Source organism: Chamaea fasciata, unplaced genomic scaffold (genome assembly GCF_029207755.1).
Source record: "Chamaea fasciata isolate MVZ Bird 193981 ecotype frontalis unplaced genomic scaffold, bChaFas1.0.hap1 SCAF_10, whole genome shotgun sequence".
NCBI classification, from domain to species: Eukaryota; Metazoa; Chordata; class Aves; order Passeriformes; family Sylviidae; genus Chamaea; species Chamaea fasciata.
This window is the reverse complement of record NW_027094095.1, coordinates 3,447,241-3,707,689: the sequence shown is the minus strand read 5'-3', so window position 1 is coordinate 3,707,689 and position 260,449 is coordinate 3,447,241. Positions and strand designations below refer to the sequence as shown.

General features: G+C 47.8%; 8 protein-coding genes and 1 long non-coding RNA gene across 19 annotated transcripts; 2 read left to right on the top strand and 7 right to left on the bottom strand.

Annotated features, from left to right (window-relative positions):
- Positions 1-23,214: 23,214 nt before the first annotated feature.
- LMX1A (LIM homeobox transcription factor 1 alpha) lies at positions 23,215-66,194 on the bottom strand. 2 transcript variants are annotated; one of them, XM_066193087.1, is made up of 9 exons: positions 66,185-66,194; positions 65,761-65,875; positions 64,997-65,183; positions 31,197-31,429; positions 26,247-26,416; positions 26,015-26,092; positions 25,843-25,912; positions 25,562-25,735; positions 23,215-24,983 (listed from the first exon to the last, which is right to left on the bottom strand). In XM_066193087.1, exons 2-9 carry the CDS (start codon positions 65,834-65,836, stop codon positions 24,823-24,825), a joined length of 1,149 nt encoding a protein of 382 aa, XP_066049184.1. In that variant the 5' UTR covers positions 65,837-65,875; positions 66,185-66,194; the 3' UTR covers positions 23,215-24,822. The 2 variants fall into 2 exon arrangements, with proteins under 2 accessions (XP_066049184.1, XP_066049185.1); XM_066193088.1 differs by lacking the exon at positions 66,185-66,194 and having other exon boundaries at positions 64,997-65,179; positions 65,757-65,916.
- Positions 66,195-72,632: 6,438 nt separating this feature from the next.
- On the bottom strand, positions 72,633-94,236 carry RXRG (retinoid X receptor gamma). Of its 4 annotated transcripts, none has more exons than XM_066193083.1 (10): positions 93,847-94,236; positions 84,327-84,586; positions 80,755-80,899; positions 79,930-80,109; positions 77,450-77,610; positions 75,731-75,860; positions 74,991-75,123; positions 74,168-74,259; positions 73,759-73,864; positions 72,633-73,052 (listed from the first exon to the last, which is right to left on the bottom strand). In XM_066193083.1, the coding sequence occupies exons 1-10, from the start codon at positions 93,893-93,895 to the stop codon at positions 72,905-72,907; spliced, it is 1,404 nt and encodes a 467-aa protein (XP_066049180.1). In that variant the 5' UTR covers positions 93,896-94,236; the 3' UTR covers positions 72,633-72,904. The 4 variants fall into 4 exon arrangements, with proteins under 4 accessions (XP_066049180.1, XP_066049181.1, XP_066049182.1 ...); XM_066193084.1 differs by lacking the exon at positions 93,847-94,236 and adding an exon at positions 89,588-89,659; XM_066193085.1 differs by lacking the exons at positions 84,327-84,586; positions 93,847-94,236 and adding an exon at positions 81,894-82,074.
- A 26,058-nt stretch (positions 94,237-120,294) lies between these two features.
- SELE (selectin E) lies at positions 120,295-127,470 on the bottom strand. Its single transcript, XM_066193082.1, has 13 exons — positions 127,424-127,470; positions 126,575-126,961; positions 126,129-126,236; positions 125,824-126,009; positions 125,036-125,221; positions 124,745-124,930; positions 124,004-124,189; positions 123,713-123,898; positions 123,265-123,450; positions 122,171-122,278; positions 121,858-121,879; positions 121,673-121,744; positions 120,295-121,313 (listed from the first exon to the last, which is right to left on the bottom strand). The coding sequence occupies exons 1-12, from the start codon at positions 127,458-127,460 to the stop codon at positions 121,687-121,689; spliced, it is 1,836 nt and encodes a 611-aa protein (XP_066049179.1). The 5' UTR covers positions 127,461-127,470; the 3' UTR covers positions 120,295-121,313; positions 121,673-121,686.
- A 6,844-nt stretch (positions 127,471-134,314) lies between these two features.
- On the bottom strand, positions 134,315-138,033 carry LOC136294897 (uncharacterized). The gene is made up of 3 exons (XR_010722515.1): positions 137,934-138,033; positions 137,688-137,768; positions 134,315-136,644 (listed from the first exon to the last, which is right to left on the bottom strand). It is a non-coding gene; the product is annotated as an uncharacterized lncRNA (long non-coding RNA).
- A 1,841-nt stretch (positions 138,034-139,874) lies between these two features.
- On the top strand, positions 139,875-148,501 carry LOC136294399 (14 kDa phosphohistidine phosphatase-like). 2 transcript variants are annotated; one of them, XM_066192089.1, is made up of 4 exons: positions 139,875-140,037; positions 140,883-141,007; positions 142,581-142,702; positions 148,414-148,501. In XM_066192089.1, the coding sequence occupies exons 1-3, from the start codon at positions 139,908-139,910 to the stop codon at positions 142,671-142,673; spliced, it is 348 nt and encodes a 115-aa protein (XP_066048186.1). In that variant the 5' UTR covers positions 139,875-139,907; the 3' UTR covers positions 142,674-142,702; positions 148,414-148,501. The 2 variants fall into 2 exon arrangements, with proteins under 2 accessions (XP_066048186.1, XP_066048185.1); XM_066192088.1 differs by lacking the exon at positions 148,414-148,501 and having other exon boundaries at positions 142,581-142,763.
- METTL18 (methyltransferase 18, RPL3 N3(tau)-histidine) lies at positions 147,108-148,872 on the bottom strand. 4 transcript variants are annotated; one of them, XM_066192087.1, is made up of 2 exons: positions 148,812-148,872; positions 147,108-148,330 (listed from the first exon to the last, which is right to left on the bottom strand). In XM_066192087.1, exon 2 carries the CDS (start codon positions 148,201-148,203, stop codon positions 147,151-147,153), a length of 1,053 nt encoding a protein of 350 aa, XP_066048184.1. In that variant the 5' UTR covers positions 148,204-148,330; positions 148,812-148,872; the 3' UTR covers positions 147,108-147,150. The 4 variants fall into 4 exon arrangements, with proteins under 4 accessions (XP_066048184.1, XP_066048183.1, XP_066048181.1 ...); XM_066192086.1 differs by having other exon boundaries at positions 147,108-148,327; positions 148,812-148,852; XM_066192084.1 differs by lacking the exon at positions 148,812-148,872 and adding an exon at positions 148,411-148,496 and having other exon boundaries at positions 147,108-148,327.
- Positions 148,873-148,935: 63 nt separating this feature from the next.
- Positions 148,936-165,366, top strand: FIRRM (FIGNL1 interacting regulator of recombination and mitosis). The gene is made up of 25 exons (XM_066192080.1): positions 148,936-149,047; positions 149,606-149,645; positions 150,343-150,431; positions 151,632-151,736; positions 152,262-152,399; positions 153,328-153,490; positions 153,818-153,902; positions 154,416-154,554; positions 155,006-155,086; positions 155,419-155,483; positions 156,862-157,010; positions 157,580-157,688; positions 158,196-158,382; positions 158,718-158,800; positions 159,182-159,233; positions 159,515-159,604; positions 160,283-160,468; positions 161,142-161,264; positions 162,148-162,243; positions 162,663-162,776; positions 163,185-163,289; positions 163,595-163,675; positions 164,362-164,475; positions 164,764-164,945; positions 165,098-165,366. Exons 1-25 carry the CDS (start codon positions 148,949-148,951, stop codon positions 165,105-165,107), a joined length of 2,685 nt encoding a protein of 894 aa, XP_066048177.1. The 5' UTR covers positions 148,936-148,948; the 3' UTR covers positions 165,108-165,366.
- Positions 165,367-165,700: 334 nt separating this feature from the next.
- SCYL3 (SCY1 like pseudokinase 3) lies at positions 165,701-180,845 on the bottom strand. 2 transcript variants are annotated; one of them, XM_066192082.1, is made up of 14 exons: positions 180,765-180,845; positions 177,358-177,632; positions 176,352-176,537; positions 175,587-175,700; positions 174,935-174,991; positions 174,156-174,258; positions 173,551-173,662; positions 173,119-173,196; positions 171,579-171,718; positions 171,104-171,291; positions 170,569-170,740; positions 168,581-168,724; positions 167,259-167,983; positions 165,701-166,124 (listed from the first exon to the last, which is right to left on the bottom strand). In XM_066192082.1, exons 2-14 carry the CDS (start codon positions 177,520-177,522, stop codon positions 166,062-166,064), a joined length of 2,247 nt encoding a protein of 748 aa, XP_066048179.1. In that variant the 5' UTR covers positions 177,523-177,632; positions 180,765-180,845; the 3' UTR covers positions 165,701-166,061. The 2 variants fall into 2 exon arrangements, with proteins under 2 accessions (XP_066048179.1, XP_066048180.1); XM_066192083.1 differs by lacking the exon at positions 180,765-180,845 and adding an exon at positions 178,590-178,681.
- A 5,914-nt stretch (positions 180,846-186,759) lies between these two features.
- KIFAP3 (kinesin associated protein 3) lies at positions 186,760-260,050 on the bottom strand. 2 transcript variants are annotated; one of them, XM_066192078.1, is made up of 20 exons: positions 259,942-260,050; positions 255,573-255,704; positions 247,641-247,795; positions 246,484-246,539; positions 245,843-245,984; positions 244,621-244,720; positions 243,757-243,881; positions 243,173-243,271; positions 242,308-242,486; positions 239,993-240,155; positions 226,903-227,003; positions 222,513-222,621; positions 221,265-221,377; positions 220,174-220,339; positions 219,829-219,954; positions 219,491-219,589; positions 218,619-218,704; positions 210,289-210,478; positions 206,018-206,117; positions 186,760-187,159 (listed from the first exon to the last, which is right to left on the bottom strand). In XM_066192078.1, the coding sequence occupies exons 1-20, from the start codon at positions 259,971-259,973 to the stop codon at positions 187,051-187,053; spliced, it is 2,382 nt and encodes a 793-aa protein (XP_066048175.1). In that variant the 5' UTR covers positions 259,974-260,050; the 3' UTR covers positions 186,760-187,050. The 2 variants fall into 2 exon arrangements, with proteins under 2 accessions (XP_066048175.1, XP_066048176.1); XM_066192079.1 differs by having other exon boundaries at positions 219,829-219,957; positions 259,942-260,049.
- Positions 260,051-260,449: the final 399 nt, after the last annotated feature.

Sequence of the window (260,449 nt, the reverse complement as noted above, 5' to 3'; positions counted from 1 at the left end):
TAGATATGTGGCTATTTTAATAGATGAGGCAATAAATAAAACCTGGTAGAGATTTTTCAAGTTTTCATTCATTTTTGATAGAAAGAAATTACTCCTTTTCCTCCATAAATAAAAAAAAAAAAGGTTCTCAGCAGGGAGCTGGGAGCTCCCAGCACAATTTGCAGGTCGCCCAGTTTCACCCTAAGGCACCTGAAATGCCTTTTAAAGCCCCAACTCTGGGAACTGAGAGCTTTGGTGTCAGATGGTACACATGACAGAGTTTCCAGGTGCCTTGGAGGGAAGCCAAGCACCCTAAAAGCCCCAGCCCTGGGAGGATTCATTTTAACGAGCTCACTTATGCCATGCAGCGTTTAAAAATAAGCATTTTAGGCTGATCCCCCCAACTCAGAAAGGCCAAGCTTGGCAGCAAGCACCCACAACGGGGTGGCTGTGCCTGTCTTCCCTGTTAAGTGTCAAACACAGGGACGTCTCCAGAGGCTCAGGGAAGGCAGCTTCTCTTCTCTGCCACCAAGAACCTTCTCAGGGCCAGCCCCAGCACGGCAGAGTCCCAAAACTCAGCCCTGGGCCTCCCAAACGCCTTTCAGTTCACCTCTGAGATACATTTAGTAACTCGCCTTAATATTGATGCCCTCCACACACGGAAGGACTCTCGGCCTTGGCCAGCATAATTATGTGTTCAATATTAACAGTCTCCATCTGTCAAAGCTCCCTGGCGCCTGCCCGTCCTCACCCCGGCCAGAGCTCCACCGCTCCCAAACGCCAGCCCCTGGAGAGGAACCAAGGTGGGCTTTGAGACCATCTCCAAGCAGTCCAGGGGCTAGGCTGAAACACCAGGAGGTGCCAATGCTCGCCCAGTTCCTCTCCATTCATCAGTCTCTTCCTGCCTGGAGCACCGAGGGGGCTTTGGCCGGGCCAAACCAGAGTGACACTTGGTGGGCAGAAGTCCTGACCAAGGAGGATGATGCAGCCAAGGACCTGCAGCCACATCTCACATGGCATCAGGGAAATAGCATCAGGAGCTCCCTGATGTGGCATGCTGCAGGCTTGGGACACTTTTGTGGGGCTGCAGATGGCCCCAGCCATGCACCCCAAGTTTATTTTCCCCAATACCACGGGGAACTCGTTTGTTTGGACACACATAGGTCCATATGCACGAGCTGGGTGATGTGGTGGGCACAGAGAGGGGCCCAAGGGCTCTCTCTCCATCCCATGCACGAACCTCTCGTGTCACACAGAGCTGTGCAGTGACCTTGTCCAGGGAAGTCACACCATCCCCATCAGCAAACCATGGCCAGACTGGTGACATGAGCATTCCCTTTGCCAGCCAGGACCCCCACTCTGCAGAGTGCCCAGGCAGCCCCTGGAACAACAGTGTCTGTGAGGATGGCAAAGCAAGATAAAAGGGCTTTTCCTAGTTGATCCTTTCTTCTATTAGGGCCTTTTCCTCTGGGTAAGCATGAAGTCTGCCTCTTTCCTGGCTGTTATTAAAACTCAGGGCTAAAATCCCTTTGGGAACGGGGAAGGCAGATAATCCTCACTCCTTCTGACCTTCTTTCCCTTCTCGCTTTGCAGGCTTATTGCAACTCCCCGGGAGTACCTGCTCTATTTGTTGTACTCCTTCTCCAAAAAAAAAAAAAAAAAAGAAAAAAAAAAAAAGACCCTCAAAGGAGACATTTGCACTGGGGATCAGACAGAAGGGTCCCAGCAGCTGGAGCCAACTACCCCCCAAGCACGCCCGGGCTGGATGGGTGATGCCTTCCATAAACAGCAGCTACAGTCAGCTGGCAATATACATCTTAAACCTACTAGAAGGGCAAAAAAAGGAGGGGGGAAAAAAAGGAAAAAAAAAAGAAATGAAAAAGGGCCTTAAACCACCAAACTCCTCTGCTATTCCTCCTCTGCAGAATAAACAGCTCAGAGCAGTTTACTCTTCCCTTGCACAGAGTGGCAGACATCTGTCCCCAAGGCTGCGGAGCCGCGTGATGAGCTGCAGCAGTGGGAAGGGGGGGTGCGTCTGCTTCTGCTTTTCCAAAAGCCCCCAAACTCCGGGATTTTCCGCCGAGAAAGCGCTGAGGCAGCTCTGGAGGTGCAGGGTATGGGAGAGGAGGCACGCCGGGCAGGGAGAGCTGCGGAGCGAGCCCCTCCTGCGCCGGGATCCGAGCCTTTAATGGCAGGTTAATCACTCCTACCGCCGCTGATTTGGGGCTGGGAATGTGGAAATCCCAGCGCTGCCGGGCGGGTTGTGCGTGGCTCCAGCTACCTCTAGTGGAAAGCAGGGAGAAGCGGCCGCTCCGAGGGGCTCCGCATCCCCCTGCCCGCATGTCTCGCTGCAACAATTATCTACCAAAAAACCCCACCTTCACCCCGTTATTCTCAGCCCCAACACAGATTATGCGACCGCATGTAGCAACTGCTGTGCGTTTGTGCGGCATTTCTCTTCCAGAAAGTCCCAGCATCTGCTCATCCCACAAGGCTGGGATGGCAGCAGGAGCTCCACGTTGTTTCAGAGCTCCACGAGCTGCTCCCTACAGGGATTTTGCAGGACCACAAGCAGGATCAGAGACCCGTTTTTCCCGGGATGACTGGCTTGGCAGGGCGGTGTGATGACCTCCCTGTGAGGACACACAGAGAGGCTGGGAACAGAAGGATGAAGGAGAAGGATGGGCACTCTTCTCCTGGTGTCACCAGCCACTGAGGCACATCCTCAATTAGCCCTAAAACCTGGATATAAATCAGGAAAAGCAGTGTTCAGTGCAGGAACTTTTCACTGTCAGCACTGCAATAAGCAGACTGCAGAGGTGGATGGTGGCAGGGAGCTGCCAAAAACACTCCTAGGGATGAGCAGGACAAGCTTTCCTCTGCTCTTCCGTGGCATTTCTGTGCCCAGGAAAAAGGCCCTTTCACTGGCTTTTGTAGCTGTAACCCCATGGAGACCAAATCCACTTCTCATTTCCTTCTAGCCTCGAAACCTATTGTATTTTCCACAAACACTACAGTGATTTTATTTCAAAAAAGAAAAGAAAGTTACTTACTTATTCACATGAATCCGGGATCTGACACTTTCCAAAAAGTCCCCGCATTGATTGCCCTTGACAACAGCAGAGCAGCAAGAGGAGGCAGCAGCTGCAGGCCCTCAGTTCCACAGCCCCACAGGGTCCTGCACCCAGGAACAATTGCTGTACACATGGCCTTCGAAATGATATGCACAAATGAAATTATAAAGAAACAGGGGTATTTTACCTCCAGTGAGCTCTGGCTTTGCCTAGAAGACACTTTTTTAAAATAAAGGTGGGCCAGGCAGCTGGAAAGAGGGGCAGCCAGTGGCACCCAAAACAGAAACCACGTTTCCATGCTGTTGTTTCCACTGCCCCCCGAAGGCAAGGAAAGGAGGCTGTGCCATTCCACCCCCCCTCCCCAGGTCCAGAAGTCCCTGAAAACCATTGCAAAAAAATGGTTAACAAGCTCCAAAAGTGTCAGGGACAAGTGGGGCTGATGGGAAGGATTAGACATTAATGAGAGCCATCTTCCGAAGCATCCATCACTCGGCCTTCATGGGTTTCTTAATGTGGTGGGAACTTTGCCATAGCTGGATTCTTTTTATTTAAAGCAGAGATAAAAAGCTGGAGAGGTATTAATATTAATTAAGAGACAGACATTCGCAGAAACTTTCTTTACCCCGCGTCACACCCAGCTCTCAGTCCCACTTCAGGGAGCAACCGGATTTTTTCCAGAAAGAACTAAATTGTTCTGCAGAATTTATGAGTCTTTGTCACTTCTGCTGGGACTTTCATCCCACAGGGCAGGAAGCAAAGGCTGCACCAGATGAAAGCTGCTCACAACCCAGTTCTCTGTCCTGGGGTGCCTTGCGAATATTTCCACTTTTATTGAAGTTCCCTGTGGAATTTCTGAAAGGGGGGTGGGGGGAAGAATAATCCCTGTGCTGATGCGGAAATGAGATCTTAATTTCTGCAAAGCGGGAAGAAAGAAGTTGGAGGGAAATGCTGTGGGTTTACGCATTTCCCTTGTTAGGGAAGTGAGCTGAGGCTTTTAGGTGACACAGCTGCTGGATGCTGTGAGGCAGAGCTGGTCCCCGTATCAGTTAAAGGGGGTGGAACGAGGGTCAGGCTGGGAGAGAAGCAAAGGCAGAAGCAGCTCGTTTGAAATAGGGAAACTGAGGCACACAGGCTTTCCTCACCCTGGGATGAGCATCCCACTCCCTCCATGTTGAAGGGATGAGAGAGCAGGAATGTTACAGGCCACCAGGCTGGTGCACATAAGGGATAAATCCTGCCCAGGCACAGCCCTGCTCCTGATGTCCCCACCAAGGGCCAGCAGAGCCCAAGGGGATGGGAAAGGTGCCCTCTCTCATCCCTCAGCCATAGACCAGCACCCCAAGGACGCCCCACTGTCTAACTTTACCCTGCTGCCTCCTTGGTTGCCTTGAGCTCAGCTTCAAGATAGAAAGCTTCAGAAATAAATAAAAAAAAATACAGAATTTTTATTACTGCTTCAGAAATAAAAATTGCGAGGGAAAAAGAATCATATATAAAGCCTCGTAACCTTCTGGAAAACTTCTGACTGCTGAAATTACGCACGCAGAGAAAGGTCAAGGGTGATAAGTAAAAATATCCAGCTCAGTTCGGGGGGACTCTACAAATTTGCAGTGGGGGAAAGGTAATTCTACGGTCAGTGATGAATACCAGGGTTGGGGGCTGCTCTGCCCCGCAGGTGAGGACACGGCCCCTGGTCCCAGCCCTGCTTGTCCCCAGTCTGTCGTTCGGGTCTCGGCCACGAGATGGAGGCTTCTGCCCGCAGAGAGGAGCAGGGCCGCGCTGCCGAGGCCCCAAAGAAGTGTCCAGCCAGTTTTGGGTCCCCAGCTGCTGTCCCCAGCCCCTGGGGACACTGCCCAGGCACTGCGGTGCTTTGGGGAGGGATGATCTGGCCCAAGTGCCTTCCCAAAGGTGATGGCTGCATCCTGATCCTCCCTTCCTGAAGCCAGGTCACCACCGCGGTTTGCTGCAAAACCTCCTGGCTCAATTCGGTGGACAGCTGGAGTAAACAGGAGGGGCATTCTTTGCTCCCTTCCCCACACCGCTGCCCCCTCAGGAGGCCAGGAACAGGCTGTGAAGACAAAACGGGGCTGGAGTGGCCCCACAAGATACTCCTGGCTGGGAGAAAATTGTCAGGAATTTCAGTCAGACATGCCCAGCAAAAACCATCATGTTTCAGCAAAATTGTGACACTCTCCACTTGAGGTTTTTCTGGTTGTTTTGTTTTGTTTTTTTCATCTGGCTAGCAGGGAAATTGGGAAGAAGCAGTCTGGATGGGTGCTCGAGGTTCTGGTTGGCGAGCTGAACTGGAGCAGCAGCACGTGGCTGTGCCAGAGCAAACAGTAGAACACCCCCAAAGAAAAATAAGCCCCGCTCCCGGTGTAATTTAGAAGGTGCGGATCCTTCCAGCGGGAAGGGAAGTCTTCTTTCCTGCCTGTCTGAGCCCCTCACAGCTCAAGCACAGACGCTGTGTGTCCCTGTCCCCGATTTCCCCCGGATGCTCAGGCCGTGGTGATGCCAAGGAATGACCCCACTGATTTATAGGGTGGCTGTGGCTGTGTGAGGGCTGGGAGCGACGCTTTTCCAGCCTCTTTCTTGCAGTAGCCAAAACCTGACCGCATTAAGTCGCGTTGGCGGAGTGACCCAGGTGGCAGCGGGGGTTTGTCCCCGGTGTGGCTCAAAGGGACAGCGCTGGGACAAACCCCCAGTGCCACGTGGGCAGTGCCACCCCGGCGGGGCAGGGCGCTGCGGCGGAGGTGATTAATTAGCGGCGTGGCGGCGGCGAACATGTGTCGGCCTCCACATCTGCCCCTCGCCAGCAGGGCACCGTCAGCGAGGTGTCACCGCGGTGTCACCGCCTTGCCGCTCACCTCCTTCCCCGACGTGATCGGCTGCGACATCCGCGCCAGCTGCTCCGAGCGGGCAAACGCCCTGCCCGGGACTGTGTCCCCACGGTCACTGCGGGGACAGCGGCGCTGGGCGGTGCCACCTGCGTGTCCCTCCCTGCCGGTGCCCGATGCTGTGAGCAGCAGCCCTTCGGCATCCCGCCTCGCAAACCTTTGGATGTCGGAGGGTTCTGGTAGCACGCGGGTTTCTCGTCCTGAATTAGTAATTAATGCAATCATTAATGGCGTGCTGGGGGTGATTGGCTCAGCAAAGGCGCTTGCAGCTGCTCTCGGTTGAGGTGGGACGGTGACAAGCGCTTGGAGCCTCGGAAACAGCGCTCCGCAGGCAGAGACAGAGGGACACAACTGGCGCACACCACGCTGCCCTGGTGGCTGGCACGAACACAGATGGGATTTTATCCTTAAGGAACTTTTAAAGAGCTCATGTGCCTTCCTTGTCCACATGCGAGCTCCTTTTTGGGGCGCACTGGGATCTCGCTGTTCCTGGGTGTACTACCTAAAGTCCCATCCTTTTCCCCGGCAGACCCAGCGCTGGAAGATCCCTGGCCAGCATCATTCCTGATTTCCCAGCCCAGGTCCCACGAAGTGCTTCCCACAAACAAGGCGGCCGCCGTTTCCTGGCTCAGCCTTCCCCCTGCAGAAGCCCTCACCACATCCCTCTCCTCCGCCTGCCTCTTTTCACAAAACTTGTAGGAACTTAATTATCTCTGAGACTTCTCCCCCCTGTCAAAGCAGGGCCAGCAGCCTTCAAGAGATAATAACAGGGACGGACAGGCGGCGAGCACGGGAGCGCCGCATCCTCTGCGAGCAAGGTCAAAACCATCCCTCCATCCCTCCCTCCCGCCGATGCCCGGGCCAAACCCAAGCGTGAGGGCAGGGCCATCCATCCCTGCCTCACCGCTCCCGCAGCCACAAGTGGGAATTGGGAGGACGAGGAGGCGAGAGATGCTGGTGCCGGCCGTCAAGCAGCGGGCCGGTAATAACCTCATTATGAGGCTGGAGATGCCGGGCAGGGGGGGCAGGTGCCGTCCTTCTGCTGCCCACGCTCCACCGGCAGCTTGCGGAGCCACAGAGTTGTCAGGCTGTCTCCTGCCTCTCACCTTGCTTCTCATTAGCTCCCCGCCGTGCTGCCGTGCGGGCAGATGGGGCAGGGCCCCACCGCCGTGCCGGGCGTGCTGGGGGCACCGGCGCCTGCACAGATCCCGAACGCATCCCCCTCGTCTGCCCCGCGGGGAGGAGGTGCTCGCCCCACGGCCGGGTGTGGGCACGGCCGGTGAGTCCCAGGGTGAGGATGGGTGGCTGTGCTCGCCAGCTGCCCGGACCAGGCCATTCCTGAGTGTCCCGGTGGGTGATGTGTCTGTCAGGAGGGTGAGCTGGAAGGAGGAGAGCTCTCCTGGCTCTGTGCAACACCACAGCCTCGGGGAGGGCCGTGTCCTAGGACAAGGGGACAGCCTGGTGCTGTGCTTGGGGTGTCCAAGGGGCTGAGTTCAACAAGTCACCCTGGGGACAAATCTTGGGCAATCCCAGGATGCATTCCCTGCCAAAGCAAGGCACACATCTTCCAGCAAGAGCAGTCAGAGTTCTGGGATGCTGCCTGGGCAGCCTCCAGAGCAGGAGAGGGACCAAGAGAAATGTAAGTGACCGGCAAGGACCAAGCCAGAAAGGACAAGCACAAACTGAGGGAAAGGGATGGGACTGGTTGGTCAATTCCTTCTTGATCCCATCTCCAGGAGAGGGGCTCCTACACACTTCTCCCATATCCCACACTTCTGCTATATTTCACGGGCAAGAGATAGATCTGGAAACACAACCCTGGGCTTTTCACAAGAACAAAGCAAAGCACAAACCCCGGCTTTTGCCCAGAACAAGCAACACTTCCAGGATGGACAGATATTCCCAGCCAGAGCTAAGTTATCCAACAGTATGGCAAGAGTTGAAGCCCACTGTTGAGAGCAAGGGCTCCCTGCCGTTTATTGCCTAAGGATCAAATTGCTTGAGCATCTCCAGCAAGCCTGCTCCAGCAGGAGCATCACCAGGTGTGGGGGAGTCACCGTTGGGGGCCACAGGCTGCCAACACCACAGGGGGAGAACACACTGCAGATGTTCTGCCTAGGGGACCATGTAAGGCCCCCAGAAATGCCATGGGAATGAGAACCTGGAGAATGCATGGATGCTCTCCCAGGCTGAAGCCCTCCATGGTGCTTTTTCACCACCTTTGAGGACTGTCTCTTGTCATCTGAAGAAAGGGCTCTGTGCAGCCCTGGGCAGCAGGGAGCTGCAGGAGGGCACTGGTGGTGCCATGTCGGATTGGGAGGAGATGACCCAGTGTACTCCTCTTATCCAAGAGCCTGATCAGGAGATCCAGCCACCCTGACCCCATCTTTGATCTTGGCTACCCAGCCACACCTGGATCAGCAGCACCAGCACCAAAGCACTGAATTAAGGGAGGGTGGGGAGGGCACTCTCCACACCCCTGCACAGCCTTTGTACTGTCTGCTGTGCCCAGCTTTGTCTGCCAGTCCTCACCAGAAATGTTGACCTGTCTTTGTAACCACAACGATTTCCCCCTCTCCCTGGGGGGATTTGTGTGCTGCTCCCACTGCAGTGACCCACAGAGCCTGGAGCAGCTTCTCCTGGCCATGCTGGGGGTGGCCTTGCTCTTGCTGCAACCATGGTGATGGTCACACCACCGAGAGTCACGGCCCCAAACAGGCCTCCTCAAGCTAATATTTGCCTAAAGCAGCATTCAGGATCACCATGGATGAGCCCTCTCAGTTGTCCTAAAACAAACCAGGACACCTCTGCACCGAAACCACAGAGGCCCCAACAGCAGCCATCTGCCAAGCTGTGGCTGTTCACATCAGGGGAGAACCTGGCCGTGGAAATAGGATTTTTATTTTTTTTTCTGATGTTACCCTGCACTTGAATAAAGCCTGTTTTGAAGAGCGGCACAAACGCCTCCTCAGTGCCCTCCAATTCCCCCATACGCAGGCCAAGAAGCTGGCTCAGCCCTGCCAGCCCTTCACCTCCCACAGGCCACCACAGGGATGCCCCAGCCACCAGCAGAGCTGAGAACACACCTCTGCCCCAGAGCCTCATTGAGGTCCTCAACCCCACAGAGGAGACAGGGCGTGGGGGGCTCCTGATTCAGCCCAAGGGTCACAGCCTCAGACCAGCAGCACTGATTGGGGCAGGATGAGGCCTTTTTTCCTCCCTTTGTCCAGGCAGGCTGCAGTGGCAGGGAAGGAGCTTTGAAGGCACGCGGTACCTGTGCGGAGCGGGGGGGGTGTGCCAGCGTACAGAGCTATTAATTAAAATTGCTCAGTCAGATGCTATAGAGAGATTAGTTGTCACATTGTGTTAATGGCAAGCTTGGCAACGCCGCGAGAAGGGGCAGGACTGCCCGCCGTCCCCTCAGCTGTTCAAGTGCCACGTTTATACCCAGCCAGAATGACTAATTGGCAGGTTTTGTCGAACAGAAGCCCCCTTGTTATTGGGAAGAGATCAGTGCCTTAATGAAGGAGAGGGAGGAAGGGGACATGTGGGTACAGAGAAGCTGCAGCCACCTCTGGGGCAGGGGTTCCCGGGGAGGCAGAACTGCTGTCCTGTCCTTGTGGCACAGGGAGGCTGGAAAAGCCCAGAGCCATGGAATGGCACAACAGCGGGTTCTTCAGCAGTGAGCCAAACGCACAGGCAGCCCCAGAGCTGGGTGCCTGTGAAGAGATGGATATATCTTTCTGGACCCTCCTAGCTCAGGGGTTGATTGTAGGGCAGGACTCCCCCAGCTCTGCACTTCATCCTCCTTCTCAGGTGTCAGATTCTCTCTCCTCATTTGTGTTCCTCGCCTCCTTTTTCTTGCTGCATGGAGAAAGAAAGCACAGAAAAAGGCTCGGGGAAGCTCCCAAATGGCAGCTCCTGGAGAGCATCACAGCCTTGGCTACTGGAGGGTACTCAGTGCAGGCTAGGCAGGCACAGAGCCCACCCAGCCTTGCCTCAGGGCACGGGGTAGGAGCCCCCTGCTGCCTATTCTAGCTGTAATTTCCCCCCCTTCTTTCCCACTGAGGTGCCCTTCCAAATTTCCACGGCCAAATTAACTCCTTTTTGACATGGAAAGAACTCCTGATCTGGGCCCTCTTGTCCTCACCAGCTGGGACAGAGATGTGCTGAGCTCTGTGCCTGGGCACAGTCCGTGGAAAAGCTTTTGGTGAGCACAGATGTCAGGGACACAGAAAAGCACAGAGCAGTTCGGTATTAGCCCTGCAATCTTCGAAAGGATTGGTGGCAATGGGCAATGTTTCTGCCCTCTGATGGACAACCATACCCTGAAGGAGGAGGAATAAGGGGGAAATGCTCTTGTCCCCATTTTACAGAAGGAAATTCAGATGTGGGGTCACAAAGCTCTACAGCTGTCCAGAACACCCAGAGCGTGCATCATTTATGCACCTTGAATCTTGTCCAGGTTGCTCTGACAAGGTTCCCCTTGGAAAAGTGATGGGTGTAAAACTGAGGTACAGCGTGGCTGTGCCACCCACTCCAGGGACTTGCCCAGATATCCCCATCCAGGTGTTTTCCTGAGGTTTTCAAACTGATCAGCCTGTTTAGCCCGACCAACACAGATCCCACAGGTCTGATTCTGCCTGGAATAACTGGTTCTCCCCCACCCCAAATTCAGCTTTATTTTGTGGATTCCAGCCATGCTGGAGGGCAGCAGGGAGCACACGTGGATGCCGATGTAGTGCAGCAAGGCTTTTCTTCTCCCCCAGGCACTAGCTTGAGAAACGACTTGAAGCTCATCGAAAATGAGCCTTGTACGAGGGGTTTCAGCAAGTTGCCAAGCTGCCCTGCTGCCCCAGGATGTGACCCTCTGATTGCCATGGAGAAGACAGGTGGACCCCCAGCGCTGCTGAACAACACCAGGCACATTCGGTGGGTGTGCAGTGGGAAGGTGACTTCCCAAGGAGGGGTGGATGGGGCTGTCATCACTCTGCCACCTCCAGGTAGCCCCAGGCCAACAGCAACTTGCCCCAAGAGACTTGAGGGCACCAAGAGTTCAGCAGTAACCTCAGGTGCGAAGCAACTTTTTACTTGGATTAAACTGCATAGCTCTGGGGCGGGATGGAAAGCTGCCGAGGCATGTTGTGTGCACAGCAAAGCTGTAATTTCTTCACAGTAGCTAGTCTGAAGGTAAAGCTGCACATGAACTGAATGTAAAGCCACAGGCAGTGGAGTCGTTTCAGCCCAAATCCAAGCCCTGTTCCTCCATACCTGTTTTTGGCTGCCCAGCTGGGCTCTCTTGAGGCCAACTCAAACACATCCCCCCTCCAGCCATCAGGCACCTCAGCTGTTTCCCAGCCACGACTGCAACCTGAACCTGTCACCAGCCCCCAGGCTGTCTGCGGATGAAGGTGAGGCAGACAGGTCACCATCAACACCATTTGCTCCCTGAGGCCAGATTTTGGGGTAGGGTGATGTGACAGCTGGACATGCAGAAATTCCCACAGCACTGGTGGTGTTCACACCTTCAAGCTGCCTGTCCCTAAACAGCTTTTTGGAAGGTCACTGAATAATACCTTTAAGCAGTCCTGGGTCCCCCTTGGCCCCAGGGTGTACCTGGAGATGACCAATCAACCTGGTGTCTCATTCCTTAGCCCCGCTCCAAGACAGACCAGACCAGAATGCCAACCTTCTCCTTGTACTTCCACCTACTGATGGTTTCCCGTTGTTTTACTTTTTTTTTTTCCAACTTTACCATTTCACAAGTCCTTCTGAAGCGAATTTCTGCAAGCTCCTCATTGCCTGTCAGGAGGGACAAGACAGGGTTGTGTCCTGAAGACTTTGCTTCCTTTGCAAGCCAGACTTCTGCAAACTTTATATTTTTTTTGTACTTAATCCTTTGTTCCCAAGATATGAGACTGACCAAACTAGACCCAAGCAAGGAAAGCATTGCATTGCACTGAAAAAAAACCCAAACCCAAACCAACACAAACAAGTGTTGGACCTAAACTTTTCCTTTGTTCTCTGCTTTTGGCCACTCCAAGCCGCTCTCTGCCATCCTCCATGCAGCAGTTACCTGTCACAGAAGACACTTTGTTCATGTGTTTGAGGCCAAGTTCTAATCACTGAACGTAATAGGGCAAGATGAGTGATAGATTGACACAATTAATTTCCATGTTCCCACTAGTAACATTGATTTTAGGGCACTCAGTCTTTACAAGTCACTGAATGCAAGGGAAAACTTGGCTTGATCTGTTCAGTTAAGGTCAAAAGGGTGCTCAGATCTTTGTATGGGAGCTCAGCTGCTCAAATGCCCTTCAGGGTTTTGATGTCTGCCCCAGTCCTGAAGCCAGGAATTGCTTCTGGCTGCGTTTGCTGAGGAAGGGCCCCCCGAGAAGGTTGTGTGACCATATCTGTGGTACTACTTGGACACTCAAGACTTCCCTGAGCCTGTCCATCTACAGAGCAGGAGTAGGGGTTGAGTTCCACTGGCTGTTGATCTTCAAAAGACTGGCTCCAGTGCCCAATCCTTTTCCATCTTTCCTAACCAGGAGCTGATGCTGGCCAGCCCTGGGATTTGTTCCTGCTGTAAGGGCTCTTTGCAGCTCACACCAGCAGAATTTCCACCTGCCCTTCCCATCCTAACCCAGTTAGAAGGACACAGGTCCCATGAGAGCAGTCATGAACAACCAGTCCTTGTGGCTGAGAGAGGAGGGGGAGAGAGGTCCCACTGGGACTTTACACTGCTGGGGGACAGAAATGAACCAGTCAGGAGTCTATTCTAGCCCTGCTTGTGGCTACACTGGTTGTGTCCTGGCCTATGGTTTGGGGACTCCAGGGTGGGATCTGGCCTGGTTCTTCTCCTTGCAGAGAACTCCACAGTACCGTGAGTGGTGCTGTTAAAGCAGCCTATCAAGTGAGTGGCAGGGTGTTAAAGCAGCCTATGAAGCCTGGTTTCATGGCTTTTGGGGGGAAAGCAGTGTTCTTTAGACACCTTAGCAGATTGTAACAAACGGAGATTATTTTCAAATCCAGCCTGGATCCTTTCTCGGAGCATCCAACACCAGACCCTGGGCTCACCAAATCCCTGACTCCGTATTCCCCCAGACCTCTCCCCGTCCCCACCCTCTGCCCTGCACCCCTCCTGCACGCCCTGCCGTGGAACAAAGCCCGTCCTAAGAGAGCCACCCCGAGCAGGTGAGCGCGGCCAAGGCAGCCGTGCTATGCGCGGCATCCCCGCGGCCCAGCCAAGCCGGGAGATTCACCTGTGCGGCCCAGACAGTGAAGAATTGTTTGGAGCAAAACACTGTGCAATCAAGTGGAGATAGCAGAGGCAATGGGGTCAGGCAGGCTGCCTGGGGCATCTTTCATCTCCAGCTTGGGGAGGTGGGGTGTAAAGTGCGTGCTGGCTGGGCCCAAGGCGGGCTCAAAGGCAGCCTTGTTCTGCCAGCTATCTGCCATCTCTCTGATGTCACACGTTTCATTTGGGCAGCTCACTTCAAAGGCCCCCTTCTCGTGCTGCCTCCCTCCCTTTCTCCCTTCTGGTTTGGATTTTGCTATTGGAGGGATAATAGCCCAGCTTTCCAAAAACGCATGTTGCCGTCCAATTAAAAAAAAAACAAAATTCAAACATTCTTAAAGAGCAGCTGCTCAAGTTAACCCAGTTCAAACAGGGCACGGCTAGGACAGTCACTAGGAAACCAAAGTCTCTCATTCTACTTCCCAGCAGCAAATCTAAACTCATCCTGCCTCTCCAGCACCCCAAATCCTCCTCCATATAAAGAGGCTCCCCTTTATATCCACATCCACCAAACATTCGGGGCAGGTCCCTTTGTGTCCTGGCTCCTGCCAGCCACACGTGCAGCCCCTCTCAGAGGTCCAGTTTTGGCTGGAGTTTCTAACAACCCCTGCTTGAACCACATCAAACAGCACCTCAGCCGAGCCGTGGCATCAGGACACGCAGCATCCAGCTCCACAGCCCCTGCTGGGTGCCTTGAGGCACGTCCTGCAGGCGGGAGGCCAAAATACCAGCCGGAATAGCAGCCACGATGTGTTGGCCATGCCAAGACAAGACATCTTGCTCAGCTGCAGCCTCTTGTTGAACAACTGTCTCTCTGCCAAGCTACACAAACTTGTCCAACGCTGCACAAGAGAAAGATGGCATTTCAAAGGGCTAATAAGGCTCTGGATGCAAACTGCCTACTGGGGGAAATGTGCATCCCAGTAAGTGAAGCCTAAAGAGCAGAGCACATCCTGAAACAGTCAGCAGCACCCTGGCCTAAATAAATATAGCAGGTGAATTCTGGTTTTTGAGTTTACAGAGTTTGGCGAGGGCAATTTCAAGCTTTTTTTTTCCCCCACAACCGGGAGCTATCCAGTATAGCCAATACCTTCCTGCACACACCACGCTTCAAGAAGCTGGGGATTTAATAGGTGGGGGAAAAAAGCTGTGAGAGGAAAGGATTGGAGGGTGTGCTGGTGCCCAGCAGAGGCCCAGAGATCCTGGACAGAAGCTGCGTGAGCTGCACCACATCAGCACACCCACTGCCACACACCATCCCTTCACATGGCAGCCACTCCACCACATGGACATCTGGCAACTGCTCCTTGGCTCACCTCTGTGCCAAGGCTGTCTCAATTTTGGTGACAGCAGTGGGAAAAGGTGCATCAACATTCAAATAAAAATATGAGAAATTCAGTAGAGGGAGGAAAAAAATCATGTCAAGTGTAGACCCATCAGCCTGCTGACCAGTACAAGGGTGCCTGGGCCACAGGGCATAACTTTTCTAGATGAAGCCAAGCCTGCCTGAAGGGCAGCTGGCCGCTTGTCTCAGGGGCGCTCTGGTCCTTAGCTGCCACTCTGCAGCCCCTGAGGGTCCCCCAAATCTCCCTGGCTTCTGCCAACACTCCAGCACCCTGCCCTGGACAGGCAGGAGTTGAGATGTGCTGCTGCCCCTCCTCTGCCTGGAGCCTGCTGGGGCACCTCCAGCTTCACCCTGAGCAGCACCTTGCCCCACAAGGAGAGGGGATACAGTTTGCATCCAGGAAGCCGTTCTGAGACCTCGGGGAATGTCGTGGCAGAAATCCCTCGAGGCCATTCCTTAATGCTGACAGCTGGGAGAGGGCAGAGGTACCCTGAATGCCGGCAGTGTAAGCAGCAGCCTTTGCTCCCCAACCCGAGCATCCACAGGAGGATTTAAAGGACTCACAGAACTTACTGGCAGGTATTAAAAGTTCACTGGGGCTGTAATAGCAATCTGTCAGCCTGCTGCTAATCCGTCTTGACAGAAACTTTATAAGAAGCTGAAGCGTGTTAAATAGTCCTGGAGTTTAGGCAGAGCAAACACGAGGAGGGTGGTTTAAAGCAAAGGGTGTTTTCCATGGACCTCTGACCAAAAGCCCGTGGGCCAGCTCAGGATTTGACTCCTTAAACGTCTTCTCTGGAGGAGAAAAAGGAGAGACATGAAAAAGGAGAGACATTTTCAGAAGACAGCCAGCCAGCAGCACCCTGAGCAGCTGAGGTGCTGTCCCACGGGCAGCTGGGGCACGGGCACAATAGCGGCTCTGTGCGCCCGGGGGCTGGGGACAGCACACGGAGGGGTGCTCAGGGCCACCTTCTGATGCACCTGCGCTCACCTCCGAGTCAAGAATGTGAGTCATTCACATCTGCAAATCCTGGGAAACCCATTAGTGCTGAAACGGGATCCGCTCAGCCCATGAGGGAAGTGTGCCCGCGCATCGCTGCGGTTTCGGGGACGGCGGTGTCAGCTGGGTGTGACAGAGCCCTCAGCCTGGGCTGTGCCATACAGGTGGCGTGTGGAGAGCTGTGTTTTGTGTCCTCCAGTCCACAGATGTTAACAGGACAACCAGGTGCAGCCTTCTGGAAAAGCAGGTCGGGGGGTCTCTGCCAGGACAGCCAGCCTGCTGCAGGGGTGCCACACCAGTTACCCACTAGTGAAAATCACACTGAAAAAACTTAGGAAAAAGTTTTTTATGGAAAAGGTAATAAAGCATTGGAATGGTCTGCCTGGGGAGGTGGTGGATTCACCATCCCTGGATGTGTTCAAGAAAAGACTGGATGTGCCACTCGGTGCCATGGTTTAGTTGAGGTTAGGGTTGGGTTGGACTTGATGATCCTGGAGGTCTCTTCCTACCTAATGAGTCTGTGATTCTGTGAAAGCAAATAGGAAAATAATAGGACTGCACTGAAAGACAGCTTCCCATCACTCTCCAGCAGAAAGGTGAGGCTTCCAGGTGCACAGTAGATTTTATTAGGGACCAGCAGCCGAGATGCCACCTCCAGTGGGTTCCCACACCAGCGGGACTGCAAACATTGCTGGGGCAGGTTTGTGTGTGTTGGCACCGCTCTTAACATTCCCTGCAGTAGGTTTGCTCTGGAGCAGATGGCAAAGTTTCGTCACCGTCTCTGTCTTTCGCTGCTCTGTTTCCCAGGGACCTCCTAAGACTTTTGCCTTTTAGCTGAGAGTCCTGCTCCCTCACTGAAGCATCCCACAGCCCACCAGGAACAGTTATTATTAGGGTAACTCAAGACTTGCTCACAGGAAGAGCCTTGCACACTGTTAAAAGCTCCAGAGGTTTTTTTCAACCTCACATTCACTACAGTTTGCTGCTGAAAGAGGGATGGAGAGCAAGACTTTCAGCTAGAAAGAAATTAAAGGACTTTCAGCACCCTGCCAAGACACAGACACCTGGATCAGAGGCAAATAGATCCAATAAATAACAGCATACCCAGTATGGAGCCAGTAGAGAAGAGTGAGCAGTAGCAGTAACACACCTCCTGCACACTCCAGCACACCACGTGTACTCGTGGGTCCCAAATCAGCTGAGCAAAACTCCTGGGGCTCCTCCAGCAGAGAAACCTGTTGGCCAGAAGGACTCAGTATCAGCCCAGCTACTGGGAAGCCAGGTCTGCCATGGCTTTTTGAATCTCTCTGGTGGGCAGCCACAACCCATTCCTCACACCTCACCTGCAGGTGTCACATCGTAGCGGTGCTCGCCAAAGCAATTCCGGCAGTCCAGCATGGGATGTGCTCCCACTGAAAACTCTCCATAGAGCAGGAGGGAACTGGAGGACAGATTTATACATCTCTTCAGCATCCCTTTATGCAAGACCCAGAGAAACTTAACCCCCAAATTATTTTGGCAAGGAGCTGACAGTTGCATAAGCCTTGCCTGAGCAGAAAAAGCAGGGTAGAAACATTTGCTAGGAAAGAAAAGAGAAACACCTTTTGCCTTGTTGAGAATGCACAGTGGGACCTGTAAATAGTAGCTGAAAAGGGAATGCGTGTACTTGGGTGAAAGTTTGAGTAAACTCAAACTTCATGACAGATGTCAGCAGGAGCAGGGAGACACAGACCAGGTAATCCACTGTAAAGCCTTGAATGCTCACTGACTTCTTACTAAAGGAAGCACCTTGAAACAGTCCCAGAGGGATCCACAAGTGTGTGTCTTTTTTTTTTTTATTTTTTTCCCCAAGCCCCCCTTCCCCTCAGCAGGTTGTCATCATCTTCCCCAGGAGCAGAGTTGCTCCCAGGAAACCAGATCCCCCCAGGCACAAAGCGCCCACTGTGCTCGCCCCGATGCTATCGGGAGGGGCTGGCCGGGTGCGCGCGGTCAGGCAGCACCTAAGCTCGGGTGGCCCTGGGTTTTGGGATGAAACAAGACTCCTCCTCCTCCTCCCCCAGCACGCCACAGCTTTGAGGCCATCGTGGGGAGGACTGAAAGCGCAGCATCTCCTTTGCTTATTCGTATTTCACGGGGAAGCTCCGGCCCTGGCTGACACAACTCTCCACCAGGCGCTTCTGTCAATCCCTCCACGAAAGCCAGCAGTGCCACAAACATTTGTGAGCTCCTCACGAGCTCCTGGCTGGAGGTGAGCTGGCCATATCAGCAGCAGATTTTTATTTTGAGGAAAGGAAAAAGTAAGCAAGACAAGGAAACAGCTGTTAAACTGCAGGAATAATCAATTAGGAGGCAATTTCATCATTTTGAATAAGCTTGCTCATAATTAAAAGCCTTCTGAAGGAAGTGATTATGCTCTAATTGATTGGAACTGTAAAGCCCAGGGAAGAGGCAGAGCAATGGTTTGTACAACCATTTCTGGAGCACGGAATGGGCTGCAGGTCCCACCACTGCTGCCCAGCACATTGCAATGCTTTCGAGGATGGCACCTGCCCTTGGGCTTCTTTATGGCTCTAGCTCCTTGCCAAAGACTCACTGAGGTTTTTCTCTGGATTCGTTGCCCTTTTCCCACTCCACACTTCCAGGTAGCCCAGCCTGACACGGGGAAGCCACTGGTCAGACACCAGCCACACTGCCCTCCTTCCCTGCCACCACCTGCAGGTGCCTGGCCAGGCTCAGCCAGCTGGTGCTGAGAATTGGCCCCATTTCTCACAGCTTGAATCTGAGGATCCAAATAGACTTTCAGGTGGTCCACGGTGCCTCTGCTTAGGCGTACTAGTCAGCCCTGGTGGGACTTCTCCTTTTGTCAAACAGGGAAGCGACCACCTCATCTTGCCCAACCACCCTGCTCCCAGCTGGCATCCCCTTTTTTTATCTCTGCCACATTTGGCACTGTCTGGTAACCAGCACGTCCTGCCTGAGCTTCCCATCCTGTCTCCAGCTCTGACACCCCAGCCTTTGTTGAAAAAGCAGTTTTGGCCCCATGGGATTAGGCTTCCTGTGCCCCAGCCCCCGGGTCTTCTGCTGGGATGTCACCGCTCCTTCCTCACCCCTCCGCCTACTCCAGGAGGAGACAGAGCAGCCAACAGTCAGTTATAGCTTCTGGCAGGCTCCAGCTAATCCTTTTGGAAGAGTTTCACCAGCCTCCTCTCCCCAAACTCCTCAGGGGCTCTCTAGTTACTTCCCAAATACCTCCACACACTCGGCTGCAGAGCCAAACCCTCCAAGCCTGGGACACCAGTGTGAGGTTGTCAGGACAACATAACCAGCCACCCAAGGCACAGGTGTTACGCCGCATCTCCAGTTCCATGATCTCATGCTGCATTTTCCAGGCAGTCCCTGCCTCTTTGAGCAGGGTTGCTCACTGTTTCCCCTCTCCTCCTCGCTCTCTCATGCACAGCCTCGGGGCTCTCCGTGCTTGCATATTATTTTGAGCTTGTGTTGAGCACAGACTTGTTTCCTCGCAGATGCTCTTGGGAATGTGCAGAAAAAGCCCGAGGCTTCGTGGATACCTCCCTGCACAGCCCCTCCTCTCCCAAGCAGATACTATTGCATCTGTACTGCAAGGAGGAGAGGCAAGAGAGCCAGAGCTGCTGGGGGCCAGCCAGTTTCAGAGCCCCGAGCTGAGATGCCAAAGCTCAGCTCTCCAGGGCACCAGTCTTGTCTGGGCTCTCCGAGAGTCCTAAATGAGATTGGTTAGGAGCAATTGGCTGGGGCTCTTCGCCTCACTCGAAGCCACCAAATCGATAGGGCTGCAGGGCAGCGCCTTCCGGGGTTCACCACCAGCTCCCCACCCTTTGCCACGGGGATTTGCCTCCTGCCACGGATTCACCCTGCCCCAAGACCATGATCCAACCCACCAGGCATCCCTCTGAAAGAGCCCCCTGTTCTCGGGGTCATCGGAGGGGAAATCTGATCTCCCCTCTGAAGCGGCGGCTCCGAGGGCCCGGGGCAGTGGGAATCTGCTGCTCCTCACTGAAAGTGCTGCGGGTATTTGATCACTCCCAGTGTTTTGACATGGTTTGCAGTTGGATACGCTCGTCCTCAGCCTGTGAACTTAGACGTGTCAATCAGGCATGCACATGTCAGCCTCCACATCAATGTCTAGGAGGTCTACAGCTGACAAGATAACCTTTTCATGACCAACACAGTTGCCACTTAGAGGAATGGAGACAAGAATTTGGTCTGATCTCCAGCAAGATAAGAAGCTGTTACTCACCTTTTTTACACCTGAGGAACTTCTAACCCTTCTCCTCCCTTTCTATCACAAGTCTTCAGTGTTTTATAATGAGGGGTTTTTGTTCCTTTTTCAAATAAATTTTCCATGCAGATGACCAGTAGTGGAAGAAAAAAACTTAGCAAATGCAACTAACAGCTTTGGACAGCTGGTGTTACCTGGGATCTTGCGCACAGACTTACGATAAAGCCAAGGCAGTGGTCCTCAGTGGTTTGAGCCCTATCATGTGTCACAAGACAAGTATTTTCTAACGATGGGTGACATTCAGTGCCCAGAAGAGTGTCGGTGTAGGTATCAAACATCTGGCAAATTATTTTGCTCTGGAAGGGTGGAAAGGTGACAGGAACAACCAAAGCTTTGGCATTTTCCCACCAAAAAAAAAAAAACCAAACCCCAAAAACAAAACAAAACAAAAACCCAAAAAACAAAACAACAACACAAACCAAAACCAAAAACGAACAAAAAAACAACCCAGAATTTGTCACCTCTCACATCCACTTCCAGGAAAGGACCCTGCCCATGGGTTCCTTGGGATTCAGGCCCTCTCCACCTCCTACGTGCAGAGAGATGACCCATGGGTGTGGGCACATGAGAAACTCTCCTGCAGGTTCTTCTCCCCTAGGACGTGCCCACATCACACCAGAACGCAGCCCCCAAACGCCCAGGGCAGCAAGAGGCTGCGGAGGTGGCCGTGACCTGGGCTTCCCACATGGGTGTGTCCTCCCTGCACCAGGATAACTCTGCTGGGTTTGGGGGCTCCTCCCGCCCACACCCAGCTGGCAGGAGCCAGCACAGCTCTGCTGACTGCAGTTACGTGCTGAGCCAGGCCACTCAGAGCAAGGCAAGGCTCCAGCCCTTCACCTGGAGGTGGTTTTCCTAGACTGCAAGGTCACATCCTTCCTGGAAGGTTGCCAGGAAGGTCTCCTATGTCTGTGCACTACAAGTCTTCAACAAATACCTAAAAACACCACCAAGACTCAAATACCCAGCTGCAAACCCAGCCACCATTGGCCAATGCCATTTTGATTTTCACTCCAGGCTGCATCTGCCACAAGCTCCTGAGCCGTCCATTCACAAAGAGCAAGTTAATTAACATAATATCACTCAGAGCTGGCTGCCTATCAGTATCATCTAATCAGTGTCCTCAACTGACAAGTAATCTCTGACTTGATCTCTCCTTGGCCACCGAGCAGAGCCTGAACAGAAGCAGCTTTGTTTGGAGTCACTGGAGACACAAAGGTCAGCTCCCAACCCGCTCCTGGCATTGCCCTTGCCTTGGAGAGCAAGGTAGAACCTGTTTGCATGTCAGACCTTGCTCTTTTCTTCCTGCCTTTGACAAGAAGGTATCATTTGTCCCAGGGAGCCACTCCCCAGCTGAGAGTGGGCTCAGACATGGAGCACAGCATGGCAGGGCAGCCCCACAAAAGGACACCCCAGGGGGACAAACCAAGGGACACCTGACAACCCACCCAGCCTGACAGCAGTCACCTGCCATGCAGTGACTCCCATCACCTGCAGAAGATAAGGGCCAGCCAGTTTTGCTTTGGCAGGATCCATCCACACCCTGAAATAAGGAGCAGGAAGATATGAAATCCAGATAACAGGAGGACCCACATCTGCTACTCCATGGCAGGGTTGCAAACTGGGCTCATGTTCGGCCTGTGTCGAGCACAGGGCCAACTGGCAGAAGAACAGGTTTAAAACCATGAATTCTCCTGATTTTGCGAGACAAAAATCTGCCCTCATCCATAATTCTGATCCTTTCCCAAAATTACATACTCTATATAATAATTTCATACACATACCCACATTTGCATCAAGAGACTGTTATTATAGGGTGTCATTACAATTTTTGCAAGATTTTAAAAGAAGGCAACCAGCCTGTATGACATGAGGGTTTTTATTTGGGGGAAGCAATTTAGCAAGCGTAAATTGGCAGTTGGGCTGATGGAAAACCAGACTGATGCACCTGAGCATTTTTCAAACAGGAAATAGCTGTGGGTGGGGAAGACAAAACTTTTATCTTTAAAACATTAATAATAAACCCCCACAAATTTAAACATGATCTTTTAAGAAGTATCCAAGTGAGAGGAATCTTTGAGGCAGTTTTAATAACCGTTCAGGGAAACCTATTTTTACATTGCAAGCCCGGGTGGTGTTCACCCAGCCATTGCCTAGAGCTGATCCTACAAATCATGCTGGTTTCATGGCCTCAGCAGCTCCTCCACACCACCTATAATCCACCTCCCCCAGATCTGCCCTCTTTTTCACATCGCACCAGCCAAGTATTTCTCCAAGACCACCCAGCCCGGTGTTAGAGAAACCTCAAGCCAAAATTTCCCCAACCTGTCCGCCACAAGATAAGGCCAACCCTTTTCCCTGCTGCCGTCTTGAAACAGAGCAAAACCCCAAACCAACCCAGGCAATCCAGGCTGCTCTTGGGGCTGCTCTTCATTTAACAACTTGGAAAATAAAAATGACAAGTTTTCTTCTTAGAGTCACGCCATTTCAGAATTTTGGTTTTTGCGGGTTGGATTTAGAAAACATTTCCTAGCACAGGGGCTGCAGAGCAGGGACAGATGATGGGCAGGAAGGAGCACACCTTGTTTCGAACAACTCAGAGAATGAGCTGTGGTTCCCCATTTGCTGGCCTATTTGTGGAACCTCTCCGTGTCTGGGAGCTGTGGCCAAGAGCAATTCCCTTTGGGAAACACCCACCCATACCTTTAAGGCAGTTCTAACATGGGGTTACTCATGGTCCTAACATGGGGGGCTGGGGGTCACAAAGTGCTAGTCCAGGTGAGAGCTTGGTGAAGACCCCCAGCAAGCCTCTCTCTGCCGCCTTGGGTGTGAGTCAGAGACAGCTGTCTCGCCTTCCAGACCCTCCAACCTCTGTCTGTTGGCCACAGAGGACACTCCAAGGGCCAGTTTAGTCCCACACCACAGAATATGAGGAGGCCCCGGCACAGGGTAACCAGAGAAGCTGTGGATGCCCCACCCCTGGAAGTGTTCAAGGCCAGGGTGGATGGGACTTGGAGCAACTTGGTCTAGTGGAAGGTGTCCCTGCCCATGGCAGGGGGCTGGAACTGGATGGTCTTTAAAGTCCCTTCCAACCCACACCATGATGGGGTCCATGATTCTGTGAATATTTGATATCGAAAACCCATTAAGCAAAAACTTCTCACCACACCCTACCCAAGACCCTTCTGCCTTTGGAGAGGACTAAAACCTTCCCCTCTCCCAGTCAAGAGGACACAACCACGCAAGAAAACACCAGGCTTTTTTTTTTTTTTCCTTTTTTTTTCTTTTTTTTTTGTTTCTTCGACAGATTTATTTTTTTTTTTTCCTTTTTAATTTCACCTCGGTGCATGATTTCTGACAGCGCTGCCAGCATCTCCCGCCGGGTCAGCCATCTCCAGACCCTGCTACATTCAGTGTCAGACCGGACGGCGGCGACCAGCCACTGCTCTGAGCCTCACAGTCACTTGCACGTCTCTACGGGGTTGTCGCTTACATCATTTGTGAACAGCAGCACAAAAGGACACAACGCATGAAAACGAGAGTGGGGATGAGGTGAGGGCCAGCTGAAGGCTCGACCCCAAGGAGAACTTTCCCCAGGTTCCCACAGGTCTGGCAGGGGTGAAGCCGAGCACGGGGTGGGAAAGGCAGGGCTGTCCCTCCTTTCTGCTTCCCCTGAGGGGTGGGGACTCAGGCTGCAGTGTTTCCCAGTGCCGGGACACCAGCTCACACCGGCCTAGCACCCAGATTAGAGGAAATGGGATGGGGTCGCTGGTGGAGGCGGGCTGGGCCCTGCTGGAGAAGGAGAAGGTGATGTAGAGAAGCATGGCTGAGCCTCGACGGGCTGGGATGTCCACCAGCCTCAGCATGTCCACCCCACACTGACCTCCTGGACACGTCCAGCAGTGGGGACAGGACCTGGCCACCATGCTGCCTCCATCAATCTGCTAGCAAAAAGCAGGTTTCTGGACCCAGCCCTGCTCTGTGTTTCAACTGCACTTCGAAACCAGTGGGGCAGCCTGAGAACACCAAAAATAACCAACCCCGAAACCCAAACCTGTTGCCTGAAATGAACTGATGTTCCTTCCCTGCCACTGGGATTTTGCAACCTAAACATAACGTTTATAAAAAGTAAAATTATTTCCTCTTATAACTTAAGTGCATTGAGTATTTCCTTAAATATGGTTCACACTGAAAATAAAGTTACTTTTGCTGTACAGTAAATTTCTGATAGACTTAGAAATAAACTTTCTGTTGATACAATCTGGCAGGTGTGGCCGTGCAGTGCAGCACTCCCAGCCACACGGCTCCGCACGCACACACGTGCGTGCCCACACACACACACACATCCACACACACAGCCCCGTCCTCGGGGACAGGGACAATGTTAGGGGTTTCTAGCTTACTATATTCGCATGGGAACACCTATCTTAAAAGTCCCTACGTTTAAGCAGCAGGCACTCAAACCGGTCGAGGGAACAGAGGGGAAAAAAAAAACCCAAACCCTGCAGTGACATCTTCCCCTCGTGTTTCTCCAAAGCGTTGTCAGCTTTTCAAATTTCAAAGCCCAGCTGACGCTGCGGGCTTTCCCCATGAAGACTGGCAGTTCGCTCTTTCCAAAGGTGGGATACAGCCCTGGGATGCTCCTACAGGAGAATCCCCCTGCCCCTGCTGAAACGAGAAAATTTGTGTCCCCGTCTGAAATCTGAAAATCCACCAGCCAGCTGCAAAAGCCACTCCTGTCCCTAATCCTAGGCTCCTAAGAGAAACATGAAACTAAGCAACCCATAACTTAACTCGCTCCTTGGGAATCCCAAGCTACAACATTATCCGACGGCATCATCCCAGCAGTGTTGCTCCCCTCCCTCCCGACCCCGGGAGCTCCGCGGCCCCTCCCAGGAGGACCACACTGCGCTCAGGAGGTGAAGTAGGAGTTCTGCATGGAGTACAGGTGGTCGATGGGGTTTCCCACTCGTGCCTGGAGTGGCCCTGCGTCTGCCGTGCCGAGGAAGCAGTCCCCCAGGTTGCTCAGTGAGGTATCGTCGCTGTCCAGGTCGTGGAACAGGGGCTCGGCACCTTGGGAAGCAAGGGAGGGACAGGAGGGGTTCAGAGCCTGCTTCTTCCTCTGGCACCTTGACAGTGCCTGGTACCCTCAGCTTTTGTAGTGATGCCTCAGGATTTTAGCTTTCATATTGTTCAAATCCTGTACTGCTCTAGTGTATAACTCTAAACCCCACACAGAGTGTCAGTTAACTGTCTTCACATTTTGGTCAGGCAAAACAATCCCTCTCGGCCTGAAACTCAAGGACACCTCACTGTCTCAGGCCCCGAAAAGTATAAACAAAAGTGAGTTGGAGGGGAGCAAACGGGGGGTATATGACTTCATTAGCTGAAGCTGTAATTGGGGGATTAACCCCTGATACATAAATGGACCAAACGTACAACTGTCTGAAAAACTCGTCTGCCCTTAACGTACCTGAAGGCTCTTCGTTAAATCTATCCACTTTTACCCTTTTAACTTTGGCCTCTGCTTTTGGGCAAGCCCGAACAAGGCATCAGCAGCATAAGGTATTTAGGGGCGAGGGGACCCCACCACAGCCCAGCATCTCTCTGAAGGACAGAAGAAGGCAAAGAGACCACCCCCAGAGCCCTACCGTAGGGGTGCATGTGGTCTCCGGGCATCTGGGGCGGGGTGAGCCCTTGCCGAAAGGGGTCGGAGCCGTAGACACCCTGCTCCATGCCCAGCAGCTGCTGCGGCGGGGGCAGCGCCGTGTAGGGGTTCAGCATCCCCTCCAGCCCCGAGCCGCCGCCGCCGCCGTTCGCCTGGGCTGCAAGATAAGACCAAGATAAGATAAGTCAGGCTGCTGCTTTTTGGCTGAGGGGGAGGCCTGGAGAGGGCAGGGAAAGGGGGAAACCCAAATTGTGATGGGGGTACCTGAGCTCAGGCGCTGTGTGTTTTGCTGGTCCTGCTGCTGCTGCTGCTGCCTCCTGGCAAGCTTCTTCATCTGGGAGTGAAGAAAGGGAGAAAACCAGAATGAAACCATCCCCTGGCCAAAGTCAGGAGCGAGGGAGCCCCAGCAGTTGATGCTGGCAGCCCTTGTACCCACCTTTGCTCGCTGGTTCTGGAACCAGACCTGCACCACACGGACACTCAGCCCTGTCTCTGCTGCCAGCGTCTCCCGCACCTGGGACAGAAGAGTGACAGCGGCGTCTCTCAGCCCACTCAGCTGTTCAGGGGGGCTTTAGGAAGGGTCAGATCAGCCAGGGCAAGCCCATGCTCAGCACCCAGGACATCCCCAAGAGCTGGAGGCAGCTGGGCATGGGCCCTTCTCCCCATACCTTCCTGCAGGGCTTGGAGGAGACCTCAAACGACGCCTTGAACGCCCTCCGCTGCTGCGTGGTCAGGATGGTCCGTGGCCTCTTGGGTCGTTTGTGATCCTTCCCGTCCTCAGCACCCTTCCCCGAGGCCTGGCCCAACTTGCAGATGCTGTCCTCATCATCACTTTTGCCTAAGGATGCAAAAAAAGCGGATCCTTTACAGACAACAGGCAGACACACCATCTCCCGCATGGTCAGATTATTATCTGAGAGATTTAAAACAAGCTGGTGTAGGTGGGGATCTTGTTCTGAGTATGTGTGAGAGAGAAGCTGAGGTTTGGGAGTGGCTGCCCCATGGCAGCTCAGAGAGCGGGGGAGGGCTACTGCCATTTGAAGCCTGTGACTACTCAGCCAGCAGATGTGCTTTTGGGTTCTTCTTTTCCCCAACAGTCTGAGCAGCTGCCACGTGAAACCCTGGGACAGCCGATTTTCCTTCCACCACAGCCAGATCTCTGCCTGCTTCACAGGAATTTCCAGCCAGGCCACAGTTGGGGACACATCTGGACAGAGACACACAGGTCACATCCGTATGAGGGGCCAGCAGTCATCCAGGACCACTGTGCCCCTGGGGCTGTCCCCCAGCCCAGGTGGAGACAGAGATTGGGTCCCTCTGCTCAGGCAGACCAGGCTAGGGGAGGTCAGGGTGATGGGTGAGGAGGGATGCTCAGAGAGGGTACCATGCTAGCCAAGAGCCCCTCACCAACACCTCCTGATCTGCTCTGCCATGGAGGACATCTCCCTTTAGAGCACGGACTTTTATTCATACATGTAAGGGGCACCTTTCTGCCTGTTATTTCCTTCTTTCTGTGGAGTTTTAAATCTCCCTGGGCAGAAAACCAGGATCTTTTAGCCTTCACCCCTCAGGTACTCACTGTGACGTGCTGCTCCCCTGCATTCCCAGGCACTGGGGTCTATCTCCCTGCTGCTCTCCACCACTCAGGGCATGGAGCCTTTGGGCAGGAACTGCTCCGGGAAAAGTGGACAATGCCTCTTCCCAGCTTTTCTCATTTACTGCATCTTCCCTGCTGATGACCTTGCTTGCCCAGCCCGCGTGGGAAGGGCTGTAATGCAGGTTTGACAGCACCTTCCCTCTGGCTAGCTGTAAATCACTTACAGCCTTTTCAGAAAGTTCCTGCACTGTTCATCTGGGAATCAATAATGGAGCCGAGGTGCTGGTTTGGTATGGATGTGGGCTCTGCATGGCTGTGCTTGGCCCAACTCCATCCCAGAGCTGCTGTGGCTCTGGGAGATGGGGAAGCACCAGGGAGGGTGAGCCTGGCTCAGGGTAATTCATGGTGAAAATGGGCCAGGTCAAACCCCATGGCAAGAGCTAATCGTGGATCATACACCCCAGGAACGTTTAAATCCAACGCCAGCCTAGGTGGGAACGAGGAAAGATGGGAGCAGATCTCCAGGGTGAGGGGAGGCAAAGATCCCAGTGCAGCAGCAAGAATGTTCTCAGGCACCAGTTACCCCTCCTCTCCACACTGCTGGGCTCTCTGCTGGGTTCCAGCCAGTACAGAGACCTTCCCAGTTCGTGGGCTGGGAAGGATGGGACTGGGACAGCTCTTCCTGCTGGCAGTCCCCAAACAGCTGGGAGCTGGGTCTGCCTCCTGGGAATCAGAGCCTTGCTGCTGCTGCTCGAGCTCCCTTCTTCCTCACAGCACATCCATGACATTCCCACACCAATAGGATAAGACAAAACTGCTGTTTCCTTGTATGTCCCAGCCCGAGGGATGCCACACTGAGTAGGTGTAAGAACTCCAGTGAGAGGAGGCCCAAGCTGCAAAGCCTCTGATGGCTGATGGGGCTGAGCAGTGGCTGCTGCTGCTGCTGCTGTCTCCTTCTCAGTGCCAGGTCCCTGCTCTGCCAAGCTGCTGCCTTTCCTGAATGCTGAAGGGGTTTAATTTTGATGGAAAGGTAGAGATTTTTACAAATCGTGGGAGAAGGAATGTCAACTGGTGCCTGAACCTCTTTGCACCCGAGCACAAGGTCAGCACCCCACTCCCCTCCAGCCCAGGAGGAGCAGAGCCCAGCACGGCAGAGCCTCAGGCTCATGGGCTCCATCAAGTCCATGACGCTCAAAACCCACTCCAAGGGGGAAAACCCGCTCAGAGCAGCCTCTCCAAGCCCTCCCCCCGCCAACACCTGCTCCCCAAATCCCTTCCAGTGTCAAAGGGAAAGAAGGAAAAGTGAAGCCGGATTTGGCGGGGTATTACTTTTAATTAACTCTCCCTTTCAAGCCTTTCCCCACTGAGGACGGGGGGAGAAATTAATGAGTGTCTGGGGCTGCCCCTGACGTCACCTGGGAAGGGGCCGGGGCGATGGATATTGTGCGGCGTGCCCTCGGTCCGACCTGCCGAGCCCACATCCCGCCGCCGGGGCCAGGACATTCCTCGCTCAGGAGGATTTAGGGAGAGGAGAAACGTTAGGACGCTTTTAATTGGAAAGCAGGGTCCTCTTTCAGAGGGGCTTGTTTACTTAGGCTGGGCGGCGGAGGCTCGGGGGAGGCAGTAATTGAAGCGAGGGTTTGGGAGATTACAGACAACATATGGCTCGCTTTTTATCTGCGCTTTCTCATAAAGTGGCCCTCGGTGTGCGGCGGCCGGGGGGAGGGAGGGAGAGAGGGTGGGGGGCTTCAAAGCAGCCGGGGGGGAGCGGGGAAGAGGCTGGACGAGCTCATCACATGCTGCTGGTGAAGGACATGCGGGAGTGGTGCCGGAGAGGGGACACCGCTCTGCATCTCTTGGCACGGCAGCGGGGTCTGGGGGGGATGCAGCAGGAGGGGGAGAAGCCACCACACGCTGAGTATCCACGGGGGATGTGTACCTGGGCTGGTCCCTGCTGTGTCACTGTCCCCAGAGCCCTGCAACATCCCAAGATAAACCTGGTGGCCACCAAAAGCAGACAGGGATGGTGGTGGGGCCAAGCTATGGGGTCTGTGGGGAGATGGGGAGGGCCGGGACCCCCCAGTCAGAGGCTGCCAGGCCATGTCAGGGGCTTTGGGTTAGGTTTCTGACCAGCCAAGGGGTTGCCTTGCCCTTTTGACTCCCGCTCTGGCCCTTCACATCCCTCAGGTCTCAGCTGGAGTTTCCACCAAAATAAATCTTTCCTCTGGAGATTTTAGCTAAGCTGAAGCTCTTGGTTTGGCCTGAGCTGCTGGCAGCGGGGCTGGACCACAGGCTGATGAGTGGCTGGGGAGGAAAAGCTCCCCAACCTTTCCCCAACTGCCCTCTTCCCCCACTAGGAACAGACCCAAACCATTGTGGCTGATCTGCTTTCTCTTCTGCATGACATCTCCTCATTGGTTCCTATTTTAACTGAAAAGGGTTTGTATATCCCAGAGGAAAAAATAGTTATTCTTCGATCAGTTAAGGACTTTCCCAGGGATAAGGGAAGAGCCAGCGCCAGTGTGCTGGATCCTCCTGCACTCCTGCCCCTCCAGCCCCTCCGGGGCTGCACCATCACTCACCAGCTCCCCCCAGCCGCCTCCCTCCTCCCACGGACTCACTCTAATTTTTAAACATCACCACCGTTAATTGCAAGGAGGACTTTTTTGTCCTGAGCAAGCAGGGTTGCAGAGCTCACACAGAACCCACACAGGCAGTGATGCAAGACAGACGGGCTTTCACTGCAGAGGAGCACGATATTAAAGAGAAATACAGGCTTTGGGCAATTTTTGCTCCATATCTATGAAAACCATCCCCATCCCTTCACAAATCTTCTCCCAGCTACAGCACTCCAGTGACAGAGAGCACCAGGCTTTGTCGTGTCCATGCTTTACACCTTAACAACACACTCCTAATCCTGATTTCTACTTTTTTTTTTTTTTTTTTTTTTTTTTTTTTTTTTTTTTTTTAAATCCAATGCTTTGCTCCAGCAGTGAAGAGACAGTCCCACTTGGTCGTCATCCCCCCCTCCAGCTACTGGCAGCCCTTTCCAGAGCAGGGAATTTCAAAGGTAAATCCTTTCCCTCCACAAAGCAGACTTCTCCCCGGTGAGGGATTTTAAGGGGAACGGAGAGACTGGTGAGGAGCAGGGCTCTGTGGGGATGGTGTTATCACAAGGATTTTGGCTAGCAGATCATCAGATCATTTCCACCCTCCCAGTCCCCAGTGCTGGGCTTTCTTACTAAATTTGTCTTCCTGGGAAACATTCGGGTTTAATTTGCATTGACTGCAGATCCATATTTTAATGCTGGTCTGATGCTCTGAGCAACCTAACCCAGCTGTGTCACCCTGGCTGGAGCAGGATGCCGGCCCCTTGCCCACTTCCAGCCACAGTGCCACCTCTCCTGCAGCTCCCCTCGGCCCTGCAGTGTCCCCACAGTGTCCCCATGATGGGTCATCAGGCTGGTTCTGGCCGTCAGCTGCCTCAGAAGCTGCTGGGGACACAAGGTTTGCCGACTCGCTGCTGCCAGCTCATTTTTCACCTCCGTGCCTCAGTTTCCCCTTGTTATTAAAAGGGGTGACTACAGCAGAAGCAGCTCACTTCCTGTTCTCAGCCTTTCCAGAGTCCCAGGCAGGGACAGCGAGGCGCAGGGGAGGCACAAAGGTATAGCCAGAGGTAGTCAATGGCCAGCTCTCCCTTCCCACATCTGAGGAAGCTGCACACCCCCTGGGCAGCATGCTGGTGTTCTACACAGGCCAGGAGCACAAAGCCCTGCAGAAATGAGCCTCATGAGGTGGGATGGTCCACAGAGCACCCTCCAGCCCTGCAGCTGACCTCCCTGCTCTGACCTCACCACCAAGGTGGCAGAGCCCAGGGCTGGAGGATCCAATGGTGCTCACAGAGCTCATCCCCTCAGACCAAAGGGCAGAAGCTCAGGGCAGCGAGCCCAAACCTCACCTCCAGACCCCCCCCCAGGGCCTCGGAGCGGGACCAGCCAGGGAGACGCCGGGCGCCCCTTACCAGAATCCGACAGAGCCGGGCTCACCAAGCTCAGCAGCTCCCGCTCCTTCTCGTAGTCGCCCTTACAGAGGAGCTGCCCCTCCTTCAGCACGAACTCGTCGCCCTTCTGCAGGCGCCGCTCGCAGACGCAGCAGCAGAAGCAGTGCAGGTGGTAGACGCTCTTCTGGGCGCGCATCACCAGCTCGCTGGGCGCCACGGCCTCCAGGCAGCCCGCGCACTTCACCGCAAACAGCCTGCAGGACAAGCAAGGGGACAGCCCCTGTGACACCCCGCGGGTGCTGGGACAAGGGTGGGCTCCCTGTGACGGGGACATGGGCCATCAGCACGCTGTGTCACCCCCTTGGCGTGTGGGTTGCCTTGAGGGGCTGGGGACAACGGTGCTGGCAGCCCACAGTGACAGGGACTGCACAGTCACCCAGTGCCAGTGGGGGGATGCTGCTTTGGGGTCAGCTTTAGCAGTTTTGGGGCTTACCATGAACGTGGTCAAGTGATGAAGACCCCGACATCCAGATGCTCCAGTGACAAAAAAAGGTATCAAACCCAAGAGCCTAGGTACCACCACCACCACAAGATACCACTTTCACACGGGTTTTATCACGTATCACCTCCCTCCAGCTCATGCCTAGACCCAAGGAGATGCTGGAGACAGCAGTGGGGTCACGGAGCTCATCTGTGCCTCTCCACAAACACCTACAGAAAGCAACCTCACCCTCCCTCACCCACAAACCTCCCCATCCCTCTGGCCTGGTCACCCCATCCCCTCTTGCAAACACTTCAGGAATGTCTAATGTATCATAAAAATCTCCAAGACAGCAAATTTGGGGTTAAGGCCAGTGCCAGACTGAAGACTTGACGTGTCAAAAGGAAAAGGAAAAGCTCAGCTTGTTCCTTGACATTGATGTGACAGCATTTGAGGCGTCCCTAATTAAACCGTTCCCAGGTTTTCAGACTCCGGCTTTAGACTTAAAAGACAATAATAACAACAAAAGCAATAACATTTTAGGTTGGAACAGAGCTTTTCCTTCTCTGAGTTTCAATGTCCTTACTGAGAATGACCCATGATTTACAGCTGGGGAAAACTGAGGTGAGAAGAGCGGAGGTGGCAGCATCAGTGTTGGCTTCAGAAGACTTGGAGGCACCTGGAATTAACCTTAGGGCCAGATATTTTCAGTAAAGGGGATGACCAACAGAGATGTTTGAAGGTATCAAACCAGAACCTCTTTGCTACATCCAGATATCTGAGTTCTTGGCTTGGACATCATACAGCAAAACCCCACTGTTTACCCAGCCTTGTCTGAAATATCTGTGGGAACTGGACATTATTATTCCCCTGTCTTGGTGACTTTGGCCCAGAAAGAGAAGTCAAAAGTCAGCACACATCCTGCAGAGGTTACCTCCGAGCTTTCAATCTCATCTTTTTTTTTTTTTTTTTGGCTGTTACAAAAACCCACGTAAGAAATGTGCTGAATCAGCTCCGTTCTGACGAGCAGAGGACCAGATATATGCAAAACCCTCACGGGAAAACCATCAGAAAATGGGGATCTTTTGAAAAAGTGCCTGCTCCCTCCCAGGGACTTTCCCCCAAACAGTGCTGGCAAGCACGAGGGTCTGGTTCAACACTGTCCCCATGCCAGCCAAATCCTGGGCACGCTCAGCAAAAGGTGGCATTCCCAAAGAAGTAGGAAAGGCGTGTTATAAAGCTTTCATAAAACACTATGGTCACCACAGAGAGTGGGAAATCATCCAATAAAATGTAGAGGTTAGGGAGTTTATAATTCCACATATTGCCATTAGTAGCTTTTATTTTTCTGTGTTCAGCTTTACTTCCCCAAGTTTACCTACGACTGCCTGACCCTAAGATGTATTCCCAACATCCCTATGACTGCCCTGGGAAGTGAGGGATGTGTATTCCCTTGAAAGCATCCCTTCTGAAGGGTCATTTTTCTCTTGTTCCAGTTCAAACACACACTGGCTTGTGTTAATATTTCTGGAGTCGCTTCATCTTTAATTATGTCTCTTTTATGTCAAAGCGGAGGCTATTTGTCTTCGTCTGGCAACACATTCTCATCCTGTTTAAATGATGTTTAAGCCCTACCTGTTGGGATTACCAACTGCTCTCAGTAATAAAATATTGATAAGATATTTCATTACTGCCATCTAATCTCCAGGAATACATGCGCCCAAAATTTGTTTCCGAGGCACTTATTAGAGAGCCACAAACCTTTGCCAACCAGGCACAAGCAGCACCAAGCCAGCAGTGGATGCTTCCAAGCCCAAAGCGTGCTGCACAGCAGGAAGGTGTGAGATTTAGGTAAACAGCTGGCTGGTATCAGACACTTAAAGCCATCCTTAGGTCGCTGAATAAACAACTTTATTTCCAAAGCAGCTCCCACTGAGGGATGCTGCTCAGTCCAGGTGTCTTTCACTGCCCAGTGCAGGACAACCCCATCCCTAGGCAATGTGAGCTGCAGAGAAATCCCCATAAAGCCTCTTCCACACTATGAAACCATAAAGAGCTGCATGTAAACACACAACAAACTGAGACTTCAGGCACTGAAAGGTCACAGGGAGAAAAAAACACGATCTGCCACAGGTAGAAATGGAGAGAGAGCAAAGGGTCTTGGTGGTGTCCTAACTCCCTTGAGTCCCAGACTGTACCAGGTGCTCTACAAGGACTGGGGAATAACAGCTTGCATGGATAACCCCTCATACCGATAACCCCACACATGGATAACTCCACACATGGATGCTGCCCTTTGGGGATAACCAATTTTTGCTTTTCCCCAAAAATTTTTTGATTTTGGTTTTTTCTCCAAAAAATTTTGGGGAAAATTTTCTTGCAGAACCAGCTCTAATAATTTAACATTTTAGCCTGACTGAGACACACCAGCCTGGATCCAGAGAGGTTTCCCTCCATCTCCAAGACTTTCAGCTCCATGCTCAGCTCTCTCCTGCTTCACTACAGCATCTTAGGGATGCCTTAGTTCTCAGTAAGGTTTTTTTTTTCCCTCCATAACCTGGGGTTCCAAAGCTAAGTCAGGCCTGACTGGCAGCACTGGGTTTGTTTAGCCAGGTAGCCAGGTGGGAAGCTGGCCAGGGCACCAAACAGGGAGACCTGCTCAGGATTGGGACACTTGGTGGAGAACCAGGCTGCCACCAGCAGCTCAGTAAACACCTCATTGAAGCCCTGACAGTGAGTATTTGTAAATAAAACCAACACTCTCAACTTAGGTGGGAACTGGAACAAAGAGATGGTGATGTGAGCAATCTTCATCACCACACATAGCCTTTTGTGTCTGATCTTAAAAATATTCCTCTTCTTGTTTTGATTAATTTTCTTAAGTTAGGTCTCTTTTGAAATGACAATCTGCAGTTTTGAAGCCGAAAGGGGCTGGTGATGGCTTTCAAGAAAATCCTGAAGCAAAATATTTGGGCATTTCCCGAAGTGCAACATTTCTGGTGGCATTAGGCATACCCCCCCCCCCCCCCCCCCCCCCCCCAGGATGCAGTCCCACTTCTCCATGCCATTCCTCTTCCCCAGCAAAGCATCCAAGACCTTTCCTTTGGGCTTTCCCATCCACGCAGCATCACCGGAACCTAAAAATGTGGACACACTGGGATGCCGCATCCCGTGTCCCTTCCCGATGGCCGGGGTGCAGCGCGGGCAGCCCCGGCTGCCCAGCGGAGCCACCAGCGCCTCTTGTCCCCTTTCTCTGGAGGTGACAGGCTGAAAGGGGCCGTGATTGACGGGCGCTTCCCGGCTGCTGTCTGTCTGTCTGCGTGCGCCGCATACAAAGGCGGCCCCGCCGAGCCTCCCGGGGCGGGGACACCGATATTAAACCGTGACGGACAAATCTCAATCGCCGCGCCGAGCGCTGGGCTCGGGCGGCAGCGAAGGCGAGGCAGCTCTGCTTCCCTCCCTGCCCGCACCAGGGATGTGGTGAGAGGGGCAGGAGCAGCCCCCGAGTGACCCCACGCTGGCACCATCCGCAGGGATGTGTCGGGTTTTGCAATACACCTGTGCAGAGACCTGCCCAACTCACGCCGTGATGTTCTCATCACGGCTCAGGAGGAGCCCGAGCGGATCCTGACCAACCCGTCAGGAGGTGCTGGGAGCTCCAGCCTGGTCGCTCGGAGCCATCTCCAAACGATGAATCCCACCAAGGCCATGACTCTGGCGTAGGGACGAGCCAAGGGCCCCCGCACAGCCCAAGGGGGGCGGGAGGAGGCCGGCAATGAGTGCCAGCAGTGAGCCACAGGGAGTGAGGACACCGGATTGAGTTGTCTTGGCACCTGGTCATCTTCTCACTCACTGCCACTCGCTGGAAGGGGGGACATCAGCACCGGGTCCTCGAGAGGCTGGAAGTGGAAAAATGCCACTTGCTGACAATCCTGCTGCACCCGTGGCTTGGGAATGAGCCACTGCCCTGCTGCTGCTGCTGGGCTCACGTCACCGTGTCCGTGCTCCGGAGGAGGCACAGGGCATGGACCAGGGCCAAGCAGGAAGGGGGATGGTGACAGTGAGGGTATCCCCCAGCTGCAGCCATGGGGCACCAACGTGCACCCTCGGCCCTGGCAGGAGGGGTGCTGAGACCGTGGCAGGAATGAGCTGAGTCCATCCCAGCGCTGTGGAGAGCAGGCTGGCACACCCTGGAGATGGGAAGCACAACCCAGAGGGCAACTCCATGCCAAATGATCCCAGGCACCTCCAAACCCACACTGTGTCTCCAGGCTCCCGAGCTGACGGAGGAAAGCACCCGCAGCCTCCCTCACTTCCCTCCCCATGCACTCCAAGCCCTCAGGGAGCTCTCCAGTGGGACAGAGGAGGGATGTTTTCCCCGGGGCTCTTCTGACCCTTCCCCGTCTCCCAGCTCCCTCCCCCCCACCCCCGAGGCGGACAAGTGTTCGCTTTACTGCCTGGCAACGGGGCCGGGGCTAAGCTTGCTAAAATATGAGTGTTTTTTGGCTGGAGTACCAGAAGGCTGCAGTCCTACAGAGAGAAAAAAATTGAGCACTCCATGCCATGGCTCCAGAAAGGGGGAGAATTAGGTTTCACACCGAGCAGGCTGGACCATGGCATTCTTTAGTTAATGCTTAACAAACGCCCAAACAAAAGCAGCCAACTTCGCTGCATGTTTGTAAAATGTATTCTCAGCAGATTCAGGTTTATTGGAGAATTCACTCGCTCTGCAGCAAGTGGCGTTTTCCTTTTTTTTTTTTTCTCCTTTAATTTCCCTTCTCCTCCCTCCCCCCCCCCAGCTCAAGCCCTTCTCATTCCTGCTGCCTGAATGCGTCTTCCAACACTTTGAGGGGACATGGCAACCGGGCTGAAATGGGCTTATTTCACCCCAGGGACTGATGTGAGCTCGCCTCCATGGCCCTGGGGTGCAAGTTCTCCCCAGGATTCAGCTGAGCTGCTGCTGCCAACCGGGAACAAGGAGTCCAAAAAGCCAAGATTTGGCCTCTGGCAGATTCACCCCTGAGCATCTGGCTGGTGGCTGCATGCTCTGAGAGGCCAGGAGAGCAAGGAAAAAGAGGTGAAGCCTGAGGCTCCTGTCTTTGGCCTTTCTTCACTTAACCCAGCTCTCTCAGGGTCCTAACCCAGTGGTTCTATCGCATTCAGCACCCCACTATGCCATGCATTCTCGGAGAGCCCACCATGGCAGAGATTGCCAAAAATCATAGCTTGCTCTCTGAGGCAGAGCCAGTACTGGGGATGGCCGAGGTGTGGAGGAAAGGGCAACCCCATCCAGGGACCCAGAGGCCTTGAAGAGGTTAAATTATGGGGTCCATGCATGGCTGTTCTGCAGGAGCACCCCTGAAGGAGCTCCTGCTCTGATGCAAGTCCCTGAACGGGTCCCATGTCCCCCCCAGGGCCGGGTCCCAGGGCAGAGGACACCGGTGATGAGGGACACGCTGGGGAGCTGGTGGCAGAGAGGAAAGGGGGGCAGCATAGGAGAGGGGGCTGATGCTGGGCTGTCCAACCCTCCTTTTGCTACGTGGGAACCATCCGAGCTTTCCCAGGAAAGGGCACCTTCGCCCCTGACTCCTGGAAGGGGTCCAAAAGTGGTCACTTAACACCTCCTGGACCCTCCAGAGACCACGGCGTGACACGCAGGGGCACTGCTACAATGATGGGGTTAAGTAAACAGACAAACGAAGCCTTCCCAGTGAGCAGCCGCTGCCAAAACACACCAGCAACCCTCAAGCCTTGCCTGCGTCCAAGGAAAAGGTCGAGCAAGTGCAGATCTTCCAAGGCTGTTTTGTGTTGCTCCATTTCTGATCGAGGACACGCTAATAAGACTTTCACCACCTACGTCCTGCAACAGCTCTCTGTCCCTCCTCCAGGAGCCTGATAAAAATCCTCTGCCTGACTGCAGGAGTGCCCAGAAGGTGATCTCCTGGGCAAGACCAGAAGGCCAAGACCAAAATGCTGATTTTCCTTCCCAGTTCCCTAAAGGCCCATTCTTTTTGTGTCCTCCCACCCTCAATAACAGTGTGCAGCATCAGACAGGGACTTGGTCCCATCCCAGCACCAACGAAGCACCAGGTTTTAGAGGCAGGAGGGAAAAAGGTAGGAGGGGGAGAGGAACACACAATACCACATCCAAGCCCAAATGCAGTCCCAGGGAAGCCAGCCCAAGCATCGATCCCATCCAGCCCACAGCCCAGCAGCTCTGCAGCCAAGCGATGCATCTCCCACCAAGCTGAATTTTGAGCAGCGACCCCCCCATCCCCCCCCCCGATGCCCCCAAGAAAACAAGGATAATTGAAAAACCACAATATCACTAGTCAAATTTAATATTGAGAGTGAGTGAGCGGGAGCCAGAGGTCAGAATTAATTACACCCCACCATATTTCAGCACGCTGCCGCAGCTCCGTGTCCTTTCCTTGGGGAGCAGTGCTTCCACAGAGAGGTCGACAGACATTATTAGAAAGGACTGATTTAAACGTACCCCCAGGAGCTTTTCAGCTTGTCTCTTCAGAGCCTTTGTTTGTACTGAGATTAATGGAGAGGCAAATGATGGAAAAGCAAAGTCACCAGGAGCAAGAGGATGTGCCATTGCTGCCGCCACCACCCTGATTTGGCTGGCTTTGTGAGCAGGGCAGGAATAACCAGGAGAGAAGGAAATGCCACTCATGTCATTCATTTTGTGGATAAAAATGTGAAGATCTCGAAAACTATTCTTTTTTTGGTTTGTTTTCCAAGAAAAAGATATCCTGGTTGAAACCTCCTGCAGGCTGGCTTTCCTACCCCCTTGGGGATTTTACACACACGTTGGTTTTTTGACGTGCTGTACCACCGTGGGGGGAAGGAGCTATTTTCATTCTGCTCCAGATTAATGTACTCCTCTTGCAAGTCATTATATTTGCTTCTGATTTTTTTAAAACCTCCTGTGATGGAAAATTAATACAGACACAAACCAAAATTAAACTTTTCTATTTTCCATTTAGATTTTCAAAAGAAGAGTTAAAAAAAAAAAAAAAAAAAAGGAAAGGAAAGAAGGAAAGATAGAGCATTCAGATCAAACACAGAAATCTCATTCCTTGGGCACAGCCAATACTTTACTGGTCCCAGCCCTGAACAACCTGATCCACATCCAAGTGAGCTCTGCTCCAAGCAGAAGAAGGACTGAGAAGATTTCCAGCTCTTGCCAGCCCCAACTCTCCTGTGACGCCATAAATTCACCTCCACCTTGTACCGACAGGTTCAGAAAGGGATCAGGCAAATCCAGGGGACTGAATTCAACACCTGCCTGGACCCACAAGTCCAACCTCATCTTTAGGACCTCCCCAATCCCTGACTGCCCAGGGCACCGTGGGCTCCCCTGGCCTCGCGAGGCTTTTCCGGAGCATCACCACTGAGGCCAGCGCGGGTGCACGGGGTCCAGCCGGGAGCCTCCACTGCTCTGGAGTCTCCTAGGCTACAATCAAGGCTTGCCTTTTCCTTTATTAAACAGAAACCCCACGTTCCCCCCAAGGACTCTCGGAGCATCCAGGGATGGGGCTGCGGGAGCTGCCGTTTCCCAGGCGTTTAAAATTCACGGGGTGTTTGTGCCGACGTGCCGACGCGGCAAATTCTCATTAGGAGGCGGCCAATATCCTGTGGAGCTTCCCGGCGCTCCGGTGGCCATAAAAATCGCTCGGCTGTATAAAAGCTAAACAGAGTAAACTCAGTCGGACACAGGGACCAGCTGCTTCAGAGCAGCTCGGCAAACAGAGATCGGCTGGAGCGCACCGAGCGCTGCCGGCAGGGAGATAGCGCTCTCCCGCCCCGGTTATTTCTTGCCTTATCTTTTATTTCCCTCACCCTCGCGCAGGGTTTTGCATAAAATATCATCTGCGTGTGTTGTCAAGTTGTTGGGATGGGGTCGAGGGTTTGTTTTTGTTGGGTTTTTTTTTTTTTGGGGGGGTGTTTTTTTTTTTATTCCCTGCACAGCATTTCCACAATGGGAAGCAGCTGTTGCGGCTAACAGGCTGCTCCGGAGCAAAAGCCGCGCTCGCATCGAGATATCTCAGAAGAGGCATCCTTCATACATAGCTCCGTGCACTAGAGAGCACTATAACATGTGTTTCCATGAAGTTTGTTAACTACTCCTGCTGGAAATGCCAGAGGAATATGCTCTGGAATGAATGGAAACACTCATCTAAAAAGACCTTAAATTTAAGCCATCTTTTTTTTCCCCCCCTCCTCGCTCCGCTGAGCTCATGTTGCTGCTCTCTCCTAGCGTGTGCTCTCAGGATGGGGTTTCGGGAGAAACAAATGTTTGGGGTGTGTTTTCCAGCCTCGAGGCTCTTGAGATGGGGATGAGATAACAGATGATGGTACATGGGGGGGATTTTGTGCCATCAGTGGTCTGGGGATGCAGGGGCAGAGCCAGTGCAGCCACGGGCAGCAGCTCATCCTCCACAATCCCTGCAAGAGACCTGCTCCCAAGTGACACCTCACGTGGGGAAAACCAGAGCTCTGCCTTTCGTGGGCCTGAGCATCAGCTTCTGGGAGGTACAGAGAGCATCCTAGAGGGGCTCAGTCATACACAATAAGAGGAATAAAACCTCAGGAACGACCATTAAGAGCTCAAAATTTGCTTGAGCTTCTCTAGAGTTTTTTCTCTTCAGTCTGAGGAAGCTCACATTTTCAGCCAATGTTTTCTTGAAAACTCAGTAATACACCAACGCAAATCCAAACCTCCTTTTGATTGCTGTGTAGTGAATGCATTTCAAGGTGACTCCAGAAGCCCCCAGAAAAGGCTCTGACTGATGCCAGTAAATGACAAGATGTCTCAGATCCTGACGCCGATCAGAGGGGTCAATATTCATCACACGGGGAAGATGCTCAAAAGGCTCCAAGGTGGCCTAAAGATGCTCAGCACTTGAGATGGTTAAGAGCTTCCCCATAAAATTATTTTCCTTTGTCCTACTTGCTCTATTTTATACATATATATGCGTGTGTATATATACACATACACACATATATATGTGCATGAGGTATTTTTTTCTGAAAAATCTTTGCTTTACACAGAGATTTTTAAATTCAGCCAAGAGCCTAAGTTCAAGTCACACTGCAGGGCTGTGCCCAGGGATGCTGAGTGCTGAGCCATCTGGCAAAGAGGGACTCGGGTGCTTTGCTCCATCCAGCCAAAGCCCTGGCTGGGTGCCATCTCACCACTCCCTACCCAAATCATTTTTCTGGAGCTTTTTGATCTAAAACCACGTATTTTCTTTTTTTTTTTTCTTTTTTCTTTTTTTCCCCTTAACCATTTGGATTTTCACACCAAGGAGTGCTGAGGCACCAGAATGTCCGTCCAGGCAGGAACTACTGATGCTCTCTCTCACACACCCCTCATACCCCACAGCATTCACAACCCTCCCAGTGTGTTCTCATCACCACAGCACCAGAGAAGGCTGAGCATGGTAGCAAAGAGCAGAGACCCCTACAAGAGGAGACAAGGGTGCAGGGACACCCTTGTCCCCTGTGCCACCACTGGGTTTATGCCACAGTCATGACTGCAGGGGTACAGGGACAGTGCCCAGCTTGCCAGGCTACCTGAGACAGGTCCCAGTGCCGTCAAGGCAGCAGGATGAGCTTTTGATGAATTAGATGGCAAAAGCAAACATGCTTTCTCTAGGAAACAGGTTCCTGCCACTCGTCTGCTCAGGGTTATCGCAGCATCAGGGGCAGCAGCCCTTCCCGGCAGCCTCCGGCGGCCGTGGAGGCAGGATATTACTTTGTTGCTTATTCATTTTATTGCTTCTCCTTTCTAAATATTTGCTTGGCAGGGGAAGGATTCCCTTTACACCGTATCTGTTTTTACAGGTCAATTGAATTTCTGGCGCTCTCGATCCCTCTTTCCCTCCAATTGCATTTGCAAAACAAATATTGATTGTACCAATTAGCTGCGAACCCCTCACAGAAGATATCCCGACGCCTTCATTCGGGAGAAGGCTCTCCCAGCAAGAGGATGTGCCAGTGGGGTGGGAGTCCACTGCCAGAGTGGCAATGCCACAAATTCCACCCCCAGCGACCAGAAATGTGTCCAGGCAGGAGGTTAGATCTGACTAACTGACAGGTTCTTGCTGAATCATGTCCTTTAAGTGAAAAAAAAAAATTAAAATGAAGGTTTTCCCTCAAAATGCAACAGGCACATCCAACCCAAGCACCTCATCACAATTCATCACACCGATTTCACTGCTCCGGGTTTTATCTGTGACTCCCTTCAAAGGTTCTGTAAAATTCTACAGCTGCTTGGTGGATAAAACAGCCTTAAAGACTTGCTGGGCTTTGCTCTGATGAAATCTGAACAAATGTAAAGAGAACAAATGAGATGACTGAACCCACAGTGGTGCGAGGCACGGCGGGGACCTTCCACCCTCACAGGCAGAGCCACCAGCCTTTGGTGACTCTCACCTTCTGCCAGCTGCCACTGGGACAGCAGTCCCCAGCACCGGTTGGGATGGCGGTGCCAGCCCTGGTGTCACTCCAGCAGGAGCTGTGACACGGCCCCACGGCTCACAGCCCAGCGGTGGCCACTTGCAAAGCGTTTGGAGCACACTGTTAAATGTGTCCTGCCTGTGTCAAAAGTCACAGCCCAGGGCAAAGGCGCAGGGGGTGCAGGCGGTGCAGCAAGGGGGAGCTGATGGATGAGCCACAGAGGCGGGGCATGGATCAGCCAGCCTGTCTGCAGGACAGGGGATCACCCTGCTGCAGCAGTGCAGGAGAGATGCTGGGCACAGCCGGCCACTGGTCCATCCCAGTGAGGATTCCCAGGCTGCCGGGGCTGCCCAGCCTCGAAAAAGCCTCTTTTCCCAGGTCCCACTCTCAAAACAGTGCTGCAAACCCCAGAAAACAGGGGACGTTCACATCCCTCTCCACATCCCCTGCAGCCCAGGGAAGGCAGATTGCCCAGCCAGCCCCGGACTGCTGGACTGGCCCAGCATCAGGGAGAAATGCTTTTTCCCCCCAGAACGGGGATACTTTTTTCTCCATGTTTCTCTGAATCACAGCTGGGTGAGTTCAGGTTCTCATCCAGTGAAATGAGACAAGAACACAGAGCAGTGGCCCCCCCCACAGCCAGACCAGGGCGCAGGGCCTGGTGCCCACAGGGGGTCAGGTCCCCCACAGCAAGCTGGGCTAAGGCCAGGACAGAGGATGTATAAGCTGCTGACACATAAATATGAGCCAGTCCCATCTGATGACAGCATGCACACATCCAGCATCCCGGGGTGGAGGGCGGGAAGCAAATGCCTGGTTAAGAGAAAAGAGGGACCAGCCACAAACCACTCACACTCCTCTGCATCTTGGACAAGTATGAGGCTGTTTGGCTCCGTGTTTTGGGGCCAGGCCCATCTCTCCGGTTTAAAGCAGCTGAATTGAGCCCAAAGTCTCATTGAGTCAGCCTGCCTGGAGCTGGTTCTGCCACCAGGCTGTTTCATCCCAACACGAAGCCAATGTTCCCCTTTGTGGCTACAAGGAGCTCAGGGAGAGAGAAAGGAAGCAGCCTCCAGTGCTGCCAGCTCCCAGCATTTCACCTCAAATGGGTGACAGTGAGTGCTTGGAATTGGGTGAGAATCCCACCTTTTCACTTTTCCCCTGATACCACCTCCCATTTTAAACTGATCTCCCTGGGCTGCACCAGGAATGGGAGCCCTCAGGCTGGCAAGTCCCAAGGAGCTTGGAAACAATGAAGCAAAGGCAAAAAGTATTGGTACTCCCCCTAGATCCACCTCAAATGACACGATGGGAAGACCAAGGTCAGGAGCAGTAATTTGTTTTGCCAGCCTGTCTCCTGGACGCGCAGGGCAGAGGCAGCCTGAGTTCCCCCACCCTCGCGTCAAGCAACACATGTGCCCCATTCCCTCTCGGTGGCATCCCTAGGAAGACGTCACTGTGCCACCTCCCAGCCTTGCTGAACCCTCTAAAGGTCAGCACTGAAGGCATGTCCACCACATATGGTTATTAGTTCTCCGTGGGTCCATCCATCCCTCCACTACAGCTGGGTGAACAATTCACAGCGCATAAATTTATCTAGCAGATCTCAGCCCACGTGCTGTTTGCTAACAGTCTGTGGAGAGGCTATATTTTATCCCTTTGGGTTTCTTGGCCAGCATTCAAGCTCCTGACCCTGATTTATTCGCAATCGGTCAAGAGCCACATTTCATCTCCACAGGCCACGTCTGCACGGAGCTATTCGGAGCACGTGGCTCCATGTCCCACAGCACAGCCAGGACACCTCGCCACCACAAGGCAGCCCCAGCCCTCTGCAGCACCTCCAAGAGGTAATCAGGGGGTTTTGTGTTCCAAAATAGGCTCTGCGGGGGCAAACCTTGCCTGCTGAGAACAGCGTGGCCGGAACAAACTGCGCCCCTTGTGCGCACGAAGGCGATGAGAGCTCCAGATGCCGGCCTGGGCTGGCTCCCCGCCTGTCCTCATCCCATCTTCCCATCTCTTTGCCTACCTCTCTGCCTATTTATAGGCATGGAAGACCTTTGCACAGTGCCCGAGCAGCCAGGGGGTTGAGTGTATAGGCGGGATGGCAAATGCCACCCTTCAACTTTCCAAAATCCTTTCCCTTCTGCCTCCCAAGGGAGCCGCCGTGGAGAGCCAGTCATGACCCTGCCTTTGAGGCAAAGCCTTGGGACCAGCTAGGAAGTGTCTCTCAGAGCTGCACCCGTCACCAGCCTGGCCCTGGGGGGGTTTATAAAGCACCCTGTGATGAGTCTCAGCAAGTCTATCCTAGGGGAGCAATCTCACACACGTGAGCGTTCCTCTGGGAAACCAAACTAGGGAACACAACCAAGATGATGGGAGAGCTACAGAGCAACCCACAGGATTCAGGGAAAAACAGCGAAGCATCAGGGTTAGTGCTGTGAAGGATCAGGGCTAGCATCACCCCTATCTGACATCTTCATTGGCAATTGCAATTAGGGATGTTAATTAGCATGTTAATAACATTCGTAGAAGATAATAAACCGGAGAGGGTGGAAGGGAGCAAAGCAATCTGAAGGGGATCCTGGAGAGATTAAAAAAAAAATAACAAAGGAAATTCAGCTTGGAAAAATGCAGCTTCTGCAGTTCAGGGAAAAAACATCCGGAGCAGATGCTGCGGGAGGAGGAGGAGGAGGAGAAAGGCAGGAGCAGGGAAGCAGAAAGAGGCTCGGTGTGGGAGCACAAGGGAAGGCAGCCCCCTGCTTCTCTGTGAGCCAGGTCCTGGGGCTGGAGCAGGGCAGCCTGCATGGCTTCACCAGGCAGTGGGAGAAGGACCAACGCCTCATGGTGGCAGAGCATCCTGCTGGGGTGGGCTTTTCTTGTAGGAAAAAATAATATCCCGAGTAGAACCACTAAATGAAATGTGACTTCACCTGGAGCTGTTTCCCCCACACACAGTGGGAGCCCCATTGCACAAACATCTCCCCTCCTGGCTCCCAGGTGGACTGGCCACACGTGGGAAGGTGAGAGGTGGCAGAGCTGTCACCTTCCCCCCGGCTGGGCAAGGCAGGGGGACAGCAGTCGGTGTGCGGAGCTAATGGAGACAACAGGAGACCCCCATACCCCAGCTGGACATGGAAGCAATTCCTCTCCTCCTCTGCAGAGCGTCACAGTGCCTGCAGCTCTCAGTGCACAGCCTCTCTTGACCAGCATAATGTGCCAGATGCCCTTGATCCCTGTCAGGCTGAAGCCTCCCTTGTCTCCTACACCACAAACGCCCCCAGATCCCCTAGGGAAAACTGCCCCATAACTGGGACATGGGATGCAGGGTGGACCCTGAGGGTGGGACACCTTGGTGATTCCAGTCCTGGCATCACCGCCAGTCTAAATAGTGAACTGAACAGAACTGTTTTCTCCTAAGAAAATCCTGTCATTACTCACATGTCCGAAACGAGGTAAGCAGAGTGCCTTTCTTACAGGGATCCTCACGGACCTGCACCTCCTGGCACAAACCATGTGGATGCAAAACCAGACAGGATGCACGCACTCACTGTGGGGAGGATGGTGGGGTGGCAGCTTCTCTCACACAGCTCTGGGTGTCCCGGGAGACACAAAGGAAACTGCATGAAGCCCCCCTCCAGCAGCAATCCCAATCTCTCCATTCCCATGGCAGGCGGGACTCTGCCCATCCCCGAGATGCAGGGGTTGAAGAAGAGAGTTCAGACAGCCTTGCCTGATCTTTGCAGCTCTGCTGCACCAACAGCTCCTTGTGCCAAACAAAAAGCAGCAGCCAGCAGGACTGCAGGAAAGGGCTGGGCCCATTCAACCCCCCTTCATCCTGAGACTCAGCTGCTCCTTTGCCTCTCAGCTAGAGCCCTACACCACCAAACTCCCCAGTTGAGCATCCTTGGGAGCTCCTGTCTGCTCTCCCAGTGCCTGATAATCCAGGCAGGACCTGAGTCACTGTCACTTGTCCCCAGCACCTGGCGACAAGGAAGGTCACACCAGTCGAGTCACAGTGTCCCCTCCAAACAACTGCTGTCACCCCGGATGTCTGAGCACTCCAGCACTTCCCTGGTGCATTTGGAAGGTTTAAAAGTACAACCAGTTCAAAGGAAAGCCCAAATTTTACCCTCCAGGACCAGTGCTTCAGCACACAAGAGCTCTGGGGCTGTGCAGCTGCCCCACATCGGGAAGGGGCAAGAGTTTTATTGCCCAAAGGGGAGCTGAAGTGGTTCCTGATGCTTGAGTACTTGGAAGCAGGCAGGGAGGAGGGGAGAAGCTTTTCCATGATTTGTGGGCTGCTCTCAGGCTGTCCCTGCTGCCAGGTCTTGGGCAATTTGATGACTTTTGTTGCAAACTGGAAGAACAGGAGACATATGTGAAGGAGGAAACTTGCATTCCTCTCGCCCTAAGAAATCCCTTCTCACTTTCCCCCAAATCACACATACACCCAATCCCAGCCTCTCTGGGCTGGCTTGGACACCAGCTCCCCTCCCACACCCAGATGACCTACTCGTCCAGAAATGGCCAGGGCCTGCGGCTGGGGCGTTATCCTCTTCTCCTTCCCTTTCCCATGTCCTGCCTGCACAGCCCTGCTGACAGCCAGGGCAGGCAGGGGAACCCTTCACCTTCCACTGCTGAGCCAAGGAACGGAAAACACCAGATAAAGACAGCCTCTCCCAGCAGCATCAGTGCAAAGGGGACTCCAAGTCCCCAAAACTCACCCCAGCCCCTCCACAAGCTACATGCCAAGCACCTCCACACCTCCTCCTCCTCCAGAGATGTCTCCAGTGGCTTGCAAACACGGATGTATTTCTCTGTCCCTATTCCCAGAAAAAAATCTACACCTGGCACTCTCTGCCTCTGGTGATCCCCAAAGTCAGGCCGGGATGTGACTCACTGGGTGGTTGGAGACAGCGATGGATGTGGCACACCAGGCCACCAGGCCTTGTGTCTACAGCATCTCTCCTCCTCCGGCGACTCCTCTGTCCCTGGAAGTCCTCTGTGGGATGCAGAGGTCAGAAAGGACTCACACAAAGCTGAAACACGATGGTGACATCACCACCACAGGCCACAAGGCCGTGTACGTGTGGGCAGAAAGCCAAAGCCAGCCTCAGTCCCTGGGAAAAGCCTGCGGGGAAGGAATGCTCCAGGAGGAAAACCATCTGAGCAGGGACAGAGCCCAAATCAAAGCCACACAGAGCCCTCAGGTAGGGAATCAACCGCTGACAGATTCTCCCCGCTTATTTCCACAGGGTGTTACCACTGAGGCCCACGGATGTCACCCGCTGAACACCTTGTGGGCCGATGCCTCCTGGGGTGGCGAACGTCAGGAGTGCCCTGTGCGTTGCCAGCATGGAAAGGCCCCTCCAAACCACCTCCCGAGAGGGAGAAAGGAAGGGACTGCTTTCAAGGCAGCCTTGTGGCCATCACAAGGTAATTCCCACCTCTAACTACCTATCTCAGAAAGCATCTCTGAGGCTGATTAAAACCTGCCTCCGAAAGCAAACCCAGCCCCCCCACGGGAGCCGTGCCACCCTGGGGAACTTCTGACTGGTGAAAAGGTGAAGCTGGGACCTCACAGGAGAACTGCGGGGAGAAGCCCAGCAGAGCTGGCTTAAGCAAGACCCTGCAATCCGGCCACGGGGCGTTCGCCTCTGCAATCCTGGCTTGAAACTTGGTTCACAGGTCCATTTAACAAAGTGAGACAGAAAATTGGACGCCAACGCCTGCTGAGCGCAGGGAGAGGCACCCTGCTCCAGGCCCATCTTGCCGGGGCCTCCTGAATTTCTTTTCCCCCCTTTTAAATGGAGAATAAAGACAAACCCCAAGCTCAGACCCAGATCAAACACAACCTCACACGTGCTCAAGAAGAAAGACCAGCTGTAGGAGTGGAGCACAGTCCTCACATCGACTTTTCCATCCCCATTTCCACACCCAGCTGAACACAGGGCTTCCCGGCTGGGGTGGGACTCTTCTGGGTAAGAGGAGAAAAAGCTTCGGGGTGGATCCCGCCATTTCCTATTCCAGGAAAGCCTGAACCCCTTTGAACTCTGTCCTTCTGCTGGAGAAGAGTGAAATGCAAAAACACACACCCCTACGCCGATTTAGACTCACACCTTCCCCAGTGCAGAGTGCTGGCATCCTGAAAACATCACGGACCCCTGCGTGCGCCAGGCAATTCCACAACAGACGGACAAGTGGGATGGGATCTGCTACAGCAACATCAACAGGCAGACAAATATCAGCCACTAGACTTGCTCTTTCAAGCCCCAGTGCCTTGCCCCCGGCAGCCAGCAAGACTATTATTAGGACTCGAGGCAGCCTGGCCTCTGACTGTTTTCCCTGCAAGCGCTGCCCCATGGAAGGATGTCTAATTCCCACCACGGTACCCTCATTGCATAGATATTGGATTTGGGAAATACTTTTTTTTTTTTTTGCTGCAGGCGAAACAGCTCCTTTCCCACACCTGCCCTTTCAAATGAGAGCGGTTTAACACTGTTTGCAGAGCTAAAAAAAAAAAAAAAGAAACAAACCATTGGCATCCCTCAAGCTGGCCTGGCCCCATCCCTCCGGTGTGTGGGGCGAGCTGAGGAAGAGCAAAGCAGAGGAGGTAGCAAGCAAATGAAAGGCATTTCTGGAGGGGGCAGGCAGCAAACAGCCCCACGTGCCAGCATCTCCCTGTGAAATAGCTCAGCAGCCCTGTCCCCGAGCTGGGGAGCTGGCAAGGAGGGGCTGGGCCCCTCCAGAAACATCTTCAGGACAGCTCATGGCAGGAGAGGAGAGATGGATTATACACCAGGGCAGGTTGTGAAAGTGAGATAGGCACCACCTCCCTTGCTCTAACAGTTAAATATCTTTGAGAAACATCTTGAGCTGGGGTGAGCTCATCAGAGGCACAGGACCACCTAAGACACCCCCACAAAAGGCTGCAAGGCACCCCCGTGCTGCTGCAATGGATGCTGGCAGCCTTAGGCATCCTTGACCCAACACAAACAGCCCCGTCTGGGCTGCTCCCTCAGGAACCCCTGCGGCTTTACAATACACCTTTGGACGGAACAGGACCCCATTTTTCTCCCCAGTGTCACATGTGAAACAAACCCTCCGATAATCTCATTTTCCAGGTTGTAAACTCACTCATCAGTGGCTGAGGACACATGGGGGCCTCCCCTCACCACGCTGCTCCGATGATCTCAAGGCCCTGGATGGGGAATCGTGCTCGGTTTCTGCAAACTATGATCTAACCTAATTCCCTCCATCCCATTACTTCAGGATTTACAACACACAACCTCCCCTGAAATGGTTTCTGGTAAATTCTTTGAAAGCTCTTCTGGTCCCTGCATCATCGTCAGGGTCAGCCAGGCATTAATGGCAAAGCATTTACGCGCCAGGTAACTCGTTCCCCAGCAAGAGAGTTTGCTTATGCTTTTTAAACTCAGGAAGCAATTAATTGTTGCCACAAAAGCAACCAGTGCTTGTCTTGGGTGAGGGCCATAAAGGCCTGACTTGCCCCGGGGAATTCCGATGCCTCCATCTCAGCAGGCACCTTCCACGAGCGAGGTGGTTGCAGAGGTAAATCCCTAATGGTGGATACCTGATGCTGGGAAATCTTCATGCTCCCTCTGACCTGGAGAGCTGTGATTCCAGCTTCCTGAACCAGCCCGAGGTGACCATTTCAGGGAACAGCACTGCCAGCATCAAACAAACACAAGACCCCAACATCTTCGGGCTTTTTCCTCTCTAGGCAAGGACTTCATTGAACTCCCTGACTTTGGGACTTGCAGCTTCAAAAGCCAAAAGGTCACAGATAATGCTGCGGATGAAGCCAGGACCCCAGTAGAACCCGTGGATCTGATAGAAAGGTGGAAGACTTTGGTTCCTGGAGCTCAGCATCCTCTGCTCACACTAAAAACCCAGTCCCTGGAGTCCAACAAAGTCTATTCACACACACACAAAAAAAAGACGTGCTCCCCGGAGCCCAGCATTTTTTGATCGCACTGAAAACCCAGTCCCTGGAGCCCACATCTTCTGCTTAAACCAGAAACCCTGCTCCCCAGATCCCAGCAAGCTCCACTCGCACACAGAAAACCCCCAGACTCTGCTCCCCAGAGTCCAGCACGTTCCACTGACCAAAAAAACCCATCCCTTGAGCTCAGCATCCTCCACTCACGCTGAACAAGTGCAACACCTGGAAAGCAGAGGCAGGGGCATCCACACCACAGTGCTTCCTCCCTCCTGGCCAGCACAGATGTCTCTCAGGGAGAGAGCATCCACTCGCTGCCTCCCACTGAAAACATCAGCCAGCTGTGGAGATCCCCAGGTTTTAGGAGACATCCCTTTCCACGCTGGCCCCCTCACAGCCATCAGAAAACAATGATTTCCAGGCTCACCCCTCTGCACTAGACTTCAACCAGCTGCAGACAGGCCCGTGCATATCCTCTTCCTAATCCTTCATGCACAATCCCTAGACAGTCCCTGGCTTTTATTATTTTCTGGCAGGAGAGAGCACCACGTTAACCCCCGTGTGCAGGCTGCAGCCTGAGCATCTCTCAGCACATCGCAGCTTGGGTCCCAATTATAAATGAAACGTTTGTGTAACAAGAGAACTCGTGGGGGCCAATTGCCCATTAATATTTGAAACCTTTAATTCTTATTTAACGGCCTATCCGAACAGTCCCTTCTAATTCCTTGATACAATGATGGGCCTAAAACATTTACTTATTGATAAAGACTATGGGAGCCTTTTCCCATTGGGATGGATGTGCTTTCCCGTGGGGGGTTCAAAGCCTTGGGACAGAGCAGGCAGCAGCATCGCTGATTATTCATCACGACACAGACCCTGCACTCCTCACCTCTGCCAGGTCCTTCTCTACTCAGCAGTTTCCTCAGCAAGAGAAATTCCTTATTGGGACATCTTTTAAGGCAAGGAGAATGAGGGGATACTGTCTATAGGAATCCTGGAAGGTCCTGTCCTTGGCAGGATGCTGCAAAACTCCCAGGAAACGGAGCTGCACCTGCTCAAGTTCTTGCAGAGGGCAGTGGTTTGCAGGTTGTGTTGGGGGCACACCAGATACGGGCAGGGTTTGCATCCCAGGAGCACATCCTGCAAGGAGACATCCTGAGACGCGGGCTGCAGCCTTTCCAAATGGGAGGAAACAGCCTCAGTTCCCAAGGTGCTGGAGGCTTTGCCCCAGAAGACAGCAGAGCCTGGTGGGAGGCACAGGAAGGGCTGCAGCCTCACCAGATGGGGGTAAACAGCCTCCAGCTCCAAGCCTGAGCCCCTGAGGGGACAGAGGCTTTGCCCCAGGAGGGAGCAGAGCCCAGGAGAGACGCAGAAGGCAGGAAGGGCTGCAGCCAGGAGCTGCCCCTGTGGCCCCCAGCTCTGACCTTGAAGCGCAGGGCGGGCGGCTGCCATCGCCGGCATCGGATGACCCGTTACAAAACACAGCAGGCTCTGCTCAGAGCTCACACAGTGCAGGACAAATTTAACACCCCAGAGCGTTCCCAATCCCACTGAAAGAATTCCTGGCAGGGCCTCAGGAATCGCCCACTCCTGTGAGTGGCCAAGTGCCACCGCATTGGTTTGGCTCCAGACACACGAGGAGAACCTTGATCCTTGCTTCTGGAGGGAGAGATGCTTCAGCTGATGGAGGACACCAGGCAAGATGATAAAACCCCCAGGTGCAGGTGGGCCTTGAACCAGAGAGCGAAGGGAATGTGGAAAAAGATGCTGCTCCCAAATGCTTTCGCTTGTTTGAGAAAGGAATTTAAGGACTGCAATTAAAAATTTGCATTGAAGCCAGCCTGACTGTGCAGCTCTCCCCATGAAGTGACCCTTGGGGTGAATGATGAGAATCATTCACGTCTCTCAGAAGAACAAGCAAATGGAATGAAGGCACCCTCAAAGGATGCCCAGTCCACGAAGTCCAGTACCAGGGGACTTCCTGGCGCAGCCATGAGGAAGAGAGGTTCACCAGGAAGAGAACTTGTCCCTGCTGCCATCCTCCCAGCCATGCTCTCTCCCAGAGCCACACCGGCTGTTTTTGGAGATGGAGAAGGTGGATGCTGCTCCACAGCAGAGCTGGGGAAGGTGCAGGCCAGGCAGGGTGAGAGAGCCTCTCCCAGCTGCAGATCTGGTCACAGCTCAGCAGCAAGCCAGACCCTGCCTCTCACTCCTCCTCCTCCTCCCCTTCCCTTTCCTTTCTCCCGGCCCCAGCCCCGCATTTCTGGAGCAGCAAGAGTCAGCTCTGACGATGCTGCTGAAGGGCTGCGAGCCAGCTCCGGCCGTAACCTCGGGATAAAAACATCAGCTCGGAAACACAGCAACGGGAAAAACAGACAGGAGGCCACGTGTGCGCACATGAGGATTCCTGGACCAGGAGAGCTCCCGCTCTAGCACCGAGGTTTGCAGTAATGAGCAATGTGGACCCTCGATTCCAGGCAAAGAGGGATCCTGGGTTTGGTGTTTCCTTCCAGCCCCTGGGAACACTAAACCAGGACCTGCTGCTCCTATCCGAGTTTGGCCTCAGCCCTGCAGTGCCCGGTGCCCACCCCTGTCCTGGCCAGGTGTTGCTGAGGAGGCAGATGAGGATGCTCAGGGCAGGACCAGGGGCTTTGGGTGCCCCCAGCACCTGATGATGAGCAAAGCCCAAGTTGGGAGCACCAGCCTGGAGGCCATGGAGCAGTGACAAGACGACAGAAAATGTCGTCGGGCCAGCGGCTATTTATATCTGCAAGGACCAACACTTAATACTCTCCAATCTCCCACAAAATGTCACTTGAGCTCGGGCAGAAAGTTTACACCACTTGCAGACAAGGGCTGAAACCCGAGCACGTAATCCCTGCTTCAGTCAAAAGTTTTAGTGGGATTCGCAGCGTCTGGACAGGGGAAGCTGAGGAAAGAAAACCCAAAGCCTTTCCCTGAGATATGATGGCTGAGGCAGCGGAGAGACAGGACAGGCAGGTTCCTTCCTGGCACCATGTCCTCCCCTGCAGAGTCACCTGCTACATCTGCAGGGCACAAGGGACTTTTGTGAGCCCCGGAGCTACCTTGTGGCCTCCTCACTAGCTCAACCAGAATTTAAGTGCCCTAAAAAGGTCTTCAGCAGAAGGGGGAACAGGGAAAACAAGGCGTTCATCACCCCACTCTCCAACCACCAAGGGAGATGAAGGGCTGGGAGGAGTGGGGTGAGTCAGGCAGAGCCCACAGAGGGATTTTGCAGAGGGTCCTCATCAAGATATCACCCACCTTGGCAATTCCCCGCTCTGCGCCAGGCATCTCTACTTCAAACACTCCCCCCTCTCCTCTCCCACCTCCTTCCCTCTCATCCTAAAGGCCAGACTCTGATGTGCCTGGGGTGTAAGGAAAGGAGGCTTCCCTCACTTAATAAAGCCAAGGTAGAGCAGTGCTGTTATTAACAGCAGCCTGCCCACGGCAGGAATATTGCAGCAGCAATCCCAGGGGAGCACTGCCCTGACAGCAGAGGCAATAACGCAGCCCCAGCACTGCCCTGTGATATTGCAGCGAGTGCAAACCCCAGCAGGTCCTCCCAGGCTCCCCCTGGCATCACAAGCAGCGCTTTAGTGTTAGGGATGAATGGATACCTGGTCAGGCATGGAATAGCTGAGATTTGGGACAGCACCCTCCAGAAGGCTCCTCCAAGAGGGGCAAAAGAGCGGGGGTAAAAAGAGCTCCAGGCACGGTAAAACATGGTGCAGCACAGAAAATTAGGGTTCCATGCTAAGGGCTCCCATGGAAACTCACAGGAGGTGAATTTTTCCAGGGATAAAAGGCACAAGCTCATGTGTGTGTCTTGGAGCTGCCTCCAGCTGCTCCCAGGAGGCTTTTTTTCACATCATGCTGTCTGTTTTTTTAAATTAAAAAGACTGGGCAAAGCACTGAGGATGGAGGTACAGGCAAGGAGAGGAGCCAGCAGAGGATAGAGCTGGGCCCCTGGAAATGCTGCAGGATGCTGAGGAAAGGGGGATGGCCATGGCTTCCCAGAGGGATACACAGCTCCTTGGAGGAATCAAATAATAGACACTGACAAGGAAAAACCCGCTCCACTAGCCCCAGAAATCTTCTCTTACAGCAAGGAGTGGGATAAAAGACCCTGGGGAATATACTGGAGAGGCAAAACTTGCATTCCTGAGATGGCCAAGAAGTGATCACATCTATCTCCCTCCATCTCCAATTCCTAAGGTCCACTTCTGAAGCATCACCAGCCAAGAAACTTTGGTTGATTGGACGTGGTTAAAGCGAAAAACGCACGCAGAAAACCTTATAGTTGAAACTTAAATGGTCTCCACAAACATCTTGCATATTTTCAAGGACACTAAGGAAATTCACATTTTTTCCCCCCCATATTTTAGACTTAAAAAAATGCCTCAAGGGAAAAAGTTATTTAGAACTACTTAGGAAATACAAAGGATAAAAAAGCCTGTAATTATTTCTCTGCCAAGGGCTTGTCAGTTTGAAAATCCCCGCTCTTGAACCACTAATCCTCATGGAAAAAAAAATGCAGCTTCGGCAAGATGCTTCATTGGTTGACTTTTGCTGCACTTTCCTGGCACCAGGGAACTAAAGGGGAAGGCGTGGGTTTGGGTGTCATTTCATCAGCACCTTTCACCCACAATGCGCCTGATACACGTCCTTGGCTGACGAAGGAGACCTGCAAAGCATCACCCCAAAATGAGGCTGCTCTGCCTGAGAATGGTGCTCTCCAGGCATCAGGCCCGGGAGGGGAGGATCACGGCTGATGCTTGGAGACAGAAGTGCCAAAACAGGCAAAAATAAATCAGTTCAAGGTGGGGGTATACTTACTTTAAAAGCCAAGGATTCAGGGAGTTCCTGGGATGTTTTGTTATGTGGTTGGAAATAGCATAAAGACATTATTGGCAGGGAAACTGCACTTCCTCTGGAGGATGGGGATGGGCCATCCCAGCAGAGCTGGGATTTGGGCCTCTGGTTTAGCAGCCAGATTCATCACTTCACGTCCTCCTGCTGGGGTAAGGATGGGTGGCATGAGTGCCTCTGGCCCTGGCTGGCCACGCAGAAACAAAACAATGCCATGGAACTTGTTGTGCCCCACACACCAGTGTCCCAACAACCCTTCCCAGCCCGCAGCATCTCCCACAGGAGCTGCCTGGGCCACCCAGGTCCTGCTGCATGCCAGCACCCACCCACCTGCACCGCCTGGGTTTGGGGCTACACAGGGCATCTGGCACAGCAGAGGCCAGAAAAACTTTGTCCCTGTCACAGGCAGCTTTCCCACTGCCAAGGATAACCATCTCACCCCGAGCTGCATTCACCACGTAGGGCCCTTCACCCACTTTCACCCATCTCTGATGTCTTCTCTCATTACTTTCTCCTAATCCATCTCCAGAACAGCTCCTCCCATCAACGTGGGGTTTAATGTCCTTGAGGTAATGCATGCAGGAAGCCTCTCCCTCCTTTCTGGTTAACCCTCCTTCCCAGATCCAGAGCAGAAACAAGCTCAGACTCAAGAGCCCGACCTACAAGACTTTAAGCTTCATTAAACTTTTACGCCAGTCCACTGAGGTTGCTCTCTCAGCCTCTCATAATTACGGGTGCAGAGGGAAGGAGCAGCATCCACCTGAGCAGGCATCAAGAAGTTTCAGACACTTAATGATTTCCTAGCCAAGCTCCCACGTCCAAAGCAATGTTTAAAAGGGTCTGCTCGATACCGCTCCTGAGAGCTGCTGGGCAGAGGAGATGCCAAGATATAAATAATTCAGGATTTCAGTTCCCCATCACCAACTCAGCTGGTCACCCCTCTGGCACAGGTGAGACTCCAGACACAAAAGCCTGAGCCAGCACTCCAGAGTCCACAAACACCCAAGCCCAGAGGATGGTTGGGTTCAAGGACACTGTTCAGGTGAGCAACATCTTGCTCTCCCTGCAGCCAAAACCTGGAGTTCAGCATCTCCATGGGGCAATTCAGATTTTGGCTGAGCTGAATCCTCTTTCTCCCCTTCAGCCCTTGCAGAAACCTACAGAAAGTGGTCTGTAAGGGGAAAGGAGGCTGTCATCCCCTCCTCAGCACCCAGCACAGGGCTGGGGTCCTACACACCTGACAACAGAGCACAGGTGACATTCCCTCCTCTCCTGCTGAGTCTCCAGGATCAGAAATGGAAACGATGCCCAGAAAAGGCGCCCCAGAAGCATGTGGGAGGGCAGTTCCAATCCAGGCTCAACACAGAAATCATCAGGGAGGAGTTCTGGGGCTGTTCCTCAACAAACGCCCACCTCCACTAGCAGCAACGGTGAATTTATTCATCTCAATCACCCCTGTGGAGGCCACTGCAAACATGTGACATTGCCCTCCACCCATTTAGATAAATCATTGCAGGGGTTAATAACCCTTTTCATAGCTAAGATGCAGTTTTCCAGAATTAAAGGCTTAGTGGGGCCAGCAAATTCCAAGCAGAAATTTTGCCAACAAAAGCATCCCTATGATTTTACAATGGCAGGGGTTGAAGGCAAGAAATGACAACAAGAACTCTTTCAAAGAAAAAAAGCTGCTGCAGCTGAAAACTGCCTTCAGGTCCCTTAACCTGTTTCTCTCTCCTTTCCAAATTTTTCCAGCCAGAAGCTACCCCGAGCTTTCAGCAGCAAAGAGAAAATTCCCACCTTCCTCTTCCAGCTCAGCCACCTTGGGCGATGCTGTGCAGTGAAAAATTAACTTACAGCATGGCCCCACTGGCCCCAGGCAGGAAGGAAGGAGTCCCTGGACACACAGGCTCCAGGTCCATCCAAGGACCTCTGAAGCACAACATCAGAGGAGAGGATGCACCTCCCAAAGAGATCAATTGCATCCAAACAATGGATTCTCCAGGAATCGCCCTCGCCTCTTACGCTTTTAAGACCCCACTTTGCTCCCTTACAGGGCAGGCAACCTTGCCCAGAGGGATTTCAGGGGCTCTCCACCCCACTGAGATGGTGGTTGTCATTCCAGAGGAGCAGACACACCAGGGAGGGGGATTTTACACGGTGGCGGCGGGGGCGGGGGACAGCGGGGCGAGGAGCGCGGGTCCCGTGAAAAGGGATTTGTTCCGCTGTCAAGGACCGCCTTAGGAAATGAAGCCCACGAGGGAAGGAGAGGGGTAGGGAGCAGCAGAGACAATGTAGGGACAGCAGTGACAGGGAGACAGCTGGGGAGGATCAATGCTGAGCCCTGATGGGCTCGCAGAGCACAAGGACTGGCCGAGGAAGCATCCTCCAGCATCCTCTGCTCTTCCAGGCGTTCGGCCTGAGGAAGAGCAGGATGTCCCAGGGCAGGGAGAACCACTCACCTGTAGCCACAGAGCCACAGGGACCCTGTGACATTGCTGCCTGTTGGGATGTGCTGGGATACACGATTTGTGCCTTCTCCTATCAATCTGTGCCTTAATCATGCCAATTTGTGCCTGGGAGGAACTGCGACGCAAACTCTGGCTCACCAAAGGTAGCCCGAGGTGGAAAACACAAAGGCGAGCGTGACATAAAAATCAGGCAGGTCTGGAGAGACACAGAGGATTCATATCCAGCATTCAAACTCGCCCAGGAACATGCTGTAAGCACTTATGATGATGAAAGAAGCATTTTTAAGCTAGATTTGTATTTCCAGTTCCATTTCACGGGTGAGAGTCAATTCTTAGTTCTTTCTCCTGCGTGCAACCGTGGTCCATGGTACCCAGACCAGGCACTAGTGCAGAAGACCTGACCCCAAAAAACTTGAAACACTCTACTGAAAACAGGTAGGTGCATGCAAGTACAGTGCAGCAGGAGAAAATAAATGATTTGCACTGAACACGACATGATTTCACCCCTGTACTCAGAAGCTCACACGTCACCCTCCTGAAAGCTCCAACCTTTGTGGGAGAAACTCCCATTTTCAGCCAGCCAGCCCACAAAATGTTCAACACCTGAAGGATCCCTGAGAAGCTGAAGAAAGTGGTCTTTTGTTAATAAGACCCCAGAAAAATCCCAGAGAAGCAAGAAGACAGAGCCACCAGACAGAAAACCTCCCAAATTAAGGGGACTGGGCGCTATCAGCCCAACACTGTGCCCTGCACAGCCCCAGCACAGCACAGCCCAGCCTGCCCCACACTTTTTGCAGAAGCTTTGGCATCTGGCTGTCCGTAAATATTTGAGGTGGGAAGCCAGGAATTACAGAACCCCTCTCCTGGGCAACCAAGGTTTGACCATCTTAAAAAAAAAAAAACAACAAAAAAACCTACAAAAACAAACAGCAAACCTCAAACAGAGCTGCAATGAGATGCCTGCTGGTTTCGCAGAGACACGTAAGACAACACGGGTGCATCCTTTGCCCCTGAGGGCTAACAACCCCAGCAGAAGATAACCGCAGACCAGCTGGATTCTTTCTGCCAGGAAGCAGGACCCCATCCAGGATAAAAATATTGAGGAACAAAACTGTGGGTTGTCACAGAGTTTGCCATGACAGAAAGCGCTGCTACCTTCCCTCACCTTCCCCCTTCTGAAATCTCAAACAAATATACAGAAATTCAAATTTCTCATGAAAACGCATTTATACTAAAAAAAAAAAAATTAAGCTGGGTTGACCCCAGTATTTTCCCCTAGTAAAATCCAAATATTTTCTCCCTGCTTTAAATATCTTTTTCACTCCTGCTACAGAGGAGGTGCTTGACTGAATTGCAGGTAAAGGCACAGTCCTCCAGCCCAGGCCCCATCCCTGCTTTGTGTTTGCATCTGCAGAGGGCATGAGCCAGAGACAAGAGAGTATGAAGAGACAAAGAACATCCTGAGAATAAAAATACCCAGGACGATTCTCATTCCCACCCCCCTCCACCTTGGCGGCAGCCTCCTCTTCCTCAGACATGCTCCAGCACCAAGCGCTGGGTACCCCCTTGGCTGCACACCACGAGGTTCACCAGAAGTGGGGAACTGTGAATCCAGATCCAAACTGCTGGGTTTTCCCACTTCTCAGCCCCAAGCACGACCTGCACCCTCATCAGCGAGAGGTCAGCGCTAGACCCCAAATTCCCTTTTCTCCTGCTCCCAGGCGGGGGGGGGGGGCTTGGAGTCCCCCTTGCCACACCCTGGGGTGAGCGTGCAGCATCAGAATCAGAAACTGCTGTGGCTTTGGGCACGTTGAGGCCGTCCCACTGCTGCCAGTGGGGATGGGGACAGCCAGCAGAGATCAGTCTCCCCAGCAGCACACGCAGCCACCGGCAAATCCTGCCCACACGCTGGGCAGCCGTCAGTCAGCACAGCTCACACCCAGCACCGCCACCCGCTTCCAAATCAGCTGGCAGTGGCCACACCATCAGGTTCAGACCCTGCTGGAAGGCTCCCTGAGGAAGCAGCGAGCAGGAAACCGAACCGTGGGCTCTCCGAAATCCCTGGCTCCCTAAATCCCTCCCTGCGCCTGGCGGCTGCGAGCAGGTGAAGAACCGGCGAGGCGAGGGCTGGCGAGCTGGGGCAGGAGAGGACCCCAGCTGTCTCTCCAGCTGGTGGAGACAAAATTCTCATCAAAACGAAACAAACCCCTCTTTCTTTCCCAGCCCACTTCTCTTTGGTGCCTTTGTCAGGACTGCAAAAACCTGAAGCAATTCCCACAGCTTTAAGAGCCCCGTCGGGGGCTGATCAGGGAGCACCAGCTTGTAGAGTGGTGAAAAAAAGGTAAAAAAAAAACCCCATAGTATGTCCAAAACAAGATGGCAGAAACCATGAGGAGCCCCAAGGATGCTCAGGTAGTGGCTCTGAGGTACTGACCTGCAGTCTCCGCTGCCACTGGGGTGACCCCAAAGCCACCCCTGTCCCCACCATGGAGGGAGAGATGACAAGTCTAGTTGACTGCCTCGCTCCCAATCTGCCAAACCTCACTCACTTCCAGGCCTTCCTATGAAACATTAATCGTAAGACAAATCTAATTAAGGGCTGAGAGAAGGGGAAAGATGCCAATTCTCTCTTTTGCTGCCTCTGAAAAAGGGGAGCCCCATGAGTTAGAGGACAGGGCTTGGTGGAGATGGAGACAAGGCATGGTTTGGTTGCCTGGCATTTGCAGAGTGGATCCCACAGCAGCCTCTGTAACACCCCTCTCACTCTATCCTGCTGCTTCCCTGCCTTCCCACTCCCTTCCAGCACAAAAAGTTGACTTCATAGCAAAAAGCAAAAGAGGAGGTCCCAGCCCAGCAGTACCAACCATGGTGTCCCTGGTGGGGATCCAGCTGCCCCACAGCCACACTCCTCCCAGCCCACAAGGAGTCAGTACTATTCCTCCAGGAGGTGTGGGTGAGGACAGGGAGGTGTTCACTACAGGACATGAGGTACTAGGTGGGGATGGAGAGCAGGCAAAAAGCATGGGAAGCACCAGAGGGAAAGATTGAGAGATGGGGAAAGAGAGACCGCCGAGAGGGACGTTGTGCCACAGAGCTGGCATATGCTCTGCTACCCCATCCAGGCCAGCCTGACTGCTCCCAGTGCCTGGCCAGCTGGAGAAACCCAAATCAGCATCATCCTCTCCACAGGATGCCCTACAAGAAGGGAAACAGGCCTCCAGATAACATGGTGGACTGCAGCTGAGCTGACCTGTGGCTCTCTGAAAAGACAGGTCTCTCCCATCAGCCACAAAAAGCACAGGGAGTCCCACTTCTCCAAGTGAGATAAGGCAAGGGACTGCAAACCACCGGGACAAGCCCATCACACCACAGGAATTCTCCAGCCAGTGGGACCAAGCTGTGCTGAAGTGTCCAGCACCACCTCCATCGGATCCATCTGGAATGATTCCCCTCGCAGCCCTTCCGGGCTGGGGAAGCAGCGCCAGGACTTGCAGTTAATTGCGCAATGACATCCATTACCCACGTTAGGCAGGATAAACAGCCACCGTGCTCCAAACCTCTTCCCCCTCTCTCCTCAGCTGCCAGAGGAGCCTCCAGCAGGAGGGAGGAGGCTACCCCGAGGCCGCAGGTCCATCCTGGCCTGGCAGGACCACGTTGCCGAGGGTTACGCTCATCCCCCATGCGAAGGCGCCGGGTGTGATTTTAACACCCAACGCCGACGAGTTCCTTTGCACGTGCGCTCTTCTGTGTGCACACCGGGGGGGCGGGAGGATTTTTATTTATTTCCTTTGCAACCGGACACAACTTCACATTTTACCTCACGAAGGAGAAGGTGCCAGCGCCCGCACAAGCCCGCGACTCCAGGAGCACGGGATTCTGGAGGCAGGCAAGGAGAGCCCTGCGATGACGGCGCGGAAGCTGGCAGCAGCACAGAGCCATCAAGCCGTGCGAAGACAGGGCGAGCATCACACAACTGCCTGCCTCGGCCGGGGAGCCCGGCACGGCGGTGGCGGCACGGGGGCTGCAGCCGCCCCTCCACTGCCGGCGCCCACATGCCAGGCCTGCTCCGAGATGTGCTGGCCATCTGCTCCTGCCAGCCGGGGCTGGGGCCGGGGCTCTGCGCCGTGGCTGGGGACGTGCCAAGCCGTCCCGCCGTCGCCACGCTCCCCAGCTGCGCCCCCCGTCATGACCACACCGCTGTCAGCGCTCCCGGCCCCCAGAACCTGCAGTGGGGATCTTCCCATGCCTCCAGGTCCTCCCTGCATCCCTGGCTCTGCTTGGCCTGTGCAAACCTACTGTGAAACACCACTAGGCAAGAGGGGTGATTCAACTATTCCGGTCCTCATGCAGATTTTAAGGCCCCAGAGCAGCCCTACTCTTCCCATCGCTTCCCTGTTTATGGCCAGGTTTGGTGTTGCCCCCCCCAAATTCGCCACCACAAAAGCCCATCCTCCTGACCACCACCACAGGGGCCCCACAGCCGGGGCACATCCCCAGGGCCGCTCTGCAGTCGGGGAGCCGGCCAGGGCGAAGACTGAACCTTGTCATAGTTGAGACTTATCAGGTTTGGACAAGCGCCGGGGGCTGCCGCGGGATTCGGGATGTTCTGTAACGAACGTCCTCTGCTCCAAATAGACGCTGTCCCAGGGGCACAGGCTTGAGCCGTCCCTCTCCAGGAGTCCTCCCTGTCAGCACTGGGGAAACTGCTCCAAGAGTGACCCCCAAGTTCCCAGACAGCATCACCATCTGAACCGCCCACGGGCCCTGCGCCGTGGTACCCCAAAGAGATGCCGAGACCTGACCTGGCACCCTCGGCCTTTAATCCATTCCCTTTCCAAGTCCTCTCCCAAGTTCTTCCTCTTAGTGAAAGACATAGAAATGTAAAACATGTGTTTTAACAAATTATTCCTCGATATCTAGAGCCCAGCGAGTCAGATGCTCGCTTAAATTTGTCCGTAACACTTTCCATGGGTGTATTTTTAACCGAAGGCATAGCTGCCGTCTCGTGCTCCCTCATTAACCCTCTGCGGCCTTGTCACAAACAGAGCTCAAACAGAGAGCGCAGAGACGTGTTGGAAAATTCTGCACCTACTCGTCCCTGGGAAAACACCCCAACGCTCACCATCTGGAAGAGAAATCCCTTCTTTCAATTAAAAAAAAAAAACCCAGAACAACAAAACCAAACGCAATCGCAGAGCACCGACGCCGTGAAAGCGGCAGGTTGGATCCCGAGCACTTCCCTGACACCCCCAGCATTCCACACGCAGACACCCCCAGCCCTCCCACACGGAGAGGCCTCCGGAGCCCGGCTACGCCGCTGCCACCGGGAGGATCGGCCGCTTTCCACCGTGCAAGGAGTGTCAGTCACTTGTGATAATTAACCAGCTCGAGATAATGAGCTCAGCCTGAGAGCAGCGGCTCTTCCTCCGCGCATCTCGCTCTCAAATCCCTGCTACCGGCATCGGCACCGCGGCCAAGGCAGGCACAGTGCTCCTGCACCCAGGAAAATGCACGGTCCAAAGGCAGGACGGGCATTTGGGAAAAGAGAGAAGGGCTTTTGGTAAATAAAGAGTATCACATAAAGCTCAGCAGAGCCCAAAGGGAACAGCTCTTTAGGACTCTACTCTGCATCCTTGCCATCACCAGGTAAGGGGTCGCACCACCGGCACAGCAGAGTGCTGCAGGGCAGATGAAAAGAGAAGGGACACAAACCTGCACCCCCGTGCTAACATAATTAATATAAAATGCAAGGGGACAATGACACGATGGCAAGAGGCAGGCAGGAGCAGGAGGGGAAGAGGCCAGCAGTGAGTCAGGATTAAAACCACCACATCTCGGGAAATCGCCCGTCGCAGAGCCTGAGCTTCCCGGCTCGGCCGAAAGTCGCCACCCCAAACACAACCAGGAAATAACCAGGAAAAATGGTGCTATCACTGGGCCCTAGGAAAAATTTGTGACTTTTTTTCCCCTCAATCATCCTCGTCCATCCCAACAGGGAGATAGATGGGCACAGCAAGAAGCCAACTGCGGCACCAATTTCTTTCGCGGCCAACAGACATCAGAGGAGGGTTTCAGGTTGGAGCCACTTCAAGAGCTCGTAAGCTGCAGTCAGGAGTAAAATCCACATGTGCTGCAAGCTGGAAAGGCATTTCTGGGTGACACTCACCCCAATTTCCCCTTGATGGTCCAAACAAAAATACCAATACAGCAGAAAATGAGAATTAAATCGTGTTGGAAATGTATGGGAACCAGTAGCCAAATTTCTACAGACAAACAAGCAGTGCACCCAACCTCAACAAAATTTTTGCCCACAAAAATCCACCCTGTGGCGCAGCTCAGCTCTCTCCTTTCCACTCTCACGGCAGCTAATTCTTCCGCTCTTTCGTAAACATTTGAAAACAAGGTCACGCGCACAAATTCTGCTTTCAATTTGCCTTGTATCCATAGTGATTAAACTCAGACCCACAATACGGGACTTAAAAGAGGGAAAAAAACCCTGAAAAAAACAGTAAAACCCCAAAACCCCAACTTTAAAAAGGCCTGGAGCTGGGCTAGACCCTGGCACGCTCGCCAGCTAGCTGAAGACCAGGGATGTGAGCATCAACGATCACTGTTTTCTGCTATTAAAAAAGGGAATTAAATTGCAGGGCTACGATTGCCGTGCTATCGCTACAGCGAGGGATCTGGCCCCCCACCTACACCCTCCTCAAGAAGCAACCAGCCCAGAGGCAGCAAAAATTTAACAGCTCCGAAACTCAGCCAGGCAGTGGGGTCCGGAAAGGACAGCGAGAGCAGGATGAGCAGGAAAAAACGAAAGCAGCCGCAGGGGAGGAAAAACTCAGCAGCCTTGCCCCCATTCCCACTGGAATAGTTTTTCTTTTAAAAAAAGAAAAATAATTTTCTCATTGTCTTTCCCCACAACCCCACACTTCCAAAGGGGAAAGCGTCAGGGCTGGGAGCTTTAATACCCAAATTTCTTCACCATCACAGACCCGGATGCAGGAAAAGCCTCTGTGTGACAGTCAACACTCTGAATTCAGCAGGGCCTTCCCTGGTTCCTGCTGGGTGCCTCAGTTTCCCCACCAACCAGGGGGAGAGCAATCGCATTTCCCTGCCTGTGAGGATATTAGGATAATAGACTCGTCCAGGACCAGGTCAGGGAGGATATAACTTTCCTCCTGCAGATGCTCCGTAGGAAAATAAAGCAGAGGAAAATGCTTGGCCCCGTCCCTGCACAGCCCTGGGGTAACCGTGGATCTCCCAGGCTCGCAACAAAACATCCTCAATTCCCAGGGCACAACGTGAGCACAACAAAACACCTCTGAAAAGGGGAGAACGCGGGTGCAACGAGACCGCGGGGCAGAAGCACAACTCGCCGCGCAGCACAGGAAGGGCGGGCTGACACCTCTTGGGACACACAGGGCAGGGGAAGTGGGGAGCAGCAGAGGGACACCAGTCCCCCCACAAGCTTTTGCAGGGCACTGGGGCTTTGTGGGCAGTGAGAACAGAGCGAGGGGGGTCTCCCCGAGGGGCAGGCGACACTTACTTCTCATAGTCCAGCTTGCAGTAGAGCTTCTTGTCGCGGTAGAAGCAGGTGGTCTGCAGGGGCTCCTTGCAGGACGCGCACTGGACGCACTGCTCATGCCACAGGCTGTCGTTCAGGCGCAGCAAGAACCGGTCCAAAATCACTCGCTGACACCCTTCGCACACCGACTTGGGGGTCGCGGCTCTGCCTGCGGGGAAGGAGCCGGGGGCTGGGGTGGGCGGAGGGAAGGGCGGCCGGGGAGACGGGCCGGGAGAAGGACGGGCGGAGGGTCCCGCGGTTCTCGCTTCCCCCGCACAGGCTCGTGGGTCGCGGGGGGACGAGGGTGTGCGGGGAGCTGCTGCGAAATCCAGGAGGGACCTGTGCCTTAGGGCAGCTCCGGGGGGAGCACATCGCGCCCAATTTCGTTCCTCTTGGAAAGGCGGCAGCGGAGCCGCAGCTCAGAGAGGGAGCGACCGTTTGAAACCGATATTAAAACGAAGATAGAAAGAAAAAGTGAATTATTCATTGCTCGATACGAAGGAGAGCCCTTCGTTACAAAGTGGAGTGAGGGGGACACACAATTTAATGCAATCGCGCATAGAACCGGGAGCAGCCAAGGCGGGCGCCGGGGACACACCCCGGGCGAAGGCAGCGGCGGCCGGCAGGAACGAGCCGGGAAAAGCTGCCCCCGGGCCCCCCGAACCCCCCGTGCCCATCCATCGCTCGGGCCCGCCCGGCCGCGCCCCGCCCTATGGGGTCCCCAGGAGTGGGGTGCCCCGACTTACCCAGCAAGGAGGAGAAGGGGGTCGCGGGGTCCAGGGCGCTCTGCAAACTCTCCTCCATCTTCAGCCCGTCCAGCATGGTGGGGAGCCGGGCCGGGCGAGGGGCCGCGCCGCCCGCCTGCCAACACAGCCCGAACACACCGCGTTCAGCCCGGCCGCCGGCCCCGCCGCCCCCGGCCGGGGCTTCCCCGCCCCGGCTGCCCGCCCGCTCCCCGGCGCCGCGCTCCCTCCTCCTTCCCCACAGGAGAACCCCTCGGGCCCCCCGTTCCGGCTGCGCAGCCGCTGCCCCGGCCGGGCTCGCAGCAGCCCCCCAGCCCCGCGGCCCCGACGTGGGGAGGCGATGGGACCCGGGCCCCCCGCGGCCGCGGAGCGGAGGATGCGGGACGGGAGGATGCGGGGCTGCCGTCGGCGGGGCTCGGCCGCTTACCTGGGGCGGCCCGGGCGGTGCCTTCCTGAGAGGATCCGGCGGGAGAGGCGTCCGCAGCCACGGCTCCTGGGGGGTCTTGCGGCGGCTCCGGCCTCCCCGGCTGTCTCGCACCCCCCCGCCTCCCCGCCGCCGGCGCTGCCCGCGGTGCGGAGCGAGCCGCGGCTCCCTGGACGGCTCCGGAGAGGAGCGCACCAACCTGCGGGGAAGCGCCCGTCCGACTGCTGCCAAGGCACATTTCCTGGAGCTGATACCTCCCTGCCCGACCCCCACCCCCTGCCCTCCCCTCTCCACCCCACTCGAAATAAGTTTCCTCCCCGCTCTCCTGCCTGGCTGCAGGCACCGGCCCTGCCACGCCTCGAGGGGCCGGCGGCCCTTCCCGGCTCCGGGGTGCACGGCTCGGCCCCGGCTCCGCTCCGCTCCCTGGCTTTTTTCCCCCTTCTTTTCTTAGAAAGCCAAAAAGAAGAAGAGAAAAAAAAAAAAAAAAAAGAGGTAGAGGGTGGTGCCCCACCAAAGCGTCTCTCCCAGTAATGAAACCGGCTGGAAATCAAGTCCCCCTTCCAGGAGAAGCCCAGGCGGGCAGTTTTTGGGGAAAGTCGGTGCCTTGCTCGGGGCAGTCCCCGGCGGGGATGCGCTCCCCCGCGCTGCGCATCGCCCCGGGCGCCTCGCTCCCGCTGCTCCGGAGTGTTTAAGGAAAATGAGTGCTGAGAGGAGGAAAACAAAAAAAGAAATAACTAGGAAAAAAAAAAAAGAAAAAAAAAAAAAAAAAAAAAAAAAAAAAAAAAAAGAAGAAAAGAAAAAGAAAATCCCAACACCAAAGCCGGAGAGCTGAGAGCTGCCCCGGAGGGCTCGTCGCCAGTGATCCCTGGCGCCGAGCGGGGCTCGGTCCGCTCCGGGCGCCGGTTCCGCGGGGCCGTAGGGGGAGGCGGCCCCGGGGAAGCGGAGCTCCGGCTCCGCCAGACCGCATCGGTTTTGGGGAGGGGAAACCCGCGGAGGAACGATCCCGCCCGGCCGGGGAAGATGAAACTTGGAGCCTTCCCGCAGCTCCGGCGCTGCTTTCCCGTCCTGCCCGGCTGTCTCTTCCCTCCGGTTTGGGGGGTTTCGCTGTTTTTCGGGAAGTTTCACGGCCGCGCAGGTCGGAGCGGTCCGCAGCGGGGCTGGGGCCGCGTACCTGCCGCTGCCGGAGCAGCCTGGACGGGGATCCGCGGCTTCCCCGGCACGGAGGAGAGCTGGGTCCCCCCGACTCCGGCCGGCGAGCAGGGGAACGGCCGCAGAGCTGCGAGGGACCCGCTATAGGATCGCGGAGGATTGGAGGCTTTTAGGGGCCTCACCTCCTGTGTTCAGCGCTGACCTTGGCGCCAGGGGCAGATGCGCTCCCAGCCTCTCTGTGGGGCATCGCCGTCACCAAGTGCTCCCCACACCCAGATGACGTGGGTGATGCAGGGACCGAGGTCGTGTCCTCTGGGAATTCGTAGGAAGGAGAGAGGCCACAGGTTATCACAGGCAGCTCACCGCCCTGACAAAATCCCATGGGAGAGGGAAACGCGGTCCTGGGACAGCCCTGCTGTATCCCCGTATAACTCCACCGGGAGTTCGGGCATGAAAGCCTTGGTGCTATCACACAGTCACTGTGAAACAGCTCTGACCACTCACACCCAGGAGGGCTGGGCTGCAGCAGGGAGGCACCGGGCTCTGACACCTTTGTCTTTGGCTCTCCTGAAGATCTCTGAGCAGCCACAGCCAAGTGTCTGAGCAGCCAGGTCCACCGGAGCCACCTTGCCAAGACGGCAGCCCAGCAAGGACTGCAGCACGACCAGGGGCTCCGAGCATTGCATGCTGCTCTCCCTGCCTGTGCTTCCCCACACTCTCCATCCCATCCACAGAGCTGTGCAGGACAGATCTTCCTTACACAGCCAGGGAGCGGCAGCCCCGTGGGGTGCTACCATCCACCAGCACTGCTAAAAACTGTGTCCCTGTGCAGGCCACTTTGCTTGCAGACTCAGACGCCCATCTGATCTGCTCTGCTCAGAGATGCAGGAGCAGCTGGGAGGGAAGTCATTCCTTCCTAGATGTTGCCACCCTATGGTCTTCCTTCTCCTCTTCTCCATATGAGGAGGGTCTGGAGACTGTCTCACCTTGCAGCTCTCATGTACAGTTCCCAGCTTGGTCTGTGAAGATCAGGTTTGGGGGCTGAGGCAAGTGTGTAACACCAGGGAGACTGCAGCAGGGTGCTGCTGCTCGTGATTTACACATCCACCAACTCCCACAGAGGTCAGAGGTACTGGAGCACACCTGGCCTCATGGAAAAGGTGATCATCAGGTGAACGAGTAATATATGCAAGAAATACACTCCAAACTCCTTCGCTCCCAAAGCACATCTTCAGTATGGGCAGTGTCCCTACAAAACATGGGGGGAGCATTTCAGGCAGCTCACTACAGCCTCTGAGCACCAGTTTCCATTATTAGCTCGCTCAGAGCTGAACTAGGGGCAGAGGCCCTCGACATCAGCAGCCAAAGAGAATTAAACCAGAGGAAAAGCAAGTCTCGCCTTTCTCCTTCTAGCTGTAGGGTCTGCAGGCAGCCAGGTGTTGCAAAAACAGGGTGGTGCTGGAGAAGTGCATTAAACAGAAGCTGCCAACTGAATTAACAAGGCCACAACATTGGCAGAGGGGCTGCACATCTTCCCCAGCCGTCTCCCCGCCGGGGCCTGCCCAGCTGTCATGTTTTGTGCAGGGCCCCACTGCTCACTGCTGGAAGGGGGTCAGCAGCACTCGGTTCCCAGGTAGCCACAGCCACAGCAACTGCCCTGGCTCCAGACAGCAGCAGCCAGATCCCTCCTCCAGCATCACCTTAACTCTGCCCAGCCAAGCAGATGCAGGAACACCCGAGAGCAGGCAGGGCCGGTCCCAGAAGCAGGCACAAAGGAGACCAAGGAAGAAGATGGCTGAGAGCCACCTCTCTTGGGACAGGAGTCCCATGCTGGGCCAGCACCATCCAGGTGCCTTGAATGCCCCCTTGGCACAAAAGAAAAAGCCTTTTCCAGCACCACAGACATCCATGGACACCACTCACCCCTGCAAAGACCACATCTCCCTCTCCTTCTGCCTCCCTCACAGCCCTTCAGAGGCATCAGCAGCTGCCCAGCCAGCTGGGCTGGCCAGCCTGGCAGAGAGGCAAGCCAGAGACCAGCCCACAGCCATGATGCTGTCAGATAGCCCTGGGGCGATAAAAATCCTCTCGTTTTACCACTGAAATCCCCCAGACCAAGCCTGTCTCGGGTAGAGCTGATTGCACAGAGGGCACAGGAAGAGAAGAGAGAGAAATGGAGTGGCAGCCACTGGCCTTGCTTAGATAGAGGTTGGTCTTTGTCCACTCACACTGATAGACACCTGGGGATTTATCAGGGCTTCTCTATCATGCTTTCCAGCACAACGTACCTTGCCGTCGTCCCCTGAAAGAGGATACACAACACACTGCTTCCCACTGCCATCAGCAGCAGCTCTGGGGAAACCCCTCTTCTTCCCCCTCCTCCCTGTGGCCTCCGGTGCTCCAAGTGAGCTCAGCTTTCCCAGCCTCCCAGCTGGGCCTTTGATGGGACAGCAGAGAGCTGGGGGTGGACGTAGAGAGGAGGAGCCGAGGAATCAGGCAGCAAAGAGGATATCTCAGGGAAGGCCGGGTGAGATGAAGGCAGTCCAGGGCCCAAGAGGTCCTTGAGAAAAGGTCGGTGTTGGTGGCACTCAGTTGGATTCACACTGTTGGTGTCTGAGAGTCATGTCAGGCCTACAGGACGTGCCCCTGAATCACTCAATCCATCAGGGAGCTCAGAGTCAAGCTGAACATAAACCAGCTCAAACGTTTATCGTTTGAGATGTATTTATTTTTTATTCTCAATCCAGAAGCTCTGTTGTTTGACTCGGTAGAAACTGAGGCAGCTGCTACAGAACCCAAAACTCCGCTATTTTTTGAAGCCCCATCCACAGAGCTTTTGCAGAGGGAGCAGCTCGGAATTAATAAATGCTTTGACACATTTGGCTTGCACACCATGGTGGGGGGGACCTACTGCTACCTTGGGAAGCTCGTGAGATGTGAGGCGTGGTGGCAAAGAGAAAATGGCCTTGCACCAGTCATTCCCAGAGCCTGGCTTATTTAGCCATCCCAGAGCAAAGGAAAAATTGTCTGAGCTTAAGCTGAGGCTGTGAGGGGCTTCATGGGGTAACCAATGACTAGACAAAGTTTTCTTTGGCTTATCAATGATTATGATTTCGACTGTTTTATGAAAATTAATTTTCTCCAGGGCTGAAGACTGGGGAAGCTGCAGCCATGCCAAGCTGCTGTTCTTCTTCTGCAGCTCATAGAAGGATAACCACACCAGTGAGTTATTACCAGCTGCTATGGGATCTGTTCCTCGGGATCTCCAAAGACTCACTCCTACACTTTGCAAGGCTTGGGGAAGCACGGCTCTTGGACAACACCCCTGTGGAGAGGTCTACAACATGAACGAGGAATCCAAGGGTTGGGACCAAGTCCAGGAGATTGCATCAACCCTCAGGTCCCCAGTGACTGCAGATAGAGCTGGGCTGCTCCATGACTTGCTTCCTCTGCAGAGGACATTGTTTTGCTAGTGGCACTTTCAGATGAGCAAGTGGTGTCTTATTCACAGAGGAGAGTCATGGCCTCTCTGCCCTGCCAGACACAGGGTGGGGGAGCGTGTGGTGGGCTGCGTGTTAAATTTTTCCAAAAACCCAGTAGTCATCTGGAGAAACAGGACAAAGCCCTGCTCAAACTGCAGCCTGGAGACCGTGTGGTCCAGAAACCAGAGACTACTCTTGCAGACTGCTAAGAGTGAGGCTGTCCAGCAGCCACCTTGAGACTTCCTGCCCCATTTTGGTTACCATATCCTATCACTTCCAAAAGAAATAGCACAGGCAGCGGTCTGGATTTGTTTACAAACAGTGGATTAAGATCAGCATCAATCAGAAAAAAACCCCCACCCAGCCAGCTGGGGGACCTGTTCTTCAAAGTTTACATCTCTGAGAGGGGAAGCCTGAGCAGCCCAGGCTGGAGGCGATCTCTTGCTCCATCTGACCAGCAGCGTGGTGTGGTACCATCCCAGCAGAGCCCGCGTGCAGCATCTCAAATTCCAGCAACAGTTTTACAATAAGCAGGTTGTCTATTTTCTGTATTTAAACACTTCCCTTTTAACCAAAAATTACCTTTTCAATTAAAAATAGTTTCTTGGTCAGTGCTTTTCACATCTTTTGAAATTCTCTCTGGGTTTTTCTCAGGAGGAAAAGAAAAAAATAAAAGCGTTTTCTTAATGTTGGGGTTTTCCCTCTTTTTCTCCGCTCTTTTAAATTCTCCTTTTCCTTCTCTCAGCAAAATACTGGAAAATGAATCATGTCCCTGTGTGGGAGCTTTAACAAAACATTTCATTTTTATCCTTCTTCCTTTTCTGTTGTCAGTCCTACTCTCCCTCAAACTTCCCCGAGCCGGCAGCGTCGCAATCTGTCACGCGGACAGACAAAGCTGCATCTCACCCCACTGTCTGCTGAGAGGGTCAGGAGGGGCAGATCACTTAACACTACACCTGTTTTATGAATAATAATACCGACAGTTTCGCTGGGTTCCTGGGAGGACATTTTCCCACCAGGATAAGCGCCGCATATTGAACAAATTAATGTCTTTAACTCGTTTGACTCTGGTTAGCTCGGTTGCAATGGGAGCTCCAGCGGTGCTGTTGGAGCAGGGGAAAGACCAGGCAGGCCTTGGAGGAGGGTTTGTTAGAGTGTCTTGTTCTTTTCTTCCCGGCAGGTTTCACTCCTGGAAGTGTGAGATTATAAATTTGGGGTTCGTGAACCTGCTTCCAGAGCAAAAATATGGAGGGGGGGGGGGGGGGGGGGAAGAGAACAGGACACGACGCATGAAGCTTCAGGAAAATGGAAAGTCATCCATGAGGACACAAAGTCTGTGTCACTCCAAAATACTCCACCTGCACCAAAATGAGACACTTTGGTTCTTTTGTCAGTGGCTAGACTAGCTCAGAAAAGAAAAACAAACAAACAAAAAAAAAACAAACCCCAAACTAAACAACCAACCAACACCGAACAACCACCCCCTCACACATTAAAAACTTACTTTTTATATTACTTTAAAACTCCAAAGAATTCAAAGAGTTTCTTTTTAAGATGGTGGAATGAAATGTTTTGATTCACAGCAGCAAGTTTCCTTAGGTCTTTCCTTAGCAGGAACAAGAAGCAATACCCGTCTTCTCTCCACCAGAGGACTGCGTGCATCAGCACGAGCAGTGATATCCCCAAGTGACATTCCTGCCCTGATTTGGGCTGCCCAAGAGTGTCAGGAGGGACCCTCAGCACCATCCCAAGCTGTGACCGCAGCAAAACAGGACACTGCTCTGCCAGCCCCAATCAGTGCCTCACTCATAGTGTTCGTTTTGTTGACTTTTATTGAGAATGAAAAAATAATTTAAAGCAATTATCTGTACAGGGGGGCAAGGAGGATGGTTAGCTGGGTAGAGGATCTGTAAACCCCCCGCCAGACAGGCCAGGGAGGGTTCGAGGGGGTGATTTACAGCTGTACAAAACCACGACAATCCCACCGAGGAGCAGTGGAGGGCAAAGGGCATCTCTGGAGCTCTCACAGGCTCAGAGCAGAGGGGCGGGAGGCTGTGCAGGGGCCTGGGGGGGCCAGGGGCCGGCCAGACCCTCAAGTGACCTGCAGGGGTGTCTCCAGCATCTCCATGAGGAAGGTGTCGATGGGGGTGTCTCCAATCAGCTTGAAGAAGAAGAGGTGCTCCAGGCACTTCAGCCCGATGGACCGCAGCGCCGGCAGGCGCAGGAGGAGTTTGGCAAACCTGGGAAAGACCAGAGTCAGAGGCACATGGGAGGCACGGGCTGCCCTCTTCCACCTATTTCCAAGCCTGCACCAGCCCAAATTCTCCCCAAAAAACCGCTTTGGGGCATTCTCAGACTTAAATTCCCTTAAGATTTCCAGATAATAATTTGTTGCCTCGTGTGGAGGGAATACGTACCTTTCCAAAACAGAATGTGACATTTTTAAAACTTAAAAGAGAAAAAATAAAAAGGATATACATCCAGATCCTCCCACCAAGATTTGAACACCTTAACACCTTGCAAGACTCAGACCTCCACGGTACCGTTTAAATCTGGCTTCAAAAAAAATCCCCAGGCTCCGAGAGGGCGTGCAGCCCCTCAGCTGCTCGTCACTGCGTCCCGTTTGGAGCAGCAGCTGGCAGGGGGTGCAGCGAGCAGCCTGCTCCCTGTTCCCCCTGCCCACAGCCTGCTTTACAGCGCCTGCGGTGCCAGCGAGAGCCAAAACCAGCAGGAGATGCTGCGGGCAGCGGTGGGGACCGACCCAGCAGCCGGCGCTTCGAGAGCTCGGCCAGCAGAGGGTAGGATTGCATTGGAAAGCAACAAAATTCCATCTCAACGGCACCCTAAAGGCTCGGGCTTTGGGCTCTGTGGCTCGGGCTGAGCCGGCACAGCTCCAGTCTCCTCTCCGCAGGGCGGGGATGGCGCTGCCTTGCCGAGGGCACTCACCGTCCTGGCTGCTCGGGGTACTTCTGCTTCGTGTAGGCTTCCAGCGTGGCATAGACCTTCTCCCTCAGCGATTCCACTTCCGAGGGGCTGGACAAACCCTTGGCATCTAGTCAAGGGAGAAAAGAGAGGTGGGGAAAGAATGCCTGCAGAGAGGGTCTTTCCACAGTGTGCTCGGGCAGGAGAGGACTCATGCCCTCTTTAACCGTGTATCCAGGGACTGCGACAAATCTTGCTCTGCTGGAAGGGGTCCCTGCCCACTGCAGGGGCGTTGGAATGTCATGATCCTCGAGGAACTTTCCAGCCCAAAGCATGAGATGTGCCTGCAGCCCTGATGCTCACTGTCACAGTGACCTGCTGTGGCCCAGAGGGAGCGTTTGTCACCTGGGACTGTCCCCAGCCTCGCACTCACCTGGGTTAAACAGGACAATGGCTCGTAGGCACCCCAGCTCCGACTTATCCATCTGCATGTCTTTCATTTTGGACACCAGCTCTGTCAAAACCCTGCGTGTGGGGGACATATGCGAGCAGATAATCAGAGACCAGTTTCTCCACTGAAAAGCATCTGGGACCTGCACTGGGAATACACTCAATTCTTCCCTGCAGGAAGAGAGGCATCTTTGAGGCACAGCCATTCCCCACACCACCGTTCTACAAGTGCATCAGCAACATCCAGGGGACCTGAGCATCAAATTTGCTCCTGTTCTCACTTTGTTCAGCACACAGCACTCACAATTTGCACTCACTCGAGGGAAACCACATGGGTTTTCTCCACTTTTTACTGTGGAGTGCAAAACATGGGCACTGTTCTTACACGTGCCAGGTGTGTAAAGAGTGGTGAGGCAGTGTCCTGCCAGGCAGGGAGCAGGCATGGCAGGGACAATACATGTGCAGTTGTTACACAAGGAAGTTGGGGTTTAAGGCTGAGCCATCTAAAGCTCTTGGTGAGCAGTATTAGGCCTAGATACAGCTACAGCAAACTCTCAAGAGAGGAGCATTCCTCCCCTGCACATCCAACCCAACATCTGCTTCTGCAGCTGCAAATCCCTTCCCACTGTGCTTTTACTGCATTCTTGTTTATTAAGCCAGTCAAACATCCTCTGTTCATTCCAAGCTACTTCCACCTCGAACCACAAAGGGTTTGCTCTAGTTCCCCTTCAGGACATGTTTCCCATTCAGAGGGAAAGGCAGAACCAGCCTGGCCACCCCTGTTGGGGGATGACAGCAGCAGGTACCTGTCGAAGATGGAGCCCACGCCAGCACTGTGGGCACTGCTGCGGTGCACGTGCAGGCCCGTGGCCAGCAGGATCCCATCCTGGACCGACACGGAGCGATGGGAGAAGGAGGCAATGAGCAGCTCATTCCAGCCTGCAAGCACAAGGGTACAGGATACATGAGGCAGTCTGGCCAAAAATCAGTTCCACATGGAGCAGCAGGGCTGGTTTCTCCCTGCTGGCTTTAGACTAAACTCGGAGGAGAGCTGGCACCCCAGGTACCAGCGGCACCCCTTGCCAACACTGCAAGGGGTGGCCTATCCCTTGGAAATATTTGGAAAATGCTCTCAGACACACGGTGTGATTCTGGGGATTGTTCTAGGCAGGGCCGGGAGTTGGGCTTTGATGATCCTTGCAGGTTCCGTCCAACTCAGAATACTCTACGTTTCTATGACCCCGACCAGCAGCAAGCAAGGAGCAGAAACTGCCTCAAAGGGAAAAAAAATTTAAAATTACAAAAAAAGAAAGGGGGGAAAATATTCCAGTTTTCTTCCTAAGAAACATATTCCTAGAAACTGCAATCCCTTTACAAACCACAGATTCTATTGCCCCATCCACAACCTCTGCCAACCTCTCAGCATGCGAGATGCAGGAAGGGATTGGCTGAGGATTGCACATTCCCCATCCGGCCTGGCTGGAGCTGCACACAGCCCGGAGAGGGGACAGGGGCAGCAGGGACAGCCCCAGGTGGGGGACACTACCTGCCCGGAGGAGAATGACTTGGTCTTCCAGCGTCAGATCGGAGAAGTGAGGGATGCGCTTGGCCCACTCGACGAGTGTGAAGAGCTGCTTGTCAGCAGCGTGGCAGATGTTGGTGACAGGGTCGTTTGTCTAACAAAGAGGGGAATCCAAAGGAAAAGAGCAGAGGCAAAGAGGAGAATTCATCAGTGAAAAAACGTTGATAATCACAATCTGTGCCGCACACGGTATGGAGTTAACGATACTCAACGCCAGAATCCAGCACTCATAGTGCCAATAATCTCAGCTGGGTTGGAAGAAGGTTGCCAATAATCTCTGGCTGTTGGGAAGAGCAGATATTTGTTACCACTACCCCTCCTGCAGCCAGCCAAGTCAGCTTGATGCCTTGGAGTGGCTACCTAGGACAAAGCCTAGGCAAGATTAAGACAATAAAAGCAGGTATTTATTAAAGGCCTTCAGTAGGTACACTTTGGGCAGTCAGCAGCCTCCAAGAGGGGCTACACCCAAGCTGGACAATGGTCAGGAGTTTTCCAGACAGATACAAGTTTTGGTTCATGGTTCTTATCAAGGATCAATCCTCCAATTACAACTTCAGGTAATGAAGTCACATTCCCCCGGTTTGCTCCCCCAGTTCACTGCTTTTTACACCCCTGGGGCCTGAGACAGTGAGGTGTCCTTGAGTTCCAGGCCTGGGGGGATTGTTTTGTCTGACCAAGCTGTGAAGACAGTAGCTAACACTCTATATGGAGTTTAGAGTTATACTCTGAAGTAGTACGGGATTTGAAAAGTATAAAAGTTAAAATCCTAAAGCATCCAGCTGCTTGCCTGACTTTTCTGTTTGCTTGTTGTCCTTTGCAAAGCAAGTCCCTTGTAGCCAGCTGCTCCCTGGGGCACATCCAAAAGCCAGGGGGCAGGCCCTGAATGGGCATGAGCAGCACTTTTATCCACACCAGTAAAACCACAGCAGTAAACCTGCTGTGTTCAGCTCCACCCTGGTCCTGGTCACAGGAGCAGACAAAAAGTGTTCGTGTGTGAAAGCCAGCACAGGGCTCAGACTCTCCAGCACCTATTTCCCTATCAGCTCATTGAAACTAAAGGAGACTTGAAAAAAAAATGATTGGAAAATAACAGATAGGCTGTTGTCTAGTCATCATTCAGAGTAGCTCCAAAAGAAAAACTGTTGGTGATTTTCAGGTGGCGTGGAACAAAATCCTGGGTCCCCAAAGTCCCAGTGGGAATTTGGGAAGGGATTTGGGAGAAATTTGGGGAGGGAATCGGGGAAATTTGGGAATGGATTTTGGGGGCATTTAGGGGAAATTTGGGAAGGGAGTTGGGCAGAATTTGGGGAGGGAATTGGAGAAATTTGGGGAGAGATTTGAGAGGCAATTTGGGGGAAATTCGAGGGATTTAGGGAGGGATTTGGAGGAGAATTTGTGGGGATCTCCTGTGGAATTTTGGAGGGATTTGGGGGGAAACTGGGGAGGTTTCCTGTGGAATTTGGTGGGAGAATTTTGATGGCATTTGGGGAGGATTTTGGTGAAATGTTGTGGCGGCTTTCTCCTGGAATTTCAGGGCGTTTCCTGCGGAACTTTGGGGGGAGATTTTAGGGGGAAATTTTTTTGAGTGGATTTGGTGAGGGGGAATTTGGATGGAATTTTACAGGGGGTTTGTCTGCTCACAGCCCTTCATCTCTGGCAGCAGGTGACGGCCGTGGCTCTTACCGAGCTCTCGGTGCCCACATCGCTGTACGCCTCCGTTTTGGGCTCCACTGCCAGCTCAGCTTCCAGGATCCTCTCCACGGGCATGTCCTCACTGCCACTGCTCGTGGACTCAGCCTCGTTCTCACTGCGCTCCCTGCTCCTCTGCCTCTCCTCCTGCACAGCTGTGGGACACAAACAAGGCTTTCTACACCCACACAACACTCACCTGCTCACAGAGGGGATGAGAAACCCTTCAGGAGGGGAAGACCAGAAAATAAACTGGTATTTCAGATGTACACCCATTAAAACGGCTGCGCCCACACCAAGAGCTCTGAGGTTGCTGCTAGACCACCAGCCTCCAAATTTGACAAAAGATTGTGATTTCCAAAGTGGGAAGCTCCAGAACAAAGGGAAGAGGAGTTGATACCTCCAGGTGGCAGCCTGGACTGGGCTGTCACTAGGTGCTGGATGAGGCAGGAGGGACCCAGCACTCACATACAGGTGTTTTTGTGCTCTCAGCGTGCTTCCAACAGTATGTTTTCAACAATCCCACAGCAGTCAAAACATCCAGCAGCAGGGCGAGACAGTCCCAAATCCCCAGCTAGATTCACACGTGCTGCTTGTCTCACACCTGAGCAAAATCTGACCCAGTCTGGCCCAGCCCTGGTGTCACCTCTCCCTTTACCACCTCTCCCCAATAGAAAGTTCCTTCTACATCAGTACCCCGACACCTTCACTCCCTTCTCCCCTCTCTGCATGCTTTCCAAAGCAGCTACTGACTGAAGGTACAGACTCACGACCTTCTCTCCAAAGTTCAGCTATTAACTCCCAGGTTGGTGTAGGACCTGTGTATCTTGCATGCCAATCCTTGTGTGCAACAGAAGTCCTGGGTCCACTTTTTTTTATTGGAGAAATCCCAAAGGGAAATATGATAATAGTGCTTAAGAAAAGAAGTGACCAGCAGGCATTCTATTTGGTTAGTTCACAGCTGGGGAGAAGTGGCAGCACCCAAGGAGATGGATCAGTGGGGCATCCAGCCTGGTGCTTGTGAGGGAGGGCAACACAGCACACAAATATATGCCAGCCAGCTGGGGAGAACATTTGTCCTCTTCAGAGTCATGGACGGGAAAAGCCATGTTTCTGAAGTCACCGAAACCTTACTGGAAGAAAGAACATGGCAAGGAAATACCAGTCCCATCACTCAACCCCTGAAATCAAGCTGCACTCTGTCCCCAGTTTCTGCAGTTCCCAAAAAGCCCCTGTGATTGCTGCGGCCAGACTCCCACAGGATGCACCACGATCCTGGGGTTTAAATTTTCACTCTCTGCAAAAGGAAGTTGTGTTAACACCCTGGTCCTCTGAACCACTTTGCACCTGGCTGGAAGAGGGAGCTGCTATGCCTGGGATTCAGTTTTTGACTCCAGCCCGGCATTTTGCAGTCGCCTGCTGCCCCTATGAGCTTGAGGCAGCACAGCTTTGGTGATGCTACAGGACAAGGATCAACTCAACCCCAGTGTTAAAGCTGCTTCCCTGAGTTCCTGCACAGGGAGCAGTCTGCATGTTCACAGGGGAACAGCATGGCCTCCAAAAGGGACAGGCACACTCCCTGCAAGCATTCAACCCTAAGGGCAGCTCTGTTACTTTATCTTAGAAAAAATTAGCTGAAATGCAGCGCTGGTTGTCACTTCCCGACCTTGCACCTCTTAGTATAATCTGGGAGACAATCCCAAATCAGCAGGTGAGGCTAAGGGTGGAAATGACAGAGAACTATAAAATAAGAGATGGAAATAAATCATTCACCCTTATCCTCTGGTACAGGAATTAGGTGGCGACAAATGAAGTCAGCAAATCAAAACCAAAAAAACAGGAAGCAGCTCTTCACAAAGGAGACAAGACGGCTGCAGGACCCCTCACTGCTGGGTGCTGTCTCCAGCAGAGGTTTTCAAGTTTCTAAGGGGTCCAAGACATTAAGGGCCACTAAATAGAGGCAAGGTTGGGTCAAAATCAGTTAAAAGCTTCAATACGCACCAGTGTTTGCCTTTAGGTGAGCAGAAAAATACATGGTAACAGCTTCCCCACCAGTCTCTTCCCTTATTAGCCCCTCTCCTTGTGAGGGAAAAATTCTTCACAGAAGGGGTTGTCAAACATGGGAACTGGCTGAGCCACCACCCCAGAGGGGTAACTGGGATGGCAAATACACCTACCTGGTAAATCCATCGACCTGTATTTAGAGGATAGGTAGATGTGGCAGTTAGGGACGGGGTTTAGTGGTGGAATCTGCATTGCTGGGCCAATGGTTTGACTTGATCTTTAAAGTCTTTGCCAACCTAAACGACAATTGTCATTTCCTTTGCGTAACAAGGTCCACAACACCCTGATGCTCTCACTGTGGGTCTTAGGAACGCACCAGCCTCGGAGGGTCACCAAGAGCCTGATTTATCCTAACAAATGAAGGGAAAAAAAAAAAAAATCTCCAATCCTATTACTTCCAGCAGTCCTACCTTCCCTCTTCATCCCCATGGCGAGGCACTTCTGATAGCGGCAGTACTGGCAGCGGTTGCGTTGGCGCTTGTCGATGAGGCAATCCTTGTTATCCCGGCAGGTGTAGATCAGATCCTTCCGGATCGTCCTCTTGAAGAAGCCTTTGCAGCCCTCACAGCTGTACACCCCGTAGTGCTTCCCTGGGGAGGCAAGGGGATCAGTGGGCAGGCAGGTATTTGCCCTTCCTTCCAGCGTGGAGGAGCTCAAACCAAATCCAAAGGCGGAAAAAAAAACTGGCTGCAGGGTATCAGGCCTGAATTGGCTTCAGGGAGTCTTAGCAGCAATAGTGACCAGCAGCAGTGAAACCATAAGACCACTCTTTTCCTGTGATAAGGAGGGCCTGCATCCCAGTGGAATGATGTGGAGCATCTCGGCTGCAGAACAGCCACAGCCAGCAAACGGGGTGCACTGACATGGAGAGGGTTTGCAAGGCTCACTGGGGTATGAGACAAAACCCAGACAGAAGCTTTGTCTGACAGACAGCCAGAACCCAGCTAACACAAAGCACATGTGAGTGGGAACACAGAGGTTTTGCTAGATTTACCTGCGGTAAACAGGGACAGAAGGTAAAATGAGATTATACACACAAGGTAGAAGAGGACAGCATTTAGGTTTGCTCACTTTTGGGCATTAATCTGCAATACAGCCAGACCCAGCCAGGATCTTGCAATGCCAGTACGGCCCCAGCGAGCCTCCACGTTGTTCAGTGCTGCACAAGCCTTGCTTCAGAGCACCAGGAGAGTTCTCACTGCACAAAGCCTTCCCCAAGGAAGAAAACCTCCTACCTGAGGACCTGTCCCCACAGATGGCACAGATGTGTTTGGCTAGGGATCCTGGACTTGTGGATGGATAATTCATGTTCCCTATCCCCGGGAGACCTGGCAAGGGCTTTACATCCTCCGAGCTGCTGACGTTGTTCAGGACATTGAGCTGCAGAAGCAGAAGCCACAAGATAGGTTAGAGGGGAGAGACTCCCATATCAATGAAACCATCCCCAAATGGAGCTGACCCTTCCCTTGCTGATCCTGCTGGGCTTGTCCCACAAGCTTATCCCCAGCAAATCCATGGGGCTGCTGTGGGCAGGCAGACATCCTCGGCTGCATCCAGCAGGAGGGATTCAAGTAGGCACTAAAGCAGATATTGCCTGATGTTGCAACCAAAGCCAGGACTAAGGTGAGCTGGAAAAGGGCAGGCAGTAACCTCAGCTGCTCAGTTACAGCCTCCAAGCCATGAGGCTGGTGGGATCCTGCCTGCTTCATCAGAGGATGCTCATCACTGGCTGCTGCCAGCTGCAAGCCCTAGCAGCTTAGTAAAGAAGAGCTTTGCAGCCAGGTGGTTTGTTACAATCAAATCTGCACTGCTGCATGGCTAGGGAAGCTGTAATGGTGTTTAAAATATAAAGAAAAAATAAAATTTAGCAAATTAGCTTCCCTGACTCACAGTATCTGAATATACACACAAAAACATGTCCAGCTGGCGACTCTCTGGGACTTAGGTTCCTAAACGCTATCACAGATTTGGGGTTACCAGATTATAAATAAAAAAGAAGGGATTGGGCTGAGCATCTAAAAATCAGCAGCTGTGAGGTGCAGGGAAAGGATGCAGAGCCCCCAGCTGAGATCCCCAGGAGCTGCTCGTGGCTGCTGAAGTTAAAGGTTACAAACCCACATCGATTAGAGACCAAAGCCTGATGTTGCCCAGGGCTTGGTTTTATTGCTGTTTGCTTTGGAGCCACGTCAGGCAGGGCAGGGAGGATTAAGGGCCATTGAGCACGTCTTGTCAAAAGCTGTCTGGGCAGACCAATGTCTCTCCAAGCCCACCATCAAACTGTTGGAGTTGAGATGGCCACGACACTCAGAATGCTTCAATAAAACTTCAGAGGGCTTCAAGCATCAGCACCTTGTTACCTAGACATCGTTCATACCTTTTCTATGTAGCAATCCTATGGGCAGCTCACCACAGCTCTAGCTCTTTCTCTCATCCTTCTGCAGTTCCAGCTTGCTGCTCTCTGTCCCTAGCACAGCCACCTAACCCTGTCTGTCCCTCATCCAGTGGCTCACCTTATCTGTCCCTTCACAGCACAGCCAGCAGACTCCAACTCTCTACCAACCAACTCACTCTTTTATCACACCCATAGCTGTGAGGGCAAGGCTGTTCCCACTCTTTGGTAATTAACACAGCTGCAATATATCGGAGGCAGGATTGCCTTTAGCACTAACTGGGTCTTCCCACATCAAATCACCTTCCCCAGGGTCGTGGGTTTAGGGCTGGGCATGGTTGTTCCACCCCTGAGTTTGTTTGCAACAGTTAAGCCAATTTATCAGCTCAAATGCTTCTTCCCAGCAAGAAGGCAGAAGCAGGAATAGAAAACAAGGGTTTGGATGAAGACCTAGCTTGAGCCTTCAATCCAATCCCTGTAACATTGAAAACAGTAGATTTCATGCATGTTGTTGAAAGTTCCCCATTTGCTCCTAGAAAATGCACATTTCCCACAAAAAAGTGGTAATTTCCACAATAAATTTCAGTAAAGAGCAAGGGGTCATCCCACTGGAATTTTTGGACCTGTCATTAGAAAAATAAAAACATGAAGCCTGTTTTCATCTTCCCTCACCGCTGTCCCTTCATTTTCAAAGCTTCAAAGGTTTTAATAACATGGGAAATAAAAAATTATCCAGCAAAAATCGGGAGCCAAGTTGTTTTGCTCCACTAGAAAACACAAGTGTGTTGGGGAAAAAATTGCCCAGAGGAACAGAGGTTCGATCTCCCCGGCAGAGACTCAAGCCGGGCACTGGCAACGGTAAATCCTTATGCTTCAAAATCCAGGCCAAGGAAAGGAGAAATAAACCCCTTCCTCCCCACAAGAGTCCATCATCTTGGCAAAATGCTGAGCCAGGAGGAACTTTTTATGGCTTAAAATGTTACTCAGAGCTCAGGTACCACCTTTTCTTCCTCCCCGTCTGCACTTTGAAAGAATAAAAGGGAGAGAGGGTGTAGGGGAGGGGGACACAGTTTTAGCCATCAGTGTCCTTAGAGCTTGACTCCTGCAGGTTAAGTGCAATCATGTATGATATCTGGGACAACTGCTTGAACCCAAATCCATTAGCTGCCTCCCTGCTGAATCCCCAGGGCCCAGCTGTCTCCTTGCATTAGAGGCAACACAAATGGAACCCTCTCCTCGGATCTGGGAACTTGGCGCGGCGCCCAGGCTGGGGAAACCACTTCCCAGAGCATCGCCAATCCCAAAGGAGAGGCTTCCAACCAGCCAATAGTGCCACAATTTCCTGTCCAACCATCCTGTCCTTGATGTCACGGGCACAAATCCCGTCAGATCCATGGGGAACAGCTGGGTGGTGCAAGGGGAAGAGGGATCCTCCAGCATTCCCACTGCTGACAGCTGGGGCCCACAGAGTAGTTGAGGGTGCTGGGGAATGGTAAGCCAATCTTCATCCTCTTTCAGAGCTCCTCAGGGGCCTCCCCCTACCATTCTCTCCCAGCCTTCCAGGTGCTAAGAAGAGCTTCAGGCATTCCAAGGAATAGCAGCAGGGCATGGGGCACAGAGGGCTCAGGGATCATCTCCTTGCTTTTTCCTCAGCAGGAGCCATGAGGCCTCTGAGCACTTCCTACCTTCAGGTTCCACTAACAAAACACTAAAACTTTGCTCCTACGAGGCAGAATTTTCACTTAGATCTGGACACCCAAAACATTTCAGCTCTCTGCCAAAATTCCACACTGCCACCAGAAATGCAGGAGGTTGTGCCAGGATTTAGGAGCAGCATGTCTCCATCCCACAAAGCCACCCTGGAAGGCTCCCAGCCCTAACATCTGGGCCTCCCCCCTGTCTGGGAGGGAAACCTCAGCACCCACGTCAGCATGGGCAGTAGAGATGGGAGTGCTTCATTTTGCTTAAGGCCAACTTTATACGCAACACAGCAGGTGGCTGGCATTTAGCATTAACAATTGTCTCTCCCTAGAAAGTCTGTCTCCTTTCCAGATAATGAAACGAAGCAGATACGCTTTTGCAGGAGGAAGGGCAATGTTGCACATGCTGCAGCCCTTGGCTATCCTGTCTGCTTCCATGCACAGTAATTATACGCTGCAACAGATACAGCAGAGGGCAGCTGGACTGCACCCGCAGCGAGAACAAAGCTGGAAATTAGCTCTCTTCCCTTATCCTGTAGGGTGTTTTAAAACTGGTGTGGCCTACGTGTCTGTGCAAGGCTGATTCATGCCGATTCACGTGCTAGAAAACGTCCTTTACAGCTGAGCTCCCCGAGCGGCCAAATCCTCTCTCTCCAGTTTTGGGACTTCACCCACCCCGCACACTGCACTGCAGCCAAGAAAGCCTGCACATCCCCACCTGTGGGCTGGCGTGTGTCACGAAATTCATGCCGGGGGCGGAGGACAGAGCCACGGGGTGTGAGCCCAGGGAGGAGGCGATGACCCTGTAGGGCGAGCCCAGGGTGTTCACCGGGGAGCCGAGGGCGTTCATGGGCGACGGCAGCGCCCGCGAGGCGTTGGCGGGGGGCTCGAGGTAGCTGTGGGGCCCCTCCACTGGATTCCCCGTGGGAAGGCCCGAGGACAGGCTCACGGACGTGGAGCTGGCGTGCACGGGGGAATCTGCAGGGAGAAGCAGAGAGATGAAGCGCGCTGAGCGTACAGCCATCGGCGGCCCGGCCTCGGTTGTGTCAGCTGAAAATGCCAGCCCGGCCCCAAAACCAACCAGCAAATCATGCTGTAAAGGGAAAAGAACAAAATGTTGGTTGTAGCGCAGGAAAATGAGTTATATACGGCAGCAAAACTTAACGGGGAGATGACGCTTAATAACAAAATATTCCTTTTCGCTCCGGGGCCTCGGCAGACTTGGAGGAAGGCAGCACTGCCTGCCTGCCTGCCTCAGGCTGGTTTTCTCTGAACTCTTCCCTGAGGTTCCGTTTCCTTTGTCCAAGCCAGCTCTAGAGACAGCACACTTCTGAAACCCTGAAATTCTCACCGGCCAGGCTGGCAGCTCTGAATGTTCCACGTGTCTCGTGAAGCACCTCTGCTCCTTGAGATGGCTCTGGCCTTGTGCTCCCATGGCTTAGTTTTCCCCCTTCCCACCTACGTGTGTCTCCACAGTGCCATTTCACATGTTCACTCTCAAAGCTGGATGCCAGCATCTTCCACAGGAGCTGGAGCAACACAGGAATGGCTCGTGACACGCCAGCAATGCAGGTTTCAGGACAAGGCAGCCACAAAACAATCTGTCCTTTATTTTTTCCTCATTTGTACAAACCAGAGCAGAGGCTTGGGGCACACAGATGTGCCAGGGCACTCTCTCAGCTACAAGGACAGAGAGTTTCCTCTCTCTCCACACTGAAGACCTGCAGTGCACATCACCAAGCTGAGCCTCTCAGTAGCCCCATGAGATCAGTCTGCCCCTGAACCCTGCTGAGGAAGAGGCGGTGTGGAAAAAACAATATAACTTTGATCACTGCCACTTCAGGGCAGACTCTAGGGCTGGACAGCTCAACCAAGGCCTGAATACTGTCTCCTGTAAGACCAGTCACAAGTATTCAGAGGGTATCTAGGCATCAAATGCCCACTAGCCCCAATGGGTCGTGTGTCTAGGTGCACTTTAAGGAGTTACATGACCTTTTCTCCCTCCCTTAGAATTTACCAGCCCTAGTTAGCATTAGCTGTCATTAACATTTCTGTGAACCATTATTTCTCTGTTGGTTTTTCAACACAGGAGATCATTCCCTGGAGAAGCAAGGCAAAGATGTTGCGTGGGAAGGTCACACAGTTGGTTTTTCATGGCTGGCACAGAGGTTACGTTCTCCCATCGCATTTGCAAGTGAGGCAGCGCTTTGGTGTTTTGTTTGTTTGTGGTTTTTTTCCTCCTTTTAACATTATTGCAAAGTTATTTACGTGACAGTGTTTGTTATTCTACCTGAAGTAACAATCAAATCTGATTCAAAGGGAAGATGCACAATAAAGACGGGAAAAGGTCAGCTTGCTGAATAACATTAAAGACATTTGTCAGAGTCAAGGAGGACTCGATCCGCCGTTATCAACCCACTTCAGACTTAATTCTGCAGAGGGAGGGGGAGAAAAGGTCTTTGTCAATTCTTGCTTTGGCTTTTTGGATCAATTCTCCCAGTGGGAAAGCGATGTGCAGCAAGAGGAAGCCGGCTCAATGACAACAGCAGAAGCCTCGGAGGCAGCGAGGCGATCTGGAGGCAGGGCCAGGGCTCCTGCCTGCTGCCACAGAGTCAGCCCACATCCCCCTGCCTCCACCACGGAGACACACAGCCTGCCTTCTGTTAGCAGGCAGCAAAATCCCTGCCTTGGAATGGGATTCCAAGCGCTCAGTCCTTCATCCCAGGGACAGAGTGCCTTCAGCACCGGGCAGACGTGCTGTTTGCCTGGACCCCCCCCCTTACCCAAGCAAGCACTCAGCTCACACAGGCACCTCAGATGTTTCTTGGGGCTTAAAAGGACCATCCTGACTCGGGCCATTATCAGCTTCAGAGAAAAGCAAATGCATTTTTCATCACCTGTGGTACCATAACACACACAGTCCTCCCCAGCATCTGTAGCACAGACCTAGAAAGAATTTCCTTTTACGCCTCTTTAAATAACTAGGTAAACAACATTGCCTTTGAGGATTCCTCAGCTTGAAAAATAAGTCATTGCAGGGGATATTGGGCAGAGATCTATCACACCAGGACAGCCAAGCAGAAGAACCATTCATCCTTTTCCATTAACACAGAAAAGGGCATATTTTGAAAGTATCACGCAGAAGATTTAAACCAATAAGAAAAGACACCCAGGAGAGTTAACTGTTTGCTTTTATGCCAGACTTACAGAAAGGCTGTCACTGCTAAGGTTCTCCATTAGAGAGGCTCCGAGTTCCAAAAGGACCCGGAGAGCAAAGCTTTCACACAAGGAGGCTGCTGGCCAGTGCAAGCCCCACGGTGGGCTCGTGCCCCTGCCAAGGGGCAAGTGTTTCAGGGCTGTGCCCAGGGGAATCCCCCAGACCCCAAGACGGGATCAAAAGTCAAAGCCAGGAAACCTAGAGGGTTTATATCTCTGTTATCCCAGCGGTGAGATGCCAAAGAGGAAGTGTGAATGCACGAAGGAGTGTTTGCTGGTGGAGATGGATGGAGAAATGAAAATACCTGCTGGAGAGCACAGAGGTTTAAAGCCAGGCTTTGCCAGGGCCTGATGATACAAACCAGAGTCAAGATGCTTGTTTCTACAGTGCCTGGCCACACTGCCAAGGCTCACATGAACCCCTTGGTCAAATCCAGCAGCATTAACTTTCCACTGACCAAATGACAACTTTATCCACCTGTTACAAACTGGAATAAAGCTTCCATTTAGAAAGGCACAAAACAATGACAAAAAGCCCACAAACAACAAAAACTTTGACTTCCAGGTCCTTTCTGGGATAAGTCTGCTAAGTCATTCCCCCAGAAATGCATTCTCCTGCACCTGGGGAAAATCCTCCTCTCAGCCTCTCGTTTTCAGGCTAGAGTGCTCCGAGAGGGGATCTAAGAAATGACTGTTAGCAGACTATCAGCTTGTGAGAGGAACAATTTTCATGGCTGAAAGGTGTGCAGGAAGAGCCATGCCAAAGCATCCTTGACCCTGGGGTTAATTATTCGCTCAGCTGAATACGCTCAAACTTGTTTCAGTTCAAAGAAGCCACGGAGGTTTGGATGGTGCAAACGGACAAGTTTTGAAAGAAAATAATTAAATTAAATGATTTGCAAGAAAATGCTGATGGTCTTTGTCCCGCATCTCCCAGCAGAACGCAGAAAGATCTTGGGTTCACGGGGATGGAACGGCTTTACTCGAGGTATTTTCTCCCATCGTTTGGGGGACAGACAAACGGCAGTGGGACAGGGCTGGAGAGCAGCTGCCCTGTAGCAGGGAAGCAGCTCTGGGATGGAGCAGGGTGAGCTGGGGAGACGGGACTCAGTCCTGTACGCCAGCCACCGCCGTCCACCCCCGCCTGCACAGCAGCATTGGGCACAGGTGACATTTCCACAGGCCTGCAGTGTGTCCATCAGGTAATGAGAGGTGACAGCGGGGCCGGGGATGCCCCCAGCACAGGGCACCAACCACGCTGGCCACGTCCCCACGCCAGCTGGGGAAGGCCAGCTGGGACCTGCATCGAGCATCAGGGCTCGCTGCTGCTTCTCGCCACCCACTCCGCATCAATCGTTGGCTTATCTCTGATCCACAAGTGGGGCTGTTTGTCTTTCTTCCCCGTTTCCCTTCTCCACATGAATGTGTGGACAGGTAGTTCCCTGACCAAGTTCAGGGAAGCTCGATTTTGTATTTATTTCTCTCCTGGAGGAGCAGGGGAAGAGAGGACAGAAGGATTGTGTGGGTTTTTCGGTCTCTCCGCTGCAAACGTGCACTGCCCAGAGAACCCAGTGCCTCCATCAACTCTCCACAAGCTGCCTTGAAGAGAAACACACACTCCAGCCTTCTCTTTGAAGGAGGCAAAGCTTAAGAAGAAAGAACGCTTCCCTGTTTCAAAGTGGCTCTGCAAATCCCAGCATTGTTTGTGCCAGGGAGCAGCTGGAAGCGCACACAGACACAGAGACGGTGCCCATACTGTTGCTTCAGCATTCAGAACAAGGATCATATCCAATGTCACCTTTGGCATCCCTGCTGACATTAGGAAAAATAATGAAGAAAGACCCCAAGAAACACTCAGTTTTCTGCATTTTGAAAACACTGCCCTTGAGGACATAAGCACCAGCGTTACCTTCACCCACTGGCTACTGAAGCTGAGCACAGAGCTTTGATACTCAACTTCCAACTGGGTCTCATCTTCACTTTAGCAAAATCCTAATCCGGGGATAGGAAACTTGCATGAATAGCCTCATAAACCAGGAGTAGAAGAACACCATTTACATCACAGCAGATACGTAGGTGTCCAACAGATGCACCTGCAGAGCACAAAAGCTCCAGGTCCACCACACCAATGCTAAACAGTCAGGTCTGGGCTAACAGAGCAAAACTGAACCAATGTGAGCTTGATAAAGGCACTTTGGATGCACCTCTGTGCTCCAGGCACTTCACAGGCAAAGCTGAAGAAGATGCGGAAACAAAGACTTCTCTTTTGCAAGAGACCCCAAACATGTTGGTGAGGGCAGTGGAAGAGAAGGAACCAGGCAGCACCCAATAAAACTGTCTTGATTTTCACACAAATAATGGCAGCAAACATCAGCTTCAGCAGTTACACCTGAGCAGAAAGAAGAATCAAAACGCAGAGACCAGAAACATCCAAGCACTCCATACACTCTCTGCTTAACCACCACAGGCTGCGAGTTTGTTTTGGCTAACGCCCCTTCAGCTCCAACACACAGCAAAGCCTTGAGAGAAATACCCACGTTCAACACCGGGGTCTGACCTCAACTAAGGCCTAAAACAATCCTTGCAGATCCCTGGCAAGCCTAGAGATGATGACGCTCTCAACATTCACAGTTTCCTTTTTAATACCAGAGAGAAGCAAAAGCTGGAAGTCATCAAATAATGAAAAACACTTATGCTCCTGCAGGCTTCAGAGAAAAGGGTCACTTCAGTGGCACAAACATTTAAAGGTGTGAGTTGCCTTGCCTGACAAATGACTTTGCAGGTACTTCATCCTCTGCAGATCAGAAAGCATGGAGAAGTGGGAAGAGACAGGCAGAGAAGAGCTGATTTCAGGAGAGGAGCACGAGCGTGCGAGTGTGCGTGGGAGGTGCAGCCTGGCAAAACAGCTTGTCCTTGGGGACGACCTTGAAAGGGAAATACCTGTGAGAAACGCTCCCGAAACTGGCTGCAGTTATGTAGCAGGATACCCACCAACACTGGGACCAAGCAAAGGTTTGCTGCAGTGATTGCGGGAGTTGTTTTTGTTCAATACACAAAAGATGAACCAAAACCGCCTTCCCTTTCTGGTGATATTTTTAACTGTCCAAGCAGATTCCCACAGACAGTACAAACTGCCATGCTAATATCCCACAGAGGGATATTAGTGGGATAGTGGGTTTGCCTTGCTTTTAAGGTCCAGGAACCTCTATTTTCCTGCTCAACTCCAAGTCAATAAATAACGCAGCCTTCCCTGACTGCTAAAAACAAGGAGCAAAACTTTCAGGAGCTGTAGTGGCACATATGGGAGCAGAGGTTTCTCCAACAGGGCAGCAGAAAGTTTCCCTCAGCTCTCCAGGTGGCGGGAAGTGCTGCTTCCTCTCTTCTCTGGTAATGCTCCTGTGCCTCCCGTGCAAACAGGGGCCATCCAAAACCTGGCCACAAGAAGCTGTGTGTCGTGTCCAAATGTCCTTGGACATACTAAGCTATTGACCCACTGTCCAATTTCAGTCAAATCAGGCCAAGACCTCAAAATAGCATCTGCTGCTGAGCCTGCACCAGGGAAAGACTCCTTCAGCGACTACACATCAAGTAATTAAAAAAGAACTGCAAGCCAAATTTACTCACCCTAACAAGGTATCACGTCTCCCTGGTGACCACAGTAACACGCAAGAATTGGATAAAGTTTCTTGTCACCAAAAAAAAAAAAAAAGGAAAAAGTCGTTGAATTTGAGGCCTGAAGGGTTTTTCCGTGATTGTTTGATCAGATTTCTCACTTGGCCAGCAGCCATCAGGAAAAAACATGCACAAATTCCTACAGTTGTCTTTGAACTTATGGAGAGGCTACAGGTCCCCGGGAGAACGGATCCCACTGACTGCAGGACCTGTGGTTGCCTCAGGCAACTGAAGGCAAACATCTCTTGCTTTAAAAGAAAAATTTTTACGAAGTTTAAAATTTCCTAGATGCCAGCATTGCCCAGTCACTGGATTTTCTCACACCTTTGCTGGGTCAAAGGGCCCTTTTCCATCCTCACATCCACAGTCAGAGGAATGCACACAGCAAGCCATGACGTCCAGGGAAAAAAAGCATCCTGCAGGTCACAAAACCTGGGACCATCCCATGTGAAAAAGGTGCCAGGCAGGCAGCAGAGCCACTCCAGGCACAATGTGGGTTTTCCTCTCCCTAGCCCCCAAACGACCTGGCCTAACCCCGCTTTGCTTGGGAGAGCTGACAAGATTGCAGCCGGAGGTGGTGTGGCCGCAGGCCAAGTTACATGAGTGCTAATAAAAGAGACTTTGTGGAGGAGCCAAGTTAGTTCTTGTCCCCAACCAATGGTGCCAGAGAGTCAGAGAGAGAGGACAGCCAGCACAGCATCTTTCCTTGCCCTGGGAGCTGAGCTTTGGGTGAAATGCATCCTTCTGGAGAATGAAAACACATTTTTAAGCCCTTTGCTCCTGCAGCCCAGCCTTAGTGCACGTCTCCTGCTTTAGATGTCTAAGGGTGACTCATTTGAACACTCTCCCTGCTATTCTACAAACTCATCTGTGACACCTTGGAGTCTGATTGTCCTTTTCTCATCACAAATCACGTGCTCAGGACCAAGTTGTGCACAAACTTTCTCAGACAAATTTGGTGGTGCTATTCTGATGTTTAAGATCAAAGTGAGAGTTACACACACCATCAAAAATATGTACCTTATTTCTAACCTGAATGCAGATAAAATTAAGGTAAAGCAGATGTAACAGCTACCTGAAAGCAAGGAAAAAGACAGCAAGTAGAAGTCTTTTTTGGGTTTTTTTTGCCATTATGCTGAAATTGAAGTCCAGAATTTCAGAGCTAAAGGAAATGTGAATGCAAGAAGATCTAGACATGCTGAACAGCAGAACCTGCATCGCCTTAACTTTGCCCTCCAGCAACACAGAGCGATGAATGCTACAAGCTGACAGCTTAGTGTGGACACCGCCCTGGCATCCTGATGTTCCCCCTAATGCATGTCCAGGAAGAGTTCCACAGCCTTTTCAAAGGATGGGGAGCAGTAAACACCACAAACACATCGTGGGCCTGAGGGAAACACACGCTGCCTGCATGGGCTCCATGGTGAGGACCCAAGGCAGTGGCAGATCCTTTCCATCCATGATCACCACCATCTCTCCTCCTCCAAAGCCTGGCTGCCCTCTCGCACAGCCCACAGGCCCTAAAGCTGTCTGACAAAAACAGCCACTGCTTTCTCAGCCAGCCAGAAATCCCCCTCTGCAGACACAGCCACCCAAGGAGAGGGAGCTGCCACATCACCAAGCAGCCTCAGGGACATGGAAGTCCTCTGGCTTTGGGGGGAGCATGGTAAACTCCACCCAGGGAGCACAGGACAGGACTGAGGGACTGTTTTAAAGCACCCCAAACAAAACGTGGCCAATGCTTTTGCATCTCTGTCAGGTATTCACACACAGAAAACACCTGTGTTTCTAATACCAACTTGGAAGCAGGTTAAAACACCAGTTTAATACTTTAAATGGAAGTTAAACTCCCAATTTACTGAACTGTTGGAGAACAGTCCCTTCGCCTTCACTGGTGTAACAGAAATCTCTCTGCTCCTATTACCAATTTCCTCTCCTAGAAATCTCCCAAAGGCTCTGCTGAGTGTTGTGACCCTTGTCCCTACAGGGATCTCTGCCTGGTTCCCGTGAAGATCAGCTTGAACGTCACTTTTCTTTTGGTTCATTGCAAATTTGTAATAGAAATAAATTAAACACAAATAACACTTTCATTGTTTCGTTCTTATTGCAGCAATAGGAGAGAGTTCAGCTTGTCTTTGCTGAGTCTTTAAAAACACCAGTGAGCAATAGATTCTCCCAACGAGTCATCCCCTTTCTGCAGAAACAGCCTAAAAAGGTATTTTTGGAAAGTTGAGCGCTTGTGAAACTTGAGGATAACTTGATGCAATACCAATGACTTTTCTGGAGCTGGAGAATCACCAGAGGTGAGCATCGGGTAAAAAAATGGAGAGGAAAAAAAACCAAAAACCCACACACGGTGGGAACATCGCATGTGCAATCGGATGTCTGCACGAACTGCTTCTCCTGCAGAGAAATAACAAGCTGATGTACACAGCCTGGGGGCCTCCAAAGCGAATCCTGGAGGCGTTTATCCGCCTTGAAGGGCTGGGAACAACTTAAAGAGTTTTCCAGAGGTACTAAGACTTTGCACATGCATGCACTTTAAGTTCCATGGGTACTTTCGAGCAGTCCATAGGTGGGTGCTCCCAGCCCCTCCAGCGCAGCCAAGCACTCCAACCCACAGCTCCTCAACCCTCTCCCCTTGCACATCCCCCGTGTCAGGGCAAGGGGAACAACTTCAAATAAAAAAATCAAGAGCGAGTGACCGCAAAGTCCGTTTCCCACGAGCAGCGGCGGTTCCTGCAGCCAGGGCTGGCTCACGGCGGCGGGCACAGGGGTGTCGCAGCCCCAGCCCTTCGCCGCCTCCCCGGGCAGCCTCCCTTGGCTAATCTGACACGGCTTCACACGATTATGGTGGCATCTGTGTCACAAGGGCAGGAGATAGCCCCCACGAGGCAAGGAAAGAGCCCTCTTAAGATTTTCTCGGGGGGTGTTTTATGTTCGAGAAGTAATTTCTTCTCCCCGACAACTTAATAAAGATTAAATCGGAAAGATGCCTACTTGGTTGGATCCTGTTCTCACAGTGAAGAGATTCATCAAGCCACCACACACAGACACAAGCATGCATCTCCCAAACGATCCGCTAAACTTCAAAGCAGGGTGCAGCGGTTTGACTCAAGCCTGCAAAATTTCAGGCAGCCTGGTTCGGCTGCGCAGAAGTTCACAGTACACAAAACCACAGGACAGCTTCAGTCACAACAAGCACACGGGCACGGTGGGTTACAGCCACATCCGAGCTAGGTTAAACGCATTTTTAAATCCCCTTTACACCCCCCACCCCGCCACTGTGGGATCAGTTCCTCCACCTAACCCAGAAGGCACAGATCGCAAACGCAAGAAAAAATACTTACTGCCAAAGCCCGCAGGAAACTTAATGAAGTGAGGATAATTCCCATACATGTTTAATCTTCAGTTCATCGCCCGCCTTTCTCAACACAACTGCCTCCTCTAAACTTCAAAGCTGCCCGGAGCGCAGCGCAGCCCGCCGGGGTCGGGGCATGGCTCTGCAGGAGCGGGGGCTCTCGGAGGGTGCCGGGGCAGCTGCCTCCTGCCTCGGGCTCATCCTCGCTTCACGCCGGCAGCAGCTGCCGCCCGGGCCGAGCCATCCTCCCGTTCCCGTGCTCAGCGCCGGCTCCCGGGCTCCGCTGGCTCCGCTGGCTCCGCTCCCTGCGAATTCCCGGCGCGCCGAGCGAGCATAATCGCCCGGCGAAGACGCCAATCAACACACGGAGGCTCCGGTATAGATCAGGAATTGGGAGGAGGGGGAGAGGTGAAGTTGTTTAGGGGAGGAGCGTGGTGGGGAAGGAGGGAGCTGCTTTGCTTTTCCACCAGTGGAGACTCGGCGCGGTGCGTTAGTTAAAGCGGTGCCGGCCGTGAGCTGGGTTGCTCCGGCCAGGGAAAGGACCAGCCCGGAGAAGTTCCACATCCAACACTCGCATCCCACGCCAAATCACGCCTCAGCTGTGCTCCCGGAATCACCTCACGGCCCTGTGGTGCTGGAGTGCAGTCACCCCTAGGGAAGTGCGAGGCTGAGGAGGACCAGGACCTTCCTGGGTCGGGCAGAGCTGGAAACTCAACTCCCATCCCCAGCCTCACCCGAGGGAGTACAAAAGCCACGCAAACCACACCAAAAGCATCTTTAACCAGTTAGTAAAGCTGTATGGGGTGAGAAGAGGTGGGACACAGGACACAGCCAGGGAAGGGGGCTCCATCCATGCTGTATACAGTCAGTGAAATTCACAGCCGGGGCAGCAGAGTGCATCAGACGTGCCCCAGACGTACATCCACAACTTCAGTCTAATGCCCAGCCCTCCCGACGATGAAGTTCTGCAGGAAATGGGTAGAAATAAGCAGAAACAAGCAGCCAGTTGCCAGCAGTGCCCCCTCCAGGGCCTGGTGCTCCGAATCAGGAGCAGTCCCAGTTCCCCGACCGGCAAGCCCCCAGCCAAACTCATGCGGTTCTGGGGAGAGGCAAGGGTACAGCACAGCCCAATCTTCCTGGTGGCTGCTCTGGGAAGCCTCAAACGAAGCCACCTCAAAGGAATGGACGGGGAGGAATTTTGCCGGAGCTCTGCACTTACATGTGTGCTGGAGGGGAAGGTGGCTTGCAGACCTGTCACTGGCACCAGCCCCACAGCAGAGAAAGGGGCCTCAGGGCTGGCAAGGGGCATTGCCTTCCCAGGGAGACCATGAACTATGGGAAGCATGACATGCAAGCAGCAAGACAAAAAGAGGGAAGAGCAGATTAGGATGTTTGGCATCCTACAAGGGCCTTCTGGCACTTGGCTCCCTCCAGGTCACCCCAGGACCCATTTTGCCCTTCGGCACAAAGCATGCTGGAAGGGGAGGGCATGGAATCTGCCAGCCCAGGGCTGTTCAGAGCACCCAGCAGCGGCTCAGGCAGATGCTGACTGAGGTGCAGTCAGCCCTGAGGTATCGCGTCTGCAGGAGAAGGAAAGGTTACCCTTGTTAGCTCTGTTTCTTCCTTTGCTCCCAGACATTGCCATATTCATTTATCTCTTGCTAGAGTTTAACCGAGGGAGAGGGTTCTCCCTCTCCCTTATATTAGCAACCTTTAAATTATTTTTAAAATGTGATTTTATTTCCTCCAATTTCTGCTCTGCGTCTGCGTGTGAGGACATGGTACTGTGCAGTATCAGCAGGACACCATGACATGGATGCACAGCTCTTTATGGGCACCACGTACACCAGATCAACTCCTGGACTTAGAGTTTACCTGGGAATGGGAACCTAACATTTGGGAGTGCATCTCCACACAGCAGAACAAATGGATAACCTTCCTGCTGTCAGGAGCAAGGAGGTTTGCAGGCAATAGTATCAGCATTCTGTATAGTCCATTAGCTGTGGCCTAGGTTTACACACACCGTTTTATTTTCTCACAGTTAAAAAAAAAAAAAAAGAAAAGAAAACAAGAGATCAGTATTCAGACTAGGTTCTGCTGAGGCAAAAAACACACCAAGCAACTGCAGTCTTGCAGGGGGAATACAAACAGCAGAGATCACTCTTGTAGTTTCTATCTGGCCACCATTCACATCTCATTTGTTTTATTGCACAAACATTAATGGCACTGCAGAGCTGTTTTTAGAGGAGGAAAGGCAGGTGAGCACCAATGCTCACAGATCCCTCTCACTGGCCACAAGTTTTGAGCTCTGGGGAAGGGAGACCAAAGGGTTTGATGGGAGCACAACACAGCAGCACCTGACTGTATGGTGCTGTGTCCTGTCCCTCTCCTGTTCAGCTGAGCTTGTGTCCTGCCCCGCCACCACCCCAACATACAACAAGGCCATCCCCAGTGAACGTGCTGGGCTCGGGCCAGTCCTTCAAGTGTTCACAGCTACATCCAGGTGCAGGAGATGTAGGCACAGCTCCTGTTTCGGTGGAGGCTGCTCCACATTCCACCCTGCCTAATCCAAGTGGCATCAATCCCAGCAACCACAAGGATTTCTAACCTGTCGGCAAAGTTTGCTGTTTCAGGATAACACTGGCTTTGCCTCCAGTGCTGTCCTTTAACAGCCACGCTGGGGATCCTTGTTAGGGGCAGGAAGCAAAAGCCAGGCACAAGGGAGAGATACCTCAACGCCCTGCAGGCAGAAACTCAGGGCACTGCTGAGGAACAAGCTGCAAGGTGGCTTGTTTCAATCTCCTGATAGAAAATTGGATTTCTCAGCAGGGCAGGTTTTTTTTCCCTCTGTCACAAGATTGAAAGAAACATTTTTCAATCAAAAAAGCCTAGCAAACAATCTGCTTTCAGGAGAAGTGATTTTTTCACACACACACACACACACAAACACACACACACTCAATAAGATCCAAAACTTCCACACAAGAGAGGGACTTTGTGCAGCCCCACACACGAGGTTTCTCTGACCCGGTGTCATGTGAAAGCTCTGGCATGATGGGAAGCCTGCCTGTCCAGCACCCATGCAGAGATGCAGGGTGGCCTTGTACCCCTGGTCCCCAGGTGCCCACCAGCACTGCGAGCTGAGATGCTGCTTGGAGACAAATCCACTCTTGCCCAGCAGATTTGCTTCCACCTGCTCGAGTCACGCCTCCCTGCCATCCCAGCCTGGCTTGGCCCTTGCCCTCAGGCTGAACAGGAGGGTTTGTGCCCTTGCCAAGCAGCCGTGGGACAGGGCAGGGGCAGGGGCAGAGCCAGCTGGGTGCTCAGGGCAGCTCTGGGAACGGGGAGGTGTGAGCAGCGAAGCGGCTTTGCGTTCTAAGCACCAGCCGTGCCGAGGTTTAGCAGTACCAGTAATTCTTACCCACCACGCAGGATCTCAGCGGCTTTAATTCCGGGCTAATGAAGTTTTAGTAGGGAATTATTTTTATTGATCTGCCCAGAGCAGAGAGCCTGATTTTAGACCAGCTCTGTCAGCACCCCCTTCCCCACAGCTCTTTTCTTTCTTTGGGAGAGGAAAGAAGACAAAACAGCTCTGAGCTCCTTAAAAAGGTTGGCAGTCCCAAGCAGTAAGTGGATTACTTTATTGATTTTTAGCAGATCTGGGTTAGTGAGTGCTTAGCACTGCAGAACACATGCACACACAGAGCAACTTCAAGGAAACCCCTCCAGGCCCTTTCCTCAGGCAAATCAAGCGGCAGGCAATTAATTTAGGAGACCACCACGGATTTTGGAGCGTGGAGAAGTTCCAGTCCCTGCACCCAAGTCAGTCTGTGACAGACAGGCTCCAGGAGCCAGCCCAGCCTCTCTTAAGCAGAGGCAGCCCCTCAGTTTCTTGTGGAATAGCACAATTCACAGCTTCAGAGGTACTAAATGCTTTTTATTCCCCTGCCCATCCTCGTTGTTGTGTAAAAGGAGAAGACATTATGACTGCCACTGGTAATTTAGGAAGGAAAACCATTGCCATGCTGCACCCAGATGGGATTCAGAGCTGCCAGGGGGCATCCAGCAGCCACACATGGAGGCATCAGTCAGAGCAGGACTCCAAAGCAGAACCTTTCAAGCCAACGAAGATGTTAACATTGTGTTGGGATCCCCTGCTCACTCACTCACCTCCCAGTTAACTTTCCAAGGCCACTGTACTGCAGAGAGTATTTCTGCAGTGTGCTGGAATAAAATCTCAAAGAACTCCTCCGCCAGTACTGCCCCACCAAGCCTTTTAGGATGCTGGTCTCTGGAGCCTGACTGCATAAAGGCCAACAGGAGGATAATTTTATCCCACTCTGTGCCAGAACCAGGAAAGCTGGAAAGTAAACATGGTGCCTTTTTCTTGTGCTAGGAAAACCCCAAATATGTTCAAGAATTTCATCAAGCCTCACCCCATCTTTGTTTGAAGGCAATCTACATATATACTGATGCCATAGAGATGACCAAATAAAAAGGTTGCAGCTCTTATAATCCCACAGCTGTGCATTCATCTTCCTCCTGCCACACTGCTCCAGAGTGACAGAATTCCAGGGAAAACCCACTTCCCATGGGGTGCTGATGTTAGAGCTAGGACTCCCTTCACATGGCTAATGATGTGCAATAAGGGCTACCAGGCTGAGTGCCCCAGGAGCCAAAATGCTCCCTGCTGGCCTCTGAGGGTGACACAGACACCAGGTGACCTGCTCAGGGCCAAACAGGAAGTCAGTGCCAGAGCAGGGACTTGAAACTGGATTTCTCCAGGCCAACAAGTGGATTGAGCCAGCCTCATCCATCTGTTGCACTGGTCCATGGCATTGGCCTGGGATAGGCAAAAGTCACCAAAAGCAAGTTGCCTCCCTGGAGATGGAGGAAGGGAGCTGCTGCATCAACCCTTCCCCATCCATCCCTGCCCTTCCTCATGTCCAGCACTAACCACAGACACCAAGCTAATGAAATTAGGCCCAGAGCCCCACCGGGCTAATGCAATTACCGACAGCAGCACATTCAAACAGCAGCACCACAAACACACCTGCAGGAACACAGCCTGCCCTCTCCTTCTCCCCACATCTTCCCTGAGCCCCACGGCTGCCACCCAGTGTGATTCCCCATCCCCAAGGTGTCAGGGCCAGTGCCACCATCCCCAGTGGCAGGCTGCTCCAGGGAGGGCACTGCCTACCTTGCAGAAAGCACCGTCCCAGGCAGCCAAGCGCAGCCTCTGAGGGCAGATTTAAACAAGCCTGTTGAAACCTTGGGAGACCTGCAATTACCAGCACTGTAATGAGGCCCTGGACACTAATCAGCGGTGTCACCGAATCCTCTTACGCCTGCCTAAGCACCTCCAGCAGCTTTGCTGGTTGCCGAGCCCAGCTGCCCAATCCTGCAGGGAATTACCTCCTCAGACAGGCACCAGTGGTGGCACTTACAGATTTTGACACAGATGAAGGCAAAGCGCTCCCAGGCATTTGTGCAAGGTGACAGAGATACCTGACAAGGCTTCTGCCCAGCCCAGAAGGCACCTGGGCCAAGCTCACAGTGGAGATGCACTGGAGTTGATGCCCTACGATTCAGCTTTTATATTTTTCAGATCCTGTACCACCTTAGTGTGTAACTCTAAAACTCCATGGCCTGCCAGCTACTGTTCTCCAATTTCATTCAGACAAAACAGTTCTTCTCTAAGCCTGAAACTCAAGGACACCTCACTGTTTCAGGCCCCAAGAGACACAAACAACAGTGAACTGGGGGAGCAAACTTGGAGTAAATGACTTCATTACCTGAAACCGTAATTGGAGGATTAACCCCTGATACGTAAACGGACCAAACTTACAATTGTCTGAAAAACTCATCCATCTTGGGTGTAGCCCCTCTGTGAGGCTTTTGACAGCCCAAGACGTACCTATTGAAGGCCTTCAATAAATACCCACTTTTATTCTCATTTTTGTCTGGCCTCTGTTCTAGGCAGCCACACCACGGCGTCAGCGGGAGCAAACATCGCCAAGCTAGCAGAGATACCTTCACGCGAACGCTCCCTGAGATGCAAAGGGCGGATTTACGCCTGTCAGCGGTACCCATCAAGCCAAGCTGACGCTCGGGAATGCTCCAAGAGGGTTTGGAGCCCCCGAGTGAGGCTGGCAGGTGACCCCGTCGCGCTCCTGTGCGCTGGCAGCGGCTCAGGGGGACGGCAGGCGGCTCCCCGCGCGCATCCGCCCTGACCCGCCAGGGCTTCCCGCTCCAACAATGCACTTTTCAATGTCGTACGGGCAGCAAAAACAACAGGTCCACTATAGCGCCGAGATATCCCGAGGCAGAAAATCCATTCGGAGCCCAGCTAGAGAGAGCCGAGTCAATTAGACACTTTCTGGGGTGTCAAGCTGCCAACAATCCCAGCCTTTGTAACAGGGAAGAATCACTGCCTATGTGCTTCCCAGAGACAGACTCCCCCTTGCCAGAGCAGAAAGGTCAGCAGCGGCAGCGTCATGGAAAAGCGTGCAGCAAAGTATTCCTGGGAAGGTGGGTCCAAACAAGTGGCCATTTGGATCCTATGGAAAATAATAGTTTGTCAAAAGCATCGGTTGCTTTGGGTTGGGCTTGCAAGGGAATGTGATGCGGGAGATTTGTGCTGCGCCACAAAGAGGTTTGGGCATGCATTGTGTCCTGAAGCGGTGGTTGGGTCAAGAGAGTGGAAGCTCAGAGTTTGGGAGTTCACAGCTCCCTGCCTGCGCTCAGACAGGTCACTTCACCTTGTCACCTTTCCTGGAAAAAAAATCAGAGAAACAAAAAAGGGAACCACAGCATTCCAACTGGGAGAGTCCCCCATCCCTCACACTTGAAGGTAAGCGCCTTATTTCTCTTGTCCATGATACAAGACAGCAAACTGTGCTGTAAAACCAGGATTCCAGGTTGGACGAGCACTGAATGGAGTGAGGATTTCTATGTGCAAGAGCCGAAGTCGCTGAGATCCAAAAGCAGGTCTCTGACAAAAGCGCCGTGGGTCCAGAAGAGATTTTCTTGGAAAAGAACACTCAGCTCTTAAGTTTATCTTAACAAGTCATTTGGTGTTCAGCAAGGGATATTCAAAGGACAGGTGAAGAAAGGTTCACTTGATACCTCCTTGATACCACCTTGCAAGCAAACTTTCCACTCAGAACACCTGAGAACACACAGGTTGTCATTTAAGCACAAGCCCATCTTTCACCTTGCTGTTCACGTGATGTGAAGCTGAGATTTCTGCAAAATGCCTGAAAACAGGTTCTCTTCCTTCAAAGAAAACTACACCCTGATCAGGTTTTCCTCATCTCTTAAAGAAAAAAAAAAGAAATTCTCAGAAATCTTGAAAGGCACAGCACATGCAATTTCCCAGTTTTACCACAACAACCATTTTCACACAAAACATCTCAACAGAAGGTGTTCCTTGTCCAGGTTAACCCTCCATTATTGCTTGTAGGGACAAGTACTTCGAAAACCCTAAAAAGGCAATCCTCTGTCACAAATAAATACTGATTTAAAGGCTTCTTTTACTACTTAGAAACAAACTAGCTAAGTGAAACTTGGTCCTCACACCTATCTCTACAGAACTTCTGGAAAACTTTCAACCCTTTTCTTTTTTTTCCCTTGATCCTGCTACACTCTTCATTCTCTTTTTGCTGGGAAACCTGGATTTCTGTGAGCAGAAATTGAGTTTTAGCAAGAGGCTGAGCTGGGTGACGCACACGGCATCTGCTGGACCTCGCCTGGCTCAGCACAGGCTGGGGAAGGTCTTGTCACAGCAGTGCCCTGCTCAGGGCCACCAAGGGCCCCCACCTGCATCCTCCCTGGCAGGTGGCACAGCCTGCTGTGCAGCTGGGGGGCTTTGCTTGCTGCTCTCATGCTGTGCATCCCCACGTTGATGCTTTTACATTTCCTCCTGCTTCAGCAAGTGCAAAACTCCGGAGACAACCTGTCAATCTCCATCACGTCCGGCTGCCTCGAATGGTCTATTTATACCAGACAGGCAAACGTGGCTGTCCTGGAGTTCAAGGTAACAGGGCTTATTTCTGCTTGGAGTAGCTCCTTTCTCAGGGGAGGAAGGCTGGAGGCATCCAAGAGGAACAGCTTCACATCAAGGGCTAGCACCGGTACCTTCATGGCTGAGGGCACAGCCATGGGTCCCCAAGGTCCCAGCCACAGCAGCCAGGCCCCAAAGGCCCAGAAGGTTGATATCTATCATGAGATGTCTAATCCCAGGTCCCTCTGTGTCCTGCCATGGGAGAGGGGAGCTCAGCAGGTACTTTTGGATTTCTGATTCGTGTTCTCTCCAAGGAAGGGCACAGCTTCAAGCTTGTTCTCTCTGGGTTTCTGCACCGAGCTCTGCCTGGATCAGGTGTGAGCATCTGAGTGCACGCTGTCAAATTAATGCCACAGTGAGGGCTCCAGCTTTCTCTGAATCACTCCTGTCTCTCCTTACATGTCCCCAACAGAGGCTGCTCTCTGGCAGCCAGCAGATCTGGTGCAGGATAGAGCCTGCCTTATCAAATTGGCCCCAATTTGAAAAGTTCTGCGGAAGGAGAGGGCATTTATGCCAGATTAGCACTATGGGTCACATGGCCACAGAGCTTTAGATCTGGGCCAAGGGTCCAAAAGTCACATCCACCAAATCACCAAGGCACAGCTTCAGTCAGCCCTTCTCACCCAGGCGTCTTTGGAGTTTAGTCCTGGCTCCAGTCAATGAGGCTTTTTCTATCAGCCACAGTGGGATGCTGCCCCTCTCACAGGATGCCTGGAGCTCCTCAGGAACCAGACAGCTCACCTGGATCCCACCTCCACTTCACTTCTGCAGGTTCCATTGGCACATTAACCCCTTTTATAGTAGATTTCTTCCTGTCCATTGCGTCCCCTGAGAGCAGGGAAGGAAATCAAACACCCCTAAAACCCAAGTGTGTCCTCAAGAAGGAGGGAGAGGCAGGTTTCTCAAGGCTTTGCTGTCTCCTCTCATGCACAAAGATCTCCTGTTTCTGTAATGACACAGGATTCCTGGGGATAGGTCTCCTGAGCTCCACTGAGGAATTTCAAGCAAGCCTTGGAACAAATTTCCATTGCTCCAAATGCAGCAACCCTGCCCATGCAAGCCCCCAGCGCACACCTCTGATGCCTCTGAGTCATCAGGGAATAAAAGCCCCCCACCACAGCCCCCCCAAGCAGTAAACCAGACCCCGTCTTTGCCCAGAGATACAGCCATGTCCATGCAGCCTCTCCACAAACACCAGACCAGGAGACACAGCCCAGGCATGGCAATTGGAAGAAATGAAGCACAACTCAAGCAATGAGGCATAAAATGATGTGTTTAAGATAAGCAAACCCAAATAATCCCTTCCTGAACTGGCAGTAACAGAAAAGGAGAAGGGGGATATAAAGACCTCAGCCCTCACTGTCTCTGCCTCCACTGGTGGCTCAAAACACTCCACTCTCGGTAGTGTGTGTCTGTCCTCTAAGCCATGCAGACGTTTCCATTTCACAGAAAAGCAACAGGTTCCTTTCGAGGTCATCTCTTTGAAGGTACAACCAATTTCAGCAGACTCTAACAGCCAGCCCAGTCTGTCTGAGGTGCAGAGGACCAAGCCTCCTCTTTGCCTTGCCCGCACAGACACACCACTCTCATCTGTCCCGGCAGCTGTCCTTCCCCCGGGACTCACCTTCCAGTGGCGGCCAAAGGGAGACAAACACAACATGAAACTCAGCCAAAACGTTCTCCCAAGAGAAAGGTTCCTCTCAGTGTTTCCCTGCAGAAGATGTTTAAATCCCTTCGCCTCCCTGTGCAGCCAAGGAGCCAGCTACAGTGAGCATCCCTCTCCTCACCTGTGCCCTCCATTGCCTTTCATGTTCTCCTCTCAAAAGCCACCTGTTCCCCTGTTCCAAATGGAAAAATCCACCAGTGTTTAAAGCCGTGGAAGCATGACAAAATTCCTCATGCCCCAAAGAAAGGAACAGCCCTGGATCAAGGCAGGGATAGACCACACCACACACGACAGCCCAGCAGCAAGGAGCACGCACGTGAAGAATTTGCAGGGATGTGGAATGACATTTGCTGTCAAATATCTGCTCTTTGCCCCTCAACCCCCTCACAATAGAAAGAGAGAGAGAGAAAAGAGCACCAGCCACACATTTTGGCCTGGTCCTTTTGAGCCTCTGAGCAGAAGGAGCAGCCTCTACATGGCAGAAGCAGAGAAATGACCTGGGATGATGTGGGCACACTCAAGTACTGGCATTGCACTGATGTGCACTGACTTAAGTCAGCTTATTAAAGTAAGCCCTGAAGATCAGTTTCTCCACAGAGCTGTCTCCTCTGCCAGCCAGCCAGATCCCAGCTGAAAAATCTGACCCCTTTTCAGGCCTTAAGTTTTCCAGACCAGCAGCACACCCTGAAAGGTTGATAAATTCACCAGGCCTAGGTCACAGTCCCAGGGTCTGTCCTGATGGTTGCAAAGACTGGCACTCCCCATCAGATAGTTCCCAAGCACAGTTGGAGAGGCAGCACAGGCCAAGGGATGTTCCCACTGGGAGCTCTGGACATTTAAGAGCCAAGCCATATCCACACAAATTAGCCTCCATGCCTCATTTAAGTAATGAGGCTTTTAAATGACACCTATCTACTAAATCTTGCAGCCCTGGCACCTAAAATCCCGGGCAGCAAGGACCCAACACTTCAAGCACGCCATAAACTGTGCAAGATACATCCCTCAGTGCCCCAAATATTGCCCTGAATCTCCCCAGGCACCCGTGCCCAGTGGGGAGCTTTCCAGAAAGGAATGATCCCACAAGCAGAGCAGACCCAGGACACACATTTACAGTCCATGCTTTGGCACACATAACCTCCAGCCTGGCATGACCCAGCAGCAAGGGAAGAGGAGTATTGATGAACCCGCGGTTAGGTGAAATGGGAGAGCTAAAGGAATCAAGGGCCGCAGCTGACTCCAAGAGACACACCTCTCTGACAAACAAAACAATTCCATTTGGAATGCCCAAGAGCAGCCCTGACGCCTTTTCCTGGACGGAAACCAAGCAATCTGTGTGGCCTGGCTCCCAGGAGCCCAAGCAAGGAGATGCAAAAGCAGAATCTAAGTCAGTGCTCCCCACCTCTCCCACTCCTTTAGGAATTTGCACCTTTCTGTGCACTCCCAACACCTTCAGGAAAGAATCTCCCGGAACCTCCCCCATCATCTGTAACACTCCTCGGAGAAGAGCCTTGCTTGTGTCTCTGATGAGCACCTTGCACAGCCACTCCCCCGCAGCAGCCACATTCCTGGCCTTTGCAACAAGTCAGGAGTAAGAAAAAGGTCATTTACATCCGTCACCCTCAGTGGGGCAGTGAATGGGGCCAGGACTGCCAGAGAACAGCCAGGCGGATGTACTCTGCAGGGATGTCTGTGCAGATATCATTACAGATTTGGGGACAGCCTGTCCTGGACCCACAGGGTTACCAGTGATGGGAGATGCTGAGCAGCTCAGGGCAGAGGCCTGTAGGTACCTGCTGGAGGAAGGACACACTCTGCTCCTGTCTTCCCTGGATGCATCCATCATTTTCAAGATGGATGGACCTTTGGCCTGCCTCTGTCTGAGTGCTTTTTACATCCAGGACAAGCTCTCACCCGGCCCACACAGCTCTGACCTACCCCAAGTCCAAACCCCAGCCTACACACAGAGGGCAAACAAACAAACAAACAAACAAATTCACAGACCCAGGCTGAAACCCCAGCATCCCTCTTCCAGCCTGGAGAGGAAGGCAGGGAGGACGCTTGACGCCAGATGTGATGTGACCACTCCCTGCCATCCCACCGAAGCCGCCTGCCCCATCCCCTGCTGAGCAGGCACAGCCAGCCGCGGGGCACGCGTGGCCCTGTGCGTGCGGGCGGTGACGGACGGGTCCCCAGCCAGCACACCAGCCCTCCCCACGGGCTGAGGCTCTGCACGACATCCCTGTCAGGGGCAGGGAGCATCCCCCAGCGCAGCAGCACGGCTGAGCTCTTCCCAGCTCCCTCTCGCCGTGGGTCAGCAGCGCTCAGACGTGTGTGTGTGATGTGGGGTTAAGTCCAACCAGGGTGGGACAAGGCCCTTTGTATCTCCAGTGCTCAAGGTGCTGGTGCGGCTGTGGAGGAGTCTGTGGTGCCCAGGTGTGATTTGCCAGGGGACAGGTCCACAAATGCACTCCCTCCTCTCTCAGCAGCACTCAGTGCCCTGTTTCACCACCCAGAGCATTAAGAGGGGGGGAATATTCCCATGCTCCAGGGTCACTCTTGGCTTCTCTGGTCACACATCCTTAAGAAAATCCACCCTGGAGCACGTGTCAGGCCCAGCCTGCCTGGAAGCTGCCATCCCCCAAACGCAACCCCATATCCTGGCCTGAAAACCTCGGTCCCTGAAACCCTGCTGTCCCCTCCTCGCCTCGTGTATGCCTTTAACAGTTTGCTGGATTACCCATTGCAACTAAAATAACAAAGCTACAAAAGAAGAGGGCAAACAGACGCGATATTCTGCAGCAATTAGGGCTAAACAGGGGAACAGGGAGCAGGGAATGAATGGACAATGGGGAGGGCAGGGACATGGCAGCCCGGGCCCCGACAGGCTGGGCACGAACTGTCCTCAAGAGGCCGGGTCCAAGCCAGGGAGCAGCGAGCTGTACGTAAGGAAAGCAGGGAGATGAAAAGGGTTATTTAAACAAGCACGGGGCAGTCCCCACAGGGCCTCCCTGTCCGCTTGGCTTCATCACAGAGTGTCCAGGGAAGAGCAGCTCCCGCTTTCCCCCCGCTCCGAACCCTTTCAGGTGGCGGGGGACGCTGGCAAGCTGCGGTGGGGTCCGCTTAGAAAGGAAGGAATCCATTAATCTCTCTGGTAATTACTGCCACATATGGATTTGCACAATTACACTTCGTTAATTGGTTATTACAGGCAAGCCAGACTGATTGGGCAGAACGGCTGAGCTTTAACCCCTTCGCTGCCCCCAGGGCCAGCCGAACATCGAGGCAGCCTTCCTCCCAGAACGGGGGAGCTGTAGTCTCCTGTAAGTCTGCTGGCTCCTATGCAAAGGAGCAGCAAGCACAGCTCTCAGCACCCAGACAAGACATCTTTGCTCCCATGCCTTCCTTTCCGCTAGGGATCCCAAAGAAATGGGCCCAAAGGGAAAGGAGTGAGCCTGCACCTCAAAACAGCCCAACTCCCCGGGCAGCTTCATCTGCTCTGGGTTTGCAGCAGACACACCATGGACTCCCCAGGGTGCCGAGGGATGGCAGACTCAGATTTTGTTTGTTTTTAGAAGGAGACTGAGATTCCTTGTGCACTTCGGCTCTGTGCCCTCAAGCCCAGCAGGGTTCGTGCCAACGACTGGAGAATCCACCCCTGAGTCTGTCTCAGTCTCTGAACTCAGCTTCTCCTACAGGATTTGCAGTGTAATGCTTTCCTTCCTCCAAACACTGAAAACAGAGGCTTTACTCCAGCAACAAATACATACATAAACAGAGTAATATAAGCTACAGTAAAAAATACAGATAAAGCCCTTGTAAAACTCCTGGCAACACCGGATTTCTGCCAGTTGGGACTGGCCTGGCCTCCCCACAGTGCAGCCCTCACCTCTGCCACCCCTCACAGGTAGCTAATGGACCATCCAAAACCTGGCCCCGAAATGTGTTGCTCAGAATCCGGCAATGTTTCTGGAGAAAGCCCAGAAGCGGCAGGCCAAGGTGAGAGCAATTTCTGCCAGAACTGTATCAAAGACTTCCCGTTAAAAAACTGTAACAAGAAAGGAACTAAGAGCTTTGCAAAATCCCCACGGGGCAGAAAGGCTCATCAGACGAGAGAGCTGTGCTCAGCAACCACCGACATCAAGGGCAGAGCAGGCTTTGGCATCCTGGTCCTTCAGAGCTGCTGCACTGCCCCTTGGACACAGGAGAGGGCACAGAGGAACCTACTCCTGACAGCTCCTGTCTCTCCCAAGGGCAGCCCAGCCTTCTGGGCAGCAGGATATTGCTGAGCCCAGGCAAGGGACTTACAGAGCCAGGCATCACACCAGGCACGTGGTGAAGGCTTTCAGCTCAGCCTCTGAATCACCCTAGCAAGCTACCGCAGCAGGAGCAAGGAAAGAAACCAAGATCGCAGCAAGATGAGAGAAATCTCATTCCAAACCATCCTCTAGCCTCATCCTGTGGGTACAAACACTGCAGTGATTCCTGCTACAACACTTTAGGTTTGGCCTGGGAGTAGCCTTCTTGTTAGCTAATTAAAGTGCTTTTAATGTTCCTTCTCCACCGCAAGGAGTAGCCGAGCAAGAAAAGTCTTCTCCCTTGGAGGTCACTGGAGTTACATGAAAGCTGCAGCAGGAGTTGCTCCTGTTGTTCCAGTCACCTGCGATTTCCCAGCTCCCTGACTTCACACAGACATTCCTTCCTCATGCAAAAGCCAGCTCCAGGCTCGCTGTCTGAAGGGGACCACGGCACAGGCAGCATCTCCCAGCTCCCCGCGAGTGTTTTCGGGTGTGCGTGAGCTTGTGGCTGAGGAAGGGAGGGGCAGGCCAGCCCAGGAAAGGTTGCAGACCTCTCCCCTAAACCAGCTGCCTCTGCAGCGTTCAGAATGAATCTTCAGAGCTGTCAACGGGAAGACCGGGCAGAACCTGCAACTGAGCTTAAAAAGGTCAGCTGGGAAAAGTCAGGATGGGAAGGATGCTCACTTAATTGACAGATGCAGAGTGGAAGGGGCCAGTACCTGCAACTGGTTTGGGCAGCACACGCCAGCACTCCATCTCTGGGCTCTGCTGGCCGCAGCTGGTGGCAAATCCTCTGGGGATCACTTCCAGACAACAGAGTCTGGGGCCTAAGCCTGAAACTGAGACTGGGGCTGAGCACCAAGCAGGGATCTTGTGCAGCCTTCCTTCATCCTGAGGGGTGAAAGCAGGCTGACAGTTTTTTAGAGCTCAGAGACAAGAAGACAATTTTCTCTCTGTCCTTTACTTCCACATCTGCCTAACACAGGTTGGTTTTGATTCCCAGAGTTCAGAACTGGTGCAAAGGTTACTTTGCATCTGACTGGATCAGTTCCAGTGCTGTGCCACTGATATATAGAAATCAGGCCAATAGTGTTCCTGCTGATGCTAATTAAACTTGGTATTGATATGGATATGTGACATATTTACTAATAAAGCAGCAAGAGAGGCAGCTTTTTTATATTTCAAGCGAAAAATATATACAGGCAAGTAAATATATTCCTTTTGGTCAGAATATTGATACACACATATTACAAAAAGCTCATATGCAGCAGAGGTGGTGAAACACATTGAATCAGGTCAGGACCCAAACCAGGTTCAAAGGGATCTGAAATTAATTAGGCCATTAAGACAGTTTTCCAGTGGAATTCTGTCTCTCTCTCTCTCTCTCTGTACATACACACACGTATTTAATATATTTGACAAAATCGATATTTATCTAGGCAGAGGTTCAGTTTTTAGTGAACCATCACTCTGTTAAAAGTATTCTCTTGGAAAACTTGACTAGCTCTACAAGTAACTGCCAGCTGTTATTTTTTACCCTTTATGAGCTGATCACCAGAACTCCTCTAGTATAAACCATTAATGAACACAATGTCCCCCTGCACACCCTGAAAACTTTTCTTTCCCTCTACTGCAGAAGGAAAACACAGATTCACGGGTCTGGAAGAAACACAGAGAACAAAAGGTCAGCTTGCCCATCTTCCTGCCCACAATCAGGACCTTCAAGGACAGAGCTGCCACCTCCTTCCCGAGCCCATCTGTCCCATCACACCTCCACCATTCCTGTTAAGCAGCTTTTCCCAGTGTCTGAACTCTCCCGCAGTGCAGAGTGCGGCACAGTGTTATGAGGGTTTCTTTCCAAAACCTGCACCCGAATTCAAGTCCCATCGAGGTTCTGTTCAGCTGGCACTGATGGCTAAAGGAGCAGCATGCCCAGGAGGCTGGGCACACCCCACAGCCCTTGGCAGTGCTCACAGGGGTGTCCCGTGCAGCCTCCCAGCCCACAGCTGAGCCCAGGGTCAGGGCAGGACTTACAGAAATGAGGGAAGGATCCCATCTCCAGGGAATAAGGAGCCTGCGTGCCCGGCTGCATTTCCAACCTGTGTCCTGTCTCTTCAGCAGACTCAACCATGAAGGGAGGTTTGGGATCAGCTCCCTCAGCAGCTCTGGGCTGTTGGAGAAAGAAAGGAGTATTTACATATTACAGAGCAGCATCTTCACAATCTGTCCTGAGTTACAAATTTACCTCCCAGACCTTGACCGGGGCTGGGGTTTCCTGTGTTTGCTCTTCGGGCTCCTGTCTCTTTGGAAAGAGGGAGATGTTGCAATGCCAGGGGGAGGGCTGGGGAGGGCTGGGCTGCCTGGGAAGGGCCCTGCCACGCCAAGCAATCGGCTCTGCTGAGAAAGTGTCTCCTGGAAGCGACTCCTCTTCTAATCCCAGCTCCTAAAGAAACAAAACCGAGCCAACAACTGCCATCCATACGGTCTGAGCATCTGTCTCAGTTCTGCTTTCCTCCTTCTCTCTGCCAGTTGACTGGTTTTGCTCATCTGCACCAACTCTATCTGGTAACAAGCAGCAAGAAGGTGACAGTGTCAGCCACGTCACCACTGGAGTCCCATGGAGACCAAGCACAGCTGGTTTTGCCTCACCGAAGCTGTCTGAGGACAATGGGCGCAGGTGTGAAGGCAGCAATGTTCTGTACACATTCCTGGGCAGTATCCCTAGCTCTTGCAGGTGACCTGGACAGACCCTTGTCTCCAGGAGGCTTTCAGGAAACAACCAGCCTGTGCTGCGACCGGTTTTTCTGGTGCTGAAGTTAGAGCCCCTGGCTTTGTTCCCGTGCTCGCTTATCTCTGTTACATTCTCTAACCATGCATAGACATCTTCGTGTTTGGATTTTGCCAGTCCTGATGGAGAAGAGCTACAGGCAAACAACATTCCTCTCCCCTGTCTGAACTGATAATCTTGGTATCTCATCTCCTTTGCTCTCCCCTTCAGGCTGTGTCAACACTGCCGGGGTTGCGGAGGGCAAGATTGCTCTGCCTCCACTGCCCCATCCTGTACACTGTGTGCTGCCCAGCCCAGCACAACTCCACCAAGAATTCCCCTGGGGTACCGTGCAGTCAGACCTGCAAAGGGGTTTTAACCACCTCTGCTAGATTTCTCCACCTTTACAGCAACAAATCATGCGGGTCCCAAAGTGCAGAGTGGTCTCAAGATATTGCCCTCCAGAGACTTTGAGGATCTGGAGCCTCTGCACAGCTGAGATCAGCAGCCAGAGCACTGCCAAAGCCAAGCTGGGCCACACAGCCCTTTCCACATCAGTGCCAAGTGCCAGGAGAAGCAGCCACAGGGAGTCCAGGCATGCAGAACTAGCAAGGGTGCCAAATCACTGGTTTGGTTTTGCCTGCGTTTTCAGAAAATTCTTAATCTGAAACTGCAACAAACTCCTCAAACTTAAGTTCTCATGGAGCTGGAACCCTGCAGAGTAGTCTGGATTGAAGCCAGAGGTGAGAAAAGAGACTCCTCTTTAGGAGTCAAAGAAATCCAGTGTGCTCCATCAGCCACGAGCATTGACCCTCTATGTCCTTGCACTGCTGTGGGTAAGATGGATCCAAACACCTTCTTAATTTTGTTTTTACCCAGGAAGGGCTGCCCAGCAGTCAGATCACTACTCAGGGACTCCAGATTCCCTCAAACCTGCCAGTGACCTTTCAGATCCACTCAGGCTTGCCTCCCCAGTGCCCACAAACGGCGAGATTTTCTGAGCCCTGAGCTGTGGTGCTCAGATCCCGCTCCCCATCCCTTTCTCTTTCTCAGAACTAGCACATTACAGCAGCTGCCAGAGCATGGAGCTGCTCCAGAAATGAATCTCCAGTGTGACATGGCACAGCTTTAATTACACGACAGGAGCCATAAGAAAGGCTGTGAAACACGGCTCTCTCAAAATCTTAAATCTCCACTTGAGGCACTTTGTGTGGCGGTGAGCAGAAGTAGCAGCACTTGAGCTCTCCAAGCACACAAAAGAGCTGAATCCGTGTGCTGTTGATACAGTCCAGCCAAACGAACTAATGATGGCCAGGACTGTGAGTTTTCATGTGCCAGGGAAGGATTTACAGTGATACCAAAGGAATTATTTCAGCCCCACAGTGACAACACCCACCCGCTTCCTTATAATATTTTATTGATCTTGCCCTAAATACATGTGGCTGGAGGAAATGATGCATAAATTACTAACAAGTTAATTTCGTGCTCCGACACAGACTCACAACAGCCCTTTGAAGGGGAACCAGGAAAGACAATGTGTGAAAGGATAAAGGCAATGAGACAAGCTTGGATGTAATAATCCCATGTGAATGATTATTGCTGCAACTAATGTAATCTAATAATGAAGAATTTACACCAGATGTCCCCCAGAATATGCCAGGCAGACTCGGGATTCAGCAGTGGATCCATTTCTAAGGAAACCTTGTTAGGAGGGGGAAAAAAAAAAAGCTGTTGTCTGTTCATCAAATGAGAGGTTGTAGACCTTTATAGTCGGAGTGGTAACAAAAGTCTTCCTGGCAAAGCTTCCTGGAAGGGTGTTCAGCAGATCTGATTGTCCATTTGTTTTCAGGTGAAATTTAAGGGGTTGGGTTTGGCCTAGAAAGCTTCTAACAGTCTAGGAGCAGCTTGTTTCAGGGCTGACACCAGGATCTCCCCTGTCTCTCCCTGGAACTCAGAGGGAGCTTCTGGGACACCAGCCTCCAGGACATGTGAATAAAGAATGGATAATCACTTCTTTTTGTTCATTTCAAACTTGATTCCCTTCAGCTCTCTCAAGTACATCCTTAAAAGAGTGCTCCGTCCCTGTCCTGACATCCTGTCAGCTCCCAGCTGGGCATTGATTTCACTGGGCATGTTTGGCAATCAGCCAAACCAGAGACCCAACATCCACGTCCTCTTCATTCAAAAACCACTGTGAGCTAGGTGGAAAAAAAGGCACAAACCACACTTTTTACTCTCCTTCCTTGCCTCTGTTGCTTACCCATCACCTCTTTGAAGGTATTTTGTACCGGTATTCCAAACACCTCTTGCAGCTGCACTTTGGGGTTTGAACTGCTGCTCGGAATTGCTCTTTAGTAACCACTGTTATTTAAGTAGCTCTGTAGGATGAGGGGGGAAGGGAAGCTTTAGCAAGATCCAGATCCCACTAAAACACAAACCACTACATTCAACTTGAAAGATTTGTTTAAGCCCCATTAACTTAATTGGGACTTAACATCTAGTTCATTGGTTGCTCTCGCAGAAGACCCAGAGATCTCCACAGTGAACGCTCAGTGTGACACCAGCCCTGAGTGGTGGGGACTGCGTGCGCATGGTGTGATCGTGTCCAAATTGCATCCCCTGTGCTCCTCCTGTGTCAGGTAGTTGGATGGTGGAGGCTGCTTGTCTGTTGAGATCTGTTTCACAGGAGCTCTCTGATCCGAGCCTGTGCGCTGCTGGCTCTGTCCTGGCAGGCACACAGCTGCTCCAAAGGACTTTGCAAACAATGACACAAACATAGCTGCACTTAGGACTTGCAAACCCTGATTTTTGCCAGTTTGTGTGTCAGGCACGGCCGTGCCTAGAAAGGACTTGCAAACAGGACCAAAGATCAGGCCTAATTTTAGTAAGCCCTTAGGCTCTGCATCCTCTGACTGGGCTTGCTTTGATGAAAGACAATCATGGGATGAAAGAAAGCAAAACCCAGCTGGCACCTGCTGGGAGGGCGGGGAGAGAGAATCTGGCAGACAGGAGGTTCCTACAGAGATTGCCAACACTACTACACGTCTGATTTGCTTTTTTGGGCAGCGTGGTGAATCCAAAGGTGATAAACATTTGGCTTGGCTGGCCAGACGAGATGAGCCCGCATCAGACACTGCACTCGCTCTCCCCTCTCACTGGCATCTCTGCACCTCTCAAGGCAGCTCCTTCTGCTGTGCTTCACATCTCCGGCCCTCGAGTTTCAGCGAGGATTGAGGCTCTGCTGGAGTGAAACACATCAGTGGGAATAGCTGCTCCCTTGCAAAGAGCCGGCTGCCTGGCTGGGCTGCTCGCTACCAGACATCTGGAGAGCCAATTTCACATTTGGGTTTGCAGCACAGCACAAGGACTGTTGTTAGAGGATATCTTTGAACCTCAGGAAACTTAGTTATCTGCAGTATTTTTAGGACAACAGCTTTATTTACAACTCAGTGCCACAGAAAGACAAATGTTTAACCAAACTGGGAATGACTTTGTTCTCCAAATAATTTCAGTGAGGAAGAGTGACTCTGAAGTGAGAAAAACCTTGCTGTTGTCTGAGCAACAAAAGAGGTTAGTAAAGATTCTTGACTACCCTTTCTCTAGCTCTGAAGTCATGAAGAAAGCGCAGACAGCCCAGCTGCGCTCTTTACCCGAGGAGCATTTTGTGCTCTTTTTGCAGCAGTTTCACTCTGCAAACACCCAGCGGTTTCGCTGTGCCATGGAACATGCAGGTGAGCTGGCTCAATACGCTCATCAGCCCGAGTGAGTCAGTGCCCTGCAGCAGCAATCAGCCAGCCGCCTCCTCTGACACAGGGCAGGCAGACAAGCCACAGATCCGGGCTGTGATAACCCTGGTGAGCTTCCCAAACCCATTCCTTGCCCCCAGTCTCTCTCCAGAGAAGCCCACAGCACCTCGTTGGAGGGGTGGGCTGTGGAGAACCTGCACCCTGGGCCCACCAGCTGGCTTTTGTGGAGGTGCTCTGCCCTGCAGATGGGAGGATGGAAGGGGCCCCTGTGGGACGGAAGGGGCTGCTGAGGGCATTTCTGTGTCTGCTCTCTGTCACAGGGAACGGGGCTTGCCTGCACCGGAAACCACCCTAGGAAAACATGCAGACCTTCGTGGAAGCTACAGCAATTAGGTTAATTAAGGGCTGGGGCAGGCCCATATGTTTTCTGATCTGTTGTTTTTTAGGTCCCCCATTGCACCTGTTCCCGCAGCATCCAAACACCCTGAAGGCTTAGGTTTTCCCACTGGAGACATGGGAGCAGAAGGATGGCTGCCCCAGATCACAGCAAAGGCCTGTTTGGCCTCCCATCAAGCAGCAGAAAGAGAAGGCAGGGGGCTGAGAATAGCAGGGGGTGAGAATAGGACGTCATTCCCCTGGTACAGGTCCTCTGCTCTTCCTGGGGAGGTCCCAGAGCTCTCCTGTAAGGACTTCTGCATCATTCTGGCACCATCCCTGGAGGTATTTACAAAACCTGTAGATGTGGCACTTTGGGATGTGGTTTAGTGGGAGTTGGCACCCAAACCCTTGGGGTTGCTTGGAACATCCCTTCAGACATGGGGTGCCACTGCAGGGAGAGCAACCCAGGTTCCTGTCAGAGAGCCTCTGTTTATTGCCCAGGGTGCACAGCACCAGCTCCCACCTGCAGAAGAACCCAGGCTGAGACGGGTTTGAAGTAGACAGCTTCTCAGGGTTTATCAAATCCTATTTTCCAGGATCCTCTGACGAGTTCTTTCCTCAGGTGTAAGCTGAAGGAGAAATCTGCTCTTTGGAGTTAATTTTGCTCATTGAAAAATCTGGGGGAAGCCCATGTTCCTAAAATTCCTCCCGGTGATTCATCCTTGCACAGTGCATTTCTCTAAGATAGAATCACTTTCTAGAGCTTCATGGGAGTAGAGTACCTGCTGTTTGCAACCATTTCCATCTTCCCTGCTCATGCAAGAACATGAATAAAGTGCTTTTAAAGTCTGTGGAGTCTCCATCAGCCATTTCTGCCACAAAAAGGCTGGCCTGCAAGACTTTCTCCCACTTAGGAGGCAGGGAAGGATGTTGTGAGGGTTCATTCACCATTTAATGGGCTGAGAACCAAAATGTGCCGTGTGTGTGTGCAAAGAAACAGGAAGCAAAAGTGACAAGAAAAAAAGTTTTGACTGATCATTGTGAGTGTGTGTGTGTTATTAGCTTTGTCTGGCAGCATTTGAAACACTTTTGTCAGCGACTAAAGGAACCACTTCTGGATTTAATGCAGCCAAACTGGACAAATAGCAGTCTGGAGAAAATGGGGATCTGTGTCTGATTTCTTTTCAGCAGTTACGTGACTTCCACGAGCCCAACACTTGTAAGTTGTTGCAGTAACTTTACGAGATACTTTGTACATCTGGTGAGCTTTAAAAATGCAGGTTTTAAACTCAGCTGTAGGAAAGGCAGCAATTAGAAGACAGAATAGGAAAACCTCTGCTGCATCTGGTTGTGTTCCAGGGATTGCACTGATCAAAAGTGATCTGCTGTGAAGTAACAGGGATCTTCTCCATGCTCTGACAGTGACCCCGCAGTTCCCAACTTACCTGCAGAGCTTTCCTCTGCTGCCTTCAGCAGAAATACAGCGAGGACTGCAGAGGGCCCTTTCTCTCTGTCTCAGGATAGGGATTCCAGGACAACCCCCACTGGCCTTCTGCTCAAACTGTATCATTTCCCCACGGGATATCTTGGTTGTTCCTGTAATGACAGCATTCCACCGTGTCTGATTTTCACGTTATCTGGATTGTTTGCACTGACACGAGGTGAGGTAAAGCGGGGACATCGCTTTTTCCTGCTGTGTGGGCTGTGCTGCATTCTCCTCTTGGTTTGGGCCAGGCTGAGCTTGATTTCCCAAGATCCTGAAATGAATACATCCTGCCTGGTTGCAGCCCCTCCTTCCCAGAAAGCCCTGGAATAAGCCCTGGACAAAGTGTTTCCTATCTCCCCTTTAACCCTTTTCCTTCCATCCAAGGGCTCCATGGCCCAAGGCTTGCTCCGGAAGGCATGAATTCACTGTGATTCCCTCATCCTGCCCGCTCAGATGCTGTCCAAAGCCAAAAATGACAGCACTGGAGTGCCAGAAGTGAGCAAGTCACCTGCAATTTCACACCTGCCATCGCTGCTTTCATGGCAGCTGGCGAGGCGAGAAGTTGATGAAGGTCCCACTTGGCCCAGGCTGAAAGTCAAAGCAACTGTTGGGCTTTTCAGGGAATGTCCTTCCCTGAAGTAGGAAGGCAGGTAGAAAACCTGCTGGCAGCTGCCCGGGGGCATCTGCTGCCTTGCTTAGGAGGCATTTGTGCTTTTTGCAGGCTGTCGCGTTCTTGGCAGCAGCTTTCCTGAGCTGGAGAAAGCACTGGCCATCATCAGCTGTGGAAACACTTTCTGGGCTGCAGATTTCTTTCAGTGGAGCCACAGCTGAACTGTATTGGCCAAGTCTGCTTCCCTTCTAAGTGAGGTTTAATAGTGCCGGGTGAGTAGCAAAAACCATCCAGCAGGTTTTGACTCTGCCGGTCAAATCTAACCTGCAATTTTGATTGTTTCTTCCTACAGGTGTGCAGGAGAGAGGCCATGAACATGGCTAGGGAGCTCCACAGGACAACAGTGCAATTGCTGTGACAGGATGGGCTCTAGTACCTGCTTTCCCCCAAGTCCCTGTTGCCCAGTACCAACAGGAACCTGTCCTGCCCAGGCTGTATATCTCATTTGATGTGAGTTATGGTTTCTAGGGAGCAGCAAACCTGTGGATTTCTCTGTGCCTGACCAAGAGCTCATCACAACAATTTGCTGCTTTAGGTCTGTGGACTGGAGACCCCTCACCGAGCACCACCACCAGCCCCACGAGAGCAGGACGCTGGAGCCAAGGGAAAGGAGCCAGCCCCCTGCAAGAACCAGAGGAATCCAAACAGCAGCGAGACTCAGGACAGAAACCAGACTCACAGAGGCCTAAGAATGTTGCATTGCACAGACACTGTGTTCTGCAGTCTGGCCTCCTGGCCCTAATATCCTCTGACAGCTCCCAGAGCAGGTTACAGCCATTGGATCACAGCACCAAGTCCTGCGGGAGCTGCTGTTCCAGAGTCCCTCTGCCAGGCCTCAGCACAGCACGCGAGGAGCTGCAAGGATGTGCAGCCTCCAGAGTTTGGAGCAGTGACTTATCCTCGCAAGAGAAATACTGCCCAAATGCTGGGTCCAGCCCAGTCCTTAAAAACCAGAGTTTTGCACAGCAACTTCAGCCAGGCCCTGGTAAATGACTGCTCATTTGGTGGCTAATTGCTTATGAAAACAGAAGGTACAAACCCAACCTGTGTCTTACACTGTCCACATCACCAAAGCCCACAGAAACACCCGCCCCAAATCAAACGCTGCCTGCCCGAGACTTTTAGGGAAATTTTGTTTCTAACTCCCCGTCTGTCAGACTGCAGAAGGGAAGAAGCTGAAGCCACCCCGGGTAGCTGGGTTCATCAGGAATGTGTCAAGTTACGCCACCAACTCCATCCCTTTGCCAAGCAGCAGACACGCCGAGCCGTGAAAGGACATGCGTGCCTCCCAGTTAATGTCACCTTCACAGCTTCCATAGGTCACAGCACAAGCAGACACCAAAACAAGATGCCAGGCAGAACGCGGGTCCCGTTCTGAACAATGCCATGGGCCCGGGGAGAGATGAGGAATTTCAGGGAAACAGAACAACAGGAAACAAGGGAAGTCTCTCCAGCAAAGATCCTGTGGCCCATCGGTGGCCGCTCAGCACTGCGCAGGGAGGAGTGACACAATGGAGTGACTAAAGGACTGCCTGGCAGCCAGCATTCCCATGGCCATTGTTGCCAGCACGGGAACTACACAGATAGCAAACAAGAGCTGTGTTCCCAGGCACTGGCAGAGATGCATCCACGACAAACAAAATGACTTCCTGAAGCTCCTCCAGGCCTGGATTCATCATGCCATCATAACTGGTAAATCATATCCTGAGGCAGGAAAAACTGTGCCAGGAGGGGATAAAGAATCAAGCAACCTGGGTGAGCACAGGCTGGGTTTTTGCCTGTGTCCTGGACCAACATTAATTATGAGGATAGATGTAACTGGAGAGTCACTGCAAGGAAGGAGATCCCCTTCAGAGAGTCTTTGTCTGGCCTAGGGGATATATGGGAGAAGCGGAGGATGAATCCTACCCAAATGTGACCTCACTAGAAGAGCGTTGCCTCTAGAAGTCACAAGGCTTGGAGAAAGAGGAGGGATAAATTCATAGTCTTTTCTCTGGCAATAAAGCCCCTGTAAGATCCCAGGGGAAACTGCTAGAAGCACCAGCTCTGGTCAGGAAAGCAGAAGCTGGACTGCCCTGGGCAAGGGGGTGGGAGCCATGCTGGATAAGCAGCTCTCTCCAGAGGATGCTACATGCAAGCCATGCATGTAGAGGACAACAACAAGGGCAGGCCAGGGGATCCGTGTGGTGCTTTAGCTCTGAAAACAGCTCCTGCAGGGATTCAGAGCAGGGCGTTCCGGGCTAATCTCTGCGTCCCCTCAGGGAACCTGAGGATTACTGCTCTACATCTGCTCCCAAGGTTGGGCCCCACCTTGCCAAGGCAGTGGAAGTGCTGACAGCCACTCTCAGCTCTTTAATGGGTTTGGGACAAACAGCAACGGGCTCTGTGCCCTGTGGTGCAGCACCTCTTAAGTGACTCCCTCACCCACAGGCCTGATGGCTTCTCCTGAGCCTTGCCTGGGGCAGGAAGGCACCTCGGAGTTGGTCAGCAAGGGCAGGCTCCTGGCAGCAGCTTCAGAGCTCCAGGGCAGCTTCCCTGGTTATCTCAGGGGTGCAAAGGGTGACCCCAGCAGTGTCTGGCCAGCACTGGTACCTCCCCAGCAGCAGCCACGGCAGCGTTTGCCTGCAGCCCAGGCCAGGGTGGGGTGGAGGCAGCAGTCAGAGCTGTGCTTTCAACTGTAGACCCACGCTAACTCTTCCAGTTTCCCAGCAGAAAGGGCTGCAAAAACCTGGATGGGTTAAGGGGTTTGTGCTGTTACTTATGCACCAAGATCACCTGTTTGCTTCCCTCCCTCCTGCACCTGCCTGCCGGAGCTCGCTGCTGGCCCAGGCACCTCGGACACACCACTGATCCTTCCTCCTCCCTTTCAGACCTGGGGATGCTGCTTTGGGCTCGGCCCCGGCTGTGCCAGTCCCAGGCAGTCAGCCCCATCTGCTGGCTGCTCTGTCCTTGGCTGCTATGGAAATATGGAAAGCTCCAAAGGGGAATTTAGGCTGGATGTTAGGAAAAGGTTTTTTTATTGAAAGAGTGATAAAGGACTGGAATCGTCTGCCCTGGGAGGTGGTGGAGTCACCATTACCTGGATGTGTTTAAAAAACAGATTGGTTGTGGCACTCAGTGCCATGGTTTAATTGAGGGCATGATCTTAAAGGTCTCTTCCAATCCGGTGATTCTGTGATTCTCCAGTAATGGAGAGCTTTGCTGTTAGCCAGTCGTCTCCCTACCCTCACATTCTTCAGTTGAAGCCACAAGTCACAGGGCTGACCCAAATAATTTAAATTATTCACATTTACAAATAGGGAGTGTTAAACTGAAAACATTTTATTAAAAAATGTTACAAATAGGACAATACATATTGGGTTAAATGAGAGATTTTTAATTTATAATCATAACTTAAACATAAATTAAGAGAGACTCTCATTTGAAGGCTTTTAACAGCTCAAAAAAACCATACTTTCAATACATAAACATACAAATCTCAGTCTTCCATTTCATTTGTAAACATTATGCAGGCATGCAATCCTTACAAACACCTCCAATCTATTTTAAAATAAATTCTGCTCAGTTGATCAACTGCCACAGACCTACTCAAGAACAAGTGTTTTACAATACATGTACAGTTAAGGGCACAGAAATATCCACAGTAAAAGCTGCAGAAATAAATATATATGTATATACACATATTACAGTACACAATCCCACAGGGATGAGATAATTTCAGATCTACCTGCTGTGTTCAGAAACCAGAGTACATCGTGTAAGCACTATGGTTCCTAGTGCTGTTATAGTTTTTAAAAAGGTATCTAAAAGGTATCTGCTTTTCTGAGATACGCAGCAGAAACCCAAATATTTCCCCATACCACTCCAGGCATATCTATTGCCTGGGACATCTTGAAGCAAACTGACTTCCACAAACCAGATCAATAGTTTCAAAGCCGTTCAGCAAATATTTTGTCATCCTGATTCTTCTGTTTCTGCAGGCATAACCCCTGTGACTCCAGAGGAGACAACTCCAGCAGTGTAGTAAGTGATGTGAAATAATGCATGTCTTCACCTCACCTCGGTACCTTTGAGTGGAGCAGAGGAGGAACCAGCCTCCTCTTTAGGCAGCAGTACACTATTTGCTCACCATCTGGACAGGAGATGGCAAGCTCCCAGTTTAGGATAACTACATGGATGAATGTAGGCAGGATTTGGCCAGAAGGCCAGGCTTTTCTGCTGGTCTTCAATGGAAATACCAGACAGCTCGAGTTCAAGATTTCTGAATCATACACAAGGTCAATCATCTTGTCAGCAAAAGGTAAAAACATCTGGACAGCTGCTGATTTGCAGGCAGTTTCGTTCTCCAGGAATCTGAGATGTAAGTGAAGGTGGCTGCAGTTCCTGTGGAGAGAATAAAATTCCTCCATAAATCAGAAAACTGGCAGAGATTTGTATTTGCTCTCATCTCAGAGGAATTTTGTATGTAGCAGGTAGCAGAACTGCACAAAAATGTTCCTAATACCATATGCAGCTGGACAGAATGCTAAGCACAATCATCCTTAAGGATCTGAACAACCATTTCTACAGCAATAAATCCATCAGTCTTGTTAGGAACTTCCATGCAATGCCAAGACGCATATTAGGCATCCCAAAGCACATACTGCTGTGTCAGCAATTGTACAGCAATTAGCAGCTCTGATTGATTGCTTGGGTGATTAAAAGGAAGAGAATTTGTGAGTGAAGCCATCGCGTGTGCTTACCTGAAACACCTGAGTTAGACATTCTGGCCAGCACTTTGGAAACTACCTTCACTGCCTGTTTCCTGCCAGTTCCTGTAAAACAAAAAGTGAAAAGTACTTTAATGACAACAGGTTTTTATCAAATGGATTTTAGCAAAGTGATGGCAGTGGGTTTTTTTAATGTTGCTTTTTGAGACACAACTTACCTGAAAGGAATAAACTTCTTTGCTGCAAGAAGAACAAGAAAAGGTATTAGCATTTCAAGACAAAAGCCCTAATTCTTGTTGTCTAAATATTTGGGGTTTACTATTTTTTTCCTCTTTTAGATGTTCATCCAAAAGCCAAACATGGCATACAAGGAGGGTTCTTGAAAATAATTTTGGAATTTATCTAAGTACAGGAATTACCACTTTTTCAACAAGCAAGATATAGGGCATTAGAGGTTTTGGGGTTTTTTTTCCTCCAATGAAAATTTCTCAGGAAGATAAATACAGCAGTGGAGCCAGACCAAGTGCTCACCTTTTCTCCGGAAGCGTCTTGCAAGCCAAAGGAGGAACGATGCCGTGGACAGCAGAGAGGCAGAAGTGGCTGCTATGCCCACAGAGACATAGCTGGCTTGGTCAGAGGCTGAAAGGATGAAAAGGTTTCAGTGAGATCAAGGGGCACGGGTGGTCTTTGAAGCCCTCTCTCCTTCCTCCCTTTCCTCGTCTCCTCAAGAGGAAGCAGAACTGCAGCTTGTGACACTAAAGTTTCTCTTGATGAAACAGGACAGTTCCTGTACACAAGGTGAAAAGCTGAATACCAAAAATCACCCCAGCCACTGCCAAAGTAATGGCAAAGCAAGAAGCTCCCTACACCAGGGTCTGTCTCTAACCTCCAGCCTTGCATAGCAATTTGTGATCTTCTTATTTTTCATGTTCCAGTTCATACTTTAACTCCCTGTGTGCTATCTTCCTCTTTGAGCAATCCTGCTGAAATCAATGAAATTATTCAAGGATCTAAATTCTGCTCAAGCAAACAAAAGTGGAATTGAGCTTTTAGGGCCTCAAGCAAAAGCATTGCAGGCAAGCCAGGGGTGTTCCAGCTGAGGGCAGTGACAGAGCTCTTACTGCCTTGTATGAGAAGGCAAGACTGAGCTTTCTGTCCTTTGAAATTACAGCCTCTGAGAGAAAAGCTCTATGAGGACTTTTGGCTGAGGAGTTTATCCAAGAAACATCAGACCAAAGTAAAAAACATATAAAATTTTCTACTCAGAAATGGACTTGTGAATGCAGATTTCCCCACAAGGTTCTGTTTCTCTACAACAGCTTTTGCCTCTATTCACATCAAAAAAGCTCATAGTGAGAAATATTTTGTTTAAAAACCAAACAGAAAGAACTGAAATCTGGTTGCAGGGGTTTTTTATATACATAAGAAATCAACATTTTCCACAAAGATCTTTTAGGATTTTTTACCTATTCTATTTTCAAGCATAATGAGTGATTTTGTTGGACTTTTGAATTCCTGGACTTCACATGTTCTAGCTCACTGGTTGCTACTACCACCACCCTTCCACTCCTCATCTGACTAAAAATCCAGTGCCACCTCTCTGTGGCTGCTCACAGGCAAAATACCTTCACATGTGGGCAAGCTGGCACTCCAGGTTCCTGAAAGGCTGCACTCAAGAACATGAGAGCCATTGAGACTCCATCCTTCAAGGCAGCTGAAGCGGCAGGAGGTGTTGTAGGTGAAGATCCCAGCGCCGTGGGAGCAGTCCACAGAGCCGTTCTCAGGAGGGCTCAGTGGTTCACACTGTATCACTGGAACACAAAAAAGATATGGTTAAGAGTCACTAAGGACTTTCCCGTCTTTGGTCCATTTTTTTGCACTAGTAGGTGTACAATTTATTTTCAAATTCATATGACTGTGGACTAGGAGCTGCTCAGAGCCATGAGCAGGCATTCCAAGGCACAGCTGAAAACATGGGAGCAAAGAGTTTAGTTTGGAGCCAGGGCCCTATAGGAATATGGATTTCTGTGTGTTCCCCAGTGACCAGAAAACTGCAATTTCCAACAAGCTTACCTTTGCATTTGGGCACAGGCTCTGACCACTGTCCCTGTGGCAGGCACTCGGTGCTGGATGAGCCCTCCAGGACATATCCCTCACTGCACTGGAAATCACAGCGTGAGCCAGAGGTGAGCTCTGCAGGAGCACGGTCACAGCTCACAGAGCCTTCTGCTGGCCGCGGGACAGCCTCACACCTCACAGCTGCAGCACAAAGAGACAACAGCAATCAGCACGGGTGCTTCAGGAGAGCAACACGGCAATGCTGACAGCCCTGAGGGCTCCGGGGAGCAGGGAGAAGGAAATTACCTGCACAGGTCGGCTGCTGCCTGTCCCAGGCCCCAGAAGAGCCACACTGCAGTGTAGCTGGGCCTGTCAGCGTAAATCCTTCCTCACAGGTGAACTCACAGGTGCTTCCCCAGGTGAGCTGCACAGAGGGATGGGAGCAGTTGACAGCCCCATGGACAGGTATTTCCAGGGCAGGACAGGTCACAGCTGAAAGGCACAAGAGACAACATAGAGCTTAGCTTGGAGTAGGTCAGGATTAAACGCTCTCCTAGGAGCTGGCAAGAAGACAGGCCCTGCCTGGAGCTGTCCCCTACAGAGCCATCATACCTCCCTTCAGACCTAGCAGTGTCTCAGAAACAGAGATTTCAGCAGACTGCACAGTGCAGCCAGAACCCTTAAATATGCACCCAAAGCACACAAGTTATCCTGGGAATGGCTCCAGATTACTCTCCACCTCGGACTGCATAAACCAACACTTGCTTCTATTGGGGGTTTAGGGATTAAAGAAGCCCTGCCAGAAGACTCCACTCTAAAGATGTGTTATTGTGTGTGGTGGGGACACTGCCCCAGTGTTGTTTGTCACCCTGCACTGCAGTTTCCTCACTAGTACACGAGGCTAAATGATCCCACCTTGAGATCTGCTCATGTAAAGTGCTACAGACGTGGTGGGGATGAATGTTACTCTTTGATTTCACTTGATTCAGAAAGTCTTTTCAGATTCTTCAAACTTCCGTCAGTGGTTTCCAACCCAGCAAGTCTTACCTTTGCATTTGGGCACAGGCTCTGACCACTGTCCCTGTGGCAGGCACTCGGTGCTGGATGAGCCCTCCAGGACATATCCCTCACTGCACTGGAAATCACAGCGTGAGCCAGAGGTGAGCTCTGCAGGAGCACGGTCACAGCTCACAGAGCCTTCTGCTGGCCGCGGGACAGCCTCACACCTCACAGCTGCAGCACAAAGAGACAACAGCAATCAGCACGGGTGCTTCAGGAGAGCAACACGGCAATGCTGACAGCCCTGAGGGCTCCGGGGAGCAGGGAGAAGGAAATTACCTGCACAGGTCGGCTGCTGCCTGTCCCAGGCCCCAGAAGAGCCACACTGCAGTGTAGCTGGTCCTGTCAGCGTAAATCCTTCCTCACAGGTGAACTCACAGGTGCTTCCCCAGGTGAGCTGCACAGAGGGCTGGGAGCAGTTGACAGCCCCATGGACAGGTATTTCCAGGGCAGGACAGGTCACAGCTGAAAGGCACAAGAGACAACATAGAGCTTAGCTTGAAACAAACCATAAAAAGTTTTTTTCTTTTCTGAAACTTAGCAACACATTCACTAAAAGGAGCAGCTTTAGAAAGGTGTCTACTATACCAGCATCTCAGAAAGCAGACAGAAGCGGAAATATTTTAAAATGGGAAACTGGCTCTTAAGGCAAGATTGTTAATTCATCTGCAGCTCATGACAGCAACGATTTGCAGTCCAAAATTTCCCTATTTTGACTGCTGTTGAGTGATCTCTGATGCTTTTATTTGCTTAGGAACATGTCTCATTCTAAGCCAAATTATTCCTCCAGTTAGGAATAACTGGCTTTTTGAGAGCAGTCTCACAGCTAGGTCATCTCAATTCCCCGTTCCCACTTAAGAGTTGGAAAAGTCTTTCCCTGCAAGGAACAAGGCCAGAACATTCATCCTACTCATTTCACCTCCTCAGGAACAGAGACCTGAGTGCTGAAATAAAATAGCACCTCCACCATGTAATTAGTTACAAAGGAATCGGCCAAACTTCCATTTGCACCTACTGCCAGAGCAGCACTGAGGTTTACAGGGCCATGTGCAATGCAGAAGGCTCACCTTTGCACGCTGCAAGGGGGGCAGACCAGACCCCAGCAGAGGTACAGTGAACAGATTCCTGTGCGGTCAGCTCATAGCCCTCCTCACACTGAACTGTGCAGGATGAGTTGTAGCTGAAGTTCCCCAATGGATGCTGGCATTCAAGGCTCCCATGGTCAGGTTTCTTTAGTGGATCACAACTCTTAACTTCAAAGAAGCACAAGAAGGTACACAGTCAGTCTCTTTGGCTGAGCAGGTACACCAAGAAGCCAAACTGAACAGTAGCTAGTGTGAGTTGGTCAAAAAGCAGGATGAAATGATCTTACCAAACTCGCACTCAGGCCCATAGAAGCCAGGGTTGCAATGGCAGGTGTGATTGTTGATAGTCTCTATGCATTCTCCATGGCCACTGCAGAGAGATGGGTTGCAAGAAGCTGAAAAAAAAAAAAAATAAAGCAAATTATGAAAGAATCAACAACAGCCACTAACGAAACCTGGCTGGGACTTTGTTTGTCTTTCTGACACTAAACAAGCCCTTTTTATAGCAAAGGAAAATCAGAGGGTTTGGTATTTAGGATTATCCTGTCATTTCACAGAAAAAGCTCTGAAATGCACACCTTTTGCAGACTAGCTCACAGTAAAAGGATTCTGCTGGCTAGAAACTCCAAGACCACTTGTTCTGAGGTAAATATTAGATGAAGTTAAACAACTCATCCCAGCCACCATCTTATCTCCCCAGGGTCACACTGGAATGACCTTTATCACACCATACCTGTGTAGCACAAGGCCACCTTCTTCTTCTCACACTGCTCATCATTCCATTTGCCATCATCCTTCCCTCTTTTGATGTAGATCTCAACACAGTCCTCGTTGTTCCCTTTGCCATTTGGCTCCCCTGAAGCCCAGTTTCTTGCTTCTTCTGTCAGTTCTTTGTTAGTTCCAGTCCAGGTCCACACATCATTAACTTTTCTGATTCCAATCCAGTAGTAGCCCGGATTGAAGGGTAAGAAGGCATTGAGATGCTTGATTTCCTCCTTATTCTGGATGGCAACCAGGTTAGTATACTTCTTTCTGCACCACAGCTCTGCTTCCCTGTAGGTCATGTTTGTGTCTGAATAATGGTATGTCCACCCATTCACCCCCTGCAGCACTGTAAGTCCTAGAACAAGAAGATATCCAAAAGTTGGTGTCTGACCTCTCTCCTTCTCTCTCTCTCTAGAAGAGGACATTTACGCTCTATAAATACTGCAAACTGTATTTCAGTATCTGAAAATGCATAAAAACTATTGTGGTAATAAAAAATGCATAAAAACTAGAGGTAATTGTTTTATAAACAATCACCTGGCAAGCTTCAAACCAGGCAAGTCAGCTTCAAGTACAGAGACTTCAGCCTGTAAGCTGTGTCTGACCACACAAAGCTTTGAGACTATAGGAGCCAATTATGGCTTTGACAGGCAAACAGGGACAGCGTGCCATTGCATCCAGAGGTTGTTCTTTGTGAACACAGTCTCAGGTTAATTAGGGCAGGTTCAAAAATTCTGTTTGATGATGACCACAAAGAGAACAGTCACACTAATACTGCCATCCCACTAGTTTTCTACATAGAGAAATACACACTTACCATAGGTAAGAAGAGATAGGAACTGCAAGCAAATCATGTTTCTCAGAGTCTTCTCTATCTTTTAAGCAGATGGCTATGAGAAATCAAAGAAACACATTCGTAAAAAAAAAATACTGAGCTGTCAAAATTCCATACAAACTATTGACCATGCAATTTTTGCTACATCTTTTAAACAAGAATTAAGTAGGATATCCACTTCTAGGGAATTACTCATTTAAAAACAGTTTTTCAAGTTTTTGAAGTATTCAAGACTCTTTGAAATGAGAGCAGCTTTTAAGGAAAATGAACACAGATTTCCAGCTGTCCAGTTCTCCTTTAGCTAGGTAGTGAAACAGAATAGCAGAGTCCATTTCTACTCACAGTTTGCGGCTGCAGTGTCCAGGTGACAGAATTCCTCCACACTGTTTCCCAAGGACTGCTTTCTGTGGCTAAGTGGATTAACTCAGCCTTGAAAATCAAGTTCAGCTTCAAGTGTCTGGACTCTCTAATGCTCTGCCTTTTATTCCCTCAACTAGCCTGCCCTCCACGAGATGGGAAATTCCGTGTGGAAAAAAATTTCTTGGAAAATCCCAGGATCTGGCCCTCCCACACACGTCAAGACGGATGTTACCCCTTGCCAGATCAGCCCTCCCAGAAAGACGCACTGAGCTGACAAACTGCCAAGTGCCACATTACAAACTTTAACTGACAGAAACACACAATTCCAGGATATCAAGGAGGAGGGTGACAATTAGCCTGAATTAACTGCATGAATAAGCAGATTCCAGTTTTTTACCTGGCATAATGTTTTGCAGCAAGGAGGTGTCAGTTCTTCTGGTCTCTCAGTAGGAAAGGCACTAACACTCAAAGCTGGTAAACCAAGTTGGAGTAAAAATGGAAACTGCAGCACTGGACGAGCCCTTCCTTGTGGATCCCAGCTGTGCAGAGCTCTCATTTGTGGTCAGGTTTGCCAGCCCCAGGATTGCTGGAACTCTTCACAATGCAGGTTCATCAGTCACTTGTAGCAGTCAAGCTTGAAACATGGACCTTGCTTTGAAGAGTCCCTTGAACTATATTCTTCAATGTCCTGATCTCAATAGAGTTACAGCTCCTCAACAGGTGCATATAATATTTCAGGCAGACAAGACAATACACTAGGAATTCATGCGCATTTATTGTGTATATCCTGATTCATTATACTGCTGCATAAAGCTTCACCATTATGCATGGGATTTAATGAGGCTGAACATGCAAAGGACTCGACGAGTGCTGGCAGCAATAGAAGGCCACAGGGTAGCACCCACCTCATATCTGTAAAGCATAGTCAGAGTTTATACAGTGCATGTTGGAGCTCTGATTTTGGAGCCTCAGCCTGTTCTTACAGAAGAAAAAATCAGTGGCTTCTGGATTCCAAGCTAACATCAACTGGTATCGCCCAATTTTTTCACCAAAAAACCCCCAAACTGTGAGGTAGCCAAATATTTCTGCCCGTCAAAGAAATCATCTCAGAAAAGAGCATGGAATAAAGAGTATATTCTAAAACAGCCTCAGTTACTAACAAATCAGGAGAGTTGACTAGAAATTGCAACACTTAGAAAGCAAGTCAGTTACTGAAGAGAGTGAAGATTAAAAACACCACCATGAATATTTGTAGGCAGAGGAACACTTTCTAGCAGGTGTGAACTAGCAAAGCTAGAAACACAAGTGGGCAATCAAGAAACTCAGCAAAGCTGAGGTTAACTTTTGGCTGCCTGTGCAAGCCTTGCTTAGAAGAACCAGACTTCCTGAGGCTTCCAAGGCAGCATCAGATCAGGACTGCTGTTTATTTAGCCTCAAACTGGGAATGAAAACTCTTCCTGTTGGCCAGCCTTTCTCTGTTAGGAGGCTTTACCACCTGAGGAACACAGATAGAAGCTGGTACTTTAATGCACCTGTACAGCATATTATGCAGCAGGGCCTAATTTCACAGGGGTTCTGTAAACATTGTTCTGCTACAAACTAATGTGAATCAGTCTTGATAGGGCGGGGGTTTTGGTTTTGTTTTGTAAAGCATTGATCAGCTATTATAACTGTATGCATAGAAAACTTATAGACAACTTCAGGACAGTTTTTACATTCCCAGGCGCCAAGAGGCAGAAAATGCTACGCCTTTTCCTGGAGATTCCCTTTCCCAAGCCATTTAATGAACTTCCTACTGGTAAGTGCTCATCCTAGTCATGGCAGAAACCCTGAAGAAAGTTCTGAGGAAACTTTATCGGAATTCCTTTGCCAATGGAATCTCCGGAGGAAGGAAGAGCTTATTTCATAGTTTATAGTAGTCTTCCTTTGCAGGGGCTGTCTGAGACCTCTTGTCTGCAGCAGATAAAGAAAGCCCCACAAAAAATAACAAAACACCAAAGCCCTCAAGCAATACGCTTGTAAAAACTCCAGCCTAAAAAAAGACTGCTTCTTTTTGTTGGCTGTATTCCCTTGTGCATCACTGACATGGGGCTCTTTTTGGTTTTTCCCAGGGAATTCTGCTACCCACTGACTATATTCTTATTTCCCTGTAATGTGCTGGAAGAGGAAGGAAAAGTTTTCAGGAAAAAAAGAAAGCCTGAAATTCAAAACCCCACAACAGAGGTTAAAACCTCATTATTAAAAGTCAAAGGCACTTAAAAACTTCAGGGGGACTGGGATTCCTATGAGCTAAAGCTCATATTGGATGCTAAACTACATGCATATTTGAGGAAAAATACCTGTGATACAGTTACTTCGGTTGAACTGTAGACAATCAAGCTAAAAATGCCACACAGCCTGACCTTAGTTGCTTTCTGTGTTACTAATTTATTCTCTTCTCAAAGTTATTTCACATTCATGCTTTTTTAGGCTTTTGCCAATCGATTTGGGAACGTAAGATACTCATTTCTTGTGCTGTACAGAGCTGGATGAAGTTGTTGCTCTCTTCTTACGCTACATGATCACAGACATAGTTCCTTGAAATTAATACAATTCCTCTCCTCCAGAAACATAGGAGACTCTAAAGACAAATTTTTAGAAATGCTGAACGCTTCTTGTTCCTATTGTTATAAATACATATTATAATATTGGTTTTTCACAAATATTAAAATAGATTCTATGTGTATAATGTTGAAGTAACTTTACTATAAATATATATTTCTTATTTCTGCTATTAACTAAAATTATGCATAGTAGTAAGATAGCTAATATAGTTATGCCTGTAATTAAACCACCTGCTTGGTTAAGATTACATCCAATGAATGTATGGTGAAGACCCCTGCTACTGATATGCCATCTATCAGCACCTGCCTTCTGAAGAAAGTATGGACCAAAACCCAAGCTAAAAGTGATAATAAGAACGGACTAAAACCACAGCCAAGAAATGTGCGTGCTCTAAAAGAGCAGACCCGAGGAAAAGCCATGCTAAACAGCCCTTAAAATATATAAACTAGTTTGGGGAAAAGTTGAAATATACATAATTGTGTATGAATATGTAATAAGCTGATACAATAGGAAAGACACATAAAGAGTGTCTCTGAAATAGCAGGTGTGCTCTTGGCTGAATGCCAAGCACCCAGCCATTATAAACTTTGCTTTATTATTTTTGTCTCCTATTATCCTTTATTAAACTTTAAAATTTTACCAGGAGAGTGAACCTTGTTCTTCACACTATACACTCCAGACTTTCATTTGCACAAGTGAAAGCCCAGCTTTTTATAGGGAACACTCCAGATCACCTCTTCTCCTGCACATTGACGCTTATGAGGTGCATTGACACTTATGTAGCCACAACTAATTTCCCAGTTGGAAGGTTCACTGAAGAGGCCACTTTCTTAAGGGTAAGAAAAGGCTATATAAACGTATTAGAAATAAAAACAAAAAAATCCAGCCAGGTCTGCTATTTAAAGGACAGAAATTGACAGAGGACATGTCAAATGTAATTTCTTTCTATATAAAGGAAAGTTAATATTCACTACAATAGTGTCATGCATTGGAAAAAGAGAACAGGTCAGATTATGGAGTGAACACTATTTAGGTTGGTTATAACCAATCAAGCTACAGTTAAAAGACCCAAACCCTCAGTAATTAACTTGGAGGATGTGAGAAAAAGGTGCAAAAAGGTGGACAAAAAGCAAATATTGCCTCTCTGTATCGCAGAAAAGAAGACCAAGGTAATCAGAAGCCGGGCCTTCCATGTGATCCCCTAGAAAAAAACACTAGAACATTGAAAAATGTTAAAGAAAACCTTTGAAAAATCAGCAGAAGGCTGCTAAACTGTCAAGAACAGCTGACATTGATATGATTGATCTGTTCCAGGCATATCAACCTGGCTTGTGCCTCAAGGCTGTGTCAGTAATAAACAATAGTGCACTATGGTTTGTTATGATTAAGATTTTTAATATTGTCCCATGAGACTTTCTCATGAGGAAACAAATGAAACAATGCTTAGCTGAAATCACCATAAAGTGAGCACAAAAGGGATGGAATCAGTACTCAAAGGGCAGGTTTTCAAAGAACTCTATCTGTCCGAGAGAACTGTTTTACTCCCACCCCACTGTAAAAAAAGGGTGCTGGAGGAAAGAAATCTTTACAATCTCCTAAAACCCAAAAGGCGTTCTAGAGTACTTAGGAGGCACGTGATCAACAATGTTTCACGTCCCCTTGGAGCATAACAAGTAGCGGTGGATTGATTTGTAGAGACAAAGTTTTAGTTCGAAATTTTCCAAAGAGGCCATGCGTTGCCAAAACAGGGGTTTTGTAGAGTCTGCCTTTCTGCTGGAAATTTGTAAGTTTTGGTTTGAGAAACATTTTTTTTCACTATCTCTGTCAGTATCTCAAGAAAATTTAATGCAATGGAATATTATTCTGCTTTATCTGAAACTCTGTTGAACTTGAAGAGGTCACAAATCCAAGACAAATACAGAATGTGGTGAGATCCCAGACAAACTGAGTATATAAATGTACATTTGTACGCAGAGAAAAAGACAGAGGTTAATTTCCCATGTGTTTGTTAAGGACTGGTTCTTTATCTACAAGACTGCATCTGCATTTACATATCAACATACAAAAATAGAGCTTTAAGTGCCTCTGAGTAATCTAGTTCCACCTCTCTCCAAGAAGATGTTTTTGTCATTCCTAAATTAAAACACTTGATAATTATTTATTTCAAAGTGCTTTGTATAACGGACATTTATCCCACGGCAAAGAGTCATAGAACCACTTGACATTCTGAAATAGTGGAAAAACCTCCAGCTTCACCCACAGTAATACTCACTAGGAGAGGAAAAGTAAGAGATCTAGCCAGCTTTGAGGGGGGAAAAGGAGTTCTCGTGCCAGTAGTGAAGGTGTTTCCTGTTTGGAGAGGAGCTTGCAACACTTAATTCTTTAGAAATTAAGAGACAAAGGGTTTAAGGCACAAATTTTCCCTGAGGTCCAGATGGGAAGAAAAGATAATTTCCAGAAACATACTCATCCCTCAGCCTCTGTGTCTGATTAAGCGTGAATAAGGTAGGCAATGCAACTGCCACAAAGACGCTGGAATTTCTCAAGGCTGCCTAAGGCAGTCTCCACTCTGTCTGGAGTGGAACCCCGGGAGTCAGAAAATCTTATCTCCACTTCTCATTTCGGGAATTCTGATGTGACTCATAGTGCTCAATTTCCTCCAAACAGGCAAAAATATCCATTGAAGAATCTAACCTGAGGCTGGGGGCCTCACTTGCACTGGCCAGGTGTGATTCAGAGCACTGAAATGTGAAACAGAGCCAAGGAGCAGAAGAAACAACTCACACCTCGAGTTAAGATAAAAGCAGGACTGGCCTTAACATCACATACCAGCTGCCTGCAGTTGCAGGTGGAACTGATCCCATGCAGAACTTGATTGTTTCTAATTCCACTGTTGGCAATTGTGGGCAGGGGAGCTCTTGGAGCTTTGTCACCCTTCATGTACACACAGAAAGAATAAGTATATAATGTATGCATTGACTGCTCATTTACAGTCCAGCTCTGTTCCACAGCCTCGTGGTCTCAGCAGGGGAGATGTCCCAGAAGTGACACTGACAGGGGATACTGGCTCTGAGGAACAGAAAATTATGGCTTTTGGCAAATGAGAGGACTGAGAGCAAGTTTCGGGATTAAGAGATTAAGTAGGTGGTTGAGACTGTAAAAGTGGTCATCATGAGATATGGTTCTGGTCTTGCAGATCCTTTGCATAGCTTCTGCCTAGCTCTGTTCCAATAAAATTTTGTTTTGACTTATCAGAGAGCATGTGACCTTATCAGCAGCACTGGAGTGCTGACATGACCCACCATTCTTCATTTGGTGTATCAGGAGGAAGAAGCTACGAAAAGGAAGAAGATGCAGCAGCTTCACTTCCTTACTAATGCATTTCACCATGAGTTTATGAATTCCAAGCTTCAGGTCTGTTCTCTTCAGTGTTTAAGTTCAGCTTCAGGTACAGCACTTTTATATATCAATGGACACGGTATTTAGCATGTTTGAGTCCTTAACTACAGCAGTATTCAAGAGCAATCATTAAATCATTAAACACAGCATTCATTATAACAAACATAACGATCATGAAAGGTCCATCACCCAAACTCTTGGAATTCTGTGGATGAGAACTTACCACTGGGTATCTGAAACCTTCAAGGCAGAAGACCAAAGCACAAGGAACAACTGCACAACACTGAGAAGTAAAACCTGACCCAAGAACAGCCATCAAAGTGCATCATTCATACCACTCATGACTTTTCTCAGTCAGTAGACCATGAGAAAACAGAAGTTCTTGAATTAAGGACTCTTCAGGGAGCTTTTTTTTTGCCACTATATATATGAATTTACCATATATGAATTATTCAGAGAAAGAAATTTATTTCCATCAGCTGGATAAGTAATTACTTTTTAGGACAGGCATTTTTAACGTAAGGTCATCAGTGAAGCGTACTTTAATTGCTGCATATAATTGTTGTTTCAAGAACAAAGAACTCATCACTAACATTGAAAGCAACAGTGTTAAATTACTTATTTTATTGCTTCCCAGACAAGAAAACCCCAACAGACTGGCGCCACAAGGCCTTTTAAAGTTCCAGTTAAATGGGACCAAGAAAATTTGCACTTCCCTTATTTCCAGGGCTTGAAAACAATATTTGCTACCTTTTCCTTTTACAAGGTTTTTTACTTCCAACACTTTTAGATTTCTTGACTCATCAGGAAGGATGATCTATCACCCATCCTGAAATTGTTGCACTTTTATGTTTGAGCCTAGAAAGTGACACACGAAGTCAGTGTTCTCAAGTGCTGAGCATGTACCCCACCCCACAGACCTGTTAATAACTCTTCACAGGTAAAGGGTTGTCAAGCACTGGAACAGCCTGCCCAGGTGGAGGTACTTAGATGCTTAGGGATATGGTTTAGGGGTGAATTTGGCAGTGTTAGGTTTCTATTTGGATTCTGACCTTACAAGGCTTTTCCAAACAAATGATTGATTCTGTATTTATCCTTCCTGGTACATACTAGTTGTGGCTTTTTTCCTCTCACTTATCAGTAGGCATTTACCCATCATTTGTAGTCGCATGGTTGCAATCAGTAGCAGAGTGGTTATTTGGCCCACAGAAGTAATAACACTTTCATAACAGGTATTGTATCAGCAGGAAGAGTAGGAATTGCCACTTACCAGCTATAAAATAATACTGGGCCTGCATACAACATTCTTACTTCAGGCAGTTCCGTTAATCTAAATCCCCACAGTGAGGAGTGCATAAATACAGTGGGGAAGCTACACTTGTATCAAAATAAAATGAAAGATACAGATTTATGCCCACCTGAAGATAGATAAATTAGGAGTGCAGCTGCTCTATACCCTCTAGAGTCAAATACAGACAAAGGTTTATCTAAAGGTTAAGTCAAAGGACATAACTTCAATTTATATCCAGGATTAGGCTAGTAAGACTTCATACCATTACACTCCCCATCCATCATCTTCATTCTGATTTTTTCTTAGGAGCTGCAATCCCAACACCATGACAAAGGAAGGGCATGGTTTCCCTGCTGAATGCCTCCAGCCTTAAATCTACCAATCAAAAACCCCTCATATCTCTACTCCACGAATGCAAATGTGTGAACTTATCTTGAAGAAAAGCAGCTGAAAGGCCCATCCTGATATTCAGGATGTCACATATCCCACAGAAATGAACTCTGATCAATTAAACAGCTCATTCACACTGCTTGTCTCTGCAGACCACAAAGGAACAGCTGGGCCTCGAGAATCATCACCTGCACACTGCTTCCATCATGCCCCCAACATATGGTGCAAGGCATGGACACCAAGAGCAGGGAAGGACAACCAAAGGACAGCAGAGCCCTGGAAACAAACCTAGAGAGCTGTTTCATTGAACAAGGGGATTTTGGGCATGTCCCATGTTGTCTCACTTCAAACACTAACAATCCTGTGGCAGGCAGGTGATATTTATGGTCATTCAGAAGGAGAGCCAGGAGAACGACGCCTCCTGGTAGGAAAGTCCAGGCTTTTCAAGGAATAGATACATGCCATGAGGTCCCTTCTAAAGAAATGCCTTTCCAGAAGCCTGTTAGAAATTTATGTTTAAGCCTGGGGAAGAGGAAGCAGCTCATAAGGCTCAGAAAAGTAAAGAACGTGCTCAGAAGTTTTCTGTACATAAACAGACACAGCTGGTACAAAACCCCCAAATGGATAAAAAAAAAACCTTTTGTGAGTAAATGTAGACCAGAAATTAGAGGGGTTTTTTAGCCAGCAGAGCAATGGGGTTTTAAAACTGCCTTCTATGAGGAGCAGAACAAAACTCGGTTTTCCCCAGATCTTGTTCAGTTTCTGAAAGGGATCATTATTTATGAAAGCAAGATATGAGGGGTCCAGAAGAGGCGCCCTTCACACTCCAGCATGCTGGAGGTCAGCCTGGATTCCTAAACTTCAGCACACAAACCAAGGCTCTGCCTCCTGAAATATAAACTCACAGATGCCAAAGATGTTAATCCCAAGAGAGATAATGTTATTATCCTCCATTTGTTCTGGCCTCTTTGCTAATCTGAGGAGCTGCTAATCAACAGCTGTAGAAGAAGAATCTTTGATAAATCCTATTAAATTGAATGGGCCAAGCAGCAAAGAAGACCTGTGATCTTTGATGTCCATGGCAGAATTTACAACAGTGCATTTCCTTCCCACAGGTGTATTGTGCATTCTTCTGATCAATCCCAGGGTTACTTCTGCTCTGGAAAAAAAAATAAATTTGCAAGTACAGTTAACATTAGCCTTCATTTTACTTTCTCTGTTGTGTGAGGGTTACATGCAATGGAAAGCACCTACTTCAAAAGCCTTTCCTTAATATTTTCCTGTAATACAAGCATGAGCTAAATGTATCCTTATATCTTGTGCTCTCTGTCAGAAAACTCAATAAAAGGAAAAATTTATACACCTGGAGTTCAAAGTGATTGCTTCCCTTTTCCTGACTCTAGTAGCCTGGATTGATCCAATGGTTTGAGAAAATCTCATATTGAGTTTCACTGCAGCACAGTGTATAGTTAACAGCTTTGCGAAATAATAATATTACTTTTCTAGTCACTTGCCATTTAGAGTTTAAACTGCTAAATAAATGAAGATGTTTTGGCATTAGGATACTCCTGGCTTACAGGATCTGATGACAGGAAGGACATAAACAGCAATTTTAGTCACTTGGGTAGAGTCCAAATCCTGCAAACTGCAATGCAAAATAAGACCCAAACAATGTTTTTTAGGACTCCACTGCAAAGAGACAAGATGTCACTTGACCAAATAAATAAAAAACCCCTTAATTTTTTCAGAAAATAGTGCCAAGCTCCCTGTCCCAGTTAGCCATGAGGAAGCCCATGACAAAAGGAAAGTCCCGCTGTGCAGTTTTGTTGGAGACAGGCTGTGTCTGTTTGAAGACCCCTGTCACCCCATGCCATTCTCTCTGTACCCTTGAGGCCCACAAAGTGACGCACCAACAATTCCCACCAACAGTAGGGAATTTTTGTCTGTAGCCTAAAAGCCAACAGGAAGCTCCTATACCTAGGCACGGCATAGGAAACTACTCTTGGGTAAGATGGGTGCTTGGGAAGAGAAAAGCTTTAAAGAAAACGGGACAAAGCTCTGCTGGGACTATTACTAAGTCACAAAGTTCTCTGCTCAAATTCATGTTGGGTGAAGTGTGATGCCTGTCCTCCTTGCTGCGAGCAAATTCCTTCAAGCTTAGCTTCTAACATATGCCACAAGCGTTTCCTTTGCCATCCTTACCACTATTGTTTGTTGCTGGTTCCTTCCGTGCGTCGTAACCTGAAATGGGGCAATAAAGGTTTTCACAGCCACGCAAGACTTCTGTGTTTGAGGAAATGGAGGAAAACATTCCAGTGAAAAAGAAAATATGGAATTTATGCAAACAAACAGCTTCCAAAATGCTTTGTTAATACAAAGGGTAAATCAAAACATGAAATACTAAGGTAGACGGGTAAACAAAGTAACCAAGGAATAAGCTAAACGCACAACACCAACAAAAGCAGATCCTCCTAGATTACTGGAAACAAACGTTAAGCGCTAATCCTACAGGCCTTCACTGCTAGACAAAGCAAACTTAAACAACGACCTCAACTCCACAAGACTTTCTAAGCCTCCTTATCCTAACTAGGCACAGGTTTTATCACTTTCTCTGCCTGCCTTGAAAATCCCGTACAGCTGAGGCAAGGAGGCTTGGTTTCTACTTAAAGCTCTTCACACTTCTTCCCCTCTTGAAATTTAGTTAGTAAGGATTTAGCTTCTCTGGGCTCTGGTCATTTTTTCCTCACGGGTTTGCTGTTGCTCTGTGCACAGACAAGGTAACTAACAATAGTCTCTGAAATAACAAAGCACTTGATTTTTTACTTTTTTAATTAACGTTTGTTCCAGTTAATAAAGTAGCCCAGGAAGCAACTTTAGTTATAAAGTGAAAAATCTCAAAATAGTCTAATTAACCACCAATTTACGTTTACCTTTGTAGTATCTCTAAACACTATATTTAGATGATGTATATTCTTCTTCCTCTGTTTTACTGATGCTTTTCATTATATCTTAATTTATATAGCTCTTTTTTGCACATACAGAGGAGGCATTCAAGTGCTAGTTTTAGATTTTACAATTGTTATTGATGAAAAAATTAATTTCAACATCAACTTGATACTTGCGTGTATGAAAAGAATAAAATAGTTCAGTTAGAAATGATCCACAATGTAACTTAAAAATGTAATTATGTTGAAGTGCTAAATGTTTTGAAGTCTTTTTTTAAAAAAAAAATTCTAGTCTAAAAATTCTAGTCTTTAAAACATGAAATTTCCATGATTTTTGAGTAAACACTTGGTACAATACTATGCTCTTACTTCAGCATTGCATGAAAACTATTATTTTTCCTTTGGTAGATATTACAGATTTAGTAACAAGGTTTTGGTAACAAGGAGGGATGGCTTTAAACTGAAAGAAAATAGGTTTAGCTTGGATATGGGGAAGAAGTTCTTCCCTGTGATGGTGGTGAGACTGTGGCACAGGTTTCCAGAGGAGCTGTGGATGCCCCACCCCTGGAAGTGTTCAAGGCCAGGTTGGATGGGGCTTGGAGCAACCTGGGATGGTGGAAGGTGTCCCTGCCCATAGCAGGCATTAGGAATAAATGACCTTTAAAGTTTCTTTCAACCTAAACCACTCAGTGAGTCTATGAAATTATTCATTCTACACATCTGTGACTGCGTGATCGATTTGTGTGAGGCTTGCCTAGATCATCAGGGGCACCTATAAAATAAGATAACCACGAGTTAGATTTGTATTTCTTATTCTGCTTCAGTAAAATATAACCTATGGAATATTGGATATTAGAGCTACCAGCCTCCCTGTGACCCTCTTCTCTGGCATAAACACCTTGCTTTGCCTTGGCCTCGGTTGCAAAGGGGGGGATGCGGGACAAGAGCTCTCTGAAGGGCACTGTAGCGTTAGAGGCAGTGGGCGACCCCTGCTCTTGTAGTCTATACCAAATACTTTGTTCCTCCGCTTTTGGTGCTTTGATGCTCACAGAGGAGCACCGGTAAAAGCAAAGTTTTATTGCCATGAGGGCTTCTGTCAGGCAGAGACCCCGAGGCTCACATGACCTCAGCCCCACGTCAGAAGTTAAAATATTAAATACATTGCTTTAGCGCTTCTCTCGACTTAGGGATTCGTTGTCAGACTCTGTAGCAGAACCACCTTGGAAAAAACAGCCATTGACTTCTTTTTAAACAGATGCTGTGCTGCTATTTTTGAGGCTGTAAGTGGTTACCGAGGCAAGAGGGATCTGTAGAAGCGTTGCTTTGTAACTTCACCCAACGCTGTAATCCGACACACTTTTATCGGCGGGCACCTCGGCCGAGCCGCGCCGCCGCTCCCGCCCGTCCCCTCAGGGCGAGCGGCCGCCCACAGCCCGCCCCGCGCTCGCCGCCTGCCCGCCCCCGCGGCCGCAGCGCCATGGCGGCCGTGAGGGACGTGGAGATCGACCCCGGGGGCACCTTCAAGTACATCCTGGTGCGCCTGCAGCGCCCGGGCGGCGGCGAGCAGCGGGACATCGTCCGCGGCACCAAGGCGGCCGAGTTCCACAGTGCGTGACGGGGCGCGGGGGCGAGCGGGCAGCGGCCGGAGCGGGGCTCCCCCGGCGGCGGGTCTGAGGCGGAGCGGGAGCCCCGGCGGCTCCAAAGGCTCCTTTTCCCCACTTTCTGCGTCCCCCGTGCGGTACGAAAACTAGGGCAATGTATCTGTCAGGTGCCGTTTCCGAACCCAGTTGAAAGGAATGAGGAGGTGTCTTTACGAACAAAGTGTGGGCCTGCTGGTAGGTAAGGCCAGATACTGAGAGGTGAGAGAAACGGTGGAGGGAGAACCGTAAATTCTGTATGAATTCCACTCATTAATACAGACTGTTACTCACTCAAGACTGTGCTACATCCCTGGATTTACAGAAAAAGAGCAGAGACATAAGGAAAAAGAAAAAAAAGGCAGGGGAGTACACATTAGGAAGGGAGTCTGTTAGGCGATTGGGGAAGTCTGTACCTTTCAAGTATCACAGGCAATGGGGAAAGATGGAAATATGGCTGGGAAATTGGGATAAAAAGGAGGCTGTGTCCTCTAACGACTTGAGAGACCCCACGGGAAATACTCATGACCTCTCCCTTCATTCGAATGAAGTTACCCGACTTCTTTATCTCCTTTTTGGACATAAATCTCTGGTGTCTGGGGATTAATTTTCCTGATACAATCAGCCTCATTTTGGAGAACGATATATGCTAACTAAGTGAAAAACTGAAGGGCTTTAACGGCAGCTTAGTTCTGTGTCTCTGAAGAGAAACTTCCCTCTCGTGTAGGTGAAACGAGATAGTAGCTGAAAATGGGTTCTAGACTATGTAATGCCTTGTGCCTGTTCTGATGGCTCTCACCATTCTTCTTGTGCAGATCATATATTTGAAAAAGTAAATCCCGAGATGGAAAAGCTGGGATATGAGTGCAAGTGCCTCGGAGGAGGGAAAATTGAACATAATAGCAAAGACAAGAAAATCAGGGTATTTGGGCTCTCAACAGTAAGTGCATCTCTCCTTTCCCTTCAAATGCTTCTGTCTCTGGTGCTCTGGGATTGAATGTCTAAATGTTTTTAAACAAAACTACCAATTCTGTTAGTGCTGCTTTTGTTCCAAGATGATTCTGGGAGTCATAAGAAAGAAAAAACTCCTTAGGATTTGTGTGAGGTGGGAAGGCAGTGTATAGTGCTTATCACACTAAATTCTTCTGATGGTTGGTGTTCATCATGATTGCATTTTTTAGGTGAGATTTGACACCTGTATTATTAATTGAGCTGCCAAATTAAGTGTTAGAGGCAGTGGTAGACTCTTGCAGTCTGAGAAATACACTTTATTCTCTGCTCTTGGTGCCTTGATGCTCACAGAGGAGCATCAGGTAAAAACAGAGTTTTATTGCCATGAGGGCTTCTGTCAGGCAGGGACCCTGAGGCTCCCATGACCTCAGTCCCAGGTCAGAAGTTAAAATGCTAATTATGTAGGTTTAATGCTTCTTTTGACTTGGGCTTGTTATCAGACTCTAAAACAGAACTACCTTGGTGTTTTATGGAAACCACAGAAATTGCCATTAACTTCTTTTGAAGCTGTACTGCTGTTTTTAAGGCTGGTTGGGGTCTTCAAAATGGTTGCCAAGGCAAGAGTGAGCCGTGGATCTGTTGCTTTCCAACTGACATAACTAGATTATTTGTTATTTTTGAAAAGCTTGCATTTTGTAATGCATCAACTTTAACCTTTTCAGTTTAAATGCTTGTTTATTTAAGCTGTTCCTCTCTGGGGTTGTCACTGATGAGTAAGAGTATGTTTTGTTTGATAATACAACCTTGGGGCTTTTTTTCAGTCTTCTAAGTAAACTTCCATGTGAAATATTATGGGAAAAACATAACCTGTAAATCACAGATTTCTATCAGTATGCAGCACTGTTATGTGTACTTCTGCAATAAGAAATCAAGATAACTCTGATCAGGTAAGATAATAGTGGAACTTTGACCACAGGTGCCTAAAATTTCAGTGCAAGAGTAACACTGTGACCAGTGATTTTTAAATGAGGGTTAAAAATCACATGGGTTATCTGACCTTGGAGTTGCAATGGCTGAAGAGCACAGATACCTAAAATTGTGCTATTATCAGCTAAGGCAAGATGGGAAATAAATAAAACATGAAGACTGTGATTTCTTTAGTGGCCAGAATAGTGCTCAAATGCTCACACTTGTTTGCTTATTCCCTTTCCCTTCAGCTGAGCCAAATCAGCTGTTTGTATGCTCACACGTTAAAGTGGGTCAATGCAATCTCTGTGGTTTAAAGGAACATTCCATAAATACAGTGGCTGATTGGTTGGGAACATTTTGAAACAAGCTTTCTGCTGGAGAAATTGTGTGGAAAATGCGTTCTCTATTTGACCCCATCTCATTTATTTTCTCGAACTTGAATTTGGGGGAGGGGGGGAATTGGAGAGGATAATTGAAAAATAAAACATGATATTGCAAGAGTAACTTTTTTAGAACTTGTCTTTGATTTGCATGTGAACAGTTGAATGGTTCTGAAGACTTAATGTCCATGTCCAATTTGTTCTGTCTTGCAGGGCTATGGAAAAGCAGATCACTCAGTGACTGTAGAGATACTGAAGAAAGAATATACAGATTATGAAATCACATGGTCAGATGACAAGAAATAAACTTGTGAACACAACAAGCAGTTCACATGGTAACTGAGCTGTACTTTGATTAATAAAATTGAGTGTGTGTTCTATGTATGTAACCATCAATCTGCAGTAACTGGACTCTGTTGTAGTTTGTAATGTGGTTGGTAATCCTCAGTTATATCTTATTTTTTAGATCATTCTTTTCTGCAGAATCTGAAGTTCTAACCCTTTTTCCTTTCCTTGTGGTGTGCCCTTCAGTTAAACACTCCCACACCATCTTACTTTTAATTTGTTTTCATCCAGTCCCATTTCACTGATCTATTGTAGGATACTCAAGGATTTACCATCAACTTCAAACACCACTGGACCAAACCTGTTCCTGGTCTTTTGCCCACAGTGTTTTCAATTTATTTTTCTATTACTTTTTAGGCTTTTCGTCTTTCTTACCCACTTAAAAAAAAAAAAAAAAAATTGGTGTGGAGGATGGGGTTGACTGTTAGAGTTCTTCACCCACGATCCAAATCTTTTATTTCCTCAATGAGTTTACAATCTAGTATTCTGCAGAAGTAATGATCAAAATACTTGATTTTCCTGTAAGAACCTTCCCTGTAGCAGACTGATGGCAAGGTAAAATTCTGGCAATGCTTCTTTCATTCTCATTCCCCTGGACTGCTTTTATTTGTATGAATTTAATAATCCTTTTCTTTTATTTTCTTAGCAATAAGTATGTTGGAGTAAAACTGCCTCCTCAGTACACCCAGGCAGTGTCTGAATTAGCTAACATCACCCTCCTGTTGTGGCAGGATGTTGCCTTTTGTTTCCTGTGAAATTACTTGCTACAATTTTCACTTTTTTTGTTTGTTTGGGTTTTTTTTTTTTTTTTTTTTTTTGTTTCATAGTTATTTTTCATTTAATTCATTTGTGGATTTATTGACTTGCTGTCTTGAAGGCTTGCTGACTTCCAGAGGTATTTGTATATAAATTCTAATGCTGTGGTTCCTACTGAACTTATCCAATATTTGGTGGTACAGGGAAGTTTTTCTTTTTCAGCATGCAAGTGACTCTTACAGTACAAACCAGGAAATCTGAGAGACTTTAGGCCAGTTTCTATCACCAAAAATCCTGCTGTTACTCCCTTCTTACAGTTGTGATCCATCTTAAGTCACCTTTCTGTGACTTTGTTTTGGTTGGGTGGAGAGGGATTGTCTCATCCTCAAAGCTTTCAGTCCAGTCCTCATCAGAAGAGTTCAGGAGTCTCTCCATCCCAATAATCTCCTCGGAGCAGAATCTCCTGAACCTGGTGCTACAGGTCTCTTGGTTGGCACCAGATTCTCCCCACTTGCAGAAAGATCCAGGGATCTTCCCCTCCAGTACCCTTACCTGCTTTTGCATCTGCTCTTTATGCTTCTCTGAAAGTTCTTGTGCAATGGTTGTCTGGCTGCACTTCAAATACCGTGGTAGTGATGGCAGGATTGATTTTACTTAACAAGATTTTGATTTCAGAGCATGATTTAATGCCTGTGTGCCTAAAAACCAAGAATAGCACACAGGGCAGTGACCTGCAAATCAGGCACTTCCCAGTTCCATTATCATGGGCTTTTCTTTCCCCTAAGCTTTAGTAAAATAACTGTAGTTGCCAGTATACAAACCTGGGCTTTAAATAGCCTCATTTCCCAAAACTGGCAAATAGTCTTCAAATGGAAGTCATCAGTTGGGGATAGCTGTGTTAAAACAAATAAGCCTTTCAATTTAGTTTCCTGAGGTATTTAATGAGTGATTTTAATCTTTGTCTCCACAATGCTTACAGGAAAGACATAATTTAGACTGGACTTATTATTGTAATGACGTGTTCAAAGTGTGAGGGGGGAACAATGGTGATGATTTGGAGTAAGCTGATCACAATCGAATTATTAGCAGATCTCCAACTTTTATTTCTTCATAGAAGAAAGGTTTTAATGTGTCATTAAAAAACCCCAAAACTTTGAAGAACCTCCCAATTCTTTTTTTTTTTTAGTGCAGTGTCATTTGGGGCAATTTAATTTCCCTGGTTGTTAAATAATACATACAAGTGTTACAAAGGAGTGAAAAGGTAATTTTCTTCTGTTCCAGTCTGTGAAGAGGAGCAGGACACTGGTCACTAGGGTGGTGAGGATTTCTCAGGTAGAGCAAGCCTTAAGGTAGATGAGGGAAATCAGTATTATCTGAAGTTGAAATATCAACAACCTACAAAACTAAGTGTTGAATTCTGTTTCCTCTAAATATGTACCTGCTGAATTCTAAGAACAGAACTCATCTACAATATGGAAATCCCAATGCTAATTGTGCTGTTTCACCTGAGAAAAAGCATCCTTCATTTTCTAATCAGATTCTGAAATGGGAAGCTAATTATACTGTGTAGGGTTATTTGTTTTGCAGGTGTGCAGTCACTGTAAGATTGTGTTTCTGCCATTATTCCCTCAAAGCCCTGAACATTCTGATTCTGTGTTTGCACAAAACCAGCTATGTTGGAGCCAAATACTGAGTGAAGGCACAGTAATTAAACCAAAGATGGTGAGTTTGGTAGTGGAATATTATCAAGAGGAAATATTATAGTAGAAGATTTTAAGTACCTTCTTCATTTATTCATCCAAAATGACATGAGATTCTTGTTCCTAACCATATTCTTTGTCCCACTGGTCAGCATTTCTTATTACTTCAGGTATGGTTCTCTGGAACTGCACTGGACTAGCAGGTATAGAACAATATATTTAGTGCAAGCCATGATTTATCTTGGGACTGAGTTTGAAAAATGACAAACGGTAATCCGTTTGTTTCCAGCTTCTTTGTTTTGACAGAAAAAAAGATAAAAAGAGCTGCTAACAGTACCTTCTTGATTTGCCAAAGCTAGAACTTTTTTTGTTCCTCAGCCTGTAGTCAGCAGTTATCATCATTAAGTTTCGGAGTCGGTGCAGAAAAATTCTAAAGCACCGTGGCAGTCATGGCAAAACTGACCTTTTTCCTCCTTCTCCTATCTTGTGACAGGCTAAATTCAGTAGTTTCCAAAGTATCCCTTTAAAATAGTCTGAAACAGTAGTGAAGGCTCTTCTGTAAAGTACAGGAAATCCTTTACAACTCTCTCTTAATAACAGCAAGTTCAAAACAGGAACCTTGGGATTGACTTTCAGCCTCTTCAGTGATGGAAACTTGATGGCGTAATTAAAGTGATTTAGACCACTGCTGTACTAAATTTGTTTCCATCCCCTCAGACTGTTGTTCCTTCTGCTCTACACTGAATATCCTTACATCCATTTTACTGCAGTGGTCACTGTCTCAAAGTTTATATTTCTGCAAGGGCACCTGATTAAGTAGTGCATGATGACAGCAGCTGTCTTATAGTACTCTGCCTGGTCTTGGCCAAGGCAAAACATGCCTTGGCCAAATTTCCTTTGTTTGTTTGATTTGCTGGTGACAGTGAGTGCTCAAGGCCAGGTTTTGTGGTTCTTTGGGGGTTCATTTGCATTTTTGGTAAGGCAATTCCTTCAGCAACATCACTATCTTCAGCCTAGGAAAGTGCCTTGTATTGCAGGCTTTTCTCAGTGCTTTCTGTCCTGACAAACCGCTGTGAAAAGATTGAAGGTGTGGATGTTCATAGTAGTATCCCCAACAAGTTTCGAGAACAGGGTAATTCATTTCTAGAAAAATCTTGTTAAAACAGTACAGCAATCTATTAAACTCCTGTAATAGCACAGTTTATCTATCTCCTTTTCCAACTGTCTCCTAAAGCTCAGTTCTATCATCCTCCAGTATTTCATTTGTAGGCTTACTGGTTGGTAGAAGGAGCTTGTCTTGTGTAGAATGTTCTTTCAAGTCAGCTTCTAAACCATCGTGGCTTTTTCTAATTCCTTGCTGAAATTTTATTAGCCTATGACAGAATCTGAATGTGAAAATTAACAGACCACGGTAGTTAATATTGTTACACTCTTTAAAAGGCTTGAGGAAGTCATGTGTGCATTACACATGGAAATACTGCTTGGACTTCTGAGATCCCCAGGAGGGTAGAACACGAGTGATAAATACAATCACATCCCCCTCTGCTGGCAAAGCAGCAGAGCCCAGGGCTGTGTGGTTCCTGCTGGAATCTGGCTGCAGTCAGGCTGCCCAACCCTTGAGAAGAGCCTCTTGCACTAATTTTGCATGCTAAATCTATCTTTTTCAGCCACAATATGTCATGTATGTCATTCCTGTGACATGCAGTTCTGGTGCTGACAGAATGCAAAAGCCTGGCTGCAGACAATGACTTGCTTAATCTTTATATATAAATTAGTTACCATAAACAGATGCTGCTTTAAGCAGAACTCTGTGCAAAGTCAGTATCAGAAAAGTCCCTCACTTCTAGTCAGACACCAGAATTTGTCAAACATTTCAACAGCCACCATCCTCAATTTGTTAAATCAGAAAAACAGAGGAAAAAGCAAAGAGACATGCGGATTAAAACATTTTTGAGTTATTTTTGAAGATTAGTACTTTAATTTTAACAGGAATTTTTAAAGGCAATTTCCATAATGCATCGCTGCAGACCCTGATCAATTGTTTTAACCACACTGGTTCTAAACACGTTCTTCTCTTCAATGAATTTCTCAAAGAGATAGATACCACCACCAACTCCAAAATAATGCACTTTGCTTGCCAAATACACACGGCCATTGCTATCCAAGAGCTGAGCCAGTGTATCATGCAGAGCACTGTAGTAGTCAGGATTATAGATGGTCTCAGAGGTGAGAATTATATCGTACTTTGAACGGGGTTCGTTGCTGTTTAACAGGAGCTGGCTGACTTGAGACCACTCTCCAGAAAAAAACCTGCACCTGTTGAGCACATCAGGTGAGCCCTCTGCTTTCCTGGGCCTCTTTGAAGGAGGCTTGCTGGCTTTTCTGTCCTTCCCACTGCCCGTCCTCCTGCCTTCACTGGTGCAGTTGGCCACCACATTAGGCAAGGTTATTTCATCAATCACTGTGCTGTTGTAGTCCTGAAAATGGACTCTGGCAGCTTCACCCCGTAAAGCAACAATTCCCAGCAGTCCAGCCCCGCAGCCAAGATCCAGCACAGTCTTGTTGGTAAACTCTATTTCAGCCTCGGAAAAGTAGTCCATGAGATCAAAGGTGCATTCCCAGATTTTCAGCCCTCCTTCGTAGACTCCTGGGATGAGATCAGAGTGAGAAGAAATGCTTTTGGACACGATGCCTTCGCTGTCAGCCTCACCCAAACACGTCATTTCCACTACAGACAGCTTTACATAACACAGGTCTAATACTGTTTCCATGACTTTATTTTCCAATACCTTGTTGAGATCTTCGGGAATGTTGTGCTCCTTGGCAGCTTTCACACAGAGGTTTTTCTTCGAAGCTGCCTCATCCCGGTGCTCAGCAGGAGCCAGCTTCGGGCTGGAGTCTGCTGCAGAATCGGCAGTTTCCCTGCTCTTTCCTCTGGATTCCTGCTTGTCTTTTGGAGAGCATAGCAGTAAGAAATCAGTATCTGTCTCACTGTTCTCATTTTCATCAACAGCAAAATTAAATCGAAAATCCATTTTCAGGAATAAGAGTTTTCAAAAAGCTTAATTTATTACAGCCAGCTTTTATGTAGGTATTGTTGCAAGACGGAGGATTTCGCTGGTGCAGTATCAGATGTCTTGCCAAGAGCCAGGTGCACGGCTGCTGGAAATAAGAGTAAATAGTTTTATGTACCATTAATATCAGCACAAACCATCTAATTGTAGCATCCTGATTTTCATTACCAGGCTCCCCCGGGAAGTCGTGGAGTCTCCCTCTCTGGAAACATTCCAAATCCACCTGGACGCGTCGCTGTGTCACCAGCTCTGGGAGACGCTGCCTTGGCAGGGGGGGTTGGACCTGATGATCTGCAGAGCTCCCTTCCAATCCTAACTGTTCTGTAATTTAGAAAACCCGTTCTCTCAGCACTTAAGTTTATTAAAACACACCGCCACCGGTGACCGCATCCCATATACCATTAAGGGAATTAAGACAGGTACCACCTCCGCTAAAACTCGCATTTCAGACTCAGCGTTTCAAGGCGCGCAAACGCAACCCACGGAGCGGCCCCGCTGCCGCGCAGGCCGTGTGAGGAGCTCCGGGAGCGTTTCCCATCCCGTTTTCCCTGCGCCGTGCCCGCACCCACCCGCGGCCGCCGCTCCGCGCCGTTCCCCGCTTCTCCCACGTGGAGCCGCTTCCGCTTCCTCGAGCGCGGGGCCTTGTGGGAGCGCGCGGCGCCTTTCCCTCCCGCCGCCGCCCGCGCTGAGGGGAGCGCACGCCGCCATGTCCCAGGCGGACCCCGAGCTGCTCCTGCGGGAGCTGGGCGCCTGGGACTGGGAGCTCTGCCGCCGGGAGCTGCCCGCCGTGCTGCCCCGGCTCCTTATATCCTTCCCTGCAGGGCGCTGGGGTGGCTGCGGGAAAGGCACGGGAGTGGTGGTGGGGGGAGGTGTGTGCGCATCCTTCAGAGTTCCGCGGTTCAAGCACACCTGTGTGAGGGAGAGCGGTGAGACCTTTGTGAGGGGCCGGGAAGTTCGCTGGAGACGGGTACAGCCTTTCCCTGGAATAAAAGATTCAGAGAATCTAGAAAACGCGTGTGGTTCATTTAGCGCTGTAGATAACTCCCCGACACACCTCTCACCTACCCACCCACCCCGAACAAAAGAAACCCAACCCTCTAAAAAACCCCAAACCACACACCACCAAAAGAAAGAAAAAAAAAAAAGAAAATAAAAAACCCTGACGACTTACTCTCTAATACATTTTGGAAATACTTTTGCTGATCCTGTGGGTACTCCGGGCTCTCAGCCTGCGTTGGTTATGGAGCATCCCCACCAATTTCATACGTACACGAGACAGTCATAGAAGTCGCTGTGGCTTTTGCCGGTGCTTTAAAGGTATTCTTCATAGCAGAACAAGTTTGATTTTCTTTAACATTTTTACTCAATGTATCAAGAGTCTGAAGACTGGACTGAGCATATTCGTAAGTAATGGCTAAGAAGTGCCTCTTCCTGTAGAGCCCTGTATTGCAATTGCGATAAAATCACGGCAGTGCTTAAAATACTTCTGCTGCAACTTTTCAGAGTCTTCAGCAATCCTGCTGGACCTTGCACATTTCCACTAGCTGCGTGTTGAATAAGCTTTATAAATGCCCCTATAGAAACTCTGCTGCTTTTTCTTTTCTGCTACTTCTGGTCTTTAAATACACAAAAGACGGGTGTTATTTATCTAATGTTTTATTGTCTTTTGGGCAGTTATTTTCCGGGTGACAAAGCTGATAGCTAAAAGAAAATGGGGCTCGTATGTAACTGTATTGAGTGTTGCTAAAACTCAGTGTTACAATGCAAATTATGTTGCATTATAAAATGTGCAACTATTTGCACTTTGTAACGTGGCAAATACTAGATCTGTAGGCTGGCAGTTGTGCTCAGCCTTCAGCTAAGTTGAGTCAGGTGTGCTGTTATTTTTGATGGGTTTGTGCATGTTGGAGCTGTTGCAGTAATTTGATTTCTCAGATAACGTATGTGTGTTTTCATGCGTTTCAGATAAGGCAAATGCTCGGTTGCCTCTCTCAAAATCAAGTGCCTGATCTGGTTTTGCTTTCTGCAGTTCTTTGTTTCCTCTGGTAGGTTGCTGTATGTTTCTGAGAATTACACATTGTAAATGTTTTTTCCTTGCAGGTGTTTTGAGGATCCTGACTGAAATGTTTTTGCCACATATCAGCCTTGAAGATGTGGAACAAGTTTTTTTCTCAAAAGTATTGCCTAAGGTAGGACAACTTCAGTTAACTGTGGAATTGTCAGTCAGTCCAGTGTTAGAACCTGCTTGGATTGCAGTGATTCTTCTTTTGGGGTTTCACAGTGTCTGTGGGATATAAAAACTGAAATTTTACCCTTTAAGAGTTTTCACAGTGTTGTGTTGAACTGTTTCTGTGATCTCATTCTTTACAGTAGGGATAGAATCAAATATACAATATTCCACTTTGTGTATTCAGCGATAGACTTGGGTTTTATTTCTTTCTGAGAAGACTGTGTTTTTTATAAAATGGCCAAGGTGGAGAATTTTTAAGTGAGGGAGTTTCTCAGGACAAGTAAACTGAAGAGCTCAACACTCTCATATCATGAGTAAATGTTGTGAAATTTGTGAATTAATATAGTGAATAAGCTTTTAGACCATACTGACCTCACACATGTTTTTTTTTTAATTAAACAATGGAAAATTTTATGCCATAGTTGTATTAAAAGCAGTGCTCGTGTTTTAAGTGAAGTAAAGCAGTGCCAAATTACTGATTTAAGTTTTAGGCCTCAGCTTGTCCATTTTAAGAAGCCAGTAAAAATGGCCACTTGATTTTCCTTTCTCTTATTTTAGCTCAAGTAATAAATTTTCGGCGATTACAAGAAAATTGTCTCATAATAGGCATATCCTGGTAAAGGATCACTGTGCCACTGTTTATCCTGCATCTGCCCAGAAGCACCTCACTGCCTTTGCAGTCTCAACAGTAACACCAGATATCCAAAATCCTCAACTAAAGTAGAAATAGACGTTGTTTGTACATCACAGACTTATTGTTTAATGCGTTCAAAATCTTAAAAAATCATTCTCAACAAACAAATATTTTTTCTGAGACAAAATGAAAATCGTTTTTAAATTACGTGGTTTTAACTAAGTAAAAAAATCTGTGGTAGAATGAGGTGGATGTATTTCAAGCAAATTAGCTGTGAAGCTTGTTTTAGCAACAGATCAAAGAAAAAATAACAGCTGCAATATCTTCTGTCTATAATATACATATTAAAAAATGGTTTTTCTTCTTGTTATATCATGCTCTATGACTGAAATGCTGGAAAGCGTTTTCGGCTGTGAGTTTTCTCTGTGCCTCCGTGCCAGGAAAGCAGGCAGGTATAGAATGGTGTTATTATTTGTATGTGTACCTTTGTAAGTAAAATGTTTCAGTTTTGTTGTGTTCTGCCAGACTCTGCAGTTCTTTGATAACTTGATGTGTGAATTATCCAGCAAGGCCAAAGGACTGACCAGCCAGAGTACAGAGCTATGCAGTACTGTAAGGAATCTCCTGCAGGCAAGTCCCATCACATAAAGCTGTCAAAATAATGTTTACGTCACTCTTTGCTTTTGCCTGAACTACTAAAAGGTTTTTAGAATGTTTTTGCCAGCTACTGATGGTTAAAATGTAATTTAGTCTTCCTTTGTAGTCAGTTCATTTTGTGAATGATTTGATTACAATCTAGCGTGTGATGCTAATAATAACTTAAAAAATAATCTCAAATTCTGCTTAAGTCCCTCCTGCAGATAGAATGTGACTCCCCATATTTAGAGTGAACCTGGCACCTGTTTATACAGTCACTTCATTCTGAGTTTTAACATTTTTGTAAATTGAGAACGATGGTGAAAGAAACAAGGAGCTTTCACAGAGGAAATGGTATCAGAGAAAAGCACTGGAGTTTCATTCATCTTTAACAAACTGCTTATTCGTGCAAATAGCACTGAACTCTAAATGCCATAAAAATCCAGGTGTATTTGAGCTAAGAAAAGATGCTTTTGGAGGTGTTGCAGGAGTGACTGGTGTTGTTCACTCTCCTGTCAGACCGTGGTGCAGCTGCTGGAGACGCTGACGGGCTGTGTGCGCCACCTGTGCTCGGTGCAGGAGGTGTCCCTGCAGAGCATCCGTTCCCTCCCTTCCTCCGTCCTCTGCGTGGTGAAGAGCACCTTCACGCACTGCAAGGTGGGGCTCTGCTGGGAGCACAGAAATCCTTGTGCTCCTTGGCTCTTAGCAAACACTTTAGAAGGTCTTATTTTGAAATGATACTGTTGTCAACGTTTTATTCTTTTAATCTTAGCTGTTAAGTTGTTTTCAGAATGCGCTCAGTGCACAAGTACAAAGATGATTTTTCATCTGTCTGCCCAGCAAATCTGACCTGCTGGTGAGAGGCTCAGGCTATTCCCATCCTTTGCATCAATGTTAACTGAACATTCTGCTCAGGAGCAGAGTGCTCTGAGGGATCTGTGCAGTCCTAATGGCTACAGTATTTACAGAGCTACAAATGGCAAGTTCCAGAGTGGATTGAAAGTTGAGATTAGCAGATTTATGTTGGTGATCAGTGTGTATCAGTTTCAGATATGGACTGATCTGGATTTTCAGATGCAACAGTAATTCCCTCTAAGCATTGAAAATAAAACAAAGTTATCATAAGGATCCACTAACTTTTGGTTGCCTTTCATTTTCATGTTTGATACTTCTTTCTTATGGGGACATTTACATCAGTTTTCCATGTCAGAACTCAGGTGCTGTGTCTTTATCTAGTAATTCTAATATGAAAGTATTGGGAAGTCTTTGGAGTGCAGCTTCCTTTGCTGCTGACATTGTCCTGTTTGGTTCAGAAATACGATCTTAGGTTCATGCACGGTGGCCTGATCCAGAGTCCCCTAAACTCACAAGAGGCAGCCAGACCTCCTTAATTTCCCATGAGCTGCAGGTGAACATATTTTATATTGAGTGCTCAGGGTCTGTTTATTGAGTTAAAGTAGGTACGTCTGTGCCTTGTCCTTTCTTTCCAGAGAAATGTATGGCAAAGCTCTTGGTGTTTTCTGCATGTGAAAAATCAGGCTGTGAGTCCTGAGCTCTTTTACAGACCTCTTCCTCTCTATTTCAGGACAGTGAATCAGTGTACTATGGGCACCTGCACTTAATTTCTGACCTTCTACAATCCATGTTTAAGGAAACTTACTCCCTTCAGAAGCAGCTGATGGAACTGGTTGATTTGATTTCCATAGGCCCTGCTTCCGCTGAAGATGACATCACATATATGGTGTCAGGTATACATGAATTTGATACTTTTTTAGTCTTGCTCAGTCTTTTTTCCTATGGAGAGCATGTTTGAAATTTTAAAACAGGTTTCTGAGTGTGCTCAGTTCCTGCTGTCCTGACCAGCTTTTCAGAAAGCTGCATTTTGAACTCGAAATATTTCTGTTTTTCTCCTGAGGCTTCCTCTATGGGAATGTTGTGTAGGTTTGTGGGAAAGGGGCAACACCTAAACGCTGAGCTATTTTCCCAGTTCATGTCTGTGTGCTGGTATTCTCTTGGGATTGCTGTGAACTCATAAATCTGATTTAACTCTGTTGCTGCTGCTGTTATTCCCTTAGTAATCCACACTGTGCTGGAGATCTGCTCTGTCATTTCCAACATGGACCACGCTCTTCATGCCAACACGTGGAAGTTCATAATCAAGTATGTAGCTAAATCTTTGGATTTTATTGTGTAGTTTTAAATAATGAGTGTCTCAATTGCTTTGTGCTCAGGGTTTCTAATAAAATTAAAATGAGAGAATTCAATGTAGATATTTAGTAAGGACATTTAGAAATTTAGCTAGGAGGTAATATAAAAGCACTGCCAGTGAAAGTAGGTAGGAATTGGTATAAAAAGTAATAGGAACTTGACTCTCTGTATTGCAATGCAGAAGAAAATTTGCAACACAATGATCTGAGTGATGAACATTAAGAGGTCTGACCTGCAATTCTGTTTTTGGCTTGAGTTGGCTGTCTCATCCTGCCTCTCTGGGTTTCAGTCATGGCCATGGAGAGGGTTGTTCTCTCTGAGTTTCTGCTTTCAGTGTTCACAGATACTGCACCAGTCACTGCTGTATAAAAGGCTAAATGGAAGAATTAGTTATTTGGATTTGTAAGAACTGATTGCACGATCACTTCTGACAATTAAATACTTCGTTATCTTCCTGTCTTTCAGGCAAAGCCTGAAGCATCACTCCCTGCTGCAGTGCCACCTGAGGCACAGTGACATCCTCGGTGGCCTGTGCAAGGACACTCTTCTTTCTTTTGACTCCTGTTTGCAGCTGGCTGAGCAAATGAAGGTGTCGGAGATACAGGTGAGTTAAAAGGCTCCCAAAGCTGCCGTGAACTTGAGGAGGAGAAATTCTTTGTGCTGGATTATTGCTTGGAGTTATTTGGTTGGTTTTTTTGGGGGTTTTCTTTATTTCATGTGGTAGACAGAATACCTTTGAAACCACATGAAAATGAGGCTCACAGCCTGGTGTACACTGAGGATGTTCTAGTGAGTTTTCACAATGTTTTCACGATACTGTGTGAGACTTTTTATTTATTTCCTAAACTGACAATATCCCAAGGTCAGTCAAATCCATAATATTGCTTTGAAAATGCTGAAGCATACATATTGAATATTTTTAAAGTTTCCCTCCCTTATCTTCAGAGTCTGTAGAGAATCAAATGTGAAATAGGTTTTGAACACTGTTAGCAATCTAACTTCCCATTTTATTGTATTACTCTATATTAACTTTTAGAACTGCTTCTTTTGGACAGGAGGGCACTGACTTCAGGCTGTTCCAGAAGACAGTGAAACTGTGCAGGTTCTTTGCCAACTCCCTTGTACACTACACCAAGGTAGGTTTTAATACTTCAATTCTATGTTAGTATTAAATTGAAATCTCTGGTCTGCAAATGGAATCATTTTATACTGTGTAATATCTTAACAATTTACAGCTATCCCATATGGGCAGTATAATTAACATCCATACATTACCTGCCTTAGTTCTTCACCAGTAAATGCTCACAAGCCTGTGCAGGGTTACTGCTGGGGTTTCCCAGGATAATAAACTATAACAGGTTGTTTCATGCAGTGGCAGTGAGTAGTTGGTAGGAGATGTCCCGTAAATAATATGATTAATCATGGATTTTATTTTAAAAGTAACACTCAAAATTGATGGTTTTTGCAGGAATTTCTTGCCTGCTTCTCTGATTCCTGTTCTCAGTTACATCAGCTCTTCCTTCAGATATACAGGTATGTGAAGTACAGATAGTTGATTATTGATCGTATCTTAATAACATTTCCATATGGCATTCCTAAATTACCAATATTTTGAGATGCAGAAATGCAGTTCTCATTCCAGAGTTGTTGCCATCATTTTTCATGTATAGAAAGTTAAAATATTTTTTTAATAAATCAACTGGTTTATGTTTTATAGTTACCTTAACCCCATTCTTGGTCAATACTGTGCATGTCCCATAATGACAAACTATTAACTTCATTGCAACTATTCATGGCAAGATTTATTAACAAATCATGTGTAGGATAGGCAGAAAAAAAATATCTACAACTAAATGTAGATGTCAGCAGTGCCTTTTGACAGATTGCTTCTACTTTAAGACCAGGTTTGGAAAAAATTGTCCTGGAGAAAGAGGGCGTCAGAAACAGAATGTCCTGAATTTTTTCATAACTTTACTCTTGTGTTAATAATCTTGTGAAATCTCACAGAAGGACTCTGGTTCTGCTGGAAGCAGAGGCTCTTTTAATGCTACACGTAGAAATGTCTGCAAAGGGTTTATCACTTTCCTTTTAAAAAGTTTTGTTGCTGCAGTGGTGGGGAAGCATAAGAGAACCCAGACTTTATACTAATGAGTCTTTATACCGTGAAATCAGAGGGCTGATCTCAGCCCTTTGCTGGAATTCAAACCAGGTTCTGTGGTGAGATGTGTATCTGAGTTCACTGCATGTTCCACTGCAAGGGATGGGTTTTTTTATGAGTTTCTTCTTCTAAGTTTACTCACCTTGTAGGTTTTTCTCAAATGGAAGGTTGTAAACTTTTATTCACTCAGGGAAACTGAGCAGGATTTTTGAGTAGGAAGATGGCGTTTTTACAGTTCACTTGATAGGCTGCAAGAGTAGAAGGTTTTCATTTCATGATTTCTGGCTTTATTCTCTTATTGGTTCTTTTTTTCTTTTATTGCCCAAGGTTTTTTGTTGGTGTTTTTTTTTTTTTTTTTCCCTCTGCAGAGAAACTGTGATACCCTTTTAGGGTCATGTGTTAAGTTGGTGCTGTGACATTTATGGCTGTCAAATTGTGTATAAAGGTGTTTTCTTGGCTTTTCTCTTTCACTTGACTCTGTGTGATTTGATATGTTTCTTCTGAGAGGTGCTACATATTTTACACACGTTTTCTGTGAGCTTATACAGTTTTCTTTAAATGTTTAGTAAAATATTAGATTGTGATGCTTATTTTAAAGGCTGAATGCAGAGTTGTGAGTCTTGGGCTATACAGATATTCGAAAATCGGAGCCTTTTCTGTCTTTTATTTCACAGGAACAAGGAAATAATTAATTTGTCTTTTGAGAATATTCAACAACTTTTTTTTTTTTTTTTTTTTTTCATTCCCCCTCAGCAAATTTCCTCCCAGTCTTTATGCTCCAGAGATCCTGGAAGTTCATCAAGATGAAATATCCCGGGTTTTTCTTGTGGCTCTGGACCCTCTCATCACCCACCTCCTTCCCTTCAGTCCTTTCATGGAACAAGTGTTAAGTGAAAATTCAGGTGGGTTCAAAGTAGAACTTTACAGCCAGTGCTGTCTGAGGGATCAGACATTTTGACTTCCTGGGCCATAATATTCTGTACTCATTTGCTTGTCTCTGGTTCTTTTGTGAGTACTGTGATAGAGCTGATTGCCTGCTAACATGGATGGATTTTGTAACAGATAGTTCATGTTGTTGCTGAATTCATCTTTTCCAAAGTACTCATAGCAGCTGCACTATTAATCTGGTTAACAGAAATCCTGTCAATTCTGCTCTTTTGCATCATTTCAATCCACATTTGCTACAAACTTTCAAATTAAGATGGACTTTTTCTGCTGTTCTCTTGGTAGGGGAAGACAGCTTTTTTTTTTTCTTAAATATTTTCTGTGAAAAGTACCATGCCTTTAAACATGGGAAAATATCACCTTTTTGTTTAAATAAGCTTTTCTCCTTGATTTCTGCCCTGACCAACATCTCACAATTCTGAGATAGCTCATTAATTTGCTTTTACACTTGCTTAAAAGCCAGTTTACACGTACAGTAAATATATCCAGGCAACTTGTTCCACATTTGAAACCCAAACTCCTACAGGTCTCCCTCCTGAGCAGCAGCTGCCCCAGTGTCTCCTCCTGCTTACCATAATGGACAAGCTGTCCTCTCAGCCTGAAGAAGTGCAAACTCTCTGGAACACGGGAAAAAGGTACTAAAAAGGTTTTTGTTGTAGTTCTTCACCACAGCAGTCGTTCCAACCAGGCAAACAAAGGGGCTCAGCTGCTGGAGTTGCCTTTACAACCGAACTTGTAAAATTGTCGCTGTGGATTTCCATCCTTTCGCCAAGACAAACAGGATATGATGTTCATTGCCTCAGGAGTGAAGGATACAGAGACAGAGATGTCTTTGTTTTTTCAGGGAAGGGGTGGTATTTAGAGTACTTGTAGGGTAGGAATATGGCTATGGATGTAATTTGTTGATACTTCACTAAGTTAAAATCTCACAGTTTTATGCCTGAACCCTCTAATAAACACCTGAGTTGATAAAAGAGGAAGGCAGTCAGGAAAATAAATCTGGTGTAAAAGCACTGAAGTTATTGCCATCTTTTCTGGCTGAAGACAAAGATCTTCAAATACCAGTGTTGCTTGCAGGATATGGGACTGACATGTCTGTAACCAAGCTGTTCTCTTCTCTTTTTTTTTTTCTCCCCTTGCAGCCTGTCTTTGTTTTCAGCTCTCTTCTTCAGTTTCCAGCACTGCTGTGGGGAGCTTTCTCTCCCTGTCTGTTTGCCACAGGTGGTCAGTACTGGACAGCCAGCAGTTCCCATCACCCTTTATCACTATGTCTGTGTCCACCTGTGCTCCTTCATTGCTTCCACACTCCCATCACACTTCCCTCAGCTGGTAAGATTGGGTTTTACTTAACAGTTCTTCAGCTGTCCTGATGCATAAGTGCTACTTAAAAAGAATGGGTTCTTTCTAATGATTTGACTCTGAAAAGATGCTCAGAGAGAGCCATCTCAGAGATGGTTTTGTAGAAATCAGCTGTGACACAGTTGCGTGGCTGGAGTTCAGTTACACAGCAAATGTCACTGGTGGGAAAGGGGAAATAAAGTTTTTGAGGACTTCAGTGGTCTTGGCAACTTTTATTCTCTTTTAGAGGAGGGAAGGTCAAGTTGTTACAAAAGTTTAGAGCTTTCTTTCCTGTGGTATTCAGATTGTGGTAATTCTCTCCTCAGGAGCGTGCCCTGCTGGATGCTGTGCTGGGTTCCAGTATGATCACATCTCTGCTGGCAATGGACTCGTGGTGCTTCCTTGCCCGGTAAGATGCTCACAGTACAAGTCAAGCAGGTTTTTCACAGATCCAGCTCATTCTGTTGTTGTACATAATTTGCAATGTGCTTGAGAGAGATTTTTGTAAGACAGAATTGTCCCAGAACTGGATTGTTTTCAGATACAGAACATCCTTTGAAAATTAGGAGTAGAAGTGGCTTAGCCGTTTTTACATTCTTGCAAGCAAGAGGAACGTAGATTCTCTATTTAATAATTGATTCTTGAAGTGGTTGTCTCAAGTAAATTGTGTCTGCGTATTGAGTTTAAATATGTTAGAGGAAATGGCAATTTCTCAAGCCAGATTTATAATATTTAGTCTGCAGAAGAATAGGAAGTACAGATTCACAAGCTGTTGTCTCTCATGTTTCAGGTATGGAACAGCTGAGCTGTGTGCTCACCACGTTAATGTGATTGCCCACTTGGTAAGAACCACAGTGATGTTTGAAGTTTGGCACCAGTTTTAATCTGAGTGCTACCAGCAAAAATTCAAATGGAGGTTGTTCCAGTTCTTCAAATTGGCTTAGTGACTAGCAAAAGCAATACAGTGAAAATATAAACCAATATGCCCTGATTATTTTATTTACAGTGTTACTGCTGTGATCCCAGATAACAACTCTCACAAGATCCTGTATAGAACTTGTTTGCTCAGTGGTGATTTTTCCCTCAGTGTAACGAGGTGCATTGCTTTTTTATCCTAATGCAGGTAAAGGCTTGGCCCAGTGACTGCTGCCAGGTCTCTGCTCTGGGTGTGCTGCTGAGGCGAATGCTGTTCCTGATGGCTCCAGAGCATCAGGCAAGTACAGACAGCACCAGCATCTGCTGTTGTCAGTAGAAGAGATTTGAATCAGTGGCTTGTGTTCAAATATTCCCTTTCAGATCTGGAGAAGTGACAAGATGTTGAGTGCTCACTTGCTGCACTCGTTACTGTACTCATTATTACTTAGTCTAAGTCATTCAGACAGTAAGTTATTACTTACTGTGGATCCTACTTTGTGCAGATGTGCTCTTTTAAAGAAGAAAAGCATATTGACCTTTCTAAGAGTCTTACTTGGTAGCAATGAAGTCTTTTTTTGACAAAGTATGAAAGCAGCACATCTCCCCAGATTCGCTGGAACTGTGTCCTGTCATTGCATCTGTGACTGATGTGAGTGTTCTGGTGACATCAGGTGTCAAGAGGAGTGTCCTGTCCTGTCAGTGCCTCTCTGTGTACCCTGGAGGGGCTGAAGCCCTCTCTTCTACTCACTAGGGCCATTGCTTCCAGCAGCTGAAGAAATCAGTTCTGTATGTGACAAGGGAGGTGGTAGTTTCTAAGCCTTTTTCATATAAAAAGATGGATTTTATTGAAATGCTTTATACAATTTTTTTCACATAATAAATCCAAAGCAAACTAGCAGCGCATTTTGGGTTCTCATCTCTTAGGCTATCAAATTGTTTTCTGGTCTGTTTAGTTTCTATCACCTTTTGTTTCCAGGTAGAATTTGTTCAGAAGTTTCCTCCTGAAGAGGTGGAGAACTTGGCTGTGTGGCAGCACGTGTCCCTCAGAGCCCTGAATCCTGACCTTAGGGCACAAGTGGCATCTCAGCTGTGCTCAGCAGGGCTCGTGCAGTGCCAGCAGTGGCTGAACAGCAGCCGTGCCTTGGGAGGGCTCCCACCCGTGGTAAGGAGATCTGCTTCTCTTTGGAAAAATGAATGAACTCTCGTTTTTCAAACTAGAAGAATTCTGTTGCTATCACCTCAGTCCTGTTATTCAGTCTGTTGCACAGCTTTTTTCCATGCCTAGCTGGCATATGCATAAGCAAGAACTCTCATGTTTTCTTGTAGTATGCAGCACCTTAGGACCTCTACTGTGCTAGTGGAGGTTCTGTGATTCACTAGTTATTCTAGGTGTTGTTTGCTCTCTGGCTGAGCAGATGAATTTTTCTTCAGAATTTCTGATTTATGCTGTACCTTAGCATACAATTCCTCTTCAGTTTTGAAGTCCTGGCTGGTTTTATGCAGCATCAAATCTGAAAGATGCTCACTGGTCTCCTTGATGAGGGAGTGTGAGAAACCGGAGGCTTCCACATGAAGTGTCTACTGCCAGACTTCTCCTGCCAGTGCAGCAAATTATCTGCAGTGTGTGTGAAACTCAACAGAGTAATGGATGGTTTCCCTGCTGTGGAATCCTTGTTGGCTGCTCTCCTGCTGGATTAGCTGTTCTGTACCACTGATGCAGCACATTGGGCTTCTTGCCACCTTGTATCATTTTAGATGTTTCATCCTAGCCTGGGATATTGGGTTGGTTTACATGTAGTGTGTTTTGGTTGGTCTTACACATTTTTTCCTCCTAGAACACTGCCCTTTCTGCCCTGCTGGTTGCCTGCAGTTCTGCTGATGCCACTCTGGAGGCAGAACTTAAGACATCTGTTTTGGGAGTGCTCAGTCAGTTCTGGTCCTTTCTCCAGGCTAAGCAGGTAAGAAAGAGAATTTGCTACTCCAGCAGTGAAAGCACATCTCGGAGAGACTGGTGCCATTTCCTCAGGTTGTTGTTACCCATTTGTTTTACTTGTATTGGACTGTTTCAGTAAAGCACAGTGTACCAGTGCTGCCCATCTGCTCTCAGCTGGTTTATCTGTAGGGCAGGCATGAAGCTTGAATTTCCTGAATGTTACATATATGGTTCGTTGTTACTCCATCTGTTACTCAGTGTCACATTCAGACTTGCTCAAGGAGAAGCCTGAAATACCTGATTTTGCTTCATACCAGTTACGAATTTGGCGTATTTTAAATATTCATTAGAATGTGAACAAAACTCAGGGTGAATTGATTTAGAGCACAGCCCAGCACATGTAGACACACAGGGGGTCAGGCAGTGTCCTTGTGACCATGTACCTGTTCATGGCTGCAGCTGCAGAAAGGAAAGAAAAAAAGGATTGTCAGGGTTTTCACACTCCAGATTAAAAAAGAAAGTTTGAGAGTGGGAGTGAAGAGCCAATAATGTGTCCCCCCAGAGGTCCTTTCCAACCTCAGCCATTGTGTGAGGACATTTGGGAACTGAAAGCGAAAAGAAATAGTTCAGATAACCTTTAGGTGCTTATTTTAGTGAGTGGTGGAAGGAGAGGAGGGTCAAGAAATGTTCTTCAAAAAAATCAAAGAAAGTGGTCTCATAAAATATGACTGCCTAGAATTACTGATATGATTATTTTAATATTTTCTTTGCTGCTTACAATGCAGTGTTTTACTTGTGTGAAGTCAGGCTAACAATTTTGGAATGCTGCTGTAACTTGACATTCTCTCCTAAGCAGTTATTCCGTGAGCTAAAATGCAATGTTACTGATATCCTGTGCTCTCTTCAAGGTCTCAGATGAGCCATGTCTCCAGAAGACACTGTGTTTATTGCTTCACCTTTTGGAATTTTTCATCCAAGCATTAGATGCTCAACTGCTGACCCAGGTAAAAAAAAAAAAAAAATCTTAAAAACCCCCAACATCACCTTATGAATAATTCACTACATGAAAACCACGTTCTTTGTGATTTGTTGAAATCTCAAATGAGTTTTTTTCATGGTCGGGCCTTCTCTTAATAAGGAAATAATCCTCCTTGATTACTTTCCTGGCCTTTAAACCAAGCACATGGCATTTTGGTTTACACTGCTTTTCAGAATCCCTTTCCTCTGTAAGATAATTGAGGTATATGGAAGTGCTACAGAGAGCACGTTTATTTCTTTATGCACCCTGCAGCTTTATCCTGGCCAGTTTTATTGCAGGTGCAGCATACCTCCTTCAGGTTTCTAAACTCCATGTGTCTGGATTTAAAGATGAGCCTGCACAGTTTTCACCTGCAGTCTGTCTGCTGGGGTTTGTCTCCTGCAGGTGTTTGCACTGCAGTCATCCCTGCTCCAGCTGCATCCCCCGGATCATGTCCGTCTAGCAATGGTGGATTTTCTGTCTTCCATGGGAAAGGTGTTTATTCCACAAGAAGCACAGGTAAATGGAATTGTGGCCTTAGTGAAATTGCCTTGTTTTTTGATAAAAATATTTTAATTTAAATATATAATTAAAGGACCGAGTTCATTAAATACATACAGGAATGCCAGGACAGTTGTCTTGGATTAACAGTCTGCAGCAGGTTTATTTTTCATCAAGACATGCTGAGTGCATGCAAGATGCCTGGAGGTTCAAATGCCAGTCCTTTCTCACTGGCGAGAAGCAACAAGAAGTGAGAATAGAATGTCACCTCCCTCACAGTGGCTCTTTGGCCAGACAGGGCAGTAGCACTCTCACATTTCCCAAACCTGTCCCTTAGTCTTAGAGCGATTCTTTAATAAGAAATCACTGTGGTGAGATATGCACAGCTAACTCTTGGGAACTGATGGCTGTTTGTTGCTGTTGCAGAGGCAGGTTGTGCCCCAGCTGTCCTGTCTGTTTGCCTCTCTGCTGGCTGACCAGACCTGGCTGATTCACCAGCATGCACTGGAGGCATTCACGCATTTTGCAGAGGTGAGCAGAGCACAACTCTGGTTGCAGGCATTTGGTTTTGTTAACTTCTGTTGTACACAAATTCTCCTGTCTCAAATGTTCGCTGCTCCTCGCTGCACAGTCTGAATCTGAGTTACAGATGCTATTGCACATTGAAAGTACTGAGGGCTAGTGCAGTTGGGAGAGATTTCAGGAGCTGCAAGTGAAGAAAGATTAGGCACTAGTTGCTTAGATTGGTTGCAAGAGAGCAGGGACTATCATGGAATCATCTCTTTTGTTCCCTCGTTAGCATGAATGTACTGAACAACCAGTAACATTTTTGACAGGAAACAAGACATGAAGATGTTGTTCCTCGGTGCCTTAATTCTGAAGAAGCTAAGAACAAAGTTGTTAATTTTCTGGCTAAGGTATGTATATTGTTTAACCATTTTACTGCTGTCTTAGTCGATGCTGTACATCTGCTATCAGCAATATATAGCATGGGGCTACACTTGCCTTATCTGCATGACCATTAAATAACCTTAAAATAAACTGTCTGGTTAAACTTTTCTGCTTGCTTCAATCAGCAGAATTAGCATCTGCCATTCCCATGCACACTGCTCCTCCTTAAAGAAAAAATACCTATTAAATTGCACTGTTACTTTTGAAAGGAGTTACCTGTTAAAAAGATAGAATTTGGTGATTTGATTTGACTTCCCCATTTCTCTTGGATCAGTTTCTGATATGTAAATGAACATGTATGAAACATCTCAGTGGCTTTTGCATTTTAGAAGAAATCCTCTTAGGAGCAGGTCACTGTTGCTGCAGTGACTTTGGGAAGAGGAGGCAGCTGTAACCTGAGGCAGGGCTCTCTGGTTGAGCAGCTTTTGGCAAGTAGATAATTTACAAAAGAACTGATAGCTGCCAGTGATGCTAACCCAAAGCTGTAGATAACCTCAATCTTTGATCAGAAGAGTGTGTGAGGAATAATATTCTTTGAACGGCACATTAAAATCCCTCCCTCTCTCCCTTTTGTTCTGGCTTATAAATTGAGTCTGTGAAGGTTGGTAATGCTGCCTGGGTTTAGTTACCTCTCCTGGGGCTTTCTCCCTAGACAAGGCAGGTGGAAGAGACAAGAGAAGCACGAACAGAACGCCTGAAGCAAGAAAGGATTATCTGGAGTGCAGAGTTTTTGAAAGTGGATGATGAATTGGAGTCAAGAGGAGAGGTATGTGTGCTTCTTTAAACTTCTTAATTTCTCTCAGTTCTGGGGAGTCTCTGAAAAGGCTGAGATGGTCTTGCTGCCCTCCATGTTCCAAGAAAAAAGGTCACTTGCACTGCTGGCCCTTAGTCTGATATCCTAATGGTCTGTAGTGCCTGCCAGGCAGCAAGAACCCTCACAGGACAAGGGACTCTTGCAGCTCTGTTCCACCTAAGGGGTTTCTTGCATTTCAGTGAAGACTGATCACTGAAGTACAACATTAAATTGATGTTACACGTTTACTTAAATCTGCAGCCTGTGGCAAAAAGAGCCTGTCACCCCCCGTCTGAGGAGCAGTACAAGGCAGCAGTAGGCTCGATGGAGGGGGCAGTGGAGGCTGTGAAGCTGCTGCTCCAGAAAGGGTCCCCTCCAGGCTGGCTTGCCGTGAAGCTGGAGGCTCTGCACGCAGCCATAGCCACCCTCAGGGACGGCTTGCGGTAGGTGCTCCACAGGGCTTGGGGACAATGACCCAGCTCAGCTCCCTGGCGGGAGGGAAGAGGTGCCTTTGTTGCCAGGAGGGCTGCAGAAGAAGAAGCTGTGACACGGGGCAGTGCCCTGTGGTACTGCTGTGTCTTCGTTTGTGTGCCAGAATGGACTGAGGGGTGCGGTGCCAGCCTCTCCTGCATGGCCTGATGGATGCGAGTGGACACTACTGGACATCAGAGCTGTGGGTTTGTATATATATTGCTTCTTTTCTACTGTGTGGAGATAAACATTTCATGACATTGTATTCTGAATAGAGAGAGGTTTGAATCGGTTGTAAAAGTAGCAGTGACCTTGGTCCTGTCACATGCAGGGGCCCAGGCAGTAGGTGTTTTTATCTTTCTTTTAAAATACACTCAGGAATAACAATTAAAGGCTCTCTACTGTTCTCTGAACGTACCTCTGCTGCTGGTTCCATTCCACACTAGGATGATCCTTTAAAAATAATCTTTATTGGTCACAGTTAAGAGCAGAAAGAACACGGTGCTTAAGCAGTTGGTGGTCATTCACTGTATGGTTCCTAGCACCTCTTGTGCCATCCATTGACAGAACTATACAAACAGAAATAAATAAGTTGAATAAACTGTACATTCATCTTAAAATCATCTCTTAGCTGAAAAGTTAAAAGGAGCCATTTCTAAGGGCTTTATTTTTCTGGGACAGGAAAAACCAAGAAAACCAAGGGAAAAAGGCACATTAAGCAAGAAACTCAGTGTGACTTCCATTTATTGTCAGCAGTTTTTTAGGGCAGGGGTGAGTTTGGGATCAATCTCCTACACCACTCTTGGCCTCCAGTAGCACGTCAGCACCATCACCACCATCACGCTGTCCTCTCTCCGGGAGCAGTGGCAGCACCACAGCTGGGCATATTGCTGGAGTGCAGGCTCACCCCTGCAGCTTTTGGCACAGACTGGGAAGGAGCAGCCCTGGCAAGAGCTCAGGCCCCATGGGATCTTGTGGCTGTGCAGCAAGTGCAGCACTGAGGTACTTTATCCATTGTACTGGGGAAGCAGCAACTCCTGTCACAGGATCCAGCACACCATAAATTTTCTTGGTCTGGTTCAGAACTGTTACCAGTTTGTATCATCTTCCCAGTTCAACTCCTCCTCTTCACCCCAGCCTGTAGCTTCAGCCTAGAATCACATAAAATTATCAAGATTAAGGTATGTGGAATGTACTCACATGCTTAGCACAGCCCCAGGAGCCTGTGTGGCTTGGGATGGCAGAGCATTCATCCACAAGGCCAAAAGCCCAAAAATGAAGTCAGTATTTGCAGCTTATGGTCTTAAAGAACTTTGAACTACATGAGGAATCACCTTAAAGACAAAAGCAGACTTAACAAGGACTCTTTTTTTTTTTTTTTTTACTGTTTGTATCAAACCTACTTTCCAATAAAAAAAGTATGCCATACATCAGAAGATTTCTTTCCCCCTAGGAAAGAGCTCTTTTCTCATTGTATTCTAACACTAAATTTGATCTCCCACTGACACAGCACTGGCTGCCTTGCCCCCAAAATGGGGTTGGGGTCATGACAGGCACAGTACACTGTGCCACTTTCAAACATCATAAACAAGTTCAGTTTACAGCCCAGGCTCCTCTCCCCATGCTCCCTGCTATTCCTGGGGTAGCTCTCTTGGGGCTGAATGAGCAAAACAACTTGAAGTCAACACCTTTTCCCTAAGGGAGTTACATGTTCAAGTGGGAATGCTGCCTCCCCTCCTAGCAACCAGCAATGGTCTTTGGAGTCTCCCTGATAGGGCTACGGGGATTTATCTGCTTAAAGAAACCCCAGTTTTGTGACACCCCTGTGTCTCTGAAATAGAGAAATGGTTCAGCTATTTTTTCATGAAAACAACACACCCAAAAAGTTCTACTCTCTAATCCAGAGGTTCAGGTTTCCTGGACCTTAATGTACAATGTTACTGTGTTTTGCTAGAAGACTCAGGAAAAACACTTCAGTCCTGAGCATTCTCTGTGCCTGAAAGCCCCTTCTGTATGAACATGCCTGTTCAGCAGCCAGGATCCAGCCTTGTTTTACCTGTCTGACAAACCAAAACTCTCCTTAACAAATCACAGGATTCCTGCATGTAGGATACAGCAGCACAGAGTAAAAGCCGGAGCTAAAACTCCTCAGTGCTTCCAGTAGTGTACAAATGGAGTTCATTCCCTGTTTCCTGACAGAGCTCTCTTTGCTGTATCAAGTGCCCACTGCAGTACCTGCTAAGGTGCTCTCAGGGCTGCAGTCACCGAAACCTCCAGCTTCTTACCTCAATCACATCGGCTGCTGCAAATTTGGATGAAAACAGCACAGTCTGGGAGGCACCTTCTCTGCTGGACACCCCACCCGAGTGAGGAGCTTCTGTCCTTGCCTCAGGTAAAATCAAGAGGGCGGAAGAAGGTTTAATGTCTGGGATCATGTCAGCAAACCAGTCCAACTCAGGGTCGTGCACAGGTTTCCTCTTCACTTTGATCGTGAATTCTTCTCCCAGGCCAGACTCTGATGAAGACTTCAACCTCTCCTGAAAGGTTTTTGGCAACACAGTTTCTCCCAGCTGTTCCTCATGGTCCCACTTGTCATTGCTCCAGCTGTTCCCATGGCAAGACTTTGTGGGGGGACTCAGTCTGAGGCTTTTGAATTCTTTGCTCAGTTGATGGGTACCTGGCAGAGGCCTCGGCCTTTCAGCTGCAGCAGCCTGTGTCACAGTGGGGCAGTTTCCTGAGGACAGTTTAGGACTGGGGCTCCTGGGTTCAAAGTCATCCCAAGGCTTCTCGTCTACATCACGATCAGCAAAATAAGGTCCCGCGCTGCCCCGCAGCTCCCGGGGCTGGATTTGAATGTTCACAGTTTTCTCAGTGTCCGTCTCCTCTGGCTCACTCCAGTCTGGCCACTCCTCTGCTGGCTTTTCCGAGGTAGTCAAAGAGCTCCTGCTGTTCCCCAGTGTATTAATGCTTCCAGGAATTCCATTCAGGGGCGGCTGAGTGCCTTGCTCACCTGTGAAAGACAAAGGTGTTACGCACCCATTTAAAGAGAGCAAGTGCAGGCAGAGATGGAGTTTTGTCGTCTTGACATTACAGGCACTACCTGGCATGGGAACAAGCCAGTAATGGATTGGAAAGCAAGCTCCTCTTGGATTAGAAAGCAGGGACACGTTCCTGCTTGCAAAGGAGGAAATTCACCTTAGAGCCCGGGGGCAGTACAGGATGACTGCTGATAAGCAACAGGTGACTGAGAAAAGGCCATGTAGGGAAACAGAATCAGATTTGACTGTGAGAATGAGCTGACCTGTAAATCCAGAGTTATCTGCTGAGCTGTGGGAGGGGTGAAAGCACGGCACAGAATCTGAGAAAACAAATTCAAGTCCAGGGACCCAATCTCTGTATGTCAGCTTCCCAAAGAGCTATTCCCTAGGATGGTAAGGATCACACTCCCCTTCCTTCACACTGTTGCCTTCCCTGGTTCACTGAATCTTTCAGATCAGCACATGGGGGGAAATGCACATCTTTTCAAGCAACACTTCCTCGGTGAACACTTGACTTTGAAAGGAAGCACACTTTACCTGGGTACAGTACATTTTAGGGTATGTTTTACCTGTCTTTGAAGCCAGGGCATTGTCTTGTCGCACAGGAAGCTTTTTGCCAGATGCATTTGCAGAGCTGGGGAATGAGCTGGGACTGCTCTTCAGGGACCGAGAGGTTTGGTTTCTCTGATTGCTCATGCCATGACTGGGGGAACCTGCCAGGATAAAGGAAAAGAAAGGACACAAGCTGAACTGCCTGCAGCACTGGAATGTTCTTTTTGAACAACACTGAGGCCTGGCACAGCAATCCAACAGCTGCACCTTCTGATCCACATATAACACAATATTCCTCTGTTCCCACTGCCTGCAGCTCTTGCCAGTACAAAGTTATGGCAACTGTACATGGTCAGCTTTCGCTGAGATGTTCTTTCAAGAAATACACAATGAATAAACTGATTAGGATCAGAGCAGATGCTTTAAAAATGCTGTTTGCCACCTGGCTGGATCCAAAATCCCAACTGCATCACAAATCCCCTGGTGCCTGCCTTACACAAAAGCACTGCACTCACTCACAGCAATTCCAAGCATAAGCAAACTCACGGCACTACAAAAACCCTTTTCCATGGCTGGGCATGGGCACAGAAGCTTCCTGGAATGAGAGTCTCTACTCTGAAGGCTGACTGCCATGCCAGCTGCCCTCATATCCCAGCCTGAGGTGAGGTGGGTGGTGGGCAGTCAAGGCCACGCTTTGGAGCTGTGCAAGGCAGGTGTATTTCCCTGGCCCAGTGCTGACCGCTCAGCAAGCACCTCCTCGCAGTTAATTTTTGGGAGCTGCAGGGTATGATCAGTACTGGTGATGATTTGCCAACACCAGCCTCAGCTGTGTGGGACCCCGTTGCCACCATTTTAAAATGGCACCGTTTGAGCCAGTGCTGCACTTCCTTCCACAGCACTCATGTGTGTTCCCAGCCAGCTGTGCCTGCTTAGGTTAGGGATCACCAGTACCACCAGAGACAGGTGGCCCAGGGGAAAGGACTGCAGGGAACACACAGAACCCAGCCCCTCCCCCAGTGCCCTTCATAAAGGGCACATCCTTTGAGGAGCTTGAGCAAACAGCTTGTTAAACCTCATGCGCTCAGCCTCTTGTGTTGCTTTTTGCAGATCCTCACTCACTGCTGAGGACAAATATGGGGGTTTCGTTATCAATAGTTAAATCAGACCAAATTATAAGTATATTCTGAAAAATAAACCTAGTTTCAGCCTGCAGTCCAAAGTGGTTTATTTACTACAGTCTACTAAAGTAAATAATGTAAAGAAACTAATGCAATGAGCCATCCACAGATTTTAATGAAGGGTGGTAGCTGCCAGTACACACATAAACAGGAAGCAAACACTTGAACTGATCTCTGTCATGTATTTCATTTGGTATCTCTATGTCTCAAGTTGCACAGATGCTGACTTTTCCCTCATTATAAATATTCTTAGTTTCAATATCCAGAGAAGCTTTCCCTTAGACACTTGGTTCCAAGTTATCTAGCAGGTGCAGGGGCTACTGTCTTCACTTGCATTAGCTGAAAAGCCTCCAGAGAGCTGATAAAATAGGGAAGTTCGTATTCCTTTTCCAATCTATGAATAGAAATTGGGGGAAGAACATGAGATTTACTGGTTTTAAGAACAGGAAGGACAGAGGGAATATTAAATAACTGCCTATATAAGTTCTTTAGAAAGGCAATATAGTTTTTCCACAAAAGACACACACACACACACACACACACACACACACTCTGTCTCCTTTACCTACAGGGATTCTTAAATGAAGAAGAGGTTTCATTTTTTCCCAATATATTTAGTATATTTAAAATACTTTTATGTAACTCTTCTTCTGATATCAGTTCTGTACCTGCAAATAGCACCTAACTGAAAATCCAACTTTGGTGCAAATCAGCCTTTTTTTTCAATTAACCTGTCACCAAGAACAATAATAATCCAAGAAACTCTGCCTACGCTGCTTGGACAGAACAGGCAAGCATCCCAAGAACACTCTGACTGTATCTTTTACCTTCTGGAGAGAGATCAGCAGTTTTCATGAAACTTGGTGCAGAGCTTTTGAAAATCTTGGTTCTTTCTCCACCTACAACCACTTCAGGGCCAAGCAGGGAGACGAGGACGGCGAGGCTGTGCAGGGTTATCGCCACGATGGAGTCACTGGTGTCCCGCAGGCCCAGCAACACCTGCACCAACCACACACTGATGTCAGCACAGCAGAGAACTCTGCTCCGCACTGCTTTCCTCTTCAAGTGCTACTCTGGCAGCACATCTCATTTCTAATCCCCTACAGCTCTCAGTAGAGACTGGATGTTGTTTCACAGCATAAAATCAGCCTTGCACTTTGTGCTACCAATTAAACAGGGTGGCTGATCCTAGTGGGTGAATGGGGCTCTGAGCAACCTGGTCTAGTGGAAGGTGTCCCTGCCCCTGGCACGGGGTTAGCTAAGATTAGATGGTCCTGAAAGTCCCTTCCAACCCAAACCATTCAGTGATTCTGTGAAATCCCATATTCCAGGATATACCACCCATTGGTGTGAGTCCTTAACCTGTGGCAAGATGATGTTCTTCAGCTCCTCCCGAGAGAACAGCTCCGCGTAGGCGTGGATGTGAGACAGCAGCACCATCCGCACGTGCTCCTCGTGCACCTCAAACAGCTTCAGCAGCACAGGGATCACGTGGGCCTGGAACAGGGCTGGTGACAGCAGGCAGCTGGTCTGGCTCTCCCCACTTTGCTCTAGGGAACAGAGGTGAGGATGGGAAAAGGCTGCTTCACCCACGAGAGACAGCTCACCCAGCAGCTACTGAGTGCTGACACCAGGATCATTCCTAATTCTCCTCCCAGCATCAGCAGAGCAGTGCAAAGGAAGAAGCACCGATAACTGTCCTTGCCAGTTCTGTCTGTTACAGTCTTTGTTCTGCTTAGGGAAACACCACTATTCCCTTGATTCAATGAAACAACTGCTCTGAATTCATTCCAAATTTGTCAGGAATAATTGTGATGAGCAAATATTTAAAGGTCACCTTTCTTTGGGCCCAGTAGATGAGGAAGAAAACTCTTGACAGCTACAGGTTCTGCAAACACGAGCTGATTGAGTAGGAGAGGCACCAGCCGTGATGCTATCAGCTCCTCTGACAAGCCAGCCACCCTGTCCAGCAGGAATCTGCATTCCAGGAGACAGCAATTAGTATCAAGGCAGCCTTCCATGCATTTATGCCTGCTTCCCTTAACATCATTTTCCCCTTTTTGTGTCTGACTTATCCAGAGTCAGTGTCCCACTGCAGCCTCTCACTCTGTCTGCACTCTGACCTACAGAAAGAAGCCTCTGCTCCTGCCTGAGGCAAAGATAGCACAGACCAGGAGCCAGAACCACATCCTGTAAAACCCCACACCCGGATCATGGGCTGGCACACAGGCACATCCAGCTGGCACAGGAAGCTGCTGGGGCACCACACTGCCTCAGAGCTGGCATCTCCTGTGAAGAGCTACAGTCAAAACTGCAGCAGAGAGTCTTCCTCTCACTTCACACCCTGGTCCACCACAAGGATTTTCCTGCTGCTTTGGAAAAGACTGTTCTACCTACCACACAAGGGAAGTTTCTCTTGCACAAAGGGAATCCCATTCTGAAACCACTTCCATCTAATGAAGCCAGCAGATTACTGACTGAGTTTATCGGTTTAATTTTGTGCAACTGCTCTTGTCTGTCAGACTTTCATTTTTAAAGTATTAATTATCAGTCACTGCTTTTCCTCCACACTTGGAGGAGACCAAGAGAAGGGTGCACGTGCTGTGAAGGCCCCTCTGCCTGATAAAAAGGGCAACACGCCCCTATCTTTAAGAAAACGTTCATCCCCTCCCTCAGTAAATACTGCTGACAGAGATAGTGAGAACCACTCTGAATGTTCCTGCTGAGGATCCCCATTCTCCTCTTATTTCCTCCACTTAAGCTTCAGACTAATGAGAAATAACTGATGCATAGAATAGGCAGAAAAACAGCTCTGTGAGAACACCAAGGCTTTTTTATATGGAAAAAGAAAAATTCAGCTTCTCCCCTTTTCAGGCCCAGATAATGCCATGATTACACAGAAGATTTCCCTGACAGAAAAATTCTTGGGAACCACAACAGTGGGATCTACTGCAAGATGTTCCACTACTGCAGCTGAGACATCCATTACAGGCAACAGCTTTACTCTTGGCACCACATGATTAATTCACCCAACAAGTCTTATTGCAAACTCTCTCACTGGCAGGTGCAGCGCTCTGGAGGCTGGGGAGCATCAGGATGATGCAGAGCCCAGCAGGGACTGCTCCTCCCAAACACCAAACCAGCCACAAGGAATTGGGAGACAAGAGGTGAAGTTTCCTCTCTGACAGGACTCTTACTTTGGCTGGAGTACCCGAAGTGTTACAGAGTGAACAACGTTCTGCCAAAACCACCAAATCTGCCACCTGAGGAAGTGCCTCTGGCCAGGAGCCTTCCCTGCTACCCCCACAATCCATTTGCAGAATTGTGCTTTATCATTCTGAAATAAGAAGCTTCCACTTTACAGTTCCCTCACTTACTTGAAAAATTCAGTTTTCTCCTCCTCAGACTTTAGTGTTAAGGTCTTCAGAAAATTCACAACTTCCAGAAAATCATTCCTAAGCACAAAACCAAAAGCTGTCAAGTGTAATCCTTATTGATGCTTAAACCACCCACAGTGAAGAGACTGCAACCCCCACCACTCCTTTAGCAGAGAGAACGAGACAGAGGGACTCAAGTCAAATGCTGGTGGATCAAGAGTGCCAGCAAGGAGGTGACACCTGAAGGCTGCTGCTCAGCACCTCTTTGGGAGGGCTGGTAAACACCTTCTTCATTTAAGGAGCCTCTTTGTCAAAGATCCCTGCGAAAGGCAGGGATTAAGCCCGCACTCCCACCATCACAAAAGTGGTGCTTTGCAAGACAGAAAAAAAGCAGTATCAAGACCAAGAGGGGCCTGATACTCCTGTCCTTACCTGAAGAACTCATGAGACAATAAGCTGGACAGTGGTGGGCGACACTTTGGGTCTGGATTCAGCAGTGTACTGTGCAAGGTTTGCTGAAAGCTGGAGAGAATATCTGCTGAAACTGAAATCCAGAGCACCTACAGTTAGATTTCTCTCTCCACACTGAACAAGAGGAGGGGCTTCAGGAGTCCTCCACCCCCCTCCCCCCGAAACTTACTTTTAGCTCTAACTGACAGCAAAAGTGCCAAAGGAAGGGGAAAATAGCATTCCCATTTCTCTTCCTAACCTGCCTGGCTACTAAGCCTCCAAGGAGTGCTGCTCTTCTCCCAAGAAACTTCCTGCTGCCTCTCTGCTGAAGTGGCAGCCCCTGCTCAGCTGCGGCACTCGAGATCCACGTGCCACATCCATAACCCTTGGTAGAACCAGAGCATCTGACCATGTCCCCACAGAAAAAGGGGAACACAGGAGAAGCCAAGGTCTGCAAACAAGGAACAACAATGGCCACTGTGCCCACAGCACTCCTGCCAGCTGCACAGCGAAAGGTGAAATGTTCAGCCACACAGGGAACCAACCACAGGGCCTCTCACCAGCAAAATAAACCATTGTCATCTCACCCTGATCATTGAGAACTGTCAGGAGATTCTCAACTGTTGTCCCAAATGCGTAGGCGTCCCTCGCGTGCCCGTAGCTGCTGGGCAGGATTTTGAAGTCTGCAGACTGAAAACAAAACAAAGAAACCAGCAGAGCAGGAGCTTATGAGATACGTGGTGTTTTCCATAAGTCTTTATTCTCACCCCCCACCATATACACTCTCCAGGTCTTTTTATAGCACCAAAGCTCCACTGTGTACCCTACAAGTAGAATATTGTGCTAAAAATTCCTCCGCTGGGGAATTTATAACCCAAAGGAGCAACTCCATCATGATGGAACAACTCCCCAATGAATGCAGGCAGTCAACAGCTTTGAGCATTTCTATGGAAACAGGCAGTAATTAGAGAGCAGAAGCGTGCTCCTTCAGCACAAGCAGCTCCAAGGATTCTCAACAGCTAGGAAGTGACTAACAGGTAGGGAAAAGGCTGTGGTGAGAGTTACACAACCATGGGACCACAGTGATCTGGGCAATCTCAGCAACTATTCTGACTTTTGCAAAACTCTGGTGATTTGGAAGCAACACAAAGTATTTGAAAAGCAGTATTACCTGTGCCCAACACCATTCCCAAATCAGGGATGGGACAGAGGAGGGACAAAAGGAACAGAGGAAACCTCTGATATTATTCAAGAGCCACTTCCATGCCATTTAGGCACGAGGAAATGTAACATGACTGTAAGAACATTTCCTGCCCATCACGTTTTTCTTTGCTGCCAGCAGGAAGCTCCCTGAGCTGTCACTCACCATCTCCTCGCAGGGGATGCACGACTGGTCCCGCACCGACTTCACGTGACAGAGGAACTGCAAGGACAAGAGGGGCCCTGAGCTGCCTCTGTGTCCCCTCAGTGCCCAGCAGCAGAGCAGGCTGTGCCCAGGGGACAGGGCTGGGGGTGGCAGCAGCTGTGCCCCTGCCCCTTCTGCTGGCACCCAGGGCAGGCTGTGCCTGCTGCTGCAATGACTCTGCACGGCAGGCAGCAGAAACCAAAACAGGAATTGCTCTTTCTGCTACCCGGCAGTGAGAATGCCACCAGCACAAGCGAAGGAGGCATTTAAATTATTTTCCTTAATGACTCGTTTCAACCTGAATCTTCCTGCTCTTTTGTCATTTTTATATCAGTCCAGAAGGGCAAAGATTTCTCACTCTCCAGCCAGCAGCGTCCCTTAGAAAAGTAGCTGCATTTTGGCTAATGGAGAATTAATTTGTGCGGACATTTTAGTTTATAGTTATGGTGCCCTTAGAGCAAAGATTCAGGACAGAGCTGGAAGTGAGCCAAAACATTTAATAGCAAATCCAGCTAAGTGGAAGGACTTGGGCCTTCAGATCCATAGACGGTCAGATTCCGTGGACCAGGAATCCTCCCCTGGGCATCCAGGGTGCACTTGGCTTGGCTCTTACCTCTGGGGTGGCTTCACTGAAGTTACAGACTGTTTCCATTCCTCCCAGCTTCCAGTGCCCATCCTCACTCACAAACACTGACGATAAACAGACGTTGTTATGCGTTAGGTTTCCCTAAAACATAAAAAACCAAAAAAAAGGGTAACTGACTTGGGGGATAGATGAAGATGTAAAATCTTAATCAGGACTAATTAGGTGCTGCAGGGGGCTGAGGGAAAGCTGCCAGAAAAGCACACAGTTCCTCTGGGATTTTGTAGGTGACCAGCAGGTGCCAGGCAGGAGGGCCACGGTTTTAGAGCAGACAAAGCCCTAATTGTCACAGCACCTGCAATGCAACTGTAAATCCAGGGAAGTTCTCCAACCGTGAACACGGAAGCCCAGAGCTACGGTCTGAGCTGGGATTTACCTGCAGTCCTGGGCAAACACACAGTGCCCAGACAGGGCAGCAGTGACACCGACCTCTGGCATGGGCCAACAGCTGTAAACGAACACCACGGCCAAGCAATCCCAATTCCCTAAAGCAAGAAGGACTACAAGCAGATCCGTGAACTGCCTGTTCCCTCATTTCCACAACATTTGCAATTACCCTTCTTCCTCCAAAGCAGCCAAGTTTAGCAGTTTCAGCCTACAAGAACTGTGGGACACACGTCCGTCTGTTTGGGAGGAATCAGCAAGGAGTCACCAGACAAGCCCAGGTACAAGGCTCTCCTGTCACATCTCCTACATCTCCCACCAGAGCCTGACGATGCTGCCAGGGGTACCTACCCTGTCATGGAGGAAGATGAGTGCCAGCAACACATCATAGATCCCTGCACAGATTTCTGCAGCAGAGAGCGTCTCCAGGACCGTCTCCAAGGGCTTCACCCGCTCCGTAACCAGGTGGATCCCATTTGCTTCCACAGTGCAGGAGAGGAAGCGCAGAAGGCAAGGGTGGCGCAAGGTTTTCAGGTGCTTCCAGAAACAAAGATCTCTGTTAGACCTCCTCTGAGGTGTCTCCTCCACAGGCAGAGCTTAGTCCTGCCCCCTTAGCCATGCTTCCTCATGGAATTCAGACAGCCCATCCCTGCTCCTCTCCAACCACCCAGCAAACTTCCTCCCTCAGACTGCAGGAGTTTTTATAATATACTGAAACAGAGTCACAGAATGGGTCTGGGCTGGAAGGACCACAGAGATCATCTTGTTCCATCCCCCTCTCACGGGCAGGGACACTTTCCACTATATTCCAGGTTGCTCCAAGCCCTGCCCAGCCTGGCCTTGACACTTCCAGGGATCCAGGGGGAAGCCACAGCTTCTCTGGGCATCCTGTGCCAGGGCCTCACCACCCTCACAGAGAAGAATTTCTTCCCGATATCCAACCCAAACCTACTCTCTCTCAGTTTGAAGCCATTTCCCCTTGTCCTGTCACTACATGTTCTTGTCTCTCCATCTGTCTTGTAAGCTCCCTGCTGGCACTTGACGGAGAAAATCTCACACAGAATAAAAGTCTTACTGATAATAAATGTGGTATTTTGGGTGGGATTCACCCAAGAAAGACCCTGACTCGCACCTGCAGGAGGAGGCAGCGCCCTCAAAGGCAGGCAGGCACCGCTGCCCTCATCATGCAGCATGCGATCAACTCTGCAGCTGCCAACCCCCTTCTGCCCCATGGCCAGGCTGGCTTCCACCTTCTCTCCTGCCCTCACTCCCAAGGGTTTGACCCCTGTTAAGTGATTCCCCCCGTGCCAATAAAAGGAGGGCCACTGTGCAGCGTGTCCCAGGCACAGTGCAGTACCTTGGCAGCTTTGTTGACCTTCTCCTCGTTGTCCCGCTTGTACACGAACACGGAGGCGAGTTTGCCATCCTGGAGCACGGCCGGGTGGATGGTGTGGCCGCTGGGCAGCGTGAAGGGCGGCTCCTCCAGGGTGTAGCTCTTCAAAGCACTGTTCTCCGAGCCCATCCCTCGCAGAGGTGCCCTCCTCAGCACAAACAGCCTCTGGGGGAAGGAGGATTTTCTTTGGACAGATTTCGTTCCAGTGGGCACCGTCCAGTTCACGTTCAGAGCATTTTCTGCAAAGCACGGAACAGCCATGAAGAACCTTCTCCTGCCAGTATCCTCGCCTTGAGTTTAAGGACAAGAATAGAATCCCCCAAGTTTACTCGGTAAAGGAAACCCAGTGTCCACAAAAGGGTTTGGATCAACAGGGGAGCAGCTCTCAGCAGTGGGGCTTGGACTGCCCCGTGGGCATCACCACCAGCTGTGTCACAGTGCAGCAGCCACAGCCCACCCCTGACCCGGCTGCCAAGCTGAGATCCACCAAAAGCAGGATCCACCAACAGCCCCAGCCACACAGACACCCACTCCAAGGGTTTAACTGGCATTAAGCACAGTCAGCAGTTAGGAAGCATGACTGCCACTCCACAAGGAGCCTCTGGTTTTCTGAGAAACACCATTCCTCAGTTCTCCAAGCCAGAGAAGAATTCAGTGGAGGAGGAAGGATTACAAGCTGGATTTCAGAAGGTTACCTATAGGCAGGTACCTTCCTCCAGCAGCATGTTTTCCCCCTCGATTACCTTCTCTCCATGTGACAAACATTCCTTCTGCCTGCCAACCCTTCCTTCCTCCCACAGCCTGTCAGGAAGAGGCTGACACAGATTTCTGTGCTGTTTCCTCACACACAGAACCAGTAAAACAAACACACTGATTGCAGAGGCTCTTTTGGAAAACACTGACCCAGCACATGCTCTGTCACCAGGCTTGTGATCACAGGCCACGGGCAAGACCTGAACCTGCCTGCACACAGAAGTCAGCAAACCTTCACCAGGAATCAGAAGGAAAGAGCAAACCCTCAATTTTCAGGAGAAGTGGGGGGAAATTGCCCACCCCCAAGCACTTTTTTTTTTGGCAACTGGCTTTATTGTGGTTGTTTCCAGCCACAACCTGAGGATTCAGGAAGGCAGTAACACAGGATTCTCCCAGCTTCCCAGCAGAGCTGTTCCACCAAAGCGGCTGCTCTGGCCCCTCACCTGTGTCTCCATTTAGGTCTCCCACGAGCCCCCAGGTAAGAACTGCTCAGGGCCTTTGGAAAAAGAGCTGGTTACAGTTTCCTGGCTCCTACAACAACCCTGCAGCCTGAAATGGGGGGGAAGAGGGGCTTTTAATTGAGCTTCTGTGTCCTGATACAACTAAAAACTAAACTGAATTAACTACAGAACTTGCAGCTTCTTCTTTCTCTCCCCTCTGGCGTCAGGCACGGACGTGCCCCTTTTCAGCACTGATTCCTTAAATGGGACCTTTAAGACGTAAAGGGAAGGTTATGGAAGTCTAAATGCAGCTTCCCAGCACTACACAGAGGAGCTGACAGGTGAAAAGGAAACACAATGCAGCAATAGCACACGTCTCTAAACGGGATTTTTTCCTTTGTAAACTCCCTGGCACACCAGCATTCGTGCTGCCCCCAGACAGAATATTCTCCTCTCCAGCCAGAAGCTGGCAGCTCTGCCCTGGCTGCCCCAGGTTATCCCCCCTCACCTGCGTGCAAGGCACCAGCTGCTGCTCCTGGGCACAGCTAACGCTCTGCTCTGCATTCTGCTATTCCCAGCTGGGCCTCATTTAGCTGTGCTACCTCCATGATTTCTCACTCAGATTTCACTCAGGACACCTGAAAGTACCTGGCCTGACCTGATGCCTCAGGCTCCTCCAAATGCACACAGACGTATCTGGCTTCAGAGACGTACACAGCTCAGAACAGTCATACAATGGTCTAGGTTGGAAGGGACTTGAAAAAATTCATCTCATTCCACTCCCCTCCCATGGGCAGGGACAGCTTCCACTATCCCAGGCTGCTCCAAGCCCCATCCAGCCTGGCCTTGAACGCTTCCAGGGATGGGGCAGACACAGCCTCCCCACCCTCACAGGGAAGAGTTTCTTCCACGCACTTCACCCAATTTTCCCCAGGTTTAATTTGCAGCCACTCCCCGCTTGTCCCGTCACATTTCCCGATGAAGAGTCCCTCTCCAGCTTCCCTGTAGCCCCTGCCGATCCTGGGAGGGATCCTCCTGCTGTGAGGTCTCCACGCAACCTTCTCCAGGCAGAACAACCCCAAACCCTACCAGCCACAGGGGAGGTGCCCCAGTCCCCTTATCAACTTCATGGCCTCCTCTGGACTTGCTCCAACAGCTCCACGTCCTTCTCAGGCCGAATATTGTAACACCAGAGTCATCCTCATGTGATGTACGACAGGCAGCTGCAAACACACCTCCCCTCGCCAGGGAAGCTCCTCTCAGGAGGTGCCCAGCAACTCCCAGTGTCAAGCACGGAGCAGCCTGCGGCACCCCGACCTGCGCAGCTTTTTTATGGCTACTGAAACGCGAGCTGGCAAAAGCGTCTGCAAAGCTCCGTGCCCAGGTGTGGCTCTCCAGAGCCAAAACAAACCGTTACACAACTATGAGTTCAGAGCATTAACCCTTCTGTATCTCCTTTTCAACGAACTGTAAACACGAACGTCAGATGTAACACACAGAACACCCTGGGACAGAGAGGAGCCCGGCAGGGAAAAGCAGAGGGATTGGTGGTTAAGGACAATGTGGATTTGTTACCAGAAAGAGGTGGAATTTCCGTTTAGCTTCCTCGTGGAGTGAATGACAGCCGCATACAGGGTATCCACCTGACACACACGCCGAGCCCCGGCGCTCCACAGCTCCGAGAAAGGCAATTCCCGGCTTTCCAGGCGCCCTGCCCGCCACCTCCCCGCCAGCACAGCCTCCTGGAAGTGCTCCCGGCGGTGCCGGGGGCTTTGCTGCCAAAGGCAGAGGTTCTCCCACCGCGACACCTTCAAATGCCCACCCGGCACCCTGCACAAGCGCACCCTGGCAGGCAGCCGGGCGATCAGCAGCCAAGGTGGGAAGGCAGCCCGGTTGCAGCGCGCTCCCCCCCGGCCGGTCCGACCCCCGGCAGCGGCAGAGCACGGGCTCCCCGGGAACGGCGGGTAAGGCCGCCCGGGCAGAGCGGCGCCTGCGGGGCCGCGCCGGGAGCCGCAGCCCCGCGCCCACGCTGCCCGCGGGGCACAGCCCGGCGCGGGGGGCGGCAGCGGCACCGCGTCCGCAGCGGGGCTGGCAGGGCCCGGCCCGCCCGTCAGACCCCACGGCGGCCCCCGAAAACATCCTCGCCCCGCGGCCCGCCCGTGCCCGTCCCCCGTTCACCTGTCCCCGCCGGGCCGGGGGTGCCGGTGCCGCTGGGCCCCGCCGGCCGCTCCGTCTGTCCGTCCGTCTGTCCGTCCTTCCGCCCGGCCGGCCCGGCAGCGCCGCCCGCCTCGCGCGCCCCCTGCCGGCCGGCGGCCGCAGCGCCCTCACGGCGCGGGGGCGCGGCCCGCGAAGCGCCGGCCGCCATTTCGGGGGAGGGCGAGTGTCCCTCCAGGCGCCTTTGGGATCGGGGGCTCGAGGGATCGGCGGCGTTGGGAGAAACCTTTAAGATCATCCAGTCCACTCGTGCACCCAGCGGTGCCGCTGGAACCGCTAAACCGCATCACGCGGCGCCGGGTCCAGGCGCCTCCGAAACACGGCCGGGGATGGTGACTCCAGCACCGCCCTGGCAGCCTGTCCCAGTGCCTCACCGCCCTGACAGTGATTTATTTTTTTTTCCCTCCCCGGTCTCAGCTGGGCCGTTTCCCCCTGTCCTCCCAGCAGAAGAGTCCGACCCCCTGGCTGCACCCTCCTGTCAGGCGGCTGCAGATTGCCATGAGCTCCCTGAGCCTCCTCCAGGCTCAACAGCCCCGGCTGCCGCAGCCGCTCCTCACGGGATGTTCTGCAGACCCTTCACGAGCCTCGCTGCCCTCGGCTGGACGCGCTGCTGCCCCACCATGTCCTTCTCAAAGACATTTTTAAACACCCCTGCCCTCCCCGTGCCCGCCCAGGCCCGCCCGCAGCCCGGCGCTGCCGGAGGTCTGCCAGTCCCTCGCGAGGGGATCCATTTAATGCCATTAAAACTAATTGCTCTCCGAGCCGCGGCGCGGAGTGACTCCGGGGAGAGATTTTTGGACGGCGGAGCGAAAGTTGAAAGGAACGGCTCCAGAGCGGTGGGAGGTCTGGGCTTTTCACACGCTCTTTTCATATCGCCGGTGTTATTCCAGTTTCCCGCAGCGCCAGGACGCGAGGATGTGGTTTGCTCAGTCACTGCGAACAGCAGCACAGCCCAGCGCCGTGGGCTCGTCCAGACGCAGGTTTAATGGCCAGGGCAGAGCGTTGAACACAGGTGGTCTGAGCTCTGCAAGTGCCTTGGCTTTCTTCAGTAACTCAACTCCACGAGTTTAACCTGCACTGAGTTTTGTGCTGCCAAATCCAGCACGAGCTGTGTAGAGTGTGTTCTTTAGCGATATGCTTTGCCCCTTCCATTTCTAGGGAAGCCTTCCAGTGCTTGGACAAGCACGGATGACCCCGGACGCACAGGTCAGCTGGACAGCGGCTCATCAATGCCCGAGTCCCTCCAGCACAGCCAAAGCTCTGCTCCCTGAATAGCAAAAGGGATTCCCTCGGATCCACGCCCAAACTGCGCTCAGTTGAGCCTCACCAACTGTTCAGTCGAGTGAGGAGAGAGGATTTCTCCTATGAGTGTGTACGGGGAGGCATGTCAGGGTTAATGTGGGGACACAGTGCTAGGAGACTGCTCCTGTGGCAGGATATGCTGGCAGATGGATGATCTGAGGCTTTTTTGAAGAAGAAATATGATGGGAGAAACAGGGTGCAGGAAAATAAAATGGGTCATAGATAGCATGACATATGTAGTACATCACACATTAAAGGGTTAGATAATGCACACAGGAACAGAAACTAAAGTTCAGGTACACCACCTCTGTCTGTCAAAGGCAGGAAAGATCCAGAATCTTTGGCCCAAATCAGACAGACACACAAAAAGATCCTGGCCCTAAAGTGCAAACTAAGGGGAACTGTGAACATTAGGCACCAGTTTATTCAAGAGGCCAAGCGTGGGGTTGTGTGTTTGTGGCAGGGCAAAGGCAGAAGGTCAGAAGACATGAATAACTGGAGGTAAAGATATAAACCTCTTAATAAGCAACAAGTGATTTCTAGTCACAGCCGTTGGCTCCAGCTTCAGGCTGTGGTGTGATTCATGTGGCTGTCTGGAAGAAAAAGCAAACTTTGGCTGTTCTGCTTCAGTTCTGGTGTGTTTCCTTTGCTGGGCTGTCCCTGTGAGCAGCATTCCTTCCCTTTACCTGCTTTTCCCAAGCGATTCCATTGTTTCAGGCAGGCCGAAGTGGCACTGAGGGGTGTGTCCTGCTCAGGGCCCTGTCGCCAGGTGCTGCACAAAACCCCCAGCTGGGCTTCTGCCCCAAACTTCACCCTTTGCCTTTCCTAAGCACAGCCAACACGGGCTCCTCCAGAGAACAACCCAGGACCTGATCAGGGAGGTGTGAACCCCTCTCCTTGTCTTTCAAGGGCAGAGGGAAGAGCTGGAAGCAGCAGGATAACAGAGCTCCTAGGAAATGCCTCATTTGGATTGGAACTGGTTCTTTAAGTCAGTTGGGCAAGGAAAGATTGGTGACTGTAGAGGGGGACAGAGCAAAAATCACTTCAATGGAGTAAGAGCATGTAAGGTCTAAAGGGACAGCTGGGGAGCACTGCCTTGGAATCCCAGAATGGTTTGGGTTGGAAGGGACCTTAAAGCTCACCTCATTTCCACCCTGGGCAGGGTCACCTTCCTGTATTCCAGGCTGCTCCAAGCCCCGTCCAGCCTGGCCTTGAACACCCGCAGGGATGGGGCAGCCACAGCTCCAGTCTGTCCAGCGCACTGCGCAGGCTCTCCGCAGTGCAGAGATGCTCCCCAGCTCAGCCTCTTCCAGGCCAGGGGCCTTTGGGACAGGCACAGGGAACAAAGGCTGCAGGGGTGCTCCCAGCTGATGCCTTCTCCAGTGATGTCCCACTCCTGCACGGCCACGTGAATTACAACTGCAGCACAGTAGCTTTTGTTTTCGCTTCCAATGATGTTTCTCAATTTCTTAATAAACAGAAGTGGGTTTCTTTTATTTTAGGCATCAGGGACCCCAGCGTATTTTTTCCAGCTCTGGAAAAGTCCATGTTTTTATTCTAGTGGGTGTCCAGACCAACTGGCTGGAAGTAACACCTTGTGACTATGAAACACCTGCAGGGGAGTGCAGTCCTCCTCTGCCATGCAGCTCCAACACCTCTCTTGGCACCTCAGACCTCTTTCAGAAGAAAACCCCAAAACGTTAACCTGAAGGGAAAAATGAGCAGATCACAGGAGCTTCAAAGGTGACATGAATTGCAGCAGGAAGGCAGCTTCGTGCACTTCGTGGTTTTTGAGGATGGTCATGGAAGGAATGGAGGCTGACACCTTTCCCAGCCTCTGGCCACGGTGAGTGGACAGCTGAGCTTACCAGCGCGACAGGAATTCCATTAAAGAACCTGCCAGAGGGGCCCAGAATCTCTTGAATCTGAACAGAGCTTGTCCTGCTTATTCCAGAGGAAGATACATCTTGTTGCTGTTTCATTTAATCCAGAGCGGATAAAATTAAACAGAATCGCGGCAGTCTGATTTCAGAATGAAATGCACATGTTGAACTGTTAGCAGACAGCTCCACAACCCCCTGGATATTTGAGAGACCTTGAATCAGCTCCTCCATGAGCTCTCAGGGAGGAGAATGTTTGTTTACTTTTGCTTTCCCCCACCCCGTTGCCCTGGAAAGCTCCTAAATACTGGTGTAGTACAAATAATAAGCACAAGTACAAATAATGAGCAAAAGATCTTAGGCGGCTGCATGGAGCAGACTGCTCCTCAAAATGAGCCCGTCCCTCTGCACAAAGCCTCTCTAATAGTTACCAGACGTAGGAGCTTCTCAGCCATTGCTTATTTCATTGTGCTATTAACTTTACAGCCCGGTTGAATCTAAAACACTTGCCTAACCAAACTCATTAATTAATTAGCAGCAGGCTGGGAAAGAGGATACTACTAGAATGGCTCGGGATTGCTGATACAGGGAAAGAAAAGAAGAGTTCTACAAAGTCAGGGAAAAAAAAACAACTAGGAAAGAGAGGACAAAAGTTGCAGAAGTTGTTAAAGCAGATCCCTCCTCGCCCTGTTTTGTGCAGGACACAGTACCCAGGGACTAAATCCATAAAATACAGATAATGAAACAGGTCAGACTCTCCCGTCTTTCTCTGACGCCCACGGGGAATGTGATATAGATTGAAAAGTCTGTGTGCTCCTATCTTTTCTCCCCCTTTCTGGCTCAGGAACTGTAATTAAAGGGAAAATCAGCCTCTCTCCTGCCTTGAAAGTGCAGTGGCACAGCTGGTTTTCATCTTGGCGAGCAGGCTCTGTCCTCAGGCTACTAAGTGCTGAGTAATTTTTACCAAGCTCTGTTTGCAGATAAATGATGTTCTCTTAGCTGCTGCCAGGCAAAGCTACAAATACTTGATCTTTTATTCTTTTCCCATAAACTCCTAACATTGAATACTAAAAATGCAGCCAGAGATTTTTCCACTGCCATTTATTCTCAGCGTGGTCACAACTGTATTACAATTACAGACACCCACCCTTCACTGGAGCTCCACTGCAGCTCCTCGTTAACCTGCAGCTTCCAATTAAAGGCTCCTTCAGTTTCATTGATAGTTTGCATATACTCCAAGGACCCACTTCATTTTGTTTTTCCCCCAAAACACATTCCATGAGAAGGGTAACTGCTTTAAATAACTTCACACTGATTTCTGGAAAAGCCTGACAAGCAAGTGCCAGTCTCAGAAGAAAAGCCTGAGTGTGCAGCTTGGGGAATTTCTCTCACAGCTATAACTATAAAAATATCTGAAAGCTTTTGACTAAATGTGGCACAACCTCTGGGCAAATCCACTGTGGGCTCAGAACAAAGGACAGAATCTAGAAAGGTACAACACTGGGAACCCATCAGTGTAGTTCAAGTTTTCTGCCATGTTTCTAAGTGAGATCTTACCTGTTTTAAGAAACTGTGTAAGAATTAGTTAAAAATGATAAATAATTTTAAAAACACTGATTAATCGTGGCAATGCAGTTCTTCCACCTGCCTCCAGTGAGTGAAGCCCTGAACAAGAAGCCAGCACAGAGAGAAGGCTGAAAACTGGTATGAAATACCATGGCTAATTTTAGACTCCTTTCCAGTCCTGCAGCTTGAGACACAGCGAGTAATGGTGCTTATAAAAGTACTTGCACACTTTGTAAAGATAACACAGGGTTTCAAAACAATTTTTATTTCAAAGGTATTCTTGAAGTATAAGACTAAGAGTTTGTCAGATTCCCCAAACAATCCCATGCCTTTGAAGATCACCTTCCCAGCACAGACCCCAGTCTTACAGAATTACTGGTGACTGGTTTTGTAGGATCAGCCCCTGATGCAAGTCAACTTTCTGTTTAAACCATAAAGGAGGGAGGAAGAAGGAGAAGAACAGATCTGCAAATCAACAGGCATTAACAAAAGAAAAAGGATGAGGTAGAGGTAACTTTGCTTTTAAAAAGTGGGAATTTGAACTGCTGCCTTGGAAGCTGTGGCAGAGAGGGCATTATCATCCCTTTCTTCTGTCTGTTACAGTGGGCATGCACAGCTGAAGAACAGCTTTAGCCTGAATTCCGTTTGCAGGTCGTCTGAAAACATGACATAAAACAATCATTGTGAGTCCAGCGTGAAGGGGTCTGCTGCTCAATGATCCCTGCTTAGACCCAGCTTAAACCCCAGAAAGGACCGCGACAGGATGGATTTGTGTTTCCAGATAGGGAAGCTGGGGTAAAGGCTCGGCCTCTGGATTCTGAACCAAGGCACAGTGTTTCTTGCTCTTGCTGGGCCTCAGGATGGATGTGGCTGTCTTCTCTCAGCCCACAGAACTCTGTTTAAACACTGGGGTAAAGGTATTCTGTTGTGCAGTTTCTAATTTTAAGTGTTTTCAAGCATTTAAAATAGACTGTAAATGTCTGAAGCTCCAGGGGACTGAATCTGTGCCATCTTTCCATTATTAAAGTGTTCAGACCCAGGACTGGACTTTGGTCCAAACTACGTGTCAGGGCAGTGCCAGGAGAGGCTGGGGCTTACTGGTATTCTGTGACTGAAGTGTGAGAGGGAAACAGTCCATGTTAAACACACTGCACATGGAGCACCCTTCTTAAGTGCCTTGTAAAACACACAAAACATCGGTTAGAAACACATTCACCACTGCTGACCACACAGGTTTTTATATTTAATAGAAATTAAATTAGTAGCTTAATATACATAACGTGACACTTTCCAGTCCAGTAGTTTCCAATTCCCGCTTTCAAGTCACAGTTACTGTACAAAAATAATAACAACGAGGAGGAACCGAAGAGTAAACACTGTCACTAACACACCAGACCCAGAAAGGCTAGATTTATGTGGAGCTACACATGCCAAAGGATACAGAGAGTGGAGCCCTGGTGGTGCAGCCACGCAGGGGCAGGGCAGAGTGCTGCTGGCCGGGCTCACCGCGCTCCGTAGCTGTAGTAGAAGGGCTCGTCGGGCCGGTAGCCGTAGGCAGTCGCCGGGCGCCCGGGAACCACCGTGCTCTGACCAAACCCATCCACTCCAATGCTGCAAGACAACAAGGAGAGGGAAACTGCAGGGGGTTGTATGGTATGGAAGGAACACCAGCGCTGCTGGCTCCTCCTGCTGATGCCTTTTTGGGCTTACCTACAAAAGAGAATAAAAAGCAGGTGTATTTGTTGAAGGGCCTTCAGGTACATTTTGGGCAGAAAAAGCCCCCCAGGGGCTACACCCAAAAATGGACAATGGGTCACGGGTTTTCACACTTTTATAAGTTTGGTTTATTTGCATATAGGGGGTTAATCTTCCCATTACAGCTTCAGGTAATGAAGTCATTTACCACAAGTTTGCTCCCCCCCCACTCACTGTTGTTTCCATCTCTCAGGGCCTGAGGCAGTGAGGTGTCCTTGACTTCCAGGCCTAGAGAGGAATTGTTGTGTCTGACCAAAATGAGAAGCCACTAGCTAGCACTGGAGTTCTGCACTAAAGAATTGCAGGATTACAAATAAATGAAAAATATAAAAGCTAAAATCCTAAGGCATCACTGCCACAGAGATGGTTTTGTGAGGAAACTTTGCCAGCCGTGTCCCCCTTCTGGACACCGCTTCCCTGGTGGGAAAAGAAATGCTGCAGAGACATCAGTGCAGCTCCAATCAGGGAAAGGCTTTCAGGTGCAAGAGGAATCCCAGGAGAGACAAAAACCTTCTCCTCCCTCCTTTCACAGATTTACTGGCCAAGCACTTTACTTCCATGACTCAGTGTCTCCCTTTTTAAAGTCACACATCCTTCAGGCTTCTGGCAAAACCTGTCATAACCCTGCCCTACAGAGCACACCTGAAGTCTCACTCCTTGCCTTCAGTCCATTTCTAAAGTGCATGGAGAACACCAGTTAAAAGTGAGAATATCTGGAAAAGATGGTGCTTCTGGTGGGATACAAGACTGGCAGCCAAATGGCAGAAGGAATTAATCACATACTGAAAAGCTATGTACTAATGAGACAGAATAATTATTTTTGCATGTAAAACAGCATCTTTTATACCTAAAAAGTCCCACAACAATGACTTAGATACTAAAACACAAGAACTGCATAGGGAAAAGTGGCTCATATTTCATGCTCAACAATAACTCATGCAGGAGGTAGAGGAAAAACGAGCATTGCCTAAGACACTGGATTACTGCCTATTCATAGCTATGTCACTTCTTAGCTTCCACTTCAGTAGGGGGACAAATGGAAAAGGATGCTGATTTATTGTCTGACTAAAGATGCATTGAAAGGAGTCGAACTTCCCCTCTGAAGACTGTCAAAACACAAAGAACCAAAGTGCTTTTGGAGTGGGGAAAAGCTGAACCTCATTACTGCCAATTATCCATATGGAACATGGGTTATGCAACAGTCAAGGCTGGGAAAGAACGACCCCTGCAGAAGATGTACAATGGGTGGGCCCCAGGCCCTGGCTCTGCAAGAAGCTGGCACTGCTGAATTGGCTGGGCTGAAAGGGCTCAGCTGCATGGGGGGGACTGTGTCCATCACTGTCCTCACAAAGGCACTTTCCTTGGATTGTATCTCAGTGAGGTCCTAGAAAAGGATCCCTAGTGCCTGGTTTCTCAGAAAACGAGTTCACTCATGGGATATCCTGATAGTCAGGTGAAGGTGGAAGGTCTGAGGCTGAGATTTGTCCTCTGAGATGGAAGGGACACAATCAACAGCCAAGCAGCAGAGAAAAAAAAAAAATCACTGTTTTACTTGGATGTATCCTGAGAAATGCTGTGTCCTGAAAGTGCTTTGCATTTCCACATCTGCCTGCGTGTATCTGAATTGGCAGCACCCATCTCCTAACTGCTGCACAGAGCCATCAGCCCGACCTTGCAGGCTGATCAGCCCTTCAGCACGGCAGAGAGAAGCAGAGTGGCCCTGCTGTATCCTGCAGTGGTGCAAAGCTCTGTGAATGCATTCCTCAGGCCACCCATTCCTTCCTGTATCCACTCCCAAGTCCTCTTACCCTTTTTCAAGCCCATTAGGAAATGAGCTGGTGACCTCTGAGGCACCTTCCCCAGATGCCTCCTTTGTACCTGGCAAACAACAGCTTTCTCATTACCAGGCCTGAAGCTTTGAAAGACTCCTGAAAGAAGGGATTAAGAGAAATCCTGTTACTTTGTGTTTATCTCTCATCTCCAGAAACCCCAAACCCAGCACTCACCTTAGCCAGTCCCTGCCTCTCCTGTGTCACTGATTTGCAGTGTGCAAAGGGATTGACAGACAGACCTCACCCAGGCTGCCCTTGGCTGCAGTGTCTGCGTATCAGGCCCAAAGCTCTTGTGAACAAGCCAACGAGGACAAGCATGAAGCTGACCAGTTTGTTCAGCAGTTCAGAAAACAAACCGGTTAACAACCTTCTGTAAAACAGTGCCAATTCCTTAAGGGTTCTTTCAATACTGTCAGTGCCACGAGTTAACAATGTACTAGAAGAAGGCACAGTGGGAATTGGAAGTGCAGGGTCCAGTTCTGTTGTGTTTCTGCAAATTCCCAGTGATACCAGACACGTTACTCTGCAGATAAGCAGGACCCTTTAAGGCTACCTTTAAACTCAGGAATTTCATTGCTTTCCTCCAAAGATCCTTAAAACATCTACAGTTAATTTGTAATGAAGAGCTATTTTAACAGAAAACGCTTTTCTGGGTTTACCTTTCCATGATGCTTTTTCTGTGACTATAATAATGTTAGCTGTGGATAAGTTGTTGTTATTACAAGTGTGGTAGAATAGGGGCTTTTTTGCATTTCTGCAAACCACTGCAAAGCCCATTCTGGAATGATATGCAGGTGAGTGAGGAGGCTGTGGGTGCCCAGCGCTGCTGACTGCAAGTCAAGCTCGCAGCAACCATGCCCAGGCTCACAGCAGTGCCATCCTCAGGTTTCCTGTGGCAAAGAGGGACACAAAACCAGGATCCTGAAACCTAAACTCACCCCAAGCTAAACCACCACGGGTTTTGGCGGTGAGGTGTAATAATGCCCTGAGCCACGCGGTGGCAATGGGCCTCTATCCCTGCAGGCTGAGCTCTTCCAGACACTTCCAGCTCAGTAATCCTTATTCAAAGAACTTCTAAATGTATTTAAATTGATAACGAGAGCAGGGAAAATATGGTTTCAATCACATTCTCAACAAATCAGTTTTTTAATATTTTTTTTATAAATGTGTAAGTAATTAGGTAAAGATCCCTAGAGTTTAAACTTTGAGGAGTATCAGTTATTTCCAAATGGTTCAGACATATGTTAGTGTCCTGAAGAAAACTGGAAGAGATGGATCAGCTGATAACTGCTTTGGATAGTCAAAAAAAAACCCCAAAAACCCAAAACCAGAAAATCACATTAAAACACCTTGATCAAATCACTACTCTCTCTCTTATCTAAATATTTCCTTGAAGTAAATGAAGTCTTGACTATGCTTGAAAAAAACTGGCTTCATTTTTCCATGTTAGTGCTCTTGAAGCATACCAGCTTTGCCTGTTGGATTGTTTTCGCTGGCAGCCTGCAGGAGCTGAAGGGAAGGGTCCTGAGCCCAGGAGGTGACGGAGGGGTACGACAACCACAGAGTCAGCACGTGCCTGGAGACCGGAGCCTGGCTCGCTCCTGAGGCTGCCGGGACAAGGGCAGCACCCACCGAGGTGAAGACGGATTTAAAAACAAGTCCTGATGAATCCTTGCCCCCTCTGCCAAGAACAGCAGAAGGAGAGAGCCAGCAGAGATGGCAGGTCTGTGGCTGTAAACACTTGCTGGGTAATGACTGGCCTGAGCTCGTGATCTGTGCCATGTGTGCTCAGATTTATACCAGCAATCAACCTCAAGACTTGCTCTATGAAAAACCTGTTGTTTTGGCTTTATGCTACAGCATCTACCAGGAAACTCAGTGCTCGGCAGAGCAAGCACCAAGCCTGTCTTCCCGTAAATTAGGGACACATAATTATCCACTGGGGCAAAAATACTTTTGCCTGAGTTAGCATTTTTCTCCTCCCAGTGCTCACTGCTATGTAACTGGGTACCCAGAAGTGCATGCACCCCTGCAGCTGTAAAGTGGCTATGGATCACAGAGCACCACAACAGCCTCAGGTGGGTGGCTGAGGCTGCTGCCTCAATCTGCAGGTCGCTGCAGGCAGTTCTGTCTCACGAATCACGCGTGCGCGCAGAGCGGCGCTCGCCGCCACCCTGGCACACGCAACCGTGCTCTTGTGCAGAGCCCAGCCCCACGCCTGGGGCTGATGGAGTTAAACACTGAACAGCTCAGCTAATTACTATGTACTGCTAACCTCAGTTGCTGGTTCATTTTGAGACCCTTTAAAATATGAACTGTGTATTTTACCCCTATGCACTCTCTTAATGATTTGTTTTTTTTAGACTGAAATCACTTCCAGCCATCAGTTATACTCGAGGTCTCTACACATGCACTTCTCCAAGCACAAATATTTCTTTTTCCTATTGGTCTGCCAGCCCCTGTCAGAGCAAATTTCACTTTAAACTAAATGCTGTGATACTTAAAACCTCTTGGATTACTCAGGCTGCTAGCGTGATCTATGACCTTCCCCAAATGACAGCTGAACTTTCCAATTTGCTTGTACTGCGAGGGAACTGAGGAACACATGCCGAAGAGGAAAATGTTCCTGATGTGCATGAGTGAGGAGAGATTTCTTAACAGCCCTGCTTACTGATGCTTGCTCTGATTCAGAACATCCAAATTAATATACCCCTGCAGGATCTTAGGTGCCCTGACAAAATTCAAGATGTAAAGACCAGTTGTGTCCTCCCTCCCAACAGAAAATGGCAGCCAGCATCCTGCTACATCCACAAAGTCCTTCTGAACTAGATAGGCTTTGTGGGGTGTGTGGAAGGCTCAGCAGGCTCCAGCACTGCATGGGGAATCCTCTGCTGGGGTTCCCTTCCAGGTGTCTGTGCTGCTCCCCAGGGCAGGGTTTCAGGAGAGGCTGGTGAGCCTGGGCTGGGCTGGGTAATTAACACCTGGGTAATTAACACCTAGGTGCAGAGCTCCTCTGACACTGCACACCCACACCCTGTCCACACCAGTGCTCACACCGAGACCGGTGCTGCTGCTGACAGGGGCTCTCAAACCACAGCCTAATTCCCAGGTACTAATTCCTCCAGCATAAGCAGGGCCTCAGAAAGGCAAGTCCAGCATCACTGGGGAGATTCTCGGTCAAAAGTAAACACTTGAAATCCAACTCAAATCCCCCCAGTAGGCTCCATGGATCTTGGAGTGATCCCAGCAGGAAGCACAGCCTGGGAAGCAGGTCTGAAGCAGTCTGGCACACGTTGTACCCAGAGTGTGCTGATTGTCACTGCCAGTGTAGGTGACAGTGGCCCCGGAAAAACCTTTGAGGGTGAAATACCAGTTTAGGAGCTCACACTTTAGGGCCAAAGTTTCATTCGTTTCTGCCCAAAATTAAAGCACCCTGGAATCACTGCCCCCTGAAAATGAACTGCAAGCTAATATAGAGTGCTTCCACCAGAGCCAAGATTTCATCTCTAATTATTTTCACTAAACTTTTTCTAAAACCCTGTTAAATCCTCCTCCTTACTCTACATCAACAAGTCCTCATGCCTCAGGGGCTCTCAGCTACTCAGTGGGGATACAAGATTTATAAGCTTATTGAAAATAAAATCTGTTTTATTTTAAAAAATCTATAGATTTTTAATTCTGTAGATCCTCTGACCTTGGTAAGACCAACCAAATACTACTTGCAACTCTGAACTCATCAGCGACCCTACCAAGTCCCAATGAAGGACTCACACCCAAAGTTCTCCACACGCTCCAGTGAGCTGCTAGGAGGGTTTACATGCAGGTGTGAACAGGCAGCCTCTGTTGACACATGTGGCACCTCTGATCACACCTGCACCTTTCCTAAACTCCTCCTGAGGACCAGAGAAAGGGGTTAGAACCAGAGGGGTTCTGAGCATCCTTCAGGGGCCTGATGTCAGTACACTTCATAGCGGTTTCCTCTGTACCTTCTCCCTCTACACACTGGCTATTATTGTTTCTAAAAATCAGTCTCCACTTCCAAGCCATCCCCACCTCAGCCCAGGCAGGCGTTCAGAATTTCAGCCGCACATCACTGAGGTCCGAAATTTTCTCTTCCATGAATCTACTCATGTGTGACAGTACAGTTGCCATCCTGTACTCCCTCATAAGCTCTCATGCCATGAAGCCCTGTATTCCACAATGCTGGATCAAGTTCCTGTGTATAACAGACAAAACAAATCACGTCCAGATGAATACTGAAGGCTGTACCTTCCCCTCAGGGGGTGCCAGAGCCCCAGGAGTGGCACACCAGTCTCTAATCAAGACAAGCACAGCATTCTAACCTGTACAAACGACATGCAGTTCACTGATTAGAACACTTGCCAACAAGACACACAGAAGTCTGCCAGCAGCAAAGGCCCTATTTTTTTCTCTCATCTCAGTGGGTGTTTCTGTTTGCTCCTGAAGTGTTGATGAGTGCTGGTCTGAGACAAGGACTGCAGTGCAGGGCAGTATAATCACACAGGGGATGCTCAGCCCTGCCTGCCCAATTAGCACAGTGGTTGGTGAAAGCTGCAGCTCCCTCCCTCCCTCCCCAGCTTTCCCCTGCCCAGGGACCAGGCATGGAAAGGCAGGGGGAGCTGGGGACATCCAGGCCCTGACTCATTGCACAAGCAGGGATTAAGGCACGATGTGCATCCAAGCACAGCAGGTGGGAAATGGTTTGGAATTCCACAGAACACACGCAGACCTCCAGCTTCTAAAGCTGTCTGCAGGTATGGCACATTTAGCTAATCCTTTGCAGGTACCAAGGAACCATCACACCTGAACCGAGGCTCAGAGCCTCTGAAGCCATGGACTCTGTGGCCTTTCTGCTGCTATTCCCTGGTAGCTGAGTACTGGATGGGATCCCATTCTCCCAACACCAGCCACGGCAGGGTAAAGGGCATCAGAAAGGGGCACAGGCCTGTTGCTTTTGCCCTTGCTTTAAGTCCAGGGATTTAGATGATGATCCCACTTCCTCCTACAAGCCAGTTACCTCTGTTTGCCGTCACTGACCATAAATTTTCTGTCCTTCAGAGCAACAGCACAAACCATAGGTTATGGACAAACTCTGTACAACTGAGAAGCCTTAGGAAAAAACAATGTTTCTTTATATAATGTTTTGTAACTTCAGATTCTCCCACTACTGGTAATGACCTTAAACTATAAGCCACAAGTCTACTAAATTCTGCCTCTCATGACTCCAAATTTTTCTCCCCTATCTGTGAAGCTTTTTTTTAATGCTTTTTATTCCTCAAGCTCAAGTGGGAGGGGAGTTTTGTGGCAGTGTCTGTGACTGTGCCCACTGAATCAATCACCCAAGTCCATCTCTACATTAGCATTAAACATTAATGTCAATTAAATAGTAATATTGTATCTGCTCCCAAGACAGAAAATATCCAAATGAACCTGTGCAAGAATGCTTTAGCTCCCTCATGCATCATAGCACAGCTTTTATGGATATGATCATGTCTCTCCTTCCATGTGATCCAGCTTTCTTCAGTGTACTTAATGACTTAAAGTTTCCAATTGCTTCTGAACTTGTTGCCCAGTTGTATCTCAGCACAACACTGCTGTTTCTCCCATTTAATTACAAACAAATGGAAAGCTGACAATGGTGGAGAAATGAGCGCTGTGTCTTCTGTGTCAGGCTCCAGCTATGCACCAAGCACTAACCACGCCAAAATCCACTGGGGGAAGGCAGCATTACAATAAAAAAAAAAAAAAAACAATCCCAACTGAATAGTAAGAAAGCACTGAACCAAAAACAAATGACCTTACTTAGCCAAATTCAGTGCGAGCCTTGCTTGAAAGCTGTAGCTCCTGCCATCCCTGCTCTGCAAACACAGTCTGGGATTTGGCCTCAGTTTCTTGCTGTCAGTTACCTGCTGTGTGATCCTGGACAAGTTGCTCCTTTTCTCCATGACCTCAGTTTCCCATTGGAGTATTGGAAGAGAAAACAGCCCAGACATTAAAGACAGCCAAATGACAAACTACAGTAATGAGAAGACTCAAATTAGACTGACATAGACAGAAAAGACTTTTGCTTATTCTGTAAGACTCTTTAAGGAAAAAAAAAAAAAAAAAGATTATTTCTGCTCTGCTAGAAAAGCAACCAATCCCCAACAGAGCCAGGGGGCAAAACAGCAGCTCAAAGGCTGCAGTTGTTTCATGCAGCCACGTTGTTCCTTTGAAGGGCACTAGGAGAGCTCCTGCAGCATTCAGACTCACAGGTTTGCCACAAGGACAGGGAGTTTCTCAGCCATTCTCTACAGGACTTTTTAAAAGGTCAAGTGCACAGACAGAGCTGGAATGGAAATCAAGAGCTCTGGCTTTCCATTATAAGCCTGACAGAAACATCTCCTGTGCTCTTGGCTCAACAACTGTCCAAACCCACTGATTAGATATATCCATTTCTTAAGCATTAATTAAGAACTAAAACAAATAAAAAAGGCCCCGAGGAACAGGCAACATAAAGCGAGATGTCCTTTCCTCCCCCTCTCTCCTTGCACAGTCCAAAGTGTATGTGTCAACTCCATAAACTGAAAGAGTCCATTGCCATAATCTGAACTAGGAATAGGCCTGGCCTGGGAAACTTTCATGCCTCTCTTTTAATTGTCTCCAGCAAGCTCAGTGTTAGGCTGGGTACAGAAAGCTTTGGGCAACTGCCTGAGCAAAACAAGATGCTGAAGTTTCACAGAGATGACTGGTGTCACTGACCAGATCAGGATCTGCTCCAACTTCCACTAGTCTTCCCATTTCCACACAGGAAGTGTTCCTTGCTTCCTATGCTACAGCAGGTCACTGAAAACGTACTCAGAGACAAGCAGAGGAAGCAAAAGTGCAGCCTTTTGGTGGAGATTTTTCTCTTTAAATGTTTATACAAACTCCTCAAGCCCAAGCACAGCCACTCAGTTCTGTCCTTCAGCACAAACGGGGACAGAAGTTCCCTGCTGTGCACCAAAGCCTGGAGAAGGCAAGGCCACAGGGCACTGGTGACATGGTGCTGTCTGCAGGGCAGCCCGCTGTGGATGAGAATCCAGATGCTGGAGGGAAGGAGGGAGGGAGAATCAAGAAATCTGTTCTGCTCTGACTTCCAGCTGCAGCCAATAAAAGCTTTCAAAGCCTTTTCTGAAAGTTAACATTGCTGGGGGATTTGCAGCGCTCGCTTGAGCACACACAGCAAATGCAGTTGCAGTGTAATTACTGATGAAGAAACTTTAAATATTTTTTACCACCACAGATGATTGTCCTGATTTCAAGCACTTTTACAGATCAGCACAGGACCCTAGTGAAATCTTGTTAAGATCTATCCCAAATCAGCAATGATTTTAGTGAAAATCAAGAAGAAAGTAAATCTCAATGTCTCTTATTTTTTTTTCTTAAGAATAACACTGGATATATCAGGAAACAAGGCAGATACAAATACAGACAAGGAAGATCTTGGAGATCTATATCTTAGAGTAGCATTTTTATATAAAGAACTCAAACAAATGAAAAATCAAATGTTTCCAGACCAAAAAGGTTGATCAGGGAGTACTGGAAAAAATAAATTTTAAAAAGCTCAAAACCCTGAAGGCAAATAAACTCTGTAAGCCAATTTATTATTTCTTTAAATCTCAGAGTTAAAAACCCATCATCTTCATTTTCCAGAGGGAAAAGGGTGGGTCAGTCTTTGGAGTTGGATGGCTGAGGCTGATAAACACAGAATAGGAATAAAGTTTTAGAATCAAAACAATTTTAAGTATTTGGCAAAGAAATTAATTTGATGTATTAATTTTTATGCTAGAGACTTGTTCAGAGCGTATGTTCAGTTCAGATAATAACCACAAGAAATACCCCACTGATATATGGGCCTTTTTAAAACTCCTCATTTTAAGTTTAATTTTGAATCCTGTGAGCATGCTTAAACCCAGCACACAAAACACCCCTCGCTTTATTACAGTTTTAAATCTTTCTTCCAGATCTGGCCTTCCAACCACTTGTCTTGATAAAATAGTTCACTTGAAAAAGGAAAGCTCAATAAAATGAATTACAAAACCAACAAGATTAAACTGATTGTGCTGTTTTTGTACAGTGCAGCCGAATTCTGCAAATATGCTGCTGGCTGTGGTTTGGCATTTAACAGCATGTGATCAGTGAGAAGGAGGAAATTTTATTCTCATTAACTGTTGCAGATTTACTGCAGTGAAAAAGGGCTATGTAACCTGAGAAGTGACAGAATGGAAAGATCAAAGCAGCAGTCTGGAAACTAAATAAACCTTCTGGCTACTTCCTGCAAGGAAAATTCACTCTGGCAATGTAAAACAGAGTCCAGTTAAAAACTACTCTCAGTTTTATGAGCTGTCACAGCAGCTTGAGTGGTTTGGACCAGTCAAGTTTAGAACATTATATTTCCTTGTTTTTGTCTCAGATACTTCTGTAAGCAGTTTTATAGTTTCTTTTTCTTTTTTTTTTTTTATTTTTAAAGAGAAAAATAAAATTCTTTTCTTTTGGTTGAAATTGAGAAGGTCACAGCTAAACTCATTAAAAACAAGCAGGTCTTCATTTGCACATTCCATTCCCCTTTACTACATTTTAATATTTTACTTTGAGATTTATATGCAATGTACATTTGCTTTAATAACTCTTCCGCATTCTGTTCACTTATTGTTTAATATAAGTGCAAATCAGTTTACAGAGCCCAGATGGCTTGTAACCAGGGAGCCAGTCTATTCCTAGTAGCACATCTGGAGGGACTGAGCAGCAGACAGAACGTGGGAATTAATTAATGCTACATTTCAGAAGAGACAGACCCAGGTTTGGGGGGATTTTTTGGTAAGACATTCCAAAGGACTTGAGCTCACTGCTCCTGCATTTGGGTATTCTTTTAAAATTCTTAATAGCCACCTAAAGCACGATGGTTAAATGAGGCCAACTGCAGGTGGAATATAATAAAATAAAAAGCAACGAAAAAAATGTAATAGAAGTGACTGCAAATGAAAGAGGCCCAAGTATCCTGTATTCCAAAAGAGCTGAAGTGCCTTAAAACCTCAATACTGATTCTCTTTCCAAAACGGCATCTGCAACTTGCTGAAAAAACTGTGCTATTTTAACTGTGTTACAATATTCCCCAGCAAGCCATTTCATCTCTCCCATACTGCTACAATTGTTGGGAGCAATTAAACCTCTCTTACAGTAAATGAAACAAGGGCAACCTGATCCTTCCCGGCTCCAGACCACACACCTTGGCGCGGTGGTGTGGTCTGGTCACTGTGGGAGCGCTCAGGAGAGCCCTGCCCTGCTCCAGCTCTGGCACCTGGCTCTGGAGGAGTAACTTCCCTTCTCCTCACCTGTGCTTCCCTGCCTACCTTGGCTATCAGCTCTCCAAGGACTGTGGGCATTGGCTGTGTGTGGGATACATGGAGAGCTGCTTGGGAGCTTCTCCTGATCCTGGGAACACATTGAAAAGAAATAAGCACCTAAGCACATTCAAAAGTTGTTGTATATCAAATATTGGATATGAATAATATTGTCCTTTTATGGATATTCCTCAATTACAGTCCTAATCCTTCAGTGGTGCAAAAGTTCTCCAAACTCTGGGAAAATCTCATTGATGAATATGGGCCACAGGGCAAAATCTTCATCCTCTGGAAGAATGAGACCCTTGTCTTCAAAAATGCTCCAGTAACTGTCCACAGCATAACTAGATACTTATTAGTGACCTCTAAACTGGATTGTATGATCAGGTTGCAGCATTTCTATAAACAAGGCTTTGAGAAGACAGTATGAAAAAAATAATGAAGTGACAGCTAGGAGAAATATGACCACGACTCAAAAACAAACAAAAAAAACCAAACAAAAAACAAACAAGCAAAACCCAAACAACCAATGAAACAAAAACCAAAACAAACAAAAAAACCCAAAACAAAACCCCAAAACCAAGAGAAAAGGACAGGGAGAGCTCTAGTTTAGTATTGATGCAGAAAGAAATTACTGTAAGACACAAAGAAATTCAAGCTCACATTCAAAAGCTCTTAGCAATGAAGCCTTCCTGTTCTGGAAGCACCCACTGCCACATCTAGTACTGAAGGAGAATAACTACACAGTGAATTTTGGGTCATTTTAGGCCATGATCCAGGCAGGACCTGAACCACTCAAGTGAAGTCACTCAATAAGCTTGTCCCAGACTGTGACCAAAGCCCTCCAAAAGGCAGCAGGTCCCACTTCCTTCTCACATTCTTTTGGCTGCAAAATCTCAATTCCAGGGGTATGTAGCACTGAGGAACAAAACTTCTCTGCCAGTTCCCCAGGAAGTCAGTGCCTTTAACTTCTATAAAACTAAACACGTAGGCACAGTTAGGACAACAGAATATGATGAAAAAGGTGACTCTGGTGCCACTAACAAGATTTTTGTGGGATTAAAAAAAAAGAACGCATAAACCAATCAAAATAAACTCTCTATTTGTGTCCAGGAACTTCACTGGTTCTGGGCTTTTCTTTAAGGCCTTTTCAAATTCGTTTCAGTGGGATTTACAATTTGCTAATACTGATGTGTGATAAACTAATAAAACCTGCCTGCAAGGTTATAGGCCCAATTTACTAATAAAACCTAATTCAAATCTCCTGGGAAATGCAAATTAAATAGTGTCCAAATGGCAGAAGCTGAGTACAGCTCTGCTGAACACATTGCAAAGGCAACTAAGTTGGGTTTTGTTTTTAAAATAAGGTTTAATTATGGAAAAGAAGTACTGCACAGAGCTGTAAGAAATATCACTACAGTAAAATGGTTCAAAGTAGAATCCTCTTGTAATAGTAATTTATACTCTTTTAGGTTTTCTTTCCATTAATGAAAAGGTTTTACATTCATTACATGTCCAGCACTAAGACAGGGAAGTATTACTGCTTCTGTTCAAATGAGGAGGAAAGATGTGTGGGTATTCTCAGCACAGACCTCACATTAGAACAATTTTTGTCTAAAGGAGCATGAAACACTGTTCTGACACTGATCCCTGCTGCTGCCTGCTAACAGAGTGGGTTTTCACCCCCAGAGACAGACTGCACGATGGTCCTTACCTCCTGAAAGGTTGGGAATGTTCCAACTTCTAAATAAACTGTGCTGAACTTTACTGGAAATACAAGATGGATGAGACACACTCCCTGGCAGGGTCACCAAGATCCCCAATTCCTCTCCTTTAGCAAATCTAATTGAAGATGAGGACCTATATGGAATATAGCTCTAAAGGTCAAAGTAGGATGTAAGTTACAGGTACCACCATTTAAAAGCATTTTGATAATCATTCATAAACTGCACATTTGCCAGCACCTGCAGCAGTTCTTGTACCTGACTCAGATGGGAGATGGGACTCATGACTGGGAATTCACACCACAGGGTAGCAATCAAGGGCAATGAAGGGCTACAGCTCTAGGTTGTTCCACCACGAAAACTCCCACCTGATTTTCATCAGGGTTTCCAAGTGAAAAAAGGCCAGAGATACCAGCATTCTTGCCACTCAGTGTGGACTTTTTAGCATGTGCAGACATCACAAGTGGTTAGCCAAGTCACACTGAGTGTTGGCGCACCGGGACCTGCGGCCAGGTCCTGTTTCCATCAAGCCCAGACACAAGAGCCTGGCTGTGCACCCTGGAATTTGCCAACAGCAGCCACAGCTCCCCTGGGGCCAGCACAGAGCAGCCTGCGAGGGCCTGGCTCCAGACACTGAGCTCACAAAACATCCCAATGACCTGCCATGGCAAAAACAAGACATGCAGCTACAGCTTTAGGCTGTAAATCCAGGCAAGAGGAAAGATGTCCCACCAAGGACAGAGACATGCAGTCACCCCATAAAACTGGCTGTGCTTGACGTGCCAAACCTCACTGCTTCCTGGGAAGCAGCCTCAGTCAGATCTCTGTTGGGAAGAGCCGGGAGTGCACATGCCGGGAACAGCACACACAGAAAGGCCTCGTCTCAGAGAAAATGAGGATTGTGCAATGGCAGCTCTGCTGCATTTTATAACAAGGTTAAAGGATCCTGCACTGGAGAAAACTTCTTCAGGGAAAAAAAAAGTTCTGGCCAGCTCTAGCATTCCTAACTATTAATCTTTTCAAAGCTACAGACAGAAGATTTGAGAAGGCTGTTGAAGATATTAACCAAAAATTGGCTTTTGCACTCAGGGTTTGTACCATTACCTAGCTGTAGCTGGGAAAGGTTAAAAAGTGGCCTCTTCCCCAAAGGGCAAGAAAACTACTGTAGCTATCTCTATTATAAGGTATTTAGCCATCACTATTATGTTTGTGTCTTAAGAAAGTAATTAGTCTCCAGAAGGTGATTAAAATTTGATAAATGACCATAGATTCTGGAAGATGTCTTTCAGCTGGTCTTTATCCCCTGCAGCTCAGACACTAAGCTGTCATCATATCAGCCAAAGGTGAGGGATTTTTGTTTTCCACAATCATAAAACTTTCACTCAATATTAAGCCTTATCAGAACCAGAAACCTTGAATTCAGATTTTAATAACAGATGAAAATTTCAAATCTATGCCTAATGCCCATCTGCTTCTGAAAGACAGTAAGATGATTCAAAGCTGGTAATCTAATCACAAAAGTCTTTTCCTAGCCAATGAAAAAAACCTGGAGAGAAGCTATCAAAACAACCTCGTCAGCCACGTCTTTTCTGCTGAATGGAAACCATACCTTACAATCTGGCTGCATTCTGCTCCAAACCTTTGAGGAAAACAAGAGATGCTGTTTATGGACTTTATCACTGGTCCTGTGGATGTTACATTCTGAAATAATTCTATTTATAGGCCTCATATGTAACAGTACGACTCCACTAAGAATATAGGTCAGGGCTAAGAGCTGTAAACGGAAGCTGCGAAACACACAAGCTAGATCCCCAGAAGCAAAGGATTTCTCAGGGTGGCACTATCAGAAAAATGGCAGCTGCCCAGGTCTTCACTTTCGTGTGGCTTCTGCTTCATGATGACAAGTAACAGAAATAACAATTATCAGCATGTGAACATATGCAGAACAGCAAACATGCAAGCAAATCTACAAACTGAACGCAGGGCTAGATACTTTAACAACGCCTTTCAAAGTTGTTCTTTACTTCACAATGCACGAATTGATCATGTGAGGTGGCATTCTCAACTCCTCAGAGTTACTCTACTCCAGGTTTCAAAGGAAAAGTCCAAGACATCCCATGAAGGGAAGGCAGTGTCTTTGAAAAAAAAGCCTCTAAGACACTCTACCTAATTCCCCAGATCAACAGATGTTTTTACTGCCAATGCTGTCACTTCATGTTTCCCTCCCGAAAATGACAGGGGAGAACAGCCCAAATGTGGTAACCCAGTGAGTGCAGATGTCTATCCATAATTCAACTATTTTTAATTCCTGTTCTGCTTGACTTCAAAAAAGCACTTCCCTACCCTCCTAAGACTGTGCAGCAGCTCCAGGTGTGTAGGTCCAGTGTCTTCTGGGACAGGGACTCCACAGGAGACACTTGTGGTATCCCTGCTGGATTACAGAAGAGTCAACCACTTCAGCAACTGCCCCTTCAGATGCAGCTGCTGCTCCAACTGCCCTGAATTTTCCCAAATGAGAGAGCATGGAATTGCAATGGCAGAGGGTGCCTTGGATCTCTGCTAGAACAGCATCCCCCAGCCAAGGAAGTTCACAATATAAATGGAGAAACAACATGACATGTGGCAGGTGGTGTGGGCCGAGTTATCAAACATCACTTACAGGGAAAATCCTCAAGACAGTTTGAGTTTCACTGTGGTCCTTGACAGCCTCTCCTCAAAGACACATTTCTTCGGCTCCAAAAACGAGCATAGTGATCAGAGCACATTTAAGCCCTGGTAGTGCACTGAGGGCACCAACACCAGTTCAGTATTCACTCAGTTTCTCAGTGATGTGCAGCCACTGAAAACATGGGACTTTCTGGCTGCCTTTTCAGTCCTCCTGGAGGCAAGGGGATGTCCTGATCCACTCTGAGCACATTGTAAGGACAGGAAATAGCCTCAGAGAAATTAAAGAGGTAACATATCCTCATTCTTTCTCACAGGAATGCAGAAAGGAGAAGAAAGGATTAAATTTATTGAAGGCTGAGTAGCAAGGAGTCAGCTCACAGTTGTTACCTACCTTAAAATTCACAGGGTGGTCTTAAATGGCAAAGAGACCCTCTCTTAAATGACAAAGAGTCTTCAGAACTCACCCCATTGCTTAGCAAAAGCCGCTTCTATTACAGAATTGAAAAGCCTAATGTAAAAGGCAAAGACCAGAAGACACAGGCACAACAAATAAATGTATAATAAATAAAGCATAACAAATGAAAAGACCAAAACCAAGAATCTACTCATAATTAGCAATCTCACTCTGAACTTCCAAAACATGTTACTATTAACTGACTTGCTAATTGTCTATGAAAACGACAACTCAGCTTTCTTGCTAAAAAAGTTTCTGAAAACATATTCAAATATTAATAATAGAAAAATGAACCATTTTTATAACAAAAATCTTGATTTATTAAAAGCTGGAACTGGTTAAAAATAAATCCTTGACATAAGGTTCTTGTTAGCTTTAAACTGTAAGCATAAAAATACCCTAGAATTATGTTTTGGTATGGCTGAAATGTACACTATATAACACATAAAAAGCGCCTTGACTTGCTGCTATTATTTTTAATTAGGCTCTGTAGCACGTATGGTTTTACCTTCCAACACCAGTTCAAACTGGGAGAAGGGAGCTCCAGACTCATGGGACTGGCAATTCCATGGCTCATGCCTTGGAGCACTAATGCATTTTACATTAGGTCTGAGCATCAGGAAATCCTGACTGCTGGCGCCAAGCAGTTCCAGCCCATAATGACCCACATGTGAAAAGTCGGATTCGCCACTCAGCTGCCAGTATCTATTCTATCAAACAATTCACTCCTGCTCTGCTACAAATAAGACAGAACATTTGCAGCACTCCACACTGGTTCCAATTAGACTGTGTGTCTGGACTGCAGATAAGCCCATGAAGCAATCATATTGAAAGAAGTCTTCCTAGAAAACAGAATTCTAGTGAGAAATCCCAGTATCTCCAGAGGCCATCAGCAATGGGCCAACCTGCAGTTTTACTGTTTTCGTTCTTGAGGTGAGCCTTCAGAATGCCTTGAAACATGCAAGAAAATTCTACAAATACTTAATTTAACTAGGTATACACCAGACGCATTTTGCTGCTCACGTTAGTTGGAACACAATCCAATTAAAGAGCAGGTTACTATTGGAGCTCCCTGATGAGGGAGCAATTTGAGGCTGACTGATGTGCCTTCACTTCTAACCAAGGACAAAACGTTGTTTTGTTTCCCAGCTGAAAGCTCTCTGGCAAAACAAGAGTATCTTCACTGTGACTTTCTCTAAGTTTACTGGAAACAAAGGAGTCCACAAGCTCTACCCTGCACCTTTCCCCACACCTCCAGAGGGGGGGTTGAAGACTGTTGGGAGCACCCTCCAGTGTTCTGGTGAACAGGGAAATCCATCACCTCCTGGGCTCTGTATCTATTCTAAAAGACAAAAATGGGGAGTCACCCACTGAGGCCCCAAGAGCAGGACACTGCTCACACTCACCTCAGTTTCTCTCCCACCTGCAAGCTCTGCAACAAGAGTTGCACATTTGGAAACGATCAGCACAGGCATCAGCATCCACTTCCTAAACACAGACTCACACTACTCTAAACTTGATGCTTACTGAGTATAAACATTTACTTTTTTCTAGAAGATCCATCTCAAATCCTGCCTTTTTTTTCCCCCCTGAGCATGTTAGTTTTAAGGACAATTTTAATTTGTCCTTAAAAATGTCACCACCACTCTAATCCTTACTAAATGTTCAGCTTTCTGGTGCATCACAGGTAGAATAAACAAACAAAAGTAACTGTCCACCACCCTCGATTAATTACAAGAAGCCAAAGTAAAGGAGGAAAATCTTTTTTGCTTCAGTTGTACATATTGTGAATGACTTACATTTTACAAACGGTGACTAAAGTTGCTAGTGATGAAAAGAACATTCTCCCTTTGGAAAGAAACAGCTTCAGCCCCAGCCCTGGGCATATCCAGATAGCTGGATCCCGGTGAAGTGAATGCTGTACCTTGACTATCAAGTGTTTGAACTATTTCCTGCTCATGAGTGCACAGAATTCAAGCTTTATAAAAGGCACTTCTAAACTCTATGGCACCAGGATTTATGAAGATTCCTTTCTTGGAAATGAGTCTTTTCTATTTTGAACTCATGGGAGAAGCTGACTCAGAAATTCAAACTGGAACTGCTTGCCAACCTTGAGAAGGAGAGGTCTTTGACCAGAGGGGAAATTTGAAGATCTACCAGAATATCAGCAAAAGCTGATGCCTTTTGCTCCTATAGCCCATTTTCCAAGTGCCGTCAGGAATCTAACTGAGAACACCTTGGGAAGACTTAGGTTAATAGAAAAACACCAAAAAACTCAAGACCCACAGCAGCTGAAAGACTTCTTTTGAATTTAAGGATATTGGAAACAAACATCATTTGGGTAATCAGCATCTCAAGCCTTTCTTTAGATGTTTCTCAGTGTCTGAAGAGTATTTGAGTAGTTGTCGTAACAGGTGGTGTGTTCTGTGTTATTGTTCTCTTCTCCAGCTTTTGCAAAGCTGTGATGTATTACAACATGTTAGGATGTTAAAATACACATGTGATTCAGACAACAGACTAGAATTGCTTATGCAGTGTAAATCATTTCTGCTGCTATGGGGGCAAAAGTTACTGAGCACTACAAATGAAGCCCTGTAAAGAAACTTGAAGAGCCATTGTTGGATGACAAGAATTCTTTACTAGGAGCAACTTACTTGCCAGAGAAGGGGTGCTGCCCAACCAGGTCTCCATTCTGAAGCTGGTAATCCCCGAAGATATCCGGACTCACCGCTCCATCGGGCGCTATCAGCCCATCTAGAAAAACAAAATACGGTGATTTGTAAAGGAGCAAGACTGAGGGCAAATGGGAAAAACCGTCTATCCTGGTTTCTTTTAGCAATTCATCAGGAACTTAACTTACAGTATTTCTGTGAGGTACAAAAATCAGCAATAATACCGAAACCCAGCAACTTCAAGTACAAAAAAATCCTTACTGGGACTCCAAGGAGCTTCAGCCCGCTGCCCTGAAAAATTATGTACCTAAGAAATATTCTCTTTGCTCTTCTTCCTTAATCCTATAAAAGTTGTTTCATGACAAATCTTGCCTTACCCATCAAAGTAAGCCCTGAGAACTAGTAATCAAAAACGTAAAACATTAATCTGGGCCAGCTGCATTTAAAAAAAAAAAAAAGCATCAAAGGTCTTAATTGTTCAGACTCTACACTGCAGCACTGTATCTCTTCAAACTTGTGGAGAAGGTGCGAACAAGAAGGTGACTTCAAACCTATTTCTTTTATCTTGTCCATCTTTTAATATCTCAGAGCTCTTTCCAACAAGGGCAGGCTTTTCACATGATATCCTCTCAGGAACACCGATTATAGATTTTTTGTGCTTCCTTCCCATTACAACACTGGCATATGAAGATGCAGACATTTGTAAAGCCAGAAGTATTCCTTAAAGGCTTCACAGTCTCTGCTTGCTTTACGAGGAAAAGAAAATCAGGAGCTAACATCTTCCTTCTATTACATCAATGTAAATCCAAATCCAGAGAGTGTCTTTGAAGTACAGTCACTGAACTGACCCCGGCTGAATGAGAGCCCAGTTTAACTCTTTGCTGCTCCCATTCACAAAACGCATTTCTTTTTAATATTAAGGGCACAGTTCTTACTTGGCAATTAGTATTAGGCTCTAATCAGATAAAACAAGCTCTTTCATTAAAACAGAACCTGCATCAGTTTGTCTCCATAACTGCATGAAAACGATTCCAGACCTGAAGTGCACAAAGCATCCCCATAAAACCAGGGCAGAAACAGGTACATCCAGACTGATACATTAAGAGTTTAAGAGAGGGAAGAAAGAGATTCCTAATGACTAGGAAGTTACAAATGCCATTCCACTTTAAAGAAAGAGAGATAAGATCCAGGGAGTCACAGGCCACTTAGCTTAACCTCTGTGGTTTCAAAACTACTAAAACTGCCTGCACAGGAAGCAGTGGAAAGTTACTTACAGACACAAGGGTTTAGAGATGACGACTCTGGCATTCAAACAAATCTCCCCGTGCTTTATGAATTTACCTGATGTTTTTTGAAGATAATATAGTGACAAGTGATAAAAGGAATAGAATTGACACATCTAGATTTCTAACAGACATTTGATGAGGTGCTACAGAGATTCATTTAGAAGATAATACCTCATGGGAAAGCGACTGAATGCAAGGCAGCAGATTGCAAATGAAAAACGCCAGCCACGATCAGATGACATTTTAGCAGCATCAGATTGCTGTACATGGCCATGTTCTAATTGCAGACATGTGTGTATGTGAAGGAGTATGACTTGACAAGCAAGTGATCTGGCAGGGATCAATATTCCCGTCTCTCAGCATGTTCAGTGGCACACGGGTGCCCTGTGACATCACACAAATAGAAAATGTCCAAAGAAGTGAAAGGAAATTTGAAATGGCTTTTATCAAGACTCATGCCAAATTTTTCTATCTCACCTCCCAGTCTGTATGCTCCACTGAACCGAAATGAGGACCATAATCACTTTTACACCTGCAGCACTTCAGACCAAAAGCAATGCATTTAAGTGACTATGCATTTTAAATAGTCGGGCTAGGTTAAAACTTCTCTTCTTTGAGAGCAGAGAAACTTGAAAATAACATCTTTGTATAATAAAGGAAGCACTACATTTTAACTCTGAGGCTACTGCTACCACTACTTAAAGTGTCTTCAATCAAGAGTGTTAACAGTCAAACCATAACACTCAGAGTTATGGCTCACATGAATTTATAGGAAAATGAAAGCACATGGATAGCATCAGCTGCAGAAAATGTGATTACACAGTTAAAAGACATCTGTTGTTATGTACATTTCAACATAAATTAGGTTATATACTTTCAGAGCAAGACAGACGCTGAGCTCAGGAAGGTAACTTCAGAGATTCTACCACATTTTTCATGTAGATTTAAATTACTGTGCAAGAGAGAGATTGGCCTGTCATGAAATAAGGAACTCATCTTGCCATCAGCGAGCTCAAAAACTATTATGGTCAAGGTGGGACTTGTACAGAGTGTCAGCCATCAGTGTAGATCACTTCTAAAAATATCAAACTGAAATACAAGTATTTAATTTCTGACTGCACAAAATTTTGTACTTTTGGTGGGTTTGGGTTTTTTTCACTAAGTAATGATCTGTCCTTCAGAACCCAAATCCCTGCTCCAATTGGTACCTTAACCTGTAGCTTTTTTAAAGGAATATTATGTCCCATTTGAGACGCCACATTTCAAAAGTTAAAGTCTAGGAAATTGCAGAAGCACACAATTACTGACACTTGTTGCAATGAACCTGAGAAGTGAATCTACCTTTCGAATACAATCACTCTTTTAAAAGGGCTGCCTTTAAAAACAAAAGCACATTTCAAACATCTGCAGAACATATCACCAGAATTCTACCTCTCCTTCCCAGTCAAGTATCAATTCCAACACAAAAAATCCAAAAGGGAAAAAAAAATGACACTAAAGAGGCAAGCTGCTATGGCAGAAGAAAAAGAACCCTGATGTTCTGATATCCTTTGAGGACAGTATTTGAAATGCTACTGAGATCTTGCACAATTATTTTTTTGCAGCAACTATGAGTGAAGACGATGGGGTTCAGTGGTTTTGTTTTTCTAATTACTCTTCCTGCAAACTGATCTGGAGTCACAGAGTTTTGTGACTCATGCTTCATGGCAGAGGACTGGACACTTACGTGGAAAATGAAAAACACAGACTCAAACCCAGCAATTCAAAAAAAAGCAAAAATTCATGCCCTCAGTTTTCCAGCTGTTTGAGAGGGATCAAAACCCACAAGTTTGGGAGATTAAGCCAATTCCTGGTTACAAAAAGTTATGAAGACATTTATCCACTGCGCAGATTATTTCATTATTGTCTCCTGCAAAGTTTTTTTGAACCTTCCTCCTGAACAGCTGGCAATGCTGGATTAGATAAATCAGTATTTACGGAAGAGATTCACACACAACAGCAAAAATCATATCGATAGATTAGTTTAAAGTCATGGAATGATGGCCTCTGCTAAGGAATCTACAAGTTTGTTGTGACTCAACTGAAGTCTATCATCAATATCTGCAATAAAAATCCCATTATACAACTAACACAATAGGCAGAACAAAATTCAGCATAAATTCCACAGTTGTGAATTTAGCAGGGATGAGAGAAGGTTTTTGCTGACAGAAAAACCAAACTATGGATAAAAGAAATAGGTGAGAAGAACAAGGCTGGGCCACCTTTACTTGACTCCATTGTCATGGTCCATCAGCTCTCTCAGACAGGTCTACTCCTATTCCTGCAGACCTGTAACATTTCCTAAAATCATGGATATGCAGTACTTAATCCATCACTAACACCCTGATGCCTTAGGATTTTAGCTTTTATACCTTTCAATTCCTGTACTGCTTTAGTGTATAACTCTGAACTCCATATAGAGTGTTAGCAACTGTCTTCACATTTTGGTCAGACAAAACAATCCCTCTAGGCCTGAGACTTAAGGACACCTCACTGTGAGATGTAAACAACAGTGAACTGGGGGAGCAAACTGGGGGAATGTGACTTCATTACCTGAAGCTGTAATTGGAGGATTAACCCCTGACATGTAAATGGACCAAACTTACATTTGTCTGAAAAAGTCCTGACCATCTTCCATCCTGGGTGCAGTCCCCCTTGGAGGCTGCTGACTGCCCAAGGTGTACCTATTGAAGGTCTTTAATAAACATCCATTTTTACTCTGTTAACCTTGTCTAGCCTCTCTTCTAGGTGGCCCCTCCAAGGCATCAACCCCAACAAGGACAAGCCCATCCCTGGCTGGCATCAGTGCTGCTCCCAGGGCCACAGAACAGAACTGTCCTGCTGGTTTGAGCCAAGCCCAGCTCAAGCTCCCGCTGCAAATGCAGAGGCGGCAATCCCAGGACTAAATACTGACAGGTGCTGCCTTACCTGCATTGTAGTAGAGGTCAGGTCTCTCCAGGATATCCCCCTCATGGATGTAGGGCTCGATGGGATCATCCCCATACAGGTACTGCTCACTGTCATCCATCTGCCGGCTCTCCACCATCTCCAGCCACTGCGAGTTGTGCCATCGGAACTTCTCCGTCTGGATTTTTTTAGCCCATTCCTCATCATATTCCTGGTAAAAGCCACCAAACAGAGGTTTAGGGTTAGCTATAGACAAAGCTGGTTTAACAGGCAGGGGAATCCAACATCAGCAAAAGATGCAAGTTCAGGGCCCAGTGATTGAAATGCTCTACTCAGCTGCATGTTCGTAGAGCCAAGAAGGGATTTTGCAAGCATTGGGCATTATTCTGGTTTGTGATGCAGCAGTACAATCTTCCCTTCATGGTTAGGAACTTTACACCATCCAGAAAAATCTCCTGCTTTGAACAGAACAGTTCTATCATCAGTCTCCTCATTTGGTTTAATTAAGAAGACCCAATTACTGCCAATCTTCAGGGGATTTTTAGTAATTAATTATGAACACTGGCCAAATACCCTGCACATCTTCATTAGATAAGCATTTCCTAGGACAACTGGTTACTAAAAAAATCTATTAAGAAGAAAGGCTGTGATAAAACCAACAGATTTATTTTCTTTCATGAGCTCCAGGAAGAATTTAATTTTCAACTTCATGCCATATTTTATGTATAACGCTGAACAACCATAAAAATGGTAGGCAAGTAAACTCTGAGGGGAACTTCTCCAGAAAGCTGAGTAAAACAGGATATAGGTGCCAGTTACTATGGAAAAACATGCAGGCATGAAATTTCATTCTGGATTACAGCCTACTTGCACTCAAGTGATGTGATATTCAGGTAAAGGAACACCAGCATGAAGTGACATAGCCTATGGTCACTGCAATCAGCTGTTCAGAGAAGGATTTTCTAAACAGAGCAGATTTTGGGCACTGGTGATTTCCACAGAGGGAGCACCAACCCATGGATAACAGTTCCTCAGTCCTGCTGGGAAGACAGGGCCCAGCTATCTCTAGGAAGCTCATCAACATAGGCAATCTGCAGATGGTATCAATTTGGGAACAGTCACAAATGATGCACCACGATTTGTGCTTTTTTAAACCGAAGTATTGTGAGCAAGAATAGCACCCCTAACTAGAATGTTTCTTCTTGTGGGAAGAAATAACCTTATGAAATACATCCCACTCCACTGTCTTCTAATCTAACTACAAAGGAGAGAAAAGTTTAAAATAATTTCTTAACTTTCATGGTGTTTAACACATGATCTAGACAGACTTTCCTCAGAGATCTAAGCTGGAGTAGTTTAAGGCTTTAAAAATCTGCTTTACTTAGCCCTGAACAGGAAGAGGACACACAATTAGTGACGATGCCTTGGCTGTGGAAGTGGGAATCTCTGCTCCTGCTAGACATGCCATAGTGGATTTTTTTACAACCAGAGGCCACTAAAGGCAGAGAAGGCAGAATCAGCTGGCTTAGTAGTTCAGGTTAAACCTCTGGAAGTCCCATAGTCCTATAGAATTGAGGTTTTAAACTGACTTAATACTCAACCAGCCTTGTCTTCATTGCTATCAAGTGTGTTCCACAAGTAACACTCTCTGCCCTGTGCCTTTTCCACCTCTGGACTGGAGGATAACCCAAAAGCCAACTGGCCCTGCCAGTCTGGCAAAGGCTTCTCTGACATTGCAAACAAATACCTAGAACATCCAAGATTTCATTATTCTCAATTTCTCCAATTCCACCTCTGAGCAACACCGATTCCTAGACCTTGCTAATTCCACTGCTCACCATTCTGGCACTGCTGTTCAGTGAGCCTGTGCAAAACCTGGTGTCCTGCACAACTTCCACACCCAGAGCAGGTATCACCTGTGGGACCTGTAGATGCTCTCACTGCCTAGGGAAGCAAAATTCCACTCCCTGTCAGTATTATTGCAGCCTTAGGGAAGGAGAAAAGACAAGACCAAAACCCGACACACACTTATACCTCATACTGTTTGGAAAAGAACACCTCAGGCTATTTCTTGATTTTTTCCCCCTCATTTCCCACTCTTGATTAAAGAGAGAAACTAGAAGTAACAGTAAAAACTTGGAAAAAGCAAGCTCATCACTGAGATTTATAAAATGACCCATAAAAAAAAGGACAAGGCATGACTTTCAGTGATGACATCTCACCAGCACCTTGGAAACAGCTCCTTTGCTGCATCTGCCAGAGCTAACCCCTGGGCTGGCTATTATGTCAGCCTCCAGCAGTTGTGAATTACTTACAAGCTTTAGAGAAACATCTTGTAACTGCCAGAAATCATATTGCAGTCTCAAGAACACTATTCCCAGAAGTCAGGATTGCAAAGAAGGGGAGGAAAATAAACAAATTTAACAAACAGCTAATTAGATTAACCTCTGTGAAAGCTGAATCCTTTTACATTACCCTGTTTACTTTTTAAAGTTCTCAAAAGCCAAAAGGCCATCAGCTAAATCACCTCATTCACATTTAACATCCATGCACTTTGGAAACACTTGAATATTCCCAAAGTTACAACCCTAAATGTATCCCACTTCCTGACATCAGAGTTCCATTCACACCACCGTCTGAACATGCCGAATGTGTGTCAGAAACAGGCATCAACTTCTTATACCCTCCTGCAAAAATCAGTTAACATTTCTCAGATTCTAACTGATTTTTCCCTCAAATGATGACAGCAGGGCAGAATATTCTTATATATTCCACATTTCCCATCCTATATTAAGAGGTTTAAGACTCCCAGGTATTTTTCCTCAATCATTCATCTAAATTTTGGAAAATGGTATTAGCAATTGAACAGCACATTTCTTAAAAAACACAATTTATCCATTCAAGTACACTGGCAACTTTGTTCTTGTTGTTCACTCCCAGTGAAAAACTCAAAGTACAAATGTCACAAAGAAGTGACTGCACCAGAACTAGATCAATGATCAGTTTTGTCAGGAGTTTCATTCTGGCAGCAATCACAGAAAAGGAAGATTTGCAATAATCTAGAATGATTTACATAACCTCAGGAAAAAAAAAAAGTTCATTTAAGTAGTGCTAGATCAGGAGTATGTCTGTAGATTTTCCACGGAAATATGCAGAACCACCACTGGGTAAATGATTAATGGAATAACATCAGAATGGAAGAAAAGCTGTAAATGCAGGACTACAGCCAAAAGGCACAAAGAAACCAAATTAAAGACATTTAGAGCAAAACAATTCCCTAAAACATTGCAAGTCTTCCAGTAATTATCTTTTGAATTATTAAAACATTTTTATTATTATTTTGTGGGGGTTTTTTGTTTTGTTCTTGGTTTTTTTTTAGTTGGGTTTTGGTTTTTAAACATACTCCTTTATAAGGGAATTTCTGCAAACATGAAACCAGAAAACTAAAAATAATGGAGATACAGCTATAGCTTTGAGCCCTCCCAGCCCTTTTAAATGTTAGGCTACTGGAAAAGCACTGCAAGGGAGAATGAGAAGGTGAACAGAATGTGCCTATTTTCCAACACCACCCCCTCAAACACCGCAGTCATGGTCAGAAACTTAAAAGCAGGAATTCTGAAAGCTGATTTTACTCTCTTTGGAGCTCCCTGACATCACTGTTTCTAACATTCGGTTTCCATAAATCCAGGAGTGTCATAGAAGATGTATGGCTTGACTCTGGGAGGAATGTGCCATCCTTTTTGAAGTTCTACTTCCAGCTTTGTTTACTACTGAACCATTGAAATATTATGAAGCGTTAACTGGCCTATTATCAGAGCGTGTCTGTTCCCTATCAGGGTCCCCTTTGTCACTGGCTTCCGTCACACCTTGTATCTGATTAACACACTATAGGATAACACAGAGCTACACAGATCTGCTTTATGTTCTCTCACAGCAGATGAAAAACAGATTTTCCTTTTCACTTTAATGTGGTTGCCCTTTAATTGGGTCTGTAATAGGGTTCATTTGATGTGATTCCTCATACTGAACTGGAACTGCTATACAATAAGTAGAATGCTCATTATGTTCAAGGCTCTACTTAGTGATTTGTTACATTCGTCATTAAAAACCTACTGTTTACATGAAAGATTAAATTAACCATTTATTAAGAAAGGAAAGATTTATCTTGTCTAGCTCTCCGAAAGTTAGGTGTGTGATTTTAATTCTGTGCCTCTATAAACCAAGGAGAGAAACAGATGTTTGGGATCACCTTCTACAGGTGTCTCCCACACCTACCTTAGGGTAAGTACCACTGCAGGGCAATTCCTTCAAGGCCAGGAAAAAAAAAATCCTTCCACCACTTACACCTGTGCAACCTGGAGTCATTGCTTCACAATCAGCTTCATTACTACAAATATATTCTGACAGGAAGCTCACAGAAATCTGGGAGCTGGAATTAGTAGCAAGGCAAGAAAAAAAGATTGATACCCTCTAAATTTAGGTGGCTCCATAAAATGTAGGGCACCCTCAAAGTTCATATATTGGCAGTAGCAGACTAGAGAAACTCTTTTTCCCTCCCTTCTGGAGGAATGTAAGATATCTCGTTGGCAACCTGTTAAGTAAGTAACAGATCAGTGGTTTGGCTCACCTTCCTACTCCTACAAATCCAGAGAGCAAGCACCAGTGCTGAAAGGGAATCTGCCCAAGGCAGGTTTTATGTGAAGACAAAAACAATCAGGACACTCTTGCCCTATCTAAAGCTGCCTGTGGTTACTTGCTGCAGGCAGTGCCACAAGAAGCAACCAGCACCAAAGCAGACTGCTGGCAAATTGAACGATGAACAGAGGAAACTTCAGCAGCTCATCCGCAGCCCCAGCCCCTTCTGCCCACCCCTCTGTTTTCATGTTTGCTACAGGATAACAGGGCAACAAGGTGCACCACAGAAAAGGGGGGTCCTGTCAAGTGAAGGGTCGACCTTTTTTCCTGGAGTGACTACAGCACCCTTCATGGAAAGAGGACACCAAGCTGGAGTCAAAGGTTATCTATTTTCAGAGCATGCTGCCTATTCAAATAAAGCCCACACCAAATCCCTTTGGTCTGCTCTTCCTTGACTCTAAGAGAGCTGGCCAACATCTCATGCAGCTGGCCCCAAATCCCAGAGCACAGAGGGTTCACAGCACATTCCTGCTGCTTATGTGAAATTCCGGCATTCCCAACATGGAGGATTTCTATCAGGGAGCTTAGCTAATGTGGAAAGATGGAAGCTGTTCATTAACAATGAATTCCATAAAAGGCAAACATTATTTGCCATTCATTACAAATACCCAGGGCAAAGAACAAGAGCGGGAAAAATACCTTAGGCACGAGGCCCTTTCTAAATACCATGGACAATGCTGTAACTATCTAAAAAATGTTTTTACTCCTGCAGGAAGTATTGCGAGCCACTCTTGATCATAAGAGAAACAAGATGGTACAGCAGGTCTGGATTCAAAGCTGCAAAGGCACTGAAGAGGAAAGGGGGAGGGTCAGACTACACTAGGATCTGATGTTGGTTAATTAAATATCCTTTGAACAAATGAGGAAAATAGTTTGACTGCAATAAAACTGAGCTAGGAGCAGAAAAAGAATAAGAAACCTGAGAGATCAGCAGCCTCCTTGGCTCTTGATAATGTTGCCTAAGGTGAACAGAATAAAACCATCTCAAGTAAGCTGACATCTCTTTCCACAAGCTTGGAGTTGCAGTTGTCTAGGCTTCTGAAGCAGGGGAAAAAGGAAATCAATTTGCTTGATATTCCTGTACCAGCTGCTGATTCCAGGCTTTCAGCTAAGCCCTGAGAGCTGCCCCACTTTAGGGGTACCAGCACACTGAGCTGGCTGCTTGCTGCCAAAGCTCAGCACAAGACTGAGACCGAAGCATTCCTAAATCATCAACTCAGACTTTTTTTGACAAAAGGGATATCTTGCTTCTCCCAGTGCAAAGCTGAGACTGCCCAGTATATACTGTGCTAAAGCAGCACATCTGTTTCAGTTCATCAGTGGCAGAGTCCAGCCAAGCTATATTAAACAAATCATCACTAGACTAACATTTCCATAATTTCTGTGACAATTACTTTACTACAGAAAGCATTTCTCCCCTAAGGCTTATAAGCCATGTGATTTTCTCCAGTGCTATTTCAATCACAGTATATACAGCTCACTGATGAGTGAAAGAAGCATCTGTCTTCCTGAGTAGAAATTATTTTCAAATCTGCTCCCCAACATTTATTTTCTGATTTCCATCAGAGGGCCTATTCCTGTCAGCATGTGTGCAACAAGAGTGAAAAGTGCAGGTTTGTTTGCTGTGGATTAGCACAGATAAGAAGATCCACCGTTCCTGGAGACTGTTCAGACACCTCAGCAGGCACTGCTGATGTAAAACTGCCCCACAACCAAACACCTCTGTGTTTACAGCCTGCTTTAACATTCCTTTAACACCTATCAAGATCTGAGCTTCTGATAACTTGCTCTCTTGTATTTCCTACCATCACTATTTAGAATATGTTGCCTTTTTTGCTTGTGATTTTTTGTACTGAGAGACACAAGCGTAACCAGATTCCAACATTACTGAGAAAGCAATCAATTAATGGTTCTCTTTATCTTCCAGAAAAGAGAGCACATTATGCTTTCTGTTCTCCTCGGGGTCATGGTGTTTATGCAACTTATAACCCCAACATCCACGTAATAAAGCCAGAAAGACCTTCTTGGAAAAGGAACTCTCCTAATTCACTAGCTAACACCATTCTGAGTGTGGCATTGCTCCACAAGCAAGGAAAAATGTAATTTACCACCATGCAAGCTGCTCTCAGTACGTGTTTGTTGTGTCCTCCTCCACCCCCAATAACCACAGTACCACATTATTTCTTCCCTCTATTCTTCCTCAAGGCTCTGAAAATCCTGTCCAGTGCTTTTTGCAAGTTGAGAAGCCTTTCCCATCCATTATCTTAGCACTCCTCACTGACTCATGGTGAGCATAAAGGTTTCATGTTGTTAGGAAGGGAAAAAATGCCAAGTACATTTTACTCAGATGGTCATATTGAACATGAAGCTGTATTTTGGTATGTTTATTCTTCGAGATTCCATAAATTTTGCTAGTATTACTAGCAATTTTTCACTAACTAGGTATTACAACACACCTCACTGTAAAGCTTCCCCATATGAACAAACCAACATGAGAGTCACTTGGAAATTGCACTGGCCTCAAGGTAAAACAAGTGTTGGATGCACTTAGATTGTCAGATTAAAAAAAAAAAATCCTTCCACTGTTTCCACTGAAGATGTCCCTAGAAATAGGTGATTGTGTTAAGCTGAACATGATGCCCATCATAAATAAGTACTAAGTGCAAATTCATCTGTGTTTAAATCTAGTCCTTAATGAATATCAACAGCAACTGTGCCACAAAGACAAGATAGAGCCAGATAAAAAGAATTCCAGTTCAGAAAATGTTATGTCATTTTACTGGTTTAAAGGGACTATTAAATTAGAAAATATTATTAATGAGTATAACAGAAGAAGGCAAACTAGACTATATACAGTAACTTGCAGTATAAGTTAGGCCTTACACTATATTAAACTTTTCAGAGAACAAGGTGCAGTACAGATAATTCAGCTGAAAAAGGAACAGTGTAGATGACTGAAAAAGCAAAAGGGAGACAAAGGTATTGCTGCTCTTGACTAAGTTAAATTGTCTTTGGATATAAATTTTTATTTCATAACAGTTACTTTGTATCCAAAAGAATGTACAGTCACTACAACCCTCAACAGCACATGATAATTTAGCATTCTTTCTTTTTTCCAATTTAGCAGTGTAATACAAGTGTCCCAAAAGTTTACTGTGATCCATGGACAGTTGGACAAACTAAGTTACATACATAAGGAAACCTATCCAAAAGGTGAAGACAATACTAGTGACTGTTCCCCCAGCAAGGAACAGCCAGTGTCAGGATCACTGCCGCGTTACCTTTTTGAAACAAATATTGGCATCAGGCAATGCAGAGAAGCTGAATAAAGCTGCAGGGTAATAAGAGCCATTTGTTTGGAGAACTAAGAAATAATGAAAGCTTGGCACACTTATGCAATGTGATTAATTTATTAAAGTCTAACAGCACTTTTTAAAAGTGTAAAGTTAATTTGTATGAATTTTCAAAGTACATACACACTTTTTAGAAGTTTGATGCACAGCCTTATGACTGTCATTGTGCTCTGAAAATTCATCTTTTATCCATATGATTAGAAAGCTGCACAAGAAAAATACTCTCATTTTGCAATATTTGTAGTTATTTTAGAGTTCTCATGTGTAAAGAGGCTCTGGAAGGATAAAGAAAGTCAGACCTACCGCTATGATATCCAGAGTGTTGTCACAAACCTTGCGGATCTCAGCGTTTTTATCATGCATCAGGTCTATAAGGTACGCTGGGGCTTCTGCAAAGCAACTGTTAAGGAGAAAAACATTTCTTTTACCCCCCTCACAACCTTGAGTTCTTCAACCAGTAAATTTCACTAAGAAGCAGAGGCAGGAATTTTTCATCTCATGTAGCAAGAAAGCATTTTTCAAATGTTGGTGCTTTTTCATGCTAAAATTAGCAAGAGATGCAACTTCTTATTTTTTAAAGCTAGCAACCTAGGAATCCAAACAGGACACAAAGAGCAACCACCCAAATGGGTTCTCAGATATTGCACAGAGATTAAAGGCGAAAAGAACATACAGAAGTATCCTTTGTATTGTTAGCAACATAATCACTGACTTGCTATCCCTCCCAGGGCTAATTCAACCCATTCTGAATGCTTCAATAAAATTTAACATCCAGTTATGGCCCACAAAATTTCAGACCATGCAATGTATTTGTATAATGGTGCAATGCAAAAAGTTTACCTATGCTCTACATATGTTCTTCTATGAACTGTGAATTTCATTATGACTTGCAGAACAAATTCAGACAGTAAATCAGATTGGATAGCAGCTAATGAGTCAGCTGGTCCCCCTCCTACTCCCCTCCCTGCATCAAAGCAAACTAAGTTTTAATCTTTACTATTAATCTTACAGTCCCTTTACATGCTTAGGCTGCTTGGGTTTTTTCTTCAGCTGAAATAAACATTTACAAAGAAACCTCTGAGATCATGAAGTTACTGCAAGAGAAATATAAGTCAAACACCAGCAATGGCAAATTAAGTGCTGCAATTCTAGATGTTTAATCTGTAAAAAGATACGTGTTTCCTTGATGATGACATCTCTGGTGGCTTGGTGGAACACCATCTGATAAAACACATAGATGATCTGGCAGACAAACTCATCATCTTCCTGCTGAGCTGCAAGGAGAAAAAAAATCCACCACAATTTCAAATCTCACAAATAGAAGCTTTTGATGGTTAAAGAGTTGTGAAGGTTTGGGAAAACCCAAATCTATTAGACCACTACTCAGAATCTATCACTAATGGAGTAATTGCCCCTCCTTCCTCATAAACACCAACCCCTGCCCTGCAAGGAAAGAGCAATGTCAATTACAGCTCCAGCTGCGCACGAGTCAAGCCAAACGTGGCCAATTTACCGTTCAGAAGCTCGATGAGCGCAGGGATGATTCCAGATTTAGCCAGCAGAGCAGCACAGGAGTCATCCATGGAAACGGTCCCAATCATGATCACCACTTCCAAAACAAGGTCATCCTCGGCAGAACCTGCTGAAGCAGAAGACAGGAAGCAGGAAGTATTACCTCTCTCAGGAATGCTTAGTCTACTGGCAGTTGTGTATTTATCTGCAGACATGCTTCTATTCTTCAGCGTTATGTTTTCCTAAACAACCACAAATTATAAAGGTAAATAGACTCTAGTCTGAGCACTCTAAATAATTCTTTGAGAGACTCTGCTTTAGAAGCCCAACCCAATTTTATACAGACCTGGTTTTAGCTTATCCTTGAGATATGGAACCAGTTTGTATTCCTTCAGCACAAGTTCCCAGTCCAGCTCTGGTAAGGTCAAATTTGCAAGTGTTCCCAGGCATTCAATGACAAATTCTTCTTCCTCATCATTTGATACTTGAGCTGCTAAATCACCAACATATTCCTGAATAAAATACAGCATCAACCATTACAAAGGAATAATCTGGGCTTCTGAAAAACTCACATCTCAGCCAAACTAAAGCTAGTTCTCAAAAGAAAATTAAAGACTTGGCTCTGAAATAAGGACTAATAAGGCAGTTTCAATTCCAGTTGACCAATAATCCAAGAAAACATCTCAGCACTCTTCCTCTCCATCTTTTCCTTTCAAGGGATGTGGATCGTTTGTTCCAATGTTCCAAAAGTAGTTACTACAACACAGTTTAAAGAAGCTCTTAGAAAAAAAATGAGGAGAAGATAGAGAATACCATCCTGCATTAGTGCCAGTAATGGAGTTCTTTACCTGAAGATTTTAATAAATAACTACAAGATTTTCTGAGGACGTGAACAGGGGAACAATGGTTTCTACTTACTCACTTCATTCTGCATTAAGACAATTTGATATTTGATCCACGTTTTAAGAGTACATTTAAAATCTCCACGACTAGAATGTTGTGTTTTCCTCCTATCTTTTTGAAGAGTGGCTTTACAGGATCAATATTTAAATATTAAGTATTTAAAATACCCACACTGAGGGGAAAAAAAACCCACCAGATATTTCTCTCTAGGTCCAAAAGTAGAAATTTAGGATAACTTAATTGTTATGATGCTCACCCTAGCAGCTGGAGCTTTTTTGTTTGTTTGCTTGGGTTTGTGTGTTTGTTTTGAAACTTACTGGATAAGGCTTAAGATCTGTTTTCCCCATAGTGGGGGATCCAAACTCTGATCTACCAGCTGTGATAGCCTTAAAAAACAAAACATAAATCACCCCAGGACAGACAAGGAAACTTAAATTGGGCATCCTGCAAAACAAACCACGGCAGCTCTCCAGAGCCAGTCTTTTCCAGAAGGATAAAAAACAGAGATCACACTAGGTAAGACCTAATACTTACAATAAACTGGCTTTTAGTTGGTCCATCATGTTGGGAAATATTTCTGATCATCTTCATTAACAACGGGTCCTTAAACTTCAAAGCCCGTTTCATGAGCATTTTCAAACCATTTCCTGAAAAGAAACAAACAGTTAGACAATCCTCCAAATTAAAAAAAAAAAAAAAAGAAAAAAAAAAGAAGAAAAAAAAAGAAAAAAAGGAAAAAAAGAAGAAGAAAAAAAAGAGGGAAGTACTGGGTGATCAAAAATGAACATGTCTCGAAAAATATGCTTAAAGCTTTAGAAGTTTAAAATGAAGAAGTGCACAGCAGTTAGTCCAGGCACAGAGACTTCTCTCCCCATTCCATGGAATAAATACATTGTTATGCTTTTTAAAGTTGATTTAACAAAGATCAATGGATGGGAACAGATCTGAAGTACTTGACCACACAAAGCAAATCCCAGTGTTAACATTATGCTTCCAAAAGATCACCCTGCCTACCTAAAAGGTGCTTCTAGCTTGAGTTTCACCTTTAATATAAAATTGGATCTCTCTGCTCCCCCTTCGACAGAGCTATGCACAGAATTTTAAAGTGGAATTTGAGGCCACAGAACCTCTTGATTGCAACTGTCCCCTCTGAAGGCCAGTAATTGACTGCAGCAGTTCCTAGGGAAAATGTTGAGCACAAGTAAAAGTTGGAGCTACTGAGTAATATTGTTTCATTTAAAACTGCTAGTATGAAAATAATGCAACTTTACAAGCAATCCAGAGCTACTGCAAGAAATGCAGAACTATCTAGACCATGAATCAAAATATTAGAACCCAAAAGAAGCTCAATTATTAAAAAAAAAAAAAATAATGGAAAGATGCAACTGAAAGACATCACTGCTATTCATCTGATACTGGCAGGTGAAACACCAATCAGCCAAAGATGGACTTTAGGCATCAGACAGAATAAAATCCTGATGTCTCCATAAAGCCATAGTTTCCTACAGCAATGTCATCAGCCTGTTTTCCAGAACTGTGTGCATGTACAAGAGGTGTGGCCATCTCCCTGAAGTGTCATTCCTGCCAGCAAGAGCACATTTGAGGAGGATGTGGCCATTTGCTTGCAATCATTACCCAAACACATGTATTTATTTTTAAAAAACACATACATACATTTATAACTAACTCAAATATACATCATTTACATTTATAAGTATAATAAAAGAAAATATACAAAGTGTTGTCAGCTCCAAACCCCCACCAAAGCCTCGGTCCAGTTACCTTCACAGATAAGCTGCACATTTCTTTTGTTAGCAGCAAGGTTAATACAGAAAGAAATAAGTTCCAGGTCAACTCGCTCATCAGGACATTCAAAAAGCATCTTCATTAACTGCCAAGAAACACAAGCACACATGGGTCATTAATCTTTCCAAAGCAATAAAAAAAGCAGTGTTATGGTATCAACTACAGTACCTTTTTAAAAAGTTAGTATTCAGCATTTCTGCAGGAACAGTGGAAGTTACAAAGGTCAGAGGCATGACATGTACAGTTCCAGTATGTAGGGACCACAATCCTTATAAAGTGCCAAAAATGGCAATCACTCATCACCTTCAATTAACTTGGCTTACTTACATTTTATTGCTACCACTGAAATTTTTTGTTTTACTGGTTTTTAGTATTTGTGAATTGATAAATTTGTTTAGAAAACTTAGGTGAATTTAATACAGGAAAAAAAACCCCAAAACAACCCACAACTTAATTCCACAGAAAGTCAGATTAATACCTATTAGCTTAATAAAATTATGACTCTAAACAGATACTTAATCACAAAACAATTCTACCACTATTTTGCTGTGAGTTACTCCATTGATAGGTAATTTAACTGTCCCTGCAGCACTGTTCTTTATTTTTGCAGCTTCCAGCTAGAGCTGAACACTGCCACATCCCACAGACTCCTCAGCAGTAATCCCATTCTTCTGGTAACATTAATGTAAATAGACAATCACCTATAATCCTGTTCAAACTGTTCAGCAAATGTCAGTGAATTCCCAGGTGATTCCCAAGGCTCCAAACCTATGGACTGCCATCATTTCACACACCTGGCCCTGTATTGTCCATTACATCACAGGCTGGCTATCCTGGCTCATTTGGTTCAACAAGAACAGGTTTTGAAATGCATTTGGAATATATGAACATGACTAAAATAAACCCATTTCTTTTCCCTCTGGCTCCAATCCTGGCAGACAGGCCCTGCACAACTTCAGGGCTGGGGCACATCACACTGTTTGTTTCTAAAACCCACTCAGTTCATAAGACGTTTTTGGATTATAATGCAAACCAGTGTGATGACAAGACTGAGATTACCGAAGAGGAAACAACTAAGCCTAAAGATAAGCAGGACATAAGGTACAAAAACTGTAGCTCAGAAAGCGGCAGGAGGACAGGAAAGCAACAAATAATAATTGAATTTGATGATTAACTAATCATTAAATATTTGTGTGCTTGCCCCCTGGTGGAAAGACAAGTTTGTAATGCCTTAAAAGCCAGAGAAAGGAGGTGAAGAATCCATTTAAAGAGGAGAAAATAAAAAGAAACAATACAATTGCAGGAATTCCCTCCAAAGTATTTTACTCCAGCCATTCTGTATGTTTACATATTATCAGATAGAAGGCTGTCATTCCAAAGGGACCCAAAAACCCCTCCAAATAAAAGCTACATTACAACACAGCTATTTAAGTCTTTCCTGAGACTTTCATGTACTCATTTAAAAGCTATCATTGATTTCTTGCTTCTTTTCTTAAAAAGGTAGAATCAGATTTCTCTAGGTTGTTTTAAGAACTTATAAAATCCCTGGTTTATTAAATCCTTAAGCCTGACAGTCACATAAGAGGGAATTAACAGAGAAGAAAATTGCCATTTAACAAGTAGAACACGAGCATTCAAAAATCACCCCCTGCAACTCTTCTGTTGCAAAACCTTTAAAAACAGATTTTTAAAACCCTTCAAATAATTTGAAGGGAAACATTCTCATTATTTACACAATACAAAATCTGTGGAAATTAAATGTTTAACAAGATGGGATTACACTGTTAATTACTGAACTACTTCTCTATAAAAAGAAAAAAATATATCCAGTTTCAATTAAAGCCGTTCAAATTTTAAAATAATAGTTTCATACGAGTTCCATGTTTCCCATTATGTCTTCATTTAATTTGATTGCTTCTTGTGCCACTTCAAAAGGAAGAGTAATTGCTGCCAAATAGGAAATATTAAAATTAAATTTGTTCTGCTTTTACTATGTCCATTGTCATCTTTTACTGATTTAACAGGAAGGCAGTAAAAAGACTGCAGCATGTGCAATGAAGAGGCAGTAGTGTTCAATCAGACAAGTCCCATATTGAGTATCAGATACCACAGACCAGCACTGAAATCACTGTGTCTAGACTCTCTGGCACCTGCCTTCACTTATTTACCAGTGACCAGAGGCCAACCCCCACAGCTCTGTGTTCACATACACCTCTGTCCAACCCCCTCCCCAAGCCCAGCTCCAACATCTTTGAATGATTATGCCAGAACTGCATGCCTCAGGAATCTCTCCTGAGCGGCTACTCCCCGACTCTGCTGTTTGAAGTGATGCTCTGGTTTCTGAACTTCAGCAGATAATGGCGGACAGGAGCAAAGGGGGCTGTCAAGAGAGGACGTTTACCAGCATTAAGCTGAAAAGAAGCTTAGAGATCAAAGAGGGGCCAAACAGGACAACCGTGGTGGAAAACATGTGGGCAGCTTTGGAGAACCTTGCACACCGCTCTGCGGTAAAATATTAAATATCACCATGACATCACTGCCTAACCATGCCCTTTGATTGGCCAGGTTATTAGCAATAAAGGCTTTTATAAGCATCTGGATGGCATTTGCACCTATTTAAACAAAACACGCATTGCTGAGGTCTAAACAAGAATGAACTGTTAATACTCACTTTTAACTGTTACTAGAGTAGCACCCACTAACTCCTGCAATCCGCAAGGATGTTTACCCGGGACAGCACGCGCGAGCCCTCGGCAAGCACTTCGCACGGCCAGAATTACCACAGGGGGCTGCTTTTCCAAGCACTTTCTGCAACTGCTAAACAATAATTATTATTTGCCAGTCTAGATGAACACCTTTCCTCATAACAGAAAACCCACGCAAGGGCGTGTACCACCACTGAAAAGAGATTTGGGGTTTCCTGGGTAGAATTAGATAGCAGTGAGTCCTGTTAAAACAGTTCTTTTATTTTCCTGATGCCTTATCCACTTCCTAATGCTTTCTGCTACCTGTCTTTTTTGATAACCATCCTAATTCTGAACATTCGTTAGTAAAATGTAAGCTCTGGTTGCTCAGATTCTTTTCGAACAGTGTGCAGATGTGACCTGTGAAGCATCAATAGCCATAGTTATACTTTCCTACTTTGTTGTTTACTTCACTGAAGCCCAGTGAAGGCAGCAGAATTGTTTGCTGCTCCACCAGTCTTTGGACACAGCTCTGTAAGCACTGGGGGTCCGGGAGTCATACCAAGATTCCCTGAAAGCACATCACAAGCAAGTCCTGGTGCAGGAATTTGAGTTTGGCTGGTAACTGCTAGAACAAAACAGGTCCCTTATATCACATAAATGCCTTAAAAAGTAATTGCTTCTTGTGGTAGGAAAGACAGCAGGATGCTTACAGGACCACTTTGTAACATCTATTAGTTATTCTCACCAGTTCTCCCCTCTCTATTATCCAAAATCATCTCTACATGGAAAAACTTCACCAATTTTGCCGTAAGATAATGACCAGAAACATTCTGATAACTTTTCATGACAACTTTCCATTCTGAAAGTATTTGATGTTAAAAACCCATTTAGGAGGAAAGAAGATAACATGGGGAAATTCTCAAAAAGCTACCAGAAAGCTTTCACACTTAGGCAACACAGGGTTTCTCAACACCTCACCAGGACTGAGAAAAAGGTCAGTAAGAGAGGACTTGGTATTAGAGGAAAACAAAAAACCCCAAACCAACAAGAAACAACAGAACACATGCACACAAGAAACTAAACATACCCACAAAACCCCAAACCCCATGATGCTGTGTCTGCTTGAGTCAATAAGTAAAATGCAGCCTGAAAGATCAGTGAAGAGCCTTCCACAGTCATCAAGTCTCCCTTGCTGTACGCGCCCACAGTTGGAAAAGGAATTGTCATGTAGGAACGTAACCCTCCTTGGCTGGTTTCCAGTTCATATCCTGCAATGCAGGAAACACTGAAATTTTGATACCCAATGGGATCAGGCAAGAATGCCTTCTAAAACTGTAAAGGAAATACTTTCCACTACATTCCCTAAGGAGCTGCTCTGCACAAGCTTTAATCTCTCTCAAGCTTTCCGAAGTTCATTAGGAATCACTGGGTCACCTGTAATTTCAGCAGTTCGTTGGTGCAGCTCAAGTGTCAGCGCAGTGACAGAGATCGGTCACCTCTGCTTTTGCCGGGGACCGTGAAAACCCAGAACAGTCCCTGCCTGAGGAGGAGGAGGTGCCTCCCTGCCAAGTAGCACCGGGGCTGTTCCCCTTGTCACCTGCGGGTGTCAGTGCGAGCTCTGCCATGAGCCAGGGACTGAGAGCACGAGGGAAGATGGATTTTATCAGCTCATCACATACCTGAGGGATACAGTCCGTGTATGCAAACATCGATTTAAAGCAATCGTCCATGCTGATGTGATACAGAATGCAAATCGCTACTTTTTTGTTATTCTCGTTTCCTAGAAAGAGAAAAATATATATATTATTATGAGAACTTTTAGCTGCTGTTAAATACTCAAAAGAGGAAAATGAAAAGCAGAACAATCCTAGCTAATAGATGGAAAATTTAAATCAAAAATGACACATTAATGAAAGGGTCTTGGCCTGGCCTAGCCACATGAACCACATATTAGTGCAAAGAGGGAACCAGGGCACTGGTAAATATTCCTTCCTCTTCTCAGCATCTCAAAACACTTCCTTAACTCCACTTTGCAAGGAATGTATTTTGTGAAAGGAATGCTTAATAACGACTGGCCATCCAGAGAAAGGCTTAATCAGCTTCCAGCTAGACAATTAAGATTTAGCTGTGGATATTCCTACTGAAAGAACAAGCTTGTCTTGAAGTGAAATAATAAAGAATGTGCCAGTGCCAGAGAGAAAAATAGTAACTACCACTAAGAGGTGTTATAGAAGGAATCCACTGCCTTTCAAGCAAATCCCATACTGGGTGTCTAACTCTCCTATATAACAATATTATCCCATCAGTGCTTTTTGTGTTTCATACACACCAAAAACTACATTCATGTATTTTCACAGTGATATGAAAAAAGGACTCTCAAGGAAAATTGGAGCAGTTAATGTGTGGGGTGTGAAGTATTCAACTGAAAGGTTCAATAAAATCATTTTACACAAACATACAAACGTTTAAGAACAACACAGACGAATTTGCTTCTGACTCACTGCTGAAACCCAGACTGGGCACTCTCAAGTTCTCCTCTAGCCCTGCATGAGCAGGATATTGGCTATATATGGGATAAACCCCGCATCTGAATGTGTACATTAGTTAAACCAGGATGTAATAAGGTCACCAACTCCAAACTCATTCACAGTTCCTACACAACTCATCAGCAATACCCTACCTCCCACTTCTATATAAGCTAAGTCAGACAGTATCTGTGTAATAATTTGGCAAAGCACAAAGACCTCAAACAGCAACCGACACAGTGAAATTTTCCTTCTGCATACATCTCTGGCAGCTGGAATTTCCTTTGAGCAGCAAGGATAGGATGCCTTTATCCCGAGAATGAGCCTTTTTCAAAACTGAATTATTCAAAGAGACCCATGAAACCCCTCTGGCAGCTGCCATACAAGCGAGTGAAGTATTCTTAGCCACGTTAACCTAAAATCACAGCTGACCTTTCAAATCCTTCTAGAGTCTTACCAGCTTGAAAAAAACATAACTGGTAACACAATCTTCTGTACATTTAACAGCTGGAGGAAGTATCATGCCCAAATGTGAAAGCTATTCTGACAATTATGAAAATAAAAGCACAGAAGGTACCAGCAAACAAAATGAACTGTGTGTTATCTTTAGTGCTTCTCCTGTGACCGGTCATCTTATCTACCTACTCACCTGCAGAAACACTGGGAAAACAGTAATTTCATTAAAAAAAACTTCCCACACATACGGGTAAAGGTTTCTTCTATACAAATTTAGAAGTTTACAGAAGAAATTATTCCTTGGGTCTAAGGAAAAAAAAAAATCTGTTTACACTGCTCTTAATACTTCATTCCATGCCAGTATTTAGGACTCAAACACAAGACTCCTTTTACAATTACACTTAGCTGGATAATGCAGGAAACTGTGTGTGAAGTAAAAGGTAAGTCAGTATAAAAGAGAGACAAGCCCCCCAAAACACCAACAAGAAAAACTGGAATGAAGTTAGACCAGACCTTCAGCACATATGAACTGCCAGACCATTTACAAGAATGATGCTCAATGTTACTGTTTAACCTCTGTCCTTTGTGGTTTTTTTCTTCCTCCTTATTTTTGCAAGTTTCATTAGTGCTAACATAAAGCATCAGCTAAGGTACAGTTTTACATTTGGTAAGCTTAGCAACTTCCTGGTATCTGGCAATATTAGTGGCTTATTTTCAATCATAATAGGCTGATATAACAGTAAAGGTCTTTCATTTTCTTTCTTAGAAGAAACTCTGCATGATTTTCTAACCCCTTTTTTTTCCAAGGTCCAGCTGATCACAGTAATCTTTCTGATGCCTGAACACCACCTTGGGAGTCAGTGCCAAATTACAGCCCTACCTCAGTTTCAAAAATACCAAAAATAATCAAAAATACTCAGACACTCAACATAAAGTGTGAATATGTGGAATCCAAATAAACTTATTTTATCTGAACGAACTCCTAAAGAGTTACTTTATAATGACCAGCACCTAAATCATTCTCTGGAAGTGCATTCCACAAAGTAGATTTCATGACACACAAAAGGCAGACAGCTAGTTTCAAAGTGAAAAACTAAATTTAAATTTCTCCTTCCTGTGGAATATCTGACCAATTTTCCCTGAATTGCCCTGTCCTATTGTCAATAGGGGGAACAGAGAAGGGTTTAAAGCATTCAAGGCACAGACAAATACTGCACAGCCTCAGCAAGGAAGTACTTTCCAATCCTGAGTAAAACAAGTGAATTCTACAAACTTGATGATAAAAGTTAACTACAGAACTGAAGCTGAAAGCAAACAGTCTGCAACTATCTTTTTAAGTTTAATTTCATTTTAATTTCCCAGAAAGGAAGAGATTTCAGGCTGATGTCTGCAAGTTTCACTGTTCTACTTTCCCTATGGATGCACTTTGGTGAAGGAAAAGCAGGACCTTGTGATTTTGTCAGTTCTCACACAAAGCAGTGGCAACTCCTGATCCACAGAATCAAACACTGCTGGAAAATCAGGAGGGGGTGGTTGTTCCTAAGCACATGACTTAACACAGTGTTCATCCCATGCTCACTTGGGAAGCACACAGCCTGCTGAAAAGCTGACTGGAGACCAGGCAGAAGTAGCTGGTTGAAGATTAGGAAGAGGACAAACACAACAGCTAAAGCTTTTTAAACTCGAAGCATCACCTGCAGACTGAAGGTTACACAAAAGGGGAAGAAGTGACAGACTCTGGAAAACCTACCAAGCCAGTTCTCATCCTTTTACATTGGTACTTCACTTCCAAAAATATCAACTGGCAGCTGCTCACTCTTACTTGAATATGTCAGTACCAAGCTTCCTTTTTCTAATTATATTCTACTCATCTAAATGCTAATTAATTAACCCTGAGTCAAGCATTGCATAAAGACTTGGCTGTAAAAATTTCAAACCCTGCCCAGCACCTGGCTGGAAAACAGCTTTCCAAAGCACCCAAGTGATACCTTTATTCTATTTTTGACCACTGCTGAAGGCCACACATGGAAAAGCAGACACTGCAAGGAAGACTTCCTTATGACTGGGTACAGCAAGGATCAATAATTGCCCTAACTAGAAAAAGCAAGAGAAAAAAACCCAAGAAACAGATCTCTGCCAAATGTGTTCATAAAAATCACCAAAGTTTTGGTGGGGTGCCAGAAAATTGTGGCCTACAAATGCTGGTAAGTTTTGAGCATCAAGCTTTTTATGACTGAAGGTGGAATAGCCAAAAGGCCTAAAGCAGTAAGGGCAGCCCTGGAAAATAATGGCCTAGTCATTATGGATTCTTCTGGTATTTATGGCAATAAAACATGAATCATAATGAACTCATTGGATATTAAATGCGGGGGTCACTAGCACTTTGATAGGATTTCCACAAGAATCTACCATTAATTAACCAAATAATTATTTGAAAGTGTAACTGAATTAGCCTTAGTTCTTATACAGCCATTCCTGAGAAATTGGTCATTCCCAGCTGAGTGCAGTTAATGCCTTAACAAACCAGTCATTAACTGCAGTTACTGATTTTGTGGGAATTATTGTGTTATAAAATACACTCAACAGTTTATAGAAACAATACTTAGGGTTTTTTTGGGTTTTTTTCTTTTTTTTTTTTTTTTTTTGCAGCTGTAGTTCAGTTGGAGCAGATGGGATGGAAAAATATCAGGTCCCTGGGGCTGTTTTCACAACTAGTTTTCTGCAAATTAGAGAGGGAAATAAATACATGATGGGCTCTGAGTTCAAAATGGCTTCAGAGTTTTAGCCTTTGAACATTAATAAGAAGCCATGTGCCAGTTCTGGGGACCAACGCCTGAATTCCATGTTTAGTTCTTACTATGGTTAAAGATCTAAATGCTATTAGTAGCAGAAACTAAAGAAAAAAAAAAAAAAGATTTCTTGATCATAAGATCAAGTCCTACATTTTGGTTGACTTTGTGACCTAAATAAAAAATAAAATAAAAAATCCTCCATTAACTCCATGACAAAAAGAGTAACCCTAAAGCTGTAAAACTGAATTACCAGTCTCAGTTGCAGCAGCAGCACTCAGCTTTCAAATGCTTAAGTAGAAAGGAGAATATGGAATATGGACTAAATTATTCAAATATAACACTATCAGTAAATCAAGCAGCCATCACTTCTAATGGAATAATCAGTGTCTCCACATTAGATATGAAATATGCCCTATCCCACCCATGTGCAAAACATTAACAACACCAAATCAAAACCAGAACACAAATGAAGATAAATACCTGTTAAAATGGTAGAGTGAATCTTTATTTCAGTTTGAAACTGTAACACCCTAACGTGATCTGCTGCAGAATTAGGCAAGTAAGAAATCTAGATTATTAGGAATGTCACAAACTGAATTGATATCAGATCTATGTGCTGTCTCACCCTAATGTCAGAAAACAGATTAATCAAGAGTTTATTCAAATGTATCGTAATTAGCAGTGATTTTATGAAAAAAATTGATAGAAAGGTATCTCCACTTACCTCTATCCCATATCAATCCTCACAACCAGCTCTGAAACAGTTGGACTGAGTTAGTCCATGTGTGCTTTAGACACATATTGGTTTGATTTACATACGTAAATATAAATCATATTGGATATATCAGTTTATTTTATCAAGAGAAACTGAAAGAAATTTCAAATCTGTTCAGACTCAAGGAGACTAGACATTGTAAATAAAACATTATGATAGTAATTACATACTAATAACCCCTCTTGTGCCACCTTTATGTTATTTGAAACTGGCTTCATACCATGAGCCTAATTTAAAACCTCAAAGTTGCCATGGCTGCGTTTGGGGTTTAGTTTTCTGAGGTTTTTTTTTCTCCCTTCACCCAAAGAACTCAGTACATGCAACATCTGAAACCTGGTCACAATTTTTTTCCTAGGAAACAAAGAAGTTTAATGATGAATCCTAACAGACTCAAAACTGACTAACTTGAGTTATTTAATGTTGCAACACAAGAAAAAAGACAAAACTGCATGTCTGGAACCTCAGGGTCCATTTCTTTGCCTGGAAGCCCACGCAAGACAGACTGACAAACATTCAGTAACCACCTCAGTGTAGCACTGCCACTCAGAAAGATAACACAGCACAGCCACTGGGTAAGTAACACACTGCCATAATTAGGTGTGTCCTTTTTTGAGGCAAAGCATACCCCATTTTTGTCCTTAGGATGGGCTATAACCAAGCACACTTGAACTCATGTGACTTCACACAGAAACTGGAAGCTGATTAGTTGCAATATGCCATATACCTCGCAAAGCAGAAAGAAATCAACTAAAAATTCAGATTAGAGAGAAATCAAGAAGCAATAGGATTATCCCTGAAAGAAGGTAAAGCTGCTTCTCTTTTCTCCACAAAAGTATTATGTTTTGGGTTACGTTATGAAGGGATAGAAAAAGGAATTAACAACTGTTGTTACCATAAACTAGAAATCAGAACAGGTTCTTAGTCAGATTCAAACTAAGGAAACACACACTTCCAAAGTAAGTGGAAAAAATTCTAAGCAAAGATCTTCTTCCAGAAGTCTCCACCATGCTACGTAGATTAAATGGAAATGTACAGGACATGCATAATTTTTGCCGTACCTGCACTGGTATTTTGTTAAAATAAATCAACTGCTCCAATTAAAATTACTAGAAAATACTGAGACTTTTTTGATTTAAACACACCTTTCTAATCTAGTTTGGAATTCAATGAGAAAGGAAATAGGTGGGGGTTTTCTGTGCTCCTGGCTCCACAGCAGAGCAGCTCAGCTCTGAAAGAGTGGTGCAGCTGGATTCCAACATGCTCCAGCTTGAAGGAGGAACAAACGCAATGCAGGATGCTGCCTCTTGCCTTGAGAAAGGGATGATTCACCACTCTGAAATGGACAGTTGTTTTTGACCAGTGGATCCTGTTCTGAAGATGCTGAAGTACAAAGCTGAGGTTCAAATCGACTAAGCCCAAAAGATGGAATTAAATATTGGTTGAGCTTTTGAGTCTTCCAGATAGCAAGAACTGAGCTCCATATTACTCAAACACCCATTTAAAAGGGTTTGAAGAGAATATTATCAACTGCCAAAGCATTTCTCACCTCAGCAACTGCAGACATGGGGAACCTACCGCTGGGCTCCTGGACTGCAACAATCATTTGAGAAACTCTTAAGGAAGGAACAAACTTATGAGTTAAGATGCTGAAGGAAAGCAGAGAGTAACCTTCGCCCTTACATCTGAACTGGTAAAATCCTCAGGAGATCTAGGACTACTCCAGCAGCAAAACTGTTCCACGTGGTCCTTTGAGGCCACCCCTCCGCCTGCAGCCTTCACAACTCTGGAAAAGGTGCTCATCTCTTCCACCCTGTCCCTCCTTATGATGATGTTACCACAGATCAGGAAGATTAGCAGAAGTGCCCCACCCCTTCCTTATGGAGATTTTTCCAAGAAACCAGAACTAGTTGTTTGTGTTCTGTCATGCTTCAGGCATCCAAGTTAAGCTCTGTAAAGCTTTCATATGTCAACAGTTCAGCAGAAGATTAGATTTTCTTTTTTTACTGTTAAGTATTAATTCGCTCTTGCAATAAGCTAAGAAACCATTAAAAGCTTTGAATTAATCAGTCACATCTTGTAAGCTCCACAAGAGAAATACTGGCTCAGGGGATCCTTTCTATTAAGAGTTCAGTGAATTCCCAACAACTCAGCTCCCTCATCTTTAGACTGCTGCCCTCTCTCCACTCCTGTGCTTGCTGCTGCCATGAGCATTTTTATTTTCAATCAACACGTGAAGTTAGTTTCTTATGTTCTACTCAAGTAATCCTCTCTACTAAAAAAAGCCAATAACACAGGTAAATTCACACATGCACTTGTGACCAGCACACCACAGCAAGGAGCTTTTGCTCACCTGATGCTGGTGAGTCTCTACATTCAGTCCTATATTTCTCAAAATGAGAAGTCATTTCTTCTTTAAAGTTTGCTGTCTAATCCACATTCAAGGTATCTAAATTTAAATGCTGAGTTCTGAGACATATTGCACCCACCTCTCCTTAAGTCACTCAGACATGCTTAGGTCTATCTGCACTTCTAATGAGGATTTTGAAAATTAATGTTAAGAGACGTTTTCTGTTTGAGGGTTTTTTTGTGTTGGGGCTCTTTTTGTTTGTTGTTGAGGGTTTTTTCTCTTTTTTTTAAGCCTTGCCCATACTCGCCAGAAATGATAAAAAAACTACCATTAAAATAAATCCCTTAATAATTGCTGCTTTCCAACAGACTGGTCCCTGTAGTTGAACTGTTACTTAATGTGCTTCAGCCAGCCTTTACTATAAAGGAATGGAGACACCCCAGGCAATATTCACACAAGTAGTATTGGAACCAGCTGCTGCAGAGCCACCTTAGGAAAAAAAGGTTCCTCAATTTAATTGGGAAAACAGGAGGAAGCATAAATTTTACTGCCATTAATAACTTCAAGCAATCCCGATATGACTTTACCTCACCCTGATGGCTGGACATGTGCTTTTTGTTAGGGTCTTTGCCACATCTGACCCTTATTGTTTGCTCACTTGATCAGGTAAGAAAATGTATGTTTCTTTATAGGATAAACGAGGCCTATTAAAGTCAGAAAAAACACTGCAGTAGCCTATAAGAAGCTCCATTTTTCAACAGATGTGTGAAGCTCCATAATAAGTTCATTACAAAAAGGCCAAGTGAACTCATAAAGAGAGCACATCTACTTTAAGCCTTCTTAAAAGAAACTTTCATAAAAGGAATAGAGCATTAAAAACCCACAGCACTCCGTTAATTAGAGAGCAAAGTACTACTTGGCTTTTTAAACAGCAGTCACCATATAATCCAGCTTGGCTGCATACCATATCAAGCCTTGATTGTTAAGAAGCCCAACATACAACTGTTTGGCAATTCTTTGATTGCTCATTAAACCCAACTTGTAAAGAAGGGAAAAATATCAGAGGAATTTCAGCAGTTCCCAGAAAAGATTCTATCAATGAACCCAGTAAAGACAGGCTCTTCACTGAGGACTAAGTGTGACTGTCAGTGCTACTTTCTGCTCTGGCTTCTCCAGCTTAAATGAACAAGTCAGAGAAGTCTGACTTACTTTGGAGTTTGCACAGCCCTTGAATTTTTATCTAAAATTAGGTGGCTACTGCTCCTCATTGTGCTTACATTAAGTCTTAGAACACCAAGAAGTTAAGAACATCATGGCAGGATGCTCACATTAATAAGGCAGAGAGGCTGGGCACAAACTGTGACTGCCAAAACCATAGTGTTGCTACCTGGGGCTGCCCACATCAGAGTGCTGTATAACACACACTCATCTGCTTGGCTGAACACAAATCCACAAAGCCAAATTACTTTCAGCCACTGTAATCTGTGCTGGAAGACATAACCCAGGATGCTCCTCACCACCTAAAATCTTTTTGAGACTGACTACCTTGGCACTGTGTGGCACTTTCATGGCTCTATGGACAGCCCTTCTGCACTCCATGTTCCATTTGGGGCTGATTTGCAACTGATCCTGTTTTGTGACTCACCCACTTTTCAGCTCACCAGTATGTGTTCAACCTTCAGTTTTTAAAAGCAGATAGTAATTGCAAGCAACCAAGAAGATACTTAAGTCTGACTTCCAAGCATTATGGGGTTTCATTCTTTCAGCATGGCTTACACTGGGGAGTGAATGAAAAGAAAATGGCATTTCAAGAAGATATGTATTGAGCACACCTAAGAACTGTCCAGCAGCTCTGGGAGATTAACACAAACACAATAAAAAAAAAATGTTTGTTCCCTGCAGAGTCAGACCTACTCCTTTTACTCTTTGGGCAGCAACACAATTCCCACTGTAACAGCTTTTGCAACATTCCCTGTAATCTGCATGCTTGGCGAGGGATACCTCACTGATGGCAGGAACCAGAAATGCCAGCACTGCCCACCACACAGGGATGCTCCCAGGAGCTGCTTCTGAACAGGGCTCTACCATGAGCTTTTCAGGCTGCCTTAACCCCCACAGCAGCACTCAGTTGGCTCTGCTGTACAAACTGCCTGCTGCTCTCATGGCAAATGGGGAATTATTTGTCTCACTTCACAAAGGCTAAGAAACAACTCAGACGCAGCATAAAATAGCACCCTTATTAGAAGACTATGAATCACAAGCTGTGCCTATATTTAAGAGAGCTGTACTAAAAATGTTGTATTCAGTTTGGCCACTTAACTGAAAAACAAAGTGGATTTGGTCCAAACAAAAACTGAGGGGGGGGGGGTATTTTTCCTTGTAAACAATGTTTTCTTCTGTTCGCTGCCAGGGCATTTACTTTAGAAGCCAATCACACATCCAGGGGAAGAATTATGAAAAAAGGGAACATTTCCCTTATGTCCAACAGTGGAAGAGCATTTCCAGGGATCAAGAAAACAGATTTGTATCCTGTTTTTAAGCTCAGCTCTATGTTTCCCCCTTTCCAAACTCTACCATAACTGGAAAAAGTCACTCCTCTGCTCCACTGCCCTTGAATTTTGCCATGAAAAGCACAATGAGAGCACTCAGGGAAGCAAACATCCATGGAGCAGCGTGTAGCAGGCTGCTTTGGTCTCTCTTTCCAAGGGGATGACTGGAAGACACTGAACCTGCGTTTTCCACATTTCAGGTAAACATCTAGTTTAAACCTCTTGGTGGATTCACATGAAGTTTCACCTTAAGCAACTGAAGTCATACTTCACTTATATTGGCACAGAAAGGAAAGACTGCTCTCAACATAATTTTTAAGTATTAAAACAGAGCCACGCTACAAAAAAAAATTCTCTGCAGGGCCCTGGTGGTTCAGCATTTAAAAGGTCTTCCTAAAGGATGGAAGTCACACAAAGCAACAAAACCTCTTTTCACAGCTCAATCACCCTATGTATGGAAAAAGCTGAATACAGCAGACTGTATCTTACAGGCCTCCCCAGCTCTGCTCCAGCTTCAGATCTCAAGTCTGAAGTCAAACTTCCCTTAGCTGCACACAGCTCTTTGAGCATCACAGCATAACAAAGATCATCTGTGGTTGATTAATCTGGGTGCCTGCAGGGAGCAAGAGGAGCCTTGTCATATACAATACTTGAGACTTGTGAAGAGAAACCATGAAAACGAGCGAGCGGCGCTGACTGGCACAGCTCCATGGGGAAGCAGCCATTGGCACTATTAAAAAGAAAAAAGCTAATTAAAATGGAAACCAAGACTTAAGCAGAAATTCTCATGTCCATGCTTTCAACAGCACCCTCAACACTCTGGAGTGTGACTGGAAAAAAGAAGATGGCCCTTCTCCATTATATCCATGGCATACTTATTCCATTCCTGAGAGCTCAGATGGAGCCAGTTCATCCCCACTGCTTCAGCCTCTACCTCCATTTAGAGCCTTCCTGCTCTCCAGCAATTAAGTGTCCCTGGGGAAAGCAGTGCATCTTCCAGAACTGCAGACTGCATTCACCTCCACGCTCAGCCCTACACCACTGCCTAACAAAGCCTTTAATTCTTTGCAATCTCAACTCTTCCCTTAAACACCTACTACACTTAATTTGTACCCACCTCAAACCCAGCGCTAAAGACTCAGAGGCCCAGCATGCACAAATGCTGAATTTCAGGAGGTTGAGTCAGCACATTTGACCTCTTGGCATTAAGAGTTGTACAGGGACTTGTCAAAAGCTGCTGGGCTGTGTTAGCACTTGGAGATGACCTGAAAACGTAAACTGAAGGGTACTGACTTGAATAATGTGTGTTTAATACCCAAATCACCTGTATAAATGGGGCATCTGGCACATGGCTGTTTTATTATTCAGATTGCAGACTTTTCTCAGACAAGATATGCCAAGTGATGTATTTGAGAATTGCTTGAATCACCATACCAGGAAAAGTCTCACAAATCACAGTTATGGCTAAAAGTAATAGACAGTATTTCTATCTAGATTTTCTAGTTAGCACATCAAAAGTAAATATGAACCAATTTCACAGGGAGAAGCAGGGACAAACAGCACATGCCTCTATGAAAAATTAAAATTAAGAACAAGAGAAAGAATGGCTGAATACTTCTGAGATGAGAAAAGAAACACACTGTGAATATTCTGGAAGGACCAGCAGGACTTGCAGTAGATTACCCTAAAAGCCACTTGAGGAACAGACTCCAGTTTTAGCAACTAGCTCTTCTGAGCTATACAGCCTTCACACAGCCCTAGTTACAACTCTAAGAGAATGGCATTTGAAAAGCAATTCTCCTCTCCACATTACAAACAGACTCCAGAAAGCAGATTTTAACTGGTGAGCTCAGTCTGACACTAACATTAAATGGGGAATTTCTGGGAGCAGGGACTTCAGTGATTTGTGTCATGCCATTGCCTGGGGTGACAAATCCCCAGAAGCCCCCCGTTAGACCAGCACGTTATCTGCTGTTTGAACAAAAGGGACATGTTCCTGCTCCAAAAAGCTTACAACCCAAGCTGAACCAAACTAATAACCAGATCCTCTCTCAAACAAGGGGAAAGAGATTTCCTCATCAGCTTCCATTTCTCAGTTCACTTTACTACCAAATAACATTGCCTTGAGGATAAAAAGATAAAGAAGAGGGATTTCAAATGCCAATTTTCATTGTCCTAGCTCAGACCATGCAAACATGGTTGTGGGACAGAAAGTATAAAAAGATGTGAGGCAATTCAGGCTGTACCAGGTAGCTGTTATATAATAATCACCAACAGGATTAAGGCTTCCAAAGCACCACTCTAAGTTTTCATGGTGTTCACTAAACAGCAATAGGGCTGTGTGGAGGTTGAAGTCGAACTGACGAGACAAACAACCCCAAGAGACTTCAAAGCCAGAGGAGAAAGCTGAGAGTCACCACTGCACTGTCCTTGCTCCAGCCAGTATCTGGATACACCCTCTGCACTGGATTGAGCACATCCCAAAGCCAACAGATTTCAGCAGACTTTAGCAATGTCTTGTATCAGTGATTCACACTAGACAAGATCCTCTACTCTCACTCAGCAATCCTGAGAACCAAAAGCTGCTAAACCTTTAGTGTATCTACCAGAGCAGCCTTCAGGTAGTATCAGCCAAAGAACACACAAAAAGCAATAAAGGTTCCTCCCCAGAACTCCAGCTTACAACAATGATCAAACAGAACAATACTCTGCTTTTTTCAAACTCCTCATTGTTTCCATGGCTTTCCCCTAGAGACAACAAAAAGTTTCACTTGTAACTGACGTACTTACAAGATCTTACCACAAGACTGCCAAGCTGAAAGTCTAGAAATCAGTACTGCCTAGATTGAAAACTAACAAAATTGGGAGATTTCTGATCTGTCTGGATAAGTTACAAGAGTCAGCAGGTATATCAACCTTCATTAAAAACAAACAAACAAACAAACAAACATACATATATATAGTTTGTACCCTCATCAGCTAGGCTCTGTGAAGTTGCTGGCTGCTTTTCCCAGCTGCTCCCCCAGAATTTCAAACACCATTCATGTGTCAGCTCACGTGGTTTTCAGGTAGCCACTGAAGTAATTTTGAAAGACTGCAAGATTCATTCTACAGTTTAAGAGACTCTAGAAGTAAATCTACTGGAAATATTCTAAACTTCCATTTAAACCTGTGTGTAACAAGATGATGTGAATGCTGAGAAGTTGGGAGTAGTGGAAATGGCAAAGACAAAAGTGACACAGCAACTGTTAGGTGCATCACACCATGATGCAAACAGCTCCACTGGAATGCTGAAATGTCTGTGTTAGACCAAAAGAAGACATACCAAGTAGTGCAGTGAGTTTGGGAAGCAAACCAACATGGACCATTTTACTTCTCAGGCCTGTGTCAAAGGAGAGATTCAATAAGAGTCGAAGAGTGATATTCAGCAGGTCTTCATGTTCACATGGTACCATTTTCACAAGTTTCTCAACAATATCCATTTCAACCTGCATTTCAAGGAAAAAAAAAACAACCAAAAATCATAACCCATCCAAACTTACTTTGGCTTCAGTACCCAATTTGTAGCCATAAAAGTGACTGTTAATGCATTTTAATATGAAGTAGTTCTGCTTATGCCTTTGTGGTTGAAGTCTTCTAGATTGGGTTACTGGGAAACATTGATTAAAAAAGGTTTTGAACCAATCAGTTCAGATGTCTTGGAAACATTCCTCACAGTTGGAATACTGCAGGAATGTGAAGACATGACCTGCAAAACTAGACTGGGGTGAGCAAACTCATTTAAACTTTAACACATGCAATCCTGCAGCAACTGCCAGTAGAGTCAAAGATAGACCCAACCAAGAAAGACAGAAAATTGGCATCCAAAAAGAATTTGAGACTTTTCATTATGAATTTCAAATGAACCCCTAGACAGAAGTGTGCATGTGCTCTCAGAAGAGGCATGCCATCCTGCACATTAATTTAATAAAAGCATGAAAGTCATCTTAAAACATGTATCACTTTCCAATTAAAAAGTGGAATCCAGGAACTGAGAAGTGGTATCAGTTCCTGAGATCATGTTCACTTTGCCAGCCAGAAAACACATCTGAACTGGCAAGACTTCAGAAAGTTTTTATCATGTTTTAAGCAACATTTCTGTGCTTTTATTTGACATAATCTTTTAAATGCATTCATTTTTTGTTTCCCAGATCCTTCTTTGGCCAGAAGGAGGCACATAAAATTACTTGGCATTCTTCAGGCTTCTCCATGTACATTACTACTCTAGTTATAAATAGACACTGAATGAATACTAAGAAGCTACAGCTCTCCCCACACAGCACAGTGCAATAATCTAAAAACTGCCTGGACAGCTTTGATCAGAAACAATCAGAGAGCAAGAACTCCTACCTCACTGCTTTGAATTTCATAAGGCCCTGGAATAGCCAAGGAAAGAATGTGCTAGAAATACATTTGGATTATTCAGTTTTACTTAGAATCAGGTGCTGCACAACTAATCTTGGATCATTTTGCCTTTGACAGTTTTGTATTACTGCCCAATACAAATATCAGAACACCTTCTCCTTCACTGGTAGCTTTCCTAAATAAAACCATGGAGAAAAAAGCATCATCTTTATTATCAGTAAGGAATGCTCAGACAGCTGACTTGAAGCACACCAACATTTTCAAAACCGTTAGGACATTCTAAAAGAAAATTGATTCAACAACTTTGTTTGTCTTTCCACTAAATCAGATGGAATGGGGAAAGTATGCCAGCAAATCAGTGGGCTGTAGAGCTAATTCTTATTTTTCTAATCAAGTCCCATATATAAATAAGGGAGATTCTTGTCTGCAGTGTTCAGTGCACATGCATGCAAAGGTCCAGTTAATTCACTACTGCTTTTACACAGATCCTTTCATCTCAGAGTCTCTGTGTACCACTGATCTCAGATTACACCTCTTGGATAAGGAAAATGCATCATTTTCATCTAATAAATTGTAATAAAGACACATAGGTGAAGTCAAGCATCTATTAAAGTATCAGTAAAGAAGATACTTAGCTAGAGCTTGAAGTCACCAAAACAGTATGCTACAGTTTCAGAAGTGTAAGACTTCACCAAAAAAAAAAAAAAAAAGCTTCTGAAGTATAATTGCCTCCAGTTCTTAGGAGCTACTGGCAGCAGGAAGGAACAGATGAGAAGTGCCTTTCAAAACCAAACTGACATAGGAAATAAGTAAACTAGTCTAGCAAACTCCAGAGGGATAAATACCTCTCTTCCTAAGGCAATACAGGGCAGAAACAACAATATGCTGTCACAAGAGTGTAGTCTGGGGGCAGAGTCATGGGCATCACCAGAAGTGGGGGTATGAAAAGACTCTGAGGTGCTGAAGTCAAAATTTGGAATACTGTGGATCATATTTTGCATCATATTGTCTGTCTGGGATGACATTTCCTCAAAACTGTTTGCAGTAGGTTACCACTGGATGTGGTACTTTTCTTTCACTTATTTCACTCGGAACTTTTACTTGTAACAAAACAGGATAATCAGTGCTAGAGATTCTCCGTGTGAAAGCAGAGATGTCTCCCTCTTCCTTCCAACCACACAAAGTTTTCAGAACTCCAACCTTTCCAGCACGGCAGTAGAGTGCTACAAGCCTCACCATATCATTTTTGTTCTCCATGAAAATGCTGAGTTTCTTCAGGAAGGTCACAACGAGGATGAGCAGCTCAAAATTATCCCGGTCCAGTGCTTTCACCAACATGTGGACAATGTTCTTGTTCCTCATCTTCAGCTCAATGCGAGTGTCCTCAGCGAGGTTCAGGAGAAGGTAAATTGCAACTAACAAAGGTCAACACAAATCACAGCAACAGATCACAACCAACACAATTAAACAAGTCTCTATTTACACTTTAAGTGCTGAAGACAAGCCTTTCAGAAGCATTATGCTCCCTTTTCAATGCATTTGGAAGAAAATTTCCTGTGAATGCTTTTTTTTTACCTCTTTAAAAAGCATTAAGAAGACTAATTCTAATCATGGCTCTGAAAAAGAATTAGAATTATGATCACTAGAAGCTTTTTATATTGTGTGGTTTGTATTTAATTTCAATTCCAACAGGAGCATCAAAAAGCCCCTCTCAGGAAAAAGAGGGGCCACTCAGATAATTTCAATCTAACATGAAGTGTATTTTAGTACAAGAACTGAGATAGAATGAAATATATTCAAAGAGTCAGATACAAGCTAAGCAAATTCATAAAAACCCAAATACCCAGCTCCTCCCAAACCGACATCATAAGCAAAGAAGAGTGGATCACTTTTGCTCTTCTTCTGACAAATGGCTTTTAAAATTACTAATAGTGTCAAACAATCTGATTAAGTACTTTTCTTCTCCCTACTCTTTGGCAACTCTTCCATATTCATCCACACATTCAGGATGTTTAAGACATCCTGGTTATAACAAGAATCGAGCAGGATCCCTCAGCCACGTTTACCAACATCAAAATAATTTGCTACTTGGATTTGGTACCTCTAAGCAGCTGTTCCTGCTTGACAACCAGCCCTTTGTATTTCTTGTAAGTTTTCTCATAGTCCTTTTTCAGGGTTTGATTTTCAGGATCTTCATCAAGTGAATTACAGAAGTTAAGGAGTTCAGAGAAAAGTGATGCAGGTTAGATGACAACTGTCCTCAAAAGTGTTCCTCACTCACTAGTGAAAAACAAGGGGATCTGTGGAATACCCCGTGTCATGACTCTCCCTCAGCACCAGCCTGCTATACCTGCAATCCAGGCCAGGATTCTTCTCTCCTGCTAGGCAGGGATATTTTACACCCTAATGTGCAGCACAGATGTTCTAAGACATACTGCTGCTAAAATATAATTCTTTTTTTTTTTCTTGTGTTGCTTTAGTAACTTCAGCTTAACCTTTTTCATATCCCAAAATCTTCACTCTTGGTCTTTCTCAGTTTCTCTATATCTGCAATTATATTTTGCACTTTCTGGTAAATTCTATTGCTTTTAGAGAAGATGCTGTGTATTCCTCTTGTGTAACCCGACAACATTCATCAAAACAAGTCAGAAACCATCAGGCTATGCCAGAGCATCAAAAGGATATCAGCTTTCTTCTTTTTAGCAAGTTCTTCCTGCCAAAGCTCATGTCTCTTCAGTTCATGGTCTATGATATTCATACACAGAGCTCCAATTTTGTAATGTGTGATTATCCCATGAAATTGAGAGAAACTACATTGAAGAAATAATACTTGTGAGGAATAAATGTCAACAACTCCATATCTATTTTGACATCTATGGTAGCAATACTGCACCACATGAAATATTAAAAAAGGTATTTACAGTGTACCCCACTATAGCACTTCCCTACTGGAAAATTATTTCAAAACAAGAACAATCCCTGAAAACATGAATATTTTCTCAACTCGTAGAAAGACAAGGAACAGTTTGTTGCTCCAGATCAAAATAAAAACACATTCCAGTTTTCATGCATAAAGGAAAAGGCTTTCCCCTCAAGCCTGCCTACCATACTGCAAGTGCACTCTCTCCTCACCAGAAATATAATAGAGACCAAAACCAAGGTAAATTTAATTTCTGCTTGAATTATTTCTAGGCAGGGTAAGCTGAAACACAGGCACAGCTAAACAAGAGCAAGCACTCACTTCAGTTTTGAAGCTTGTTTCTTTCCTGTAGGAGTGCAGCTGGAAATTAGAGGTGGCAGCTCAGCCACCTTTCATTTCTGACACAAAGCAATGAGTCAGAATCTTTGCTAGTTCCCTCCCAGCTCTCTTACAAACTGCCTCACCATGAGAGTTCTTTTCGTTTTAAGTGATCAAACTGAGGCACAAGTGTGTTTCTGTCCATTTTTCCTGTTTCAGAGAAGTTTTGTAGCACAGAGCAGAAAACAAATGAAAAGCCACTAAGCAGAGCTACATTCTTTATGTTCCTAAATCTGGGACTCTGCACTCACCTTGAAAAGCAGAAGAAAATGTAAATTATATTGGTAGCCAGTTCAATGCTTTGTTTCCAGTCTTCCCTCAGCACTCTAGCCAATGCACCCAGGATAGTTTCTGAAGTGGAACAAGATGTAGAGAAGCATCAGCATTTTGTATCCCTCCTTTTTAGCTTGTGAGTCTGAGAATTTGAATAAATCTTATTTTAAGTTTTCTAGAGGAACACTTTCACAGGTATCTCACTTTAACAGGCACCACTGCTCATGAGATCTGTTTGGAAACAGTACCAGAGAGTACCCTCGGTGGTCACTCTGTCACAAACCCTAGGAGGCAGCAACATGGGAGGAAAGTGCAACCAAACACTGAAGTCATCCTAAAACTACCACTGATCCTGTGGCCTCTGCCAGCTCTGTGTTCCACACTACATTGTGTCCCCTGCCTAAAACACCATTTTCACTTTCAAATCCCCTTTAAATTCTGCCTTGACAGACAGTATTTCTCATTCATCTTTCTATTTATTTTTCCTGCTGAATCTACTTCAAATTATTTAATAATTTGGTTTCTCCTTGTCCTACTTAATCTCACTTTTCCATTCACCTTCCCCTAGCTAGTCTCTCTTCATGTACACCATGGTAGTTGATCAGAAAAGCAGCAACTGGGAACACGAAGCACTAAATATTTTCAACAACTCATAGGGACAAGCCATTATTTCATGGCTCACCATTCCCATCCCATCCCATGCCATCTTCTGTGGTGACACTGCAAGATGGGCATGTATTGAAGTCATCATTTACTCAGGGAATGTGAGGGTATAAGGGCTCAGCAAGAGACAAAAGGGGCAAGGAAAGAAAATCGCAAGATTAATTTATGTCAGCTTGCAAATACCCCTTTCAAGGCAAGTTTCCTGATCTACAGAATGCAACAACACATTCCCATCTCCAGCAGTAATGCCAGCTGAAGTTAATTTAGTATCAAAATAACTATGATCAGAAAAAATAGCTGAAGCCTGTAGAGCCTAGTAAGATTTCAGTATTAGGCTCACCTAAGACCCAGTCAGAGCAGCATCCACGTGTAGACAGAGCCAACTGGGCTGTCTACAAATGGATGGCCACATTACCACACACAGAGAAATAGAGTCTAGCAAACTAAAGAAAATCCCAAATTAAAGGTGAACTACTTTTCCCTGGACACAAATTAAGAGCACATCAAAAGAAATTACCGTTGGGTTTTAAAATTTACCATTTATAAGCAGCACTTCCAAATTATCAGGATTCCTGGCCAGCTGCAGGATGAGGGCAGAGCCACGCACCTTGTCAGGAATGTCTTCATACAGTAACTCAATGTACTCATCCATGTCATTGATATTGGCAACTTCATCAATCTGAAAGCAGTCAGAAGCAAGGGTTTCACAGAGACAGGTGGCAATTCAACACCAGCAATCACAACGTTATTCAGTCCTGACACCAAAGGGCACCCAGCTTCTGAGTACAGATCTTAGGCAAAAATAAAATACAAGTTAAAAAACCCCAACACATGCAGAATCACTGCCAATGAACACCAGGAAATCTGAGGAGATATAATTCCTAAAAATAAAAGGATGCTCAGACATGACTCTGTGTCCTGTCCGATGTTCCAGACCTCACTGGCTGTCCTGCTGTGTGCTATACTTGGAGGGGCAAGCATGCAAGTCAAATATTTTACCCTTTATGGAGGTAATTTTTTTTTCCATTGTGCAGTATTTCCAAACCAAGTTCTTTGTTTAAAAAGCAAGAATTAAAAAACCACAAGAATTCAGCATTTCCTCTCCCCTCCTCCCTTTGGTAACTGTTTACTGAAGTAGTAAACAGGGTTTGCATTTCTCTTTTAACACCAATATTTACCTCTGTTCCTTCAAATGGGGGTGGATCTTTTGGCTTGCTGGTTTTCTCTTTCTTTTCTATGAAGGAAAAGTGCAGTTGAGTGCAGTTAAGTTACACACAAACACAGACCAAGCACACACCCGGCGTTCTCATAATGAACACTCTAGTTAAATCAAGGTCAAAGTCCTTCTGTGTCCAGCTGACCAGCCACACTAATACAGGTTTCTGAAGCTGAACAGTCCCTAGGGAGTAAAGCAAATCCTCAGCTGCCTTTTGACAACTCAGCCTAATGATCAGTGGGGGAGACAGAGGGCAATAAACATTACAGCAAGCCCAGAATGACAACACTCACTCCCCAGGTGAGACACCTCAGCAGCTTTCATTCTGCTTGTGCCCCGTGACACATCAAGACACAGAAGTGCAGAGTGAAAGAGGGTAAAATATGCAAAGCTCTTACAATCAAACTCCACATATAACACAAATCTTTGTCTTAAATTTGTCTCACTAGGAACCCAGCTTGAGAAAAAAGCCTACCATTTCACGGTTGCAAGAAACCTTGAAAACTGCAAGGTAATGTAGAATCTCATGTTAAAAATTCAACTGTGCTCTGAGCAGAAAGTTCAAGGTGAACTTAAGATGTAAACAGGAGCACCAAGAGGCCAGGAACTTAAGAAGACAAGATGAGAGAAACACCCCAGGCTGTTTGCTACACTAGACCAAAGCTTGTCAGGCTCTGAAACTCTCCACCTTTACACACAGCCCAAATTCAGCCTCAGCGCACTGTCTACCCTTGCAAGAGGTGATGGCAGAGGTCCCTCTAGGAAGATCCTCTTAGAGACTTTTGATATCACTCTAAGTGTAGGTTCAATATGAGGCTGCACCCAATAGCAGAATCTGTACCTCTCAACTCCTGCTAAAGCATGAGGCAGTCAGTAAAAAGCATCAATGCTAAATGTACCCAAAATAATAAAATACATTTGGTTGTTAAAAAGACAATCTCCTCCAATCTCACTTCAAGATCATAATTGTTTCCAAGGGTGATAAAACATACATGTCCCCCCATCACCACCCCAGACAACCGGTACATCAGACACATTGGGCTCTCAGCTGGAAACCTCACTGTTTGTCCAAGGCTGAGGCTCCCCAGTCCCAAGCTACTTTGTTCCTGTATTCTTTACCTTTTACTACTGAGGAATCCTTGCGGTTCCGCAGGTAGTACAGCAGCTGCTCCACTTCTGCCAGCTTGGAGGGGTGAATGAGCTTGCATTCCTCAACAACCTTCCGAGCCAGGGAACAAATATCTGTGTTTGCATTAAGACTCTTCAGCCGAATTCTGCAACACAGACAAGTCTCTTTTCAGGTCGTGTATTTTTTTATCTTCAGTCCTTTGATTATGTTTACACAGTCAAGAATTTCTTCAAGCAGAAATGATCCTGATACACCCAGTGCCTGTGCCTTTCATGCCAAAGAGTGGTGTCTCTGAACTCCAAACAGCAAGAAACTGTCAAACAGATTTGGTGGAGCGTAACTGTTCACGAGCTGACAAGCAAGCAACATTAAAGGCAGCTGTATGAACAGATCCCTTACAATCATCTCAGACACAAAAAACAGCAACTGATTTGCAATATACCCCATTAAAAGTGCGCAGGACCACAAAGGAGTACTGCACACAAATACGTCCCTGATGAGAGACAGTTCTGGGTGTTCTCTGCACAGGAAGGTTCTTTTGCAGCTCCCACAGCTCTGGCAGACCTGCAGCCAGGTCCACAAGCAATGAGCCACAAGAAATATCTGTGGGTGTTAACAACAGCGTGGAACAAAAAGGAATTCCACCACCTTGCACATGCAAGTTGCTGATTCATCTGATGACAGAAGAATGCTTCTGATATCTTCAAAAATTTGAGACAATTTAAGGATACCGTTTTCATTTTCCCCAGTTATTCTTCTAACACACACACGCAGGCAGCCGCTTCAGCTCAAATTTTCAAAAAGAAATCAGTACATAGATAAAACCCCCCTAGAATAGGTCCAACCTTGCAGCTTGAAATCTGAAGTTATGATAGTTCTCTGGGCTTTACCAGTGGGGAATACTTTAATAGTACTGAAAGAAAGTAACCAGGCAAAAGTAAAATGCAGATAAAGCAGTGAATTCACTGGTTGGGCAGGGGCAGATGAAAAAACAGGAGAGCCAACAGCTGGAGCATAAGGCTGTCAGGAGGTTCAGTGGTACTTCTTGCTCCAACATGAACTACCATTTGCACAGGAAACAATCACTTTACTTTTCTCTGCCTCAATTACCCATCATGTAAAACAGGAGTCATTACCTTTCTTTAAGAAACACCTTAAAGGACATGGCTGAAAAGCAATTTACAATGTGTGTTTCAGATGGTAACCTTCCTAGGCACATTGTTATTTCCTAGCTTTGAAGCCCTCTGCTAGTCCAGCACTAAGCTGCATAAAGATTACAGGCTACAATTTCTCAGAGTGTCTTGGTTTAGGAAGACAGGTATCTGCTAGGTAAAATTACAATCAGAGGCTCTTTGGCAAAGATTTGGGAAATAGGAATAGCAGTTCTTTACTAGTATGTAATACAAAGCAAACAAACACAAAAAAAACCTCCCCCCCCCACCAAACAACTACAGCATTAATGACAAACGACAACAGTACCAAGAACCTTGAGGGCTTTGTTTCACAAAACCCAGGGCAGTTTGGTTTCGGTGTCCCTGCAGGATCCTCAGAGCACCAAGCTGGAACAGTGGAAAAGTCCCGGGCTGGTAGCTGGGATGGCAGGGTGTCCCGGCAGGCAGGGGCAGGATGTCCCGGCAGCGCAGGGGGTGCAGGGTCACGCTGCAGCAAGAGGAGCAGCGCCGAAGAAGCTCGAAGGCGAGGCAGAAAGCGCCCAGCTTCTCCTCGGCGCGCTTTGCGGCGGCTGAGATCCTCGAGGAGCGGCAGACACGCGTCTCCCGAACGCCGGAAGCAGAAAAGCACGCAGCTGCCTCAAGCTGTGTCTTTTACCTGCGTTATCTCCCCCTTCCACCTTTTGTCCATCTCTTCGTTTCAGCCAAGCACTCTCAAGTATCCAACACCCGGTCCCCTTGGCAACCCGTGGGGAAAAAATTCCCCAGAGAAAGAAGGAACAAACCCAACCCCCAACATTATCCACCCCGAATTTTTTTCCCATACAAACATATTACATTGAGTTTTAACTATTAAAAATACATATATATATATGCAAATATGGATGCAGCCACATTGTCATGGATAGTTCACCCCAAAACAAGGTCCCCTTGAGGTATGCATCGGGTCTCTCCATCCTTTTGCATCACCCACCAGGTGCAACCTGGTCCCTGAGCAAAGACAACCCCACGGATGGGATTGTCTTTGCTGGAGGCAGGATTAATCCAAACAGTTTTTCCCAGCATACCTCTCATGTGTACCACTGGAACCTTATCTCCGTCTGTCTTTTGCAAGGGCTCAGATTGGGCAGGACCTGCTCGGTTGGTGGAACCTCGAGTGTTCACCAACCAGGTGGCCTTTGCTAAATTAGTATCCCAATTCTTAAAGGTTCCCCCACCCAGTGCTTTCAAGGTAGTTTTAAGCAGGCCATTGCACCGTTCAACTTTCCCGGCCGCTGGTGCATGATAAGGAATATGGTACACCCACTCAATGCCATGTTCTCTAGCCCAGGTGCTTATAAGACTATTCTTGAAATGAGTCCCATTGTCCGACTCGATTCTCTCAGGGGTGCCATGTCTCCACAGAACTTGTTTTTCCAGGCCCAGGATGGTGTTCCGGGCAGTAGCATGAGGCACAGGGTAGGTCTCCAACCATCCAGTGGTGGCTTCCACTATGGTTAGCACATAACGCTTGCCCTGGCGGGTTTGGGGAAGGGTGATGTAGTCAATCTGCCAGGCTTCCCCATATTTATATTTGGACCACCGCCCACCATACCATAAGGGCTTCACCCGCTTGGCTTGCTTGATTGCAGCACATGTCTCACAGTCATGGATAACCTGAGAAATACTGTCCATGGTTAAATCCACCCCTCGGTCTCGGGCTCACTTATAGGTGGCATCTCTGCCCTGATGACCTGAGGCATCATGGGCCCATCGGGCTAGGAACAACTCTCCCTTGTGTTGCCAATCTAAATCTATCTTTGACACTTCTATCTTGGCAGCCTGATCTACCTGCTTGTTGTTTTGGTGTTCCTCATTAGCCCGACTCTTGGGAACATGGGCATCTACATGGCGGACTTTCACAGGCAGCTTCTCTACACGAGTGGCAACGTCCTTCCATTCATCAGCAGCCCAGATTGGTTTTCCTCTACGCTGCCAGTTGGCCTTTTTCCACCTCTCCAGCCAGCCCCACAGAGCATTGGCTACCATCCACGAATCAGTGTAGAGGTAGAGCTTTGGCCACTTCTCTCTTTCAGCAATGTCAAGGGCTAATTGAACAGCTTTGAGTTCAGCAAGCTGACTTGATCCCCCTTCTCCTTCAGTGGCTTCTGCAACCTGTCGTGTGGGGCTCCATACGGCTGCTTTCCACTTACGGTTCATTCCCACGATGCGACAGGAACCGTCAGTGAAGAGAGCGTAGTGTGTTTCTTCTGCTGGCAGTTGGTTGTATGGAGGAGCTTCTTCAGCTCGTGTCACTTGTACCTGCTCCTCTTCGTCCGTGAAACCGAAGTTTTCTCCTTCCGGCCAGTTTGTAATTATCTCCAAAATCCCAGGGCGATTTGGGTTTCCAATACGGGCACGCTGTGTGATGAGGGCAGTCCATTTGCTCCATGTGGCATCGGTGGCATGGTGCGTGGAGGGAGCCTTTCCTTTAAACATCCACCCCAGCACTGGTAGTCGGGGTGCCAAGAGGAGTTGTGCTTCTGTGCCAATCACTTCTGAGGCGGCTTGAACTCCTTCATAGGCGGCCAAGATCTCCTTCTCTGTGGGAGTGTAGTTGGCTTCAGATCCTCTGTAACTTCGACTCCAGAATCCCAGTGGTCGGCCTCGGGTCTCCCCTGGCACCTTCTGCCAAAGGCTCCAGGACAAACCGTTGTTCCCGGCTGCAGAATAAAGCACATTCTTCACATCTGGTCCCGTCCTGACTGGGCCAAGGGCTACTGCATGAGCAATCTCCTGCTTGATCTGGGCAAAGGCTTGTTGCTGTTCAGGGCCCCAGTGGAAATTGTTTTTCTTGCGGGTAACCAGGTAGAGAGGGCTCACGATTTGACTGTATTCAGGAATGTGCATCCTCCAAAAACCTATGGCTCCTAGGAAAGCTTGTGTTTCCTTTTTGCTGGTCGGTGGAGACATTGCTGTGATCTTATCAATGACCTCAGTGGGGATCTGCCGCCGTCCATCTTGCCACTTTACTCCCAGGAACTGGATCTCTCTGGCAGGTCCCTTGACTTTGCTCTTCTTGATGGCAAACCCGGCTTTCAGCAAAATCTGGATGATCCTCTCTCCTTTCTCGAACACTTCAGCTGCAGTCTTTCCCCACACAATGATGTCATCAATGTACTGTAGATGTTCCGGAGCCTCACCTTTCTCCAGTGCAGCCTGGATCAGCCCATGGCAGATGGTGGGGCTGTGTTTCCACCCCTGGGGCAGCCGGTTCCAGGTGTACTGCACGCCCCTCCAGGTGAAAGCAAACTGAGGCCTGCATTCTGCAGCCAGAGGAATGGAGAAAAATGCATTGGCAATGTCAATAGTGGCATACCACCTCGCTGCCTTGGACTCCAGCTCGTACTGAAGTTCCAGCATGTCCGGCACAGCAGCGCTCAGCGGTGGAGTCACTTCATTCAATGCACGATAGTCCACAGTCAGTCTCCATTCTCCATCAGACTTGCGCACAGGCCAGATGGGGCTGTTGAAGGGTGAGTGGGTTTTGCTGACCACCCCTTGGCTCTCCAGCTCACGGATCATCTTGTGGATGGGGATCACGGCGTCCCGATTTGTCCGATACTGCCGACGGTGCACTGTCGAGGTGGCAACAGGTACTTGTTGTTCTTCTACCTTCAGGAGTCCCACTGCAGATGGGTTCTCTGATAGTCCCGGCAAGGTGTTCAACTGCTTAATGTTCTCTGTCTCCACAGCAGCTATTCCAAAAGCCCATCTGAGTCCTTTGGGGTCTTTATAATATCCATTCCTGAGGAAGTCTATGCCCAAAATACATGGAGCCTCTGGGCCGGTCACAATCGGAAGTTTCTGCCACTCCTTCCCGGTCAGGCTCACCTCGGCTTCAACCAGAGTCAGTTCCTGTGATCCCCCCGTCACCCCGGCAATGGAAATCGGTTCTGCCCCCACATGTCCTGATGGCATTAGAGTACACTGCGACCCAGTATCTACTAAAGCTTCATATTTTTGTGGTTCTGATGTGCCAGGCCATCGAATCCACACAGTCCAAAAAACCCGATTTTCCCGTGCCTCTTCCTGGCTAGAGGCAGGGCCCCTCTAGCACTGGTTATTATTCCCTTCTTGGACGTACATGGTAGAGGTTCCTTCGAGGGAATCTGACACAGCATTCCCACCTCCGTAATACCTGGCAGCTTGCTCATGGGAGGCTGAGGCTACCTTCATTCTAGTGGAACTCCCTCTGTTAGCGTTTCTCTCCTTGAGCTCACGTACCCGTGCTGCCAGGACAGAAGTAGGTTTCCCATGCCACGCTCCCATGTCCTCCCCATGGTCCCGCAGATAAAACCACAGGTCAGCTCGAGGGGTGTACCCTCTCTCTCTCGCTGGGGAATGTTGGGCTCTGATTCTGGGGCCTGTGACTCGCACCGGTGCTACATGGGAACTGTTCCTTCTCATCTCCTCTCTCATTTCCCTCATCTCCTCTTTGAGTTCCTTCACCACCGCAGAGACATGAGCCTGCATTGGGCCACTGATCATACTTTCATAATTTCTGAGCTTGTTGGCAACAGAACCCACTGTCTCTCGGTTATCCTCGGCATTAATTGTTGCGATGAATGTGGCGTATTGGGATGGTCCATGAGTTGCCAGATTCCACAACATGTGCCCTGTGCATTTAACCTTGTCGGGGTCATTATCATGCTGTCCGGTCCTCCCAAAAAGTACTTCCAATACTGCCACTTCTCTCAACTGTTGGATTCCTTCCTCAAGGGTCTTCCATCGCATTCTATTGTTGTGCTCTTGCATTCTGTCTCTGTGGACAAATCTCTCTCTCACACTCATTAGAAGTCGTTCCCAAAGGGGAAGGGGCCTTTGCTCTCTTACAAATACCTGATTTATACCTGAGTCCTGGGTCAAGGGTCCCAAATTCCTTGCTTCAGCACTATCCAGTTGCACACCTGTACCCATAAGGTCCCAGACTCGAAGTAGCCAGGCTGTATAAGCCTCACGTCCTCGTCGTGCAATATCTTTTTGCAGATTACGTAGACTTTCATATGTCAGGGACTCAGTGATGATCTCAACCTGTGGCTCTTCCGTGGGCTGTGAGGACCCTCCTTTCTTACCCTTAATATCAGGATCTGACGATTTCACTTTACACTTCCTTGTTTCCACAGGGGCGACTGCTGCTGGCTGTGGCTGCCCTTGTGGTTCAGCTGGAACCTGGACAGTTGTAACATCTGTGGGTTCCACTGCTGCACCATCAGTCTCTGCCTTCTCGGGGCAGGGGGAGGGTTTTTCATGAGCTGGGGAAATGTACTCTTTCAGCATTTGGCCTATCTCTTTTACCAGAACCTCAACCCAATCCGGGTGGGTCCTTTCTGAGGCAGGCTGTGGGGCAGAGTCAGGCTCTGGGGTATCATCCCTATTCTGTGGGCTAGGTATCAGGGTGGTTATCCAGGTCAATCTTCCCTTATCTCTGAATGCTAAACAGAATACGCATATTAGCAGCACCAGCCATTGTATGATATCATTAGCATTCAGAGAGGATTTAAACCCTTCAAAAACTGGTGGGGCAGACCCAAAGAGATGGGTAAAGGGTTGGGAAAAAGAAACTTCCCCCAGTGTCATTTCCTCACAGTAGGTACCATTGTTAAAGTAACTCCAAAAACACACAGTTAGTGTACGATAGCCCTGAATCCATGTGCCTGCCTTCCAGAGGAAATTAAAAATCCATGAGTTCTTCACCTTATTAAGCCATAAAATAAACTGGATGACAGTCACAGTAGCCTTAGTTATAGGGCCCATGTTTAGATAAGGGCCTGCAAATGGAAGGAATACAGCCACAACCACATGCCACCCAAACCAGGCTAAGTTAGACCACATGATGCAGCCTAATGAGGTTTTTATATCCAACGCACACAAAAGAAAGTACTAGGTTAGTTAAGAACTGCTATTTCTCTTCCCTTTTCTTTTCTCAGTGCCCTCAAGCCCCACACTTGGGCGCCAAAATCTGTCTTGGTTTAGGAAGACAGGTATCTGCTAGGTAAAATTACAATCAGAGGCTCTTTGGCAAAGATTTGGGAAATAGGAATAGCAGTTCTTTACTAGTATGTAATACAAAGCAAACAAACACAAAAAAAACCTCCCCCCCCCACCAAACAACTACAGCATTAATGACAAACGACAACAGTACCAAGAACCTTGAGGGCTTTGTTTCACAAAACCCAGGGCAGTTTGGTTTCGGTGTCCCTGCAGGATCCTCAGAGCACCAAGCTGGAACAGTGGAAAAGTCCCGGGCTGGTAGCTGGGATGGCAGGGTGTCCCGGCAGGCAGGGGCAGGATGTCCCGGCAGCGCAGGGGGTGCAGGGTCACGCTGCAGCAAGAGGAGCAGCGCCGAAGAAGCTCGAAGGCGAGGCAGAAAGCGCCCAGCTTCTCCTCGGCGCGCTTTGCGGCGGCTGAGATCCTCGAGGAGCGGCAGACACGCGTCTCCCGAACGCCGGAAGCAGAAAAGCACGCAGCTGCCTCAAGCTGTGTCTTTTACCTGCGTTATCTCCCCCTTCCACCTTTTGTCCATCTCTTTGTTTCAGCCAAGCACTCTCAAGTATCCAACACCCGGTCCCCTTGGCAACCCGTGGGGAAAAAATTCCCCAGAGAAAGAAGGAACAAACCCAACCCCCAACACAGAGGTAGGTGATACTCTGAGTTACTGAATCTGTGACTATGAAGATCGAAATAAAATATCAGAGCTTGCCATGACCTTACATTTTCTGACATCCTTTGCGTTCCCCCAGCACCGGGTCTCCCATCTCTCCCAGAATTGTTGCTTCCACTTCATAATGGACAACGAGGGCTTTCTCATGTGGATGCACATCTATGTGACCTCCTTTTACCTTCCTGTCAGAAAGAAAAGAAAAAAAAGATTAAATGAAAAGCTCAGAAAACTCACCAGAGCAGAAATCAGTTACCTGCCTCCTGTTCCATGCAGACCCTAAACCCAAGCAGTGCTCTCCTTCCACACCATATTCCATCCCACACAGCTGTACCAAAACTGGTTCCAGTGGCATATTCTTGCCTATGACCTGTAGCACAGAAATATCCAAGCCACTGGCCAAGCCTTACTCACAAAAATCAGGAAAGAAATTAAAGTTATCCTGTTCCACATCACCACAATGAGAAAATAGATGCATTTCACCAAGCAGGTTAATTTCCCAGTTGATTCTCCATTACCTTGTCAGTAAAATAAATCTTTGTCTAATGGCCTTCACTTAGTGCAGTCCTCTACAAATGGAATTTTTTTTTTTGTCATTCTCTTGGCTAACTCTTAGTAGTTACAATTTGATGAGACTGAATTACAAATAATTTGTATTTCAATTTAAATATTCTCTCTTGAAACACAAACCTCTTTGCTACTGTTCTTCACCTCATTGTGCCTGCAGCCAGGCGTGAGGGATTACAAAAATCAACAGCTGCCATCAAAAGATATCAATCACATCTACCTGCTTTTCTACAGCTACAGATCCTTGGGAGAAGTATTCTCTAGAGAAGCACTCTGGGGTATGTCAGTGCCAAAATACAGTGACACATTTTTATTTATTGGTAAAGATGACACTTGTCCCTTTTCCACTTGGTACTGCCAGTGGAATATGTCCAGTCGTGCCATAAACCAGGCTGAAGAAACACTGCAAATTAAACCCACCTCCGAAATGTAGGTTTGGCTTTTGGGATGTGGAGTGGGTTTTTTGTTGGGTGTTCAGGTTTTTTAAACAGATCATGTCCATAAAGAGAATTACAAGTGGCTTCACCACTAGTCATATCAGCATCTAGGAGACAGCAGGTAGATGTGGCATTGGGCCAATGAGATCTGGGAAAACGACTTCAGTCTCATAAAGCTGGAAATGTCAGCAGTTCCAGAGGCAGCCTGTGGTGTAACCACTCTCAGCAGAAAATGTTTGAAATGTGTCCCCATCTACCCAGCTACTCGGGTGTCCACTTTCCCTTCAGCAGAATACAGCTGCAAAAACACCTTTGTCTTGAGATACAGCTGCCCAAAAAACCCCACAAGCCACAGAAAGGTCTGCTGTGGGAAACGAAGAGTCCAGGTCAACTACCAGCCTTGCAAGGACATAAGGCTACACAGAGCAAACAAAAATATCTCCCTGTAGAGAATAATATTTTCCATGAGAGTATAGCAAAACTCCCTTTTGGATTTGAGATTTTTTAAGAGACTTGGGTTCATTCCCCTTTAACAGTACCTTGAAACAGATGCTTCATTACGGTCTGTTCTCACAAGGTCCAGTCTTGCAGGACAGAAAGCTTATGGCAAACCTATTCCAAAAGAATCCAGCTCTCACTCCCCACCTCCAAATACATTTCTCCCACATTAAGATCTATCAGGAGATGCCAACTGCAAACACTCAGACCCCTGACAGTCAGAGCTCTGGTTAGTGACAGCTTAGCAATATTTACAGATATAAAGAAAAGGATGGGTAAAAACCAGGAGTCTGGTAAAGTTTCACAAGAAAAAAGCTGAACTAACAGCTCATCATTGCCAAAAGGATTAGATCTTCCCGTGTTTTCCCTGCTCCTGGCAGTCACCTTGGAGTTCAACATGAGGGCTCATCAATCCCTGTCACAGGCAATTCCAGCAATCCAACACTAAACTCTCCATGTTTTGGAGAGAGGAAGTTTTTCACTGTGTAACAGAACTAAAACGCTCTACAGAAAAGGAACAACACTTCCTATTTATCATTAGGGAAAAGAAGGAGTGAAGCCTCCTCCTTTTGGCAACAGTAAACCACTCATGAGCTTAGCAACCAGGAGAGCCTTAGCTTAAGACTGCTTAAACAGTTTCAGGACTTCCCATATTCAATTTTTTCCTTCAGAGGGACAGATGGGGAAACTGAAGGACTTACAGCTGCAGGGATTTTCTGCCCTCTCACACTGACAAGCACCATCTCGGCCTGAGCTATTTCTGAGCTAATGAAGTCACAAATCAATACACAGCCAAGTTCCCTCTCTGAGAATCCTAACATGTGAAAAGCTTGAGGACCTACACTAAAATGTACTCCCCAGCCACTGAAGTTATTTTTCATCTGGAAAACACTGCATTCAGATTGTCAGCATCAGAAGGTAAATCTTCATTTACAGAAAAAAATCCCCTCCTCTCCCCCTAATCTACAAACATCTTCTTTACTGATCTTCTACACATCTTGAGCCTGCAAATCACTTCACAAAACATTTTATACCATAATGAGCAGAAGCAGTAATGCACTGGGGAGCTCTCATGCACATCAGCCTGTCCTTTCACTTCCCTGCTTGCTCCGTCAACCAGAGCCCAGTTCAGTTCAAGGTTTAAAAGAGGCCTTTGCCTTTTCTACAGACAAGAGCTGGCCAAGCTGAGCTCACACAACCAAGGCTGCAGCGTTTATAACCTTTGATTAACTAAATCCTTTAGAGGGAAAAAGCAAAAGCAAACTATCCTCATGAAAAGTGGGACAAATGGCACACGTGGGTAAGGCTGAAAACCCCATAACAAATCCCAGCAAGTCAGACTGGGCGGGAGGGGGAGTGCCCCCGGAGGGTGACAAAGGGAAACGGAGCAGAGGAGTGACCAGACCTGCACACCAGCCTGGTCACGTTAAACAGCACAGCACACACAGGTTTGGGTCTGGGCTCCCAAAAAAAACAGACTACTACACCTGTTGCAGGGATGACAACAAAACAAAGATTCCTACAAAAATCACGTAAGATGGCAGAAACTGAAGAGGTAAGGCTTAAAAAACAGGCTCTACTCTAAAGTTACAGCTGTTGATTTAATTAAAGGTGGCCATTTGATTTTTATCCATCGTGGCATTGCTGTGACAGAACTGATGTTCAAAGATTATCAAGAGGTTTGTTTTCCCTGCACTGTTTCCACCTATGGGTCTTAATATGTGGCATACAAGGGAAGAAAAAGCAAAATCTAGACAGCCTAAACAGGAAATTCTGCAAACACTAAAAGTGGACAGGAAGTAAAAAAACAAGAGCAGGAACTCCTTAGGATTCATGACGTGATGGATAAAATCACCAGCATGACAGGAGAAAGTGACACTGTCCACAGCTCACATCTGAACAGAGGCCTAGATGACCTGGCATCTTTTGGGATTGATTCGCTTTTGCTCTGAAAAAGCTGACAGAGATCCAACAGTTGCCAACTCAGGCCCTATTCTTTAGGGTGACCGGTCTCACTGCCAAACAGACAGATAAAAGGCACCATTCACTTATCACATCTGCAACATCAAACCCAGATCATACACTTTATACACCACAGTTACCTCTTCCAGTCACGTCACTTGTCCTGCCCAATCTGCCTTGCCACACTCTTAACATCTCTGAATCAGACTCCCAGCTTCTCCCTGAGCCTGGCCTTACTGTCTCTTATCCCATCCCTGATCCCCAAGGCAGCTACCTGCCCCATCCCAGCACCTAATACACGATGATCCTCTCCACTCATCTCCTAACAGCACCTATTCTCCCCTCAACCTGTTGTCACTTCAGTGCCTCGTCCCAAACACACCATAAAATGCCACCAACAGCCATCCCCAGACCAGAGCATCGCTCCAAACCTTCACCCCAGCACCACCCACCCCATCTCTCTGCCTACCCTGCCTTTGTAACCTTCACTCATCTCTAACCTTCCCAGTCCTCCTCCAAATCTTCTGCCCAAGAGACTGGGGCAGGCTAAGGGGGAACTGCCTAAACAAATCTATCAGCCATTCCCAAGCCCCTCACCCATCTTACCCACCACACCACAACCTCCAGTCAGCTTCCAAACCACTTTCACTCGCAATTCCTCCACCCATCTCATCATCATCACTCTCAAAACACTCCCCATCGCCATCTCCCCAGCTATAATCTCCCATCCATCCCCAAGCCAGTCCTCACTACAGCCCACCACACCCTCAGCTCCCTTAGATTCCCCCAACCACAACCGCCCATGCACCCCTCTGCAAACACCCCCCAACACCTGTGTCTCCCACCCCATAACCTAACACACTCCATCCCTCGGGACAAGCTGCCTCGCCTCATCCGACACGACCCAACACCCCCCCAGAACGAACCACCGCGCCTCCTGCCCATCCTCCCCGGTTACCTCTTGAGGTACCGGGCGTCCTCGCTCTGCATGGCGGCGGTGAGGGGCGGTGAGGGGCGCTGAGGGGCGCTGAGGGGCGCTGAGGGGCGCTGAGGGGCGCTGAGGGGCGCTGAGGGGCGCTGAGGGGCTGGGGGGGCGCTGAGGGGCGCTGAGGGGCTGGGGGGGGGCGGCGGCCCGGGCAGGGCGCGGCCCCGCGCGCGCGGTGCTCGTTACCAGGGAGAGCGCGAGCCCCGCCCCGCCCAGCCCCGCCCCGCGCACGCGCGCGCGCGCGCGCTCTGAGCACGCGCTGCCGCTGCCCCGCGCACGCGCGCCGCCCTCGCCCCTCGCCGCCGCCTTTCCTCCCCGTTAGCGCCCCCTGCAGGCGCGGGGGAGGCGCTGCCCCTCACCGGGGGGAACGCGCCCCTCCTGTTCGCTTGCGAGGCGTCGGGAGGAGAAGCTGTGGGTTTCTCCCCCGTAAAAATGTACGCAAAAGTTAAGTTTCTTAACTTGAGACGCTGCGATTCTGAGA

What these genes read in the sequence shown, in the direction of transcription:
- SCYL3 (XM_066192082.1), bottom strand. Translation starts at nt 177,522, where the DNA reads ATGGGCTCGGAGAACAGTGCTTTGAAGAGCTACACCCTGGAGGAGCCG. An exon ending in TTGTCTCATGAGTTCTTCAG is followed by an intron (nt 173,197 to 173,550) that starts GTAAGGACAGGA and finishes TTTTGTGCTTAG; the next exon opens with GAATGATTTTCTGGAAGTTG. An exon ending in TGCCCTGGCTTCAAAGACAG is followed by an intron (nt 167,984 to 168,580) that starts GTAAAACATACC and finishes TGTCTTTCACAG; the next exon opens with GTGAGCAAGGCACTCAGCCG.
- KIFAP3 (XM_066192079.1), bottom strand. Translation starts at nt 259,973, where the DNA reads ATGCAGAGCGAGGACGCCCGGTACCTCAAGAG. An exon ending in GGATTCCTCAGTAGTAAAAG is followed by an intron (nt 246,540 to 247,640) that starts GTAAAGAATACA and finishes TTTCCTTCATAG; the next exon opens with AAAAGAAAGAGAAAACCAGC. An exon ending in GGAAGTGCTGCTTATAAATG is followed by an intron (nt 244,721 to 245,842) that starts GTAAATTTTAAA and finishes GTTCCACTTCAG; the next exon opens with AAACTATCCTGGGTGCATTG.
- METTL18 (XM_066192087.1), bottom strand. Translation starts at nt 148,203, where the DNA reads ATGGATTTTCGATTTAATTTTGCTGTTGATGAAAATGAGAACAGTGAG.
- FIRRM (XM_066192080.1), top strand. Translation starts at nt 148,949, where the DNA reads ATGTCCCAGGCGGACCCCGAGCTGCTCCTGCGGGAGCTGGGCGCCTGG. An exon ending in ACGTGGAAGTTCATAATCAA is followed by an intron (nt 153,903 to 154,415) that starts GTATGTAGCTAA and finishes CCTGTCTTTCAG; the next exon opens with GCAAAGCCTGAAGCATCACT. An exon ending in TTGTTAATTTTCTGGCTAAG is followed by an intron (nt 163,676 to 164,361) that starts GTATGTATATTG and finishes CTTTCTCCCTAG; the next exon opens with ACAAGGCAGGTGGAAGAGAC.
- RXRG (XM_066193083.1), bottom strand. Translation starts at nt 93,895, where the DNA reads ATGTATGGGAATTATCCTCACTTCATTAAGTTTCCTGCGGGCTTTGGC. An exon ending in AGTCATTCTCCTCCGGGCAG is followed by an intron (nt 75,124 to 75,730) that starts GTAGTGTCCCCC and finishes TTGTGCTTGCAG; the next exon opens with GCTGGAATGAGCTGCTCATT. An exon ending in GTGGGCTCCATCTTCGACAG is followed by an intron (nt 74,260 to 74,990) that starts GTACCTGCTGCT and finishes CCCCACACGCAG; the next exon opens with GGTTTTGACAGAGCTGGTGT.
- LOC136294399 (XM_066192089.1), top strand. Translation starts at nt 139,908, where the DNA reads ATGGCGGCCGTGAGGGACGTGGAGATCGACCCCGGGGGCACCTTCAAG. An exon ending in CAAGGCGGCCGAGTTCCACA is followed by an intron (nt 140,038 to 140,882) that starts GTGCGTGACGGG and finishes CTTCTTGTGCAG; the next exon opens with ATCATATATTTGAAAAAGTA. An exon ending in GGGTATTTGGGCTCTCAACA is followed by an intron (nt 141,008 to 142,580) that starts GTAAGTGCATCT and finishes TCTGTCTTGCAG; the next exon opens with GGCTATGGAAAAGCAGATCA.
- SELE (XM_066193082.1), bottom strand. Translation starts at nt 127,460, where the DNA reads ATGATTTGCTTGCAGTTCCTATCTCTTCTTACCTATG. An exon ending in GGTGGCCTTGTGCTACACAG is followed by an intron (nt 126,237 to 126,574) that starts GTATGGTGTGAT and finishes TTTTTTTTTCAG; the next exon opens with CTTCTTGCAACCCATCTCTC. An exon ending in GCCTGTGCCCAAATGCAAAG is followed by an intron (nt 123,451 to 123,712) that starts GTAAGCTTGTTG and finishes TTTGTGTTCCAG; the next exon opens with TGATACAGTGTGAACCACTG.
- LMX1A (XM_066193087.1), bottom strand. Translation starts at nt 65,836, where the DNA reads ATGCTGGACGGGCTGAAGATGGAGGAGAGTTTGCAGAGCGCCCTGGAC. An exon ending in CCCCTTCTCCTCCTTGCTGG is followed by an intron (nt 65,184 to 65,760) that starts GTAAGTCGGGGC and finishes CCTTCCCCGCAG; the next exon opens with GCAGAGCCGCGACCCCCAAG. An exon ending in CCCGGCTCTGTCGGATTCTG is followed by an intron (nt 26,417 to 31,196) that starts GTAAGGGGCGCC and finishes TTGCATCCTTAG; the next exon opens with GCAAAAGTGATGATGAGGAC.